Source organism: Perognathus longimembris, chromosome 11 (assembly GCF_023159225.1).
Source record: "Perognathus longimembris pacificus isolate PPM17 chromosome 11, ASM2315922v1, whole genome shotgun sequence".
NCBI lineage: Eukaryota > Metazoa > Chordata > Mammalia > Rodentia > Heteromyidae > Perognathus > Perognathus longimembris.
The window spans coordinates 4,342,366-4,630,723 of NC_063171.1; the positions used below are offsets into that span (position 1 = coordinate 4,342,366).

The 288,358-nt window shown below is 38.7% G+C and overlaps 2 protein-coding genes across 2 annotated transcripts; one reads left to right on the forward strand and one right to left on the reverse strand.

The window, feature by feature from the left end:
- The first annotated feature begins 7,291 nt into the window (after positions 1–7,291).
- Fbn2 (fibrillin 2) lies at positions 7,292–235,728 on the forward strand. The gene is made up of 65 exons (XM_048357068.1): positions 7,292–7,617; positions 8,392–8,474; positions 13,756–13,854; positions 17,425–17,520; positions 23,563–23,658; positions 69,247–69,444; positions 84,412–84,537; positions 98,288–98,413; positions 108,871–109,023; positions 111,602–111,835; positions 112,716–112,853; positions 120,644–120,763; positions 121,755–121,880; positions 122,991–123,113; positions 124,728–124,850; positions 133,044–133,196; positions 136,381–136,434; positions 137,082–137,207; positions 141,065–141,190; positions 146,636–146,755; positions 153,292–153,429; positions 153,961–154,011; positions 154,474–154,599; positions 163,729–163,956; positions 165,041–165,166; positions 168,397–168,525; positions 170,016–170,141; positions 172,167–172,292; positions 172,729–172,851; positions 173,009–173,134; positions 174,212–174,337; positions 176,050–176,172; positions 178,496–178,618; positions 180,181–180,306; positions 185,132–185,254; positions 186,033–186,155; positions 189,441–189,602; positions 190,546–190,614; positions 191,351–191,476; positions 192,857–192,982; positions 194,157–194,309; positions 194,778–194,846; positions 195,671–195,796; positions 196,159–196,284; positions 196,683–196,808; positions 199,515–199,631; positions 200,952–201,080; positions 201,419–201,538; positions 202,669–202,794; positions 203,314–203,466; positions 204,304–204,369; positions 204,632–204,757; positions 205,297–205,416; positions 206,359–206,481; positions 206,918–207,049; positions 215,250–215,375; positions 217,313–217,519; positions 218,983–219,108; positions 220,374–220,496; positions 222,226–222,342; positions 223,181–223,309; positions 224,954–225,073; positions 230,283–230,514; positions 231,847–232,018; positions 233,839–235,728. The coding sequence occupies exons 1-65, from the start codon at positions 7,364–7,366 to the stop codon at positions 234,211–234,213; spliced, it is 8,739 nt and encodes a 2,912-aa protein (XP_048213025.1). The 5' UTR covers positions 7,292–7,363; the 3' UTR covers positions 234,214–235,728.
- LOC125359367 (26S proteasome regulatory subunit 10B-like) lies at positions 151,413–152,967 on the reverse strand. The gene has a single exon (XM_048357069.1). The coding sequence runs from the start codon at positions 152,953–152,955 to the stop codon at positions 151,786–151,788; it is 1,170 nt and encodes a 389-aa protein (XP_048213026.1). The 5' UTR covers positions 152,956–152,967; the 3' UTR covers positions 151,413–151,785.
- Positions 235,729–288,358: the final 52,630 nt, after the last annotated feature.

Below are 288,358 nucleotides of genomic sequence, written 5' to 3' on the forward strand. Positions count from 1 at the left end.
ATTTAAATATACTTGCACTGGATGAATCTAAGAAGAAAAGCATTAACCAACAGTGGCTTAGATCTGTAGTATTTGTCTAGGCTCCAATGGTAGAGAGCCACTTAGCAAACAAGAGGCATTGAGTTCAAAAGAAAAAAGAAACATCATTTCCAAATATAGCCACAAATACATGAAGAAGAGGCTATAATCTCTGAATATATTTCAAGACAGGTAGAAATTAGTAACTATAGATAGAAAATGAATATCTGGCCATATAAAATCCATACATGTTTTTTAAATTCAAAAAGAAAACAAAGCATGTAAAAATCATGAAGTATCACATACCAAAAAGTTATAAATCACCTAAAATTGAGCTTAGAAAGAAATTCAGAGATTGCTTGTTAAACAATTAAAAAACTAATGTAGAAGAGATAGGAAGGTAAACCACATGTTTTCAAGGAAACTTCAGAAGCAGTAAGATAGTTAAAATACTATTGCTTGATTTTGGGAGCATATGCAGTAAAATTAACTATTGCATTCAGGTATGTGATTATTAGCAGAAAAAAAACCAAGGAGGAATGCACAGTTGAAGAAAGTCTCAAAAATCTTTTTCACTATTAAAACTTTAAAAAAATCATAAAAACATTTCATTATAAAAACCTTCAAATATATGCAAAATTAAAGATAGGAAAAAACTAAGTATGAGGCATCCAGTGACATGTTGTCTGGATGACTCTAGCATTTGCAGTATAAGTCATCTTTGGGTCTGACTCTCCTGCTGCACTGTGCTATCTATTCTGTGTTGTCTCCCCACAGAAACTTCCGAATCATTCTGTCAATAGTCATAAAATACCCTGCTGCTGTTTCAGTTGTCACTGGTATGAATCTGAAAATCAGTGGGGAAGAATTTGCCTCTTCTCAGTACTGTAAGTCTTCTTATCATTGGACACAAAAGAGTTAGTTGTCCATTTACTTACATTTTTTATTTAATCTCTTCGGGGTTTGTAGGTTTTCTCACAAAGACATCGCATATATTGTGGTGGAGTTGTATCTATGTGTCTTTTGTGTCAATATTCCTTGATTTCCTATAGAAAGGCAAGTGAATTTTCTATATTGATGTTGTAGCCACCAAACAATCAGCTGTTAGTCCCAGGATTTTCATTGATTCTTTAGGTTTTTCTACATAGGCAATCATGCCCTCTTTAAATATACAATTTTATCTCTTCGTTTTTTTCTTCTCTTGACTTATTTCAGTATGTTAGCCAGAAATGGTGAGAAAAGACAGATTACATTATGTTTTAAGTGTCTGGTCAGTCTTTCATTCCTAGAATGTCTATTGTTTTAGTATATAATTCTTCATAGTCATTGCTTTGTTCCCATTTTGTGGAGGATTTGGGGGTCTAAGATGAATTTGCCTAAACTTTTCTAATGTATCTAGTTTTGACCTTAGAGGATGTGGTTGTCTTGGATGAGTTGAAAAATGATTTTAGCATAGCTTCTATTTTCTAGAATGTTCATCTAATTTGTCTTTTAAATGTTTGGTAATAGTTCAGTGAAACTGCAGACAATATAACTGAAACTAACTGGGTCCAAGGACTTAATCTTTTGGAAAATTACCATTGATTTTGTTTCTGTGAGAGGCACAGAGCTATTCAATTGACCTGTTTATACTTCTTGTGAATACTGGTAGCTACATCTTTCATATCCATTTCATCTAAGTCACCAAGGACTTTCCTGCCTGGGCTGGCTTTGAACTGAGATCCTCATATCTCAGCCTCCTGAGTAGCTAGGATTACTAAAGGCATGAGTCACAGGCACCTGGCAACATTTGGTATTTATAAACGTAGTGTTTCACCTCTAAACACTTTTATTTTCCATTTATCTTTATGTTAATGGTTTCTAGTTTATTTCTGTTTTGGTCTGATAATATACTTTGGTTTCTGTTATCTCCAGTTTCAGTAGTTTTATGGCCAATGATGTCTGTTTTGGTTGCTAGTCTACATGATTTTGAGAAGAATGTGTTTTCTGTTACTATTAGATGGAGTCTATACTTTTTGTTAATCTTTTCTATTTCCATTTTTATTGTTATTATAAAGGTGATATACAGAGGAGTTATGGTTACATAAATCAGGTAATGAGTGCATTTCTTTTTGAACGATGTTACCCCTAGAAGGAATCTATACAAGCAAACTAACTGTAGTTGATCTGTGGTAGCATTCAGTTCAACTGTGTCCTTACTGGCTTTCTACTTATTGGATTAGTTTATCACTGATCAAATTTCCTGAACAGTTTTAACAATTATCTTGTTATTAACTTATGTTAAATTATTCATTTATTTATTATTTTTGGAAGTTCTGGGTTTTTATCTTAGGGATTTGTGGTTGTCTTTTTTGAATGAAAGAAAGTCCTGAAATAGTATCACATGTTAATTAATAAAAAAACAGCCACCAATTGTGAACTTTTGACCTCAGGGGTTTAGCAGTCCTTGGTAACTGTATGCAACTTTATTTCAGAAGTGTTCCCAAAGTGAATCCCTAATTCTGTTGCTCATGCACTTACAACAGATTCTTTTTTCAGAAGAAATACTTTCTCTACATCTGTCCATTAAGGCAAAATAATGTTTAATTATTTTTTCTATTTATTGTCAAAGTGATGTACAGAGAGGTTACAGTTTCATATGTTAGGCCTTGGATACATTTATTGTACTGTTTGTTACCTTCTCCCTTTTATTTACAGTGAGCTACAATTCAGCTCCAAAAGTGTTTGGAATGTCAGCTATTTTAAAATTTGACATAATTTTTTCTTAAGCTCAAATTTCTTCCTCTTTTCTATTTCAAGTTAGCTTTGATTTCTTTTTGACTAGGCCTAATAATCTGATAACCAAACTTCCTTCCTTCCTTCCTTTCCTTCCTTCCTCTTTCTTTCCTTTCTTAATTTCTTTTTTCTTCATTCTTTTACTTGTGTCAATATTGGTGCTTTAACTGAGGTCTTCATATTCTTAGTTTTTTTCACTCAAAGCTGGGACTCTATCTCTGAAGCCACACCTCTACTTTGAGCTTTTTGCTGGTTAATTGGATATAACAGTTTTATGGACTTTTCTTCTAGGGCTGGCTTTGAATTGATTCTCAGATCTCAGCTTCCTCAAAGCTGGGACTCTACCCCTTAAGCCACACCTCTACTTTTGGCTTTTTGCTGGTTAATTGGAGATAGCAGTTTTATGGACTTTTCTGCCAGAGCTGGCTTTGAATTGTGATTCTCAGATCTCAGCTTGAATAGGTACGATTATAGGTCCAAACACCTGTTGGTCTGCCAAGTAATTGTCTTGCTTTCAGGTATAACAAAATATCCCAAACACCTTAAGCATTTCCTGCTGAATCAAAGGTTAACCTATAGAGTCCTAGCACCTGTTACCAGGAAATGGCATTTCGGAGTCCTGTTCTCTTCAAAAAGCATGTTTATTGTTAGTGAGAAAGTTGGTACTTCTAGGTCTAAATAATAGGTAGACAGAATCAGGATATGGATAATTTTTCAAAAGATAAAAAAGAACATTAAGATTAACATGGATTTTCACTTTTGTTTTTATCATGTTTATATTGCAGTCCTTCTAATTATGCTGTTACCTGTCTTCTGATTTACATTTTCTAAGACACATAATTACCATTGAATGTGATTTGTGTGTGTGTTTCTTTTACTCTTAAGTTATAACTTACTAAAGATGTACCATCCAAATACTGTGCTTAAATTTCTTTTTTTTTTTTCCAAATTTTTATTATCAAACTGATGTACAGAGAGGTTACAGTTTCATACGTTAGGCAATGGATACATTTCTTGTACTGTTTGTTACCTTGTCCCTCATACCCCCTCCCACCTCCCCCTTTCCCTTCCCCACCCCCCGGAGATGTTCAGTTCACTTACACCATACAGTTTTGCAAGTATTGCTTTTGTAGTTGTTTGTCTTTTTTTACCCCGTGTCTCTCAAATTTGGTATTCCCTTTCAATTTCCTACTTCCAATACCAGTATACACGGTTTCCAATATACTCAGATAACATTACAGAGATAGTGTAGGTACAACCACAGGAAGGTGATACAAGAATGTGCTTAAATTTCATTTTGAACAATTGTTTACTCTGTAAATAATTTATCCTATCAATGTAATGTGTTCTGTCTTCAGCACTGTTCTTTAAATTATTATTTTGGTTTTTAAGTATACAAAATACACAAATTGTCTCAAAGGTAGAACTATAAAAGTAGATATTTTTTCCTTCTTGCCAGTCCTGGTGTTTGAACTTGGGGCCTGAGCACTGTCCCTGGCTTCTTTTGGCTTAAGGGTAACACTCTACCACTTGAGCCACAGTGCCCCCTCTGGCCTTTTCTATTTATATGTGTCGCTGAGCAATCAAACCCAGGGCTCCATGTATACAAGGCAAGCACTCTACCACTCGGCCATATTCCCAGCCCAAAAGTAGACATACTTACAAAGGTCTAGGGTTCCTCATCCACCTTTTCCCATATTTTCACTTTTTCATCTGTGGATTATTCATTTTCATGAGGTTTGGATTACAATGCTATTTTTTTGAAACTGCATAATACACACAAGGTAGCATGCAATATGCAAAATTCTATGCACTGAATTATTGAGCATTAGGAACATTCACAATGCTGTGCACACCTCTTCATTTGCACAACTTCTTTATTATTCTCAATTGCCCTTGATGGTTTGTATCGTACATTTTGTCTTAATGAACTACCTGCTCCTTCCCCAGCTTTTTTTTTTTAAAGCTGTCTATGCTAGAGATCATTTCTTAGGAATGTAGATACCACCTCATTTATTTTTATGATTGCATAGTATTCCACAGACTGGGCTAATCTATATTCAACAAGTCATCATTAATTGGACATTTGTGCCTCTATTTTTCACTACTACTAATAGTACTACCATGAGCAATGTAATAGCTCCATCATACCATTCCCCCCCCCCCATACACATATTTTAGTACAGATTCCCAAAGATACTATCACTGCATCAAAGAGTAAAGGTATATGAAATTTTAGGCCATTTGAGTTTAAATGCTCACAGGAATGAATCATAAAGTGATGTAAGTATTGAGTAAAATATCTCACATAGGATGTGTGATTAAAATGCTTGGACCTAGGAGATGGTTGGGATATTTTAGTTAAAAATTATTTCATTTCTTTGAGGTAAAGTCCATGAAAAATACTTCTATTGCTCTAAATGTGACAAATTGGTGTCCCATGTGAAATGACCAAACTCCTAAGTTTCCTTCTGTTTTATGAAAATATTGTAAGGGCTACCATCTGAAGAGTTTTGCTCTGCCAGCTATGCCTACTCTGGGGAAATAAAGGAGATCTATGCCAATTCTCTGAGAACTTTGGTCAAATAGCACACCTGGGCAATCTAGGATAGAAATATATCTATATGTACTTACATACATGTATGTTATGTACACATATATGGTTCTTTAGGCTTAAATAATCTATACACTGCTGTATACCATCTCAAACCGGGATGTTGGTTTTGTTTTGTTTTTTACCTGGTCTTCGGAGGTGTTTTTATCTTTCTCGATTATGACATGCCTTTGACAAGTGCTTTGCAGAGGCAAACTGCAGAGACCTTGAGGCAAGGCAGGCGCAGAGATCGCCTAAGTTTGGAGAAGCCTGCACCTTTGCCAGAAAGCTTTTCAAGCTAGGAGACTTGACCCAAGTCCCATTAACTCGCCCTGACACTGAGCCAAAGCAACAAAAAATGCAGGATTTCGAGCCCTCTCGCTGCAGACTTGGCCCGGGTCCTGCCGAGGGTCCCTCCGCGGCGCCCACGTTTCCAGGACCGAGGCACCGGCGCAAGGCCCAAGCTACCAGGGTCCGGCAGCTTGGGCTCCGGGCCCAAACGCATTTCAATCCAGACGCCCTCAGCCCTCCGCGGGTACCTCGGACGGACAATGTTCCCCGCGGGGTGGTGAGGTGGGGGGCGCTGGGAAGGCCCGGCCTCTCCAGCTGGGCGCAAGCTGGCTGCGGACTCCCCCACATTGGGTCGCCGTCTGGGTCCCCGAGGAACGACCGGCTCTCATCTGCCAACTAGCGGGAGAGCAGTGGAGTCAGAAGCGCTTGGAGACCCAGCCCTGGGAGCGCGGAGCCCGCGAAGGCGGAGAAGGGGAAGGGGCTACCGTCCCCCCCCCTCCAGGCGGCACCCAGCCGCCCCCTCCCTTGCTGTCTGCTCTCTCCGTGTAAGCAGTCAAAACAGAAACAGCGGCCAGCGGAGGGGGACGGGAAGCCGAGCCGCCCAGCGCCGCGCCCCTCCAGCCGGCCCCAGCCCCCTCCCCGCGGTCCCCGGACTTCCCTCCCCTTTCCCGTTCCACCTCTCGCGTTCATCTCCCCCCCAGCCCCCATTCATTTCCTCTCGCACCCGGGCTTCTCAGCCCCTTTCCAAGTCCTTCTTCCAGCCCCTGCTTCTCCCTCCCTCCGCCCTGCCCTCCTTCCCGCCGACTCCCCTCCCCCCAGCTGCTTCCCCGCGTCGCCCTCGGACTCCGGCCCCGCCCACCCTGCGCCGTCGGCCCCGCGGTCCCGGCTGCGCTCCACGTGTGGACAGCGGTGCCCCGGCCCCCTCTGACAGCCGCAGCCCTCCGTCCCGCCCCGCGCCCTGCGCCCTACGGGGCTCTAAAACCCCCGCGCGCGCCTCCTCCGCCGCCTTTCGCCTAGCGCGCTGCCCCCACCGTCGCCGGCCTTTCGCCCCATCCCGCGCGCCCCAACCCCGCTCGCGCGCCCCCGCCGGTCTCCGCAGCCGCCTCCCGCGCGACGCGGCCTCCTTGGGACTCCCACAGAGCCCCGAAGAGAGCCTCCTCTTCTTTGGCGGGGCCACTTTGCCTTGCTTGCCTGCTTCTTCTTGGGGATTTCTGGAGCGCTGCTAGGTCTACAGTGCTGGAGCGCACGGGAACCCGCGGAGTCCAGCGTGCAGGCCTGTTTTTTTTCTCCCCTCGTGAGGTCTGCTTTCTTTGTAACTTTACGCCGCGGCTACTCGGGTTACTTTTGTAATTTTCCGCCCCCACCCGTTGGCGGTCCTGGAGTCGCTCGGGGCCGTGGCCCGGGGGATGCAACGTGGACCGCGCGGGGCTGCTGGCTGCCTCGCCGTCGCGTCTCGGAGCCTGCTGCGCTGAGCTCAAGCCTTGCGCCCGCGCCCTGCGCCGCCCGCAGCCGGGGGCCGGCTCGCTCCGTCGCGGGCTCCCCTTCTAGCCTGGGTCGGAGATTAAGAGAGTCCCCGGAGCAGACAGAAGGCGCTACAGTTCTTGACTTTTTTTCTCCTGGCCGTGCACAGTTGTCTTCGGTCGCTCCCGGTCCGCGGGCCTGCGTCCGCGCGCTCTCCCGCCGGCAATGGGGCGACGGCGGCGGCTGTGTCTCCAGCCCTACTTTTTGTGGCTGGGCTGCGTGGCGCTCTGGGCACCGGGCGCAGCCGGTCAGCCTCAGCCTTCGCCACCCAAGCCGCTCCGGCTCCAGCCACCCCTGCAACAGGTCCGCTCGGCAGCTGCGAGCCCCGAAGGCGGGTTCGTGGCCCCCGAGTTCCGCGAGGAGGGCGCCGCGGCCGCCAGCCGCGTCCGCAGAAGAGGACAGCAGGACATACTCCGCGGGTAGGTGGGGCAGGCGGCCCTGCCTGCGCCCCGGTGACCGGTGTGTAGGGAAACCGCAGCCTGGCTGCTTCCCATCCCACCCTTTCCGCGATCCTTCTGGCGGGCAGCGCCGCGGCAGCTCCCCCTGGTCTTTCCCAAACCGCACAAATGGGCCGGCAGTAAGTCCTTCCTCCGGGACACTGTCCTGGAGCGGGGCTGGGGTCCAGGTTGCGGATCCCATAGCGTGTGCGAGGCCCGGGTGCTGGACAAGAGTGTCAGGCGGAACGCGGGCCCGGGTCCGCTCTGCCCGGCCCCCCACCCTCGGGGCGCTGCATAGCCTTTTGTTTGAGGCCGTGTGCTGGGGTCTGCAGCGCGTTCTTCAAGCCTTACCCCGAGCGCTCCACCTTTCACCCTGCCTTCCTTGACACGTCGGGCCGCAGGAACAGTGGGTGCAGAATGGCTTCGAGAAACAGGGCAAGGAGTTTGGGAGCACGACGCTCCTTTTCTTTGTTCTCTGCGTCTGGAGGATAGAATACAGTAAATTATGTTTCCCTGTCTCCTTTCTCTCTTTAAAAAGGCAATCGCTAGGAGGATGGATGGAAGGGACTATTTTTCCTAGCCCTCTCCCATTCCAGGGGCTAGACCCATTTACTTCCACATCTGCTTCCCAAACTCTGAGAGTTGAAGTCTTCATGTGTTGAGCTGCAATCTGTTTGGGAAAGGCTTTGCCTACAGAAGACATTTCTGTGATGTTGAACCGGTCCCTATGCGTGTTACTGTGTTTGTCCCCCACAGGCCCAACGTGTGCGGCTCCAGGTTCCACTCTTACTGCTGCCCAGGATGGAAGACACTCCCCGGAGGGAACCAGTGCATTGTCCGTGAGTGTCGGGCTCCATTCACTACTTGGAGCAGCTTCCCCAGCCTAGGATCAGAACCCACCTAGCATGGGTTCCTTTGGACACATGGTTGCACTTACAACCCTTTGGCCACCCAGCAGTGGTGATCCTCACACAGCTAGGACTCTATGGTGGGGAAGGAGGACCTTACTTACATCAATTCACCCAGAAACCTCCTGGAGGGTAATCATGATAAAGGGTTTAAAGACATTTGGAAGTTTAATCTTTAATGTCAGTTAATGCAGACTGTTAGAGTAGTTTTCTAGATAGTTCCCAACCACTTTTTTCTTTAAAAAGTTTGGGTAAGACAGTAATCTATCTATCTATCTATCTATCTATCTATCTATCTATCTATCTATCTATCTATCTATCTATCTATCTATCGATCTATCTATCTATCTATCTATTTATCTATCTATCTATCTATCTGGCCTTAGTCTCTGCTGAGGTCACCTTATGAAGGTCAAGCTTTCCTAGGCCTTTGTACAAAACCAGTTTATGACAACTGGTTTCATCTCAACAGCCACCTAACAAAGATGTGAAACAGTCGCATAGATTTTTTTGAATTGATCCAAATTAACAAAAAATTTTAAAAGCCAGAACTCATCCAAGGGGTTTGACATTTCTCTCTCTCTCTCTCTCTCTCTCTCTCTCTCTCTCTCTCTCTCTCTCTCTCTCTCTCTCTCTCTCTCTCTCCTTCCTTTTCCTTCCTTCCTTTCCTTCTTTCTTTTTTTCAGGGCAGGATCAGGGTATTAGGTGAGAACATTTAAATTTAGATGTAGATCACAAAGTTGTATAGATTCCAAATGTGACTCTTAGAACTTAAAATATTAGATGTCTCTGACCTTAAACAGTTCTGTTACTCAGTTTCTCCAAAGTAGATGCAGGTCTCCCAAGTTCTGATTCAGCACCACCCCCACCCCCACCCCATGCAGGGCTCTGCAGTGTCTCACTGCATCTGCCTGTGAGTTCTGATATGGAGTGTAAGGGCCCTTGTTCCAGGCATTCCTGTGGCACACTTGCATTTGTCTGGTCTGGAGAGCAACGTAGCATACACACATTCATTTAAAGCCAGTCTTGACTTCAGGTTGACCTTGATATTCTCCAAGCAGAAGATAATTATACAACTGTGAACAGGAAAGGGGGGGGGGGGGGAAAGGGCAAGCCACACTATAGCCAGGGGGTAATCTGGATGTAGTGGCATTTCCAACTCTGTATTTATTGGTTTTGTGGGTTTGAGACAGATCTTTAATGCTATTTCTGGGCAGTTTTTTTTTTTAAAAGGAAAGAAATCTTCAGCATTTTAAAGACTAGGTTCTTTTTAATTTTTTAATCCCTTCCCCCTAGTATTTAGTTATGAGGCAAAACTGAAAATAACTGTGTTCTTTAAAGTGATGCATGGATATTTTAAATAAATTCTCCATTTATAAGCTTTTGCTTTAATTAAAAAATAAGAAAGTTAATTGCTTTCTTTGCTCTCCAACATAGAAAGTTCTACATAAGACATTTAGGGATGGTGCATTTACTCTTTGAGGCCAGTAGGGCATTACCTTGGCTGCTTCACACTTCAGTGGTTTCCTAGAATCCTGAGACATCTAGCGTCACTCACCGCACACCTGCCATGCTAGCCAGGGGTGACTTAGGCACTGCGGAAAGTCTGACTCACTAAAAGTAATGAATGTAACTGCCATTATTGAGTTGGAGAACAGCCGAGGAGAAGGGATTGGTTTATGGTACGTGTTGAAAATCTGTAAAGTCAGATTTTATTGGATCACTGTGGAATGGGAATTCCAGAGAACAGAACCTTCCAGAATATTAGCAGTAAAAATATATGCATGCATCACTGATTGTCAGCTTTAAGTACTTTGGGTCTTTGAGCAACATTTTGTTTATTCTCTATATATAGTTTGGTTTTGAAAAATCTCAAAGTAGAAGAGATTATTGTAGTTGTCATTTCTACAACTTGAAATATTTGGGTTCTTATGAGATCTATTGGGATTTTCTTGTGTCAGAAATCTATAAAAAGTATGAACCTGGAAATTAGCAATTATCTTTGTGTCCCTGAGAAACACTGACATTTATGTCAAAAGATACTAACATTAACAAAGTAATTGAAAAACCTGAGAATATAAAATTAGTGCACAGTAAGAAAAGAGGGGGAATGTGTAATTCTTTTTGATTTCTATGGCAGGAGTCTCACCTAATTTTTAACTGTTAACTAATAAATTTAATGAGTCAAGGATTTTGATATTTTGGAAGATAACAAGAGGAAAGTAATTTAAAGTCAAGAATAATTTTAATTCTCAGCTTTTCTGTTACTTATTTTTTAATTTATATCTAAGGCAATTTACAAAAAATAAGTAAAATATAAATAGAAAATGAGGATCAAAGATGAATTTTCTTATGCTTTATTCAGCATTCTATGTAGAAAGATATTAGAATGGTCACCTAAAATTTTAATCTTTAACTTTGACCAAATTTCATATATCAAAGAAAATTTTATTTCTTAACCTATTAGAAATTAATTCATTTTGATTTGACTTGGTTTTGCTGTCATTCTTAATTGGGGCTTGAAAAGATTACTGAAACACTTCCAAGTATTTGTTTCAAACAGTAAAATTGACTTTCTCGCTTTACACTTTAAAAAGTCTTACCTGAATAAGCAGCATATATATGTATATATATATACATACATGTGTGTATATATATATACATATATATACTGAAAAATTATGCTACAAACAGCACTGTGATGAATGTAGTAACAGTGAGATTGGATTGTTCTAGCTTCATGACATTTGAGACCTAAAGAGACTTCTCCAGAGAATCCTCCAGTTTAATTTTTTTTGTTATCTGTTTCTGATGAGAGAACAGAGCTCAGAGAAGCTGTGAGTTTTTCCTGTGGTCACAGAGTCGGTGGTGCTGGCCCACCTCTGCGTGCGTACCACATGCTTTACGCCTGGTCATGCAGCATAATGTCTTTCACTGGTGGCACATCACTGAAATCTCAGTGCTTAGATCCTCTTTCCTTCTCCTTCCATTGTATCTGGGTGTCATAGTTAAAATGATTACAAGGGGGCTGGGGATATAGCCTAGTGGCAAGAGTGCCTGCCTTGGATACACGAGGCCCTAGGTTCGATTCCCCAGCACCACATATACAGAAAACGGCCAGAAGCGGCGCTGTGGCTCAAGTGGCAGAGTGCTAGCCTTGAGCGGGAAGAAGCCAGGGACAGTGCTCAGGCCCTGAGTCCAAGGCCTAGGACTGGCCAAAAAAAAAAAAAATGATTACAAGGCAGCAAACATTTAAGTGAGGCATATTATCATCTGAGAGGGGTGTAGGGAGACAGGGCCTAATCACTGTGCGTTAGTGTGGTCATGGCAGACCACTAACTTTCTGAAGCTACCCAATCTCTAGCCTCTCAAACTTTCATTGAGTTTAAGACCAGGATTGGGGGGGGGGGGTACTTTGGATATCAAATAACCTATGGGAACCACCTATTGGGAAAAAGTGGTCTTTGCAATAAAAGTCTTTCAACAAGCACTTGTCACCAGAAAGTTATTGGTCATCAGTATTAGTAACCTCTAAGATAGGAATTGTATTGTTGCTGAAATATTTTTTAATCTCCAGACCATGTAATTTCATGTTGTTTTCTCTTTTTCTGGTGATACTTAAGTTCAAATTTGGAGTCTTGAGGTTATCACTTGAATCATGAGCTTAGACCTGTTATTGCTTTATTTTATTTTATTTTTTCTGTATAAAACCTTGGATTTTCTTAGGGCTGGCCTTAGATGGCAATAAAGTTCCTGTGTGGCTGGGATGACAGGTTTGCCAACATGCCTGGCTTGCCTTAGCACACAAGGGTTTGGACTCAGATCCTCACACTTGCTAGAGAGATTTTCTACAACTTGAGCTATGCCCCTAGAACTTTATTTTAGTTACTTTTGGGATAAAAATCTGTTGTCTCAGGGTCAGCCTCAGCCCATGTCCTAGTACCTGGAATCACAGGTGCTTATCCCCATGCTTGGAATACTGATGGAGATGAAGTCTCACTAACTCTCTGCCTGGGCTAGACTTGAAACTTGATTGTCCCTATCTCCATCTCTTATAATTAGAGGCATTATCCACTGTACTTGGCCAGCGCATGCGAACTTATAAGGAATATTAATGAAAGATGCTGGCCATAGTGTATGGATGTTAACAGACAATCTGAAGAAGGCAAGGCACTGTTAAGTTAGTTTGCTTCTGTAGGATGAGTCCCTTACCTTATTGGGAGGCCCCCATCTCTTTGAAAGTATATATGCAATTGGAGTGACTATTTGCTGTTCCTGGCTATATACTCCCTGCCTCTGCTCTTCATGTTTTCACATATTCTGGTATGGAGCACTGAAGCCCACACACAAGAGAGAAAACTCAATTGGGGACTTAGTGATAAACCTTTCAGCTCCTCAATGAGTTGACTCTAAATTTGATAATAACTGCACATTTGAAGGCACTCCACTGAAGGTTTTGAGTATTTGTGCTTTGTGCAGTATCAGTGAGCCAGTATTCTCAGCTGTCATGGCCCTTGTGTCCCTTTGAGGTCACAGCTGCAGGAGGCTTTGATTCTTCCCCCACTAGAATGTCTCAGTAGCTTTCCTGAGCAGCAGGAATAGGCTAGGTTATAGGGGAAATATGGGAGTCAGAGACTAAAGGAAAGAGAGAGGGAATTATTAACAGTAACAAAGATTAATGATGGAGCAGGTCAGATACCAGCTGGGAAGGAATGTGCATAGAACCCCTGAGGTTTCACCAACTCATTAGGGCCTGGAGACTGACTCAGCCAATCTCACATTCTGTTTCCTATGAAGTCTTTTGTGTAGTGAAGCTGTGTGTTCTACCGGTATGCAGGAGCTCTAGATACTTAATGCTGGCTCCCCAGCATCATGACAGCTACCACTTGGTGAATTCTATAAACCCTCAAAACTCTTAGTCTTACATGAAGAAATCAGCTTTGATTGACAAGCATGTCAGAGAGTTAGTAACATGAAATTTGAAATGTCTTCATCAGTTTGCACATATCATATAGGTACTTAATGCAGGGTACCCTGATGTCTCAAATGGGTAATTTAGCTATGAATTTAAAGTTGCTTCTTTTTTAAAATAGCTTGTTTCATATACTTCATTTTAGTTTTTCAGCTTTATGTTTGTAAAGTGTATCATTTTTATTTTGTAAATTGTAGTCTCTTCTGTTGTTACTCATTCACTTTCTTGTGCTTTTGACAGCGATTTGTAGAAATAGTTGTGGTGATGGATTTTGTTCCCGCCCTAACATGTGTACTTGTTCCAGTGGCCAAATCTCACCCACCTGTGGAGCAAAATCAAGTATGTTTCTTCTATGTACTCTCATTTACTGTGCCTTTCTTATGCTTTTGAGTAAATGCCAGCCAATTGTCCTCTACAAAGAAAATATAAATTGGTGTTTGTTTTCCTCACAAAGTCTAAACACTTGAAGTAAGGACCTTCAGTTGGCTGGTTGTTGCTTCTAATCAGTAATAGTTTTCAGTGAAAAAATGTTTTGATTCTGGTCCTGGAGCTATGTACTTATGTGGAAAAGCGAAGAGTCAGTGAAGACTTCTTTACTGAATAGTAGCTATTCAAAACAGTGCCCAGGCCCAGAGTTCAAGCCCCACAACCGACAAAAACAAAAACAAAAACAAAACATACTGGCCTTTTGCTATGTGTTGTGTAGTTTCGGGTGTTGAACTATATCACTTTATTCAATCCTCACATCAATATTATGAAATATTACTGTAACCCCATTTTCCAGAGTAGGGAAATGAGACACACATAAATTATCACTCAAAGTGGCATATACTAGAATCTACATAGGATGATGCCATGCTGAAGTGTGTAGGTCCAAACACTAGGCTGTATTTCCTGTCTTTGCTTAACTGCAACAGCCCATATTCTATTTTATGGGTAAATTGTAGGGGGAAAAGAAGAGGATTGGGAAGAAAGTAAGTAAGTAGTATTGAGTACTGGAGAGATACTTGACACGGACTAAGTTATTTTGCTTTACATGTATTAACTCCCAGCAACTCTTTTCAGAAGATAATTGTAAAAGTAGACTAAGACTGTTTTTCATGGCCCATGTAGAAATGGCTGGGTCTTTAAGGTCCAAGATTAACCTGAGGTTTGAACTCTTATTAATGTTTGCTAGGCTGGTGCTTTACAACTTGAGACCATAGCATAAATCTTGCCTTTTTGCTGGTTATTTGGAGATGGACACTAGTGAACTATTGCTGCTAGAGCTAACCTTGATCTGTGTGATCCTCTAGAACCTCTGCCTCCAGAGTAAGTTAGAATTACAGGCATGAGCCATTTGCAACCTACCCAAGATTAACCTTCTAGGTAAGTGTTAAGAATAAACAGTCGAACAAGATAGGAACAAATATTGTTTCTTTAGTTGCTTAATAATTAATTGATGTTTTATATTTACCTTAATGAAAATGAAGTTGTTATATTTTAATTGTTCTCTCTACAGATTTAAACAAAGGTAAAGTAAAGGCTGTATGACTTAGAAATAAGATTCAAAATTCATGTGATAAATGTCAATTCTGATGAAATTTCTGATGAAAATTCTGGTCTCTCTTTGATACTATCTGCATTTTCCAAACTTTTTTCTTTCTTTGTGATATTTGGGTTTGAGTTCAGGGTCTTGTGCTTTCTAGGCAGGTGGTCTTCTATCTCAGACACATCTGTGGTCTTTTGCTTTGGTTATTTTTGAGATTAGGTCTCACCATTAAGTGACCTTGGGCCATGATCTTGCTCTTTATGCTTCCTGTTATAGCTAGGGTGATGGGCTTATACCATCAGACTCTACTGGTTGAGATAGGTCTTCACGCAGTTTTTGCCTGGTCTTCAACCACAACTTTCTTGATCTTTGCCTTCCAAACTATTAGTATAGGCAGGAGCCACTGCATCTAGCATTTTGAAATCTATCATTCAAATGCATCTAGACTTTCATTTTTTTTTTTTTTTTTTGGCTAGTCCTGTGGCTTGGACTCAGGGCCTGAGCACTGTCCCTGGCTTCTTTTTGCTCAAGGCTAGCACTCTGCCACTTGAGTCACAGCGCCACTTCTGGCCATTTTCTATATATGTGGTGCTGGGGAATTGAACCCAGGGCCTCATGTATACTGGGCAAGCACTCTTGCCACTAGGCCATATCCCCAGCCCCCATCTAAACTTTCTTGATCACCCTAATCAAGTTCATTTCCTCCACTACTGGATTTCTCTTCCTTGCCCGATTTCCTGCATGATAGCTTGGTTATCTATTTTTCTTTCATATATGTCCTTGGGTGAACACACAATATTGGAGAAATTTTAAAATTCAACTTTCTTAATTTTTCTACCTGGGAAGTTGTCACTTACTGAGCTACTTTTAACTTTATAGTGCATACTTTAGAAAGGGATCTGTACATTTATTTGGCCCTAAGTAATAGTTTGTTTTTTTCCATGAGGAACTTGTACCCTTCTGATCCTCAGCTTGTTTGACCTTGCTAAAGGTTCTTTTAGCACCATTTATCATTATCTCTTGGAATACTTATCTCTTTTTTTCTTTAAAGTACCTTCGACTTCTCTATTGCCTTTGGTTTATGGTGCCCCATTTTGTGATTATTACTTTTTTTATTTCTGCATCAGCTTTCTATGTAAGGTTTGGTATCTCCATGAGGTCTCTTTTCCCTTAAATAGGTGGCTTCAACTACCACCGGTATACTTATAATCCTTTTCTTCAGAGTATATTGCTTCATTGAGTTTCATTCACGTGTTTGATTTTCTGTTGGGCATCTTAACCCAAATGTGTAATGAGTACTTGGAACTTAGTGGCCTGTCTAAAATGAAACTCTTGATTCACTGCTAACCCCTGTCTACTTCTCCCATAGTTCCTCCTACCTCAGAAAGTGTCATCTTCCTAGTGCTTAGGCAATAGCCTCTTCTCTTTCTCCACACAACTTTTCTAACATGATCTGTAGGTACTACCAGGAAAATCTCAACTTTATCTTTTTCTTACCATTTCTGCTGGCACTTTTTCCTCCTGTCTACCTTGTACTACCCTCTACCTGCCCTCTTACATCCATTCCCCAAAGAGCAACTAGAGTAATGTTTTAGAAATAGAAATCATATCACTTCATTCTTAGGGAATTCCTTCTAATTACTCTCATTTGAATTTGGGGTATAGTGAAAACGCTTGTGTGAGTGAGAGGGCCCAACATCATCTGGCTGGTATGTCAGCCTTATGTTCAGTGATCTCTTTTCTATCTACTGCTTCTTATCCATACACATCTTCAGTTCTTCAGAGGAGACCATTTACCATCTTAAGATCTTTTGATTTCATTGGTTCTCTTCCTTGTGAAGTTCCTCTGTCCTACTTCCCATTTCTGGCTGATTTTTTCCCCTTCAGTTTGGAAGGGTGACATGTGGATATATCAGCAGAGTGATCTTGTTTGGCTCCTGCATCTAACTTCCTACTCTACTCTAAGTTATTCTCTTCCATACTAGTTTGCCTCAGACAGTTTCTTGCAATCTGTAATTACATTGCAGTATTTTTAACTTGGGTTTTGTCTGTCTCTCTGCTGGAATGCTGGCTCCATATGGACTGACCCCAAATTCTTCATGCATTCTGAATGGATACAAGAACTCCTCCATGCTAGTAGCTGTGCTACTAATCACCTTCTAGTGCTTTCTTTTAAGACTGAAAGTGTGGTATGTTTTAAGTGTTTACTGAACAATGCATTGTTACAGGTATGCCTGCCTGTGCATTTCGGATCAGAAAATTTATTTCCAAAGAACATATTTGTCAGTGGGTTGCCCAGGCAGTTTGTATTCTGTGATCTTATACATGCTATAATTTTGGTGATTATGTTTATATCTTTTTGGTGCCATTCTCTTTAGTTCAGCAGTGCAGTGTGAGATGCCTGAATGGAGGGACCTGTGCGGAGGACCACTGCCAGTGCCAGAAGGGATACATTGGAACTTACTGTGGACAACGTAAGGGATTTGAGATTGACTTTGTCATGAGTAATTTGATTTAGTGGATATTCTACATTTACTCATAACTTAAAGTCTTCATTTGAAGAAATAATCTTAACATCGTAAGCCATACTTTATACATAAGTAAATTTCTAATGTTAGAAGTTTTCTAACTCTTTTAGGTTTTGTGTATTTTAGAACATTGATGTTGCTGAATACTACTAGTGTTTTTAACAAGTTTGACACATATTGCAAAATCTTCCTGGTTTTATCTGTTGTATATATACTTGCCTGAAAAACTGTAAGGTTTTCTGGAAAATGCTTCATGTCTCTCTCTTTCTATCCCTTGCCATCCCCAACTCTGGGTTTGAATTCAGTGCCTCATGCTCTACATCAGCTTGTTCACTCACAGCTGGTTCTCTATAACAGCCATGTCTCTCACCTGGCTTATTTTTGCTGGCTATTTTGGCAATATAGTATTACAGATTTTCTGCTTAATGTGGTGTGGAACTTCAATCCTCTGACCTCAAGCTCCTGAATAGCTAGGATTACAGGTATAAGATCCATGGATGGGTATAATGGAGTTACAAAATTAACCCCAGAAGAATCACAAGGGGAAGAACCTAGTCTAAACTCATCTTTGTGAATGCCTCTCAGCTCTATTCTGGAGCCAGCTATTTTTGGCCTGAATTCAGCTGTTGTACCAATCAGGGGCACTTGTGTACACAAGTGTGTATATTCCTGAAGGAGTTGTTAAGAATGAGCTCTGATAGGCATGCTTCTTATCTGCTTCTCATACAGAAACAGAAAGCCAGTGGATGGAAAGTGCTTTCCTCCTCAGTGAGTGCTTTGATGACCTCTGGGCCTGTGACAAACCTTACTGATGCTACATATTCTAAGCAAGGACATGTGAAAGGCCCTGGGTCAGGAAATCAGCACTGTTTCATGGGATGGGACCCTCCTTGTCTAACTTTTATATCAGGACAGTGCAAAATATGTAGCTTACAAATTTCAGCAAATAAAATTATTTATTCAGCAAATAAAAAGGTGAAGGGATTGTAACTAGTAGACAGCAACTTAGGGAATGGTTGAAGGAAGACACTTTCTTGTAGGCTGTTTTAGAAATGATGTTAGTGTTAAGTGAACAAAGAGACAGTTTTGGGCTTATGAATCCAGAAAAGCCCTAGAAGTGTGACATTTGCTAAAATAAGGATTATAAAAGCATCAAACCACTTAGCTTATTTCCATGAAATACAGACAACATTCTTTTGAAGTCAGTCTTTAATTTCTTCAGCAATGTTGAATGACTACTCAGGAATCAGTATGATAAATCTAGTTGGGAAGATGGTTGACAAGGATAAGGACAAGATGAACACCTAATGCACATTTAGTCAGTGAGAAAGTCTAGGGTTAGAATATAGTAATGCCAGATTAGGAAGGGAGAGTGTGGGCTAGGATTAGCAGCTCTCTTCTGTTTTATAGTGGAGGCCTCTGAAGAAGCAACATTTGAACACAGATCTGTGTCTTGTTTTAGTTCTATGGGAAAAGTGTTTTGAAACACAGAGAAAAAGGAGATTTCAAAGAGAGTAGTGCTAGGGATAGACTTCTTTTACTTTGGAGGCAAGAAAAGCCCTGTGGCTAGAAAAAGAGTAGGGACAAGGAAAAGTGGTAGGAAGAGAGTTTAAAGAGAAAGGTTCTACACCTAAGCTAAGAAAGAAATATGGATATATTCTCCATGTGATAAGATGTCATTTTGAGTAGTCATGTGATACACAGTTTTTAAAAAGTCATTCTGGTGGCTGTGTTGTGACTGAATGGGAGGAAAAGAGAAACATTTGAGGGCCAGGTAGGAGCTATTTCAGTGGTGCCATGAGTTCTGCAGTGAGCAGTACTGCCACAGTGTTGCTGAAGGTATGGTGAGGTGTCTAGCTTGTCCTTTGGAAGTAGAGTCTACAAAGACAGTATATACTGATGGACCAGTTTTGAGATTAACAAACCAGTATTGGAGCTGAACACCAGTGGCTTACATCTGTAACCTTAGCTACTCAGTAGGCTGAACTCTGAAGGCCTGAGTATCACAGCTTTACATGAGCTTGGGTAGGAAAATCTGTGAGATTCTGTATCTCCACTTAATCAGCAAAAAGTCAGGAGTGGGCTGTGGTCAGCTGATAGAGTACCAGCCTTGAGAGAAAGAGCTAAGTTATAGAACCCTGACCCTGAGTTCAAGCCTTAGCACTGTCACCAGGAAGAAAGAGAGAGAGAGAGAGAGAGAGAGAGAGAGAGAGAGAGAGAGAGAGAGAGAGAGAGAGAGAGAGAGAGAGAGAGAGAGAGAGAAGAAAAAAAGACAGGGAAAGATAAAAATCAAAAGTAACAATGGAGCCTGGTCCCAGTGGCTCAGGCTTTTAATCCTATCTACTCAGGAGTCTTGAGATCTGAGAATCAAGGTTCACAGCCAGTAAGTGGGTTGAGGGGGGCGGTGGACAGAAAAGTCTTTGAGACTCTTATCTCTTCCAGTTAGCTACCAAAAAAAGCAGGATGTGGAACAGAGGTTTAAGTGGCAGAATGCTAGTCAGAATGCTAGCACAAAAGATCAGAGGCAGTACCCAGACACCCTGAGTTTGAGCTCCAGGTCCAGTACCTCAAAAAACAAAAACAAAAACCCCAAAGTGACAATTGTAGGATTTTAGCAGAGTCTGGCTGAGTGGGTACATCATTTCCTGGTAGGGGAATGTTTCAGTGTGGAGTGGAATGGTGGGGATTGGGTGAGGGAGAGGGCTGGCTGATGAAGATAATTTTGTTTCATGTGTGTTGGGTAGAGAAGTGTGTTGGACTTCCAAGTGGCAATATCTGTGATTTCAGAGTTTAGACTAGAGGTCAGAGAATTAAATTTGGAAGCATATAGATTGTGTTTTTGTTAGGGATATTTAATTATAGGCCTAGAGGAGGGATCACTAGGAATTATTGTGGACAGAGGAATGAGTAAGGTGGAAACCAAGAGCTCTAATTCATAGCAAGTTTGTGAAATGGGGACAAGGAAGAGGAAGAAAAGCCAGCAAAGAGGAGTGGGAGATGGTGGATAGCAGGGTAGGACAGGAAGATAGATGGGAGGATGTGATAGACTGGAAAAATTCCAGGCAGCACCAGCGGTAAAGACATAGCATCGTGTGTCAGAGCAATCAGAGTTTCTCCCCTTTCTCTTTAACCTTTTAACCTGGTTCAGAATGCTACTTTTTTTTTTGAAGTTGTTTTTATTTTATTAATTAAATGTTTTTGACAAGGTGTTGTGCAAAAGGGGTACAGTTACATAGTAAGGCAGTGAGTACATTTTTTGTGATATCTTACACCCTCATTTTTTTCTCCCTTCCCTAGATCAGGTAGGCATATATATATATATATATATTACCCAGTGTACCAAAATCATATACAGTAACCACGTAGGGTAAGTGTTTACTGGTATTGGAAGTAGGAAATTCAAAGGGAATACCAAATTTGAGAGACACAGGGTAAAAAAAGAGAAACAACTACAAAAGCAATACTTGCAAAACTGTTTGGTGTAAGTGAACTGAACACCTCCGGGGGGGGGGGGGAAGGGGGGGAGGGAGGGGGGTATGAGGGACAAGCTAACAAACAGTACAAGAAATGTATCCAATGCCTAACGTATGAAACTGTAACGTCTATGTACATCAGTTTTATAATAAAAACTTTAAAAAAAAAAGGTACAGAATAGACCTAGCAGTGGATCACAGTAGCTCAACAGAATGCTACTTTTATCTCAAGTGTTTGTGGAGAAGTCACAGCCATCTTTTCAAGCTCCACTTATATCTAAGTGTTGGCAGTCTGTGAAATAGTTCAGGAGTCTGTCTCGTGGAAATAGGTACCTGTGCTGCTATCCAGCACAAACAAGGAGCAAATGCCTGTGGAGAAAAGTGTTATTTAAACATGGAGTTGCTCCAGTGGGTGACCGGTGTTCTGTCCACCGGCTGGCTGATGTCAGAGCTTTGGCTTCCCTGAGCCCTGTCCCGCTGAGGTGGTAGGTCTGCCCTCCTCTCCCATTCCAGGGAAAAGGGTTCACCTCTTCTTAGTGGCCAGCATTCTGTCATTGGTGAAAATTCAGGCACATCCAAGTTCCTTTTCAATTCAATTGAAATTATTATTTGTGTTACGTTTTATTACAAAAATGTTACTTTTTTTTTTTTGCCTGTCCTGGGCCTTGAACTCACTGTCCCTGAGCTTCTTTTGCTCTCTACCATTTGAGTCAGAGCACCACTTCTGTGTTTTTCTGTGTATGTGGTACCGAGGAATTGAACCTAGAATTCCATGCATGCTAGGAAAGCACCCTACAACTAAGCTACCTTCCCAGCCCCAAAAATGTTACTTTATAAGATACTTTCAGTCATAACACTATCTTCAAGAGAAATAAATTCACTTTTTGTTTTTATTTCTATTTCCTTTTCTGTTCCTTGCTTCACTTTATTTTGTTCTTTAGTATAATAGTGGGAAGTGGGAAAGTAAGTCTCCTTTTCCATATAACTATTCTGTAGTTAAAGAAGAAAGAATTAAATATGTAGAAAACTGCTGGGCGCTGATGGCCCACATTTGTAATCCTAGCTACTCAGAAGGCTAGCAAAAACCAGGCTGGTAGCTTGGCTTAGGTGGTAGAGCACCAGCAGAGCAAGCAAGCTGAGGAAGTGTAAGTCCAGAATCCAAGCATTGGTACCACCCCCCCAATAAAATGAGTATAGAAAATTATAATGTCCAGAAAGTGTGCCTTTTGTCTTACATACAGTTTTAATTCTCTCACTCCTGTGGGCTAAGAATGAGTATCTGTTCTGTAGTGCGGTTTCTGAGACAGGGGAGCGGTGAGCAGACCAAAGCAGAATGTATCATCTACTCATTGTATCTGTCTGGTTTGCAAAGTGGTGGAATAATTGAAAAGGAATGTCAGATTATTTTCTTGTTTTGGATCCTAGCTGAGTTATACTTCCATGCACAATGGTGAGGAGGGAGCAGAGAAGGTTCAATCTTAGATTTTTGGGTTTGCCTAGGTCTTTCAAACTCCAAACCACAGCTGTAAAGGAATGTGAGAATGTCCTCTGTGATTCTGTCATTACACTCAGCCTTCCACAGCCACGGGTTTGGGGGCTGTGAATTCAACTGAGCAATTCAGAATATCTGAAGAAAATCATGCCTATATCAGATATGTACAGACATTTTTCCTGGTCATTTTTTACTGAGCAGTGTACAATATACTAAGTCTTATGAATAATCAGAAAGTGATTTAAAATAAACAAAGGGTGGCATAGATTTTATACAAATAATGCACTGTTGTAGATAAAAGAAATGAGCCCCCCCCTCAAATTTTGCTGTCTATAGGGGTACTGCAAAACCAGTCTCCTATAGAAACAAGGGGACAAGTGTACTTGAAATAATTTGAGCTGTGGATTCAAAAATGTGTGTGCGTGTCTGTGTAATGGGTGAATGCAGGTTACTCTTTCGTACTAGGACTGGCACACAATCTCTACAAATAGATTGTTTCTCAACATTTTGTAGTCAGTTGATGGCATTGTCTCCTACTCTCCATGTTAAATTTGTTTTTCCTGCTTTTTTGTTTGGGGATGCCAATTTTTGGGTTGTTTTTTTTTTTTTGAGTTTTGCTTTTTTTCCTTTCATTGTCCCACATTCTTTATTTTTTCACATCACATTTTTCTCCTTTTTTCTCACCCAGCTACTTAAATGTTGCCTCTTTTTCCCTTTGAGGAGCTAGATCATAGAGTTAGTAGGACAGAAATACAGGGTTTGAACAGTGATTCTGATTTTGATTGGCATTGGAATCAGTCAAGCCTTGTGTATATGATTAATAAATTAAAGAACAACACATATTTACTTAGGAATGTGATTTAGGCTTTGATCTTAATGTACAGTGGATGTATTTACTTAAATGCCAGTATGAATTGTAACTTGTATTTAGCGATGTTATTTAATGTACGATCTTCTACTGGCAACATCATTGCTTGGATATGTTCTGTATCATGAGCTAATTCTTTCTGATTTTGTGTGCAGCTCTCTGTGAAAATGGATGTCAGAATGGTGGGCGTTGCATTGGACCCAACCGCTGTGCCTGTGTTTATGGATTCACTGGTCCCCAGTGTGAAAGAGGTAACAAGATATAAAAGAAAGGAGAACTGTGAAGCAGGATTTATTATAAAAACATAGCATTCTTCTAGTCAGTGAAAATTCTTGTAATGAAATACTGTTGTTCTTGTTTGATTTCATTAACAGTCGAATGCTAAGATTGTTGACATGGCCAATAAATAGCACAAGTGTTTCACTGTTTCATTTGATTTTTCCAAAATCTTTAGAGTGAGAGACTAGCTACTGCTACTATTAGCAGTAGCTTTAGGATGATTTAAATGTCTGATGGAAAATTCTAATAGTGCACTTAGTTCACAGTAGAGTCACTGTTGAGAGTTCTACCTCTGTTAAGCAGAATAAAGAAGGGAGATCAGGATGTTATTGGCTATAAAATACACAAAATGTGGTACAAATTTCCCTAAGCAGTAGGAAAATGTTCTATATTCCAGAACAAATTGTCTGAAGCTACTGCTGTTTACATAGGGTACAATCAAGGTTTTTATCCCATTGCTTCATTTCTCCTGGCTCATGTTTTTTTGTTTCAGTATTGTCCAGCACTAGAGGTTTTCTCTTAATGTTTGTCTAGTTATTGAGTCAACATATAACCTGTTTTCTTGTTTACATATATAGAGATGATGCTCTCCTCTAACCATGGGCCAGGAAAAATTTCCAGAGATACTTTCTTGCAGATTGGCTTAAACTTTTAAAAAGCAAGTATTGCTAATATGTTTGATGTAGATATAACGAACTCATACTTGCAATAGTCATTGATGTATGCTTTCCCAAAGCTGTATGGAGATGGTGGTTGTGTATCTGAGCCCAGCAGAGCTTCTGTGAACACTAAACATGTTGGAGGAGTAGATTGATGCTCTAGGTTAGCATCCTTAGTTCTCTACTTTATCCCTGTAACTGGTCAGTACAGCCAACGTAAAAACAGCTTATTGTGATCTGTACAATCCTGAAAATTCCCAATACTGAAACACTAAGAAACAAATCTTACTGTGGTATTTCAAAGAAGTTAAGTAAAATGTAGTAAGTGTTTAGTATTGAATCATGCAACTAAAAATAAAGGTAATATTACATAATCATTCATTATTACATACATCCTCAGGTTTTTTTCCCTGGATCTTGTCATAGCATCTAAAGTTATTTAGTACTTTGTTGTGAAACTATTTTTATTAGTGTAATATTACAGATTGTGTGTGTGTGTGTGTGTGTGTGTGTTTGTGTGTGTGTGTGTAGAGGCTTGGAGCTGCAAAGTAATACAATGTTTTAAAATTCTAGTCATCATGAAAAGGAAATTTGATCTTGCCATTCAAGTTCACCCTTGACAAGAATCTGAGAAATTAAAATTATATGTAATGTTTGGAGAGCCAGATGTATGCAACCTTTGAACATATCCTTGCTGTGTATACACACATCAAGATATTTATGCTATTTCTAACTTGATAGAGATTTTGGAGACTGCACTACATACCATAAATGACAACTTATGGTTATTCTTAGGATGAATCTCAAAATCTTCACCAGGGTTTTTGTTTAGAGAAGAAAAATTAATATGAAGTGTTAAGATGAAATGATAAATTGCTCAGAATAGAAGAACACAAATTTCCTAGATGATGTAAAGTTTATTTAAACACCATAGAATGGAGGTTAGTTAAAAACTGAAATGTAGTCCAAACTGGTAGGGCAGGGTTCATTTTTCTGGAAGGCACATAAACTTTGCAGCTCTTTCATCTTGAAGCAGACTTCAACTCTAGTCCCTAATTGGCAAAAAGAATAAGGTGGGCAGTTTCAGCTCATGCTTGCAAGAATTACATCATTAATCTTCAACAGTTATTCATTCACTAGATTTGCTATTTCTTATTAAATTTATTGGAATCCAATAAAGATGTATATACATTTTACATGTACAGTTGCATGTTTGCAGAAAAATTAGAAAATTCATTAGTTCATGAATGACTTTAAAGATATATTTTTTAAAATTAGGGGTTTGTTTCTGCCCTTTTTTTAATTACTGCCCTTTAGACGAAAGTCTTAAGACTTCACTTCTCTCTTTGATCGCAATCATGAACTTTAATACTTTTAATGAGAGATTTTCAGTTGAATTTTTTGAAAATGTTTATTAGCTAATTCTAATAAATCCAGAGTTTATAATTCTTAAGAAATGTTCTGTCTACATAAATACTAAAGTTTAAAAGTTTATGCTGTGTTTAGTGTGAGGGCTTGTGTGTACTGTTATAAAGTTTACCTTACTGCTTTTTAAATTATTTCAAAATGTTTGTTCCTCATTACCCAGGGAAAAAAGAACTTTGCAAAATTAGCAATATTTTTCTCTTAATAAAGAATGCATTAATTTTTCCTTTAAATAGGTCTCTTAGGATCATTTCTGTGATAAAGTATGGCTGCCTTTCCAGCCCTCTGGCTTCTGGACTGGAGGCAGGTTCAGAATGGGAACTAATGCCTGGCATGATTATGGTATTTAGCTTGAGTCTGGGAGCTGAGTAAGCTGACACTCTTTGGAGTTCTCATTCTTATTAATATGCACAATAACCTTTTATACTTAGTATCAAAGGCGAATAAAAGGTTTCTTGTTGTCATATACTGATTGTAAATTACAGCCAGTTTACCTGTGTCTGAACCACATAAAAGTATTCAGTTCTTTTTGTTTCTTTCTCCAAACAAATGGCATGAGAAAGAAAAATTAGTATACATCTGAAGAAAAACTAGAAGTAGCATAGGCAGTATGTAGCCAAATTTGAATCCTTCTCCTGGATACTTCAAGTGTTCCTTGTTACTTACTTATCCACAGAAATATGGAAGAGGAAGGCAGGAAGTAAGAATTGCTGGACAAAATGATTATTCACCTATGTGGCCTGTCCAGACAGAACTTCTCTTTTAAATTCTTTGGCTAACGTAAAATCTTATTTTGTAATTGAATTTTCTTTGGAGCTGATATGAATGCAGTCTGTTAGAAATATATTGTCGAGGGGCTGGGGATATAGCCTAGTGGCAAGAGTGCCTGCCTCGGATACACGAGGCCCTAGGTTCGATTCCCCAGCACCACATATACAGAAAACGGCCAGAAGCGGCGCTGTGGCTCAAGTGGCAGAGTGCTAGCCTTGAGCGGGAAGAAGCCAGGGACAGTGCTCAGGCCCTGAGTCCAAGCCCCAGGACTGGCCAAAAAAAAAAAAAAGAAATATATTGTCGATCTTGGTCATGCAAAAATTGCTATTCAGGGGCTGGGGATATGGCCTAATGGCAAGAGTGCCTGCCTCGTATACACGAGGCCCTGGGTTCGATTCCCCAGCACCACATATACAGAAAATGGCCAGAAATGGCGCTGTGGCTCAAGTGGCAGAGTGCTAGCCTTGAGCAAAAGGAAGCCAGGGACAGTGCTCAGGCCCTGAGTCCAAGCCCCAGGACTGGCAAAAAAAAAAAAAAAAAAAAAAAAAAAATTGCTATTCAATTTATTTTTATCATGCAGATATATCTTTCTTACAAAGTATATTTATTCTGCTCAATTTTAAGTATTCTGACACCTAGTGAATTTTCCTTTAAAATGCACATCATTCTAGCATGGCTGAAAACAAACTAAACTCATAGAAAAGTGACTTTTAAGAAGGAAGAGCAGAGTATTACTTGGCTAATCAGCATTTTCACGAAAAATTCCTTTTGTTAGTCTGCATCTACAATGAAAAAAATTGTGAAATGAGGTTACTGGCATTAGCATTCATAAAACATGAATTTTCAAACCTTTAGGTAAATGCTAATGGGTTTATTTCAGTAAGGGACAACTTTCTTGAAATGAGCAGTTTAGAGATTTGAGCATGCTTGGGAAGGAGTCTTTGGCCTACCCATTAGCCACTGGTCACCTGTGTTCATGTACCTCTTCAGGCATTTTTACTGTCCAAATACTGGATGTTGGAGCTCTGCATATGAGGCTGCTTCCCAGTCTGGGCTTTTCACAGATGCTCAACATACCCTTTATCATCTGATAAAGTGGGAATGAGATATTGGAAACTTTCCTAAGTGGAGTCAGCCACTCAGGTGCCCACCATGGCAGTCACAAGGATTATTAAAGTGTCTTGAGTTATTCTGTGCATTTTACTCATCTGTCCACATCTCAGGAAGTACAGTAACAGTCACTAAGGCTAATAAGGTAGCTAAGACACTATCCACATTCCCTTAAGAACAGGAATAGAGATGGACAAATTGGAGTGTTCCTGAATTCTGGAAAGCATGTAAACTAGATTTGGGTTTGTTAAGGATTACCTGATAATGCTTGTTAATCCCTGTTAGTTTCACAAACTTGGAATTTATTATAAAATATTCAAGCTGAGTTTCACAGCCCAGGAGCATTCCAGGAATAGAACAAATTAGAAGTATAAATGGGAATATAGGTAAATATGGTGTAATCCTAGTTACTTAGAAGGCCAAGATCTGAGGAGCATGGTGGTTCCAAGCCAGCCTAGGAAGGAAAGTTCATGAGACTTGTATCTTGAATCTTAACCACCAAGAAAGTGGAAGTGGAGCTGTGGCTCAAGTTTTAAACAAAAAAGCTAAAGGACAGTGCCCATGCTCTGAGTTCCAACTCCAGTACCATCTCAAAAATGTGTCTTTAAATTTTTTTTTGTTTAGCCTTTAGTTTTGTTTGGAGTATAGTTAATGTGAAAGCTTCTGTAGGTAAATCTGTGTCCTGGTTATACGCTTAGAATATATCATAGAAATGTAATTGCTGTATTACTGAATATATGAAAACTTAGAGCTTTGGTACCTTCTGTTCATTTTCCTCTAGAAAGGCTTATTATAATTACCTCTTTAGCATTGTATTTAGAAAGTCCTTACCTATTTCTAAATCTTTTAAATATCTGTGTTTTTTCCTAGTGTTTTTAGTATCTTATTTCTTTTTAACCATAAGTTGAATGTACAAGAGGGTAAGTAAATGGCAGTTATTTATACGGACTTAGTATCTGTTAACACTCTACTTTTAAAGAATCTAATAAGTGTTAAATACTGGTGACTTGAGTTAAAAAGTCAAATAATTTGTACTCCCTGGTAATAAGAAACAAAATGTCTAGTTTAAAAATCAGAACTAGTCATCTACTTTAAACAGGAAGATGCACTATGATGCAGAAAATACCATAATAGGAGTAAGAGCAAGTAGAGAGCACAGAAATGCTTTCCAGCTAAGATTGAACTAGGGTGGTCTCTTTGTCACTGTAATAAATGTAGAGTGAAAGAAAACCATAGCTCATTGTAGCATTGGGGGAAAAGCAGTTTAATGTATCCTATTCAGATATGGTGAGCTATATTGTGATGGAATCTTATGCTAACATTATCTAATTTACATAAATAATTGTATTTATCATAGTCACTAGCTGCTATTTATCTTATAGAAATGAAAGTTCTCCCTCTCCCTTGCATGCTAAAGATTCAGTTGAATGAAAATTGCAAGGAAGGGAGAAACTTGTCGGCTGTAAATTTCAACTTCATATACACCAAGTGCATGAACATGCGGTGCTCCCACATGTGCAGGCGCATGCGCACACGCACACAGACACTCATGCACACATATTTCTGCACTCGTAAGGCCACTAAGGAGAACATTTTATAACCTTGCACTCTCCAAGCTAAACTTAGCCTTAAATGGGCATCAGAGAAATAGTAGAGTATCTGTGGGAACTTTGTGTTTTGGCACTGGCTCAGATGACATCCTTATTATCTTGAATGCCATTGAGAAGACAAGGGAAAGAAAAGGGGAAGAAAAACATGCAGTGTAAAATAGAAGAAAAGAGAAGAAGAACAGTAGAGGATTATAGAAAGAAGAGATTCAACGGTGAATAATGTGTAGGGATGCTTGCTTGAGTAAAGAGAAAATGAACTTATTGTTGGAGTCATCTGTGGGAGTCTAGGCTTCATTGGCTCATTCCTGAGCTTAAACCTTTCTTTTTAGATCTGCAGAATAAGATTAAATATTTTGGCAGCCTGCTAGACTCTAATATTTTCTATTCCTTTGAACTGAAGCAGAGAATATTTTCATTTATTCCTCTCTAAGCAAATGCAAACACACAGACACACACACACAGACACACACACACACATACATGTTTCCTTTTTTGTTTGTTTGTTTTTTCTTTCATTTATCTAGAAGCTGGTGGCTCATAACTGTAATTTTAGCTACTCAGGAGACTGAAATCTGAGGATTGAGATTCAAAGCCAGCTTGGGTAGACAAATCTGAGAGATGATTATCTTTAATTAACCAGCAGGAAGCTGGATGTGGAGGCATGAGTCAAGTGGTAGAGCTCCAGCTATGAACAAAAAAGCCAGGCAAGAGCATGAGGCCTCTCCTGAGTTCAAGCCTGGCAGAAAATTCAAATATTGCACAAATCTTCAAACATTTTTCTGTTTCAGATTGGAAGACAGGTTAACTACCTTAGTAACTAGGTAAAGCAACAACATTCCCCCATACAAGTTAAATATTCAGTTATTATATAGGATTTAATCAAAAGAGGTATGTTTGTGTATGGGTAGAATAATACATGCCATATGTTTCTACAAACAAAACATCACAAATTCCTAAGTAACACCTGTTTCCAGGTGCTTCTGGTAAAGAATAGGGCTCTGTCATTACCTTGTAGAGCCAGGGGGAAGATTCAGGCATCTGGTACCTAATAAGCAGTGTGCTTGCCAAACAGTAGGCCTATACTTATTGTCATTTGTCATGTGTAGAAACACACTGGCTATGTATAAAAATCAAAAGCTAATGCTAAGATCTGACTGACCTATTTCACACTGTCATGTAAACCTTGAATACTTTTTGTGTGAGAATTAAATGATTATAGAAAAGTGCCTGGTAGCCAACAAATGATGACCACAGATGTTAATTACTTTTTCTTGTAATTCTTCAGTTATTAAAAAGATAGATGTGGTAACTGCATATTCCAAATGGAATATTAAAAAATAGGATCCCAAATGGTATGCAAAAAAGGATTGTATGAGCTAAAGCATACTAGTAAAGTTTAGTGATATTTTTATTAAGGGTGAAAATATTTGGAACTAATAGGCATTTTAAGAGAACTCTGACTTGTAATATGAGAATGAAATCAGAAGTGAAGTATCTAGCTGGTGTCTGACACAGAGAAAGTGCTCTGTAAATAAGTTACCATCTTGAAAACTGAAGCTAAGATATGAGATGTGCTCTTGGGTGAAATGTCCTGGTAGGTGAATTCAGAATCCTTGGGATCATTTCATATCAGGGCTCATGCATTGTAAACAGTTGCAGTCTCATTGCTTTAAGTTTTGTAGGTTTCTGGATAACAATGCAATAAGATGCAAGAATACCACTAGTTTTTCTTTATGAAATTGAATTGTTGAACCCACTTTGATCCAGTTTTTACATATGTTGCTATCAGTAGCTGCTAGTTAGTTGGCCCCTTTCAATTATCTTAGTGCTACCTTTCATATGAGCAAAGAATGATAAGTATTTCCGAGAGTAACTAATATGTAGAGTTAGTTTCTTCTAAGAATACTTATAGAAGTAGATGAGAGGGGTTGGACAGCCCAGAGATGAATTATGAAGACCTTCCTACTCTTGCCTTGTTTATCTGGTGAAAATTGGTCATACTCCCCCTTCTTTTTTTTTAATGTGCCATTTATTCCATTGCTGGTAAAATAACTTTATCATTTATCTATGACTGCTTATTTGCTAGGCTGTGAGATGCTTAAGTGCAGAGATTTTTATCTTCACTTACCTTTGTGATTCCTGTATGCCACACCATACTACTGCATTACTAAAACTATACATTCCTGGGCTGGGGATATGGCCTAGTGGCAAGAGTGCCTGCCTCATATACATGAGGCCCTGAGTTCGATTCCCCAGCACCACATATACAGAAAATGGCCAGAAGTGGCGCTGTGGCTCAAGTGGCAGAGTGCTAGCCTTGAGCAAAAAGAAGCCAGGGACAGTGCTCAGGCCCTGAGTCCAAGCCTCAGGACTGGCCAAAAAAAAAAAAGCAAAAAAAACCTATACATTCCTGTATACAAATGTGCCTTCCAAATAAGGAAACAAAATGAAGAAAACACAGAAGGAGTCAAGGTCCTTGAGTGTTTATGGAGGTTTACTTATCTACAGTGGATTGAGAAGAGAGGAAAGGATAGGCTAGAAGAATAACCTAGACCTTAATATCCTAAATAGGGAAGGCAAGCATCAAGAGGATCAAACTTCCAAGATCAGATATTCCAAGATGAAAATTCAGGACCAAAAATGACTGTGAAGGGTCTGGGAACTGGCCTAGTGGTGGAGTGCTTGCCTAGCATGCATGAAGCCCTGGGTTGGTTTCTTCAGCACTACATAAACAGAAAAGAAAAAAAAAAAAAAGCCAGAAGTGGCGCTGTGGCTCAAGAGGTAGAGTGCTAGCCTTGAGCAAAAAGAAGCCAGGGACAGTGCTCAGGCGCTGAGTCCAAGCCCCAGGACTGGCAAAGAAAAAAAAAGACTGAAAAACACATATCATCTAATCAGTTAAAAACAACTACACAACCACAATTTTTCCTACATGAAATTTTCTTCTTGTAAGGAATTAGAAAAGTATGAGAACAATGAAAAAATTAAAAGATATCTATAACTGGTGGAGATGTTAAAATTAGCAACTGAAAGGCTGAACAACTGTCTTAAAGGCATTTCATGTCTTATAAAGAGCCATCTGACAAGATACAAAATGTTAGGTATGGATGTAGAAACCAAAAGCAAAGCCCATACATGAACACTACATTGTCTGAAATGACAATTATTTAGATGGGATTAATAGCACATTTAACATTGTAGGTTAGAGAATCAGAAGACTAAGCAATAGAAATTATTTAAAAGTTAACAGATAAAAGGCTTATAATGTAAAGAGCATCACAGAACTTTTGGACAACTTATGCCAAAGGCATATCAAAAAGTAGATGAAAGACAAATTACAGTTGAAGAAATAATCAGAAATTTCCAAGCTGCTTGACAGAATTAACTGAATTAACAAAAGAAACAGAAGATTCTCTCAAGGGACATCACAACCAAATTGCCCAAGGGAAAAATCTTAAGAACAGCCAGGCCAGAAGGACAACCAACCTTCCTTCCTTCCTTCTTTCCTTCCTTCCTTCCTTCCATCCTTCTTTCCTTCCTTCCTTCCTTCCTTCCTTCCTTCCTTCCTTCCTTCCTTCCTTCCTTCCTTCCTTCCTTCCTTCCCTCGCTCCCTCCCTCCCTCCGTCCCTCCCTTTCTTCCTCCCTTCCTGTTTCTCTCCCTTCTTTCCTCCCTTCCTGTTTCTCCCCCTCTTCCTTCTCTTCCCAATACTGGGTTTTGAATTCAGGGCCTGGGTGCTGTCCCTTAACTTTTTCACCCAAGGACAGCACTCTACCACTTGAGACACAGCTTCCACTTCTGGGTTTTTAGTGGTAAATTGGAGATGAGTCTCAGACGTTTCTGCCTGGGCTGGCTTTGAACTGCAGTCCTCAGATCTCAGTCTCCTGAATAGCTAGGAATACAGGCATGAGCCACCAGTACCTGGCTACAGATTTCACGTTGGAAACTTCCAGGGATGACATTGATCAAGATATATTATGTTCTTTAATTGCTATGTTAATGGCAGAAAAATTCCCCAAAGCATATATGGATTGCTTGCTTTTTTTCTTTCTCAATGTTGTGTTGGTAGGGTGAGATTTCCATTCCTACAGAATTTCCCTAACTTTATAAGCTAAAGTCAAACTGAGGTTTCCAGGGATAATTAGTGAGTGTTCTCAGAATTTAAAAAGATTATCATTTATTCCCATTTCCTGTATCCTTTGAAGGGAGAGGCTATGATACTCTTGTTTGTTTCATTCCTTTTTCTGTCTATTTTTCACTGTGAAAGGATTTTGTGTCTGTTTTCTTGTGCTTCTATCAACGTAACTATGGGAAAAAGAAATTATGTATGAATTAAGTTTTTGTATTTTCTTGGAAGAGATAGCACTTTTGAAATATTTGACCAGTAAATAAGTCACAGGAAGTCAGGGTATGATGCAGTTTGTGGTGCTGTAGATGAGCCTATGCATTCACTTATATGGTGGTTAATTAAATGCATATTGTTAAAGCAAGAAACATTAATTCTGTGGGTGCCTCATAGACTGTCTTTCCCATGACCATCCTTAATGTCATGGTTTAATGCTTGCAAACCTCTTCCATATGGGAAAAACTGCATGTTTGTGAATGTCTTCATCTGATTTAGAAATAGCATACAAGGCACATACCAAATCTTGAACTGATCATTTTTATCTTAAAAAAAAACAAAACAAACATTAAGCTTTGAATATCCCATTATAGCATTATTTCGAAGCTAACAGCTTACTGTGTTCCTAAGCAGATCAATATGTATATAATCTCTTGTACAAATCAGTATTTACCTGTTTTTCTTGACTATAGTAATCACTGAACATTTTTGCCCCAAATCCTAACTGGTGTGGGTGGCACATTCCTATAGTCCTAGCTTCTCAGGAGGCTCAGAGTGAGAGGATTATAGTTTGAGGCCAAACCAGGCAGAAAAGTTTGGGAGACCTCATCTCAAATATAATTGACAAAAGCAGGGCTGGAGGGTGTGGCTCAAATGGTAGAGTGCCAGCCTAGAAAGCTTGAGATCCTGAATTCAAACTGCAGTACTGCCAGAAAAAAATGTTTATATATTAATATTTACAAGCAGTGGTTTTCAGTGAGACTTGTGGACCAGGACTGTAGGTACTAGGGAACTTTAAAAGCATTATCACCTTCACATTCCATTCAAGATAAGCATGGACCTGGATTCAACTATCAGCATTTTTTAACACAATCAAAGTAATTCCACTGGTAAATGCTGGTTCAGCATGAGGTCCTTCAGAAATATTTGCATAATTAGACAAATTTTAGAAATAATTTATTGCTGGACATGTAATCCTAGCTACTCAGGAGGCTGAGATCTGAGGATCACAGTTTGAAGCCAGCTTTGGAAGGAAAGTCTGTAAGACTCTTATCTCCAGTAAACTATTTAGAAAAAGCCCGAAGTGGTGCTGTGGCTCAAGTGGTAGATCTGTATCCTTGAGTACAAAGGCTCAGGGACATATTCCAGGCTCTGAGTTCAAGCCTCAGGACCTGCAAAAAAATAATTAATTAAGATAAAAATTTAGAATAATTTACTGTCCATTTAAATTGGGCTCCAAATAAAGCCATTCAGGATGAAATTTACTTTCACATTATTTTGAACAAATCTAGAATATTTTAAAGGTATGTGATTAGAAAAAGGTTTTCCACCTTCCTCTTATATGAAAAAAGTTAGATTTAGAAATAATCTATTTGATCTTCAAATTTTCTCTGTATCTCTTATTTTTCAATCCCAGTGATTACAGACAAAAGTATGCACTCCCTGCCAGGGTTGGCAAAATAGAGCCAACCACAATTATAATGGCTTCAAATATTGGCCCAGCTACTACATAGAGAAAACTAGGAAAAAAACAAAACAAAACAATTGTACTCTAGAAATTGCACATTTAAAATAGAAAATTTACCTGCTTTAAAAAAATTTTTATCTGATATTTAAAAAAGGAAAATCCCATTTATTTGATGTAAGCTTATGGCATTGTATGGGGTTAAAGTTAAGCTGTATCTTATTCATTGACTGCTTTAGAGATTTGTAGGATACAGAAATGTGCTATGTAGACTGGATACACCGAAGAATATAATATTTTGTTTTACATATTTCTTATTAGACCATTGACCTGACTATTCATGTCTCACATGTAGGTTATAACCCTGCAGAGATGACTGTGCATAGTTTGAATTAGGCTATACGAATTTGATCTTCATGCAAATATGTCCATAGTGATCTGTGAAGCTGAGCATGGGGGCACATACCTATAATCCTGATACTTGGGAGGCTGTGGTAGGAGGATAAAAAGTTCAAGGCCAACCTGAGCTACACAAAATGGTTTCTGAAAAGCTGTCTGAGAAAGTGACCATTTGGAGGCATAGCTGGAGCTGGGGAATACCAGCCATCATTTTTCAGGCACATGACAACATGGATAAAAACCTTAAAGCCTGAACCAAACAAGATTGAAGGACAACTGAGCAGAAAATGTTGAAGGAGATGAGAAAGTGAGGAAGAAACTTTGTGAAACCCCAATGGAAAGTCTGGCATTTACTAATAAACTCATGATTGTGTCTTGAGATGCTTGAGAGGTTTCTCCTCTCACCCTTCTCCCACATTCATGTATCTATTGGTTGTGATCATGAAAATATATGGGATTTTGCGATGGTGCTAGCCAGACCCTTTAAATCAGATCCCTGTAGGACCATGCAGAAGCTGCCTTGACAGGGTCAGCTCTAGATTTGGTTTGAATTAGCAAGGTGATCTCTTCCTGGAATCCCCCAAAGAGACAAATGTGCCCTGCATGCCGCATTCCCGCTCACCCATCTGTGCCATGCCTCTTCTGTCCCCTTCTCACCCCATCTTCCTCCTTAGCACAACGCAGGTCTTGCCTTTTTCCTTCCTTTTCCTAGTGTCAGCTGGGTGCCACAGAGGAATCCACTGGTCTAGGAACATACTTCATGAGGATAACTCTGACAATTATAAAGGATTTGGTACCTTGCCAATTAAGTGTCTACGTTTAGTGACTGAGTTTATGAAAGATTCATCTCCTCATCCAACTAAATGGTATTTGGAGATTTTGTGTTAACTATTTTAAAAATCACATTACAAAGGATCCTGAAATAAATGGCCTGGACTAGCCCAAAGGCATCATTGTGACCTGGGACAGGTTCCCCCTCTTTTGAACAGTTTACTGTCAGAAATTTGTCTTGCTGAATACAAATTGAGATGATGATATTGTGATTTGTTCCTGCTCAAAGACCGCAGTACCCTTTTGCTTTTATCAAGTTGTTCTGGCTGGCTGCTAGAATGACTGTAAAGCAAACTCTATGTATAGCAGTTATTTAAATAATATGTAGAAGTTCAGTGTAGCTTGAACCTAATACTTGGTTCCTTTTTGTTCCTCTTTTGAAATTGGATTTGCAGAGAATTATCAGCTGGTAGGGAATAGAGCTGAGAGTTCATAGAGGCCCAAGAAAATTTGATCCATGCACTTCTGTGGATCCAGGATTTCTTGAGTGTACTCCTCTCACGTATGGCACAGCCACATGTCATATGTCAATTTTCCTAAGTTGTTTTTAGGTGTTCACTTGTCCTCAGGGTGTTGTGGAACTCATAAGCATGCAGCTGACAATCAGCATAAGTCAAGCAAACATCCTCCTTCCTTTCATTGAAGACATTTAAGGATGGGTATGACTTGAATTTGTGCTGTTTCTGTTTTTTTCCTCATTTATTTGCATTAAAATGATGTGATACATAGAATTTTAATCATTTATTGATAATGTATATTCAATGTGTCCTGCAACTCTGTAGAACTTGTTATTTTGAATAGTATTTTCATGAATAAAATTGGATCATCTATGTATCTGTGAATGTGTAGTCTACAAAAATAGTTTCACTTTGTTCATTCCAATTTTTTCTTTTCTTACTGGATTTTCATAGGTTAAAGCTTTGGGATCATTATGAACAAAGTGATAAAAGTATATCATTGTCTTATTTCTGGATTTAGAAGACAGCATCCATTCTTTCAACATTATGATAACTTTTTGTGTTTTTTTTGTTTTGTTTTGTTTTATTTTGTTTTTCAGCATGGGGATTGAATTCAGGGCCTGGGTGCTGCCCCTGAGCTTTAGTGCTCAAGGCTAGCTCTACCACTTAGAGCCACAGCTCCACTTCTAGTTTTTTGGTGGCTGATTGGAGTCTCAGACTTTCCTGCCTGGGCTGGCTGTGTATTATGACCCTCAGCCTCCTGAGTAGCTAGGATTACAGCATGAACTACCAGTGGCTGGCAAATACATTTGTTTGTTTTTTTGTTTAGATAAAGAAGTTCTCTCTTAATCTTTTTTTCTCTTTTTTAGTATTTTCATCATGAGATGTGAGATTTTGTCAATGGCTTTTCTATGTTTACTCAGGACCATATTATTTTTGCCCTTTAAACTTGAATATGTTTAATGAACTTAAATGCCTTATATTCCAATTGGGTATGTTATGGAATCCTTCATGTATGTTCCTGCATTTATTTATAGTACTTTGTAGATTTGTGTGTCTGTATCTGTAAGGAGTATAGATCCCACTATTTTTTTTCTTGTTTGCTTTTAATGATGAGAGTATAAATTGTTGCCTCATAGAATGAAATAAGAAGGATTTCTGTAAAAGTTTGTAGAAAATAATTCGTACTGAGGTACAAACAATCCATGAAGCTGTGCTATCTTGTTTTGTTGTTTTTTGTTTTTTTTTGGCCAGTCCTGGGCCTTGGACTCAGGGCCTGAGCACTGTCCCTGGCTTCCTTTTGCTCAAGGCTAGTACTCTGCCACTTGAGCCACAGCGCCACTTCTGGCCGTTTTCTGTATATGTGGTGCTGGGGAATCGAACCCAGGGCCTCATGTATACAAGGCAAGCTCTCTTACCACTAGGCCATATCCCCAGCCCCTGAAGCTGTGCTATATTTCTGTAAGTAGTTACTGTGCATTTTTTTGAGGGGGGGGGCACTTGGGTTTGAACTTCAGGGCCGTGTACTTGGTAGGCTGTGTCTCTACCACCTGAGCCACCCCCAGAGCTCTAGCTCTGTTTTTTGGTATATTAAGTCAGTTCCTTTACTTGTTACACCTATAGTCTGATTTTCTTTAACTTTTTTTAAATACCAGTACTGGGGCTTGAACCCAGAGCCTAACACTTTGACTTGTTTTTTTTCTCACTTAGGCACTCTAACATATAACTCAGTTTTGGCTTTTTACTGCTTAACTGGAAATAAAAGTCTTGTGGCTCTGTCTGCCTGGTCTAGCTTCAAACAATAATCATCAGAGCTTGTCCTGGGTCTACTTGCTGAGTAAGAGGCTGCGTGAGGTCATTCACCTCTGGCCTCCTGGTTTGCCTGACCTGACATGGAACCTCTGCTCTACAGCTGGCACAATACTAAATCAGGACCCCACTATGTTCAGGGAGAGGCATCTGGGATAGAGGGATGGAGCTCCATTCTTCACATGGGACTGGTGAAGAAAGGTCTTCCTACTTCCTAGCTGCACATCTCTTGAGTTTAACTTCTGTTACCCAAAGCTGTGTAGACTAAGTATGCTGACTTAGTATTTGTGAAGTGTAAGTAAGAAGACAGATCTATGCCAACTCAGGGTCTTCTTACTTACACTTCCCAAATAGCAGGGGTGACAAGTATATGCTTCCAAACCCAGATTTTTGTCTAGATGGCATGTTTCTTTCTTTATATGTCTGGATTTGCCTCCTCTCACAATTCTCAACCTTTGCTTCCCAAGTAGCTCTGATTCCAGCTTGTTGTTTTTCCTTTGATTAAATGTACAGTATCTTCTATAGTGCTAACTTACTGGCTTTACAACCACAGGATAAGAGTCACATCTAGCTGGGCATCAGTGGCTGACGCCTATAATCCTAGCTATTCAGAAGACTGAAATCTGAGGATCATGGTTGAAAGCCAAAGCAAGGATGTCTGTGAGACCCTTATCTCCAGTTAACCAACAAAACACAAGGAGTGGAGCTGTAGCTCAAGTAGTGAAAAACTAGCCTTGAGCAAAAAAGCTAAGGGAGGATGGTCAGGCCCCAAGTTCAAGCCCCTCTACTGGCATGTATATGTGTACACACACACACACACACACACACACACACACACACACACACACACATTCTAAAACAGCTGCTTTAAAATATTTTAATAGTGATGATTGCTTTCTGTATATCACCACTATAACAATAAAAATTTAAAAATAGTAGTAGTGATTGTTTCACAAGGCACAAGTTAGCAAATTTCATTTGGTTCTTTCTTGTTTCTTTAAATTCTTTCTCTGTACAGAAGTTTAATGTTTAATCTGCTCATTCATCTTTTTAAACGAAGTGTTACTTTGACCTTTAAATATTCTTATTCCTGCCTTGACTCTTCTCTTAGGTAGCTCTCAATCCCACACAATAGCTAAATTCCAGTTTTTATCCAGTTGTCTTAAATCTCTCAGACCTGAGCCCATATTTGCTGTTTCTCACGATAAAGTTGTCTTGTTTTCTCACCAGCACCTTGGGTATGGTATGTGTTACATTCTGTCATTCTTATATTCTGTCTCTCCCTACAAATCTGGTTTTCTCTTTGTCATCCTAGTCTCTCAGTCATCTAGGTTACAAGCCTTTCTGATAGGCCTGGAAGTTCTCTTTACACCTCTGTATTCATCTGTCACTGAGTCTTGTCCAGTTTACTTTATGATATCATTTTCTCTGAACCAGTTTTTTGCTGGTTTGTTGGAGATAAGAGTCTCAGTGACTTTGTTGTTCTGGCTAGCTTCAATCATGAACTGCTTAGTCTTAGCCTCTTGAGAAGCTAGGTTTATTATGTGTGAGCCACACTGGAAACCAGCTTGTAGCTTTTAAAACTTTTAAATGATTTATTGAACCTGTACCATACAGTTTGCTGGGGCTCAGTCACCTAGTTAACATCTCCAAACTTTTTTTTTTCTTTTCTGTTTGTGGGGTTTGAACTCAGGGCTTGGGAGTTGTCCTTGAGTCTCCTTGTGGACTAGGCTAGTGCTCTACTGCTTGAGTCATAGCGCCACTTCCAGTTTGTTGGAGATAAGACTCTCATGGACTTTTCTGCCTGGGTTGGCTTTGAACTGCCATCTTCAGATCTCAGCCTCCTGAGTAACTACCATTATAGGTGTGGGTCTCCTGTGCCTAGATAACATCTCTAAACTTAAAAAAATATATTTTATGTATTCCAAAATAGGGTCCTGATTTGTTACCAGCTTCTCCTCTCACTCATGATTTTTCTGCCTAAGTCTCTGAATTCTCGGGATTACAGGAATAAACTGCCATGCCTGCCTACTAACCTGACCCATTCCCCTAGTCTGTGGTAGTCCTGGGGTTTGAACTGGTGTGGTTAATTGAAGATAAGAGTCTCGTAGACTTTTTCTGCTTAGGCTGGCTTTGAATGGTGAATCCTCAGATCTCAGCCTCCTGAGTAGGTAGGATTATAGGCAAGAGCCTCTGGGTTAAGCCTATGAGCATCTACAATGTTAAGGCTTATTCCTTGAATTATTTTATCAAATTAATGTCAGGCAGCTAGGAAATTAAAATGCTGGGATTTGAATCCAGATATGTTCTGACTTCAAAATCTGTATTCTTCGTATCTTAATATTGTATTATATTGTTCTGGTAATGCATTATAATGAATAATAATTGTGCACATTTAAAAATGCTTCTGTATTGCTGTGATCAAACCACTTAACTATTGAAGTCATCTCATTTCAACTTGTATTTGTTGAATAATTTTTCAAATTCTATTTGTCATGTATGTGAAATAAGAAATTATGATATACTTTTTTTGGATGGTTCTTAATGTTAAGTCCTTTGGGTTTCTAAATACAACTGTGGTTTGTTTCGTCTGTGTTTTAACTTGTCTGATAACTTCAGAAGATGGAGACGTATAAAGACAAACATTATAGGGTAAAGGTTATAAGGCAACAATATTTTAAATACAAGTTCTTTTTTTAAAATCCTGGACTATAGTAAGGTATGTTTGATGTCTTGTAGTTGAACTCAGAGAAATGTCCAGAATGAGCCTTTTACATAATCACATGATAACTTTGACACAAGTTCTGGAAAATAAGAGTTCTCTCTGATTATCAGTCACTCTGTTGTTAACTAAGAAAGCTGATCTTATATACTGTACTTAAAATAGTGATATTTTTTCCTCTTACCTTCTCTCTTTTAAAAGCAATACTACTTAAAGATAAAACAGAAATCCTTATATTCCATTCATATGTACTTTCCCCCATTTTCTATAGGTAGCCATCAGTATAAACTAGTCATATTAAACATACTTTCTGCTTTTTCTCTTGTGCTTGGTATCAAAGAATAGGGCCTTATGAATGCTAGCAAAATAAGCATTCAGCAGTTGAGCTACATCTCAGCCTCTTCATCTGCTATTGTATTCTTACCAGGCACTGAAGTTTGGTAATGGTGACTCAGGTAATGGTGACATTAGTTTTAATTCAATCCATTAATTTAGTAATGTATTTTGATTTCTGCTAAAAAGTAAATATCTAATTTCTGAGTTAAAGAGAGACAATACTTGGTGTTGTAGATAATATCCACAGAAATGCTTCATACACCTAACTATTCTTGCCAACCTTCTAAATCAGTTCATCAGTAAAATTAACTTGTGTGCCATTCACAGGTTTTAGGAAACTTTTTTAGCTGGTAACAGGAGGAACTCTCATTTTAGAAAACTGGAACATACAGAAGAGTAAAATGAAAATAGTTCATAGTCTCATAAGTTAAGAAAATCATTACAGTACACTGATAAATATTTATTCTTTTATGTATGGGTTATCAAAAACAATGTGTGTGATATGCATTGATTGTAAACCAAAAAGCCCAAAAGAAGATGCTCTAATTATACGTATACAAATAATATGATGTCACAGAAAACTCAGCCATCAGGAAACTGGAAGTAGAGTTGTGGCTCAAGGTGATAGAGCTCTTGCCTTAAACACAAAAGCTCAGGGACAGCACCCAGGCCCTGAGTTCAAGATCCATTACACACACACACACACACAAAAAAAAAAACCAACAAAACTTTTCAGCATAACTTGAACAAAACAAATGGTATATATTTGGAAATGACAGGTTCAATTCTAGTTAATGGTGACATAGTGGAAATAGTTTTTAAATGGTGCTATAAATTTCAAGCAAATTTAGTAGGACATGAATAATAGTAAGAGGCAGAATGGTTAAAAACAAATAGTATCATTCTTTGTGAGTAATACTGACAATATGGATAAGAATAAATCTACTGAAATACTAGTAATGTAGGAGTGTGGAAGAAAAGCTGTAGTTCTATGAGAAGTTTTAGAAATGGATGGACGTCTGTATTATTTTAAACACTGTGTGCATGTATGCGTGTGTGTGTGTGTGTGTGTGTGTGTGTGTGTGTGTACTAGGTTTTAAACTCAGGGCCTTGCACTCTTGCTTAATTTTTATTTCTTTTCTCCCCCCTCAATGTTAGTTCTACCACTTGAGCCATACCTCTATTTCCTGAACTTGTATATTAAACAATTACATTTTCTTTCATCCCTTCCCCTTGGCTATTCCATATATAGTCCCAATTTCTAGAAGTACATCACACAGGCCAATTAATCCTACGCTTCTATATGTGTGGAAACTGTTACATCATATACACAGTCAGACATGACTGCAGGACTGAAATGCTGTTAAGTAGACTCTACTGGCAGCCAGACTGACTACTCCATGAGAGATTACATTTTTGTATAGAATTACTACATACTTAAAAATTTCCCCAGATATTATCACTTAAAATGTTTTAAGAAACAGAGGTTCTTACAAAATATTAAAGTTCCCTGATGTTTTTTTGCCAAGACAACCCATTTTTCAATGCTTGGAATCCTTTTATGGGTTCAGAGTCATTCCATTTTATGTGTCTCTCTCACAGACTCACCTGTCCTGAATATTTCATTTGGTTTTAACAGAGACAGTGTAAATTCAGTATTTGAAAATGGTCAGACTCCAGGCTTTCCAAAGTCTACTGTCCCAAGTGTAACAGATTGCTTTGGGACTGTCGATCTCTTCCAAGATAAGTTAAAAAAAAAATTGGCCAGCGCCAGGTATTTTTCCAAAAGACTGTCACTGCTTTTCAGCCAGTATGCATTTTCCTTGACTTGTTGGATGTTTCATTTCATAAAATGCTTTTTATTCATAATAGCCCTAAATTGGTGCAGCATATCTAATTTCTTGTCTGTGTCTTTTGGAAAGTTTATGGCTAATGTCATCTTGGCAAGTTATTATGAAGAGGGCAAAAGTAGTGTTCACATTACAATGATCTCAGAGAATCTTTACAAAAGATTCCTAAATATTTAGTAAAGAATCATCTGTAGTTTGCCTTTTAGAATCTTTATCAACACATGGATGCCTTTGTAGGGATTAAGCCTGCTTAAACATACTAATATTGCATATGACATAGGAAATATAAAAACTTGTGGCATCTAGTGGAGAATACAGATAATATATCAGTGCTTTAAAATTATCATCTAAACTCAAACATGAAGGTAAAAAAGTATAGCCTGTGAACTCTACCCCCTACCCAAGCAGGGAAATGGAAAAAATTATGTAGAGACCTTATGTTTTAACTTTTATTCTAAACTTTAAAAAATTTCCATTGTGCTCAGGGTACCACCTGCTTCAGTTCAGGGTCTATGATGCCAAAAGTAAAACCCCAGAAGCCAAATTTGGCTCATTGAACTAAAATCATAGCTAAAGGAATGTGGTACAGTAATATTGGGTAGATCATAGGATCTAGTTGGCTTGTAGAAAAGATGAGCTCACAGTAAGGTGCCCCTAGCAAACATGTTGAGGCCCTGGCTTGTTAGCTTCTGGTTGGTCCTTGGCTGCATGCATTGTCCTCTTACTTCTGGGGAAGTTTTCCAAATGTGTGTCATTGCCTGAGCTTCTCCTACCAAGATTCACGTCATGGAAATTTCTCCAAAACAGGAAGAAGGTTTGGCTGGAGGACAGACCATATATATCTACCTTTTCTCTACCTAGATCATGACTATGACTTTCATGAGCTCTATAAATCTCTTTTTTATAGGGAGTCCAGCTTTAAAATAAAACAATATTGGGGGGAAATGTTAGAACCACCTTCTAGATCTCAACTATTCAGTTTTCCAACAATTAAAATAGCCTTTCTGGTAAATAGCATTTGAGCTGGCCTCAAAAATGTTTGCTTACTTAAAGAAGCCACCCTAAGGGATTTACTATTTCCTGTCTCTATATTAAGATAAGCATCTATAGTTACCTAGGAAATGGAACAATTTACTTACTAAGTAGAACCACAATAGGCTGGCACAACATTTATATACCAGAAATAATAATATGGAATGTGTGAGTACAATCTCAAGGGTTTTTCAGCAGACACATTCACGTTTGTTTTTCTTTACTAATTAAAAACAGAATACAGATAGATATAAGATAATCAGCATCACATTTCTCTAATTCTTGAGAATAGATACACATACTCAGGCTAGCAAATGTCTTAATGGAAATGTTCATGTTTGGCTCACGCTCAAGATAGTTTTATGTATCTGGAATGTTACTGAAGTTTGGAAACATGTGGACATCTAACTGGGGTTCCTTTGAGATTCCTCCTGAAGCAGGCAGAGGCTCTCTTCATCTCAGACAAAGGCAGCAGGCATCCTTATTTTCTCTTTAGTAATTCCTTCAGATCTAGGGCCTGGTCTCAGTGCCTGAGGCAAGGAGACAGAGGATGAAGGTGGTTAAACTGAAAACCAGGAATCAATGGCAACACTTTTGTTGCTGGAATAAAGACAAAGAGCCATGAATCAAAAGCGGTGCTCTTTCTTACAGATCACAGAAATGGATCACTGCTGTGTGTTTGACACATTGTACTTTCTGGCAAGGTAAAAGGGGAGTTCTTATTTTTTCCCTGGGTAAAAATTATGTGGGTCTGGTATTCCTCTTTGAAAAATAATTTATTTCTGGCTGCAAAGTATTAATTTTCAGGCTGTGAAACCTGGCTTTGATTCCAAACAGATTTTTGGGAAAAAAGGGAACTTGAATAATAGAGAAAATAACTCTAAGGAAGTATATTGTTTCTTGGAAGGATTGTGCTACCAGTTAAAGTGGTTTCTTCTAGCTTGCACATCCAAGAAAACTTTATCCGTATATAATTATGAGTATCAAAGTCATGTGAAGTTTACGGAGACGTGTATCTTTCTCATCCTTCATCTCACAGTGTCACCATTGTTGCATAGTGAAATAAAACATAGGCAAGTGTTACAAAAGCCAGAGTGCCCTAAAATGTGAGTGCATTAACATCCACAATGATAATAACACCAAGCAGGTGTCAAATACTTATTAAAAGCCAGATATAGAGCTCTGCCCTTGAGGTTTTTGTCTTACGACTTGCACAGGTCCATATCATGGGCTGTATAAGTACAGTTCTCTTATTGTATCATATTCATTTCGCAAGTGTGGCAACTGAGTTAAATGAACTCCTCAGTACAGCAGGTAAGGACAGTGTGGGCTGGGCTTTGGTTGTGTCTAGTGGTCACTCTTTGCTTTCACTGTGCTCATTTAACTGCTTCTTTCCAGTCGTATGTGTCCCCTTGGCTAACAAGGTTTCTAGAACGCCAACAACTGCTTGAAAACCTCAATGCCATGTAGACTAGACAAAAATATCGTCCCCTAGTAGCATTGTTAGATTGAAGATGAAAGTTGAGAATGTAATTTTCTGTTTCCCATGGCTTTCTCATTTGTAATCTAGGGCAAGTTACCTAATTTTACTGGAACTGGATTTCCTCACTTAGAAAACAGGCATAATGCTAGTTGCTGTTTTATGGTGTTGCTTTGATGATTAGAAAAGTTATAATATGTTATGTATTTCACAGTAGTGATACAGTGTGTGCTCTAATACATGTGAATGTGCCTGTACACATATATCTACAGATGGTCTTTACTCTGCCCTGCATTACTGACACTGTTTAATGTCAGCAATATTAGTGATATAATACCTCAAGCTTGCCATCATTGGTAGTTATGGTCATCAGATTTGCAGCCTGAGATGAATAGATTGATTTGTAGTGTACAAAAGAGGCAGTGGAGAACAACCTTGGAATAATACCTACTTACAAATATTTTCAATATTGTTAGCAGTGAAGGGGATCTGATGGAAAAGTTGGAGTGTTACAACCATGTCCCAAGGTTCTCACATTTTTCTTAGTACTTTTGATGCTAGTGATGTCATATGAGGAAAGCCAGTCAGACAAAAAAGGTGATGCTTTCCTGAATCTGCTTTAGGCAGGCAGGCAGGCATGTAGGAGGATCAGACCAGGACTTGGACGATGATAAAATGTGATAAAGTGTGCCAGTGTATACTTTTCCCCACTCCGCCATTCAGAAATACTATTAAATAAAAAACATTTTATGAGCAAATAAATTTTGAAAACTGCCTCCTCTAGCCTCTTTCTGGCAGTTAATAATGCTCATGAATACACAAGGGTTCCTGCAAAGTCATGTGATGCAACACATAAGCAAAAAAAAATCTCTCGTTCAAATCTAATATATTTTCTAACATATGTGTCCACAGCATCCTCTTTTGATACAATAATCCTAGAATTTGGAACTTGTTTTCTTTTGGGAAACATTTGGGTTACATTTTGGGAAATACTGAATTAGGTAGTATTTCTAGATAATAATTAGGTAGCTGTCTTTTGCTATGAAGGCCCAAGAACCATCAGTTGTAAACTTCTAGTTATTTTTGTGTGTGTGTGTTGCTACTGCAGGAAATTAGTCAGGAAGCTTAAGATAGTGGCCCAAATCCTTTGAACTTGAATGAATTTTAGTTCCTCATCTGTTAATTCTGTAAGCTATCTCATCATTTCCAAGATGGGAACACTTCAGAGTGCTTTATCTTTCAAAGTTCTTGACAATAATGCCATGGACACATGGCTCATACTTATCCCAGTTACTTGGGACGCTGAGATCCAGAGGATTGTTGTCCAAGGTCAGCTGGCTTAAAAGTATACACGACTCCCCTATCAATCAACAATCCAGGTGTGATGTCATACATGTCTGTGATCCCATCTACTTTGGAGGAACAGGGAGGAACAAATTATGAGACCATGTTTGAGAAATAAATGGAGGTATAAATGGAGGACTTGAGTTCAACCTCCAGTACCCCTCCCCCTAACAAAATTACAAAAAAAAACATTAAAATTAAATAATCAGTTACTATGATTCTTAAAATGTTTCTGTATGTTTCATCTGAGGTGGGCTAGATATTTTGGAGGAAACAAGCAGCAAGGACTGCTTTTAACTACCTACCACTGCAGATTAAATTGGAATTTTATTGAGCAGTGAAATTCTGGTTTATTTTCTGTGGATGGTTGTCTGGCTTCTTAGACACTTGGCTAGAATTTTGTGTATTCTGCTCTGCAACTGCATCTTCTCTTAGCACCTAAATAGCATTTATTTATGTTCTACTTTCTCTGAGAATAACAAACATGCTGTTAATCATTACTGAAGTGGCTTAAGCTCCAGTGTCCAGGACCGCTTGCTGAGAGAGAATTCCCATAGCCAGGAAGGACTTGCATGCTAACAGCAGGAGGAAATTGAAAGCCCTTCAAAGTAGACAGAGAAGCATTTACTATGCCAGGCTAATGTACTAAAAGGATAAAGAGCTTGCTGGGCATTGGTGACTCATGCCTGTAATCCTAGCTCACCAGGAAGCTGAGACCTGAGGATCACAGTTCAAACCAGCCTTGTCAGGAAGGTCTGTGTGATTCTCATTCCCAGTAAGCTACTCAAAAAGTTGAAAGTGGTGCTGTGGCTCAAGTGGTAGAGCAATAGCCATGAGCAAAAGATTCTTAGGGACAGTGCTCAGGCCCTGAGTTCAAGCCTTTGGACTGTTACAAAACCCCCAAAACAAACAAAAAATAAAAAGCGCACACTTTTCAAACATGAAAAGAAATAAATGCACACAAAAGTGCATTTAATTCAGAACAAGAACGACTGTGAAAGAAACTTTGGAGATTCTTCAAAAAGCTTAACTTAGGGCTGGGGATATGGCCTAGTGGCAAGATTGCTTGCCTCGAATACACGAGGCCCTGGGTTCGATTCCCCAGCACCACATATACAGAAAATGGCCAGAAGTGGCGCTGTGGCTCAAGTGGCAGAGTGCTAGCCTTGAGCAAGAAGAAGCCAGGGACAGTGCTCAGGCCCTGAGTCCAAGCCCAGGACTGGCAAAAAAAAAAAAAAAAAAGCTTAACTTAGGGGGCTGGGGATATGCGCTCGCCTCGTATACATGAGGCCCTGGGTTCAATTCCCCAGCACCACATATACAGAAAATGGCCAGAAGTGGCGCTGTGGCTCAAGTGGCAGAGTGCTAGCCTTGAGCAAAGAGAAGCCAGGGACAGTGCTCAGGCCCTGAGTCCAAGGCCCAGGACTGGCAAAAAAAACAACAAAAAAAAGCTTAACTTAGAACTATTCTGTGATCTAGCAAAAACACACTTGGTCTTTTATCCAAAAGATTAAAATCAAGACACAGTAAAGCCACTTGCACAACATGTTCATTGCTGCACTGTCCACCATAGCCAAGATATGGAGACAGCCCACATGTCCATGCACACATACACATACACACACACACACACACACACACACACACACCAGGAAGAATGTATTTCATTTGTTGAGAAATGGATGGACCCAGAAATATATTAAGTGGAGTAAATCAGGCTCAAACAAACAAAGGAAGCATGTATTTCTCTTGTAAGTAGAAGTTAGATCTAAATTATTAACATGCATGTAAACAGAGGATCCTATGCATGCATATACAAACATGTTAACTGAAGTATAGTCTATACAAGGGAGGATTCCAATGTTGTGACTCCTTTGGACAACTCACAGTTTAAAAACGAATATGAGGAAAATGGAACATATGTATGTTCTATGTTGGGGGTTTGGTAAAATCAAGGGGAGTGGGAACAGATGTATATTCAATGTACATATGTGAAAATTGAGCAAGATATATTAAGGGCATGAGTGGAATTGGGAGAGAGAGGGTAGAATGATGAAAGAAGTGACATTAATCAATATGCATTGTACTCATTAACAGACATGTTTAACTGTAACGTCATTGTATAACTATTTAAGGATAATGGTAATTAAAAAAAGAATGGTTGTTCAATGCCACTAGGAGATAGCTGAATATGATTAACAGCATGGATTTTGGTGGTAGATAGAATTGTCGTTAAAGTCCATCTCGCTTATATACCAGTAAATGTACTTGTGTACCAATTAGACGAGAGCTTACTGTTATAATGTGTAGCAGCCAAATAAGGCAACTGTGTAGCTTAAGAGACAGAACCATTCAAATCTCATGGTTGGATACACATGCAATCCATATCATAAAGACAGCCTGACTCATACTTTTTCTTCATTATGTGTTTTTTGATGCCAAAAAAATTTATAATTCCAGACAACTTCTGAATCTAACTGCAATCTCACTGTCTGTCCATGTAGTATCAAACATAATCTTTAAAGAAGCATTACTTAGTTGCTAAATGCCCTTTTACTCTCCATTTCTCTGTGGTATTGGAAGACATCTCCTTCGGTGTACATTGATAGAACCTTCTGAGATGGTAGAAACAGTGATTATGTTGTCTAATATGGTAACCACTAACCACCATGTGGCTTCTGAGCACTTGACATGTGGCTAGTATGACTGGAGAGCTGGGTATTTATTTTATGTAATTTCAAATTAAGTTTAAATTGAGAAAGCCACATGTGGATAGTGGCTACCATTTTTTGACCATACAACTAGACATGAGAGTAAACCACATTGGTGTGAAATGTTATAAATGCTCAGTTATTTCTCTAAAAGAGTTCCGTTTGTGTCACAGACACTCTTCAGTGAAAAAATTATCTTCAGTTATCCCTTTTTAAAACATGTCCAGATATTCCTTTGTGGTGATAAGTAATCAGCCACATTGCTTAGTAGCCTTCTGTGTAAAAGAACATGAACAGACTTGTGTACCTTGGAAGATGAGATATTCTTTTTTTTTTGCCAGTCCTGGGGCTTGGACTCAGGGGCTGAGCACTGTCCCTGGCTTCTTTTTGCTCAAGGCTAGCACTCTGCCACTTGAGCCACAGCGCCACTTCTGGCCGCTTTCTGTATATGTGGTGCTGGAGAATTGAACCCAGGGCCTCATGTATACAAGGCAAGCACTCTTTTTTTTTTTTTTTTTTTTTGGTCAGTCCTGGGACCTGGACTCAGGGCCTGAGCACTGTCCCTGGCTTCTTTTTGCTCAAGGATAACACTCTGCCACTTGAGCCACAGCGCCCCTTCTGGCCATTTTCTGTATATGTGGTGCTGGGGAATTGAACCCAGGGCCTCATGTATACGAGGCAAGCACTCTTGCCACTAGGCCATATCCTCAGCCCAAGGCAAGCACTCTTGCCACTAGGCCATATCCCCAGCCCCCGGAAGATGAGATATTCTGTAGAAATCTCAGCTCTCTGTTGAACCTTACTGCTTCTTGTTGAAATAATCTTGTGCTAATGATCAAATATTTGATCATCTTAGTAAATGTCCCATGAAAACAAAAAGTATTCTCTATTTATATGGTATTGGACTTTATCATTCATCCATGAAGGCAAAATTTTTATTGTCTTCTTCCTCTTTTTGCTTTCTTTGTCAAATGAAAGCAATTATTGTATTTCTAGAAGAGTTTTCTCTTGGTAGTTCACTGTAACTTTTAGTGTATAAACTTTCTTCTTAAGTGTGGTGATTTGAACTCAGCACCTTGCAACGTGCTAGGCTGGTGCTCTATTGCTTGAACCATTCCTGTGTACTTACTTGGGTTTTGCTAGTTAACTATAAATAATCATGAACTTTCTAGGCTGGCTTTAAATCTTAATTCTCTAGATCTCATTAAGATTAAGATCGGATTAAGAGTATAGGTTTGGCCTACTGATACCTGGCTTAGTATATACATCTTATATCCTGTTGACTTTAATTCATATAATGCCCTGTGTGTGTATTTGTGTATTTATGTTGCAATTCTGTAGATTAAACCCATATTTGTGTATGCTAGGCAAGTGCTCTACCATTGAGCGACATCCCCAGCTCTTTAATTAATCCTGTTAGGTTTGAATACTCTATTTGGTACCTGTTTGGTATGTACTTATTATCATTTTTCTTTGTCCCACTGTTTATTTTTCCTTTTCTTTGACATTTTAGTTTGATGGTTTTAATGTAGACTTAGAGATAAACTTTATTTTTCATCGTACCTATTCATGATTTCACTAAAAACTAAGCTTGTTCATATATGTTTTAAATTTAGCATATTTCATTCTTACTTTATTTTGTATATTAGCAGTCATTATATTTTGTAATTTTTCTCTTTTAATCTTTGTTAACAATTTTTGTTTATTACAGTTGTCTTCTCTATTTCTATTACCCTTCTTCCTAAATTGAAAATGTCTACTCTGGTCCTTATTAAACCAATGTCCACCATTATATCTAAATCTCCATTCTTTTGTTACAATATGTAAACATATACTTAATATTTAAACATAGGACATTTAAATATATGTATGCACATATATATATAGTAATATCACTTCTACATATTTTACTTAATTTGCCTCTCCTGCTCCAAAACTAAGACTAGGTGAATGATTTATTTTGAAGTCCTCATTATGGCCACCCCTGCCCCAACTCCCATTTCCCAGCAATATTGTTTCAGATTGTTATTTATCCTGCTGTATGATCTTCATTTTTTTCTCAGGATTTACAGTTTTATAACCTGTCAGCTCAGTGTTCATGCTACAAATGAAAATAATGTTAATCGTCTTCATCTTTTTGAAGGTATCAATAGAAAGAAATTTTTGTTTCTTTTACTTTTGGACTTCAAAGACTATTTCATGAGGCTTTTTTTTAGTGTGGGTATATATGCATACCTGTAGTATATTGTATACATATATACATATGTTATAGATATACATGTACTAAATATATTTAAATAAATTATATATTAAAATATATGTTGACAAATTATGTTTAATAAATCATACATATATTTATAAACATACATACTTTCTGTTTCTGTTTCACCAGTACACATAACCATCAGTGACCCCATAGGCCTTTTAACCTAAAGATACAAAGATATTTTTTTAAATTTACACTGAGAAAATATTTTAATAATATTATTTTTTGCTACTTTTCCGTGATTTTATTTTTTTAATCTTATTTTGAAATTTGTATTATTCACATTTAGACTCTGGATCCACATCTTGCAACACATCTGTTACTTACACTATTCATTTTGTAAATATTTTGCTCTGTGTTGTGAGTTTGTTTTATCTAGTTATCCAGATAATGAATATGCTTTGAAGTGATGATCATCTCCTTTTCTAATCTTTTTAAAAATATTTTGTTCTTTGAGTATTGAAAGAGTTCACTTTCTTGAACCAAAATATGGAAAAGATTTAAAAAAAATTTTTAATTAAAAATTTTTCTTTGTTTCTTGCCAGTCCTGGGACTTGAATTCAGGGCCTGGGCATTGTCTCTGGCTTCTTTTTGCTCAAAGCTAGCACTCTGCCTCTTGAGCCACAGTGCCACTTCCGGCTTTTTCTATTTATGTGGTGCTGAGGAATCGAACCCAGGGCTTCATGTATATGAGGTGAGCCTTTTACCATTAGGCCATATTCCCAGCCCCTGTATTTTTTCTTTATTGTCAAAGTGGGGTACAGATTATTTGTGTCTTCATGAGGTAAATTCTTTTTCTTACTATCAGTGCTTGTCAGACTGCATGGGTTTCTTTGGTAATTGCTCTTTTCAGGGCTATTGGGATATGATGGTTTTGTTTGCTGAGTGGTATTGCAGCAGTGTAGCCTTTGGGAGGAAGTTGCAGGAAGATGCCTGTGCTCCTGAGAACCTCTTAGTGCTGATGTTTAAGAAGTGGGGTAAGGTTCTCATCTCGAGAGCCAGAAATGAGTTATTTCACCAGCATACACCACCACTTATGCCTGTGGAATCAGTTAGGCATCTGCTTTCACCATGAAGCAAATAAAAGGGATAGGGCAGGCATTCTGATGATCATCCTTACTTTCCTATCATTTGCCTGAAACTTCTAGATAATGAGAACCTCAGTAATATATCACCTGGTGTTTTCTCTCCTCTTGGGGAGTACTATCTGAGCTCTTCTAGTAAGATGTGATTCTGGAAGTCATATAAAGAGGAGCCGAGCTATTGCTTTCCATCATATACTTCATCAGTTTCAAAAAGGGTATGATTTTTTAGATGTAATTAGTCCAGTACTATGTTTCTAGAGCCTTACATCAGTTAGGAATCATTGATAGGGATATAAACGTAATACAGAAGATACATATGATTTAAAATCTCCACCAGCAAATTATGAATTACATTTTATTTGTAACCACTCTAATACAGAGTGGTTCCTTCATATGTTTGGATCAAGGGCTGTATGAAACACATTCATGTGTCTTGGCATCCATTGGCTTTGCCCCTGACTTGGATAATGGATACATGTGTTGTAATCTCATATTTCTTTTCACTGAAATGTAGTGAAGACTGTTTACTGTGCACCATTCTTAGAACCATAGAATTTGGCACTTAATTGTTTTGACTTCTGTGTGTGCCATCTGTTACTCTAGTAAGCCTTTGGATCTGCAGCTCCCTTAAGATTCATGTCAAAATATATTTGCCTCTTTAAACCTCTTTTATAAAATATATTACTTAATTTTTAATCTTCAGCATTTTGTTATTGTCGTTCTTAAAACACATTAATTGATTTTGCTCGTCAGTGTGTACACTACATAGACCATGAATTTTAGGACTATATCTTTGAAGGCCTTCATCCTTATGAAATGTGACATCAAAGATAGCAATTCTGTTCATATCATTGGCCAGCACCTAATTACTATTTCTGCCTCCTCATTCTTAAAGTGACCTTTGATGTCAAGAGTAGCCTTGTGTTTTGAAACACCATAAAGAGAGGTGAAAGTGGTCATGTTATGCCAAGTCCACATTCCATTGAAGTATTAAATAATGGTATTATATTAGAAATAAAATGGATGAAAAATGTCGTAATTAAAGTAATTACTCATCTGTTTGCAGAAGCAGGACTATAGTGTACCTCTCAGTGCACAGAGAGATCAGTCCTCATTGATATTATGAGCTCAATGGAAACTCATTTTGGGGAGAAATCAAAGGAAATCTAAACTGGGCTTGCTATTTGGAAATTAGGAAATTTTACTGGAGGCAGGAAGAAGTGTCTGTGGGGGTAGTGACAGTACTTGCTATAATAGTAAGGGTTGTTGGTCTATGAAGAGAAGGTAACACTACCAAAACCTGAGAATGGAAGCAGGCCCTGGAGCTCACTCCTGTAAAGTTACTCTGGAGGCTGAGATCAGAGGATCACAGTTCAAAGCCAGCCCAGGCAGGAAAGTTTGTAAGACTCTTATTTCCAGTTAACCAGCAAAATGCCAAAAGTTTATACCACAATTTTTTGGCCAGTCCCGGGCCTTGGACTCAGGGCCTGAGCACTGTCCCTGGCTTCTTCCCACTCAAGGCTAGCACTCTGCCACTTGAGCCACAGCGCCACTTCTGGCCGTTTTCTGTATATGTGGTGCTGGGGAATCGAACCTAGGGCCTCGTGTATCCGAGGCAGGCACTCTTGCCACTAGGCTATATCCCCAGCCCATCACACAATTTCTTGATCCATTCATCTTTTGGTAGGCCTCTTGACTGATTCCCTATCTTTATAGTGCTGTGATGAACATGGTTGTGCTGGTGGCTTTGTTGAAACTTTGTTTTGGTTCTGTTAGTTAAATGTCCAGCAGTGGGATTGCTGGATCATTGGGTAATTCTATGTTTAGGTTTTTTGAGGACTTTCCCTACTACTTTCTAGAATGGTTGAACAACGTTACATTCCCATCAACAATGTATTATATTTCTTTTCTGGCTACATTCTTGTCAGCATTTGTTGTTGTTGTTTGTTTTCTTCAAAATGGCCATTCTAACTAGGGTGAGGTGCAATCTCAGTGTTGTTTTGATTTGCATTTCCAGAGGTGTTGATCATTTCTTCATGTGTCTATTGGCCATTTTGACTTCTTCTTCTTAGATATATCTCTTTCAGTCACTAGCCAATTTATTAATTGGGTTGTTTCTTTGAGGGTTTAAATTTTGAGGATTTCATTTTTTGAGCTGTAAATATATTCTGTATAGTAGGCCCTTGTCTGATGTGTAGCTGGCAAAAATCTACCATTCGATGGGCTTTCTGTTTAGTTTGCAGTGGATGAATGGATCAAGATAATGTGGTATTTAGACACAATAGAATTTTACTCATCTATTAGAAAATGATAATTGTACCAGTGTTAAGGAAATGGAAAGGCTTGGAAAATATTATATTAAGTGAAGTAAGCCAGACATAGAGAAACAAAGGTTGCATAGTTTCCTTCATTTGTGGTAGATAGAATATACCTATAGTCTATCAGTAACTTCATTGGGCATATGCAAATGGGTACAAATGAATTAACTGAAGAATAATAGATTCTATAGCAAGCTCAAATAGTATAATCTTTTAGAAAAACTGGTCAAAGCCCAACAAAATAAGTTCCAGGAAATGGGTACATTCAAGAGGTGGGGATGGGGCCAAGAGGAGAGGATAGATGAAGAGGTAAATGGGGGTGGGCTGCAGTCAAGAATTCCTTGTATATACCACAAATTAAGGAAAGTAAGAGTAAGGGTGGGTTGAAGGGAGATGAACATGTTGGAGGGGTGACACTGATCAGGATGCCTTGTGTTCATAAACTGCTTTGTTGTATGGCCCCTCCTTTGTACAACTATTTAAAGATAATAAAAATATTTTTTAAAAAGCCAGAAGTAGGGGCTGGGGATATGGCCTAGTGGCAAAGAGTGCTTACGTCGTATACATGAAGCCCTGGGTTCAATTCCCCAGCACCACATATACAGAAAACGGCCAGAAGTGGCACTGTGGCTCAAGTGGCAGAGTGCTAGCCTTGAGCAAAAAGAAGCCAGGGACAGTGCTCAGGCCCTGAGTCCAAGCCCCGGGATTGGCAAAAAAGAAAAAAAAAGCCAGAAGTAGTGGTGTGGCTCAAATGGTACAGCAACAGCCTTGAGTGGCATAGCTAAAGGAGAGCATCCAGACATTAAGTTCAAGCCCCAGTAGCAACCAGAACAATTAAAAAAAAATCTGAGAATTCAGGCACAGATACACATGTGAGGGGCTGAATGAGTACAGGATGTATGATGTAGGGTGGTCAATGCAAGCCAGCACCTGAGAATGGAAATGGATCTCAAAGCTGAATCTTAGCTTTGCTAGTTCTCTTTGATGTTTCACATTATATTTGATGTCTGACCTTTTAATTTCTGAGTTAATAAAAGTGAGAAAACAATGTTTTTTTTTGTCACTTTAGGATAAAGAGAGGGATAGTTCATGGAAGGGACACTCCAATGTACACTCTGCTGAGTTAATTTTCTTCATTTCCAAGAAATGTGCACAATGAGATATCATTTTTGCCCAGTAAATGAACAAAATAAACATCTTGCCTCTATTTGGTGTTGCCGAGACTCTTCTTGGCACTGCTGATGGGAACATAAATTGGCACCACCCATTCAGAGAGCAATTCGGCAATAGTTTCAAGCTGGATACTTGAGCCATCAATCCCAGAGCCAAGATTTAGTTTACGGAAAAGCTTGCCGACAATGTAGTCATTAAGGAAGTTCAAAAATATTCATGTGGTACTGTGTACACTTGTAATAAGTTGAAGACAGTGCGCATGTCTACCACAGGAGAGTGGTGCATGTTTGAGAGCCTGTGTTGTAACTCTGTATGAAAAAGACCAACTAATGTATTTAGGTGTCGGTTAAAAACTAAATCTGGTCTCTAGATTCTCACACTTACTGTCCTAGCTCTACCTGGAGTCTGAGAATGGAAGGACTGTGTTTCCTGGGCACTGTCCTTGAACCTCTGTGTTCACACCTCTATACTTGAGCCACAGCACCACTTCTGGCTTTTTCTGAGTGGTTTATTGGAGAACATGGATTCTTTGTCTTTCTGAGCCTGACTTCCTTCACTCAATGTAATATTTTCCAGGTTCATCCATTTCCTACCAATGGCATAAAGTTATTCTTTCTTTTGGATGAGTAAAATTATGTTTGTGTCTGTGTGTTCACAGGTATGCATACATATCATATTTTCTTGATTAGTTGTAGGGTATCTGGTCTGTTTCCATAACTTGGTTATAGTGAATAGTGCCACAGTAATTATAGCTATACAAGTGTCTTTATTGTATCCTGACTTGAAATCTTTTACATACATTCTAGGAGTTTTGCTGGGTTGTACGGTAGTTCTACTTTTACTGAGTGAGGATTCTTCACATTGACATTCATAATGGTTGGACTAATTTACGTTCCCTCCAAAAGTGCATTAGTGTTCCTTTTCCTCACATCCTGGCCATCATTTTTCTTGTTCATATTTTTGATGATCGCCATTCTGACTGGAGGGAGATGGAATCTCAATATTGTTTTGATTTGCAATTCCTTTTTGCCCAAGAATGTTGAGTATTTTTTCATGTGTTTATTGATTACCTAAGAAGTGTCTGTTTCATTTTTTTGGCCAATTTTTAATTGGATTATGTATTGGTGATTTAGTTTTTGAGCTCTTTGTGTATTCTAGTGATACATTAATATATGAAATACCTGCTTCATTAGGATGTCTTCGGCTATTGACTACATCCTTTACTTTATGCAATCCCATTTGTCAGTTCTCTCCTCTCTTTGCTAAACTCCTGGAATTCTTTCCAGAAAGTTCCTGCCTATGCCAATAACTTCTAGTGTTCCCCTTATTCTTTCCTGTAGTAGTTTTTAAGATTTTAGGTCTTAAATTTAGCTCTTTGGTTCACTTTATATTGATAGTCATATAGGTTGAGAGACAGGGATCCTGTTTCAGCCTTATGCACATGGATATACAGTTCTCCCAGCAACAAATGCTGAAGAAACTTTCCTTTCCTTTCCTTTCTTTTCCTTTCCTTTCCTTTCCTTTCCTTTCCTTTCCTTTCCTTTCCTTTTTCCTTTCCTTTCCTTTCCTTTTTCCTTTCCTTTCCTTTCCTTTCCTTTCCTTTCCTTTCCTTTCCTCTTTCCTTTCCTCTTTCCTTCCTTTGTTTCTTTTGGCCAGTCCTGTGGCTTGGACTCAGGGCCTGAGCACTCACTGTCCCTGGCTTCTTTTTGCTCAAGGCTAGCACTCTGCCACTTGTGCCATAGCGCCACTTCTGGCCGTTTTCTGTATATGTGGTGCTGGGGAATTGAACCCAGGGCCTCATGTATACGAGGCAGGCACTCGTGCCACTAGGCCATATTCCCAGCCCGAGAGACTTTTTTTTTTTAACATGTACTTTTGACTCCTTTGTCAAAATCAGATGGCTTCAGGGATATGGCTTCATTTCTGGATCCTCTACTTTCTGGATCCTCATTCTGTTCTCTTGTTCTTCAGGTCTATTTTTGTGCCAATACTAATGTTTGTTTGTTTTTTTGTCAAATTTTTATTACCAAACTGATGTACAGAGAGGTTACAGTTTCATACATTAGGCATTGGATACATTTCTTGTACTGTTTGTTACCTTGTCCCTCATTCCCCCTCCCCCCTCCCCTTTTCCCTTTCTCCCCATGAGTTGTTCAGTTCATTTACACCAAACACGTTTGTAAGTATTGCTTTTATAGTTGTTTGTCTTTTTTTACCCTATATACCCACTGTTTACCAGTATACATGGTTTCCAATATACTCAGATAAGATACAGAGATAGTGTAGGTACAACCACAGGAAGGGGATACAAGAGGATCATCAATAATAGAAGCTACAGTTACATATAACACATTGACAGTAGTTAAAACAGTGATATAACAATCGTTTCCATAATTTCACTCAGCATCATCTTATGTGTTCATAAGGGTATAGCTATTGGGCTCTTGTGATCCTCTGCTGTGACTTGCCTTAAACCTGTGCTAATTATTCCCTATGAGGGAGACCATCAAAGACCTTGAAATCAAAACAGATACCCTGAAAACACTGAAGGACGGAGTAGGAGAAACACTTGGGCTCCTTGGCACAAGACAGAACTTCCTTAACAAAGACCCAGAAAGGGGCTGGGGATATGGCCTAGTGGCAAGAGTGCTTGCCTCATATACATGAGGCCCTGGGTTCAATTCCCCAGCACCACATATACAGAAAATGGCCAGAAGTGGCGCTGTGGCTCAAGTGGCAGAGTGCTAGCCTTGAGCAAAAAGAAGCCAGGGAGAGTCCTCAGGCCCTGAGTCCAAGCCCAGGAGTGGCCAAAAAAAAAAAAAAAAAAAAGACCCAGAAAGGCTACAAGTCAAAGAAAAGTTGCACAAATGGGACTGCATCAAACTGCAGAGTTTCTGCAGTACAAAGGACATAGCTCGCAAGATAAACAGAAAGCCCACAGATTGGGAGAAGCTCTTTACCAGCCATAGAACGGACAAAGGCCTCATATCTAAAATATACGCAGAACAAAAAAAATTACCTTCCTCCAAAACAAATCCTTATAGAACCAATAGCCACCTCATCAAGTGGGCTAAAGACTTAAAAAGAGACTTCTCTGATGAGGAAATGAGAATGGCCAAGAGACATATGAAAAAGTGCTCTACATCACTGGCCATAAAAGAATTGCAAATCAAAACAACATTGAGATTCCATCTCACCCCAATAAGAATGTCCTATATCAAGAAAACCAACAATAACAATTTTTGGAGGGGATATGACCAAAAGGGAACCCTACTTCATTGTTGGTGGGAATGTAAACTTGTTCAGCCACTCTGGCAAGTGGTATGGTGATTCCTCAGAAGGCTAAACATAGAACTCCCCTATGACCCAGCAGCCCTTTTGGGTATCCAAAAGACCATAAACAAAATCACAGTAAAGCCACCAGCACAACAATGTTCATTGCAGCACAATTTGTCATAGCTAGAATCTGGAACCAACCCATATGCCCCTCAGTAGATGAATGGATCAGGAAAATGTAGTACATATACACAATGGAATTTTATGCCTCTATCAGAAAGAATGACATTGCCCCATTTGTAAGGAAATGGAAGAACTTGGAAAAAATTATACTAAGTGAAGTGAGCCAGACCCAAATAAACTAATGTATTTTTGTTTTGTTGCTTTGGCTCTGTAGGATAATTTGAAGACTTGAATTATATCTCCATCTTTCCCCTCCCTCCCTCCCTCCCTCCCTCCCTCCCTCCCTCCCGCCGTCCTTTTTTTTTTTTTTTTTGCGATTCAGGGCCTTTTGTGCTTCCATATGAATTAGGATTTAGTTCTCTATATCTATAAAGAACAACATCAGTAATTTGATGGCTATTGTGTTGGATTTCTAAATTGCCTTTGACATTATGGCCACAGTTCATGATACTGATTCTTCCAATCCTCAGACATGAAAGGTTTTCCCTTCCTCTCTTCCTTTTGTTTCTGCAAAAGAGAAACAAAGTTTCATTGTAGAGTTCTTTCACTTCCTTGGTTACATTTATCCCAGGTAGTTTCTATCTTTAGAGACTACTGTGAACAGAATTGTTATCCTGACTTTTCTCTCTCTTTGTTCATCACAGAAAAGGTACTGATTTTTGCATGCTGATTTTATATCCAACTACTTTGCCAAAGGTCCTTATCAGCTCCAGACATTTTGGGGTAGAACCTTTGGGGTGCATTAGATACAGGATTATATAATCTGTAAACAGATAGTTTTATTTATAATTTCCATTTTTACATCACTCTTACTTTACTGCTTTGGCTAGGAATTCCAGTACTACGTTGAATGAAAGTGTCCTGTTACTGATTTAAGAGGAAGTGGCTCTAGTTAATCATCAGTTGGTATTTTTTCTAAATTTTTAATTTAATTTTATTTTTTGCTAGTCTTGGGGTTTGGGACTCATGGTCTGAGCATTGCCCCTGGCTTATTTTTGCTCAAAGCTAACACTCTACTACTTGAGCCACAGCACCACTTCTGGCTTTTTCTGTTTATGTGGTGCCAAGGAATTGAACCCAGGGCTTCCTGCATGCTAGGCAAGCATTCTACTACTGAGCCACATTCCTAGCCACATATGTTGTTGACTATAGGTTTACTATATGTACCCTTTATTATGTTAATATATGATCTTTCTATCGCTAGCTTTATCCCCAGAGTTTTCTTAACACAAGATAAAATATGGAACTACAGACATTCAGGGAAGATCTTACTAATAAGCTCATTTATCTCCACTAGGAATCGCCTTCTTTGGCTGCTCTGTTTATATCTGTGATCAGATATGTCACCTGGCACACTCACTAAACTCTTATAACCATAATGGGATTCATGGAAGCCTATTTATTAACACTGCATCAAAAACTCCATTACTCAAAGGAGCCACTCACAAAGCCAGAATCCTCAGCCTCAAGTTATACACATTACATAATTCTTCATTGTATACATTTATAGCTGCAGCTCCCATAAGAAATGATCACCTGATTACGTACTGTATTTCCTTGGTTCTCTTGAAAGGAAAGACCTGCATGCCTGTGCCTAAAACCTGTACAAACAAGTGGGAAATCTGACAGTTATGTATTTCTTAGGGTTAGCGATTCTTTTATGTAGTAAACTAAGAAGGGATATCTCTTTTTTTTTTAGTTTTTATTATAAAACTGATGTACAGAGAGGTTACATTTTCACACGTTAGGCATTGGATACATTTCTTGTACTGTTTGTTACCTTGTCCCTCATGCCCCCCTCCCCCTCCCCCTGTCCCCCCCTGAGGTGTTCAGTTCACTTACACCAAACAGTTTGCAAGTATTGCTTTTGTTGTTGTTTCTCGTATTTTACCCTTTGTCTCTCAATTTTGGTATTCCCTTTGAATTTCCTAATTCTAATACCAGTACACACTGTTTCCCATACACTCAGATAAGATTACAGAGATAGTGTAGATACAATCACAAGAAGGTGATACATGAACATCATCAATAGTAGAAACTACAGATACACATGGGATGTTGAAAGTAGTTACAACTCTGATATAACAATCATTTTCATAAAATGGAGTTCATTTCACTTAGCATCATCTTATGGGATCATAAGGGTATAGCTATTGGGCTCTTGTGATCCTCTGTTGTGACTTGCCTAAACCTGTGCTAATTATTCCCTATAAGGGAGACCATAGAGTCCATGTTTCTTTGGGTCTGGCTCACTTCACTTAGTATAATTTTTTCCAAGTCCTTCCATTTCCTTACAAATGGGGCAATGTCATTCTTTCTGATAGAGGCATAAAATTCCATTGTGTATATGTACCACATTTTCCTGATCCATTCGTCTACGGAGGGGCATCTGGGTTGGTTCCAGATTCTCGCTATGACAAATTGTGCTGCAATGAACATTGTTGTGCTGGTGGCTTTACTTTGATTTTGTTTGTAGTTTTTTGGATAAATACCCAAAAGTGGGGTTGCTGGGTCATAGGGGAGTTCTACATTTAGCCTTCTGAGGAATCTCCATACTGCTTGCCAGAGTGGCTGAACCAGTTTACATTCCCACCAACAATGAAGTAGGGTTCCCTTTTGGCCACATCCCCTCCACCAACTGTTATTGTTAGTTTTCTTGATATATGACATTCTTACTGGGGTGAGATGGAATCTCAATGTTGTTTTGATCTGCATTTCTTTTATGGCCAGTGATGTAGAGCACTTTTTCATATGTCTCTCGGCCATTCTCATTTCCTCATCAGAGAAGTCTCTTTGTAGGTCTTTAGCCCACTTGATGAGTGGGCTATTAGTTCTTCGCGGTTTTGTTTTGGAGGAAGGTAATTTTTTTAGTTCTGCATATATTTTAGAGATGAGGCCATTGTCCGTTGAATGGTGGTAAAGATCTTCTCCCAGTCTGTGGGCTTTCTGTTTATCTTGCAAGCTATGTCCTTTGCCGTGCAGAAGCTCTGCAGTTTGATGCAGTCCCATTTGTCCAACCTTTCTTTGATTTGTAGCCTTTCTGGGTCTTTGTTCAGGAAGTTCCGTCCTGCGCCAAGGAGCCCAAGTGTTTCTCCTACTTCTTCCTTTAGTGTTTTCAGGGTGTCTGTTTTGATTTCGAGGTCTTTAATCCATTTGGAATTGATTTTAGTGCAGGGTGATATATAAGGATCTAGTTTTAATTTGTTGCATGTGTTGAGCCAGTTTTTCCAGCACAATTTGTTAAAGAGGCTATCTTTCTTCCAAACTATTGTCTTAGCCCCTTTATCAAAGATTAAGTAGGCGTAGTTCTGTGGGTTCATTCCCGGGTCTTCAATTCTGTTCCATTGGTCTTCAGACCAGTTCCGGTGCCAATACCAAGCTGTTTTTATTACTATAGCTTTATAATACAGCTTGAAGTTGGGTATTGTAATTCCTCCAGCACTGTTCTTTCTGCTTAGGATTGTTTTTGCTATTCTAGGTCGTTTTTTGTTCCATATGAATTTCTGGATTGCTTCCTCTATTTCATCAAAAAATGGTGTTGGGATATTAATGGGTATTGCATTGAATTTGTAGATAGCCTTTGGCAATATTGCCATTTTGATTATATAATCCTACCAATCCAGGAGCATGGGAGGTTTTTCCATTTCCTTACTTCTGACTTAATTTCGTTTTTCAAGGTTTTAAAGTTCTCCTCAAAGAGGTGTTTCACTTAAGAAGGGATATCTTATGTAATTGTTTAACGTGCAGTTAAAGCATAAAAGATCTCGAGCATAGCTACCCATTGCACAACTCCTAGGAACAACAGTGACTTCCAGGTGTAATGGTAAGCTTTCTTAAGTTACACCATGGACAGGGTCTGTAACTGTACGCCATGTCTGACTGGGTATAGTCACATGCATCACCTGCAGCTATGTGCAGCCACATTGTGGTCACAGTGACGATTTCTCCTGTACAATGGGCCTAATGAGAAAAGTCAGTCCAGTAGCTTTATTCTAGTTCCTCATCTTTCATTTCTTCCCCTTTTTTTATTCCCAATCTTATTCAGTATAGATCCTATAATCTGTAATTTTAACCCATGATTAACATTATACTTACTTTCTGTAATGATCAGTGTTTTTTTCATATCTGATAGTATTTCGGTACTGGAGCTGCTAATCTCTGAGTGAGTTTTGTTGTTTAGAACTGGAAAAAGTTATAAAACATGCTAATCAGCTCCTCTAAGTTCATATTCTATTTTTACGTATTTATCTTGTTAAATTTAAGTTCATGTTTTAATCTATCATAGTAAAACATACTGAATAGAACCTGAGAATTACACAGGTTCTTAGCCTAGGCCTCTTTTGGGTTGTCTGCCTGCTTTGCCATTTCAGTTAATTTGGAAGATCTGACCCCCCAGTCTGCCACCACTAAAAATCTGCTGACTGACATACTGTTTCAAAGAGAAAGTTGGAATTGTCTTAAAGAATATATTGTACAGTGCTGATAAAACACTTAAAAAATCCCTTTTATCTGTGATTAGTTTGGTATGTGCAGAGAAGATAAACATAGTGGTGACTCTTGTTTACGATACATTGCCTGCATAAATGGACATGCCAAATGGATTCCTTGTACAACTAACTAATGCTAATAAACATTTGATCTTCTCATTACAAAAAGAATATTGCCTGTTTCCATATATTATGTAAGCATGCCTACATCTCTGTGCCCTGGCCTCCTTCTGGGCTCTGCACAAGTACTTTTCTTCTATGTATAGATAAGTCTTCTGTACAGATTTTAGCCTTCATGTTTGGCCTGGCCCATTATGATTCCATTTATATAAATTATTCAGGAAAGGCAAATTTATACTGACAGGAACTAAGTTAGTAGCTAATTGGGATTGAGACTAGGAATGGACATTCCAAATAAATGAATATTTTGAGGTAATAAATCTATTCCAAAATCTAAATAAAAATAAATTCTAAAACTGGATTGTGATGATGGTTGTACATTTTAGTACATTCATCAAAGCTCATTGTATTTTCTATTGATAACATATCAATATATGGTATATGAAGTATACTTGAGTTAAGTTGTTTCTAATAAAAGCAATGCATAGTGTATTTTATGACATTGCTAATTTCACTAACACTGATAATAGAAAATGATGAAACCAAATGTGGTGGCTCACATCTGAAATCCCAGGCAGAAATCAGGAGATCATGGTTCAAGGCCAAATGAGGCAGAAAAAGAGTTAGTAAGACTTCATTTTAATAAATAAATTCTTGAACTTGTGGGACTTGCATCTGTGATCCCAGGTAGGCAGGAAGCTGTAGGTAGGAAGATTGAGGTCTGAGGCCAACCCTAAGCAAAAATATGTAACCTTATCTAAAAAATAGTTAAAGCACAAGAGGATTGGATTTGTGACTCAAGTGGTAGAGAGCTATTGACCAAGTGCTTGTCTATCAACCAACCCCCAGTTCTGCCAAAACAACATGAAGTGACATAAGAGAATGTAATATGCCGTACTTCACTTAGATATCGGAAAATCAAATTAGCAATATTGCATCACAAGGACTGTTTTTAAACAAAATTTTCTAAGTCATAATGTAATGAGTAAAGTATCTGTTTCTAATCCACTGGTTCCAGTATACCAAGTTACAATTTTGATCCTTCTGTACTTTGCCTACAGCTCTCACTCTGAATGGTTAGCATAGCATGTGACAGTTTGTTTGAGATGAAGATGTCCTAGAAAGAATTCATGGCCAATAACAATTAGTTTATGTATTTTTAGGACTCTGACTTTAATTAAAGCATTGTTAGCATAAGGTGGTTTAATCTGAACTGAAAGGCTGCATGGCGGGGGGTATTTGTTCTTATTTTACATGAGGATGATTCTTGAATGCATAGGTCAGATTGAGAGTTTAATTAACTGCCCATGAAAAAGGGAAATACTATTATACAAGAAAGAAAGTGAAGTGTTCATTTTGTAAGGAGGATAATGTAAACAAAGGAGCTTAGTAAGAAATGGTAAACTCTACTTCTAGGAAGGGGTGGGTGGGGAGCTAGGTTTGCTATAATCAGTGCTTTCCCTAAATGACAGATAATTTTAGAAAACCCACAGCTGGCCATGTCCAGATATTCTTCTTCTCCAATGAGAAATGCTAAAAGAGGGTGGTTTTCAAAGGAAAGAATGGATTTTCTGGACAATTGGTTTGCTTAGGTGAATCTTGTTCAGACTTTCTCCTTGGGAACCTGAAAAGTATAAAGCATTTGAGCACAGGTATTCTTATTTGATGCTAAGAGAAAATAATTTTTAAATATTTTTGTACATATTAGACTTCTCTTCACTTATTCAGAACTTAATTAAATTTAAAATTGTCAATCTAGTATTTATTTAAAACTACCAAATGTGAATTGTCTGAGAATATTTGGATATGTTTTGTTGTATGGGCAGCATCTTATTTATAAGGTGGACATACTTTCACGTATATACCAAAGATCATTTTTTTCCAAAACACTAATTGCAGCCAGAACATCTGTTGTTGTTTTTTTGTTTTTTTGGGGTTTTTTTTGTTTTGTTTTTTTCTCAAGGATAGCACTCTGCCACTTGAGCCACAGCGCCACTTCTGGCCGTTTTCTATATATGTGGTGCTGGGGAATCAAACCTAGGGCTTCATGTATACAAGGCAAGCACTCTTGCCACTAGGCCATATTCCCAGCCCCACATCTGTTGTTCTTATGCAGGGGATTAAAAATGAGCTATTTTTGTTGAAGTTCAGCTGCAGAGTAGAAGAATATTAAAATAGTTTGCCAAAAGTTTTACCTACTCTAGGTTTTTCCTTTCATGGAACTTTTAAAATATCCTTTTACTTTATATTAGAAAGCCCCATTTCTATTTGAAAAGCTTGAAGTTTTATATGGTTTTAAGATGGGCTAAGTTGTCAGAATGCAAAAGTTATAAGACTCACAACCTTGGTATTTTGAATACAAAATTATTATCTAAGTTTAAATTTCCAAGGAATAATTATTTACAAAATCCTATTTGTTCTTCTTTTAAATATGAAATTGTTTTGTTCTTACAGCATATCTGACTTACATCTGTATTAGCTTTCTCTTGATAAGGGAGATTGTCACGTGTGTTAGAATTCACTGGGATGGCTTTAATGGCCTGTTATGTTTCCAAGACTTGCTAAATTTTGCCTGCTATCTTTATCAAATGAAAAAGTGTTTTTATATACTATTATACTTTAGGAGCCAACACGAGTCACTGAATTGATTAGTACTCAGGGAACTGACATTTTTCTGATTTCTTGTGTCCTTCAAGATAGCAATAGCAGGGCTGGGGATATGGCCTAGAGGCAAGAGTGCTTGCCTTGTATACATGAGGCCCTGGGTTTGATTCCCCAGCACCACATATACAGAAAACGGCCAGAAGTGGCGCTGTGGCTCAAATGGCAGAGTGCTAACCTTGAGCAAAAAGAAGCCAGGGACAGTGCTCAGGCCCTGAGTTCAAGGCCCAGGACTGGCCAAAAAAAAAAAAAAAGATAGCAATAGCAGCAGAACTCATAATAAGTTCATGATTTGCTTTCATCTAGAAGAGTACAAAAGGTTTAGTAAAGTATAGCAGGAAGAAAGGCAGTACTAGCCATCAAGTTGCCTGTAGTCTAACCAGCCCTTAAATGTAAAGTTGCAATGTGCCTCTCATGAATATCTTGTTAAAATGAAAATCATGGCCCCGAGTCTACCTTCTAACCAGATGCAAAATGACAGGGACATTGCCGGCCCACAGGCTGCATTCTGAGATGGAAGGACTCCATGGATTCCTCAGTGTTCATGTAGGAGTCAGCCTGTACATCCTACATGGCATATGTTTACTGAGGCTTTCCTTATCGTTAACATAACAGCACTGGGCAATGACAACTGTCATGGGCTGGAGAACAAAGATTACACAACAGAGATTCTTACATTATACTCTTACAGATTAATCTGTAAGAATGTGAGCATTATTTTCTTTCTAACTGTGCTAACTTATAGAACCAGACTGACACAACAATGGCAATCTGCTTACTGGAACTAAATATTTATAGACAGGAAGCTGTCTATATATAAGTGGCATTGTGGATGGAATTCATAGTCTTGGGTTTCTTAGGCAAAAGCTCTACCACCTTAGCCATATCTCCAGCTCCTTTCTGCACTGGTTATTTTTAATTAATTTTATTTTTTTTTGCCAGTCCTGGGCCTTGGACTCAGGGCCTGAGCACTGTCCCTGGCTTCTTTTTGCTCAAGGCTAGCACTCTGCCACTTGAGCCACAGCGCCACTTCTGGCCATTTTCTGTATATGTGGTGCTGGGGAATCGAACCCAGGGCCTCATGTATATGAAGCAGGCACTCTTGCCACTAGGCCATATCCCCAGCCCCTGCACTGGTTATTTTTGAGGCAGATTCTCACTTGATAGCTGGGCCACAACCCTCGTACTGTATTTTGCCTTGTTACTGGGAATCACAAGTGGGAGGGCCTGGAGAACACACATTTCAGTCCACTGCTGCCACACAGCATGGTGGGCCTCATGGGTCTAGAACTTCCAGTAGTTCCAGAAGAAAAAATACAGATTTCATCTGAAAATTTCAAGTTTTAAAAATCTTGCTATTAATTTAAATCTCTCAAAAACATTGTTCTAGCCAAGAAAACACATCTGTGTACCAGTATAGCCCATGAGCCATATATTTACAGTGCTCAGTGTAAAATACATTGAAGCCTCTTAATGCACCTCTCATGAATGTCAAATTGTGAATTTTCAATAGAAAACTCTAACCTTTTGTCTTTAGACTATGGTCATAAGTAATAGCCTCTGTTGTCTGCATTTGGAAGCTCTGATATAAGATTGGTGCATGATCGTAAAACCTGTCTTTTCTTCTTCTCTCACACTCCAGATTACAGAACAGGTCCGTGTTTCACTCAGGTCAACAACCAGATGTGCCAAGGGCAGCTGACAGGGATTGTCTGCACGAAGACCCTGTGCTGTGCTACCATTGGCCGGGCGTGGGGCCATCCATGTGAGCTTTGTCCTGCCCAGCCTCAACCTTGCAGGAGGGGGTTCATCCCCAATATTCGTACTGGGGCTTGCCAAGGTGAGTCTGCTGTCTGTCTGTGTGCAGAGCCACTTACATGTCACCTCTCATTTGCCTGGAGTGGAAGACTCTGGCACTGTATATGGTAACCTTGAACACACTATCCATTTTTGAGAGAGGATTTGTAAACAAGCCTGACCAGAGAGGGTTTATATTTTTGTCACCTAATAAATAACTAAGTCTCAAGTATTGACATTAATGGAATGGAAAAGAGAGGCACAAGTGAAAAATAAGGGAAAATCTTAAAATCTGTTTTGTGATATTTATAAGAGGACAAGCCTCTCTATCTTCAACCAAAGGGTGTGTCTCCTCTGTCCTCCCCACCCCGCCCCCCCAGCTGCACACTCACCCAGGAAAGAGATATCTTCTTTCTGATTTCATTCAGACTGTTAGAACCTGAACTGAGGACAGCAGAGGCACCCCAGTTTGTCTCTAGATTGGTTTTCCTTTTCCTTTTTCTTTTGGATAACTATTGAGTCTTTACAGATAAAGTGCCTACAGTAATTCAGCCCTCATGACTCACATTGGTTACAATCTTGTCTTTGAATGATCTCTTGGTGTTCTCAGTTCTGTCCATGTCACGGATGTATGTATCAAAGTTCCATCAGGGACAAGGGGTGCTATAATAGCTCATTTCAGCCCAAGAAGCTCCAAATGGTTATATCCTTACTGTTTCAACATTTTAGCTAATCTTAATTCTTATCACATACTGTTTCATTATTTTAACCAATCTTAAATTCTTATCACTCTTGGTTATTTCTCTTAATGTATTGAATTTTTATTATTTTTTTGGTGCTGATCTTGGGCTGCTTGAATCTAGGACCTGGTGGCTATCCTTGGGTTGTTTTTTTGCTCAAGACTAACATTCTACCACTTGGGCTACACCTATACTTCAGGCTTTTTGGAAGTTATTTGTAGATATGAGTACCATGGGCTTTCTTGCCTGGGGTTGACTTTGAACTATGATCTCAGATCTCAACCTTTTCTGTAGGTAGGATTGTAGGCATGAGCCACTCACTGGTGCCTGCCAAAATACATTTTGTTTTAGAGCTTGGAAATATTCTCTCTAATGAGCTTTGAAATGGTAGTTGTATTCACATTGCATAGTTATAAGGAAATAGAATGATTCTTGAATTTGTTACAGAAATGATACTATTCCTATATGAGATGTAGGGAATTAATTTGCTATAGTTAAACATTGTGCAAAGTTCGATCTGAAATTTATTAAATTGGTGTTAGTGAGTAGTTTTAGAAGTGACGACAATAGGTTTCCTCCCACACCATCATGTAAGTGTCCTATTTTAGAAAGCAAGCCAGGTGCTGGTGGCTCATGCCTGTCATCCTAGTTACTTCACAATTTGAAGCCAACCAGGGCAGAAAAGTCTCAGAGACTCCGTATCAGTTAACTGACAAAATGCTGGACTGGAGGCATGGCTCAAGAGGTAGAGTACAAGCCATGAGCAAGTAAGCCAGTCAAGAGTTCGAGGTCCTGAGTTCAAGCTATGATACTGGTACACACACAAAAATAATCTTTCTAATGTACCACACCCCACACCCCAAATGAGAACTATGGTTTTAGAAGTTCATATGTAAGTGCTTTGCATATTTTATTAAATGTCTCCTCAAAATTTTTGTTCATTTTGTAGTTTTATAAAAAGTAATACAGGTTTAATGTCTCTAATCTGAAACCCAAAGGACTCCCAAATCCAAACCTTTTGAGCACTAACTTGATGCAAAACGTCAGAATTGTAGTAATACCTGCCCTCATGTGACAGGTTGCAATGAAAATACACATTATATAGAATCTCATGTAGTTTTGCCTTCACACTCTGTGCGTAGTATACATGAAACAGAAATTAATTCTGCCCTTAGACTCCATTCGTACCCATACTTCCTTTTGTTTATTCAAATATTTCAAAACACATCCAGAATGTTTTGTAACACTGGAATGCATTCTTAAAACATTAAAAATTTGATCCTTGTGGTCTCAGGAATTTCAACTAAGGGATCTTCAAGCTATATTAAAAATTGTTCTCAGCTGAGTCACTAATGGCTTGTAATCCTAGCTACTCAGGAGGCTGAGATCTGAGGATTACAGTTTGAAGCAAGCTTTGATAGGAAAGTCCAGGAGACTTTTATCTCTAGTTAATCAATTCTCTCTCTCTCTCTCTCTCTCTCTCTCTCTCTCTCACACACACACACACACACACACACACACACACACACACACACCCAGAAGTGGTGCTGTGGCTCAAGTGGTATCACTCAGGCCCAGAGTTCAAGTGCCAGGACCATGTCCCCCCCCGAAAAAAGTCTGTATCTAAACTCCTATCCAGTCATAATTACAGAGATAACCCAAGGGTCACAATGTAATTCAGTGGATTAGAAACATTTTATTTTATCAATGTAAACCTGTTGTCACTTGTGGACTAAGAATGGATTTTTAGTAGCAATCACAGATGAGGTGCCAGGCTATCTTTATCTTAGATCAGGATGAAGATTGTGTGAAATGTCATGTTTAATCTATTGCTTTAGTATAGACAGTAAAATTTCTAGGTTTTTTTTGTATGAAAATCAGTCTAATTATGCATTATCCAGGAGAGTATAACAATTTCTTTTGTAGGAAAAGTGTACTATAATATAATCTATATGGTATTTGTTGTACTCCATAGATTTCCCAGACTGGCATAACATGTGAACTATATAATTTACATAAATACACTATACTAACTAGGTTTTCTAGGATAATACTGACTAGATTTAATACTCATTTTTATTCTGTATCACTTTTTACCTTCTAAAATAGTTAACTTCCTTTTTGCTTCTATTCTTGCCAGTAAGATTAATAAACTCCACAAGGCATAAAGTCAGCTCATTTTTGAGATCTTGCTCAGTTTTCTTGCTCACAGGTGGTGCTCTTCCACTTGAATCACACCTCTAGTGTAGCTTTTTGCTAATTAATTGGAGATAGAGTGTCACAGACACTAACCATGTTACTTACTGATACCTGTAAGGGTGCTGAAGCCGTGCTTAACATGAAGTAGATACTCATTACATGTCTTTTCAACTAATAAATCAGACTAAAATTGAAATGCTTCTCAAACATCAAGGCAGTTTAGTCAGAGAAAGGCCTTAACTTCAACCAAAACATTCAGAATTAATTGACATTCCTCATCTGTGTTTATACTTAGAATTTTTTATTTCAGTATTTTGTCAGAGAGGCATAGTATTTCAAAAAACAATCATTTAAAAATATGTCATTTGATCTCAAATTTTAAAATGTCTTTCAGGGTTTAGTAATGTCTGAAAACTTATTTGATTGTGTTTATGTAGCATAGATAAGTTTTGGACTCCATTTGCCTTGAAATCTGATGGCTTTGTATAGTAATAGGAGCAATTGAAGTTTGCCACATGGTTAAGATATCTGGGAAAGCAAGTTAAAAAGTTCTGCATTATTTCAAAAATCATGGCATACCCAGAAAGTTCTCAATTAAATATTAATTCTCATTTCAGGCTATTTTTAAACTACAGCTTACTGTGATCTCATTTTTTCCCTTTGAATTTCTAGACTTTAGACTCTTAGTCTTTACTAATTCCATATGCCAAATGAATCTGGAAGAAATGAGAAATGAAAAATAGCACTAAATTCACAATACATACATGATCATTTTTGCAGTATTTTTGTAAACATTTTATAGAACTAAAAATAAATGTCAGCTACATGGACAATAAGTGTTTGTAGCCTAATATTGGTCCTCAAACATGGTTCCCTATAGCCAAGACATTAGCTTAAACATTTCTGAAGTTCTTAATACAGTCTCATCCTGTGGTGGATCCAGCTATAGTTGCTTAGTCTTTGGTTTTACAGGGATTGAATGCAGTGTTTGTGGAGTATGTTTATGTAATATGTAGGGTTAACTGGAAAATGAGAGGCAACAGAAAATTAAGATCTTACATTAACATACTGAGCAGTAGAAAAATCAGTACATTTTGTTTCTTTTTGAGGAAGCGATAACCAAAGGTAAGGTGCATGTTTCTAGTGAGCCATCATCATAATCCTTAGGTGCTTTAGTTTGAAAGACACATGTGCTCTTGCCTTTCATCCACATTTAGTACTGTTTGTGGGTAGTACTGTGGCTTGAACTCAGGGCCTTGTAGTTGCCAGGCAAGTGCTCTACCACTTGAGCTACACATCATCTTATTTTTTTTTTACATTCTATATTGTACAAAAAGACCAAAATTAGCACATATATAGGGCTTAAAGTTTAAGCTATTATGAAACAAGTGAATTAAACATTTTGAGGTTGAATTTTATCCTTTTAGAAAAATTAAAAAACCTTAAATATGTCTCAAACTGGTATGTGCATATGGTGTATAATGTGTTTTTGTTGTTGTTTTGTGTGTGTGTGTGTGTGTGTGTGTGTGTGTGTGTGCGTGCGTGCGTGTGTTGGTGCTGAAACACTGGGCCTGGGCACTGTCCCTGAGCTCTTCAGCTCAAGGCTAGTGATCTACCACTTGAGCCACAGTGACACTTCTGGTTTCCTGGTGGTTAATTGGAGATAAGAGTCTCACAGACTTTCCTGCCCAGGTTGGCTTTGAACCATAATCTTCAGATCTCAGCCTCCTGAGTAGCTAGAATTACAGGTGTGAGTCACTGGCATGTGGCTGATGTATAATTTTAATACAAATAGTTTCCCAAACTTACATTTATCTTCGTGAGTCTATTCTGGGTAGACATGACATATTTTAAGATTAATACATGTTATTGTGTCTTTATGCATTCAATAGGGTATAGGTATAATCGTCAGAAATATCTTGATGCAAATGATATAGTTATTCATTTATGTCACTTGATAGATATTAGACTCTTAAACTGGTCCTTAGGATTTAACATGGAGAACAGGGCTGAAACTGTGGCTCAAGTAGCACAGTGCAATCCCAGCAAGTCCAAGATCCTCAATCAAACACTGGTCCTACGAATCAAGCAAAAAGAAAAAGAAATGTGGCACCGATGGCTCAAAAGCTGTGATCCTAGCTACTCTGGAGGCAGAGATCTGAAGTACTGCGGTTTGATGACAGCCAGTCCAGAAAAATCTTTGAGATTCCTTCCACTTTGCCAGCAAAAAGCCAGGTTGGAGAAGTGGTTCAAGTGGTAGTATGCCACCTTAGCCATGGCAAGGTCCAGAGTTCAAGTTCTGGAATCTGCAAAAACAATACCAAAAACATGATGTCAGTACCTTGTCTGTTATGTTCCATCTGTGGCTTATCCCTGCTGATAGCAAAGCATTGGTGCTTAGCCTCTGCTTCATTCCAGGTAACACAAGAGGTACATAATTTCACATATTCAATGTAGGGAGGACATAATTAGTTCACAGGACATGTACTTGAATAAAGAAATAGCACTACAGGCTGTAAACCAGGTCTTGTGAAACAAAAGCCAGTACACATTCTTTTCTATGGCCCTTAAGCTGATAATTCTAGGCCTTCTGCAAAGCACTAAATGCAAAGAAGATTTCATGATTATTTGGTTTATTTGAGGTACCTGAATTAATAAAGATAGTTATGGGCAAACGAATTCTTGGCTCTCTGCATTGACCATACTAACCACATCATTATAACATTTAACTTTAAATGATTATGCTGTCTCAACATACATCATTCGTATATAACCTAAATCTACATAAATTTAGATAGAGCAGGAGATTTCAGTCCTTTGAAACCAACCAGTAGTCCCATGAAAATAATGGATAGATTCCAACTCAGGACACTATAATACCTATAAAACTTATAATACTTATTTAAAATCAGTGTTGGGAAGGCATTAGGACTGGGGAAGTGTTCCAAACATGTACTGTTAGTATGATCATTCTGAAAAGCTGTTCAGTATGTGTTTGTTTGAACCTAATGAAGGTTCCAGATGTTCTGTTGGTATGGAGAGGAATGTTCCTGGAAGGAAGACAGCTGATTCTCACTGTGAGAAAAACAGAGGAGGGAGGCAAGAAAAGAGGAAAGGAGGGAAAGAGAACAAGAAGAGAAAGAGGAGGAAGAGGAAACTTTGTGACAAGCCATTTCCAAGTGTCCACTAGGAGCCTTTTCGTCCACTCCTGGGGGCAAGGGAGATGTTAGGGGAGAAATAACAAGAAATAAGGACCACGAGCCAGCCATCTCTAACTTAAAGAGTACAAGGTGGAAGCCACACCATCACCTTGAAGTTCTCAATGAAAGTTGAGAATTATGCCCAGACCAAGAAAAGAATATAGAGTGTGTTCAGAAGCTGTTTAGGATCATATTTTCTACAAACTTTCAAACCAACCCATTTTTTTCTTGGCTCTCCTAAAACAAATGATTTTCTGCTTGAGGATATTGCTCTCATTGAAAAATGAACAATAAAAACTGAAAAAAGAAGGAAAAAGAACATAAGGAAATGGCAGTTGAATAATATTCCTTAAAAAATCCTAGTGAAATAAGTGCATGTTCAAATACTTCTTTTATCTGAAAGAAGTTAAAAACAAAATAGTCTTCTGAGGAATCTCCATACCACTTGCCAGATTGGCTGAACCAGTTTACATTCCCACCAACAATGAAGTAGGGTTCCCTTTTGGCCACATCCCCTCCAACGGTTGTTATTGTTAGTTTTCTTGATATAGGACATTCTTACTGGGGTGAGGTGGAATCTCAATGTTGATTTGATTTGCATTTCTTTTATGGCCAGTGATGTAGAGCACTTTTTCATATGTCTCTCGGCCATTCTCATTTCCTCATGAGAGAAGTCTGTTTAAGTCTTCAGCCCACTTGTTGAGGGGGCTGTTGGTTCTTGGAGGAATGTAATTTTTTAGTTCTGCATATATTTTAGATATGAGGCCTTTGTCCGTTGTATGGCTAGTAAAGATCTTTTCCCATTCTGTGGGCTTTCTGTTTATCTTGTGAACTATGTCCTTTGCCCTGTAGAAGCTCTGCAGTTTGATGCAGTCCCATTTGTCCAACCTTTCTTTGATTTGTAGCCTTTCTGGGTCTTTGTTAAGGAAGTTCCATCCTGTGCCAAGGAGCCCAAGTGTTTCTCCTACTCCTTCTTTTAGTGCTTTCAGGGTATCTGTTTTAATTTCGAGGTCTTTGATCCATTTTGAATTGATTTTGGTGCAGGGTGATATATAAGGATCTAGTTTTAGTTTGTTGCAGGTGTTGAATCAGTTTTGCCAGCACCATTTGTTAAAGAGGCTTTCTTCCATCCTATTCTTTTAGCTCCTTTATTAAAGATTAATTAGGCATAGTTCTGTGTGTTCAATTCTGGGTTTTCAATTCTGTTCCATGGTCTTCAGGCCTGTTCTGGTGCCAATACCAAGCTGTTTTTATTACTATAGCTTTATAATACAGCTTTGGTATTATAATTCCTCCAGCACTGTTCTTTCTGCTTAGGATTGTTTTTGCTATTCTGCATCTTTTATTGTTCCATATGAATTTCTTGATTGCTTCCTTTATTTCCTTAAAAAATGGTGTTGGGATATTAATGGGTATTGCATTGAATTTGTAGATAGCCTTTGGCAATATTGGCATGTTGACTATATTAATCCTCCCAATCCAGGAGCATGGGAGGTTTTTCCATTTCCTTAGTTCTGCCTTAATTTTGTTTTTCATATTTTTAAAGTTCTCATCATAGAGGTCTTTCACTTCTCTGGTTAATGTTATTCCTAGGTATTTTATGTTTTTTGAGGCTATTGCAAAAGGAGTTGTTTTCCTGATTTCAGCCTCGGTCTTTAGGACATTAGCCTATAGAAAGGCTGTTGATTTTTGAGGGGTTTATTTTATATCCTGCAACTTTGCCAAAGTTTTGGATCAGCTCTAGTAGCTTGCGAGTAGAGTCTATGGGGTTCTTTAGGTATAGGATCATGTCATCTGTGAAGAGAGTAAGTTTAACTTCATCTTTTCCTATTTGGATCCCCTTTATGTTTTCTTCTTGCCTAATTGCTCTGGCTAGGAATTCTAGTACTATGTTGAAGAGGAGGAGAGAGAGTGGACATTCGTGTCTTGCTCCTGATTTTAAAAGGAATAAGCTCCCCTATGACCCAGCAGCCCCACTTTTGGGCATCTACCCAAAAGACTACAAACAAGAACACACTAAAGCCACTAGCACAACAGTGTTTATTGCAGTACAATTTGTCATAGCTAAAATATGGAACCAACCCAGATGTCCCTCAGTAGACGAATGGATCAGGAAAATGTGGTACATATACACAGTGGAATTTTATGCCTCTATCAGAAAGAATGGCATTGCCCCATTCGTAAGGAAATGGAAGGACTTGGAAAAAATTATAGTAAGTGAAGTGAGCCAGACCCAAAGAAACATGGACTCTATGGTCTCCCTCACAGGGAATAATTAGCACAGGGCTAGGCTAGTCACAGCAGAGGATCACAAGACCCTAATAGCTATGCCCCTATGAATGTATAAGATAATGCTTGGTGGAATGAACTCCCATGTTATGGAAATGAGTGATATATCACTGTTGTAATTACTTTCAACATGCCATGTAAAACCGTAGCTTCTATTGTTGATGATCCTCTTGTCTCCCCTTCCTGTGGTTGTACCTGCACTATCACTGTATCTTATGTAAGTACATTGGAAATTGTATATACTGGTATTAGAACTAGGAAAGTGAAAGGAAATACCAAAATTGAGAGACACAGGATAAAAAGACAAACGACTACAAAAACAATACTTGCAAAACCATTTGGTGTAAATCAACTAAACAACAACTCATGGGGGGAGAGGGAAAAGGGGAGGGGAAGGGGGAATGAGGGAGGAGGTAACAAACAGTACAAGAAATGTATCCAATGCCTAATGTATGAAACTGTAATCTCTCTCACTTTGACAAATAAATTAAAAACAACAACAACAACAACAAAAAACCTTAAAACAGTCTCTCTTAACAGGTGCTAGCTATAGGTAAAGGCTGTCAAATAGGATAAAAAGTAAAATATTGAACATTTAAAAACATTGCATTATGAATGGCAAACAATAGAGGAATGCATCCACACAATAGAAAGAAATCAATGACAAGGAATCACACTAATTAAAAAGTGAAAAAAAAAATCCACTAACAATGGAAAAGCTGACATATTCTGAGAACCAGAGTAAGGAATGCTTGTGAAAAGAACTAGAAAAATTCTTTTACGATAACAGAAAAACTTTTCAAATTAGACAAAATCTATTGGGTGGAAGGCATAAAACTACATTAAGAAGTCAGTGAGAACCCTGCCAGTATCTTAAAGCACTATATGCAAGTATAGTGGTTAGTTTTCTTGTTTAGCATGGGAATATTCCATGGCCTCATACTGGTCTATCATAGCTCATACATGAAGATATTAGGCAGTGTCTAAGGATAGCTCTGGTTGCTCTATCAAGGATTATATTTAGGGACCCCGTGGAAAGCCATGAAACCAGTTACAAGTTCTCTGTAGTAGTACAGGAGATGAATGATGGAGGATGAGGGGAGGGTTGAGGCAGAGGGAAGGTGTGTAGTATTTGGGAAATAGAGGCTTCATTGTGGTCGAATGGTATAAAGCAAGTGACAGGCAAGCACCTAATTTGCTTCCAATTGTTTGTGATAGTAATAGCTGGAAAGTGATAATGACCTCTGTTAAGAAATACAGATCTTTTTATTATAAGATCAGATTCAATTTGTTAGTAAGTTACTAATATTTGTTTGCAGTGATCATTGTTTCTTCAGCATTTGAGTTTTGTGTGTCATATATGGGTAAGTATTCTGGCTCATTAAACCATACTGAAGGGTTGCCAGAAAGGCCTATATTTCTCAGATTCAAGTTAGAGATAGGCCCATCCATCAGTGGCTATACATAAAAATCCAACATTTGTTTTTATGGAAATGAAAGCATTGTGTACAAATATTTACTGAATATAGAAATGAGGAATTTCTTTTCTAAATGCTCTAGTTTGGCAACAGAAAAAGTTAAAATTTATATGCTATCAAATAAAATTATTTTCTTGGTCTTGAGTTTCCATACATATAAATTAAAGTAACTATTTTTATATACCTACATGAATGTGCATATTTTTCCATATTTAGGCATGAACTAAAAACATGCCATCCAATACAAATTTATAAAATAAAAATAAATTTGGTCTTTCAGGGTAAGTTTACTTGAGGAAGTTGGAGAATGAATGAGTTCACCAACGACAGTTACTATTACTTTGACAGATTATATATAACCTTAATAGACAGACTGGAGTTATTGCGTTTACTATATATGGTTCACACTGCACAAGGTTTAATTTCATTTTGTAAAGTCCTTGCATGTGACTTGAAATAATCCAACATTTAATGAAATAAATTCTGTTCACTGAATTAAGGCAGTGAACAGAAATCCTCAGCACAAACTAAGTAAAGGAAAATTAATCACCAGTAGTTGCTTATGTGAGGAATCTGAAGATCTACTTGGAAGGCTAGAGGGTTGCCCTTTTAAAAAAAAATAGATATTCTTGGTATATGTCTGAAAGATCTACCTGAAGGAAACAAATTCTGTATAGCTATATAAGAGAGTCCAAAAAAGGTTTTCTTTTTTCCTTCTAGGAAAATGCATTTTGGCCAATTACAAAATGAGCTCTGATGTTGGGTTGCTTTTCCCTTTGAAACCTCACTGAATCTATGAAGTATGCAGTCCCCAAGACTTTATGAATAGTATTAAGGGATTTATATGTTTGGCTTCATTTTCCAAGTTGTATCATTCTATTCTTTCTCTTATTTAATTGCCAGGGAAAGAAGTTTCTAGGGATGTTTTATAGCCCATTGTAACAAGGATGGGAATGTTGTACATTTTAAAATAATGAGGTTTGAAATGTTCTTAATAAACTATTCAGTATATAAATCTACTTTTATGTATTTGATTCCAGTTTTTGTTTGGATTAGAAAGTCTTTAACGAGGCTCTGAATTTTACGTTGATTAATTTAAATTCAGGACAAAAATACTTTGCACTGTTGTAATTTTATAGACAGGCCTAAAAGGAGAACAAAATAGTAATGATGCTAAACTTTCTTATAAACCTGAAGACGTTTCTAATTTATAGACAGACAACTTAAATTTCTAGGCTTACCAAAAATGTTAGGGAAAATCTGAGACAGAACTACAACATGCTTTTTTTTTTTTTTTTTTTTTGGCCTGTCCTGGGGCTTGGACTCAGGGCCTGAGCACTGAGCACTGTCCCTGGCTTCTTCCCGCTCAAGGCTAGCACTCTGCCACTTGAGCCACAGCGCCGCTTCTGGCCGTCGAACCTAGGGCCTCGTGTATCCGAGGCAGGCACTCTTGCCACTAGGCTATATCCCCAGCCCTACAACATGCTTTTTAAATAAATAAAAAAAAGAAAGAAAAAAGCAAGGCGAGATGCAGAACACATATAATATGATTTCATGTTAAATAAACAGACCACTACTCTGAATGGGTCTGTATTGCTGTTGCATTGGTTTGTCTTTTATAGTTCCAATAAATGTATAAAACAGCAACATAAACTTTTTTTGTACCTAGACCATGGCATACTTGTCTGAATGGGTCTGTAAATGAATTTTTGCTGGATTTGTTGGTACATGTGGGTAATCTGTGCTAGATCACAGCAAGACTTAGTTTCAAAAAAAACAGACATGAGAAAAAAATAGAAAAAGAAAAAAGAATGTTCCAACAGTTCAGCATGTTAACTTTTTTTTCTTTCTTCTTCTTTTTTTTCCCGATATTGAGACTTTTACCTCAGGGCTTTCCCAGGTGCTCTATTACTTGAGCCAGTTTTTTTTTTTTTTTATTTGCACTTTTGTATTCTGACAGATTCGGCTTATTTACTTTTGTTCACCCTTTCCTTGTGATTTGCAGGGGCATGCACCTGCCTGCAGCCCAGGGCAAGGTTCCTGGGTGGCTAAGTGTATCACTGTGCTTTGAGGGAGACATATTCTCAAGTATTTGGCCATCTGATATAGTGTTCAGTCATTTGGATTTTTTTAAAAAGTATTTATTTATTGTCAAAGTGACGTACAGAGGGGTTACAGTTTCCTATGTAAGGCAGTGAGTACATTTCTTATCCAACTTGTTACCTCCTCCATTGGTTTGTCTTTTATCCTGTCTCTCCATTTTTATGTTCCCCATTCCCTTCCCTAGTTCCAATAAATGTATATAACAGCAACATAATTTTTTTTTGTACCTAGATCATGGCACACTTGTCTGATTATTTCCTGATAAAAACTTTCCAGTGTAGAGTGGTTTGATCAAAGTGTTTTCACATTTTTAAGAAAATTTGGATTATTTGCAGAAAGCTTCCTGAAAAGTGCCATTGTTGCTCCGAGCAGGCCCAGGGGAGACACCCTGTCATGATATATTTATAATCTTGGGGATTTTGTAGCTTCTCATTAGAATCTGAATGAAGTTCACTGTTTAGGCTTGAGCCAGTTTTTTTTTTTTATTTAATTATTATCTTGGATATAGGGGTCTCAATGACTTTTTCTGCCCAGGCTGGCTTTGAACTTTAGTCCAGCCGACATTAGCCTCCTGAGTAGCTAGGAGATTGAAGAAGCTCAATTATCAGATTGAACAAGTTCTACTCTATTCCTGGTTTCCTGAGATTTTAAATGTATAAAGAATGAGATAAAATCTGCCACTTGCTTTCTTTACATTAGTGGGATGATCTTGAACTTTTTCTCCTGTAATCTCTTAATACTATGAGTTATATTGATTATTCTTTTAAAATTTTTATTGTCAAACTAATGTACAGAGGTTACAGTTTCATACATTAGGCATTGGACACATTTCTTGTACTGCTTGTTACCTCCTCCCTCATTCCCCCCTCCCTCTTCCCCCTTTCCTTTTCCCCCCCATGAGTTGTTCAGTTCATTTACACCAAACAGTTTTGCAAGTATTGCTTTTGTAGTCGTTTGTCTTTTTTACCCTGTGTCTCTCGATTTTGGTATTCCCTTTCAGTTTCCTAGTTCTAATATCAGTATACATGGTTTCCAATGTACTCAGATAAGATACAGAGATAGTGCAGGTACAACCACAGGAAGGGGATACAAGAAGATCATCAATAATAGAAGCTACGGTTACACATAGCTCATTGAAAGTAGTTACAACAGTAATATAACAATCGTTTCCATAACATGGAGTTCATTTCACTTAGCATCATCTTATGTGTTCATAAGGGTATAGCCATTGGGCTCTTGTGATCTCTGCTGTGAATTCCTATTGTTTTCCGGTTTGATCCGGCTGTAAGGTTGAATAGTGTGTGTCCTGAGAGGTCAGATTGCTGTCAGAAATGGGCTGTGGACATGAACATGGACATGGACCTGGACATAGTAAAATTGAACTTCCAGATTTTAGGCAGTGGAAAATAGAAAGGAAACCACTAGAAGCTATGCAGAAGAAGCTGGCTCAACAAGGACTAAGGGATCCATGAGCCCTCAATGAAGTTTGGAGATACATGGGTGGCTTTGCAAACAACTATTCCTTTCTTGGTGTGATATTTAAAGGTTTCAAGTTGGGATTTGCTGCATTTGTGATAGCAGCTGGGGCTGAATATTTGTTTGAATCTCAGAATAACAATGGCCACTAAAGATAATACATGGGGTATCTTATGACTTCATAACTCTCATAAGAATAATATTTCCTCACTGAAGCCCACTTGTCTCTGTGGTTGTTCCATAATAAAGTAGTAAAAACATGCAAAAAATTCCTATGATACACCTCTCTGGATCATATTGTATTAACCATTTTGTATTACTGAAGTTGACATTAAACTTTTATTTAACAATCAGTTGTCTACACCAAAGACATGATTCTGTTATTTTCTCTTAATTTCTTTGTTCGGCTTTGTTGTTAGGGTAATGTTAGATTAGTGAAATAAATAAGACATGTTCTTCCTCCTTATTATGCAAGAATCTAGATGCAATTGACATAATTTTTTCCTTAAATATTCTAAAACTGTTTTTCTTTATTTTTAATTGTTATCTTTAAATACTTGTACAAATGCCTTTAAATTCAAATGCCAACTTATGAATACAGTGCCTCTAATCAGTGTCATGCCATCCATTATCCCCTCACAGTGTCCCAGCACCACCCATCATCTACTGAAGTTATTTGGTCTCATTTTCCCATATGTACATTGATCATTTAAAAAAAATTGTCAAAGTGATGTACAGAGGGGTTACAGTTTCATACGTAAGGCAGTGAGTACATTTCTTATCAAACTTGCTACCTCCTCCCTCACTTTTCTCCCTCCTTCCCGCCTTCCCTATCCCTCCCATGAGTTCTACAGTTCATTTACAGCATATAGTTTTGTAAGTAATGCTGTTGTAGTGGTTCGCCTTTTACCTTTGTCTCTCCATTTTGATGTTCTCCTTTCCTTCTCTAGTTCCAATAAACATATATACAATACACAGGGTACAGAAATCATTAACAGTTACATCAGGGGTAAAACCCTGGGGAAAAAAGACAAAAGAAAGTGGCATAATTTCAGATGGTAAATTTAAAATAACAACAGTGGTAAACCACTTGTTTCCATAACTTGGAGTTTATTTTATTTAGCATCATCTTCTGTGTTCATATGTACATAGCTATTGAGCTATTTTGATCTTCTGCTAGGACTATCTTAAACATGTAATAATTATTCCCTGTGAGGGAAGCCATAGAGTCTATGATTCTTTGAGTCTGGTTCACTCACTTAGTATGATTTTTTTCCAAGTCTTTCCATTTCCTTACGAATGGGGCAGTGTCATTCTTTCTGATAGAGGCATGTTCCATGTACGGCCAAGAAGAACGTGTATTATGGTGTTGCTCGATGGAATATTTTGTATATATGGGTTAAGTCTAGTTGATCTATATTGTTTAGTTCTCTGGAGGACACTTAATTTTTCTGTACAGTAAAGAAGCAGATAAATGTGTCCTGTAATCAGTAGTGTTTATGTTCACAGTGTTTTCTTCTTGTAGATGTGGATGAATGCCAGGCTATCCCTGGGCTGTGCCAAGGAGGAAACTGCATCAACACAGTAGGCTCTTTTGAATGCCGATGCCCCTCAGGCCACAAGCAGAGTGAAACAACTCAGAAATGTGAAGGCGAGTATGTCTGGCTTGGGAGGCTGGCCTAATTGTTGAATTTGAATCCAAGGAAAACATGACTTTATTTGAAATTTTGAAGACCATTGATAACCATCATAACTACTTTAATATGAAAGCATAAGTGTAATTTTTGTTGTTTTCTAATGGGTTATATATCTTACTTAAAGGGTTTGATTTAGAAGGAGTCAATGAGCATTTTGCATCTACTTGCATATATCTTAATTGTTTACAGTGAAGATGGGAGTACTTCAACCATTTATATTGTTTAATAAGGCAGTTTTTTACTTCATTTATGAAATTGTATCAAAAATTTTAAATGAAGTGGAGATTAGAAATTGAAGTGAAATATAGAATAACATGTAAAATGATATGCTGGTAATTGACACCATGTTATACATTATAACCTTTATTTATATAAAATTTCATAAAGTTATACGTTATAACCTTATTTCAATGATTATAATGACCTTCTTCCTTGACTATAATCTGAAATCTTTTAATGACTATAATGACATTCTTGCTTGACTGGTCAGCAAATTTAAAACAAAAATAACTGACCCAGGAAGGCTTTGGAAACAACTTTACTACAATAGCTTCTGAAAGAAATGCTTGCTCAAATAGATAACTAACAATTTTCTGAAATAAGGCTTATAAAAGTGAATACACGTTCCATCAACATTTTTCAAGTATACTCAATTCACTTGTATTTTCTTGAAGGAAAAGTCTTTGTCATCATTATCAAATTGAAGAAGCTTCTAAATGCATATAGCTTCAGCCATCATGGATATTTAGAATAGTTTGGCTGTTCTTTAACAGCATTGAAGTATTCTTTCGTCTTCTCAATTATTAGGTTATTTAGACTAATTTATTTCATCTAAGTTTTATAAAGATAAGAAAGTATGGCTCTTCTACTTTTGTTGTGACTTAAGCCTTGTCATCTATTTAAATTACGTTTTTGCTTTTTAAAATTTCACTTTTCGTGTGTGTGTGTGTGTGTGTGTGTGTGTGTGTGTGTGTGTGTACACAGTGGGGGTTTGGACTCCCTTGAACTCAGGGCCTGGGTACTGTTTGAGCTTCTTACTCAAGGAAGGTACTCTATAACTTGAGCCACAATGTCAGTGCTGGCTTTTTAATTGAGATACTAGTCTCATAAACATTTCTTCTTGGTCTGTCTTAGAACCATGAGCCTCAGATCTGAGCCTTCTTAGTGGTTAGGATTTGTAGGCATGAGGCTTCAGTGCCAGCTCTGTTGTTGTTTCCATTTCTAAAAGGCAATATTGAGAGGTTTTGTTGCTTAGTATCAGAACTATCTCCCTCTTTGTATATTAAAAAAGAGGGACAACATAGAGTTTAATCACAAAGTAAAGAGAAATATGTACCCAATATCCCATAGACCAACTAGATATGTTTCATCTTATATTTTTCTTTCTCCTGTTCATTGATTCTCAGCTCCTGTTGACTTTGTAGTTTTATACGTCTTATATTATTACAAGTTAATCTTATGGTCCCTGTAAAGAGAGGACTATAAAAATGAGTTTCACTGCTTTAAGACCAAATAATTCTTTGGGAAATGGTTTTCAAGGATGCTGAAATATTTTGTTCTATTTCAGTAAAATGCTTATCCTCAAAGTGTGCTTATCATGGAAAAGTTAAGAAAAATATTTGAGCTGTGTGTGAAATTATCTGAATTACTTGAATTAGCACAGGAATTGGACCCCAAATCAGGAATCTATGGATAATGTACTGCTGTTTCTTTGCTACTTTTATATTTTTCCTCTTGGTTGGGGAGGAGGCAACGTTGATTCTGTCACCTACCTTCTGTCATACCCCTTTATGTTCTACTTCTGGATTCATCTCCAGACTATATCTAAGGGTGGTATACTTTGGAACTCAAACAGTATTTGATTATAGGGGAAGGGGGTAATCACTGACTCTGTATAGTGGTTGTGACATTTCCATTGCACATGCAACAATGAATTTTTTCTTACTTGAAAATGCAATAAGTCTTTCTATATCACATTTCATCAAAAACTACATAAGGAGCCAAACTGGAGTTTGGCAGAAGACAGTGCAACTCTTTATTTGCCACTTGTCTCTGTTTTCTAGTAATGGGGGTTATTGATGTATTATGAGCACCACCCAGATTCCTGAACCCAGTTATGTCTTTCCTTGTTTCCTGTACAGGCATCCAGATCCATTCAACCACTGCCCAGAAAGAATTACATGATTTAATACTTGGGATTTGTGGGAAATGGTGGTATTGTAAGAAGTAATGATTAGAATTTTAAATCTAAACCTTTTTATGAAAACCTTGCTTCTATATATTTATTTAGATATGTCTTAAAGTGGCTAGTATCATTTTTTTGGCTATTGTTTTTTCACTTATAGAAAAGATTATAGATAGTTACTACACTCAGTGACCAGTTTTAAATTGTAGTCTTGTTATACATATATAGTTCAGTTAAAAGTGTTACCAATTTAAAGTTGACATTTGTCAACAATTACTTCTGACCAACTGTCAAAAGCAATGTATCTTGATTTCCTATGTGACTTACAATGTGAATGTGTATATTTATTTTAAAATGATGGTCTTTCTGTTTTTACTAGTTTTATATCCCATTTTATACAATAATAAAATTCTACAAAGAAACCTTCTTTAAATCATCCAATTGCTAGGACTGTTGCAAACTAGCAAAGATAATTACAACATTTGAAATCTGAGTGATTGAATAAAAAAACCTTAAAACATTATCAACAAAGCTAGCTTGTTGATTTTTAACAATAATGATATTTATACTTCATGTGTTACCTTGTTTGTTAACTGTTGGTTAACTGTCTTGTACCACAGCATAAGTAAAATCTTTGGTCAGAGACTTAGTCTTATTTTGTGCTGTCCAAAATACTAGAAGAGTTTCTGCTATATTGTAGACACCTCACAAAGTACATGTTGATTAATGAAGTACTAAGTTTATAATAAGTGAATGTGTTTGACATGAGATGAATGTTTAAAACAAAGGGAAAGTGTGGGTCTAGCCTATTTGCAAAGATGTTAATGGGCTTTATCAAGGGGGAATTCTTTCATCTGATTTCCCCCCATCTTATTAATAATTCTTTTTTTTTTTGCTGTAGCTTTCATTGAGAGGCCAGGATAAACTTTAAATGTTTCTTTTGTGTCATTATTCCTTTTGGCTTGCCTACAGTCATTTTTCTGAGGGTGGTGACCTTTGCTTTCTATGTGGACAGAAGATCTGTGTTCTGCTTCCCTAAAGTCCTATTATGACAGACTTGCTCTGCCAGAAACTTCGGTTTGTGACTATCTGGCATATACTAAAATTTTAAGTAATGATGAGGTAGTATTTATCTTCCAATTTAATGTTTGATATGTATTGCTTAATATTTCTTAGGGATGTTTAATGTTTTATATCCCTGGTATGGTATATTCTCCTGAGATTTGTCTTTCTCATAGGTCAGGGGTTCCTCTTTCTCTCCTGTTCAGGTATAGACTACTGTCCAAGCTGTACACCTGAATCCAAAGCAGAAATCAATGTATGTTTCTGGGAATGGTGTCATAAACCTGTAATCCAGAAATCTTAATTCCACCTGGGAAGCCGAGTCAGGAGCCACATAAGAAAAGCCAGTCTCAAAGGCATTAAATTAAGAGAAAAGGAAGCGAGAAAAAAGGAAGAAATACACAGCCGTGTATGTGTGTATGTGTGTGTATGTGTGTGTAAGTGTGTACAAAAGTTAAAGATCCAAACTCCATCCTGCCCCTAATGATGTCCACTGAAGTCATGTCTTATTTCTGATGAACTAGTTTGGTTCTGTTTCTGTCACACAACAAATAATTATTGGGTGGAATAAGCCACTTCTTGCCATAAAAGAAAGAAAAATGTAATTACTTAACTTTATTCAGACCTCCATTAGCCTATGTAATTTACATAGAGGAAGCAAAATTCCTTCACAGGGCATAGAAGAAACTGTACATCTGAAAAAGGATCAGCATTTTCTTTCTTCAAGTAAAATGAATTGCACTGATATCCTGCACACACACCTGAAATGCAAGTGGCTTCCAGGTGTCCTCACATGCCCCCACCTTGCAGGCTATACCTTCTCTAGCATTCCTCCAGCGAGTTATTCTTTCCTGGCTTATGTGGAAGTCAGGAAAAGAACATCACGGCACCAGAGTGCTTCCTTTCAATGGCTCTTTATGTGTCAGATGGTTGCTTTAAATTGATTCTGAAGAGTCTGCATCTTTCTTCTATTAACGCAGCATTTTGAGATTTTTTGACAACGAATGTCTTTTTTTATGCTGAGCAAACTCATAGAACTTATTGCCATGGTCTCTCTTGCTGTTGTTTCAACTCTGCTTTGATAAGCCATGGAAAACAAACTTTCTGCCTTCCAGTGAGAAATATTTGCTTTTACTTATACTACCAAAAGTATACCAATTTTAGAATAAATCCTATGACCCACTGGCTGTTTCTCAAAGGGAAAACTATGTATTATAATCGACTGTGAAGTAAGAAGATTACATCAAACTTTTCAGATCACCAATTCAAAAACTATGAAAATGTATTATCTTTAAAATCCTTTCACACAAAATTTATAATACCATAGTTACACCATAGTTATTTCCACTCTTAAATAAGAAGACTGGGGCCACCACACATGCTTACACATGTGTGTGCACATGGATGCACATATTTCTGTTCACATGTGTGTATATGTGTAAGGAACAGATAGCCACACTTAGGTTGGAATATGCATAGCTTATACTAAAATTATTTTTTATTTTATTACTTCTCAAGCTTTCTGTTCTCAGCACCAATAGTTTCTTTATTATCATTTACTATAGTGAGTTTTAATTATTTTCCTTGCTTGGTCCTGACAACAGATGATATGCACCAATAATTAATGCTAATATTCACTGAATATTTACTACATTATAGGCAATACTAAAAGAATAAGTCTCTTAAATTATCACAAGAAAGGTATGAGGTTGGTTATTAAAATTATTCTTAACATCTCATCCTACAGGTTAAAAAATATGAGAGACAGAGATCCAGCTTAGTTTCTTACAGTAATATAGATAAAAAAAAATAATAGCCAAGCTGTCAAACTGGATTCATGTCAGAGCTTTTGTTCTTAGAGATATTGAACAAAGGCAAATGGGCAGGACACACACCACACACACACACACACACACACACACACAACTGGGAAGGCTGCATTGGGGAACTCAGATTGTAGAAGTAATAGGAGTACGTTCTGCCTTTGTTCATTTTATTTTTTGATAGGAGGCTGAGAAATCATGTGTCATTATCTAGTCTACCCAGAATCCGTAGACTTGATCAGTGTATACAACTATATAAATTAAAATATTTTTTTTTTTGTCGGTCATGGGGCTTGAACTCTGGGGCTGGGTACTGTCCCTGAGCTCTTCAGCTCAAGGCTAGCACTCTACCACTTGAGCCACAGCGTCATTTCCAGTTTTTGGTGGTTAATTAGAAATAAGAGTCTCACAGTCTCTCCTGTCCGGGCTGGCTTTGAACCATGATCCCCAGATCTCAGCCTCAGAGTAGCTATCAAAATGACAAACTTACAATTCTGGGAAGTTAGTCTAGATAATATGCATAGTTAACAAGTGGTTAAACAATACAGTCATTTTTTCCTGGCCTTGTTTGTTTGTTTGTTTGTTTGTTTGTTTGTTATAGCAAATAAAATACAAGATGGCAGCCTGATCTGCACACACTGATTATTTTTTAAAAGGTTGTAGATACCTCATATATTTACATAAAAGCATATTAAAGATATATTGTTACATGACATAGGCAGTTTGTGAAACATTTTTATAAATGATTTTTAAAGTCTTAATATGTTGACTTGGTTAAAACATACAATGTTTATGAAAGGCCATTAGGAAATCTGTCATTTTATATCCTAGGAAGTAGAAATTAGCTAACTTGCAAAAGAGATTGGAGTCTTTTTATTGAGTGTTCCACCTTGGGCTTTTTTACTTTGTATATGTGAATGTATGGTGTATTAAAAAATAAAGACAATTACTCATAGTCAGATGAATTAACCATAAGTTTTTTGAGCATATACTTTTTATGATATGTTTATGTTGGGCATTGGATAGCTTAGAAATGTAGTGATTATGTAATTAAGTAGAAAATAGAACTTTGAAACATTTGTTTTTCTCTAAACCATTTGGAAAGAGCATATGAGCAGTAGTGTTATAAGGTACCTTTTTTTCTATCTCATGGGTGTAAATGTCCTCATCTGAGAAAAGGAGAATGCAGGGAAGAGGGAGAGAATCTAGAGGGACTCCCAACAGCAGCCTCCAGCTGACAAAAAGACAAAACCAGTACTGACTGCTTCCTAGCATATTTTAAGACTTCTACTATTAAGACATGTATGTTACATAATAAGTGTTTAAGAGTGTTATAAGAGAGAGCTAATAAGTGTTAAAGAGAAAACAATTTTTTTTAGAGTCTGATCATTTCATTGAGGACTTTCAGTATAGTTTTCAATATAAAGGTTTTTCAAATGTAAAATGACATAATTGATCTACAGAATATATTTGCCAAGTCTGATTATAATATTAGCAGACTGATAAATTATCATGATGAAGAAGGAAATTGGAACTAGGAATTTAAGATTGCACATTAATTTTTTTTTTTTTTTTTGGCCAGTCCTGGGCCTTGGACTCAGGGCCTGAGCACTGTCCCTGGCTTCTTCCCGCTCAAGGCTAGCACTCTGCCACTTGAGCCACAGCGCCGCTTCTGGCCATTTTCTGTATATGTGGTGCTGGGGAATCGAACCTAGGGCCTCGTGTATCTGAGGCAGGCACTCTTGCCACTAGGCTATATCCCCAGCCCGCACATTAATTTTTGTTGTTGCTGTAAGCATGTTTTTACTCCTTGTCCCCTCCCTGTCTTCCTCTCCTTCAACCCCACTTCGCCTCATCCTCTCCCCCCAGCACACCTCAGTTCCACACAAATTACAAGTGATATTTGAGGCCCTGATGACTTGACTATAGTTAGCATAACATAGTGGTCAGGAAATTGGACTTCACTAGATTCAGGGAATTTTCCCAAATGTTAGGAACTAGCATTGTTTTCCTCAGCTCCATTGTAAGTTTTAGTCCTTTTTAAAAAAAATATGGAAAAAAGACCCCACCACCATGGTAAAGTAATTGACATGTTCCTTCCAGTTCAGTGTCTGCTGAACATCACTGGAGAGCTTGAGAGTCTCCAAAACACCTCAGAGACATCATCTAGGTGTGTTAGCAGTCAGAGAGCCTACTCTGTCTGCCCTGGAAAGAAATGATGAGTACTTTGATCTTTGCTGTTAGGGAAAACAAAACTGAAATCTGTCTGTATTTTTGCTTCATTAAATTTTAGCAATTGTTTAACTGCTACATTTTGTTCCCTAAATAATTGAGCACTAAATTTTAGATTTGTTTATACACTAGCAAAATGAAGTTTGTGTAACAGAAAAGAAAAAAAAATACTTCTGGCCAAAACAAATATAAAAAGCTGATATACATATACATATTTATATGCATACAGTTTCTTTTTACTGAAAAAGGAAAGGGAGATAGGAAGGAAGGAGGGAAAGAGAGAACAAGGGAATACTCATAAATTACTGTGGCTTAATGCCTGCAGGAAATTAGTCAGGTCTAAATAGATATTGAAAATTCCAGTCCCAGTTCTTTAAGTTGGGGGCAAACTTTCAAGGCCCTTGTGAGGTACTCTACGTGTACAGTTCTTGATTACATCAAGAAAGTAAATAGGCATTGTACAGTCTTTGTTGTAAATGTACTACAAGTAGTGCAAGATCAACCATAGATGATACATGAATGAGTAAAGCTGTGTTCTAGTAAAGCTTATTTAAAAAGAAAATAGGCAAGGGCTCTACTGTTGCCACTACATTTTAAGATTTTTTTTTTTTTTACTATTCTTACGCTGTGTTTCAAGTAGTTTCACTTCAACTTAATTCTAGAGCAATTTTCTTACTATTGGTAAAATTTCTGATGACCCATAAACAAACATTACTTTAGTGATTACATAAGGCAAAAAATTAGCTAGTATATGAAACCCTGTATTTATGGATGTTATTCCTGAAAATACTATTGTTAAAAAAAGTTTATGTTAAACTTTAAAAATAAGTGCATATATAGTTATATACTAAGTAAAAAGTATTATAGATTCAAGAATTTAGCAACAAATATGGAGACAGAGTCCTTAAATGATTGAGGCTCAGGAAATGTCATTGTAAGGTTTATTATTACTATTATTAGTATTGAATTTTTACTTCTATTATTACTAATATTATTAATAACTCATCATCATTATTATTAGTGTTACTCAACTACCAAACTGGAACTCAGGTTACCATTAACTTTGCCACGAAATTTCAGATGGAAGGATTGTTCTGCTACGATAATAGCACACTTAATTTTCCTGTTCTTTCTTTCTAGGTCTGTCTTTCTTGGTACCAATTATTACTCTTCCTTACACCACTGCTCTAATTTTCTTTCTGTAAACTGCCATTACTGATTGGGCCATACCTGAAATGAGAAGACAGCTGGGGGAGGGAAAGGAGCAGTTTTCACTGGATGAGAGATTAGAATTTTAGAATTGTTGGTTTGAGTTAGCATTCTGTTCAGAAAGATATGGGGAGATCTTTGGAAAGATTTCAAATTTCCCAGGGCCTAGAAGGAATTGTTCAAGAGAGAATGTTCAAATGGCCATGGATGAAGGCTGTGCTTTTGTTTTTATCCTGTCAGTTTAAAAAAATATATTTTCTTAAGGTGAAACTATTACACATATTTCTGACTTCATGGACATCTTGTGAGTTCACTTTTTTATAAATAATGGAACACATGCTCTGAGTGATTTAAGAACAAGAAGATTCCAAACATGAGGGCCTTTCAGGTCAGCAAAGGTTCTTGATGTGTTTTAGTGCCTGCCTGGGAGAATTGTCCAGATAACTTCTGGTACATAGTCTGTATCCTAAGGCCATGGTCTCATTCTGTACTATTAATGTATCTCCATTAGCCAGTTATAGTCTGGTCCTAATGACCCTCTCACAGAATTGGAAGGCTACACAGTAAGCCACTTTGAATGTTTCACACAGAGAATTCTAGAACATGCCTCCTATTTATATAATTCTACTATCTCCTTTACATACCAAGCCTTAGAAATAATACCTTTACACATAGACATTTGTATAACTATTTGTGTATACACATATACGTAGGTATAGCTCAAAGTGTGTGCAGGCACATTTTAAATTTATACTGTATTTTAAGAAAATACAACCTGCCAAAAGAATTTTTAAAAATCAACAACCTCCCCCAATACAGTTTTACAAATTTGAGCTAGTGGTTTGAATGAGCATTTTCATTGATCTTATTTTTATCACAGTAAGAATGGAGAACACAGAATTAAGTTCATTTATATAGTTATTCTGTGATTGAATATAAGATAGCTTTTATGTTCATTTGGTGCCATTTTTTTAGAGAATAAGTGATTTTAATGCATTGGTCATTTGTATGTTAATAAAGAGCAAAACTTCTTAATTTTTTACTGCATTGTGCAAAAGTGCGAAAGTACATTGAACAACCTGAAGGTTTTATAAGTATACCTTACTGTACTACTGCTTAATGAGAAAAACAACAGTAATTATTAGATTCTTACAACTTCACCTGATCCAAATGGTGATACACATTTAAATTTGGAATTTGCTGATTTTCATGTTGCTGATAATTTCAGTTTTACAGTACATCAGAGGAATCGTGGAAGGCAGGGAAGGAAGAAAATAAAGATTGCATAAAACATACTTTCAACAGCTCAGCTCATCAACTCAGTTGTTTAAGATCTCCACCTATAGAAATTTCCTAAGCATAATCATTCCATCTTCAGTGTTTTAAAACTTGTAAAAATGCATAATCTTATTTGTCAAGAAAGCCCATGTTCTTAGCTTGAAGTTTGTTCTCAAGTGTGCATAAAGCATACACATAGTGGGAAAGGTTATACATGAAGTGAATGTACTAAAATGAATATGTATGAATTGAGAAGCATACAAATATTAATAAATAAGAACTACTGGAGACAATACAAAGCCAGATGTCAGTGGCTTACACCTGTAATCCTGTCCATGCAGGAGGCTGAGATCTGGCAGGCCTGACAGGAAAGCCTGTGAGACTCCTCTATTTCCAGTTAACCAGCAAAGAAACAGAAGTAGAGCTGTAGCTCAAGTGATAGAATGCTAGCACTTTTTCCTGGCTCAGCAATCACTTAGAAATGACACTTGACCTAATCAGGCTACGAAGACTCAAGGATGAAAAGAAGATGTGCTGAAGAAAGCTGAAGATGTGCTTTTCTTCCTCTCAGAGAGAGTCATGGGCAAGACAGTAACTTTTGTATGTCCAGCCCAACTTGCTATAGCCATTTAAACGCTTGTCAGGAAAAGCCGTTTAAGGATGAAGTCAAAACCACAGAGCAGGGCACAGATGATAGTATCTTAGAAATTTAACATTGGCTTAAACCAGTGCTGATGTCGTGTTGCTTCTGGACTTCAGATGTGACAGCTGTTAAATTTCTAACTTGCCATTTGGAGTCAGATTTTGGCCATTTTTAGACCAAACATACAAATTGTTAAAATTTCAAATAAGTTCAAGGGGAGGTAGGCAAAGCATAGTAAGTGTACAGAATGTTTAAAAAATTAATACAGTTGTTAAAATCACTTTTTCTCACAAATAGATTTGTCATACTACTATCTGAGGTAATTCATGCTTTACATTTGTGATTATGGTCCATCTAAACCTGATTATGACATCTGGCCTTGGAGATATAATATCAAAAAGACATAAAATGCATGCAGTCTAAAATTACATGTTAGTACTAAATTTAAATGGATAGATATATTGGTAATGATGACATTGAAATGAAAGATATTTTGGCCCATTTTTTAAGTGCTTATCTTTTTTTTTTTTTTTTGGCCAGTCTTGGGGCCTGAACTCAGGGCCTGAGCACTATCCCTGGCTTCTTTTTGCTCAAGGCTAGCACTCTTCCACTTGAGCCACAGCACCACTTCTGGCAATTTTCTGTATATGTGGTGCTGGGGAATTGAACCCAGGGCCTCATGTATATGAGGCAGGCACTCTTGCCACTAGGCCATATCCCCAGCCCGTGCTTATCTTTTTAATTGAGGTGAAGATAGCGAGCCCACAATTGAAAAACATCCCAAATTTTTATATATAATCTTTTAATACTTTCCTGAAAGACTTTTATATGTAATGACTTTCAAGTTAACTTTTTAAATTCCAAATACATATTTTTGTAAAATAAAATATTTACCAAAAACACTTGAAGTTTAATGTCATTCCCTGTGTTCCTCTATGTCCCAGATACTTCTTCCCTAAAAAAGAAAATATCAGACAACAATCAGTTTTCTATACTTGCAATTTTCTTTCTTTTTTTTTTTTTACTTATTTATTGTCAAAGTGATGTACAGAGAGGTTACAATTTCATATGTTAGGCCTTGGGTGCATTTCTTGTACTGTTTGTTACCTCCTCCCTCATTCCCCTCTCCCCCCTTCCCTCTTTCCCCATGAGTTGTTCAGTTGGTTTACACAAAATGGTTTTGCAAGTATTGCTTTCGGAGTCATTTGTCTTTTTATCCCTTGTCTCTCGATTTTGATATTCCCTTTCATTTTCCTAGTTCTAATACCAGTATATACAGTTTCCAGTGTACTCAGATAAGATACAGTGATAGTGCAGGTACAACCACAGGAAGGGGATACAAGAGGATCATCAACAATAGAAGCCACAGTTTCACATGGCATGTTGAAAGTAATTACAACAGTGATATAACGGTCGTTTCCATAACATGGAGATCATTTCACTTAGAATTATCTTATGCATTCATAAGGGCATAGTTATTAGGTTCTTGTGATCCTCTGCTGTGACTAGCCTAAACCTGTGCTAATTATTCCCTAGGAGAAAGACCATAGAGTCCATGTTTCTTTGGTTGCAACTTTCTATACTTTGAAAGTTAATTTTTACATGAAGGACTTGAACTCTCCCAATTTTTAAGAATTTGGATCAGTCCTAGGCTACAAATTCCTGGATTGTTAGTATAATGTTAGATATTAAGAGAATAAGGAAATATTTTTCAGACTTTCACTTCAGTGCTGTTTGCTCTATTAGTAATAGTCTCTTTGTGGTCCTCTTCACCGATCTGTTTATTTGTTGATTACAGTATGTCTGTTCTAGTTTCATGTCTGTGCTAACTCATGTTGATTGTAATAAGATTCACTGTGCCGAGAAACAGATCCTAATGTACATGAAGTTTTACCTTGTTGGGTTAAGACAGGTGATAATTGTTTACCATATGACATATGTGCTTCCCATGGAATCAATTTGTGTTTTAATTCTGACTGCTCTTGGGAATTGCTGGATTTGGATTTGTTAACTCAGCATTACTAAATTCATCAATTCAGCACAGAGTCTCTGAAGAAAATATTATTTCAGAGAATATCTGAACCTTTCAACATTATTAAAGGAGCATAGAGCATACTAATACTGATCAGGCACACAAGCATAAATCTACATAATGGTATAAGTTGTAGGTAAGGAGTGACTTGGGGGAAAAGAGTAAACCAGCAGTGGAAGGGGAGTTTACGTTTTTTGCATTTATAATGATTATGTTATTATTATTCCTATAGTTTAATTTAATACATTCTAAAAATGTACAACTAAAGAGAAACTTTTTTTAAAAAGAATAAAAAGCTTTTATTTCCTTTGACTTTTAAGTAATTATCTATTTGTAGAGTTTATAATTGTTCCCTCTGTTCCTGGGTCTTTATTGTTGCTGTTTCTTTACAAAGACTGCCAACAATTCCCCATCGCAAGCTGGGTTTTCCTCTCAATGGCTCATTTCCTTTAGTCTTATTAGCAATTAGCTCCCACTGTACATGACTGCAGCTTTGTTTGGCTTTCTACCTCTGTCTGGTAACTGGATTAGAGAAGAAGTATGTGAAAGCTTGTATGAATGGCCAGGTTTTTGCTTTGGGGAAATTTTTAAGAGAAAGCAGACCTTTCATTAATGGGAAAGGAAACAGACAATTCCCAGCATTGGGGAAGCTGGATGACAGATCAGTGCGGGGAGGCACAATAGGAAAACTGGGCCCTTCTTATTAGTCTTCCCAAGCTTTCCCTTTGCCATGTACCTGTGTTTTTGAAAATGATTCCTAGAATGTGTAAACATATCCATATTCATTATAAATACAAAACCAATTCCCAAAATCTAGTGGGGGAGAGGAGAGTGGAAGCTAGTTGCCACTCTCCAGCCATTCATATATGTGTGAAAATTAGCCACAAATTTTCAAGTGAACTTTTTCATATTTTAAAAGGTTATCATGCATGTATTTTCTTGTAGTCTCTAATAGGATGATTCCCTAGCTGATGTAAAATGGAACCTAAAGCATTGGCATCTTATTTCCAATTTAAATTGCATATGAGGGGAGAATAGGTACAGAATTTTGCTTTGGTTGGCCTTGTTTTACAGCCATGAGAGGTGACTTTTCACCCAGTTCCCATGGAGATATGTGAGAAATACTTTAGTGACTGAAACAAGAGTATCTTTGAGGTTACATGATCTGACCTAATCAACCATGAGTACTTTATTTAATGAAGGCCTTTCTCAATTATCTTCTCCTTCTGCCCTTGATTAGACATCGATGAATGCAGCACCATTCCTGCGATATGTGAAACTGGTGAATGTTCCAACACCGTGGGAAGCTATTTTTGTATTTGTCCACGTGGATATGTAACCTCAGCAGATGGCTCTCAGTGCATAGGTATGTCTTGTAGTTTGAAGGGAAAATACACTGCTTCTTTATCATGACAGAACAGCCCAAATGAGTATGAAAATGGCACCAGTTACAAAACCATTGGCGAAATGGCTGCAAGTATTAGCTGGGCAGGCACCTATGGCTCAGGCCTGTAATCCTGGCTATGAGGGAAGCTAAGATGTAAGGACTGTGGTTCAAAGCCAACCCAGACAGGAAAATCCATGTGACTCTCCTCTCTAGTTAACCAGCAAAAACTCAGAAGTGGAGCTGTGACTGAAATGGTGGAGCTGTGACTGAAGTAATAGAGTTTCAGCCTTGGCTGAAACAGCTAAGGGACAAAGTTCAGCTGGTGAGTTCAAGCCCCAGTACTGACATGTACAAAAATAATATCTGGTGGGTACTTGATTGTGATTAGACATGTGCATTTCATTTTTTTGGTAAAATTTGCCTCAAAGGAAAGTAATTACAAGCAATTACTGAACTCTAGTATTTTTTCTGAAATTTTTAGGGATGCTTATACCATCTTTAATTTACTTGGAAATGTATTTTTAAGATGGGTTGATGGATGGATAGAAGGATGAATAAATACATACATAGCAAAAAATAAAATAAAAATAAGCGAATGATACAGCTGTGGAAGAATTGACATACCAGGTATTCTCTGCACACTTGAGTTTCAGATGCCATCTGGGTTTGTTTTGTGTTGTCAGGATCACTTTTGGGACAAAGACTGACTTCCTTAGGACATGTTGGGTAATGTGTAATGTTGGGTTGTTACCAAGACACACGAAAGAGTTATAAAAATCTGCTTTGGGAAAAAATGTTGTAGTTAGAGGGTTTTATTTTTTGTTATAGTTGTTGCTAAGAATCATGAGGGTAATCAAATCTTATTTACTTTGTTTATTCTAGAAAAATAGTTATTACAAAAAAGGAATTGACCCTCTAATTTTGTGTTTTTAGCCTGTTCAAATTAAAGCCAAATAGACGTTCTTGCATGGTCTCCTTTGGAAAGACAACACAGTACCATGCACATATGGTATAGGGGACCTTTGGACTTCTGTTACTAGAACCCATGCTCATGTCACAGTAAATGTTCCTCACATTTCTTTTCTTTTGGGGGAGACTGGTGGTGGTACTAGGATTTGAACTTTCACTTACTAGACAGACTCTCCATCCCTTGAGTTACACTTTCATCCCTTTTTGCTTGATTCACTTCTCAAATGGAGCTTTATGTTTTTGTCAAGGCTGACACAGATTGTATGTAGTGCTACTGGCATGACAGGCATGCACTCCTAGCTTATTGTTAAGATTGGGTTTCTTAATTTTTTTGCTTGGGTTGGCATCAAACGGTGATCCTGTCCATTTCCACCTTCCAAATAGTGGGAATTGCAGGCATGAGACACCCTGCCTGGACACATTTGTCTTTTGAAGCACTAAACCTAATCAATTTAAACTGGACAAAAGACAGAAAGAGAGGGGATAAATGCTCACCATCCTCCTTAGGAGGATTCAAGTAATACAAGAATCAGAAGAATGAGCTTAGTGTCCAGAGAATGGAGGTGCTTAACTAGAAGAGAGCAATGTGGGCAGTGAGCCTTTCTTACCATGACCAGGCAGCAAGTAACTGAGTACTCTCAAGGTCATCACTGATGATGCCAGGTGACTGACTTTACAGTATGGAAATGCAGAATCACAAATGTAAGTGTGAAGTCTCAGGAAACCAATAAAATGTGGACCTACTTCATTTAATAAATATAATCATGTGACTGGCTAGTTGTGGTCATCTGGCAATGAACAATGCAGATCCTACCTTCAGAATACCACATTGTCATCATAAATAGTAATGAGAGAACAGTAAGAGAAATAATGGAAGGAACAGGGAATGGCACTGAAAACAAGAACTATTACTTAGAAAACGTATGCCAAGAATAAAACATGGAAGATCTCTATTTTTTCAGAGCTGTGGGGCTTTAGGCAAGCAACTAGTCTCTATTTCAGTGTCTTCCATTATGTGTTCAGTACAATATTCCAAACTGTTGTTGCTGTAATTAGTAGTAGAAGGAAAAGAAATATATGTCCACCCTAGACCAAGATTTACTCAGGTCTTTCTCTAGTAGAAGATCTTTGATTTGCCATTAAATTGTAATAACCTTCTGTATGTCCTTGGTTTGTATACTATATGAAGTCTTTAGACTTCCCTTGAGACATCCAAGCATGTTAGAACAGGGTCCACTCATCTCACCCCCTAGGACTTCACCCCCACCTCTTGCTGCACTTGGCCACATTCCATGCCTTGCCCATATGTTCCCTCTGCCCATAGCATCTTCCATTCTCCATCTGTGATTACTAAAACCCGACTCATTCTTTCAGTATCAATTAGGTATTATTTTTCTTTGTAATTATGCCTTCCTAATACAAATTTTTGAGGTGATAAAATGAATCATTCTATCCCACAATATTTTCCATTTCCATTTCAGTACACATTGTCCTGCCCTGTGTACTTGTGCTTTCCTTATTGTCCAAAAAGGGAATTTCTGAATTATGACTTTGAGCCTCAAACAATATCTTGCTCAGATCTCATGCTAGCAAATCTTTCCAGATTGAATAGGAAAATCACCTCATGAGAGAATATTCCTTTTGGTTAATACCTGTGCACTACTGTTGGCATCTTGCTGGACATGAGATATGGCCTGGGTACTCGGAAAGAGCTGGGCCTACATCCAAAAGCTGACTCAAAAGCTGACTCCTGAGCTGATCAGGAATCTTATCCACTTCTGTGTCAATATCCCATCCCTAGGAACACACCCCCTACCCCAAAGGAGAAAGAGTCTCAATAATTACAAAATGTGTGTTCTGTATGTGAGAAAAAAAAATCGAACATTTTAATGTGTAAGAGATCTTTTTGATTTTCAAAATGTATTTTCTTAGGGTAAATTTATTTATGATTGAATTCTGTGTCATGGATATTCCTCTGGCTATTTATTTTGTAACTCTACACTGTACACACTGATGATAATGAGTTGGGTGAACTCAAAGTTTGTTTTGAATGTGGAGCTTAATCCTGAAAGTAGTATGTTCTTTGTTCTAGTTAACAGCAATATCCTGAGCTATAACCACATCACAACAATCAATAAACTCAATCGTTTTTCTGTATGTAGAAAAAGAGTTTCATCTGGCAGGATAGCTTATAAAATAGGACAGTCTTTCCATTTCATTGTACATCAAATACAATGACAAGATTCTTGAATTAATTTTAGCTAGTCTGTTAATTAACTTTAAAAAATGTGCTGATACTGGAGCTTGAACTCAGGCACTGTGAGCTTTTTGCTCAAGGCTTAGCACTCTACCACTTGAGCCACAGCTCCACTTCTTAGTGGTTAATTGGAGATAAGATTCTCACAGAATCCACTCCCCACCCCTCCCAGGCTTGCTTCAGACTGTAATCCTCAGATCTTGGCCTCCTTATTAGCTAGGATTATTATTGTGAGCTACTGGCACCTGGCTCTTAGCCAACTATTAAAAGAGCTTTTTAAAGCCTAAACACATACTAGATTTTAAGAGTTAAGGCTGGTCACTATACTTTACACCTATGATCCCAACTAAGCTGGAGATGGAGATTGGAAGGATTGTGATTCAAGGCCAGTCTAAGCAAACTGTTAGCAAAACCACTGTCAGTACAAGTTTGACATGGTGGTATATGCCTTCATTCCTAGTTCATAAGTGTCTAGATAGGAGGACCATAGTCAGATACTAACCCTAGACACACAAAAAAAGACTCTATTTGAAAAGTAACTAGGGGCTGGGGATATGGCCTAGTGGCAAGAGTGCTTGCCTTGTATACATGAGGCCCTGGGTTCGATTCCCCAGCAGCACATATACAGAAAACGGCCAGAAGTGGCGCTGTGGCTTAAGTGGCAGAGTGCTAGCCTTGAGCAAAAAGAAGCCAGGGACAGTGCTCAGGCCCTGAGTTCAAGGCCCAGGACTGGCCAAAAAAAAGAAAGAAAAGTAACTAAAGCACATCAGGAATGGGTGTGAGTGAATCAAGTGATAGAATACCTGTTTAGCATGTGTAATGTTCTGAACTCAAATTCCAGTACTAGACAAAAAAAAAGTTAAATAAGAATCGGAGCATAACTAAACAATCTTTTCCTTGTAATTGAGTGACTTAATGATCCTTATGTTTTTATGGGACTTATTCTTGGCATTATCATTTAAATTTTGAGACAGCTATTCACTCTGTAATGCAGGTTGACCTGAAACTCTGTTTGGTCAGACTACCTTTGAACTTGTGATCCTCCAGTCTCATTCTCCTTAGTATTGGGTTTGTAGGCATGTGTATCACACTGGCTTCCTTGGCATTAGTTTCCCTAAAGAACATAGTCACAGCCAGCTATAATTAACAAATTTATAAGCAACACAGAGCACACTACATCCAGGATAAGATACCTGCTATTATTTTGTATGCAACCACCAAGGACCCTAAATAGAGGATTCCAAAGTGTCAGGCAATGACAGGTTCAGCTCAGAAAATGAAATAAAGCATTTAGAAATTCTTTCAACAAAGAAGATGTTACCCCAGCCTTCTAGTGCATTTCCCTGAGCTTTTCAAAGGTTTCAGTGGGCAGACTCATTTTGTAATATTTTTGAGAGAACAAAACCCGAAAACATAATGTGAAAAAATATAGACAAGAGGAAGTTGAGGAGGTAAGCAATTGCTAAATAATTTTCATGTACTAGATGCCCTTAGTTGTAAAAAAGAAAAGAAAAGAAAAGAAAAACCTACTTATTTGGTTGGATATGAACCTTACAACTTGAGGGGAGGGGAGTACAGAGAGGTAAGCACAAGAAAATGAGGGATGAAGTAACTGTTAAAAAAACAAATGTAATCATTACCTTACTGTAACTGTAACCCTTACAGTTTTATATATATGATAACAAAAGTGGATACTGGTGACGCATGCCTATAATACTAGCTACTCAGAAGGCTGAGCTTGAAGGATATGAAGAGATTTGAATCCAGCTTGAGCATGAAAGTTCATGAAACTCTTATCGCCAATTAATCACAGAAAAATCTGGAAGTGGCACTGTGCCTCAAGTGGTAGAGTGCTACCCTGGAGCAAAAGGAGCCCAGAGTACCAGTCCCAGGACCGGCAATAAATAAATAAAACAAGCAAACAAAAAATGAAAATAATAGCCTTTGCTATTGTAATTAAAATCCTTAAGAGATGAATAATTCACCAAGATCATGAAACATGGGTAGGAGCTAGATGCATAGGAGGAGTAAAGGAGTTAGGGGGGAGGGGTAAAAACAATACTATGAGCAAGACAAGGTGCCAGAAATGAGTTGAGATTTAGATTCTGTGGCTGTGGTTACTTACTAGCTTTGTTGAGGAGTTCTAGGCTTCTCTGGATGGTATTTAGCCTGTCAAGATTTAAAAGCAGGGGGCTGGGGATATAGCCTAGTGGCAAGAGTGCCTGCCTCAGATACACGAGGCCCTAGGTTCGATTCCCCAGCACCACATATACAGAAAACGGCCAGAAGAGGCGCTGTGGCTCAAGTGGCAGAGTGCTAGCCTTGAGCGGGAAGAAGCCAGGGACAGTGCTCAGGCCCTGAGTCCAAGGCCCAGGACTGCCCCCCCCCCAAAAAAAAAAAAAAGATTTAAGAGCAGGACAGAAAAGTGAAAATCAGTAGGTCAAGGCGTGGTGCCAGGTATGTAAAAAATGAGGAAGCTCATTATACGATGATATTATGTGATGCTCATAGGGATTTAATCAAGAGCATGATACAGAGTGGTTAAGATAGTCTGCTAGCCATAATGTAATGCTAGGTGTTGATTACATATGCATATGTGCATTTGCAACCATACATTTGAAGGAGAACCCAAAATATCTAACAAATACTTAGCTAAAAGCAGGAGAAGGAGGCAGCATGAAACTTTGTAATCCATAGTGATTTCATTTTAATTTAATAGTTACACAAGAGATGACTGATGGGTTAGGGATGTATGTTTTGATAGAGAAAGGAAGTATCCTAGAAAGAAGAGTTCAGGAGGGTGAGGAAGAAATACTGAACTATTTTCAAGGAAGCCCAGAGGGGTTATGTTTTCTGTTCTTCTAAGTCAGTTACTCTTGACTAATGTGAACCTGAAGTTTGCACGAATATGTGTTACAAAGATCAGGTATCTGCAGAATTAATCAAGGGGACTCAGGCTAGAGCCAGACCATCAGAGAGGAGAGACAATGCAGGTCTAGCACCAGTGCAGACAGTGCTGCCTTTTATCCAGATCTTATTGTCATTCGTGGCTGACCTGGACTGACCTCTGACCTTCCAGATGGAGTCTTCCATTTTATGATGAGTGAAGCTCATTCAACAGGAGACATACTATTTCAGGATACGATCCCCAATTTTTACCAAAGTTTCTTCATGTTGTGAATCATAGTTAATTCTCTTAAATACACTGTTGAGTGTATCATCATTTTGTTTCAAGACAGACTTTACATGTTAATTGGAGGAAATCAACTGCTTGCTCTTCCTCAGTGGTTCTAAATCAGAACCTTGTAAGTCTTGTTCAGGCAATTTAGCAAGGGTGGTAGAAGATGATGAAAGGAATAGATTGGTTTTCCTTAGTTAGGGTATGTCAGTCTCAAAGTTAAATACATATCAAGTGTTCAAATGGTGATTTTATGGATTTTTTTTCCTTTTAGATCTTTATAATTCCTGTTTCAAGTGATAAAGCTCCTCAAGAAGTTTTATTTCTATACACTGCTCATTTTTTCCCCATTTTTCCACATGATGGCATTTTTTATGCTCAGTGCCCTCTGTCTTTTTAAAGGAGTTTTAAAAATTGTGTAAGGGGTGTCTCCTTGTGACATTGCTATACATACTTGTAATCAAATTATCCCTCATTATTTTCCTTATCCTTCCTTCTCACTTCTTAAAATAATTTCAGCATGTTTCATTGTTCTACTTTAAATATTCATTTAAAATTACTTTGACCATCTTCATACTCATTCGCCCTTTCCTTTTGTTTTCTTTACTCCTTCTGGAACATACATGTTTCATTTTACTATTAATTCTTTCCTTCAGTTTTAGTGTGTATTCATTTTATTTTATTTTATTTTATTTTAGGTTTTTTTGTTTCCTTGTTTGTTTTGCGAGTCCTGGGGCTTGAACTCAGGGCCTGAGCACTGTCCCTGGCTTCTTTTTGTTCAAGGCTAGCACTCTACCACTTGAGCCACAGCGCCACTTCTATATATGTGGTGCTGAGGAATCGAACCCAGGGCTTCATGTATACAGGGCGAGCACTTTACCACTAGGCCATATTCCCAGCCTCATGTGTATTCATTTTAAAAAGGAATTTCACCATGGTAATTATACTATAGTAGAGTCAACGTGGCCTTATTTCTTTTGCTTTTTCAGTCACCCATTTGTTGCTGTTGTCTCGTAGCTTTCAGTGAGTTGTATTGAAATGCATGATGTTTATATATGAAGAGTGATATATTGTGGCAGATAATCAATTGTACACTTTTCATGTGGATTTGATAAAGAACAGATTTTTTTTCAGTTAATGGATACTAGGTTCTAGTTACATACATGCGATCAAACTTCTTAGCTTTAATCTTTATACCTACTGAATTTATTTGGATATTATCTATGATCTGTGAAATTATTCCACTATGCTGATAGATTATTTTCATTCCGTTGTATATTTTTGTAAGTATTGTTTTGTAATTTGAATTTTTAAAAATATGAGACACCTCAAGAATTTGCCTATTAATTTATTCAGGGGCCATGATAATGTTTTCTGTATCATTCTGGTTCTAGTTAATGTGTCACTGAAGCAGGCATTGGCTTTCCTTAATGATCCTCTGCACATCATTGATCTTGGCTGTAAAGTTGCCTTGGTCATCTCTGATCTTGTTGATAGGGTTCTTCTATTTCTTTGGTTAGTGTGGGTTAAGGTAAACCAATCTTACTTATCCCTTCAAAGAGTCAATTCTCTATTTCATTAGTCTCTTTTTTATGATTTATTACATTGATTTCAGCTCTGATTGTTATTTTCAATTATAAGGCATAGACTTGCAGATTGAAGTTTGAAAGACAAGACTTAACCATTGCCTACAATAAACACATCTCAATGGCAATGACAAACATAGGATAAGATGATGAAAAAAGACATTCTAATCAAGTGGAACCTGAAAGCAAGAGCAGTACCTATACTCATGTCTAACAAAGCAGATTTCAACTCAAAATTTCTCATAAGAAACAAAGAAGGTCCTTCATATTGGTAAATAGAAAACCCATTAAGAGGTTATGGCAATTATACAAGTACACAGTAAATTTCAGAACACAATTTCATAAAGCAGACACTGCACATTAAGTCACTGGTAGACTTCTAATTATAGTTGGTTACTTCAATACTGCATTCATACCGGTGGACTTCTAATTATAGTTGGTTACTTCAATACTGCACTCATACCAGTGGATAGGTAATGCATATGAAAAGTTCTACTAGCAATATTACCACTATGGATCCAGTGGACTTGACAGCTACTGAATATCCCATCAAATAGCTATAAAATACACAATTACTTAATAGTCTTTAGATCTTTCTCCAAAATGTTAACCCATACATCAGGTCTTAAACACAGGAAAATTAAACAACTCTTTGTATTTCATCAGACCACAGTCTAAATCAAAAGCAAGAGAAATTACAGAAAACATATAAACACATGCAGATTGAACTTTGGATTGGTCAGTGAGTCATCAGGGAAATGAAAAATTCCTAGAAGAAAATGAGCAGGAAAACAGAACACTGGAATCCTTGGGATACAATGAAGCTTTTCTAAGAGGGAGAACTACTATATCTGTAAATGCCTACATTGAATATTAGAGTGGCCATAAAAGAAATGCAAATCAAAACAACATTGAGATTCCATCTCACCCCAGTGAGAATGTCCTATATCAGGAAAACTAACAATGACAAATGTTGGAGGATATGTGGCCAAAAGGGAACCCTACTTCATTGTTGGTGGGAATGGAAACTGGTTCAGCCACTCTGGAAAGCAGTATGGAGATTCCTCAGAAGGCTAAACATAGAGCTCCCCTATGACCTAGCAGCCCCACTTTTGGGCATCTACCCAAAAGACCACAAACAAGAACACACTAAAGCCACTAGCACAACAATGTTCATCGCAGCACAATTTCTCATAGCTAAAGTATGGAACCAACCCAGATGCCCCTCAGTAGACGAATGGATCAGGAAAATGTGGTAATATACACCATGGAATTTTATGCCTCTATCAGAAAGAATGACATTGCCCCATTTGTAAGGAATTGGAAGGACTTGGAAAAAATTATAGTAAGTGAAGTGAGCCAGACCCAAAGAAACATGGACTCTATGGTCTCCCTCATAGGGAATAATTAGCACAGTTTTAGGCTAGTCACAGCAGAGGAGAGCCCAATAGTTATACCCTTATGAACACAAAAGATGATGCTAAGTGAAATGAACTCCATGTTATGGAAACTACTGTTAGATCACTGTTGTAATTACTTTCAACATGCGATGTGAAACCGTAGCTTCTATTGTTGATGATCCTCTTGTATCCCCTTTCTGTGGTTGTACCTGCACTATATCTGTATCTTATCTGAGTACATTGGAAACTGTGTTTACAGGTATTAGAACTAGGAAAGTGAAAGGGAATACCAAAATCGAGAGACACAGGGTAAAAGAGACAAATGATTATAAAAGCAATTCTTGCAAAACTGTTTAGTGTAAATCTACTGAACAACTCATGGGGGGAAAGGGAACGGGGGAGGGGGAGGAGGGAATGAGAGAGGAGGTAACAAACAGTACAAGAAATGTATCCAATGCCTAACATATGAAACTGTAAACTCTCTGTATGTCAGTCTGACAATAAAAATTTAAAAAACAATTCCCATACGAAAAAAAAAGAATATGAGAGTGGTATCAAATGAGCTAACAATACACCAGTACTCTTCATTTTTAAAATTTTTATTGTCAAGGTGATGTACAGAGGGCTATGGTTACATACGTAAGGTAGTGAATACATTTCTTGTCAATCTTGTTACCGCCTCCCTCATTTTCCTCCCGCCTTTCCCTCCTCAGTCCTCGCTCCCCAGTTGTTCAGTTAGTTTACAATATATTGTAAGTATTGCAATTGCATTGGTTCACCTTTTACCCTTCATCTCACCATTTTAATATTCCCCCTTCCCTTCCCTAATTCAGACAAACATATACAATACCCAGGGTACCAGAATCAATACAGTAACAACAGAGGATAAATCATTGGGAAGTTAAGCAGAGAAAAAAGAAATAATTTCACATAGTACATTAAAAATAACATCAAAGATAAATCTATACTTTTCTAATGTGTGAACTTACCCTGTAAGGACCTGAGGTAATTCTTCCATATCTTTTGTTTTATGTTTACATGTTCAGATCAGAGAACAGGTACATGTTTCTCGGGTTTGGTGAATGGTCGCTGTGCACAAGAGCTCCAGGGCAGAATGACGAAAATGCAGTGCTGCTGTGAACCTGGCCGCTGCTGGGGTGCTGGGACTGCTCCTGAGGCCTGTCCTGTCAGAGGTTCTGGTGAGTAGTAGGCCGCTGCTAGCCTCAGGATAGAGTGTTGAGAAAATCAGTAACAATGGAGTGTTTTTCTCTTCTCCTTGGAGTCAGTTTTTATTCTGTTAGTATCTTCAGTAAATTGAGAAATTTTGTTAAGGATTGGAATGTGGTTAATTTGATCAGTTTTGATAATCCTCAATTTTGTATTATCAGACTAATTGCTTCTGAAAACTAATATGGTATTGTTCAGTATTTTCAAAAAATAATGTAAGCACTGAGATATGAGCTCAGGGCCTCACATTTGATGGACTTGCTTGAATAGATGGCACTCTACTGAATCAAGCCTCCAGCCCTACTTTTTACTCATTGGTTTAGAGATTGAATCTCATGGATTTTTCTGCCTTGGCTTGTCTCAAATTATTGTCTTCTGGATCTAAGCCTCCTATGTAGCCAAGATTACAGGTGTGAACCACTGATATCAGGATCAGACTTCAAATCTCTCTTTTTAAAAAAAATCTCAGAGCTGTAATATATCTTCTTTTTCTTTCCTAGTAGTGCTAGAGTTTGAATTTGGGGCCTCATAATTGCTAGACTGGTGTGATACTACTGACCTAACACCATCAGGCCTGTTTACAACTGGTTCTTTTTAGGATAGAGTTTCACTACCCCTAGATGCACCTTGAGTCACCATCTCTTTACCTTAGCTTCCACATGTCTAAGATTCCAAATATGTGCCACTATTTCTAGCTTGCCCCTATGGAAACAAAGTCTTGGACTTTTCTGCCTGGACTGACATGCAGCCATATTTCTCCTAGTCTCAGCCTCTTACATTGCTAAGAATAACAGATGTACATCACTGTGCCCAGCTCTGGATTGAGAATGGGTCTTGTGAGCTTTTTTACCTAGGCTGGCCTTGAAATGCAAATCTCCCATTCTCAGCCTTCCAATTAGCTAGAATTACAAGCGTGAGCCAATATCACTCAGCGTAGCACTTATTCTATCTATCCTTTTATTTGGTAGTACTGGGGTTTGAACTTGGGACCTACTATTAGAAAGGCAGCTGCCTACCACTTGAACCATGCTTCCAGACCTTTTTTTCCTTGGTAGCATTTCACTTTATGCACAAGACAGCCTGAGTTGTGATCCTTGTACTTGGGTTTCTCCATAGTGCTGGGGATGACAACCATACACCATTGTGCCCTGCCATTGTGCATCTTCCATTGCTGCGATAGTAGTCACCTAACACCACACCCAGTCATTGAGTGAGATGGAATCTCCTACACACTTCTCCCCAGGCTAGCCTTGAACCAAGATCTCCAATCTCTACCATCCAGTTGAGCTTTAATATCTTTGAATGAAGACCCGCAGTTTATGGTGCCCAAATGGTTGAAAATGTTCCTTCTAATGACTTTGAAATTAATCTTTCTAATTTTTGCTACATTAACTTGTTGAATCTTGTTGAGAAATTACCTTGGCATGAATTAGCAGTTATCTTGTTATACATAACATCAACAACAAAGTACAGTGACTATTCATTGTATAAAATATATTGATATTTTCTGTTTTCATTTTGACTTATTATATCATAAAATAATTAAAAGTTTTTAAATATAAAGATATATGCTTTTCCTAGCACCAGTGGCTCACACCTGTAATCCAAGGTACTCAGGATGCTGAGATCCTGAGGATCCTGGTTCAAAGTCAATCAGCAAGGAAAGTCCATGACTCTTATGTCCAATTAAATACCAAACAAACTGAAAGTATAGCTTTAGCTCAAGTGGTAGTGCAATAATAGCCTTGAGCACAAAAGCTCAGGGACAAGCACCCAGGTCCTGAGTTCAAGCCCCAGGACTGGCACATGCACACACACACATATATACACATTGCCTATATATACAATTATTATGGATAAAAAAGACATTTCTCATTCTTTCAAAAGCACTAAGCTGATGAACCAAAATCGATTAGCTGAAAAAAATGAATTTTGTAATCTTCCGGTTCCAGTTGTAATATACAGTGACTTCTAGTTTTCTCAGTGAAACGCCCTAATTCTGTAAACAGTTATGGAAATGAAAAAATTTCTATATTCTTGTTTCTCTTCACCTAACTTTCATATGTATACAAATAAAAGATCAATTTTTAAGCTTACTTTGGATATTGTCTACTATTAAAATATGCATTAGAAAAAATTCTAAAACTACATTAAAATGTAATCCTTCAAACAGAGAAAAAGAGACAGAAAAAATGTATAGATGTAATGATGATGAGAATTCAAGTGAAAGCAAGTATATAGAATGAATTACCTAAAGTGTTCGCACCTGTGAATTTCCTGCTTTAGTTATGTCTAAAATTTTGATTTATACTTAGGGTAATAAAATTAAAGTGCACATCTAAATGATTATGTTACTCAGTTAAAATAAAAAGGCATATAAGTTCTAAATGTTTTTAAAATACCTATCCCTTTACCTGCTGTTGCCGTTATTGAAAACATTTACCGAGGTGATAACTATCTGTGCTGTGTAGATCAGGTGACATGCATTGACGGCTTTTACTAGGTGGAAAGAAATGAATTTGGGTTTAAGCAAGCCTTCTTTCCTTCCAGAGGAGCATCGCAGACTGTGCCTGGAGGGACTTCCGATGGGAGGGCTGCCAGGCAGTGCTGTTTCCAGGCCTGGGGGCTCCGGGGGGAGCAGCTTCATCCCAAACGGCAATGGCAATGGCTACGGCCCAGGAGGGACTGGATTCCTCCCCATTCCCGGAGGCAATGGCTTCTCTCCTGGTGTTGGGGGAGCTGGTGTGGGCACTGGAGGACAGGGGCCCATCATCACAGGGCTGAGTGAGTGTGCACATTGCTTCTTTATTCCTTGCTTTCTGTCTCAAGTGATACTGTGGTATATAACAAATTTTTATGAAGATATGTGTGTGTGCGCGCTCGTGCCTGCATACTCCTTCAGTGTCTGAAATGAACTGAAGTTAGGAACTCGTGGAACAAAAATACTTTTTCTCTTTTTTGTCAACTTTTTGCTAGCTTGGAAAATAGAGTATGTGGCTGAGGCTTTCTGAGAAAAACAGAGAAGAGCCTGGTAATTCTCCTATCTAATTGACACCAGTGAAATGTATAGTTGGAGTTGCAGTTGGATTTTATTTGATCTGTTTCAGCTGTCCCATTCATCTCTCTCTCAAATTATTTTTAACTGAGATAAAGTAAATCTTTCTCTGTGCCTAACCAAACATTGGAACCCACACATTTCTCCTCTCTCACCCACTTTTTGTTAAATTGCTTAAGAAATCAAGGCATTTACGTGCTTGACATTCAACTTCACTCTGAAAAGCACCGCTCTTGTTAATAATATTTAATGATGTCCTGCAGTGCTGTGTTTATTCTTTTTGGCATGTTGCCTATTGACTATAGCAAAATATTCAGCTAGTTACAAAGAAGAAATGGAGAGCACTCAGTGTTGTGTAGGGCATTCCTGAAATTTTAAAAAGACATTATGGAATAGGTTTCCAGATGTGTAACTGAAAAGCAACTTGCAGCCATGTGTTCCAAGAATGGTTTTAAATCCTCAGCATTTAAAATTAGTAAAATGTGAAGTAATGCAGGCTTCTGATAGAAACTTGGTTACTTTACCATTAAGTAACCTTTTGAAAGTCAACTCTGAGAGAAGTAATACATTTGAAATGGTAAATACTACTTGTGTTTTAATTTCCCTTAGCAATTCTCAACCAGACAATAGATATCTGTAAGCATCATTCGAATCTTTGTTTGAATGGACGATGCATACCTACTGTTTCTAGCTACCGATGTGAATGCAACATGGGTTATAAGCAGGATACAAATGGAGATTGTATAGGTAAGTGATTCCTTAATCCTTTTAAGTTTTTGTTATTTATTTCATTTGGTAGTACTGGGGTTTGACCTTAGGGCTTCTGGTTCAGCTTGCTTGCCCAGCTGGCATTCTACCGCTTAAGCCATGCCTCCAGTTTTGCCCATTCTGGTTATTTTAGAGACAGAGTTACTGACATTTTTTGTTCAGGCTGGCTTCGAACCACGATTTTGTAGACCTAAGCCTCTTGAGTCATTAGGATTTTAGGCATAAGCCACAGGAACTCAGTGAGGACACATTTTTTCCAGTGAGGAATTGGCATATTTTGTTCACATATAGTAAGGCAGGCCTGTGTGTTAATGGAACTTGAGAAGTATTAGAAATTGTGGATTAAGATAGGTCTAAGCCTATGGAAAATATTTGTAATCTTAGCTCCTCAGGAGGTTAAGATATGAGGATCACAGTCTGAAGCCAGCCTAGACAGGGAAGTCTGTGAGATTCTTTTTTTTTTTTAATTTAATTTTATTATCAAGGTGACGTGCAGAGGGGTTACGGTTACATAAATAAGATAATGAGAACATTGTTACCCCTCCCTCATTTTTCTCCCACTTTCCCTCCCCAGGTAGAATGTGTTTATAATGTTTTCTATCTTTCTTGCTAATCATAGGATCCCTCTCAGTTCTGAGCTGATTTGCACTTGTTTGACTTAGCTCCTTAATACAGTTTTTCTTTTTCCTTTTTTTTTTTTTAATGTCTATTGATTGGAACCTATTGTGAGTTTTACTTTTCTGAATACTTGGTATCTTTGTATTCCTGTCATCATTATGGGATATGTTCACTTACTTGTAGTTTTTTACTGGTTTCTTTATAAGATGTACTAGGTGGGACTGAGCAGTGTATGGTCCTGTGTTCATGCTTTCCCACTAGTGAGGTATGCTCTTCTAGAGCACTCTCTCTCTAGTTCCCGAAGTGGTTCTGAGCTGGCTGCCTACAAGAGGCCCTGTTTCTGTCCCCATGTGGTAGCCAGGAATCTTACATCTGACATTTTTGAATCATTCCTCCTTCTTTCTTCAGTTAACTTCCTCCCATGCATGTCTTTATATGTTCTGCTGGGCACTTGAAGACAAGTCTTATGTGCTTCCAGGTTCTCATTCAGTGCAACTCTTCCTCTTTGCTATCATGTTGAAAATATGAGGTGACTTGAATCTGGACTCATTTCTGTTTCCTCTGCTCTAAAGCTTACTTCATTCCACCTGAGTTCTCTCTTCTTGCATCTTGCCTATAAACTCTCTTTGAGCTTTAGCAGAAGTAGCCAAGGAGTCTACTACATTGATCCTAACTCTCAGGGATCTGTGTTCTTTGACAACATGACCAAGTTTCTTCATATATGCTGTCATGTGTTTGTAAATTTCAGGAAGGACAGTAAAATCTTAGCTAGAGCAAATTTCTATTTTTTTCAATGTAAAGACTTTGGCAATGAACAAGGTAGAAATACACAGGCCAGAGATCAACTTTTATAATTAGCTCAAGTAAAAAGGATAAAAAGACAAATGACTCCCAAAACAATACTTACAAAAACCATTTGGTGTAAACCAACTGAAACCTCATGGGGGAGAGAGAAAGGCGGAGGGGGGAGGGGGGAACTGAGGGAGGAGGTAACAAATTGTACAAGAAATGTACCCACTGCCTTATGTGTGAAACTGTAACCCCTCTGTACATCACTTTGACAATAAATAAGTAATTATTGAGAAAAAGAAGAAATTATGACAACAGTGATATTCACAAATGACAGAATGCACAATGACCAAATGATTCTACAGATATTTTGTAGGCTGATAAGTAGAACCTAACAAAAATTAATTTTGAAAAATTAGAGGATAAAAGACTCCATTGTGCAAACTTCTGACTTAGCAACACTGATAGATGGTACTGTCATTAGAATGTGGAAGAAGGTGCAAGTTGGGATGAAATAGCTTTAGACACACTGTCTTTTGAGTATCTGAGACATTTGATTATACAGATTGAACCCTTAAGAGCAATCTTAATAAGTTATAGACTTGGAATCAATGACATACAGGTGAGTGGCAGAACTCTAGGAATGATTATTGTCATGATGGATAAACAACTGAAAGAGTGAAATAATGTCAGAAGTACTTCCATTGGAACCCTGTGGCACAGGACAAAACCACTTAAGACCTCTGAAGAAAGCTTTGTATAGTTATTGGAGAAATAGGAATGGTTTATCCCACCAAAGCTACATATGGGGACACTTTCAACAGGAAAGGCATGAGGTATAAGAAATGCAGCAGAGAAATCAAATAAAGCAAGGACCAAGATGTATTCTAGACTTAGTTAGTTGGAGTTTGATGACCTCTTAAGAATGGTTTTAAAATAATGATAATTAAGTCATTTTGAGATTATTCTTCTGTTTATTTGTAGCATTACCAAATAATCATATTTTTGCTTTATAGTTAGTACAATAATAATACTAAATACTCAAATTTGGAGTTCAGGTCTTCTGTCAAGATATTCAATAAGAAACCACGTACAGAGTTAGTATCATAATTTTGCCAATTTAAACTGAAAAGTTCTAAGTGCAGTATGATTACAAAAGAAAAGGGGCAATTAAACATGATTGTTGGAAAAAACATTCTAAAAGCTTACCAAATCTGAATGATTAAGACTAAGTTCAAGAATGCTTTATGTGGTTGTACAAGTTTTTATCACAGACTCATACAGGGTACCTTCACAGGTCACACCCTAGGGTTGTGTAATCTCTAACCAAATACTGTATTTTTTTATTTAACTGATCACTGATTCTTGTCTAACTTACAGACCAACAAAATGATGGTGAAGCACCATAAAATCATATATTTATTATTATTGTATGCCTTCAAAATAATTATCCTACCAGAAAATATGATGATGAGCATTTAATTCCAAAATATCCCCTATTGCAACTGAGTATAATATTAAGATTTATCAAACTGAAATTTGATTGTTTTATGTTAATTCTTGTCATTCATATCTCACTAACCAATACACAAATGTGAGCCTGGACTATAGTATTTTCTTTTCTTTTAAAAAAGTTTTAATTGTTCTTGTAAAGGTGATGTACCGAGAGTTAGAGTTACACAAGTCAGGGAATGAGTACACTTCTTTTTGAACTGTGTCACCTCTTCTCTCATTTGGACTGTAATATTTCCTGTTAGCAAACCACCATTTATTTCATTTGTATCCAGGTGCACATTGTTGTCACTTGGGAAACCTTTATACCAGTGGAATAAAAACAAACTGGCTTTAAAGATCAGAGAGGACTTTTTGTAATCCTGCTGCTACCCAACTTGTTTTAGCCAAGATTCTACTAGGGAGTTAAGCTCAACAGAAAACAATTGGAATGTCTCTCTCAGTTCTCCTAAATGTGATGCACAGACAGTACTACTCTAGCATACAAGAGATTAGTTAATTATACCACAGGGAGCCCTTGCCAGGGTTAGGAGCCTCCAGCCTGCAGGCCAGAGAAGGCTTGCAGGATTGTTTGGTTTAAGACAGGACAAACATATGTGCATCTCCTGTGCTACTTGTCAGAGCCCAAGGGCATCTGCCTATAATGATAATTTGGTGTGGTTGATGAGTGATGTTATAAATAGTCAAATGTTCTTTGGCAAAATCTTTACTCCTGCTAATTATAAGTTCTATCTTTTATCAAAACCCACATGACAAGTACTATTGCTACTTTTCGTAACAACTCTGCCCTATATGATGTTGGGATTGTGTGTCTAAAATTGACATGTGAGGGCTGGGAATATGGCCTAGTGGCAAGAGCGCTTGCCTCATATACATGAAGCCCTGGGTTCAATTCCCCAGCACCACATATACAGAAAACGGCCAGAAGGTGCACTGTGGCTCAAGTGGCAGAGTGCTAGCCTTGAGCAAAAAGAAGCCAGGGACAGTGCTCAGGCCTTGAGTCCAAGCCCCAGGACTAGCAAAATAAATAAATTAAAATAAAATAAAAGTAAAGTTGATGTGTGAATATAAATTTCAGGCTTCTTCATTTATCCTAGCACTGTTACAAATGGTTACTTTCTAGGTGGCTCTCAGAACTATAGGGTTTAAGTTCTACCATGCTCTGTTTATAACTGTAGTAATTCATACCAAAAGATCTTAGTGTTGGAGCACATTGTCAGAAAAGATGTTTTTGATATTTGTAATCCTATTCTGTTTCTAGTGATAGCTTTAAGTCACTTTGAGTTTATGAAGAAAAAACTAGCACATCAGACAGAATAAGCTGAAGGTATTTTATATTACAGTTACAAGTGGTATCTATTAAAATTGTGCCAGTGTCTGGAGAACTAATGAGCTACAATTGCTATTTATAAACTTTTGGTAGATGTGTGTTAAACTAGCTTAACTTGAAAGCAGTAGCTCTGTTAATGTATCAAAGACAAAATCCTTACTCTTCTAAGACCTGAAAGTAATTATACTTACTTCTCATTTCTTTCTTCCCTTTTCCTGAAAATTCTTCTCCATAATTAAATCTTATGACTCTCCTACTGTCTATATAAAACAAAACATTAAGAATGGGTTTTAATTCAATTCACATTATTGTATTTGTAATAGTTAGAAATAGTTTCTTTTCCCCTGGGCCACAGGTAATCCTAGAGCCAGTGTAAATCAACAGTTGATATTTACTATTTTGATAAAGTATCTTTCAAGAGAAAGTGTTCTTTCTACTCCAGTAGTTTTGGAAAATTCAGTAATTCTTAAAACAATTTTAATAGTTAACATTTTTTACAATTCCTTTATTTTTAAGAGTTTGAAATGGTATCAATTTTCTTTAAAAAGCTCAGTGAAAATAATAGAAGCAAGAATTCACTGAGTGGAGTGATTGAATGTTTCCACTCCTGTAAACAAAGCAAAATAATTATGATCACTTTGGAGGTGTTTTGAATAGGAGTCCCAGAGTTAAGAGAAGACATAAAATGTATGTTTGAGAAGTGGCAGAGGTCATTTGTGATTCTAAAATTAATATCTAGGTTTGTGGCTGAGGATTTCATTCAGTGATAAAGCCCTTGCCTAGCATGCAGAAGGACCTGGCTTTTCTCTTCAACACTGTGAGGAAGTAAATGAAATAGAAAAAACTAAAACTTAAAATCTTACCTTAACCCTAGAAAACACAATAAGGAACAGATGGGGTTTAAAGTCAGATGTAAAGTCACTAGTAGGTTTTGGTAATGTGTTTCTTTCAAATGAGGAAACAAGAGAATGATTCCTAAGGAACTAAGAACACAGACTAGGATGACAGGTGAATTGGCAAAAGTAGAAAGAGCCATCATAGGAACAAGACTCTTTGAGAGTGAGCTTTCAAGGGGAAAAACAAACAAAAAAGATCCCAGGATGAGACATTATATCTTTCCAGACAGTTTTCCTAAAGAGAATGGGGTTGATTGCCTGGTTACATGTTTTTTACTTAAACAGAGTTTTGTGTTGAGACTTGTCAAGATGCATTGACACATTTTTCATTGTTGGATTTCAATGATGTGCACACAGAATTTCATTGATAATCAAAACTGCACATTTTCATAGAAAGAAAGGCCATCAACTATACTACATATACTTTGCTAACACTCTAAACTCTTTCTTTTTTTTTTCTTCTCATTTTGCTTCATTCCTTTGGTCCAGTGGAATTGATGTTATCAATGAAAAGTTTAAATGTAAGTGAGTTATAATGGGATGAAAAGGAGATTAGATAAATTACAAAAAAATTTAATCCAGTTATTCATTATTGTCTTTATTAGCCTTGAGAGTTTGAGGTTTTCTTTTTCCCTTTACTGGAGAAGGCTTAATTGCACTCATCCTAAGTATTTATATAATGAAGTTAGCACCTTTGATAAAGTGCAGTCTTTCTGTTCACACTGTGAAATGAGCACTCTATTTATTAAAATAGTAAACTTGTGAGTTGATTGTATTGTTGTGTTCTCCAGTTTAGTTAAAATTGTATTGTGGATATCTGCTGTGTGTTCATGGGATGATAAATAACTCTGCCTTCACAAAACAGCCAGAATTTTAACTTACCTGCATTAAAAATAATGCTTTGCAACCATTGCTAAGAAAAGGTAAATTGAACTTAAATTGGTATAGATGACTTAGTTGGGATCTTCCTGCTCTAATTTTTCAGTCTGTGCTATGATTTAGGTATTCTCTGAGTTCTGAAGTGAATTTGCATTAAATCAAGACTGAGAAAACCTTGGAGTGCAAAATGGGGACATTCTCACATTTCAGATCAGAACTAATATTTGCATAAACTTCACTATATGTGGAAAATGAAAAAAGAAAACCTGGGCCAATTTAAGACTCTACTTTTGGGCATCTACTCAAAAGATTACAAGCAAGACCACACTAAAGCCATCAGCACAACTATGTTCATCACAGCACAATTTGTCATTGCTAAAAAATGGAACCAACCCAGATGCCCCTCAGTAGATGAATGGACCAAGAAAATGTGGTACATATACACAATGGAATTCTGTGCCTCTATCAGAAAGAATGACATTGCCCCATTTGTAAGGAAATGGAAGGACTTGGAAGAAATTATACTAAGTAAGCCAGACCCAAAGAAACATGAACTCCATGGTTTCCCTCATAGGGAATAATTAGTAGATCTCCAGGATATACATAGCAGAAGAGCATACAGTAGCTCAATAGTTATGCCTGTATGAACACATAAGATAATGCTAAGTGAAACGAACTCCATGTAATGGAAAGAAGTGGTATATCATTGTTGTAGTTAATTTCAACATAACATGTGAAACTGTACCATTTTTTCTCTATCTCGTATTCCCTTCCTGTGGTTTTACTTCAGCTATTACTGTAACTGATCTTAGTACCCCGGATATTGTATAGACATGTATTGAAACCAGGGAAGGGAAAGGGAACGCCAAAATTGAGAGACAAAGGATAAAAAGACAAAAACCAGTGCAACAGCAGTACTTACAAAACCAATTGGTATAAACCAATCGTACAATTTGTGGGGGTTGGGACCTGGGGAGGGGGGAGACAGGGAAAAATGAGGGAGGAGGAGACAAGTTGGATAAGAAATGTACTTGCCTTACATATGAAACTGTAACCCCTCTGTACTTCACTTTGACAATAAAGAAAAAAAAGACTAAAGAAATCTGAAGTGATTGCAAGAAATTGACTTTATTTTAATCACTTTTCGTTTCCTGGCCCCTTGTGTTGGTTCCTACAAAATAAAGCATCTTAGATATAGAATTGTACTTAAGAGTGAATTTACAAGGAAGTAGCAACAAGGAAATTCTTTAATCCACCATTCCCTTCATTAAAACAAATAGCAGTGACAACAAGTAACATAAAAACATACTGCTAAAAATCTTTTCTTGATCTTCTGATACTGTGCAAAGCCTTAGGTAGGCTAGTTTTTTGCCCAGAATCCGGTGTGAGGCTAGTTTTTTGCCCAGAATCCGGTGTTAATCAACATTGTCAGTCCATAGGCATGAATGTTGTTCTTTTGGGGCCTGTGCTTTCATAATCATTGGCAATTATCCCAATTGAAAAATTATTATTTCTTGATGGCAAGCAAACTTGCTTGTACTTTCTAAGAGGCAGTATCTTTTGTAAATCTTCAGCCTGGCCTCTGTATATATTTGAAGTAAGGAATTTTTATTGATTTATAAATACTCTGCTATGTAGACGATTACCACTGGCCTTCTCTCAAATTTGGGAGGGCTAAATGTAGTTTAAACAAACATTTCCACAGATGGAGTGAAATATGTAATGGTTTCTTTTCTTGCTCACAGATGTTGATGAATGCACATCAAATCCCTGCACTAATGGGGATTGTGTTAACACACCTGGATCATATTACTGCAAATGTCATGCTGGATTCCAGAGGACTCCTACCAAGCAGGCATGCGTTGGTAAGGCACAGGAAAATCTTCCGTGGTGAGGCATTGGAAATGGTAATGGTCTAGGCATGGTAAGGCAGCTTTCCTTTACATAGGAAAAATTTTCCATGAAACATCACGACTTAGACTGTTGAGGTCAAAAATTAAATTTGTTAAACTAAAACACAGAATGGCAGGAGTGCTGTTGCAGTGTTACAGATTCATTGGGTAACACCCACAGACATGTTCACTTTGAACATTAACACTGTTTGCATGTATGTATACCGCAGGAAATGTGAGATCTGACTGCAGAAAACTTCAATGTATGGTCCTCCCCACATTATCACTCCCGTTTCTCCAAGTGACATCACCATTCCCTTCCTCTTCTTCACTAAGTATAATATTTATAGTTATTTTCAACTACTGTTTTCTTTGAACCTCACATATAGTCTGACACCAAATCATGCCTTGTCTTTTTACAGTTTTATTGCTACACACACCACCATCACCATCCAAACTACCTCACTGCTGACTCATCTCACAAGTCTTTTACCAGATGACTCTGTCTACTTTTTAATTTCTTATTCATCCAAGGGTAGGTGCTTGAATCAGTTTTTTCCAGCAACATTCATTCATCGTATTACACTTAATCCAGAAATTCTGCATTTACCTTTCACTTACCCAGCATCTTGTATTGACTTTTTTAAGGTCTTCATGCACTATGTCAGAAACAGCTGTGCCAGTAATTTTTGATTCCCTACCCTCCTTCTCTTAAGCCCTTCGCATACCCTGTTTTCTTTTCTTTCCCTCTCCCCAATATATGGGCTGTAAAATTGCTTATATCTACCTTTCCAAGAAGAAAAGATGCCAGGGATGGAATCTTTGCTGAATAAATAGTGTGATGTGTGATCTTCAATATTACATGTAAAAATAACCTGGGTATTGCAAATGGCATTTATTATCTTAATACCCCTATCAACAGATATACAAATGAGCAATATTTGGCCATCCTTTATCTTCCCAGATATTGATGAATGCATCCAGAATGGTGTTCTTTGTAAAAATGGTCGATGCGTGAATACTGATGGAAGCTTCCAGTGTATTTGCAATGCAGGCTTTGAATTAACTACAGATGGAAAAAACTGTGTTGGTATGGAAATCTTTTGCTCCTGACAAAAGTTCTGTTCATTCATTCATCTGTTTGTTTATTGTGCTGATCCTGGGCTTTGAATTCAGTGTCTGGGTGCTGTCCGTAAGCTTCTTTTGCTCAAGGCTAGTGCTCTATCACTTGACTCACAGCTCCATTTCTGGAGTTTTGGTGGCCCACAAATGTTCTTCCCCGGGCTGACTTTGAACTGTGAGAAATTCTGAGTTCTCACCTTCCTTAATAGCTATCAGTACAGGTGTAAGCCAGTATTTCCCAGTTACAAAAAGGTTTTTAAAAATATAATAGCTTTAAAAATTTTTATTGTTCTTATAAAAGTGATGTACAGCTCTCTATATATATGCACATATAACTTTTGTTTAGAAATATACACATACATATACACACAAACACCATTTCCATGAGAGCCTCACACCTCCTATGTCAAAGTACTTCAGGTAACTTAGGTAAATATAAATGCACTTGACAGAAAACTGCTAAAGTGTTAGAACAATTTTTTTGAAATGTTATGACTGAATAATGAACAGTTTTGGAAATTTCCTGTGTGCCACATATGTAATTGTAAGTAACAATTACTCTTCATCAGTTTAGTTGTTAGCACCTACGAGATTTTAAAGTGAAAAAACTGAGAAGGTTTTCCATTTCCAATCTGTGAGAATATTATTACTACAAGATTTATGCATATATAATTTTGTATATGCAGAAATTGGACCTAAATTTGTGGTCATAGATTTTTAGCATGGAAATACACAGCAGTAGCCGAGTGTATTATTAATTCATCAGTGAAAGACCAGATGATTTCACCTTTGCTTTATTACTTTTATTTTCTTTTCTCTTAGGAAAGAATTACCCATTGAAATCCTGTTGCCTTTCTTGGTAAAATAAAACACTGATCATAGTTCATGTGATTCTTTTCCTTTGATTTCTTTATATTAAAGATCTTTCCAACTTTTCATACTATTTGTTTTCATGCAGTTGGCATTGCTACTAAAAAATAAAATCTAAGTTGATGTAGCTTAAATAATAGTGGAGATTTGACTGGAGGTTGTGGAAGGAGAGGAGATTGGTATCCTCAAGTCACTGTTTCTTCTGCAGACCATGATGAATGCACGACTACCAACATGTGTCTGAATGGGATGTGCATTAACGAAGATGGCAGCTTCAAGTGCATCTGCAAGCCAGGATTTGTCCTGGCTCCAAATGGGCGATATTGTACTGGTATGTATGGCTTTGAAATGAGAAAGTCACTGTGAATGCATCCAACCTGTGTGGGTGAGCTCAAATTACCTCATATGGGTTTCCTATTATTCATATCTCCTACTAATTCAGTAAGGCAGATGTCCATAACGTTTCCCAGGAAAACATGCTGTTGTCCAGGGTATACTAACATCTTCACAGAAGTAATAGTGGTACAAGAAAAAAAAATCAACTGACAGATTCATTTTATCAAGTCTGAAGGAGACAGTAATATCTGTCTCACTGCATAGCTGAATAAAAAAAGATAAGATTGTACAAGGTTGTCATTTTTATGTTTCTAGAAGTAGATTTTTAAAAATCATTTACTCCTTACTGCTATGGAATTGCATGTTTTTCATGGAATTAACCTTCAGATCATTTGGAATCTTACTATGTTTAAAATTTTTGATTTAATGATGACTTTGAAGAGCAAAGTCTAGAAATAACTAGTAAACAAATGATGGGCCTCTTAGAAATAAATAAAACTGTATTATATTTATACTCACAATTCTAATTTAATAAGATGGAGTACATTTTGTAATTCTAAATTGAGGTGTCTTTATTTCAGATTCCTTCTTTTTTTTTTTTTTTTTTTTTTTGCCAGTCCTGGGCCTTGGACTCAGGGCCTGAGCACTGTCCCTGGCTTCTTCCCGCTCAAGGCTAGCACTCTGCCACTTGAGCCACAGCGCCGCTTCTGGCCGTTTTCTGTATATGTGGTGCTGGGGAATCGAACCTAGGGCCTTGTGTATCCGAGGCAGGCACTCTTGCCACTAGGCTATATCCCCAGCCCAGATTCCTTCTTTTAGACAAAATAAATCCAATGAATAGATTGTCTCTACAGTCCAAATATGACTCATTACCAATCCAGGGATAGTAGTGAGAGAGAATCAGGAGTGATTTTCAGTATTTTTCAATAATAGGTAGATGTTTGACTACCCATGAGAAAGGCGTACAAAACTAAATTTTATGGCCCTGGCACGTCATGTCAGATTAGCTGATTGAGATTTTATACAGTACCCAGATGAGCACCGTGATGGAATGTGTAGCACTGTGTGGCAGTGGATTTTTGCTTCAGCATTTCTTAAGTTTAGATGTACTTCTAGGATAACGTAGATCTCAACACTTTTTGCTTTCGGGAATTATTTTTTAGCAACTTCCCAACTACAAATGCTGTAATCCATTAATCCTGAAATGTCTATGATTTGGTGGCTCTCTGTTTGAAGTTCATTTCATCTTTTGAAGAAGCCATTTAATGTTGGGCTCCATTCAATAGACTCAAGAGGATTGAAAATTAAAATGATTCCTCAAATTATTTTATTGTAAAATGGCCAAATTAGTAGTAAAACAGCATCTACCTATAGTTAAAGTAATTTTTGTGGAAAAAATACAAAACCACCATAGCTTTTGAAGAATCCATTTCATTAATTAGAACTATATATTAAAACAAGTTGTTTCTTTCTGAAAATGTATAAAATCTATTTTCATATTTATATGTTCTTCTGCAAACTATAAACTGAGAAGGTTGATATTATGGTTTAGTGGCCACAAGTTGCCCCTGCTCTTCAGTAATAACTGACTTCTGACAATCTCTGGCAGACATTGACGAATGCCAGACCCCAGGCATCTGCATGAATGGGCACTGCATCAACAATGAAGGATCCTTCCGCTGTGATTGTCCCCCGGGACTGGCTGTGGGTGTGGATGGACGTGTGTGTGTTGGTAAGAGAAACATTCTAGGAGGCAACACTTGAGCAGAGATATGTCTATACAATGGAATGGTGTTCCTGAATGATATCCTGAATGATACCATACATAGGAAATGTCCAGAATAAGAAAACATAGTCAATGCATATTAGTAATTGCTAAGGGTGGAGATAATGAGGATGATGGGGGAGAGAGAGAGGAAGGCTAAAGGATATTCTTGAGGGATGAAAATGTTCTAAAACTAACTGTATCTGTGAGTATGCAGGAAAAAAAAAAGAACTACTCACTGCAGTCTTTAAATGGATAGATTCTATGGTATATAGATTACCTTAATAAAGCAGTTTTGTGTAAAGGAAATATGGGCAGAGACCCTAGTGTGTTCTAATTATACCAGCATCTTTAATAATATTATAGAATTGAACTCTGAAGACAATAGATATTGATTTTTTTCTCACAATAAAAAGACATGAACACAGAGATTATAGTATGTCACTGGCATTTCAAAGCTCAAACTGTGTTCCATTAATAAGATAGCAATGTAAGATTACAAAGATACATTAGTGATGTTTTCTCTCCACAGGATTTCTGTGAGACTTCAAGAATGAATTAGCTATGGGGCACCATCTATGTTTCAGCTTATATAGTACAACAAATACTGGCTTGAAAGTATATTTAAGAGAAATGAAATTCTTTGACACAGTTGGTACTCTGTGAATCAAAACATTTGGATCCCAAAAGGGTGGTGGAGAAGGGGACAAGGAAGGATCAGCAAGAATCTGCAGATGGAGACAATCCGTTCACTCAAATCCATACACTCTGTGCAGGCTAGAACTGATTGCAGTCTACAGGTTGTCAACACTTTGTTCAGGGTTACTTCAGATACTGCTGCTAAAAGAATGTAGTCGTTCCTGCTTAGATAACTAAAATATTTTTGTTTCTTTTAATATGCTTCCTTACCTTTTGTTATTTCCAATGAGAACAAAGCTAGCTTGGAAGGGAGGAATTTGTTTTTTCTTTTAAGCAATCCCCACATGAGACTGTTAGGAGTTCAGTGTTCAGACATGAAGGTTCATTTTTTGTTGTCCTCACACAGAAAGCATATCAAAAATTGTTGGTATGCCCTCCATAGTTTTATTCTTTTTAGTGAACCTGTCAAAATAAAAGCACCATTAATATATACAAATAAAAATGTTTAAAGAAGAAAGAAAAGAAAAGATAATGAGAGTGATTGCAAGATAATTACCTCTTTATGCCCTTTTTTCTGATTAAATATATTACTATAAAATACTTATCAGTGCAAAGCATTGAATAGTACAAAAAGTTAAGTAAGTAAACTATTACTTTTAGTATTATTTTATGGAATGAGTAGAGACATATTTAGTGAATAGTTCTTTAAGTGTTGTTGCTTTAAGTAGTAAACAAGTCAATACTAATGAAAGAAAAATAAAATAAAGTAGCTATTTTCATATGTATTTTCCAGTGGTTTTAGAATTTACTAATCACTTGGAGAAATCCTCAGAAATTTCCATTCTTCACAAAGAGAAGCCAATTTAGTGGTATATGTGAGAGATACAGATTAGCCCTTCGGTTTGGTTCCCCTCAAAAAAATTTGTGATTGCATTCTAAATATACTGCCAAATGTTAGTCTCCTTTTGCTGTCCAACTGAATATTGGTGAATTACATTAATTGACTTGCGTATATTAAACCAACTTTGCATCCCTGGAATGAATCCAGTTTGACCATGGTGTATTATTTTTTTGATGACCTGTTGAAGTGGATTGGCCAGAATTTTATTGAGAATTATTGCGTCTATGTTCATCAGGGAAATCGGTGTATAGTCCTCTTTCCATGATGAATCCCTGCCTGGTTTGGGGATGAGGGTTATACTGGCTTCATAGAATATGTCTGGTAGTGAATGTACTCTTTCAATTTCATTGAAGAGTTATAAATATTGATGTGAGTTCTGTTTTGAAGGCCTTGTAGAATTCTGCAGTGAATCCATCTGGACCTGGGCTTTTCTTGGAATGGAGATCATTTATTGCCGTTTCTATTTCAATGCTGGATATGGGTCTGTTTAGAAGGTTTAAATCTTCATGGTTGAGTTTGGGGATATGAATTTTTTCTAGGAAATCATCCATTTCTTCCAAGTTCTCGAATTTGTTGGCATAAAGGTTTGCAAAATTGTCCCTTATTGTGTTCTGAATTTTGGTTGTTTCTGTGGTGATGTGACCTGTTTTATCTCTGATCTTGTTTATTTGAGTGTGCTGCCTTCGTTTTTTGGTCAGGTTTGCCAGGGGTCTGTCTATCTTGTTGATTTTTTTCAAAGAACCAACTCTTTGTTTTGTTGATTCTTTTGATGGTTTTTTCGTCTCTAATTGATTTAATTCTGATTTGATTTTTTATTATTTGCTTCCGTCTATTGACTTGGGGTTTGGCTTGTTGTTCCCTTTCAAGGAAATTAAGGTGCTTCCTTAAATTATTGAATTACTGTTTCTCCAGTTTGTTGGTGTATGCACTCAGAGATATAAATTTTCCTCTGAGTGCTGCCTTTGCTGTGTCCCAAAGGAGCAGGTACTTTGTATCCTCATCTTGGTTGAATACCACAAACATTTGAATTTCCATTTTAATTTCTTCAATGACCCACTGATGGTTCAGCAGTGTGTTCTTTAGTCTCCATGAATTGTAGGATTTTCTGTGGTGGCTGTTGGAGTTGAGCTCTAATTTTATTCCTTTGTGGTCTGAGAGAATGCAGGGAATGGTTTTGATACTTCTGCATTTGTACAGTTTTTCTTTGTGCCCTAAGATATTATCTATTTTGGAGAACGTTCCATGTGCTGCGGAGAAGAATGTGTATTCCATTGTGGCTGGGTGGAATATTCTGTAGATGTCGCTGAAGTCTAGTTGGTCTATGTAATTATTTAGTTCTGTGGTTTCTTTGTTCAGTTTTTGGCATGTTGATCTGTGCAGAGGTGATAGTGGAGTGTTAAAGTCCCCAATTATCAATGTGTTTGGGTCTATGAGTGTTTTTAGAGTCAGTAGTGTTTGTTTGATGAAGTTGGGTGCTCCTGCATTTGGTTTGTAGCTATTTAGAATAGTTATATCTTCCTGTAGGAGAGATCCCTTTGCTAGTATGTAGTAACCTTCTTTATCTCTTCTTACCTTTTTAAATTTGAACTCAATTTTGTCTGATACTAGGATTGCAACTCCTGCCTGCTTATGAGGGCCATTTGCTTGATAGATTTTATTCCAGCCTTTCACTTTTAGAAGATGTTTACTTTTTCTGGATAGATGTGTCTCTTGGAGGCAGCAGAAAGATGGATCTTGATTTTTGATCCAACTTATGAGCCTATGTCGTTTGTTTGGAGAATTAAGTCCATTAATGTTGAGAGTTAGGATTGAGAGATGTTCGTTTGTTCCTTTCATTATCACTATCTTGTTAAAAGCTGTGTCTTCCCATTTCTTGATCTGATGTTTACTATTTAGGGTTCATTTCTCTGTCTGTATTGGGATCTTGATTATTTTCCCTGTATAGTACATCTTTGAGGATTTTCTGTAAAGGTGGTTTGGTGGAGATACATTGATTCAGTTTTTCCTTACTGTGGAAGACTTGTATATGACCCTCGGCTATGAATGAGAGTTTGGCTGGGTAGAGTATTCTTGGTTGGTAGTTATTTTTATTTAGTGTTTGGTATACGTCATTCCAGGCTCTCCTTGCTTTCATGGTCTCTGGTAAGAAGTCTGGGCTAATTCTGGTTGCTTTTCCTTTATTTGTGATTGTTTTCTTCTCCCTAACAGCTTTAAGCATTCTTTCCTTGTACTCTACTGATCCTGTTTTGATCACAATGTGTCGGTGGAATGTCCTATTCTGGTCTGGTTGGTTTGGGGTTCTAAATGCTTCTTGTATCTGTATAGTCCTATCCTTCTGGATATTGGGAAGTTCTCAGCTAATATTCTGTTAATTTCTTTCTCCAAGTTTTCCTCAATACTTATTATCCTAAAATTGGGCTTCCTGATCGTGTCTTGTATCTCCTGTAGTGATCTGTTTTGTTGTTTGGACTGGATTTGTATTGATTTTTTATCTTTCTCCATAGATTCTAGGGAATCTTCAGCTCCTGGGATTCGATCCTCTGCTTCAGTTCATTGGGACTGTAGGCTAGCTACTTGATTTTGAATCTCTTTTCCTTCTGACTGGTCTTTCCTGATGGTTTCCATGTCATCTCTTAGGTCTTGCATGGACTTCTTTATTTCATTAATTTGGTTTTGAGTGCTGTCTCTCAAATCTTTTACCTGGGTAGCTATCTTTTCATTTGACTCTTGAATTTCATTTATCTTTCTATTTGTTGAGGTTATGAAATCATCTATTACTTTATGGAAGGATTGCTGTATTGTTTCAAACTTTTCATTTAACATGTTTATCAGTAGACTTTGTAGAGCATTTTGAGGGTTCTCTACTATGTCTTTCATCCACTGTTCTGATTCCTGCTTGTTTTGAGTGGGAGATAAGACTCCATTGTTTGCCATCTTTCTTGTGTTTCTTCTGCCCATTTGGATTGGGAATGCCAATCTACAAGCACCTGTGAGCACCATTTAAGACCCAAAGCAGCCCTAACCAAGCACTGTTGTGTAAATCTTATAAGTTCACAATTATATACAGATACCTTGTATACCTGTCTATAAAATTAGATTTGGTGTTTGTAAAGAATACAATTTCAATATAACAACCGATCCTCGGCCCCATATTCAGTATTTACTGTTACAACCCTATGAGCAATTCTTGTTCTTATATTAAGTTCTTTTAGGACTGGCTTTCTCTATGAACCCCTTTGATTCACTCGGATTAAGCAGGGATACCTTCTATCCAATAACCAGGAGTCAATGGAACCTGGAGGTCCTGGCAGTAAGTCAGGAGGGAAAGTTAGAGGTAGTAAAGAGAATAGAGTAAAATGTATTGGGGAGGGGGGTGATGATTTTGGTTTAGTTTCAGTGACATGGAAATGTGGAGAAGAGTAGAATCAGTAGACAGAACAAGCTTATAATGATAGACAATGGAGAGTTAGCAGAAAAGAGTGGAGGTGTTATTCACAGGAAAGTAATTTTTAAAGAAAGAGAACGCAAAGAGAGAAATAAAGAAATAATACTGGAAGACAGATGCACAAAACAGAGAAAAATTATTTAAAAAAAAAAAATAAAAAATAAAAAGGAAGAAAAACAGAAAAACGAACAACCAAAAAAAAAAAAACTTGATAAAACAAACAAGTAAAATGGAAAACAAAAAAACTAACGACATTTCAGAAATGAAAAAATTAAAAAAAAGTTTAAAAAAGTTTAAAAAATGTTTGAAAAGAAAAAAAAAATGGAGTCCTCTTTGTTTGGGTGGTCTTCCCCAGTCTCTTGTTTCCTTGCGATGGTCTGCAGTCTGTTTTCCTGATTGGCTGGTTTAACTTGCTTTCACTTTGCAGGGGGTGGATCTGATCTGACCCTTCTCCCCTGTTGGTGCAATCCTAGGTCTCTGTGTTTCGCACAGCTTGCAGGTAGGCCTTGGGCATCCTCTGTAGATGGGGCCGTGAGCAGTCTCGGTGGCTCCTCTGTCTGCTGTGGGGCCACTGCCTTTAACACCTGGCTTTGAATAGGCTGTGTACTCAGCAGGGTCAGGTGCCTCTGGCCTGGTTTACCTAGCTGAGAGTTGCTTGCCTGAGGGCGGTTCCGCCCCCCTGGGCTGGTTGGCTGCCTGGCGGAGCTGGCTATGGAATTCAGCTCCGTTTCGGGCTGGGAATTGAGCTTCCTCTGTGACGGGATCATTTATCTGTCTCAGGAACTGTTTGTTCCCCCGTCTAGTGTTTCCGTATAGCTGGTAGCTGTTCGCTGCTTTCACTTTAAATTTAGAAATTCCGGCTGGCAGGGTGGGGCACCTCTGGCTAATCCCTGGCCCAGGAAGAGCCTCCCGCCTGGGCAGGGGGCATTCTGGGCGGAGCTGGCTCTCACTGGTCGGTCCCTCTTGCCCTTTTCAAAGATGGCTCCTTTGTCCTCGCTTTCCCCAGGCCCGCTTTAGTTCCAGTCTGGTCTGACCCTATGCCAGTGTCAAAGATGGCACTTTGCTCTGTCAGTAGGGGAAGAGCTACCTTCCAGAAGCTGCTCTGTGGGCGCAAGTGAGAATATCTTTCATGGGATACTCACACTTTCTCTGCGACTTCAGCCTGTCCGTGCTCAGCCGCCGTCTGGAGGATTTCTCCCTAGTCTACACTGTGTGCTTTAGCAGAGCGGAGTGTGGGTCGCTGTGCCGGGCGCTGTGCCTGCGCCGGCACTGGCATGGCGGCAGAATGCCGCCTGGAGCTCAAATCTGTGTTTTCAGATGAGCAAACTCGATTTTTCCTTCCTGGCCAGAATCCCTGTACTGTTAGAACTTACTCTGGCTGTCTTTCTAGGAGTAAAAGTTTCTATGGGGTGAGAAAACTGTGATGTCAGAGGGAGCTCAGCTAGGGCTTTGCTGCTTCTCAGCCGTCTTCCCGGAAGTCACCCCATCTAGTTCATTTAATGGATAAGGAAGGTGTCAAGAAAAGTCTCCCATGGAGCTCTAAACTTACGGCAATTTATGCCTCTTTACCTAGTCCTAGAAACTTAATTAATACTTGTAATATTTGCCAGTGAATAACATCTTTTTCCTCCATTGGGTTCTAAAAATTGTACATGTGTATTTTCTTAACATTAAAAAAGAAATGTTCACCATTTTTTATTTCTTCCAAGATACTTTGTGATATCCAAGAAAATCATAAAAGTCATTGGAAATCATGAACTATGAAATATTTGTATAAATACTCCTTTGTATTGGCTGTCTATTTTGTGCAACTCAGAGTGAACTCAGTCAGAGCAAAAGCAGAAAGAGCCTAAGGATTGATTATTGGGTTTGAATGTGCCAAATTTCATGGTTCTTTTCTATTTGAACATAAAATACCTTACTGCTTAATCCATCTTAAATCTCAGTCCTTTAATAAGCTACACCTCAGAAAACAAAAAATCAATAGAAGGGTACTTTGTATAATAAACACATGTCATCATTTCTAACAAGTTATGAATAGTTATGGACATTTATGAAGCTTATCATATCAGAAAATGATAGCTTTCCTAGACTTGATGATGATTTCATTTTTATAGTCTACCATTTACTGCCTCATAAAATTATAGCATATTTCATAGTTGAGAGTAAGACTGGCACAGGGTGTGCTTCTTTGGAATATAATTTGACACAGTGGAAAGAGGAAGCCCTTTGGAAGTTACAAACTTGTTCTGAGTCCTACCTCAGACACTGGAGATTCCAGGGCTTCAAAATATTTCTAAAAAAACCTTCTGAGTTTCATCCCTCTGGGTAATGTGGGGAATGGTGACTATCCTATAGAGTTGAAGCCGAGACTACTCATGAGGTCATGTCTGCAGTGGAACTAAGCACCTTGCCAAGGACTCTGACTGCAAGTTTGTTCTATTTACAACTGGATTTATGGACTGTATGAAATCAAAACAATCAAAGGCAGTGTTCTAAGGGCAGAGAAAGCAGATGTTCTAATTCAGAAGGCTGAAGCAAGAAATCACATGGGTCAAGATAAGATAGTTTGACTTACTTCTCAAGGAGAAATAGTAGTAAGTGCTATCATGAGTCTAGAACAGCCAGTGATTAGAGATCAAAGTGGTGTTTATAACTAGACATTCAAGTTCAGTGAAAAGCCTATGAGAAGTAGGATCGTGGATATTTATATGATACATACAGTTCATCCCTCCCTTCCTTCCTCCCTCCCTCCCTTCCTTTCTTCCTTTCTTGTACTAGTACTCAGGCTTGAATTAAGAGCCCTCTACCACTTGAATCAGAGCTCCACTCCTAGGGTGTGTTTTTCTTTTGGTGATTAATTGGAGATAAGAATCTTAAGAATCTTTTTATGCTGCCTGGGTTTACATTGAGTTTTGGTTCTCAGATCTCAGCCACCTAAGTAGCTAAGGTTACAAACATGAACCAAATATAACTTTTGAGAACCAAAAGAAAAGAAAGGGGGATGTGGATTTGCACTTAGTCTTTCCTTCACTCTACAAATAGTTGTTCATTTACTACCACTATTGGATGCTCAAAATGAAAAATAAAAAGCTTCTAATCTGGTGGCTTGTACGGTAATGAAGATTTTGGTTTGGAAATCTTGGTCCCTCTCACTGTCTTTTCATTTCACTAGATACACACATGCGCAGTACCTGCTATGGTGGGATCAAGAAAGGAGCCTGTGTGCGTCCTTTCCCTGGTGCTGTGACCAAATCTGAATGCTGCTGTGCCAATCCGGACTATGGCTTTGGAGAGCCCTGCCAGCCCTGTCCTGCTAAAACCTCAGGTAGTCACCTATGCCAAATCCATACCTGATAAGAACCTAGCTATGAAAGACTAGATATTTAGCCAAGGACTACAGCAGTTTTGACATGTGTTATTGTTTTGAATGGAAGAAGAGAAACTCAACTCTGTACTGATATGTGAAGCGAGTGTGTGTGTGTGTGTGTGTGTGTGTGTGTGTGTGTTTATATATGTTTAGGCAGAGAGAGTACATGGTGAATAAAAGGATATATTTGCTCATGCCCTTATAATCATTACTGATGGTTGCACAGATTTGCTATGTGCATACATCAGCCCTAATTTCTTTGACCTATTATGTCATTCTGAAGATGACTAGCATAACCTCTATTTACCTTGCTATTGTCAATGTTGTAAATACATGGTGATCCAGTTTCATTTTCTAAATTTTAGCACTGTGTATGTCAGTGCAGCTGGAAGTAGGTTCAGACTCTTAGGTAGATAAGAGTGACCCTTGTTCATGCATACGTCGATTAGATGTCTATTGAATAGATTCAAATACATTAGAGGTTCAAAACCAAACATAGTCGATGTTTCCTTAAAGTTAGAATAGTTGAGAATGCAAGCAAGCAAACATATAAATTACAACTCAGTGTTATTAGTGTCTTAAAAGAGACACAAACCAACAGGAAGAACAGATAGGAATTAGTTGTTAAGGGCAACCAACTTGAACAATTCCTTGCTAGGGGCAGCTGGGAAAGACTTCACAGAGGGGAGATATGTTTACTTAGTTGCTGACAAATAAATAAGAACTTTCCAGTTGATGGGAAAAGAGAATTCCTCCAAGGCCATGATTTGTAATTCCCATAAAAGTCCTAAGTGGGTCATTTCAAGTCTTGAAAAAATTATTGGATACATCTTGGACAATTGACTGGGATCCTGCTCTAAACTATCCTAAGCTTCATATAATGGTACAAATATTAAAAAAATATTACAAGGCTAGATTGAATTAGTATAATTAATCTACAGACAGAAATAGAGATGGGAATATAAAAAGATGGCATTCTTAAATTGCCGAGAAACATATGAATTAAATCATGAGTATCAGTCATAACATTTGGAAAGTTAGTTTAACCCTGTGTTAAACCTTGAAAATAAGGTGGAAGTATCTGGTAATGGTGGAAGACTTTCAAAGCAGACAGTAAAGATACTAAAATACACCAGAGAGCTGAAAAATATTTGAGATATTCCTTAATATTCATGGAATTATGTTAGTCAATAAGAAAGTTCAAATACTGTATAGAAAATGTACGATGTACAAGATTTCACATAGTAGAAATGCACATGGTAGATTTCCTTATTATTTTTTTTTGCCAGTACTGGGTCTTGAACTCAGGGCCTGAGCACTGCCCCTGGCTTCTTTTTGCTCAAGGCTAACACTCTGCCACTTGAGCCATAGCACCACTTCTGACCTTTTCTATATATGTGGTGCTGAGGAATCGAACCCAGGGCTTCATATATACAAGGCAATCACTCTTGCCACTAGGCCATATTCCCAGCCCAGCAAATGGTAGATTTCCATGTAAAAAGATGCTCACTCTTCTCTACAAACAATTTGGTGAGATTTTTTTCTTTTTACTGGAAAATGTATAGACAAATCAATAGTAGTGAGAGTATAGAAATGGCTCCTTTTTTACAGTGTTGATAAAAGGTATTCTAGGAGAGAAAGGAAGGAAGGTCATAAGCAATCAAAGTGGCAAAGATTTTGAAAAGTTTGGCTTCCAAGAGATTATATCATTCTAACAACATACTCAAGCTTTCAAGTTACTGTTTTTACTCCAAGTTGATGAACCTTGGTTACACCCATAAGAGATTGATTGAATAAATATCATACCTCCACATATCTGAGAATAAAGTGCTACATACAATATCAGATGGAACACCAGGAATCAGACATGTTTACTACTCAGAAGCTCAGTGACCTTGGGCAAGTTACTGTATTTCCTCAACTGTCCCAATTTTCTCCCTTGTAAGAGAATTTAGAATTGGGACAATTCAACAAATTATTGAGCATTTGTATACATATATATATGTATACATATATACATATATATGTATATACATATGTATATGTATACATATATACACATGCTCAATAATTTATATATATACGTATATATACGTATATATATGTATGTAGGTAGTGGCACTCGGCAAATAGTATTATGTAAGTTTTATCTGTTACTGTTTTCTCTAGTAACTTTAATTTTTACAGTGTAATTTAGATATTTTAAAGTTTTCATATGTAAACACAACTAAAAGCCAAGCACTGCACTGGTGGCTCATGCCTGTAATCCTAGCTACTGAGGAGGCTGAGATCTGAAGATTGTGATTTGAAGCTAGCTCGGGCAGGAAAGTCTGCTTTTTTTTTTTTTTTTTTGCCAGTCCTGGGGCTTGGGTTCAGGGCCTGAGCATTGTCCCTGGCTTCTTTTTTTTTTTTTGGCCAGTCCTGGGGCTTGGACTCTGGGCCTGAGCACTGTCCCTGGCTTCTTTTTGCTCAAGGCTAGCACTCTGCCACTTGAGCCACAGCGCCACTTCTGGCCATTTTCTGTATATGTGGTGCTGGGAAATCGAACCCAGGGCCTCATGTATATGAGGCAGGCACTCTTGCCACTAGGCCATATCCCCAGCCCCCCTGGCTTCTTTTTTTGCTCAAGGCTAGCACTCTGCCACTTGAGCCACAGCATCACTTCTGGCCATTTTCTGTATATGTGGTGCTGGGGAATCGAACCCAGGGCCTCATGGAAAGTCTGCTTTTTGTATCCAATTAAATCACAGAAAAAGTGGGAAGTAGAGCTGTGGCTCAAGTGGTAGAGTCCTAGCCCTGAGCAAAAGATGCTCAGGGACAGTGCCCAAGCTTAGCGTTGAAGCTTCAGGACCATTATTACTCAGAATAACATTTACTTTTTAAATTTACTTTATTCTTATTTATTTATTTTTGTTTTATTTACTTTTCAAACTCATGTAATTTTGTTATTCTTAGAATATTAGTACTTAAAGTTCACATGCTAGAAAATGAGAATTACTTTTTCTACATGTTATAGAAACTAATTCACATAATTTTTCCAAATGGTAATATTGGAGTTCTGTAAGTGAATTGTGTGTAGAATTGGCATGATTTAAAGGTTGTGTTTTTTTATTTGTTGTTGTTTTTTTTTTTTTTCATGTAGCTGAGTTCCATGGCCTTTGTAGTAGTGGAGTAGGCATCACTGTGGATGGAAGAGGTAACTAGTTCTCTGTCTTACACGAGTATATAGCCTAACTTAGAGCTTTACGGCTAGGATATGAATATACATGTGATTATATTTACTGTGAAAATACATTTGTATGAAAAACCAAGGTAAGTAATCTACAGTGCATTTTTGTCTTCCCTCCCCATTAGTTTCACATTGTCTTTTAACATTTTTATTGATATCAACTAGTTATACAAAGGAGTTTCATTCTGATACATCTGTAGGTACAAATTTTGATGAGACTCACTTCTTCCTTCACTCTCATTCCTTTCCCCTTTCTGAACCAGTATAAACACGTTCCATTGTTCCATTTTTACACATGTACATGAAGGATTTTTTTTTTATCATACCCACTGTCCTTCACCATTTCTGTTCATCCTGTCTTATCTACTATATCCACACAGACTTAAGACTTGTTTCGCCTTCTTGTCCTTCATTTTTTAGCATATCCTAATTTAGTGTCCTATATCCTCCAATTATATTTCTTCTCCTTATTTTATTTCCTTTTTCATTCGGAAGGGCAGTTAAATTGTGAGTTTTCAGAGTTAAACCCTACCTTTGTTGAATGTTCTATATGAGACCTTCCTTTACCTACAATGAAGTGTCTATGAATATTAAACTTCCTTTGTTTCATGCAGATATCAACGAATGTGCCTTGGACCCCGATATCTGCGCCAATGGTATTTGTGAGAATTTGCGAGGTAGTTATCGTTGCAATTGCAACAGTGGCTATGAACCAGATGCATCTGGAAGGAACTGCATTGGTATGTTACTTGCTGTGTACATACAACAAACAGCCTTTCTTATAATATGATCTAATGGGTCAGAAAAGGAGGAATAAATACAAATGAATGACCATAACTAGAACTCTTAGAGTTTTTCAGATTTCAGTTAGGGTACATTAAAGTAAAATACTTTAATAAAAATACTTGAGTAAAAAACGAATCACACAAATTACATTGCACAGTATCAGGTTTCTTAGTGGTTCTTACTAGATAAATATCATTTTCTCAATAAACGGATAGATAGTGAATTATTGGTTTATTGTGTTCTATATATTTCTTTATTATATATGTTTTCACTAAGAGATGGATGGATTTCGAAAACTAATAGGAATGTGTAATACCAAGTCAGGAAAATAAAATGTCGTAAGCTGTACTTTGTAAAGAAACTACTTCCTGCAACATAGGTATAGAAGATCGTTGAGATGAAAGTGTTCATTTTTTAATATATAAGAGAAAGTTTGGACAAACTATACAATTTATTTTTCACAAATATGAAAGTGGAGGAAAATGAGGAGATTCACTACATTTTATTAATCTACTTGTTCAGAAATTTGGGAAATATCTGGATTTTTCCATATACTACCTGAGTCTGGTTTACAGAATGAAAGTTACTTAATCAATCATTATTTACAACAATTTTTACTCATCTTTGCAACAAACTGTCAATGATTCTGGTCAGAGAGAAACATGAATTTTTATGTTTCTGGCATTCGTTATTATAATTAGAGATAACCACTAAATACTGAATTGGAGGGAAGCATACAAAGATAGATTAATATATTTTGATACCTACAGGGGAGGGTACTAGCAAATGCTTATTGAACGTTTCTAAAAATATGCAAAACAGGATTTTATTTGCTAGAAGCAAAGTCACTCCTGGATGAGCTTCCTAGTTTAGTTTACTTGAAAATATGGATAATCGAATAAAACTAAAGAAATTCCCTGTACATTCACACACAAAAAAATAAGAAGATGTCTAAACTTCTCTTTTAAGTAGAAATGGGTATATAATTTAGTGAATGATTTAAGTTAAGATTTAAAAGAAAAATGAAACCAAAAATTGATAACAATTTTCAAATATAATACAATTTTAAAAATACAACTCAAAATTCAGAATTGGAGGAAAAACACAATCCCCAAAGAGAAAAGGATCACATGAATTATAAATGGTGCTGGAATTACTGGCAATGTGTTTCCTGATCTGTTTTCCATGTCTTCTTAGATGCTATATTGTTTGATAACAGGACAGTTATTATTCATAAGGCTAATTATAGAACTTGAAGTGAAAGGAACTCTAACCCAAAATACAGTTTTTATTTCTGTCACCAGCTAAACTTGGAAAAACAAAGGAGCAGCTATGAAGATAAAAGTCAGTGTGAATTTCTGAACTTGAGGTTTAGATAATTTTCTCTAGGGAGTTCTAGTCCGCAAAAAAAAAAAAATATACAAAATATGTTATTCATATTCTATTTGTAGCTAATTATTTCTGAGATAAAAATATGAAAAAGTAACAAATACTTTTTTGTTTAACTGCTGATAATACACTTTGTCTTTCAATTTTAATTTACAAAAATGAAAAAATCATGATTCTTACACATAAGTAAGCATGTAGGTAAATGAGTTTTGCTTTTTTTTTTTTTTTTTTTTTTTTTTTTTGCCAGTCCTGGGCCTTGGACTCAGGGCCTGAGCTCTGTCCCTGGCTTCTTTTTGCTCAAGGCTAGCACTCTGCCACTTGAGCCACAGCGCCACTTCTGGCCATTTTCTATATATGTGGTGGTGGGGAATTGAACCCATGGCTTCATGTATGTGAGGCGAGCACTCTTGCCACTGGGCCATATTCCCAGCCCCGAGTTTTGCTTTTTTGTTGACTTCAACTGTACTTTAAAATTTATCTAATTGAATCCTATTGTTGGATAAAAAAGCATATGAAAGTCGTGAGCCTTGCTCACTGCTTCAGGGACTTCAGAAGAACTTTAAAATATCCACCAGCATAAGCATGTCCCACCTAAATAAAAGGCTGTCTATAGGGCTGGGGATATAGCCTAGTGGCAAGAGTGCCTGCCTCAGATACACGAGGCCCTAGGTTCGATTCCCCAGCACCACATATACAGAAAACGGCCGGGGGCGGCGCTGTGGCTCAAGTGGCAGAGTGCTGGCCTTGAGCGGGAGGAAGCCAGGGGCGGTGCTCAGGCCCTGAGTCCAAGGCCCAGGACTGGCCAAAAAAAAAAAAAAAAAAAGGCTGTCTATAATCCTAACTCCTCAGGAGCCTGAGATCTGAGGACCAAGAGTTCAGAGCCAGCCTGGAAATAAATGTCTTTCAACCTTTACATCCAATGAATAAGCAAAATGTCCATAGTGGAGGTGTGACTCCAGTGATAGAGCACCCACCTTGAGTGAAAAAGCCAAGCAAGAGTGGGAAGTATTGAGTTCAAATCCCAATACCAGACATACAAAAAATCAGTCCCACCAGCCATTCAACGGACAAAGGCCTCATATCTAAAATATATGCAGAACTAAAAAAATTACCTTCCTCCAAAACAAAACCGCAAAGAACTAATAGCCCGCTCATCAAGTGGGCTAAAGACCTACAAAGAGACTTCTCTGATGAGGAAATGAAAATGGCCAAAAGACATATGAAAAAATGCTCTACATCACTGGCCATAAAAGAAATGCAAATCAAAACAACATTGAGATTCCATCTCACCCCATTAAGAATGCCATATATCAAGAAAACTAACAATAACAGTTGTTGGAGGGGATGTGGCCAAAAGGGAACCCTACTTCATTGTTGGTGGGAATGTAAACTGGTTCAGCCACTCTGGCAAGCAGTATGGAGATTCCTCAGAAGGCTAAATGTAGAACTCCCCTATGACCCAGCAACCCCACTTTTGGGTATTTATCCAAAAAACCACAAACAAAATCACAGTAAAGCCACCAGCACAACAATGTTCATTGCAGCGCAATTTGTCATAGCGAGAATCTGGAACCAACCCAGATGCCCCTCTGTAGACGAATGGATCAGGAAAATGCGGTACATATACACAATGGAATTTTATGCCTCTATCAGAAAGAATGACATTGCCCCATTTGTAAGGAAATGGAAGGGCTTGGAAAAAATTATACTAAGTGAAGTGAGCCAGACCCAAAGAAACATGGACTCTATGGTCTCCCTTATTGGGAATAATTAGCACAGGATTAGGCAAGCCACAGGCGAGGATCACAAGAGCCCAATAGCAATACCCTTATGATCACATAAGATGATGCTAAGTGAAATGAACTCCATTTTATGGAAATGATTGTTATATCAGAGTTGTAACTACTTTCAACATCCCATGTGTATCTGTAGTTTATACTGTTGATGATGTTCTTGTATCACCTTCTTGGATTGTATCTACACTATCTCTGTAATCTTATCTGAGTATATTGGAAACCGTGTATACTGGTATTAGAATTAGGAAATTGAGAGGGAATACCAAAATTGAGAGACAAAGGGTAAATTAAGAGAAACAACAACAAAAGCAATACTTGCAAAACTGTATGGTGTAAGCGAACTGAACACCTCGGGGGGATGGGGGAGGGGGGAGGGGGTATGAGGGACAAGGTACAAACAGTACAAGAAATGTATCCAATGCTTAACGTATGAAACTGTAACCTCTCTGTACATCAGTTTTATAATAAAAACTTAAAAAAAAATCAGTCCCTTTTGCATAGGATGAAGGAGTATGATGTAAAAACAAAGTCAGAGACACTGATGAGAATAAACAAATAAAATATGGTTGGTCACTGTGAAACATGTTTAATATTAGCATCTTCTATCTTCCAACTGTTGATTTCAGACATTGATGAGTGCTTGGTAAACAGACTCCTTTGTGATAATGGACTCTGCCGAAACACACCAGGAAGTTATAGCTGTACGTGTCCCCTTGGCTACATGTTTCGGATGGAAACAGAAACCTGTGAAGGTGAGGTTGTCTTTCCCGTCATACTTAGGAACAAGAAACAGTGCCTAGAGATGCTAAACTTTAATGACAGCAATGAAGCAATGTGTGGCTAGCTTTGTTTTATCATCTCTTTCAGCTAATTTGGCAGCTCCAGAAATAGCATGCATCCAACTCAGTTTATAAAAACTATCAGTTTTGTTCCACTGAGATAAAATATAAACACTTGGAAAATGAAGAGAGAGAATGAGAAGGAAAATAAGAAGAGTAGAAGGATCCCTATTACCTTACTTGCTGAAATTAAATGTCAGATTTGTGTTTACTTTTTACTCATTTTCAATACCACTGTGAGCCTTGGAGCCAGAACTCCAATTACAAAATCAGCTTTTGAGCATTTCATTTATGAAGTAAGGGCTCTCTCCAAAAGTTGGGCCAAGAAAATATTTGGAGTAAAATTAAAATCACTTGAATGCAATTTATAGTCATAGGAAACTTGTATTTTCTACTTGATATCATTTCCAAAAGAGATCATCTGAGCTTACAGATCATAAATCAGTATTTTAAAAACTTCTGCCTGGCTTGATGGTACATGTCTGCAGTATCAGTATTCAAGAGGTATAAAAAGGAAAATCATGAGTATAAGGACAGCCTGAACTGCAAGGTAAGGCTCTGTGTCAAAAATGAAAACAGACAAAAAACAGAACAAGCCAGGTGCCAGTGGCTCAAGCTTGTAATTCTCAGGAGACAGAGTCTGAGGACGATGGTTTGAAGCCAGCCATGGCAGGAAGGTCTATGAGACTCTTAACTCCAATTAACCACACACACACAAAACTCCAGAAGTAGAGATATGGCTTAAGGGATATAATGCCAGCTTAAGTGTAAAAGCTAGGGACAGTGCCCAGGCCAGGAGTTCAAGCTCCAAAATTGGGACATATGTGCATGTGCGTGCACCATACCCACAGACAAGAAAAGAAAACCCACACTGATTTTTCTGCACAGGAAATTACAGAAGTTTAATGCTTAAATGCTCAGTGAAAGAGTGGCTGAATGGAGTGCATCCTATTAAGCTTTTCTGTCTTGATCAAAGTGTTATATATTTCAGAGTAACTGGTGGCATGACTACTAGTCCTTGGCCCTATTTACATCTCACTATGGACCTGGAGAAGACTCCTACTACATCCTCAAACCCAATGACTATTACCGAATAACAACTTGATTTTAAAGATTTCATCCTCAATTACTGTGAATAGCTCTTTCCTTAGCTGTGAAAGTATATGTCTGACTGATTCCACAGCCAAAAAGATTGCAATAACAATATTATGCAAACAAGATGTTAGCCTTCTCTCCTCATCTTCCTGCTTAACTTCAAAGCATTTTTATGAAGAGAAACAAGATAGGATTCTTGAACAAGATGCCAGAACACAAGTAACTGCTGAAGTTGATGAACCACTGTTACAAAGCACAGTTCTAAGTTTGGATTGAATTGAAGGGAACCACTGAAGAAATGGTAATTAGCCCAGAAGGAATAAGGAAACAACAATAACAAAAGGAAAATAGAAAAAAGGGAAATCTTAGCATAAAATCTTGTTTTACCAAACTTAGCTGTAGTTACTGTTTTCTCCATAGCTTTACAGAAACTCCCTGAAGGATAATGTACATCTAGTCCTGGTGGCTGAAGCCTTTGAGGATTTCTTTTGTCCACAGATGATCAGGGGTCTTTAAGAGTTAGGAATATCTTTCAGCTAGAAGGGCTTTCTGTAAAGTTCTATCTTGCAAATATACTTAGCTTCAGAGTCTTTATTCTCTAGCTTGCACTTGGTCTTCCAGCATCCACTGTCCCTGAAGGTTGCTCTGAGAAAGGTACTTTGGAAAATGTTAGTCTAACAATATTTCTTCCATGAGTTTTTGTTTGTTTTGTTTTTATGAGATGGGAGATGAAATGCCTAAATAATGTTTTTATGTTCCCTCATTTTAACACTTTCCTCCTCTGTCTTCATTCATCTTCTCTCTTGTCTATGAGAAGGCAAGCTTCTGTTATGTCTCAGGATAAAGTTTGAGAGCTAGAGCCACAGAGAGTATTGTCTTGACTTAACCAAGAAACCGTTTCCTGTTTACTCTGAGATCACTAGTGTTATTCTAAGAGCTGGATTCTTGCTGATGTGGGCAGTCTGATTCTTTGTGTCTGATTATTACTGATTATTTATAGAACATCCCTCCCATTTGAACAAATAAGATGAAGTCAGAAGTTACTAAGAAACAAACTGCCAAAGAAGTGAAAGTCTGAGATTCTAACACTTACTGTAACAATAAAGAGTGGGATCCAGTGGGATTTTAAAATACAGCGTGAGAGCCAGGCACTGGTGACTCATGCCTGTAATCCTGTTACTCAGAAGGCTGAGATCTGAGGATCATGATTCAAAGCCAACCCAGCCAGGAAAGCCCATGGTATTCCCTTCCTTCCTTCCTTCCTTCCTTCCTTCCTTCCTTCCTTCCTTCCTTCCTTCCTTCCTTCCTTCCTTCCTTCCTTCCTTCCTTCCCTCCCTCCTTCCTTCCTTCCTTCCTCCTTTTCTCCCTCCCTCCTTCCCTCCCTCCTTCCCTTCCTTCCTTTTTTCCTTCCTCCCGTCCTCCCTTTTTTTCTTTCTTTTTATTTTTATTGGAAAGGTGATGTATATAGGGGTTACAATTACATGGGTCAGGTACTGAGTACATTTCTTTCTGAACAGTGTCACTTCTTCCTTGATTTTATCCTAATTTTTCCCTTCCCAAACCCACTTTCCACCAAGTTGTATCTCTAATCACAGAAAATGCTGGAATAGGCACTGTGGCTCAAGTGGTAGAGCACTAGCCTTGAGCAAAAAGGAGCTCATGGACAGTTCCCGGGCCCAGAGTTCGAGCCCCAGGTCTGGAAAAGCAACAACAACAGAGAGAGAGAGAGGGGGGGGGGAGAGGGGAGAGAGGGGGAGAGAGGGGAGAGAGGGGAGAGAGGGGAGAGAGAGAGGAGAGAGAGAGGAGAGAGAGGAGAGAGACAGGAGAGAGAGAGAGAGAGAGAGAGAGAGAGAGAGAGAGAGAGAGAGAGAGAGAGAGAGAAACAATGTGCGGTAATTACCTAAATGTTGAAGCACTCAGTAACAGATCTGGCAACAGTGATAAACACTTTGTATGTTCAAAGGGCACTTGCTCTTAATAAATGGGAACTCTTTCTAAAATCTGTCATTCATAGGAAAGAATTTTATGTTAAATAATTAAAGAAACAATAGAGAAAGTTTCTAGCTCCAACCTTATGACACTGGTAAAAGTAAAAATGTTGACCATAGAAATGGTTTTCCATGATCAATTTATTTGTATGCTTTTGTTCACTATTAAATTATTTTCAGATTATTAAGTCTTTTGCAAGAAGAAACCCAAAGGCCACTAATCTTTCTTTTCCAAGGTCTCCTTATTTTCACCATTGCATGCAAACAGTAAATACATCTGCTAGAAGCACTCCTCCTCATTCTTCCTGTCTTAACTGATGTCCAAGGACTTCAGCATAGAACAGTTGCCAGATTCATTGCAGATTCTAGCTTTCTGTGTTTGTATTTTCTCTATTCATTAATTTTGTTTGCATTCATATATCCACCCAGACTATGCTAAATGTCTAGAATATGTAATTTATTCCAATAATAATAGAGAAAAGTTCCTCTATTTCAGACTAAAGCTACAAACCTTTGATTTTACTCTTTTTTTTTTTGAGCTCTGAGAGTTTGTGAAAGTTAAAAATTTAACAGCAAGCACTGTGGTTTAGATTGTGTTTCCAGTGACATAAGTAGTTAAATGTAAACCAGATGTGCTTTGAAGTCTGTTTCCAGTAATGTACAGTGGGCTGTTTCAATTCCATGACATTTATAACATAAAAACATTGTATTTAAAGGAAAACTAAATAGCTGATATTTGTAGTTGTCATTGCATGTGTTTGTAGTTTTCAGATTCTTCATTGCTTAATTTAAAATAGAATTTTAAAACAAATGACAGTGACATTTCTCTTTTAAAGGATTTCTTTTCACAAATGAAATTAGTAGGACAATTAATATATACTGTAACCTCAGATTAGTTATCTGTTTCCTTTATTGTTATCTAATTCTTTTTATATTGAATTTTTCTAGAAGAATTTTAGTACTGTGGAATGTTTCCATTAAAAATCATGATGCATTTTTATAAAACTTGCCCTGTGAAAACAAAATGCATTCATATTTCCTCAATTTCTATTTTTAGAGTACCTAGATACTTATTAATTTTTAAGTAGCAGTACCTTCCTTCCTTTTCTGTTTTTTAAATTTGCATTTCAAGTGCTCTGTCTTTAAACTCCAATCTGAGCCTTCCCTTTCCCTTTTGGATTCAGGTTCATATATATTTGACTTCATAAAGAAGCATTAGAGTCTTTTTAGTGAGTTGTTTACATATTTTCTTTAATATAAGAAGGTGTTATAATTCAAGTAAATGCATAAGGGAAAGTGTTATGTCAAACTCAGAAACCTCACTGTTCAGTACAACATGTCTTTTAATCTGTTGATTCATTTCAAATAATTAACTGCATCGAGAGAGATCTGTGGGTCCTTCATTAATACTGAGTGTTTGAAATTATATTAAAAGTGTCTTTCATTCTGTGTTTTTTACTTCCACTGAAGATTATATTGGTTGTATTACATTAATATGTTAAACTATTTAACTTGAAATTTTCTTTAGTCACATGGGAGCATACTGATCATCAATTGAACTGTTCAGATTATAGGTACCTGGTATGATTTATTTTAGTCACAGTAATAATTACAGAGGCCTACTCAGTACAATTGCTTTCACGTCATTAAGTTCTTGTAACTTTTGAACCCAGAGCCTTATGCATGCTAATGATAGTGCTCTACTGAGTCCTTATTTTTCTAATTTTATTATGATTTTTTAAAGTAAACTCATAAGGCTAAATATGAGAGGCTAACTGATGAGGATGGTGAATTTAAACTGGAAGAGAATTTTATACCCAGGTCAAAGTTTTGGTCCTTATTTTATGACTTGTATCCAAGAGTTTGAAATGAAAGCCAACACTATGCCTTTCTTTGTCTTTAAAGCATCATGGAACCATAAGTGAGAGGAATAATCAACCTTTGTTCAATGCACATTGCACCTGGAATTACATTCTACTAGAAGGGGAAACTAATCTAATTTATGTAGCTGGAGTTGAACATTGAAGGAGCACATAGTGAATCCTTTCCAAATAGGCTGTTCCCTGTAGTCCTACTGAGTCACAGGCATGGGTGATGTGTATCCAAGCTGTAATATGCATGTCTCCATTCTCCATTCACTTTATGCCTTGTAGATCCATATTAAAATGACAAGTGCCAAGTTTGCTAGACATTCTGGCATAGCATGGCTTGTTGGAGTAATATTTTCCAGGAACACATGGCAGTTCTAACAGACTCTTTTCCTTCTGCATTGCAGATATAAATGAATGTGAAAGCAACCCATGTGTCAATGGGGCCTGCAGGAACAACCTTGGGTCTTTCAACTGTGAATGTTCTCCTGGCAGCAAGCTCAGCTCCACAGGGTTGATCTGCATTGGTAGGATGCATGCCCAAGTCCCAGCCATATCTCTCTCTCTCTCCCTCCCTCCCTCCCTCCCTTCCTCTCTCTCTCTCTCTCTCTCTCTCTCTCTCTCTCTCTCTCTCTCTCTCTCTCTCTCTCTCTCTCTGAACTGAGCGTTCAGCTTCACTGTAAAGATATGATAGTAGCAGAGAATGAAAGCATAGAATAGACAGGCATAGCTAGCATAAACTAGAAATAATTTCCGGGAGTTACTCCATTAATATGAGTAAGTACATTATTATGTAAGTTATAAGTGTTTCTATAACACACGTATATGTAGACACATAGATGTTATTCTGATAATACCTTAGAATCAGTACAATCAAACCTCTATTACAGAGTGTGTGTGTGTGTATGTGTGTGTGTGCGCGTGTGTGTGCCAATACTGGGGTTTGCACTCAGGGCCTTGGTACTATCCCTTAGACTTTTTGCTCAAGCTGATGTGCTACCATTTGAGCCACAGCTCCACTTTTAGGTTTTTGATAGTTAATTGGAAAGAAATGTCTCACCACAGACTTTTTACTCCAGAGACTAGCTTTAAACTTCACTTCTCAGATTTCAGTCTCCTGTGAGCCACTAGTACTTGGCTGGCAGACATTTTATAAATTATCTATCATAAATAGAAATGTAATAGAGTTTGGATTCAGGAAGCCAAACAAGAATTTGGAAATTTTATTTTTTTTTCTTTTTAATTGATCACAAGTTTATGGGGTATAAAGAACAGAAAGTGTTTTCTTTTGTAAATATCTAAGAAAAACATTCTAAATTACTATGTCTCAAAACATTTAAAGTTCTTTATTCATTAGTGAATATTAACAGTACAAAGTGGCCCATTGTGGTACGTCCATAAATCCATTTGATGTGTTTTGATCAAATTTATTCAAATTGCCTTTCTTTATTCCCTTTTCCCTCGTTTTCTCATCATTTTAATGATTTTATTATTAAATTTTCATTCTTGCATATGAAGTGCTTTGATCATATTCATCCCCCTTATTCCTCTCTCCTATTTGTCCTCTCCCAGACAGTTCCTCTCTCCCACACATCTGCCCTTTTACATTCATGTCCATTTTAAGTCTAGATTTAATTCTCAAATGACATAGAATGAATCAAAGCAAGACTGTAATCTATGCCTGGGAGGAAAAGTTCAGTACATGTATAAGGGAAAATCTGCCCCTGTTAACTGTTTCCCTCTTCAGATGTCAGCAGCCTCTTCAGTAGGCATGCCACAGTTCCTACCATAACTAGAGTCCTTGTATAAAGTGAACTGCATCTCTTCAGACAGGTAGAAAGGTATTTCAGCTGTATATAGTGCCAAAAAAATTGGCCATTTTTTTGTGTGTTCTTTAGCCAAAAATGAATTTTCAATTTAATGTTTTCCAAATCTAGAGTATTTTCAGAATTATGTCTGATGTTACCCATATGTAGTTGGATCCTGGAATAACTATTTGTTATGTGAGTAGAAATGACCAAGTCCAGAATTATCAATGAAAATGTCTTTGGAAGTTCAGCTCTTCATTTCCAAGTGAGGTTCAGTTGTAGCTGCTGGCATTTCAGCTTTGCTTAGCAGTCTTTATTAGGAATAGGCTGCTGTCTGCCTGCAGCCATATTTTTTTTAAGAGAATTCCAGGTGTTGGGGGGTGGGGAATGGGTTGGATCTGTAAGGCAGAAATATTTTTGCTAAGGCAGAATTTCCAACTGAGATGGAATCATTTTATTATGCAAAGGAAATGAACTCAGCATTAGTCTAATAATGCCTCAGAAAACTAAATCTGTGTGCCACTTGAGCATCAAAGATAGCTTAGCTTATGCTTCATCTTACACACTTTTATTATTTTGGCCCTTTGTCCTTAGACTTATTAATGAAACAAAGACTTTTTATTCTCAAGTCATTACATCATTATTATGATTACTAGCCATTAAACATCACCATATTCTCCCAAGCCAGTGTGTTCTGTTTTTATATATTATGATCAAATTTGAGTATCTCAGCCTAGAACTACTCTGAAATTTGCCTAATATTTTTAAAGTTTAGACCTTATTTTATTTCCTGGTTTCCTTTAAGAGATAATTCTAATAGAAAAGTAATGAAATATCCATAGGAAAATATGTGTATTTTCTTATAGAACTGTCAGTGAATCTAATCAGTGGTTAGTCTACAGATTTCTAGTATTCAGGGTATAAGTTTATAATTTTGACAGTCCCATGCTATGATTGCTAATATAAAGTTATACTGCATATGATTTACTTGGATACTAGAAATATTTAAAACCTTAGGATGTATATTCTTCAAACTACTAAGTAACTGCTGTAATAAACAATTGTATTCTGCTTGATCCAATTGAAGGCCATGGTTGGTGAGTCCTTCCTGTGTTACACTGCTTGGGTTGGATGGCTCTGCAATCCACAGCCTTGTGCCCCTTGACTTGAGCCTGTACTCTGTGCAACTTGAGTGGACATGACACGACAGAGACTTTCCTGTCATCAAATCCCACAGTATTTTCTCAGTCTTCATCTTAAAAGTATTATCACTCTCGAAGTTTTCATTTGGAGCCTCCCAACCACAGGTGTCTTCTTATCTTCTATTCTGGCTCATTTTTTCCCATTCCTCTTGCTATGCGTTTCTTACTCCCGTGATCTCTGCTATAAAATATCCTGTCAATCCATGGAACTCTTTGCTTCTCTGTGTACTCATCCTTAGATCCTTTCTCTGCTGACTCAAAATTGTCTTGTCATCCTCAACTTTTCTACTAACTCCAGACTGATAGGACCAATCCTCTGCCATTGTCTCTACTTGTATGTTTTATAGCCATCTAAGAGTATCATTCTAAAACCAAATTACTGTCTTCCAGCTTGAACTGGGGTTTTCTAGAAATTTCCACTTTAGCAAATAGAACTCCATGATTCCAATTGCTATTCCTCAAATCCTTCACTTTGTACTGTATACCTTCTTCCCTAACTATTCACTGAAATCATCTATAAACCTATTGATTGTTCTTGAAGTTTATCCATATTTTAACCATATTTCAACACTAACAACCCCAATCCAAATATCAATTATTTCTCTTCTTTATTTATACTGTACCCTCTGTCTTGATTCCTGCCCCCCCATACTTGCCACTCTGCTGCAGTGAAATCTTTTAAAACATATATGAGCAGATATCATTCCTTGTCTAGAAAGTCTGCCTTATAATCACTTTGAATTCCCTCATAGCTCTTAGAGCAAAAGCCAGACTCCTGCGAAAGTCTGTGTAGGCTCATGATGTTCCTCCAGCTCTGTCTTCCTCTGTGTTGCTTCTAGCCCCTCCACCTTAGCCTCACTGGCCTACTTCCGGCTCATGCAGGTCCAGCAAAGGTACATCTGAAGTCCACTGTGGCTGGAGAAGGTCTTCTTTTTCTGTTTGGATGTCATATTATAAGTCAGGACTTCTAGCTCATTCCCTCAGGCGGTATACTTCACTTTTTTTTCAGACTACAATGCAAATATCTGTGTTGTGTGTATGTGTGTACACTTATGTGCACTTACAGAAATCAGAATGAGATGGGGGAAAATGTCTCAATGGATTTGCAAACTGTAAGTGTTGGTGCAGTACTAATCTATAAAGAAGCACGCGCTGGTCAGGAACTGGTGGTTTATGTCTTGATCCTAGCTTCTCAGGAGGCCAAGACATGGAGGAGCAAGACTCAAAGCCAGACTAGGCAGAAAAGTTTGCAAGATTCCTATCTACAATAAACCAGCAAGATGCCATGCTGGAAGTAGTAGAATGTCAGCTTTGAGCAATAATTTCAGCAAGTGCACCAGGACTTGAATTCTTGCCCTATTACAAGCACCAAAAAAGATGCATAATCTAGCATGGTGGAGGTCTGTAATCGGGCTTTGCAGATTGAAATCTTGACACAAACACTATATTACCTTATTTCCCTTACTAACCAACTGACTATTGGGCACCAATGGCTCACACCTATAATCTGAGCTACTCAGGAGGCTGAGTCCTGAAAATAGCACTTCAAAACCAACTTGGGCAGAAAAGTTTGTGAGAGTCTTATCTCCACTCAACCACCAAAAATTTGGAAGTGAACCTGTGGCTCAAATGGTAGGGTGCTGGCCTTGAGCAAAAGAGCTCAGGGACAGTACATGGGCCCTAAATTCAAACCCTGGGACCAGAAAGAGAAAAAGATAAAACCCAAATAGTTGACTTCTCTGTGCTTCCGTTTTCTCATCTGCAAATTGTACACACCTCACAGGCTCATTTTCATCAGTGCATAAATGAGTGGGAAGCCTTTTAGAACTTAGGACAATTTCTGACACTAGTTTACTCAGTATTAGCAGTTCCTGATACAATTTATCTTACTTTTAATGATCAAAGCCAAAATGACAAAGCACTTGTTACTTTAGGTTATTTAAAAGGCATTTAAGTTCACAAGTGTTACAGGCATGTCTCCTCTGTGCAATGTTGTTTAAGGTGTAAGTAAACATGCAAAGAGCTGCTGAAGGTGGTCTGAAACAAAAGTTCATGACTTGCATACACTAACAATCTCCAAAAAGAACAAAGTCCAGAAAAGGACAAAGTAAAATGACCACATCCTTGAAAGCTAGAGGAGAGTTTCTGCTTTGTTGTTTTTTTTATAGGAGAACTAAATTAAACAGATTTTATTCAACTTTTAGGATGAAGAAAACAAATGATATAAAATAAGACTTAAGAAATGTTCTCTTGTATGACTATTTCAAACACTCTGAATGTTCTATAAAATGCTCACACAGCAAATATGAAAAGCTTCAATACACATCCTTTTGTAACTTCTGTTGCAACAAATGCAACATTAACAGCATAAATTTCTCCTGTCCCAATTTTAAAAGTTGAAATACTGAATTACATTCTAACTTTTGTTATACATATTTTTATTCACAGACTTTAATAAGATCATTGCCAATACATACATTATTTTCCTTAACTTTATTTTTACAATAAGCCAGTCTGTCATGCAGCCATCAAAAACCTTACAGAAAATTATACAGGCTTGTAGTCCAATTTAGACTCCAGCTTCTTAGAATCAGCCACTTTTCTGGCTGCTTTCATGAAGTCTTCCTGAACTACAAAATCATGATCAGCACGAATCGCAAACATCCCTGCTTCAGTACAAACATTTCTCAGGTCTGCTCCATTAAAGCCATCTGAAAGCTTCACAATTGCTTCATAATCTATTTCACCATGCTTTGTAATAGGACCTGCATGGATTTTCAATATATCTAATCTTGCTTGTTCGTTTGGTAAATCAATATGTATTTTCCTATCTAATTGTCCTGGACGCAGCAAAGCAGGATCCAGTGTATCTGGTCTGTTTGTAGCCATGATCATTTTAACTCTATGCAGAGTATCAAATCCATCCATTTGATTCAGTAACTCCATTAAAGTTCTCTGAATCTCTCTGCCAGCTGAAGTACCCTCAGAAAACCGACGACCATCAATAGCATCAATTTCATCCATAAAAATGATGCATGGCTGATGGTCTCTGGCATAATTGAACATTTCTCTAATCAAACGAGCACTTTCACCAATGTACTTGTCTACAATAGAACTAGATACAACCTTTAGGAAATTGCAGTCCAACTGGCTGGCAACAGCTCGTGCCAAGAGTGTTTTTCCCGTGCCTGGTGGTCCATATAACAAACAGCCTTTTGGAGGTATTATGCCTACACACTGGAATAATTCTGGGTTTGTAAGAGGTAATTCTATTACCTCTCTTAATTCCCGAATCTGTTCTGAGAGCCCTCCAATCTCAGAATAAGAAACATTTCCAGGATCTTCATGAGACATGTTGTAAACCAATGGATCCACCTCTCTTGGCAAATATCTCATGATAGTTAATGTAGTCATATCCAAAGCAACTCTTGTTCCTGGCTTCAGCTTACTTTTGTCAAGCTGTCGACGACAACCTACAACATATCTTGGTCCATTTGTAGCTTTAACAATGAATTTTTCTTCAGTTAACTGCTTAAGCACTTCACCTACAATCTGCCCGACACTTTGTAGGGCCTTCAGATCATTTTCAGACTTTTCATACTGCTTGGTAAGTTCTTTTAACTGTTCCCTTAACTCCTTGATACGGCCATCGATTTCCTTGTGTTCCAGCAGCTTCTTGCGGTAGTCCTGAAGCGCCTTATCTCTAGGGTCCGCCATGATGAGAAGCCGTCGCTCATCTGCTTTGTTTTAATATCTGCACATTTACTGAAACTTTTTAATTTGTGCAGAAATAGAAGCTATTTTAGTTTGGTTTTAGAAGTATGTTAAAATTAAGAATTATACATATTATGTATAATATATGTGTATATATAAAGTAAGTAAATAATATGAGTGCATGTACCTGCAGGTGTGTTCAAAGGATATGCTGTAAAAAGTTTAAACAATTATTCTCTTAAGGTTTGTTTTTTTTTGATACTATAACAAGTGCCTTTGAGGAATTAATTCCATTTTCCTCAAAGTAAGAGTATCCGAACCTTCCCTTTTCCTTTTCAGACAGCCTGAAAGGGACATGTTGGCTCAACATCCAGGACAACCGCTGTGAGGTGAACATTAACGGGGCCACCCTGAAGTCTGAGTGCTGTGCCACCCTTGGAGCTGCCTGGGGGAGTCCTTGTGAGCGCTGTGAACTGGGTGCGTGCCATACCAGCCTTCTAGGCTGCACATTGGAGAGCTGCCTTCTCCTTCAAGACTTCCTTTTTCATGTGCATGCGTTCCCTTAGTGAGCAGGCCATAGACTATCTATGTTTGACTCAACTTACCCACCTCTTCAAATGTCTGTTTGGATTTTCCTTTTTCTCTAAGAAGATCCTTGAAATAAGGAAAAGAATTCATGGGAGTCGAGCTCCTAAACAACCATCTGTACACTTCCAGGTCCTTCTTTGCCTGTGTCCCAGAAGGATATGTTTGTCTTGTCCCTGCAGTCATATTACTTACCCTTCAGATATCAACATGAGAGCAAAAAGAAATTATAGAGGAAAAAAATTCCTGTGTTGGTAAATAGCAAGTCAGGACTTAACTGAATCGAGGAGGGGGTCAGCTGGAACATTCAGCCTTCAAAGCTCCCCACCCTCAATTTGTAATTCTATTATGCTGATTCTTAGCTTAAGATAGGTTATTTTTTTCCAGCCAAGTAAAAAACAATCTGTCCTGTTGTCCTTATAGATGCAGCTTGCTCAAGAGGGTTTGCCAGGATTAAAGGTGTTACTTGTGAAGGTGAGTGTATACGTGGATAATGATGTATGTCTTTAAAGCAGAATTTTGAAGTAATATTTATTCATAAGCATTAGAGATGCTCATCATTTTCAAAAAAGTTGAAATTTTAATGAAAATACTCAGTGTAATGAAGAAATGCTTTAGCCTAGTACACTCAGAAAATGGCTTAAAAGTTTCCCTTTTTTCCTCTATGCATGTGAGTAAACTTTATAAGGGTGTCAACAGCCATCAAGGCACAGAACAGCTGTCTGAGGAGCATGTCTGAGCTATTTTATGGACAGGCAGAGCCATTTTACAGCTGGTGCCTAGTGGAGCTAGATGCCTGGTTTGGGGATATTTTTGCTTTACTCAAGCAATAATCCACATTGTAGTGCAGATTGAAAATGTTATACAGGAAAGAAGTATACCTGTTTTTTCTATTTGTAATATCTTTATCCTGGGGTTCCTCCCATTTCCCTGCAGATGTTAATGAGTGTGAGGTGTTTCCTGGTGTTTGTCCAAATGGACGCTGTGTCAATAGCAAAGGATCTTTTCACTGTGAGTGCCCTGAAGGCCTTACATTGGATGGAACGGGCCGTGTGTGCTTAGGTAAGTTTCATACATTCTTTTCTCTCATGCATGAAATGAGTCTTGAATTTTCTGTCCTTCAGGCAGTGGCTAGCCCAAAACCACTGAGTCTGTATTTGAAAAATGATTACTTTAAATTTAGTGCAGAGTACCTATAATTACGGCAGTATTACCTGAGGATATTTTTTAATGTTAATGTGTTTAAGTTCTGCTTAATGCAGAAAGTTAGTTACCACTCAAAAACTATTTTCTACACTTGAGTTTCTTCAGTCAAATCCTTTCAGCAAATTCAGTCTTTTATACACAATGAAATAAGAAAACTATGCCAATTTTGAATACAGAAGAAATATTGGAGACTAGTATTTAGAAAGTTAGCTTTCAGGGACCAGCACAGCAGTGTCCTTTAAACATAGGTGAAGTTATGGGCTAAGTTAATTCATTTTGGCTTGAAATAATTGACTGACTATGGTTCTTCCTTTCCTACCTTTAGAACTTAAATATGTATCCTAAAAAGTTAAGAAAAGTGAAAGGAGTATGTTAGAAGGGTTGGGTGAGTGTTGAAAAGGGTGACATTGATCAAGATGCACCTGTGTTTATAAACTCCTTTGTACAATTCTTAAAGATAATAAAAATATTTTCAAAAAATAAATATTACTCAAACTTGAATGTAGGATGAATGACTTGTAAGCTTGTTGAAATCAGAACACATAAGTATATTTTAAATGTTGTGTTTTCTAAATATCTAAAACCAGGAATGATTATTTACCTTATTCTTTATCAGTGTCCTATTTGACTGAACTTGAATTTCATTATGGCAAAAGGAATATCTATGAACTTCATATTAATGGAATGTACACAACAAGTAATTTATTTAAATAAACTTTCAGTAACTAGGAAACAGAAGCATTTTTATTTGAAAAATGTCTACATATGCTTGTAGTTGAAATTTAAAAGGTGGACAGAGCATGAACATTCATAGTATTCAACAATTTTGAGATTATTTAAACATATCAGTGACCTTTTCACTGTTAAGGCTAGTATAATAATTACCACACAATTTACTTACTATAATAAACATGTACTTTGATTATACACAAGAACTTTATATTTTTACTACCTTTAAGTAATTGAATAAAAGAGTTGCCATTAAACAAAGAAGTTTATGTATAAAATGTATCTTGATCAATGTCACCTCTGTTGTCATTCTCCCCATCTCTCCCAACCCCACCCCATCCCTCGGTTTTCTTGATTTTTCAGGATCTGCATTGTATTTTATGACTGCATTCTCCTCCCCTTCTCTTTATTCATTTACTCCACTCCCCTTGAGCCCACTCCATCTTTTGAGAACCCATTTACTACTGTGTATTTTTGTTGGACTGTGAGTTAACCTTTCTAAGAAATTGTTGGGGCTGTTTCTCTGCTCCGGCTCAGATGCTTATTCCTTTCTCTCTTATTACCCTCGTATCATCCTCTCCCCTAACCCTCGGCCTGCAGGTATGTCAAGGTGGGATGTAGGGGTCACTCCGGCCTGGCGTGCGCGCGACCTGCGTGGTAATGTGGCCGCTATCCTTCCCTGGGAGCTAGCGTACATAGACCACGGAGTAGGCTTCTGAGAGCGAACTAACTTTATTGAGAGAAGGTCAAGGGGAGATGATTCCTAAGGAAGGGGGTTGGCCAGGATTCCGATAGGCCATGAGCTGTCACGTGACTCCCAAGGGGCTACGTCACTCTGAGCGCGCCGAACCAGGGCGGGGCTGGTAGGCGCCAGGCTGGCTGCCAGCTAAGTCGGGGGTCTATTTGCCCAACCGGTTTCTCCGGATTCCAATGTAGAGAGGATGGAAGGGCCCCATTCCCCAGCTGGGGGAGGTGCCTCAAGCCCCTTCCATCAAGGCGAGAAAGATGGACCCCAACAAGAAATTATACCATTTGAGTTCTCACCAGAATCTACATAATCTAATGCACTTATGTATACCTGTATAAGATGCCAAATTGTTTACTTAAAATTCTAAGTTTTATGCATGAGAGAAAACCTGTATCCTTTATTTCTCTGGACCTGAGTTACTTCACCTAATGTGATTTTTTTTCAAATCCTTCCTTTTCTTTACAAATGATGCAATATCATTCTTCCTAATCCATGAGTAAAACATCACATTTTCTTGATCAGTTTGTCTATTGAGGATCAGCTGGACTGATTACATACCTTGGCTATGGTGAATAATTCTGCAGTGAACATGGCTGTGCTTGTAGCTTTACTGTAAACTAGTTTGTAATCTTTTGGATAAATGCCAAAGAATGGAATTGCTGGATCATAAGGTTAGTTCTATGTTTAGGTTTTTGAGGAACCTTTGTACTGCTTTCCAGAATGATTAAGTTTACTAGGATTCCTATTCACCTACATGTGTACCATCATCTGTTATTGTTGTGTTTTGATGATGGCATTCTAACTGGGGTGAGATGGCATCTCAGTGTTGTTTTGATTTGCATTTTCTTTATAGCCAGAGATGTCTGTTGGACATTTTTACTTCTGTGAAGACCCTATTTAGCTCATTTGCCCATTTATTAATTGGCTTGTTGATTCCTTGAGGATTAGCTTCTTAACCTGTCTACATATTCTAAATGTTAGGTCTTTGTCTGATGTATAGCTGGCAAAGGTCTTCGCCTGTTCTCTACGCTTTTTAGCTCGTTAATTTTGTCCTTTCCTATGCAGAAACTTTCTTTCATTTGCTGTGCTTCTGGATCTTTACTCAAAAAGTTTTTGTCTGTGCTGAGGAATACAAATATCTCTCCTGCCCCTTCCTGTAGTAGCTTCGTGGATTGAGGTCTTTGATCCATTTTGAATTGATACTGGTGCCAGGTAGTAGATAGGGATCCAGTTTCAGTTTTCCCATCACCATTTGTTGCAGAGACTGTTTTAATTCCAGCCTATGTTTTTTGCTCCCTTATCAACTATTGGATGGCTGTATGTGTGTGGGTTTATTTCTGTGTCTTCTGTTCCATTGGTCCTTAGGCCTGTTTATTTGTCAGTACCAAATTGTTTTCATTATTCTAATATAGTTTGGTGTTTGAAATTGTTATACCTCTAGGACTACTTTTTCTGCCTGGATTTCCTTTGCAGTTAGGCCTTCTATGGTTCCATATGAATTTTTGGGTTGTTTCCTTTATTACAGTGAGAAATGATGTTGGGATTTTGATAGGTATTGCATTGACTCAGGATTTCTTTTGGAAGTATTATCATTTTTTAATTATTAATTCTGTGACTCCAGGAACATGTGAGGTCTATTTTCTTATGCCCTCTTTAATTTCTTTCTACAAAACATTATACTTTTGTTTCTTAGAGGTCCTTCATATTCTTGGTTAGATTAGTTTCTAGGTATTTAATTTGGGGGTGGGGGAGCAAATGGAGCTCTTTTCTAATTTCTGTCCCAATTGTCTCATTGTTGATATTTGTGTACCCATTTTATACCCCACTAGTTTGCTAGCTTTTAATTAGCTTATGAGCTTCAAGTAGCATTTCTAGGGTACTTTAAATATAGGACCATGTTATCTGCAAATAGGGATAGTTTTACATCTTCCCTAATAGGATTCCCTGTATGGCTTCCTCTTGCCTTATTGCTCTTGCTAGGAATTAAGTACTATAGTGAAGAGAAGTATAGAAATTGGACATCCTTGTCTTATTACTGTTTTAGAGGAAATAGTTTTAGTTTTTCAAGATGAAGTGTAATATTGGTATAGGTTTGTCATAAACAGCCTTTATTATGTTGAGGAATGTTTCATGCATTCCTAGCTTCTCTAGTGCTTTTAACATAAAAATATGTTTGATCTTGCCAAAGGCTTTTTTTCTGCATCTATTAAGATAATCATGTGATACTTGTCTTCTGTTGTATTGTATTATATTTATTTATATACATTGAATGAATCTTATATCTCTGGGATGAGTTTGATTGTAGTACATGATTTTTAAAAATTAGTTACTGGATTTGGTCACTATTTTATTGAGAAGTTTTATATCTATGTTCATCAAAGAGATAGGCCTATAGATCTCTCTTTTTTGTTGAGTCTCTGGTTTTATGATTAGTGCAATGCTGACCTCATAGAATGTGTTGGTAGTGATCCCTCCTTTTCTATTTAATTGAAGAGCTGGAGGACTATTGGTGTTTATTCTGCTGTAAAGTCTTACAGAATTCCACTGTGAAACCACCAGGACCTAGACTTTTCTTAGATGGAAGGTCTTATATTGCCATCTCAATTTCATTTCTTGTTATGGATCTGTTTAAGTGGTTTATTCTCTCTTATCTTAGTGTAGGTATATTGATGTTCTCTTCTTGTTATGGATCTGTTTAAGTGTTTTATTCTCTCTTAGTGTAGGTATATTTATGTTCTCTAACAGTACATTCATTTTTGTCACACTTACTCATTGATTGGCATAAAGATTTGCAAAGTTTTCCCTTATAGTATTCTGAATTTTGCTCTATTTGTGGTAATGTCCCTGTTTCATCTCTAATTTTATTTATTTGGATGATTCCTTCTTTTTGTCAAGTTTTGTCAGTAATCAATTTTTTTGAACAACCAACACTTTTTTTTGTTGATTCTTTCTGTGGTTCTTTATAGGAGTCTTTGTATAGTCTTTTTTTCATTTATTTCTTGTCCAATTTTACTATTTCTTTCTATTTACTGGTTTGGGTTGGGTGTCTTCTTGGGTTTTAGGAATTTGGGGTGTATCATGAGAGTATTGAGCTTTCTTCAGTTTGTTGATTTAGGCACTTTGGATATAATATAAACTTTCTTTTTAGTACTATGTTAGTTGTGTCCCAAAGGCATGTTGTATGTTCATTCACATTGGATTCTAGAAACTTCTGGATTTCCCTTCTTATCTCTTTGATGATCATTCCATAATATGTTGCTCAGTTTCCATGAGTTTCAGCATTTTAATAGCACATTTAAATTTGGATGGAAAATATGTCTTTATGTGATACTGAGGAATCAAACCCAGGGCCTCCAGCCATGCTGTGTATGTGCAGCCTGTGGTTACCTTCCTTCACATTTTAGAGATAGTAATTTAGCAATATATAGGTGAATATTTAAAAATATATGTTAAATATATGTATTTAGCATGAAAATATAAATGTTTAATATAAAAACATATCCAATTATTTATTACAATTTTATAAGCTTAGAATATTGGGTATGTGCTAACATGAAAAAAGAAAATATGCCTATAAATTATGTGGAATAATTTAGAAACATTAAGTCCCAAGTATATAAATAAAACCATGCTCAAATTTTTAATCCTTTTAAAATTATCCTAAAATTAGTTATAATGTTTAAAATATGAAGTATCTTTTTTCAGTTATTGGGGTTTGAACTCAGGGATTTGAGATTGCTAAGCTGGTTCTCTACTACCTGAGCCATGCCTCCAGCCCCTTTTGTCTTGGTTATTTATTTACCAGGAAATAGTGGCTTACTCCTGTAATCCTATCTACTTAGGAGACTAAGATCTGAAGATTGTGGAGTAAAGCCAGCACACAATCTTTTTTTTTTTTTTTAATTGCAAAGGTGATGAGCAAGGGGGCGGGGCAGGGCAGGTTATAGTTACATGTAAGGTAATAAGTACTTTTGTTTTTAATCATTGTTACCCCATCACTCAATATCTCAAACCTAGCCCTCCTTATCCCCCTCCCCATGTCAAGTGAGTATCAATTTTGTATTGGCTCATCTTTGTCTTGTTGTTTCTGTGATTCACTTTCCCTTCCCCATATCGAATAATCTTATATATAACACAGGCACAGAAGACTAAAAGAAACAGGGAAAAAATAACTACATACAGAACATAATAAGAACCTCATTTCCATATCTGGGAGTTCATGTTGCTATGCTTCATTATATACAGTCCTATGCACTAAGAAATTGGGTTATTAAGATCCCCTGTTAAGGATATCATAGACATATTCTAGTTCTTAAAAATGAGGGAAATCATGCAACCTATTTTTCTTTGGGTCTAGCTTGCTTCACTTAATATAATTTTTTCCGATCCATTTCCTTACAAATGGGGCACTGTCATTCTTTCTAAAGGAAGCATATACCTCCATTGTGTATATATACCACATCTTCTTGATCCATTCATCTACTGAGGGGCATCTGGATTGTTTCCATATCTTACCTATGGTAAATAATGCTGCAGTGAATATGGTTGTGCTAGTAGCTTTAGTTTGGCCTTATTTGTGGTCATTAGGTAAACACTCAGGAGAGGGATTGCTGGATCATAGGGGGCTCTATGTCTAGTTTTCTTGAGTGGTTGGACAAGTTTGCACTCCCACCAACAGTATAGTAGTGCTCCCCTTTGGCCACATCCCCACCAGCACCTGTTGTTATTTGTTTTCTTGACAATGGACATTTTAACTGATGTAAGGTGGAATCTCAGTGTTGTTTTGATTTGCATTTCTTTTATGGCCAGTGATGCTGAGCATGTCTTCATGTGTCTCTTGGCCATTCATATTTCCTCTACAGAGGAGTTTCTCTTAAAGTAGCCCACTTTTAATGGGGTGGTTGTTTCTTTGTGTTCTGTTGTGGAGGAATTTAATTTCTTGAGCTATAGCTGTATTTTAGATATGAGGCCCTTGTCTGTTGTATGGATAATGAAGCTCTTCTTCCAATCTGTGAGGTTTCTATATTTTTCAGCATATACTCTTATCTCTAATAAACCACCATGCCAGAAGTGGAGCTGTGGCTCAAATGGTGGAGCATGAGCTTATGCGGCAGAAGCTCCAAGGTAATGCCTAGGTCCTGAGTTCAATACCCAGGACCAGCATACACCCAAACACATGCATACCCACACACATACATATACATATACACACACATACAGGTAAAATATTCTGAAATCAAGAGTTGTAGTATAAGGCTAGATGCTGGTGGCTCACACCTGTAATCCTAGCAGTTCAGGAGGTTGAGATCTAAGGATCAAGGTTCAAAGCTAACCCACGCCAGAAAGTCCACAAGACTCTTCTATCCAATTAAGTACAAAAAAAAAAAGCAAAACAACAAAACAAAACCTGGAGATGTAATTGTGGAGTAAGTGGTATAGCACTAGCCTTGAGTAAAAAAGTTCAGGAGCAGCACCCAAGCCCTGAGTTCAAGCCCCAGGACTGGCTCATGCATGCACACACACAAACACGCAAACACACATACACACAAAAGTAGTGATATATAGCTCTAATAGAACATCGTGTAAGTCAAGGATCTCAAGATCAAATGCTCATAGGAGCCATCCATGCAATGTAAAAAGGTGAAGTAATCAAAGATAGCATTACAATGGGGACTGCAACAATCTTCAGAGCACATGTGCCATCCAGATATTTCCAGATTCACATTTTAATTTCTGTGCAAGGATCTTACATGGTCCACTTGCTATGTTCATTCCTGATGTAAATACTAATGTGAACATTCATAGCAAAGACACAGGATTTCTCTTCCAGGATATTTGTACATAGTTCAAATACTTTTTACCCCCTATGTATCACAGAATGGCTTTTTGAGCAAATTACTTCAATAACTTCAGAAACCTTGTGACTCCAGACAGAGTTTTCAAACTACCCATACATATATAAAACGTTCAGATCTCTTGATGGCCCTCCCTTCCCTAATGTTGTTGGTGTGTGGAGACACCTGTAGGGAGACAGCCCCGAGAGCCTGTGGCTGGAAGCCTCACTGCACTTTTGTTCACCCTAGTCTAGGGTGTTACTTTTACTTAGCACCAATGTAGACATATAAAGCATAGCTGCCTTACTGAATATCTATGTTCAGTCTACTGAATCACAATAAAAATTGATGACTTAGTTTTCTGTAATGAAAATAAAACTTAACTGAGACACTTAGAGAGGTTTATAATTGTTGTTAAAGGTTGCTGCTGAAATTGATGTTGCCTTTGCCTGAAAGCCTACAAACAATATTATACAGTTAATACACGTATAACATTTATGTGATTTTATTTAATTGTGTAAATAATATACAACAGTATGTAATTAATAATTGTATTCATTTTTATGTTTACATTTGCATCAGGGATATCTTCCCTTCATGCACTAATTTGTACATTTAGAAAAGATTTAATGTTTCAAATGCTCTTACTAAAGAAATCATTTTATTTGTTCAGAAAAATCTTTCTGAACTCATTAGCTACATGTGTAAGTACACATGCAAGTATTTGACTAGATGATAACCAGTTCTGTTAACTAGTAAATGAATATGGTATGCACATACCATATCGATTTACCCTATTTTTGGCTTTTTTTAGTGATGCTCTAAGTTCTGAGCAATACAGGGTAAGTATTGAAATGTTGGTGCGTTTTGAAGCAGAATGGAAAATGTGATGTATAAACAAAAGTGTTTTTCCCTACTAGTAGGAAACATTACATACTTATATGATCCAGGACAAATTATGATTCAAAAGGTAAATTTGGTAGGGGAAATAAATCACTTTTAATGCAAAATAACATTTTTCTGTTGTAAAGCAGTTTTAACGTTGTTCCCAACTGAAAATGGATTGCAGTGCATCATCACTTTGCTGACTAGAAGACATTTTAAGCAATTAGAGAAGGGAATTGGGTCATTGAAACTATTTTAGTCTTTCGGATGTAAACAATGCAAAACACTCATTTCACATGAAGGCAAACTCATTATAGTTCTGTGTGTGTGTGTGTGTGTGTGTGTGTGTGTGTGTGTGTGTTTGTATACATGTGTGTCTGTACCTATCACTGTACCTGAGCTTGAAGTCAGGGCTTCAAGCTGTCACTCAGTTGGCATGGTTATGGCTGACACGCTCACCACTTGAATAATAACTCCAGTCCAACATTTTGATGGTTAATTTGAAGATGGAGTCATCAGGTTTTTTTGTTTGTTTGCTTTTTCTACTCTGGATGGCTTCTAACCATGACCTTGCAGGTCTCAGCTATCTGAATAGCTAGGCTACAGGTAAGATTTGGCCTTCCTTACACAACACTTGTTGTGAAGTCTTTCAGTCAGTCGTGGATTGTGTGCTTTGCCTCTCCCTGCCTGTAGTACTTCCAAGGCCCATCATCAGGCACAGCACTGCACAGACTCTCATACATGAATGTTCCATCTTATTCCCAAATTGCCATTCTCCTTTCAATGTAGATGTTCGTATGGAGCAGTGCTACCTGAAGTGGGATGAAGATGAATGCATCCATCCTGTCCCTGGAAAGTTCCGCATGGATGCCTGCTGCTGTGCCGTTGGGGCTGCCTGGGGCACCGAATGTGAAGAATGCCCCAAACCTGGCACCAAGGAGTATGAGACCCTGTGCCCTCGGGGGCCTGGCTTTGCCAACAGAGGAGATGTTCTCACTGGGCGGCCATTTTATAAAGGTATCAGTCAGCAGTACCCTGGTCCCTCTGCACTGTCTGGGCAGCACTCTACAACATACTCTGGGAACTGGATGTGCCTTAAATACACAATTAATGGCTCACCTACAATCCACAAGTAAAAATTACCTCTACAAGGTAGTACTGAAGTGATGCCATTCTAGGGGTATAGATTTGTTTTTTCCATCCTTTGAAGACTCAAGAGGCAGGGAAGTACTTAAAGCAGACAATAAGTCTATTTGAAAGTGAAAAGGAGACTGAGAAAGTAGAGAGACTCAGAAGAGAGTGTCCCTGGAAAGGAATGCAGGGAGCCCTCTTGGAGGGTGGTTATTATGGCATTGGACTCCTTCTGTACCTCCTCCCTTGTGCTTTGTGCTAATTGCATTATGGCTGGTCATGTGATACAATGGCTCTTTCCAGTGGTGGAGTGGACACCCAGGGCCTTATGGGAGAAGAGTTTGAGCAGGAGCCTGAGACACTATGGGAACAAGAAGTGCCATAATGGGCCACATGTTACCTTCAACGTGTTGTAGATATCTTTTTTTTTTTGGCCAGTCCTGGAGCTTGGACTTAGGGCCTGAGCACTGTCCCTGGCTTCTTTTTGCTCAAGGCTAGCACTCTGCCACTTGAGCCACAGCGCCACTTCTGGCAGTTTTCTGTATATGTGGCTTCATGTATACAAGGCAAGCCCTCTTGCCACTAGGCCATATACCCAGCCACGTAGGTACCATTTTTTTTATCCCTATATGCTTAATAGTTCCTCTTTCTTTCCCTCATAAGTAAAGTTAGAAACCAGGCTAATAAATAAGCTTGTTCTCATTTCCTTTGTCTGTCTCCTCTACCTCCCCTGTGCTTTCTCCTGCACACATCTGAGAAGAGGAAGCCCTGACAGACACAAAAGCAGCAAACCTCTTACTAATGTGTGGCAAGAAATAAGGGGATTAGAACTTTTGTTTAGAGTAAAGAATCTTTTGCACAGCAGAAATGTTTCACATAAAAGCAGTGTGAAAATGTCAGAATTTGATAACGCTTGGTTTTCTTTGTTTATACCAACCAGCTCCATATTCTAATTTTATTCTGCTTTTAGATATCAACGAATGCAAAGCTTTTCCTGGCATGTGCACCTATGGCAAGTGCCGGAATACAATTGGAAGTTTCAAGTGTCGTTGCAATAGTGGCTTTGCTCTGGACATGGAGGAAAGAAATTGTACAGGTGAGGTTGATCATTTGGGTTATTAGGTAGAGCAAGCTCTCTTTCCTTTGTTTAAAGATCCTTTCTTCAAAAACTCATTCTCTAGCCAGGCGCCAGTGTCTTGTGCCTATCTTAGCTGCTTAGGAGGCAGATATTTGAGGATGGTGGTTCAAAGCCAGCCCAGGCAGGAAAATTCATGCGGCTCTTTTCACCAATAACCACCGAAAAGCTAGAGTACATCGTAGATCAAATAATAGAGCACCAGATCTGAGCTAAGAGACAGCACCTAGGCCCTAAGTTCAAACCCAGATACCAACACACACCTACACCCACAGCCACCATCTTCCCACTATGAGTATGTAATTTCTTCCTACTATTCTTTTCTTTATACTTAAACCAGTTATGCAAATAAACATGTGAGAGAAAACTTCAAAACAGCACAGGAGTGCTTTTTATGTATGTGCAGGAGTGCCATAAAAATGTGATTTTCAAAATCACATATATATGTGTTCAGACTGTAGTGTAGCTGTTAACTATAACAATATATAAACTTGGATAGTATAATACTAAAAACTTTTAAGTTTGCTTTAAAGGTACTGTGATCTATTTTCCTCATCTGAAAATGGTACTCATAATTCTTTCATTTGAAAAGATGCAGAGTTACAGTATAGTGTAATAAAATCATTCCTATCTGCTAGAGCTGCTCAGAGACCAGGGTGATGACTACCAAGGAGGTCCTGACATCCCAGGGCTTTGTACAGCCTCACATCAGGGTGGCAGGGAGGAGTACCTTCCCTCTAGGATAGGGGCTAGGCAGCTATTCACACTGTGTGCTGCACTTCAGAATCTCCTATGGGCTCCATCCTGTTAAGTTTAGGCAAACAAATCCTTTCAGCCACTAGGCTTTTCATTGTCAAGCAGATCTCGTGCAGTGTTCCCCCAAGAACCTTGCATTGTCTCAGGCAAGCCTGATCCTGGATAACCTAATTGATGCCTCCTGTGGTTCTGATCGCAGCTCTTATTTTTGGTGTGAAACTAGCCAAACGTGTTCAAGATTCAATGTCTTGAACACTCTCTCTCCTCAAATAGAATATATTTTTGTTGACAGCAGCACCACATTGTTTGGGGATATAATACAAAATCTCAAGGAAAATAGCATACAATGTCAGACACTTCACTGAAACTAGGTGTTCTCTGGATCCTGCCCATGCTGCCTGTACTCACACTCACTGTGTCTCTGCAGTCCGTGGCTCTGGGACAAACTGTACCCAAGATGCATTACTGTGCTCCACTTACATACTTTAGTCTGTTGACTCTCCAGTTAGTCCATATCTTTAAAGTTAGAATTTCTGTTTAGCTTTCTAGGACCAATTTAAAACTACTTCTTCTAAAAATGTCAGCTCTCCACAGAAAGAAGCTAATACATATTCAGCATTTTCTATGAGACAAGAAGTGTTTTAGTCCTAAATACAAAGTGGATTGTACTGCAAATAAATTCAGATACAGGAAAGTTAAATTATTTTCTGTAGGCTTTAAACGCAAATGTTAGACTGGGGCTGTGCCCTGGCATTGACTCCAGAATATTCTTTTTGCCATTTGCTGGTCCCCACCCCCAACACACACATAATTTTTCACTACTTTTTTTTTTTTTTTTTTTTTTGGCCAGTCCTGGGCCTTGGACTCAGGGCCTGAGCACTGTCCCTGGCTTCTTTTTGCTCAAGGCTAGCACTCTGCCACTTGAGCCACAGCGCCGCTTCTGGCCGTTTTCTGTATATGTGGTGCTGGGGAATCGAACCTAGGGCCTCGTGTATCCGAGGCAGGCACTCTTGCCACTAGGCTATATCCCCAGCCCAACTACTTTTTGACAATTAGATCAGCAAATGTTTCCCACTGTTATAACCTGAGATCAAGAATAGTCCATGGAGACACAACTAAAGGTTGGAAGGGATTTTATTTACAAAGTAGCTTTATTTACAACCTAAAACCCTGAACCAGAACAGCTCTCCACCTCCAAATGCTGGCCTGTGACTACCTTGTCCTGGGCTAATTATCCAGATCCCAGACCAGTCCTGACCTTCAAGCCTCCACTCCTTAACCTCCAACAGCCTCAACCTCCAAACCTCTAGAGGAATGAGTTTCTTTCTATTCCTCCTTCCTACAGGCCTCACCTCTACTCAGGCCCCAGACTTCCCCACAGGTCTTGGGCCTCAGGCTTCTCTGCTGGCCTCAGGCTTCAGACACCTCAGGCTTTAGGCTCATCTGCAGGCCTCAGGCTTTGGACTTCCCCACAGGCCTCAGGCTTAGGCTCTTTCGTAGGCTGGCTCAGCTCAGCTCAGCTCCTCTGGCAGGAACCGCCCGCCCACTTTCCTCTTCCTCTCCTCCTCCTCCCTGAACCTCCAAACAAGCAACACACACACACACACACACACACACACACACACACACACACACACACACCCTGGCCCTCTGATGTCCCACCCCCTTCCAGTAGCACACACACACACACACACACATACGCACACACACACCCTGGCCCTCTGATGTCCCACCCCCTTCCAGTAGCCAGGCCCACTTAGAAGCGCCACAGTGGCAGTGAAGTCAGTGTGGGCGGGACTTCCTAGGCTGCCCCTACCACACTCCTGACTCTCCCAACAGCCTGATGCCACGGCCCCCTCCTGCAGTCCACTGGTTATTATGCCATCCAAAGGTGACCCTCATAGCACACGCTGGGCATACTCCAAGGCTGGTGCTTGATGCACACTCTGTGGCTGGAGTCAGCTTGCTGTGTCTGCCTCATTACTTCCCTGTCCTGCCAGCCACACTGCGAAGAGGCCCATCCATGCCTGCTCCCACCACGGGCTGGCACTGCAGGCTTCCTCCCTCATATCTACTGCTTCTGAGTTTTCTTTGTGACTCATTCAACCCATAGCATAGTTCCTTGGTTCATCCTTCTAGTTTTATGTCCAAACCACTCACAAAGCAGTACTTGTCATTTCAGAATTCTTGAAGGCAATAGTTGCCACCTGCCTGTTGGCCATGTCAGTTTTGGCAGTTGGGGAAAGGAATGTGCTTAAGGCCTGGTCTCCTTGACCTTATCTCCAGAAACATACACCCCTGCTCTTAACATAGTCTTCCCCAACATTCCCAGGGCAAGGCCCCTTCACATGAAAGGAAGGCTGAATCCCTCCCTTGGACTGTAATGCCTTCGCATCTCATTCTGCTCTTTTATTTCTTTCAAACGTGTGGACTAGACATCGACGAGTGCAGGATCTCCCCTGACCTCTGTGGCAGTGGCGTCTGTGTCAACACACCAGGCAGCTTCGAGTGCGAGTGCTTTGAAGGTTATGAGAGTGGCTTCATGATGATGAAGAACTGCATGGGTGAGCACAGCCAGCCCTTCATGGCTGGTTCTGAATCCCCTCTGGCCGTATGTGTTCATTGGCTCTACTGCTGCTCCTCTCAGCCTATGAGTGGTATACTGGGTGGGGCACTGTATATGAGAGAGAACAGGTTTAATGTCAAATCGGAAATCACCTCCTAGATAGTAGGCTCTTGAGAGTCCCAACTTTGGGTGCCTGAGTGGTAATGAGACACTGAGACTGAATTATGTTTATTTATAGAATCCACAAACAAACTAATTATTCAGTGAGGGATTCATTTGAAGTGGATGGCATGGTGTGATGACCCCCGATTTGTGTTCTGTCATGCCAACCCCATGCTGAGACCCTTATTTGTGCCCTATTACTAACACTGGTATTTTCAACCTCAACGGTTTCATTTTTAGTGACTTCTGGGATTCATGTCACACGATGATTATGAGTCTAAGATACCTTCCACATGTAATTGGAGCTAACAAGAATACTAACACTACTAACACATATGTTGAGTTGATAATCTGAAGCATATGTAATTTTATTTTTATCTGTTGTAAACTATTCGTTTCATATGAAATAAAGGTATTTAATTTTAATAATATATTTCATTTAGCTAAATATCCAGAATATTATCATTTTATATCATCAGTAAAACAAAATATTAGAGAAGTAGACATTGTCTATTTCTGTGTCTTTAAAATCTAGACTAGCTACCCATGCTGAGTAGCCATGCCTACTTAGAGCTCACCATGTGAAAGGCCCATACAATGGATTCTCTGCATTTTCTCATAGACAACAGGGTAATTAGTTGGTAGTTAGACCCTTGGTCTGGTAGGCCAGCATCTTTCTTTATACGCCTCTAGGTAGGCCCCTGAAATAAGAGGCTAGCATCTTTCTTTGTACAATGCATGATCAATACCCTTTAGGAAAAGCAAGGTGATTTCAGGTATAATTATTTTATTATTGAGTACTTAGCTAGCCTTTTCATTGTCTCACAAAAAAGAAAAACAAAACAAAATAATTTCCCCAATTTTTATTGATCTCCTGGCTGTGATTTGGTGAGCAGGAACCAGCTGTGCTGTATATATGACCTGAACATAGGTTTCTGGTTTTTAATGTTTCTGCCAAATGTATACTGCAGTATCCACAAGAGTGGGTGAATGTGTGGTCTAGGAGCAAGCAGTCTGTCTTCCTGTAACTGCCTTCACAGCATGGACTAATTCTTGAGCATCATCTTGATGCATTTACCTCTCCAGATGAGTCTCCCCTGAAAAGCTCATTAATTTAACTAAGTAGGGTGATGTTATAGAAACAATTTTTTTAGGTGCTTGCTATCTTTAAGACTAGAGTCTTCATGATTTTACTAAGAATGAGAAAGCTGCATAGTGCTTACCCCATCTTCTAAATTGCAGTCACTCATTTACCTCAGATAACACTTGTCTTCCCATGCTGTCTGTGTGAACGTTCTTAATGGCTCTCACGTTTTTACCTTGCAGACATTGACGAATGTGAACGTAACCCTCTCCTTTGTAGGGGTGGCACCTGTGTGAACACTGAGGGCAGCTTCCACTGTGACTGCCCACTGGGACATGAGCTGTCACTGTCACGCGAGGACTGTGTGGGTGAGTTTGTCCCCTAGCTGCACAGAAGGCAAAGGTCTGGCATTACTTGTAGCAAATGTGTTTTTCTGATATACGTGAAATCTAGCTACTGCAAGTTGGACATAGGGAATCCCTCCATCTAGACTCGGGCTGTTTCCTCTGCCATGCACTAATGAGCTGGCTCTATTCTGGTAAGCCTGCAAGCACAGTGCTGGTCCCTATGTAAAGGCTGCAAGGGAGGCTGAATAGTCTCATCCTCCAGGTAGCATAGAGTGGACTTGTTGCCTAGGCCTGCCCCTCGGTTGTTCACCTGCATACTCTGTCCAGTCCCTTGTCCATTCCTCAGGCAAAGTCCACTCTGCACATGTATCTATCCACTTTTCACAGAAGCACTGTTTTCTGTCCCAGTCCTGAGCTCCATAGGAATGACAGAGGGACGGGAGAGCCCTGAAAGCTGTTCACTGAGCACTCCACCTGTGCTGTCATAAATAAAGACAGTCTTGGAGTTCACTCAGTTCCCATGTGCTGATGCTCAAGCTTTCATTGAGCCAGGAGGCCTCTTCTTTATAGTAACACTTCTTGAAACAATAAGGAAATAAGTCATTAAAATGGATTTTTAAATATATTTACAAAATAACTTTAGCACACCTCCCAAATAGATGTGCAATATTTTATAAGCCTGTATTGCTGTGCTAATATATCAGATAAATTTTGGACTAAACAAATTTTTAAAAGATGCATTGTAAAGTTATAAGATTTTATGTTATTACTATAAAGCCTTTTACATGGCCAGATAACATCTGTAATATAAGCTACACAGGAGGCTAAGATTTGTAGGACTGGGGCTCTAGGCAAACTAAGGCAGAAATGTCCACTAGAGTTCTTCAGGATAATCACCTGGACTGGAGGCATAGCTCAAGTGGTCAAGAGCCAGCTAAGCAAGCAAAGTGAGTAGAGGCCCTGAGTTCAAATGCCAGTACAGGAAAAAAATATTTTTTCAGAATGTTAACAAATATTACATTAAGTATATATTACATAAAATAAATAATACAGCTTGTCTAAGGTGAACACACTCTGATATGTTGAGAAACAGAGTCAGGAATCTTTGTAAAGTTCTATTTATTTTATTACTTAGTTTGATAGATCTTAGAGCTGAAAAAAGCACCTTAAGAGGTATAACAATGCTATAAAATGTATGTCTCTATAATATAAAATAAACAATGACCATAAACATAATTTGCATCACATAGTCTTATTAGTGATTTTAAGACGTTGGGATGACCATCTCACTATATGAAAATACTTTGGTTTGCCATTGTGTTTAACCAGTATTGTGTCTGACAGGTAGCTTGTACCAAGAAGTAGGTCCCTCTACCAAGAATGATTGCAACGTTAGTCTCACTGATTTTACAGATCGATTCTACAGATCGTTGTAGGAGTCACTTTCCCATCTTGTAAATGTGTATTTCATGTAAAATAAGCAGTATGGCTTGTAGATCCACCTCTCCATGCATGTAAGCACCAAGTGGCAAAAGCAGATAAACAAGTCAGTTTTTCTCTCAGGCTTCTGTTTCCTGGAGCCATATCTTCCTCAAAGATAGCACAAGTTTTGTAAGCAACACATGCCACCCAACAAAGATGAGGTGAGCATGCTGGTGTAAACTCATAATGTAGATAGTAGTAGATTTCATTACTAGCATGTACTACATCTGTGGGATCTGTGTGGTAATTAGTAGCCATATATGAATATGATATTTTAATTAAAATAAATGGCATTAAAATTTTATGCTAACCACATTTTGAGGACTCAGTAGATCATGCAGCTACATATTAAACAGCATAGCTAGTACATTGCATCACTGTAGAAAGTTCTACTTCTATGGAAGTTAACAATAAGTAGAAGCAGAGATTGCAGCATTATCTTAAATCACTCTTTCTTGTGGCATACGTATGCCTCTGGAGACCTCTGCTTCAGGGAAGCCTATTCTTAGTTGGTTTTGTGATTTTTCTTGTGCATGGAGCATTTATTCTGTTTATCTTTTCTAGATATTAATGAGTGTTCCTTGAGTGACAATCTCTGCAGGAATGGCAAATGTGTAAACATGATTGGAACCTATCAGTGCTCTTGCAATTCTGGATACCAAGCCACACCAGACCGCCAAGGCTGCACAGGTGAGAGGGGGCAAAACATGTCTGTGGTTCTGTCTCTCAACTCACCTGCGATTATTTTTGGCATCAAATAGTTATGAAAGTCGTGAGAATCCTTCATTTTAAAGTTGATTCTAATAATGGGGAATGAGCTCCAGGGTTCTGTGATTTACTAGTTTCTCAAGAGAATCACTGGTCTTATAGAAAATGCTGAATTCCAGAGTTATCATATTTCAGAATTTTTTAATGCTTGGATACTGGAGTTAAATTAAGAGTAGGGAGGTAAAAAAGAACTAAAAGATGAATGATACACCTTTAACTCAGCATAAATAGTAAGGCGAAAATCCCAAAGCCACTGGAGCATTCATTGCCTATTTAAATAGAAAAAAGCTTATTTTTTTTTTAAACACAAGGGAGTAGTAGATCTGTGACGCCGTATGTTCGCATGTTGTTTTCACAGACATTGACGAGTGTCTGATCATGAACGGAGGCTGTGACACTCTGTGCACCAACTCGGAAGGAAGCTACGCGTGCAGCTGCATTGAAGGCTATGCCCTGATGCCTGACGGGAGATCGTGCGCGGGTACAGAGAAAAACCCACTGGCTTTGTGCCTGCAGTTAACCTTATCTAACAAACATGGCTCTGAATGTTGTCAAGCAGAACCTATTCAGGAAAAGATATTAGAGATGGAGAGAGGTGTTCTCTGTTTTCACTTGATGATAACTTTGTTTCTCATCAGATATTGATGAATGTGAGAATAACCCCGACACCTGTGACGGGGGGCAGTGCACCAACATCCCTGGGGAGTACCGCTGCCTCTGCTATGATGGGTTCATGGCTTCTATGGACATGAAAACATGCATTGGTGGGTATTTGAAGCAGAGGGCAGATACTTACATACATGCGTAGCCATTTAAATGCACACATGAGAACATGAGCAGAGGAAGGTTTTTTTCTATTATAACTTCAGGTACTGTGGTTAAATGAAACACTGTTGAAAATGAAAACTAGGAAAAATTAATGGGGTGCTGCTAAATCAACACAAATAGTAGGGGAAAAATCCAAAGCTATTTAAGCATTGTCTGATTTTAAAAAAGGAAAATATAATGAGATTTTGCTGGCTCTCTACCATTTGACCCATGCCTCCAGTCCTGATTTCTGCTGGTTATTTTAGAGATGAGACTCAAAGATTTTTCTGCTGGTCTAGCTTCAAAGTGAGATCGTTCATGTTGGGCGCCTGTGACTTATACCTGTAGATAGATCCTCAGGAGGCCAATCTAAAGATTGTAGTTTGAAGCCAGCCTGGGCAGAAAAGTCTTTATGAGACTCTTATCTACAGTTAACCACTAAAAAACCATAAGTGGTTGGTTCTGTGGCTCAAGTGGTAGAGCTCTAGCCTTGGGCACAGAGAGGCTCAGTAACAGCACCCAAGCCCCACAGCTGACAAGTAAAAAACAAAAAACAGTGAAATCCTCTAGATCTCAGTCTTCTGAAAAGCTAAAATTATAGGTGTGAATTACTGGCACCTAGCTTTGTCATATATTTATTTTTTTAAGAAGTAGACCTAGGGCTGGGATGTGGCACAGTGGCAAAGCGCTTGCCTAGCAAGTGCAACGTCCTGGGTTTGATCCCCAGTAGCAAAAGAGAAAAGACAAAAAAATACAGTCAAAAAAAATACAGTTAAAAAAAAAGAAGTAGACCTGCCGTGTAATCTTTTTGCAAAATTAGTTTTTTTAATTTTACAAGAATTATAAAATATGAGAAGGAACAATGGTTTGGAAAAGTCTTAAAGACAAATAATTTATTTGCAATACCAGTACTGAAAGTGGATTGTGATTTAAATAAGGTGTGCTTCAGTAGGATGGTACTTCATTTAAAAGACAGCTTTTAAATTTCAGTGATGACCAAATGCTAACCAAGATCTTGAAAATATATTTTCTAGATGTGAATGAGTGTGACCTCAATTCAAACATCTGTATGTTCGGGGAGTGCGAGAACACCAAGGGCTCTTTTATTTGCCACTGCCAGCTGGGCTATTCGGTGAAGAAGGGAACCACTGGATGCACAGGTGGGTTTCAAGCTGTGTCCTTCAGCTTCCCAGGTTCCTTTATGGCTCTTCAAACAGGCTCCCACAATGGGGCTGTGGCTGTGTGTGTGTGTGATGAGCAAGTGAGGATCCTGACACAGGGGGTTGTGCTCCTGTGCCTCTCAGCAGCATTTGCTTTCTTAACCTGACTGCTGCCCAGATGGAGGTGCTGCATGAAGGAACAGCAGAAAACGTATGGGGATCCTAGTTTCTATGTGCTTTTACAATTTTCTTAAATTCTGCTTAGACACTTCCTTACCACCATATCTTCTTCCCTTTACTCTTTCTGTTTGCTTTTGTCCTCCCTTCTCTTTGCCTGAATTGTTTTCTTTCCTTTATTTATTTGTTCAGCCCACGTACTTTATCCAATAATTAATTTTAACCTTTCACTTACAGATGAAGCTAGAAAGTGCCATGATCAGGGTTTGGACTAGATGCACTTCAATGCCCCAATTGAAGCATCTGTATGGTATTTTGCTCAAAGTAGGCAGTGAGAGGCTTAGGCTCCAAGGGAGCCCTGAAGCTGACCCCTCTAAGAAAGAGCTGGTAATGAGAACAGGTCTGCTTGCCATCAGCACAGCAGGTGTCTGCATGTGTCATATAATCAGTGAACTGGATAAAGCAGAGTGTATTTTAGAAAGCTTTGCAAAACCAAATATACAAAATACAAATATTGTCCTTAGATAATTTCATTCTCATGTAAACATCAGGGTATAATTACACAAACTAAGACAGCAATATAATCTTAAAACACCACTATCAAATATCTCGTCTTCCTTGGGCAAAATGTGGCTATGTGATACCAAATTCTGTATCTTTGTGTGCATATATACAGGTGTATATATGTAATAGATAATCACAGACGCACCTACTGGTCATTCGTCAAGGTTTCAGGAAATGTATTCTCAAATAAATATAAAAGGTAATTACAGACAGTGGTGGCCCACACCTATAACCTTAGCTACTTAGAAAGCAGAGATTTGAGGATCACTGCTCAGAGCCATCCATAGGAAAAAAAGTACATGAGACTCTTAGCTACTATTAACCAACAAAAAGGCTAGAAGTAGAGGTGTGTCTAAAGTCCTAGTGCACCAGCCTAGAGCAAAAAAGCCAAGTGAAAGTACGAGTACCTGAGTTCAAGTCCCAGTACTGGCAAAAACAAAGATATGAATACACATCTAAGTGACAGTTTACAAAAACTTTGAAATAAATGTTGTATTGATTCTAAAGTGATAGAGTTTTGAAAGAAAAATGGGAAACTACTCATTTTAAGTCATATTTTCAATATTCTGTATTTTAATGGAAAAAAGTCAGACGTTTTTATCTTTGTGAAAACCTTTAATAAATGTTCATTAGAGGGAGTGTGGAGTTTGTGCTTTGGAAATAACATTTTTCTTGATATGTAGATTTGGTGTCCTCTCCTTAGAGTTCTTTCTGAGCCTTTGTGGGGTAAAGGGCTGAAGGTTAACCTGGGGCAAACAGCTGATGTACCTCATGCCTATAAAGATGCACCTATCAATTTCTTCTAAAGAAGGATTGATTTCGTCTGGATCATAAACCAAAATATTGAAAACAAGTGATATTAATGCTCTGTGTTTCTGTATGGTTTTGTATTTTAAATTTATCCTTTTAAAAGACATTCAGAATTACTGAGTTTGTGTTTCCCCTTTTTCTTATTAACTCTAATTTCTCAGATGTGGACGAGTGTGAAATTGGCGCCCACAACTGTGACATGCATGCCTTGTGTCTGAACATCCCGGGAAGCTTCAAGTGCAGCTGCCGAGAAGGCTGGGTGGGAAATGGCATCAAATGTATCGGTAAGTTTGATGAGGGAGGACAGTCTTGTAAAGGAACTTCTTATCCAAATGTTAGTAGCTCATGTCTACAATCCTAGATACTTAGGAGGATAGAGGTTCAAAGCCAGCCCAGGTAGAAAAATCCATGACCGTCCTATCTTTAGTTAACTAGCAAAAAACTAGAAGTGGCATCATGGCTTAAACAGTAGAGTACCAGCCTTGAGCACAAAAACAAGAGACCCTAAGTTCAAGATGTATTACTGGCACAATAAACAAACAAAAAAACAAATGTTCATCTTTGTGGTTATTTAACCCACACATTTGAGTAGCAATATATTTGTTACTTTCCATTTATACTCTTACAAATCAAAGAATGTCTTTAGATGCAGGAATAATTCCTACTCAATAGTTTTAGCCTTCATAGAAATGGTCAAACTACACTAACATGCCTTGGCATCTGCTTTTTCCTATGTAATGCTTAGGAAACAGTTATTTTCTATGCATCCAGTAAGCCATACCGCTGTCTCATTAACAATAACTGACTTGGTTTTCCAGGCTCTTCACAATCAGTGTGACTTAAAACTCAGTGAAGGCCACATATGGTAGTATACATTTATGAGCCACTCACAGGGCAGAAATCAGGAGGACCAAAGTTCAAGGCTATCCCTTGAGACCTCATCTTAAACAATAAGCTAGGCATGAAGTCCAGCACTGGGCAAAAATGTGAAACTATATCTGAAAAATAAACCTAATTTTGAAAGGAAAAGGGGAAAGTGAGGATTTACAGGTATGACTCAAGTGATTGAAGCCTGCCTTGCAAGCATAAGGCCTAAAGTTCACCCTTGTACCACCAAAAACAAATAAGTTAATAAATAAAGAGATACACAGCGAAAATAAATGGAGGAAATAGAAAGACTGGTTCACACAAGCACTCAGATCTGTAGTGAATGGTTACTACCAGACTCTTGCTAGAAGGTAGGATTCTTCCTCCAGATAGATCTGAGTGTATTATAGGACTCCAAAGGAGAAGAGGAAAGCTGCTTCCCTGGGTTGAATAGCTCTTGAGCTGGAGTCTTGTAATAAGTACTTTATAGCTATAGGTAGAGGACTGGATTTTACCATTGGTATCATTCACAATTCACTTTAATATACTCAGTGTTTTACATGGCTTAACAATAAACCATTTTTCCATCTGGTAAGAATTATCCAGGTTAGTTTAAGATAGAAAAGAAAGAAAGCTGAACTGACCTCCCTGTGGTGATTACTCATTAAAAGCTTATAGGATTACTAATAAGGCTTTAGGAATGGCCTTAACATCTCTTCTTAGTAATGCAAGTTAATAGCTTCCTGGGATGTCAAATGATCATAGTTCCCCAATAATTTAGCTACATAACCTTGTATGATAGCTTTATTAAGTATACCAGCCAATCTCTAGTCTAGCCACTTTTGTAACATTAATCTAACAACTTTTCAGCTACATGCTCACTCCTATTGTTCTAGTTCCACAGGTCCACCTTTTTTGGCTTTTCGTTTCCATCATAAGTGTTTCTTATCAATCTGGGTAGCTATTACAGGATGACCTGTTTCCAGTGTCAGAGATTTTGCAGTGTCCAGGCACACGTCTCATATATCATCCAAGGCCACCTTTTCCTTCTCATCTTTATTGTACAGTCTAGTCTCAACATTTGCCTGCCTTGTGTTTATTTGCTCCATGCTAAAAGGAACCCTTTGTGTGCTTCTTTATTTCCTCCCTGGACTTCTTGACACTGGTTCATTGCTTCTTCTATTCAGTCAGCTAACTCTTCCCACATCCTTTGGGTCTGAATTTGATGAAAAACTACCTATGAAAACCTGAGTTTTTCCCTTTTCATTCTCTGATTGTACCTTTGTGATTTCCTTTGTAATGCATAATTAAACCTCTTTCTGTACTCAGCATCTATCTCCTATATTAGGCTAAGGACTATGTGAGACCAAAAATCATACTTTCCTCATCTATAAAATCAACTTGAAAAGTATGATAATTATCCTGTTCTGGAATTCAGTAGTATTTTCAGAATTGTCCTTTTTCCAATCATAGGATAACTAGCAATAAATATACTCTCAGTAGAAGTCAAATGGAAATATAATACTGGTTTTTCTATTAACTGCTATAAATCATGAAATACTTTAATTCATATTTGGGCCCCAAATTTGTGTCATCTACATTGTAGACCCTGAAGATAAACTAAGACACATTCCATTTGACCAATTCATATGTAAGTTAAGATGCATTAAAATTCTTTCTGGGTGTTTAAATGTCCCACCTCCATTTCTCATCATCATTGCTACATTTTCTTGGCCACAGATCTGGATGAATGTTCTAATGGAACCCACCAGTGTAGCATAAATGCTCAGTGTGTGAATACTCCTGGCTCATACCGATGTACCTGCTCTCAGGGCTTCACTGGCGATGGCTTTACCTGTTCAGGTGAGTGTTAGTCCCCAGGTGAGTTCTGATGTGGTTGTCATGAAGATATATATATATATATATATATATATATATATATATATACATACATACATATACACATACATATATTATATATATACTTATTCAAAGAAAACTAGAGTTAAATAAGACTAAAATAATGACTACCTCTTTTTTTTTTTTTTACCTTTTCTATAAGTGAATATGTATCCTACCTCACATTAAGCACAAAATTCTGAATGATCTCCCTGAATACTGGTAGAAGTTTTTAAATAATGACATCTATTATTATATATTGTTAATGACACCATTCTCTCTTACTAATTTACAGCATATGGTGAAAAAGCATAGATATGACGGGACCACAACACCTAGATGCAAATCTTATCTTTTTATGTATTTGAACAAAATGCATGATATGGAAAACTGTTTTATTTTAAACTAGACATATGATCTATATGATCCCTGTGACTTAATGTGCTTCTCAAAATTTTGGTAGTTTATCCTGAACTTTGAAATGATTAAGTAGAGTGATTCAAATAAAAGATTTAGACAAATACTTCATAAGAGCTTAGTAAACATTAGCTGCTATTTAGCATCTAGTCCTTCCACATTTCCTAAAGACAAAACATCATCTCATTTTACAAATATAGAAGGATAGATAATCCTGCTTGCTAAAATAGGGATATGTGTCACTTTATAAGGGGATTATTGCTCAGTGGATGTTCAGTATATACTATAAACTCATAATGAAAAGATAGGCTCAATGTTTTTCTAGTTCTAGAGAAGAAAAATGTAGAGTTAGTATTTCCAAATGCCTCTTTGAGAAAACATTTCTATTCAATTGTAAATCTTCCTTTCTTTCAAGCCTTAGCTGTCGCAGCTTTCCTGTCCTTTCTAGTGCTGTGTCAAGGAATGAGTGTGGCCCTGGTATGAAACACATCTGTAATGAGAGCTAGGCTCGGCCAACATCCCAGCTCAGTGCAGCAGCTGCCCAGGCTTGTCTCAGCCAAGGGTTTCCTCTCTGAACCCCACAGGACTAACAAACTCAATGAAAAGTGCATGCTAGGCACCTGGCACACCATGGCCCTCAGTTAACACTGACTCTATTCTTTACTGCAACATAGAATTAAATAAATCATTAAGTTCTGTGAGTAATAGTTAAGGTCAGAATGTATTTCTAAGACTGGCAACCCGGAAAGTTTCCCCATTCCCATAAAGGCCTTCATTTCCTTCAGCATGCTTGAACTATCTGTTTTCACATGAGTAGACATTTAAAAAATGATCCAGTGTTCTAGATCATATCTAATGATGGTGTTATTATTCTGACACATCAAAGACAAAAGTGAGGACATATGCATTAATTGCCTTACAGTCAGTAGGATGTAGATTAGGTAATTCTGTTATTGGTTTCTATACTCTTTTTAGTGAATGAGATGAATTTTGTTTCATGTTAATGAGCACAAAGTCAAGCCAATGAAATGGATTTAGTTTTGAGGCAGGGAAAAAATGGTCTCATGAAATATGACATTTAATGAATATGTAATTTCCTTCTCTCGCAGATATTGATGAGTGTGCAGAAAACATAAATCTCTGTGAAAATGGGCAGTGCCTCAACGTCCCTGGGGCCTACCGCTGCGAGTGCGAGATGGGCTTCACCCCAGCCTCCGACAGCAGGTCCTGCCAAGGTGGGTCACCAGAACTCCTGCTTCGTTCCCAACTAGATGAGCTAGAAACCACAAAGAAAGGGGTGGAACAGTCTCCCCCTGGAAGCAGTGTACATAGGCTGCACATATCCAAGTCATTCATTTGTGCTTGCATACTTTCACAGAATGAATAATGAGGGAGGAAGCTTTCATCTATTAGGAAGATTCCCTGGCCAGGAGCCAAAGAGTTGGAAGTTTGGCTCATTCTGGTTTTGTTTTTAAACTATTTCATAGGTTTTCAAGCAGCATATTTGTCCAGCCTATAAAATGTGATCTGTTACCTCAATTGCCACTATTTATTGGATTTATCAAAATCATCTAGTAGCTTATTTTTAGTATTTACGTTCTTGTTTGACTCTGCAATCAATAAATATGTTTAAAAGCCTCTTTGCAGGATTTTTTAAGGACTGTGTCTCTGCTTAAGAGACATGAGTCCTCCTATATTACGAGGTCATCGCCTTCCCTAGAAACAGGACTTTGTGTCAAGTATATCTGTCCTAGAGAAGGAACTTGAATCCATTTCAAATTAGAGACTCAATTCACATTCCATATGGTTTGGGCCTTGGACTGGTACAGGAAGGGCAATGTGAGGAAAGGAAATAGACTAAAAATAATTCATATGACATAGGACTTATAAACTTATGAGTCACAAAAAGTTAAAGAAAGTAAAACAGGAACTACGACTTACTGGGAAGTCACAGGCAATTATATGCCCAGTTTGAGGCAAGTATCAGTACAGATGCATGCACACACCCTGGTCTGTTACTGTCAACCAAACACAACTAAAATCAGATCACAATTTGACTCAAAATAGGACACCCAAAGTGACACTAAAGGAAGAAACTGCACCTAAAAGATCATATGGCTTTCATAAATTCTCAGCAGTGAGGATGGAATAAAAGAAAGAGGGTGAATATTAAGACCTGGAAAAATTGATGTTTAGTACTGAAGACATTCCTACTGCTATGACAAATAGAATCTAATCCATTTTATCCACAGTAACTGTAGGGTGAGATTTTAATTTTTCCCCTGGCTCTGGTTTCTTCTGAGCACTGAAACCAATTAGTAGAAAATATGAGTCAATGTGACTAGGGAATTTAGGTAATTTATCTTCCACCTCTGCTTGACAAGAACCTGGAAAAGGAGCAAGTACACTGTAGCCAAACACTACTGCCAACACTAAGTCTTCTTACCTGGACAGAATTTCTTCTCCATGAAGGTTTTCCAGTGCTTGTCCAACCTTTTCCCATGGTGGTGCTAAGCAGTTACTGTTAACATTATTCCCTTTACAATTGCTTGTTTTCTCATGTCCACTACCAGCAGAAGAAATCCCTACATTGAGAGGTAAGGTGAAGTTGGCATATGTAACTTATTCTCACTTATGCTTCCATTTGACTGAACACCAGCTTCTGAGGTCTCAGAAATGGTGACTTGAAAAAAATGGTGACTTGGTCTAGCTATGTCTTCTCTCTTCCACAAAGTTCAGTTTATCTGCACAGCTTCCCTTGAAATATAGTTATTTAATTCCTTGATGGCTTGCTATTTTTTTATATACTTTCCTGAGTTGACTTGCCCATCAGCATTTTTCTACTGAGCCCCTCCTTCCAGCCACAGAATCTCAGAATTTCTGTGGTCTACCATAGTACTGAAGTTTGCCATTTCCCAGTGTACTTCACCATTCCATGATGGTAGAATACAAAACTCAGAAGAGCCGGCACAAAGACAAACTAGGACATGACTATGTGAATAACTTTTGATACAGGCCATTTACCATAGTATCTTAAGAAAGAGCAATGTCATTATTCAAAATGTGCATAGTTGAGTGGAGCTCCTTCCATCTCCTTCCCCTCTGTCAACACATTGAGAAAATTGGTGCTTCTACAAGCACCTTTAATGAAATTTAGACCTCAAGGTGTCTTCCAAATAGAGCTTTGAAACAGAATAATGATGCATGTCAAAAGTCGTCGCCTGATCTTCAGCAAGGGGACTGGAAATTTTTGAGTGGATCAAGTAGTGTCTGTGAAGCTGAGAGTAAATAATAGAAATGTTCAGGCACCCTGTGGAGACAGGAGGAAAGGAGATCATATGAGGAAAAGACATATGACCAAACCAGAGCAGAAAAAAAGTTTTGAAAGAGCTAAAGCAAATTTCCTATAAGGACCCTGTGATCTTAACAAAACCATAAATATGATTGAACACTTCAAAGAAAATTTTATAAAAACAATAATGGTTAACAAGTCAAGAGTGAGATGAAATGGTAAATGGGAAACATTAGAGAAAAGATAAAAGCCATTAGTATTAGTGAGTGTCTCTGTAGAGCCCAAAAAGTTAAATAGAAAAAACTACTAAACAACCAAACATTTTCCAGAAGTCTAAGAAATTAGAATGTAAGGAAAATGCCAAATCATAAAATCAAGATAGACTTTGACATTTGTCAGCTTTAGACAAAGGGAAGAATTCATAGAAAAATCTATTAGCTTGGTGTGGCAGTGTACTTACTGCTCTAATCCCAGCATTGGGAAAACAGACGGGAAGACTGAATTCAAGGATATTCTAAGCTGCAAAGAGAGACTTTTCCTCAAAAGGAAGGAGGGAGAGAGGGAAGGAAAGGGAGAAAGGGAAGAAAGAGGAGAAAGGGAACAATGGAAAAGAGAGAAGAAAGGAAGGAAAGGGGTAGGTTAAGATTTGAGCTCAGGTGAAATATTCAATACCAGAAAAATATTAGAATGATTCTCAAAGAATCCTGAGTTAATGTGTGGAGAATGGAATAATAACTCCATGGTTAAGTAATTACAAAGGAGCAATAAGCTTGTTTACTCAAGGAAAAATTCAGGAAGGGAACATATTTGCTTTATAGAATCTCCCCCTCCTTTTCTTTTTTCTTTGGATTAAAAATAGTAATCAGCAATGAAAAACAGCCCACTAGGAAGCACACAGTGGAGTTGAACTGAAATGGTTTGCATTAAACATTGTGGAGATAACAGTAATCAGTCAATCATTCATAGTATAATAATACAAATAATGAAAATAAAGTATTGGAATGTTGCATAAGTACTAATTTTCTTATGCGTTATACCAAATCTATTAATGATGTGTTAAACTTCTATGTGAACTTTGTTAACAGGAAAAATGATGATTTTTTTACATCCTTTGTTAACATTTGGAAAATATTTTAGAAATTTGAGAAAGTGAAAACATGATCTACTTCATAAAAATGGTTTCGGCTTGACTATGTACATAGAACTATCTGAAGGGATGGTCAATGATGACTGTTGTCTGGGCAAAAACATTTTTGAGTGAAATTTGGTTTAGCCATCTTATTAATTTCTCTCTTGGTTTTTTTTTTTCAGTTTTATTGTCAATGCTGTTGTCTTTGAAGTTTTGAGTGTTGGTTTTATAAAGCAAGATGTTATTCTTTTTAAGTGCCATAGTTGGCATAGCAGTCACATTGAGTGGAAGGCTTCCTAATAAAAGCTCATTTCAATATAGAGTCCACACTGAGGGATGAATCTGCAGTACATTCATCCTGGAGAGTAACATAGTACCATTATAATCTGGCTGATTTCGTCTTGGCTTACTTTCTTTAGAACAATATATTATATTATAACCCCAAACAGTCAAATGTTACATAATAGGGTCTTTGCATGCCATTTGAATATTTTATTCATACCTTTGAATCAGTGAGAGTTGAAACCCTAGTTATTTTAACCATCATGACCCTTCTAGACATAACATGTAGATATCTCAAGGAAAAATTTATGACTAGCCAATCCTAAAATCATATGCATGTTCTTCATTCTCAGCATAGTTAGCAATTTATATATAAAAATGTCCATCTTAATTTTCTGATTAGAGACACATAAATAAATATGTATAGGCATGCTCATTTGGGCCTTTATTTTAAAAACTCAGAGTGATAACTTTACATTCATTGACCTATATCCTTACATGACAGTTTCATAATGAATTCAATATTTTAAGATACATTTTAATGAAACTTGAAAGAACGTATGTATGTGGACCACCTTATACCATGACATAAGGAACAGGTTTCTTTCCTGCTTATGGCTGATATGTAACATATCCTATTCCAAAATTTAAAAGAGAAGCAATTAAGTTAAACTTTATCCAAGCACTGGTCACCTGTGCCTATAACCTAGCTATTCAGAGGCTGAGATCTGAGGATCACTGTTTAAAGACAGGAAGTCCATGAGAAGACTCTTTTCTATAGTTAACCCTCCCGAAAGCCAGAAGTAGATGTATGCCTCAAGTGATAGAGCACTAGCCTTGATCAAAAGAGAAAGCTCAAGGGCAGTGCCCAGAGCTTGAGATCAAGCCCTAGGACTGCCACCCAAAAAAGGAAGTTCATTTTAATGAGATATCTTTGATACCTTAAAATCTTAAGTATTGTTACTAATTTATTAGAACTTTTTACTTTTACTATTTCTTTCCTTTGACATGGTCATGCTTATTGTTTGAATTTGTTAAGCTTTAAGCCACCACTGCCCTTCTTAAATACATTACAACCAAAAAAAAGTAAACCATTACATACATACTGTTATAGCTCAGTGGTAAAATACATACCTAATATACTTGAGGCCCTGGGTTTGATCCCTAGCACCACAAACTTTTAGATAAATATCTAATTACCAAAACAAATGGTATTTACATTTACATTTTACATTTTAAAATACTATTGCTTTCATTTTTCTTATAAACATCTTAAGTTAGAAAAGCTCATTCATGTTATATAATTAAATGAAATTTTAAAGTGTCTTTGTAAACATGCAATTTTTTAAATCTTCAGATATTGATGAATGTTCCTTCCAAAATATTTGTGTCTTTGGAACATGTAATAATTTACCTGGAATGTTTCACTGTATCTGTGATGATGGTTATGAACTGGACAGAACTGGAGGGAACTGTACAGGTATGCCACTTAAGGGCTCAGTGCTATTTGGTTTGGTTGAAGTGATTATTTTGCGCTAAATTAAAATGCCTCAAATTTCTGCTTACTACATTTTTCTGAAAAAGAAAATTGCATTCTGATGCATTTTTAAAGATGGATTTGATAAATTTTACTAAAAATATTTAGTTGAAACTATTACAAATTATAAATTATAAATATGAGTGTATATGTGCATATATTTGATGTATATGCACAGATATGTAATTTTAGTTTACCAAATAGTGACATAACTTTTTCTTCCTCAAAACTGAGATACTTGTTGAATGTCAGTGGCTCATGCCTGGAAACCTAGATACTCAGGAATCTGAGATCTGAGGATCACAGTTTGAACACAGCCCAGCAAGAAAGCCATGAAACTCTTCTTTTAAATTAACCACCAAAAAGCTGGAAGTAGGGCTGTGGCTCAAAGTAGTAGAGCATTAGCTTTGAGCACAAAAGCTCAAGGGCAGTGTCCAGATCCTGAGTTTAAGTTCCAGGATTCACACACACACACACACACACACACACACACACACACACACACAAAATGAAGAGATGCTTAATTACTCTTTGAAACGTAAAGTGTTACATGACATTGTTATATCATGGAACCTGTTTTTAGGTACATAGGAAGTTAAGATATTTCTCTTCATTTTACCAAGTCATCCCTAATCTTTACGGAGTTGATAAAACTCCCACAAATAGTTTCAAGCAGAAATATGAATCAAAATGTTAACATGGGTGTTTTCAATGCTCCTAGATGTCGATGAGTGTGCGGATCCCATCAACTGTGTCAACGGCCTCTGTGTCAACACACCTGGTCGTTATGAGTGCAACTGCCCACCAGATTTCCAGCTGAACCCCACAGGTGTGGGTTGTGTTGGTGAGTAAAGAACATGACGTGAACGAATAGTATTACACAGAGTTGAATGTTTATATTCTCCTGGTAGTGAACTGTAGTACATGTTTGCTGCAATTGACTTAAAAAGAAAATCCTTCCTTTAAGAAACTCTAGATTGTTTTCAGGTTTGCAAATGACAGCTGACCAGCAGTAGCCATGTTCAGAGGACTATTGGGGTACAGTATCTGCAAAGAAAGGAAATACAGAATGGAAAGCTGAGCTAGCTATGATTATGTTCTCACTGAAACTATTAAAATCTTGTTTTCCCTGTACTACTTTTCCTTCGTAAGTTCTTATCAAATTGTTTAGAAATATAAAAGCAGACCCATTGGATGGCATGGTAAATGATATATATCTTTATTGAATGGTATGTATGTGAAAAATTGATCTACCAGCAATTCCTCTCTGTGTTTTATGTACTAAAGATATTAACAATGACATGTGTAAGGTTATGATTGCAGGATTACTTATGGTACCATGGATTTAGAAATAGTTTTCATAAACTGAGTGATTTATTTAGAAGAGTCAGTTGGACACTATAGAGATCATAGAGAAGTTGTTCATAAAGCATGATGAGAAAAAGTTATAGAAATTAGATTCCTGAGAAAAAATACCATTATGTGATCTACAGTGAATACCTTAGAACAGAAAATATTTAGTTGGAAAGAAGATATGTAAAAATCGAATCCAAGCTGGCTGCTAGTGGCTCTTAATTATAAATCCTAGCTCAATAGGAGGAGGAGAATAGAAGGATCAAGATTCAAGCCCAGGGCTGGGGATATAGCCTAGTGGCAAGAGTGCCTGCCTCGGATACACGAGGCCCTAGGTTCGATTCCCCAGCACCACATATACAGAAAACGGCCAGAAGCGGCGCTGTGGCTCAAGTGGCAGAGTGCTAGCCTTGAGCGGGAAGAAGCCAGGGACAGTGCTCAGGCCCTGAGTCCAAGGCCCAGGACTGGCCAAAAAAAAAAAAAAAAAAAAAAAAAAGATTCAAGCCCAGCTTAGGTAGAAGAACCCAGCCAGAGAGACTGTCTCGGTAGAGGGATGTTAGAAGTCACATGCCTGTGTTCCCAGCAACTAGAGGAAACCTACAGTAGGCCAACTACAGCTCAGATGTGTGCCTTGGAAGAATGTGAGACCCTGTATCAAAATTAACAGTGAAAAACAGGGCTGCAGACACAGCTCAAGAGTGTGACTAACGAAGGCACGATGCCTCTGTGCCTCTGACCATATAAAACCATATTTATCTAAATGAACTCCAGGAAATGGAGTTTGTTATTTTTGTTGTTTTCTTTTCTTTTTATGTGGTTTGTTTGCTTATTGGTCTGTGGGAGGGTAAGGAGGACACAGAAATGGAGGAAGAAAGGGTAAGTAATTGCAGCAGTGGTCCCCACTAGACACTATGTTAAAAATGAACTGTACAACTTGTTGGTGGGGACAAGAGGAAAACACTGGGAAAGAGTGAAGGAAGGGGTGACATTGTCCAAAAAGAAATGTACTCTTTACCTGACTTACGTAACTGTAAGTTACATGTCACCTTTACATGTTACCTTTGTAACAATAATATTTTAGTTTAAAAAAAAAATCACTAAGCCAGCCTAGCAAGCATGAGGAACTCAGTTCAAATTCCAGTTCCACCCCCTCAAAAGTAAATTAATAACAGTATATTTGGATAGTCAGGAAGATGAATAGAGAATAAAATGGAGAAAAGAGAGGAAGGAAGGATCTAATACAGAAAGGGCCCCTGAGTTAACTCACCTGTCTGCATCCAAGATTAAGCAACAAAAATAAAATGAAAAAAGAAATGAGATTAAATAATAAGGAACCACACATGATTTTATTTGCAGCTAGAAATGAAAATTAATTTGTAAACTTGTAAGGACTTCGGCTTTTATTGTGCCTGACATGAGAAGATGGGAAGATAAAGTGGATATTTTTCTGGCTATGGAAGTCAAAACAGAGTAGTTAGGTTAAGAGCAGAAGTGGGTCCAGCACCCATGGATCACACTATAATCCAAGCTTTGGAGGCTAAATCCGAGAATTGAAGTTCAAACCCAACCAGAACAAAGAAATTCAAGGACCTCTTTGCCTCCACCTAACCAACAGAAAGGCAAAAATGGAGGTGTGGCTTTAGTAGAGTCCTAGCTGTGATTAGAAAGCCGAGCGAGAGCACAAGGCCCTAAGTTCACACTGTAGAGTTAGGAAGCCACTGCCATCATCCTGGTGAAGGGGTGATGGTGTTTTGATTTCAGGTCCTAGTAGTAGCGACATGTGGGCAGTCATACTCCAGCTGTTTTCTAAAGGTAGAATTTTAAAACCTTGTTACTGGCCTTACTACATGGTGACAGTGAAGTGTTTAGTATGGCACTGAGGTTTAAGAACTTAACAAGTTAAAAAATAAGGAAAAAAAGGAACATCTATTATCTATTTATTGAAAATGCATAAAACATGGAAGAAAGAGAGCTGGTTTATCAGAGAGGATATTAGAGAGAGCTGAATATCAAGAGCTGGACTTTTAGAAATGTTAGAGATACAAGAGGAGAAATAAAATGGGCAGTTGTCAGAAAGACAGTTTAGGAAAGAGATTTATAATTTTATGAATTCTCTGTATTTGAAGCATTGGAATTAAGATTGATTGTGTAACTAAATGGTAACTATAACTAGAGATAAGCAAAAGTGTAAGATTCACTTGATTTTGTTTTTACTTAGCTCTAAAATCATAAAAGACTGTTGTTCTCAAAAGCCTACAGATCTCACCATGGAAAGTGACCTTGAGAGAATGTGGTTGATGGAGAGAGGAGGGAGGCACTGGGTGATCAGTATTTCTTTGCTATGATACATGCTTTAAACAACTTACCCTAGATTTATTTCCATTATTCATAAATGTAAGACACAAATGGATTCTACTAAAACTTTCATGCATTTATATTGATATCCAGAGCATCCCAAATGACAAAAGTCTTACCTTATTTATTCCATGAGAATATATATACCTATATATATAGAATTCTATATATATAGGTATATATATATATCTATATTCTATAAAGATTTTCCCCTCAGAAAGTCTGTCATCAGTTATCCTGTGTGGCTCAGTCTTGAAAAGGTTCAAAGGAAGAAGTTTGTTTTGTATGAAAGATTAAAATAGACTTGTATTAGTTTCCAGAAATATGAATTTCATATTTTGAGTGTTTTTATCCTTACCCTCCCTCCCAAGGAGTTCTCACCATAACAAAGATCACTTGAATCTTTTTTGTTGTTCTGCAGACAACCGTGTAGGCAACTGCTATCTGAAATTTGGTCCTCGAGGAGACGGAAGTCTGTCTTGCAACACAGAAATTGGGGTGGGGGTCAGTCGCTCCTCCTGCTGCTGCTCCCTGGGGAAGGCCTGGGGCAACCCCTGTGAGACTTGCCCCCCTGTCAACAGCAGTAAGTGTGGAGATGAAGATGGGAAGAGAAGAAGTTCTCATTTTCTGCTTGGGCTTGGGTGGAGGAGTGGACAGAGGAGGTAGGAAAGACAAAACAGACACTAGAAAGGAGTAGCATTTGAACTATGTTCAATGATTGTGCTAACCTAGCCAAGAGTGTTTTATATAAAAGGAATCTGACTTTTTCTACTTTTGTTGTTTTCTGGGATTTTTAAAAAACTGTATCCATAATATAATAGGAAGGGTTATCATATCCATTCTCTACCGGATCATCATGAAGGCCATTCGAGAACCACTTCTCAGAGGTTTGCTCAGATTCACAGCGTCTGAATACCTTTACTCATAGAAAGAAATTATAGAGTACCTTTAAATTGAGACACAAATTTCTGATGTGCACTCAGACCTTTGAACTATAGTCCTCATTTTTGTTTACTAGCCAAAAATGTTACAATATAAATTATTTTTAAGCAAATAGCTAACAAGGAGCTGCTTGTTCACACCTGTAATCCTAACTACTCAGCAAGCCGAGATCTGAGGCAGATCTCAAGCAGAGAAGTCTCAGGGACTCTTATTTCCAATTAACCAGCAAAGATCTGGATGTGGAGGTGTGGCTTGAGTGACAGAGCACCAGCCTTGAGTGGAAAAGCCAAGCAAGAGTGAAAAGCCCAGTTCAAGTCCCAGTACTGGCACAAATTTAAAAAAAAAAAATAGTTTTTGTTTTAACACCAAGTATATCATTTACAAAGTGATGATGTTTTGGTTTGTTTTTTTTCTGAGTGAAGTGTGATGTACATTACAACAGATGTATTTGAGAGAACACTGAGAAAATAGGGTGCATACGAAGATGGGTGTTGTGAGCCTAGCAGTCGCTGTGAGTTGCTCATTGTCTCAGCCACTTCAATGGGATATGGATCTCAAATCTCTTCTCTTCCATTGTCTGGTAGCTGAATATTACACCCTGTGTCCTGGAGGTGAAGGCTTTAGACCCAACCCCATCACAATCATCTTAGAAGGTAAGCTCAGTGCCATCTGTCACTTAGACTTAAATGACATAAAGGACATATTTTAGAGAAAAAGCAAGTATCAAAGTTGGTGTGGTACAGTCTCACCAGGACTACTTAGCACAATTGCAGCTAGGAAATGAGCCACTACTGTTTTCTGTACCAATTTAATAGAGGTAATGACCCCTTGCAGGGGTCTCATGTCCACTTACTTACCCTGCAGGGATATCTACTGACCTTTGTCCTCCAACTTCAATCATCCCCCAGTCTGCCGGTTTCACACTTCCTAAAAACTTAGATTAAACTCTGTCCTTGTGGACATTCATTTGGATGCATAGAAATCCATAGCTGTTAATATATACTACAAAAAAATGAATGCTAGAGAAGTAAAGTAGACTGTGTTTGGGTGGCAGGTACAAAAGAGTAGAGGGAGAATGGATGGAGAATGTGAGTGAGGATGAATATGGTTTCAGTGCTTTATCTGAAAATACAAAAACAAAACAATGAAACCTGTTGAAATTGTGTGAAGAAGAGGAAAACAGTCGAAGGAGAGTGATGGAGAGGAAAGAGTTTGATTGGGATATATCATATTATATATGGGAATGTCATAATGAACCCCTCTTTGTCCAGCTAATATATGCCAGTAAAACATCTTTTTTTAAAACAGTCCATAGACATTGGAAGATCACCCATTTAAAGCTTTGCTACTAGCTGTTGTCTTTCCCAATGACTGCCTCTCTGTATGTAGACATTGACGAGTGCCAGGAGTTACCAGGTCTCTGCCAGGGTGGAAACTGCATCAACACTTTTGGGAGCTTCCAGTGTGAGTGTCCACAGGGCTACTACCTGAGTGAGGAAACCCGCATCTGTGAAGGTGAGGCGAATGCACATGGTTACAGAATGACAGTGACCACTGAGGGTTGGAGTGATGGCCTATTGAAATTGTTCATAGCCTTCTTACTTTCATATCCATGTTGCCAATTTGTGTGATGATTAGTTTAATTTGCAATTTCTTTGTGACAATTTGCTGTTTTTCTGAGTAAGATGGTTGATGAAATAGACTACTCAATAATTATTAGCGTGCCTATTAATGGAAATTATATTTCATTGAGAGGAAAAATAGGTAAGCTTAAATGTGACTCTTAGCTAATGTTGGGCAGAAGTTTTTAAACAGCAGATAGGATAGGAAGATGTTAAAGAACACCTCGGTCTTTCTGGTTTCTACCTCCTTGTTCATGACATACCATTATAATAACACTATTAGGGACCTGTCTCACCCCTACATCAGGGACTTCTGGAGACAGCTGATATTCATCTTTATACTATAAGCCCTAGCCTGCACTAGAGTCTCAATAGTCACTTATGGAATGCATAAATGTTTCCAGAATAAGAACATATAGCCTGTCATAACCTTTCTACTGGAACATAATTAAGCCAACACATCTGAAAGAACTGTTATGCAATCAGAAACAAAGGCCATAGCCACCTTACCTCTGGAATCTCTGAATGAAATACTAACTGGAAAGCAGCTACAAAGATAAAGGCTCTCCTAACCTCAATGTAGTATATTAGTATTAAAGACTTGGCTTAGATGACATAAGAGGAATATAAAATTGAAAGAAATTCCCTTGGAAAGTGTGTCTGAAAAAATTATGTATCCTTTGTCTTGTATGTAAGTTTATCTGATTTGGAGAGTGGAAAGGGAAGCACAGAAACAGCAAGACGAAAGGGTGAACTAATTCATCCATGCAACCACTAGACACTATTTTGAAAATGAACTGTACAACTTACGAGGGAAGGAAATCAGGAGGGGAAAAACTAGGAGAGAATGAGGGAAGGGGTGACACTGTTCCATAGGAAATGTACTCATTACTTGACTCAAGTAACTGTAACCCCTAAGTACATCACCTTTACCATAAAATTAAAAAAGAAAGCTGAACAAATATTGTTAAGATGGCAATAGATCCCATGTTGATCAAAGGAAAACAAAAGCCGTACAATGACAGTAGATTATTATTCACCATTTTGGATTAATTCCTTTTCAGGATTTACATTTTTGTCAGACTAGAATTTTTTTCTTTGAAAGAAAAATATATGTATCATATAAATGCATATGTGAGGAATATTGTCTTTGTCTCTAAACTTCATATGCACATGAAATTGTGGGCTCATGTATGCTTTGCTCAATAAGATAAATTATTTAAGCTCACCAAAAACATGTTTCATAGTTCATAGCTCTTTTTGCCTGCTGCAGATATCGATGAGTGTTTTGCACACCCCGGCGTATGTGGGCCTGGCACCTGCTATAACACCCTGGGAAACTACACCTGTATTTGCCCACCGGAGTACATGCAGGTCAATGGAGGCCGCCACTGCATGGGTATGTGAGTGAAAGCACCCAAATGGCCGTCAGACTGAGCCGCTTAAGTAGTGTTCAGTTTAGTTGGAAATTCAATCTTCATGAATGGTTACATATTTCAGAGTCTCTTGACTTTTAGCTTTACAGTTACATGTTTTGAGTCTAAGGTAAGAGATTTCATCAGCTGTTGCTGTTACATGTCTTAGATCATTTCAGTTCTCTGGTATAAATTATACATTAATATAAAAATAAACTACATTTTCAATTTAATACTATATGGAAGTGAAAACTCTGATCAAGATGCACTGGATACTTAGATGGACATGTTAAATTGTAACCCCTTTGTATAACCTTGTAAAAGTCAGGGGAAAAATAAGATAAAAAATAAATGTAAATGTAATACTAAATCAGGTATGGTGCTTTACATCTGTAATCACAACTATTCCCCATGTATCCCTGAGATGGGGAATGTTGTGATTGAAGGCAAGGCTAGGCAAAAGTTAGGAGACCCCAACTCAATCAGTAAGCTGGGCCTGTGGTTCTATCTTCACGGGAAGCCAAAAATGTGAGACTGTGTTTGGAAAATAACTAAAGCCAAAAGGTCTGGGGGTGCTGTATAGCACCTCCCTAGCTAGTGAGAGGTCCTGAGTTCAAAATCCTAGTACCACAACAAATGTCTTGAGACTTTATACTTTTTAAGTTGTATAAATGTTTTTAATTAGAGAAATAGTGCCTTTCACAAAAATTATAAATGAAATCCTGCACCTAAAACCCAGAGTTTGAAAAACTATTTAAAACAGAAGAGATAGGAATCTTAAACTGATTTGCCAAATTCAGAGCGTTATTTTAAGGTGGCTGCAAATCCTGAAGATGCTTTCAGCTTTCTCTTTTTTTTTTTTTTTTTTTTTTGGCCAGTCCTGGGCCTTGGACTCAGGGCCTGAGCACTGTCCCTGGCTTCTTCCCGCTCAAGGCTAGCACTCCGCCACTTGAGCCACAGCGCCGCTTCTGGCCGTTTTCTGTATATGTGGTGCTGGGGAATCGAACCTAGGGCCTCGTGTATCCGAGGCAGGCACTCTTGCCACTAGGCTACATCCCCAGCCCTCAGCTTTCTCTTTTGACTCGAAGATGTGTGTGAGCTTCACCATGCATGGTCTGCGGGTTTCGCTGGTGAGCTAATGGATTTCTGTCCATGCAGACATGAGGAAAAGCTTTTGCTACCGAAGCTATAACGGAACCACCTGTGAGAACGAGTTACCTTTCAACGTGACAAAGAGGATGTGCTGTTGTACATACAATGTTGGCAAAGCCTGGAACAAACCTTGTGAACCGTGCCCAATGCCAGGAACAAGTAAGCACAAGTTCCATGCTTCTGCTAAAGGCCTAGTTCAGAAAGTGCACATGTGCAGAACAGCATAGTGCACAAGTGTGCCCTGATGCCAGAGCTGCTCTGCCATGGGCATCACAGCCATGTCACAGGGCTCAACTTCCCAACTGGACTTTTGGACTCATCACCAATTATTTCTCTAGGTTTTCTTTTTCCTTTGAGATATTGGGGACTCAGGTTTGCTGGCCTTGTTTACTCTAATGAGACTTACCACTTGAACCACTCCTCCATCCCTGCTTTTTGTTAATTAATTGGACTTTTCTGCCCATTCAGGCTTTGCGTTACAATCCTAGGCATGAGCCACTGGTGATTGGTTCATTCACTAATTTCTAGGATGCATGTTTCTTTTATTTAGGGAGTAACACTAGAAAAGTGTTATTTTGAATGAGTTTGAAAATGTTAAAATTGTGTTGTTTTATTTATATTTTAAAGCTGATTTTAAAGCCATATGTGGAAATATTCCTGGATTCACCTTTGACATTCACACAGGAAAAGCTGTTGGTGAGTCTTCCAAATTATGTTTGCTTATGCATGTATGTATTTCATTATATATCATATTTTAAAAATCATGTTGTTTTTAAAAATTCAGCAGTTCCACAAAATATTGTCATCTGGCTGTCCATCTAATATAGTTAGTGAATCCAGAAAAGAATCATGCTTAGAGCAAGTATTATGTACAACTGATGGCATTTGCCCATCAGTATAGTCTAGAGATGGAGTTACTATATTTATGTGACAATCTCAACATACCATCAGTATACACATACCATGTCAATATTTGAAGCATATGACTAAATAATCTACCATACTGTAAACAATTTGTACTATTTTTAACAACATGTGTTTAAGTCTTTAGTATATTTTATAGTGTCCCTTTCTGTTCTAGTTACAAATTTTCAGAATTATTACTCATAGAAATTACTTCCTTCTGAATATAATTTGTTGCTTACTCTACATGTCTTCCTCAGAGTTTCAGTCAGAAATGTAATTTCAAGTCTCTGTTCCATATACACATGTAACACAATATATGAAATAAAGGAAACATAACTTTTAGCATATGAATAGCAGTAACTTGGGTGACCTGACTTAACTCAAAGCAATGGTTGATTCCCTAAGAAGTTAATTTACCTTATTGACACTTAAAATTCATATTTAATGGCCTGTTGTATTTTCATAAACCACAGAGCCATTTATGCCAGTACATATTTGATTTTGTCACCGAATGTATATTCTCATTCCAGGATTTACATAGTGTTTTTTTGAGATTATTTGTTAAATATATTAGGCAGAACCACATACATTTTACTAAATCTGTTCCACTGCAGACATCGATGAATGTAAGGAGATTCCAGGCATTTGTGCAAACGGTGTGTGCATTAACCAGATTGGCAGCTTCCGCTGTGAATGCCCTACAGGCTTCAGTTATAATGACTTGCTCTTGGTCTGTGAAGGTAATGTGGATAATGTATGCTCTTTGTCCATCAAGAGCAGATGGGCGTCTCTCTCTCTCTCTTCCATCTAATTTCTTGTGTAGTTCTTGTTTGTTTGTTTTGTGCTTTTGGGTTGAACATAGGTCCTGGCACTTGCAAGGCAAGCATTTTACCACTCCTACTCCGTGCTCAAGTCCTTCTTCTTTTCAGTCTCTTCTGTGAGGGTCTGGTTCTTTTGCCCAGGCTGTATTCAGACCATGATCCTTCTCCTTTTGTAGCAGAGATTACAGGCGTGTGCTGCCCCCTGTGGCCTTCTTCTGTAGTGATGTAAGAGTTGATAGTCAACGTGATGACTCCTTTCAATGGAATCCTTACTCTTTCAGACATCGATGAGTGCAGCAATGGGGACAATGTGTGCCAGCGCAACGCAGACTGCATCAACAGCCCCGGCAGCTACCGCTGCGAATGCGCCACAGGCTTCAAGCTCTCGCCCAATGGCGCCTGTGTAGGTGAGCTGACTGGCCCAGAGTCCAATGGTATAGATTTCCCACACCGGAATGGCTCCATACTTTCCTATCCAGACAGCACCTTCCAGACTATTCCTAAAAAGACTGTCTCATGTGGTCCTTTAACCATAATGTTTAGATTATTTTGCTAAGAATAAAGGTCCTGTCAGTGGTTTCCCTAGGTTAAGATAGTATCCTTGAGATACCAATCAACCTGAAAAATTGCATGATTCAAAAAATAGACTTGGATTCATGAAAGCCTTGCTTATTTTGATTCAACCATAGTTATGGTTCATTTTCATCCTGTCAGTAATAATTAATAGCAGGTTAGAGAAACACATCTGTGAAAAATGAAAGGATCCTAATAAAAATCAGACTTGTTTGATGCGTTTTATTTTTAGATCGGAACGAATGTTTAGAAATTCCTAATGTTTGCAGTCATGGCCTGTGTGTTGATTTGCAAGGAAGTTACCAGTGCATCTGCCACAATGGTTTTAAGGCTTCTCAAGACCAGACCATGTGCATGGGTAAGAAGGACACTGCATTCTGGGGAAGGAAGTGGGGCTGAGGCTCGAGAATCAATTACAGATCCCATCGCAGGCCTTCAGTAACTGTCACGCATGTCTCGGCTGTGTGGAACTGTATAAGGCTTTGTGTAGTACAAATTTTGCAAGCAGGGACATGTCACAATATGCCCTTCAGGTAAGTGATTCTCAAGCTTTTTTGCTAGAAGATATTCACATAGTTTGACATGCACTCTAAGACACTCAAATTCTTGAGGAATTTACCACAATACCAGCTCCCCTTTACCCCTCAGTACACCCCCCCCCCAAGAAAACATCTTGAAATGTAAGGGAATTGTAAGTGTAACAGTATTAAAACCAAAATATGTGAACTTGAACTGAGCCCTCACTCTCAATTAGCTCATTTATTCCTGGTTAGCACTTTAGCACTTGAACCATGCCTCTAACACAGAGTTTGGCTAGTTAACTGGAGATGGAGTCTCTTAAACATTTCTTCTCAGGCTGGCTTTGAACCTTGACCCTAAATTCTGAGCCATCTGAGTTATTAGGATTATAGGCATGAGCCAGTAGTACCTATCTTAAAATGAATATAATGTATACATACATTATATACATACACACATTTTACATATTTTATTGAATGATAGAGGATTTATCACAGCGTTTTGTGGTTTTGCTCTTAAAATAATTACAGAAGTAAATATAGACAAACTCTATAAATATTCCCAGTAGCTACCATAAAGACTTCTTACATTATAGTAACATTCAGTGAGTGCTTGCTGAATTGAGAAGGAAGAAGTTTTCAAAGCCAGGTGAGCTAAATGCCTTGAGGAGTGACCACTCTCTACATCAGCTGTGCCTCTGCCAGTCCTCTCACTATGCTTTGCACCTAAAGGAGGAAAATCAAGTATAAAACTTGAATGTTGATGATAAGCATGTTCTTGGTATGAAAAAGGCTAAGGTATATTCAAGATACTGTCTTCATGAAGATTCAAATCACATTTTGGTAACAGAATTAATTTTCTTATGGCATATGTATGTAACCAAGAACATGTGGAAAATGTCTGCTCATACCTTGTCTCTTAAGGTACACCTCCACCACCACAATCACAATCATATTTCTACTACTATTTTCTCCCATAACAGCAGAAGAAATTAGCTGACTCTATGTAAAGGAAAACTGAAACTCTGATCCTCTTTGCATGAATTTTGTGAGATTCCATCTTTGCACATACTGAGAGAGTTTAATTCACCAAAACATATGTAGGTGATGATGTGGAAAGTTATATGGGGAAATGTGTTTCCACCTGACTAGTTCTTCCACTGCTGGTCAGGCTCCTCTGTAGACCTCCCTTATGCAGAGCTTTCTTGCAGCTTCCTTCCTGAAGAACAGGACCTGCACTGTAGTCTTAGAAGCCTGGGATTCAGTATAGGGAGTCTGCTCATCCATCTGGGAAAGGAATTGGCTATGTTCTTACTTCCATTGGTAGAAGAGGCTAATAAATTATGAACTCTTCATAAACTCCAGTTGGGATTCCACTACTTCATAAAATAAAAGATGATCAAGTTTATGTTTGTCTTTTTTTTTTCTTTCGCACCATTCCTGGGGCTTGAACTCTGGGCCTGGACACTGTCCCTGAACTTTTATGCTCAAAGCTATTTTTCTACTGCTTGAGCCACAGCTCTACTTCTGGCTTTGTTGGGTAATCAATTGGAGCTAAGAATCTCATGGACTTTTCTGCCCAGGCCAGCTTCAAACTGTAATCCTCAAATTTCAGCCTCCGGAGTAGCTAGAATTACAAGTATGAGTCTCTGACACCTGGCTTTGTTTTCTTGATCAAATGAAGTAGATACATTTCTAGGCAAGTGTTTATAATGATCAGTAGAATAAGTTGTTCTACTATCTCACAAGATTTATACTTAGAATTGATCTCAGATTTACTCATTAAACATTTCTCCTGGGCTGGGAATATGGCCTAGTGGTAGTGCTTGCCTCATATACATGAAGCCCTGGGTTTAATTCCTCAGCACCACATATATAGAAAAAAGCCGGAAGTGGGGCTGTGGCTCAAGAGGTAGAGGGCTAGCCTTGAGCAAAAAGAAGCCAGGGACAGTTTTTAGGCCCTGAGTCCACGCCCCAGGACTGGCAACAAAAACAAAACAAACATTTCTCCTGAAAGGAAGCTTATTTAGCCCAGTTTTGAGTGTTATATATGCCAGTAAGTCATTATATTCTATTTTCCTCCAAATTTTGTAATTTTGATTTTTTCTCTTATCTCAAATACATTTTGTCTTTACTACACACATACACAGACACATATCCACATATATATACATATATGTCTATATTTCTCTATATATGGGTCCTTAGTAACATGCCAGGAAAAAAGTAATTTGTAGGTAGAAAAAAAATGCAAAAGGTCAAATACTTTTTTTCCTAATAAGAGTTAAATCATGACAGGCACTGGTGGCTCATGCCTATAATCCCAGCAACTCTGGAAGCTGAGATCCCAGTTCAAAGCCAGCCCAGGCAGGAACATCCATTAGATTATTATCTCCAACTAATCACCAGAAAACCGGAAGTGGAGCTGTGGTTCATGTGGTAGAGTGCAGGCCTTTTGAAAAGAGTCCTAAACCCTGAATTCAAGCCCCACCACTGACAAAACAATAATAATAATTGAGTGATTTTGAGCAATTGTTTTTTTTTAGATGTTGATGAGTGTGAGAGACACCCATGTGGAAATGGAACTTGTAAGAACACAGTGGGATCCTACAACTGCCTGTGCTACCCGGGATTTGAGCTCACTCACAATAATGATTGCCTGGGTAAGTCCTCTCTCACATCTCTCTCATATCCACACAAGGTACTGGAATTAAAAAGTAAAACCAGACAACAAAGTTATATTTCAGTTGAAGATACAGGCCAAAAGAAACAAACTATCACTGACTAATTTCTCATCAACAGAAAATACTCAGTAGACTTTTTTTAAATCACTGAACCAGTCAATTTGGGGGAAAGGACATAACGAAAAGCATTGGAACTATTTATGGGTTATTTTTACCCTGTAGATAAGATTGAAGACTGTCTTTGTTTCAGTATATTTACAAGTATTTGTATCTGTCAATTCTTATTAATTCTCATTCAAATACCAATTCATGGTGACTACATTTCTGGATAGGTTTTCAATATATAGGCTTTTTAGCCTGTACTCATGTACAGATGTGACTTGAGGATTCATGGTGAGTGAGAGGGTCCTCAATTGTGTGGAGAAGAAAGTAGTAAAAATAACAGGCATATATGTTTGCCATGTGAACAAGGACACCATGTCAGCTCTTTGCAACATAACACCTTTTAACAACATGTCCCTATATGTGGAAGAAGTTGTTTTCTACCATGATGGGACATCTCCACTCAACTCCACCTCCTCATTTAACCTGACATGTCTTGCTATCAGTTTTCCTTAGATTTCCAAAGTCTGAAGTTGTGAAAAAGCTTAACATTTGGATGAGATTGGGCATTTTCTTCCAACTCAGACCTTCTCAGCTGTAGTTTCTTGCCATGGGCAAGGAGGAGTAAGGCACATAGCCAGCCACAACTCTGACCAAGAACAACCTTCACATTGTTGAGGCAATCACTCACATGTAATCAATCAACCCAAGCCTTAACTGATTAAAAGGAAAAAAAAACCTCTGCTGTGTGATTCCGGAGTTTTTCATTGAAGCTTATTTTTCCATATTTAGTATATTTCTTTGTCTTTTGAATATGGTCATCATTTGCAGGTGAACGATCTGAAAATTAATCATGTTAAATTCTATGTATCCTCTTGCTTTGGGCAATAAAAATTTTTTGTCTGGAAATAATTCAATGGAAATTGAAATTTTAAATAAAAGCTTCACCTTAAACATTCAACATTCTGCTTATAAATTTATGAGTTTCATTAATATCCACAGTGTATCCTTGTGACTGACATACAGTGTGGATCTGTATGAACTCAGTTACACAATCCTAGGCAGTGTTTCCTTGTAGATAAGGAATTTCTAATGTAGGATTTTGTAAATGTATGGTAGTATGTTGTTTCTTTAAGTGTTAGTAAAGCACTGTGTGTAACAGCTCTCTCTGAAAAGCTAATTCCCATTTGCTTTTAGACATAGATGAGTGCAGCTCCTTTTTTGGTCAGGTGTGCAGAAATGGACGGTGTTTTAATGAAATTGGCTCCTTTAAGTGTTTGTGTAATGAAGGTTATGAACTCACTCCGGATGGCAAAAATTGTATAGGTAAGAATCTAAACAGTAAGTAGTCTTTGTGATGTTTTGCTTTGTGAAATAATAGAAATACCTCCCCTGCCCTACACACAGACACTTACAAAACATACTTGGCAACTCATTCAAATATCATTTGATCATCATCTGAATAAGACAAATCAAGAGAATTAGTGACTTGCCAAATAAGACCTATCCAAAATGTCAGAAAATTTTGAAGAAATACTTGTGCCTAATGTCAATGAGAAAACCTTAGCTGAATTCATGTTATCATCATGTAACCGGACAGATGAATCTGTGCAACAGGTATCATTCATATCTAATTTACTTTTCTCTCTTCTTTCTCTCTTGAGATACTAACGAGTGTGTTGCCCTTCCGGGCTCTTGTTCTCCTGGGACCTGTCAGAATTTGGAGGGTTCCTTCAGGTGCATTTGTCCCCCAGGGTATGAAGTCAAAAGCGAGAACTGCATTGGTAAGACTAACCCTCAGCCTGATTGGGGTCCAGCAGCAGGGCACTGTGTGCTAAGGCCTCGCACAGACTCTGCAAATATGTAGAGTCTCAACCACTATAAGGTTGCTGACCTACGGAATTGAGCATAGAGCTGCTTACATCTGATTTATTGAACCATCACAAATGATTTGATGGTACAGTGGAAGCAATAAGAAAACAATCCTTTAGAAATGTAAGAGTTTACATGAACAGAAATTTTACGCTAGTCAAGGAATTTTTCATTGAGCTCTAATCTTTTTTCCAAATGTCAACAGAGACTTTCTACTAAATTTAAAGAGTGCCTACAAAAACTGTAATCTTTGGCACACAATTTAAATATTAAAAGTGTCTAGCATCCTAGAAATGTGAAGTAGGAAAGAAACCTTAATACTTGTACTGAGGCTCCTCCCCCATGCCTTGCCTTTGGGAAGGCCTGATGTCAACACAGAAAATATTAATCCATTTTTTGTCTTAACAGATGTTTTTCTGTTGAAACTCTTTCAGCACACAAGAGCACTGAAAGCACATCAAAAATAGGTTCCAAAATTGCCTGGTGGACATGACCAAGGCAGACTTTTCTACAGCTCACTTTATTTCTCTTTTATACAAATTATTTTTTACAGCCTTGTTGAAATTCAGAAGCACCAGCATCCTGGCACATTTTTTCTAATAGGAAAGAAATCACTCTGTTCTTTTTTCTGCCTGAATTTTGTAATTTACTCTGAGGTTATCTTGTAGTTGTAGTATTTAAAATAATAAGAATAGTAGCATTGTTTTAGGAGTTTAAGAGCCTTTGTTCCCACCATTTTCTTTTTTGTTATTTTACTCTTTTTTTCACTGTGGCCATGATTTCCCTCCTTGAGGAACATAACAGCAGTATCTTAGTCACTAAGGACAGAAATAAAAAATGTATGCGCTTCTTTGGATTAAATTACCTTGACTACTTTCTTGTCTTAGGGAAAGTATATTTCTAATTTGTTAATGTTTTATTCAATTTCAGGAGTGTTTTCCACTCTAACCATTGCACATGCTACATATATAAATGTACACTAGCAAATACTGAGCACTGTAGAGATTTAATTACATTAACAAATTCACTCACTGTTCTGCAGATATAAATGAATGTGAAGAGGATCCCAACATTTGCCTTTTTGGTTCCTGTACCAATACTCCAGGGGGCTTCCAGTGTATCTGCCCCCCTGGCTTTGTGCTGTCTGATAATGGACGGAGGTGCTTTGGTAAGCTGTGCCCTGGCCTCTCTTCCCTAGGTCACTCTTACAAACCACAAAGCTAGATGGTAAACCATCACACTGGTGTTCATCATGGGAAAGTTTATGTCACTAGTAAATCCATCATTAGAGCTCTCAAAAGTGAAAGCAATGAATTGATGCTGTCTCTACATTTTTTTAAGACTATGCTAAAAGAAAAAGATTATCCTGGTTTACCATCTACATTTTTTAGATATTTTGTTTTTGGTGTTTTAATATTGGTAGATAACTTTCTTCTGGTCTGATCACTTTGATAAGTGAATGTAATTTCTCAAATTTCATAAGCACATTATAAATAATGTAAATGCTTTGAAACAATTAAGTGAAATTGTATAAACAAGTCAATTTAAATTGGCACAAGAAAAACAAGACCTGTGAATCTAATCCATATCACATGTTCTGTCAGAAACAGAGTTACATACAAATTATTCCATCTGTTAAATGACCAATAAAGAGTCCTGTTATGTTGGTTTTCTTAATACTTCCTAGATACTCGCCAGAGTTTCTGCTTCACAAATTTTGAAAATGGAAAGTGTTCTGTACCCAAAGCTTTCAACACCACAAAAGCAAAATGCTGCTGCAGTAAAATGCCTGGAGAAGGATGGGGGGACCCCTGTGAGCTGTGCCCTAAAGATGATGAAGGTAAGGGCAACAATGGAAAGACATCTGCAAGGATTTAAAATGTTCAGAGTCAATTTGACATATGACTTATGAATATGTTGAGGGTTAAAATGTTCCCTCAGCTATCAGTTTTGATAGTTGAGTGAGCCCTCAGTCTGAAAGACCTCATTCAACGACTGTGTACAACACATTTAAGCCGAGTTACTCTTTTACTTATTTTTCCTCCAAGTTTGGGATTACTTGCTTTCAAAAGAATAAGTTGGAAGGGTATAGGGCAGATGATGCAAGAGGGGAATGGGAGTTATATTCCAGGTTGCTGCAAAAGCCCCACATGGGTATCTCGAAGATGTAACTGGGTTTGTTCCCCAGCACCACACACATACACACACACACACACACACACACACACACACACACACACACACACACAATGTCCTCTGTGTGTGTGCTTCTAAAAATATAACTTTAAGTTCTGAAAAGTTGAATCCACATAGTAACTGTTTGGGGTGGGGGAGAGGGTGTGGATCCAGATGCCTCTGGATGTAGTTGGTACCCATGAATTGTTGAATAATTCCTGACAAAATCAAATTGCTGGGTCTGTAGGCAGGAATGGTTTTCGTATATAAAGTGCTCTTTGGGGCTGCTCAGAGTTAAATGAAGAGATAGGAGAAACCAGAAAGAACCTTGTAAGGAGAAGCTCTGGTAGCCTTCTCTCAATATGCCTTTGAAATAAATCAGGAAAATAGAATATTCTTCTTAAAGACAGCTTCATAGAAGAAAATAAATGCAATTTCATGTCTGCTGGTAACTGGTCCTTACCTGACTTTTCACTAATGGAGTGTGTATATTTCTCTGTAGTTGCATTCCAGGATTTGTGTCCATATGGCCATGGAACTGTCCCTAGTCTTCATGATACACGTGAAGGTATGTTCTGATACATTTTATTCTTATAGACACATCTATTTAAATTTATTGCCTTTCATTTTATAATCTGTATTTTTTTTACTGTATAGCATATCATACACTGTAGTTCGTATATGCACATAATATTTATGAGTCATATGTATTCCATACATAAGACCATATGATGAGATGGATGATTCATTGATTTTTAAACCAATTTTGAATAAATACTCCTAGTATGTCTGTTTATGCAAGGAAGTTGATGCGCAGTTTTATATTCTAGATGTCAATGAGTGTCTAGAGAGCCCAGGCATTTGTTCAAATGGTCAGTGTATCAACACGGATGGATCTTTTCGCTGTGAATGTCCAATGGGATACAACCTTGATTACACTGGAGTGCGATGTGTGGGTGAGTGTTGGCCCCATCTACAGGGTTTATCATATCCAGAATATTCTGGAAAAGATATGTCTGATAGTAGGAATGGTGTTTGGATCAGCATACCAAGATTAGTAATAGAAAAGTTTCTTTCTTCACCTGTCCTTCATTTTCTAAACTGACCTAGAGAGAGCTGCCCAACCTCTGCCTTCAACCAAATGTACAAACTAGGATGTCTCTAGAGACTCAGAGTTGCCCATACCTCTAACTGGGAAAGATGTCTATTTCACTTTTTGTCTTTCCTTGCCTTCTCTTGAAGGAGAAGAACACATTCATCCACTGGCTTTGCAATCACTAAGGAGAGTATTGCCCTGGACAGGAGGTGTGTTTGCATGTGTCATAGAGTTACAAACATAGGAAGCCAGCCAGACAGGACCAAGAGGGAACAAGGGTGAATGTGTCCTTCTCAGATCCTGTGAATACCTGAATGGCAGTGTAGGTATTCATGAGAATGTTGCTTTCAAACTAAAATTTCTCCAAGCTTTATGACACTTTCTTGTTCTTCTTTTTAGATACTGATGAGTGTTCAGTTGGCAATCCATGCGGAAATGGTACCTGCGCCAATGTGATTGGAAGTTTTGAGTGCAATTGCAATGAAGGCTTCGAGCCAGGACCCATGATGAATTGTGAAGGTAAGACATCCCTGTCTTTGGCTTTATTTCTTCTTGATATAAAATGTCACCTTTTTAATGTTTTGACATTTTATATGAGCCAGACATTCTGATGTTTATATTCATGAATATATTTGCTTTTGTGTTTGTGAGTAGTAATAAGAGCTATTGTAAACCCTTGTGTGATAATTCCAGCATGGAAGATGGGAGGGAGGCAACTCAAGAAGGTGGAATCTATTGTTTTATTTTCTCTGATGATTAGTTCTTCTGAATATTGCTTTAGAATATATGCTCTGGATATTGTGATTGCTACAATCTGGAGTAAGTTATATTACTTGGAAAATTGTTTCTGGTTTTGCCTTAGAAAGCAGTTAGCTTAGGTAGATATGAGAAAACTGGCAGGACTGTGGCTCAGATTTCAGCTGTGGTCTTTAAGCTTTAGTGACTAGCTTCCTCAATCTTGCCCCACACATGTGTGGAAGAGGCAGCAACATGGGCTGAGTATCCAATTAATAAATAAATAAAATGAATGAATGTATATAGTGTCTTTCTTCCCTGGCACTCTCCCTCTAATTTCCCTCACTTTTCAGCAGCTTTGCTTGACCCATGGTTATCTTTGATGGACAGAATCACAGAATGTTTCTGCTGGAAATTTAGCTACCTGGTGCCACCACTGCAGGATAATTTTCAGTAGAATAAGGGAAAAATATGGAAATTATTCTTTGCTTGTTGTTTGCCCTGAGTTTCAACTCAGCATTAAAACTTCAGGAAGTTCTGTCTTTTTTCCGGAGTTTTCAGCAGTTACTGGAGGATGATTTTTCTGGGAACCAAATTCTGCATAATAGAAGCAGTAGTTTTATTATCTTCTTTCTGTATATGGCTGTCAAGAAATTTCCATAGTGTTTCTTTAAACAGCTAGTTAAAGCTTAAGCTAAGCATATGCCTGCCCATCTCTTTAATCAGACATCAATGAATGTACCCAAAACCCACTGCTCTGTGCCTTCCGCTGCATGAACACCTTTGGGTCCTATGAATGCACATGCCCCATCGGCTACGCGCTCAGGGAGGACCAGAAGATGTGCAAAGGTAGGACCGTGGACAGAAGGGTAATAAGGAGTTTATTTACCAAGTAGGGATATTTGTTAATGTTGTCATACTTCTCAGCTGTCTTCTTAAAGAGCATTGTAGAAATAATGTGGCAGTATTTTGCAGGTAGATTACTAAACCTAGATAACAGGACAGCTGATGATTTAGATAGTCGAATCAGAGAAGTGAAGATGAATTGCTTCTCATTGAAGCAAAGATGGCCCTTTGCTGAATGTATAATTAAGGTCTATGCTGAAATGTAGACATCAGCAATACACCCAACCTGTAGAAAGAGAAGGGCTCCTCATTTTTTTGTCATCATGTAACATCTTAACAGAAAGAAGACCAAAAATGGACTTAAAATTGCTAACATATAGCTTGCTTGCTCCACAAAATATCCTTTCTTTGTTTGTTTTCTATTAACAATGTGTGACAGATCTGGATGAGTGTGCAGAAGGTCTGCACGACTGCGAATCCAGAGGCATGATGTGTAAGAACCTGATTGGCACCTTCATGTGCATCTGTCCCCCGGGGATGGCCCGCAGGCCTGATGGAGAAGGCTGTATAGGTAAGCGCTGAAGGACCACGTATGCTTCAGTGATGCGCTGAGGCTGAGCCATGTATACATGACACTATTCCCAAGACATTTTAACGGGAAGCTGTGTCAAGGCTACCACTAGCTTTTGTCTGTCTCAGGTCCATGCAAGAACACTAGGTTCTGGATAGTGTAATTGAGAATATATGCCTTTCTGTTTTCTGATTCTGTGTCCTGAAAATCTAAAATGCAAAATATAGAAGTAGAGGAAAGCTCCTTGAAAGCTTATATTACATATAAGTGGGAGATAATGGTCTCATTTTATGTTCTTATGAATGAGCAAAATATATAAAGAAGGAGCTAATCATTTTAGTACAATTGAGGTATCTTTGTGACTTGGAAGTAGAGTTGTGATTTTACAAAAGGTATCAGAGTCTTGTGCTAGGTAAGCTGATATAGCATCATATTCATCATCTCAGCATTTCTTCCTGACCTTCTTCCTACTCAACAATGTTAACTGAAAACTCCTGTCCCTTCCTAATGGAAAAAGAGGGGTAAGGATTTCCATGAAGTTAAAAACCCAGGATTCTGGTTGAAGCTAGAAGACTTCAAAATGATTTAATCCTCAGTTCCTCACCATATATAGTGAAAAAAATTTTATCTGTATTACTGGAAGAAATATAGAGCCTAGCCCTGAAACCGTATGACCCTATAAAGTTAGCTCTTCAAATAAAACATCAGGGAGGCATTTTATCTTAGAAAGTTTCATTGTCAAAAGACACTATGAAAAGATGTCTTTTGTAAGGCCAGATTTGCTTATATCTATAAGAGGAAGGTTAAGACAGGGATCTCAACTTCCAGGCCAGTCTAGGCTACATGGTGAAACAGAGAGGCATGGAGAGAAGAGATAATGAGAAGTGGCAGGAGGAAAAGGAAAAAGAAAGAAAAGGAGGAGCAGGAAGAGGAGAAAAGGAAGAGGGAAAGGAAACATGAGGAGAAGCAGAAGGAAAGGCTAAGAAGAAAGAAGGGAGGAGGAAAAACAGAAGGAACCAGAATACAAGTTCTGGAACCTGACCCTCAAGCTTCTCACTATACCTTACTGGTAGTTGAAACTTCTGTAAAACATTTTTGACCACTAGAAAAGTCCTTTCAGAAAACTTCCATTAAAAAAGAGCTAGGGTATTATTATAACTAAAATATGTTTACAAAAGTAAGGATAAAAAAATCCACAATAAAATAATGAAAATTCTAAGTGCCTGAAATTGGAATGCAACCAAAGTACTCAAAAAAGTCAATTACTATAAAAAAAGTAAACTATTACAAGCCAAGGAAATTATGCCAGAATCTAAAACCTTACAAGCTTAAGGAAATTATGCCAAAATCCAAAAACTCTATAAAGAAAACTGTAAACTTAATCAGAGATGGTAACGTGTCTATGTAATTTCTTTTTTTTTTTTTTTTTGACCAGTACTGGGGCTTGGACTCAGGGCGTGAGCACTGTCCCTGGATTCTTTTTGCTCAAGGCTAGCACTCTGCCACTTGAGCCACAACACCACTTCTGGCCGTTTTCTGTATATGTGGTGCTGGGGAATTGAACCTAGGGCCTCATGTATGGGAGGCAAGCACTCTTGCCACTAGGCCATCTCCCCAGCCCCTATGTAATTTCTTATAACCCAGGAATTATTTCATAAACAAATAAATGAATAAAATGTAATAAAAGTAGTAAAAATACCAAGGTCATTATTTTTAATGAAAATTACTACAGTATAAATGTTTTTGGATTCATTAACTCTTTTAAAATATAATTTAGAGAAAGGGAGGTTTATTTTAAAGATCAATAAAGTGGAATTTTTGTTGGTTTTTATTTTATTTTTGCAAGCACTTGGTCTCAAACTCAAAGACCTAAAGCTTTTACTTGTCTTTTTCTCAAGACTGGAGCTCTACCACTTGAGCTATGCCTTTACTTCTGGCTTTTTGCTGCCTAATTAAAGGTAAGAGTTTGATGGACTTTTCTGCTTAGGCTGGCTTCATAAACCTGGATTCATAGATTTGAACCTCTTGAATAGCTAGATTTATAGGTATAAGTCACCAGCCCCAAAGGACCAATGGATTTTTTTCGTTTTCTTCCCAAAAAATTTTAGAAATACAGTATAAGAGGAGAGTGCTGAACTGTCGTTATGTAAAAAATGAGGTAGTTGCAAGTGACTTTGAAGAGCAAAGTGAAATTGCAAATAAAAACATTTAAGAGTCTTGAGCTTTTGACAGATTGCCCAGTTTTGTAAAACTCATACAGCAATCTTAGACTAGAGGATAGATAGCAATACCGGTGAATGAGAAAAGTCAGGGTGTTTTATAGTGTTTTATGGTTTTCAGTCTTACAAGGTGAAAATGGGAGAAAAGCTAGTGGCATTTTGGTTAATTCCCACCAGCTAGTTTAGACATGGTAGCTTCTTCAGGCAAGGCAGTAAGGAGGAGGGGAAAGAAGCAGCCACAGGAGACTCTGAAGACTCCAAGAACTTTGCTTAAAGGCACACTGACCTCCTCCATTGTCATGAAAGCCTGAACACAATTCCTCAAGAAAAGTTAGCATAACAGAAATGCTAAAGGAAATGTTCAAGAAATATCCTCAAGAAAAGTCAGCATAACAAATGCTAAAGGAAATGTTCAAGAAATAAGATTGGAAACCGTAAAGTGTGCCTAGTTTGGTATTAGTGAACTACTTAACATCAGGTAGCAGAATTAGAGAAAAGTATTCAAAGATGCATAATTTGTACCAGTCTACAGATAATGTCTATATAATAGAGACAAAGGTATTAAAAACATAAATATGCAAACTCAACCAAGAGTAAAAGGATTTAGAGCAAAATACTCAAGGCATATCATTAAATAGAAATTCAAATAGATACAAGAGATTGAAAAAGAATAAAAAAAACAGTATCAAGAAATGGTGCCAGGGGGCTGGGGATATGGCCTAGTGGCAAGAGTGCTTGCCTTGTATACATGAGGCCCTGGGTTCCGATTCCCCAGCACCATATATACAGAAAATGGCCAGAAGTGGCGCTGTGGCTCAAGTGGCAGAGTGTTAGCCTTGAGCAAAAAGAAGCCAGGGACAGTGCTCAGGCCCTGAGTCCGAGGCCCAGGACTGGCCAAAAAAAAAAAAGAAAGAAATGGTGCCAGATGCCAGTGGCTCACACTTGTAATCCATACTGAGGATCACGGTGCAAAGAATCCCTAGGCAGCAGAGTCCATGAGACTCCTACTTCAGTTAAGCCCCAAAAAAGTTGAAAGTTGATCTGTGATTCAAGTGGTAGAATGCTAGGCTTGATCAAGAAAGCTCAGGAACAGTGCCCAGGTTCTGAGTTCAAGCCCCAGGTCTGACACCAAGAAGAAAGGGAGGGAGGGAAGAAGGGAGGGGTCAGGGAGGAAGGAAGGAAGGAAGGAAGGAAGGAAGGAAGGAAGGAAGGAAGGAAGGATTAGCAAAGCTCAGGGAAGACAGAAACCTACCACAGCAATTAGTGTTACATTATAAATAACAGAGTAGAAGTGACTGAAAGCAGCATCAGAAATGTTGATCTGAAAGCAATCAATAAGATGGTGATTGAGAGGGAAGACAATGAAATATAAAATATGTGTATTAACAAAGTACCTTCTCCCCAAAAGAGAAAACTAAACAAATAAAACAATAAAAAATTGCTCAAATATATTTGAGCATTTGTGGAAGAAATTCTTGTAAAAACAAAGCATTTACATCACAAAAAAGCTCATTGCCTCAAAAACTATTACAGAACAGCCATTATATTATTTATAATTATATTTATTAAATACAATGTTTATGATGCTGGGGATATGATAATAACTACATGACAAATTCCTCCCTTTCAAGTAGTTTATATTCTGGTCTTGCAGAAGCAGGCATTGAACAAATAAACCAGCATGATAATTTCATGGAGTATTAATAAGCCTTTCCAGGAAAGTAAGATTTCATGATTAGGTAGAAGCTACTTTAGAATATACTTCAAGGACATCATCTCTGAAGAGATGACACTGGATCTGTGACCTAGAAATGAAAAATACAGAAAAAGCAAGAACAAAGTGGCAGAAATGAAAGCCAGCATAGCTGATTATATAATCTGCTAGCTCTGACCCCAGGCAAATGGGTTTAACTGTGTGCTTCAGATTCCTTAGGTAAAGCAACTTGCAAATGAGAGCCCTAACTCATAGAACTGTTGGCATGCTTCAACTCAAAGACTGTGTAAAGTCTGTAAGACAGTACTCAACAGATAGGAAATTTTAATTCAATATATGTTATTGTTACAGTTAATTTATATTTTTAGGGATCTCTGCCTGCCTTTAATGATACAGAGATCGAAGCAGTAGCTTCGTTCAGGTGATTTTTCTAAAAAGCATCCAGATCAGAGGCTCAAAAACAGGCCAGAGTAGTGTGGGAAGGAAATTATGTAGACAGATTCAGAATCTTTGTTGAAGATTTTATCAGCGCATGGGATCTGCTAATGGACCAACTGGATATGGTGAATGAAACAAAAGTTTATGAAAATCCAGCAGGATTCTTACTTGAATAAGTGATTAAATAAGGTCACTATTTTACTATTAAGTGATATGAAAGAACCTGGAAAAGCCAGGTTTGTTTGGGAGTACAAAAGAACCAATGTTCTAGAGCCAGACACTGGTGGTTTGTGCCTGTAATACTAGCTACTCACAAAACTGATATTGAGGATCATGGTTCAGACAGAAAAGTCCATGAGACTTATATCTCCAATAAAATACTCAAAAGTCAGAAGTAGTCTTGTGGCTCAAGTGGCAGAGTGCTAGCCATGATCAGAAGAAGCTTAGGGACAGTGCTCAGGCCCTGAGTTCAAGCCCCACAACCAGAAAAAAAAATCAAGCTCACTTTAATCCTAGCTTTCAGGACAGTGATGGAAAATAACATAAAATTATAAGTTCTGTTTTAATCATGTAAAGTGACCAAAACTCTACAGAATGTTTGAAAGCCTAAATGTACTTTCCCAAGGAAAGAAAGTGTGACAGAATTGTTAGGAAAATATTCATACAAGAAGTAAGATTGGAAAGTGGTATTACCAAATATGTATGAGCCAGATATGTAATTTGTTGGCCAATGTATGGTGTTTTAAAAAGTCATTCAATGCATCAGTATCAGGAGAGAGATAATAGAGAGCAGAAATTGTGATCTAGGGATCTAGGGCCTTGAAATCTCAGCACTTGAAAGTCAGAGGCAGAAGAATTGTGAGTTCAAAGTCTATGTAATGAGACTATATAATGAGACCCTGTCTCAAAAACACAAATAGGCTGGACACTGGTAGCTTACACCTGTAATCCTAGCTACACAAGAGGCTGAGATCTGAAGATCAAGGTTCAGAGCCAGGCCAGGCAGGAAAGTCTAACAGACTCTTATCTCCAATTAAAACCAGAAAACGAGAAGTGGAGCAGTGGCTCAAAGTAGTGGAGCCCTAGCCTTGAGCCAAAGAGCTCAGGGACAGCCACAGGCCCGAGAGTTCAAGCCTCATGACCACAACCACCACAAACAACAAACAACAAAAAGAAGAAGAGGAGCTAAAAGTTATAGACAGGCAGCATGTTGTCTTGAGATACAGGAAACAGATTTTTCAAATAGTTAAGGAACATTGGATGGATAGAATAGATGAGTTACAGACAGAGTGTCAGAAATGAGAAAGTAGAAATCCTAATCATGGACCCTTTCAAGAAATTCCACCCTGAAGAGAATAAAGCTGCATTAAACACCTAGATACAATAAAGAGATTGTGTTTAAGTTGGAAGTTACTAGAAAATATATGTCAAGAAGGTGATTCCTACAATGGGAGACTTGTGAAGTCATTGCAGGCAATACAAAGTTCAAGTTCCAAGGTGGCCTTTGAGAAAACCCAGAGATACTTCAGCTGTTGGCAAAGAATGATGTGTGAGAGCTCTCCCTGCGGGTTCCCAGTAGGATGACATCTTGCATGGCTCGAGGTTGTGGTAGGCATTTTAGAGATGGGAACATTGTGAGGGAGGACCAGATGTCCACTGATGATTCGTGAGTGACAGCAAAACCCAGCGGCCTAGCGTGCAGGCATAGAGTGTTAGGCACAGTGTAGCTAGTGTGAGCAGTCATGGAAAAGAGCAACCGCAAGTGAAAATGGCAGTCATTAGCAATCCTTTCTCAAACTTTCTCGCTTATTCTCAGTGTCAGTAGCCACAAAAGTAACCAAAGAATTTTAAGCACATCAAATTATCTTTCAAATCTAAAAGATTTATTTTCCATCAGCACTCAGACTGTATATCCAGCAGGATCTGTTTGAGTAAAAAGAAAAAATCAGACATCATAAAGCAGACTAAAATGGAAATCAAAATAAAAATAGAATGACGTTAGCAAAAGAGATTAGATCATGATAGCAGAATTTACAGCCTTGAGTCCTAAAAATAATATTTTAATTTATTACTTAGCTCATTCATTTTATATATACATTTAAATGTTTTTCTAAAAGAATTTTTTTAAAAATATCCATACCAAGGCTGGGGATATGGCCTAGTGGCAAAATTGCTTGCCTCGTATACATGAGGCCCTGGGTTCAATTCCCCAGCACCACATACAGAAAATGGCCAGAAGTGGCGCTGTGGCTCAAGTGGCAGAGTGCTAGCCTTGAGCAAAAAGAAGCCAGGGACAGTGCTCAGGCCCTGAGTCCAAGCCCCAGGACTGGCCAAAAAAAAAAAAACACAAAAATATCCATACCAAGACATAAAGGACAATGAAAATGTATAAAGCTTCCAGAGAGAAAAATACTTCCTGCCAATGAGCAGAAACACTGAGTAAAAGAAAACAACTGTTCTCAGGAAAAATAATTGTGAATTAGAATCCTATCTTAAAAGATATGAGAAAAATTGAAAAATGATATTGCCAGAAATATATTTCGGGATTTATTTGCCACTCATACTGCACCTTATCTAAAACTTACTAAACGTATACTTTAATGCTTTTAAAGTATTAACTAAAAGGTAATAATATATGTAAAGCAGTGATCTCATAAACCAGTCAACTTGATTATTTAGTTCAAATGTACATTGATGGCACAGTACAAACTTTAATCATTCACATTTTGTGGATCACATGACCATGTCAGATGGTACTGGCTAAGAGAAGTAAATCCTTCCAGAGATCCTTGTGATGGTCAGAAGCTGTTGAGGTAGATACTACATGATACTGGTTAACAAATGGACATCAACAGTGCATGTGAAAATTGTAACAATAGTTCCCACTTGAAGAACAGAAAAGTGATTGTAATTTCCAAACATAAATTAGGGGACAAGACTGACCTAACAAAGTCGAAAGAAGAGGACAGTAAATATAAAACAACATAAAGTGATGGGTAAGAATCAAATTGTGATAGATATAAATAGTTTAAATTTCTAGTTAAATAATGAATGTCTTTCTTCCAATTCCGAAAATTGGATGGGTGGAGAGAAAATACTATGATAAGAAAAGGCCTATCTGGAAAGAGAGCAATGGAAGGGGTGAAATGAACCAAGCTGCATTGTGCTCATAACCTGGCATGTTGAAAGGAAACCCCTCTGTATACTACTTAACTTTTTTTTTTTTGGCCAGTCCTGGGCCTTGGACTCAGGGCCTGAGCACCATCCCTGGCTTCTTCCCACTCAAGGCTAGCACTCTGCCACCTGAGCCACAGCGCCCCTTCTGGCCGTTTTTCCATATATGTGGTGCTGGGGAATTGAACCGAGAGCTTCATGTGTAGGAGGCACTCTTGCCACTAGGCCATATTCCCAGCCCCACTACTTAACATTTTTAAAAAGCATAAAAAGCACTTTATGAAACCAAGAGAAAATTAAAGATAAATTCATATCCAGACATGACCATTTTAAGCTTTATTCTATTTGTTTTTTGTTTTTGTCGGTTAGTAGGGCTTGAACTCTGGGCCTGGGTGCTGTCCCCATGCTCTTCATTCAGCTCAAGCCACAGCACCACTTCCAGTTTTCTGGAGGCTAATTGGAGATAAGTCTCAAGAACTTTCGTGCCAGAGTTGGCTTTGAACAGCGATTCTCAGATTTCAACCTCCTGAGTAGCTAGGATTACACCAGCCTCCTATTTGTTTTTTCATGAAGAAATTTTTTAAAAAGAGAGAACTCACTTATACGTCAGTGATTTACAAAGCTGCTCATTATTCATATTATTTGTCTGTTGAAGATGAAAATGAATGCAGGACCAAGCCAGGAATCTGTGAAAATGGGCGCTGTATTAATATCATTGGGAGCTATCGGTGTGAATGTAATGAAGGTTTCCAGTCAAGTTCCTCAGGCACTGAATGCCTTGGTAAGCTGATATGTGAATTATATTTTACTTGATAAATACGTATTCTGTGAGCTCAACTGTCCTATTTCCTGTTGTTTCCAGTTCAGATTGTCACAATAATCAGTCTTTTTGTAAAAAATCTTATCTACCAAGCAAACCCTCCAATCTGAGTAATCCACATATCTCTACCTAGAGTCATAGGACCTATTAAAATGACTTATTTGTATATGTGTATCTTGTATGTACATCAATGAGTAATGTAAATAACAGTCTTAAGTAGTCTTTCCAAAGTTAAGATTAATTAATCTCTGTGGAAAATATGACTTGAGTATGACTTACATCAGGGGATGATTGAATTCCAAAAGAAAATATTTGCAGTGTGAGGTAAGCTTCACAAATATTAATGCAAAGTAAATGTCACATTTTAAAAATGTAGGTAAGGTTAGCTTTTTACATTATATACAGAAAAACATGCTATAAAACATTTTCTTGGGGACACTGTAAATTTCTGACATTACACTGATGTTAAAATGCATACATTGTAACTATTGCTATTAATCATGTCAGCTAAAGAAGTATGCATAATAAAATGTAAGCAGACAGAGCAAGAGAAGGAAGACCAGGCTGTCACTCAATGTAGCCCAAAGAACTCATGGGTCACCTCTCAGTTTGTCCATGAAGTCAACTGCTTCAATTCCATATAATATAGACTCTTTGTCTACAGTGTAGCTCTTTATACTAAACAAGCAATCTTAGGAAATAGAAAGGATAACCTACAAGGAGAGTCTAATTTTCTGCTCGGTATTACAAAGCATTTCACTGGGGCACTTTGTAAAACCATACTCAAGACTTTCCTTCTTTCTATCAGACTGAGGCCAGATATTTTAACCATTGTTTTTAAATCTGGAAAATAACAAGAGATTCACTGAGTAAGTATCAAGCTCGTAACATACCCTAGGATTTGATTTTCACAAATCTTTGGAAGTACAAGTGTGGCTCAAATGATAGAAAGCCAGCCTTGACTTAAAAAAAAAAAAATAGCCAGCAAGAGGACGAGGTCCTTCGTTCAAACTCCAGTATCAGTCCAACAGCAACAACAAAACAGAGCCTGATACTCATTTCCTCATTAATTTTTTTCATTTCCTCATTTAATTTAAGTAGAAATAATTTAGTATTATTTTTCTCTTTCATTTGGATTTTATAGGAATGGTGATACATCATCATTTACATCATCACTTTGTCTAAAGGGAAAGATACTTACTGATACTTAAGTAAAGTATGGTATCTTTTTTTTGGTCAAATTTTGTAACGTATCTATAATGAAAGTCCCATGGGAACTTAGCTGCCAACACAACACATTAATTGTAGATTTCTCAGACAAAAGAATACTTATCTTTATAGGACTGGGAATATGGCCTAGCGGTAGAGTGCTTGCCTCACATACATGAAGCCCTGGGTTCAATTCCTCAGCACCACATGTATAGAAAAAGCCAGAAGTGGGCTGGGGATATAGCCTAGTGGCAAGAGTGCCTGCCTCCGATACACGAGGCCCTAGGTTCGATTCCCCAGCACCACATATACAGAAAACGGCCAGAAGCGGCGCTGTGGCTCAAGTGGCAGAGTGCTAGCCTTGAGCGGGAAGAAGCCAGGGACAGTGCTCAGGTCCTGAGTCCAAGGCCCAGGACTGGCCAAAAAAAAAAAAAGAAAAGAAAAGAAAAAGCCAGAAGTGGCACAGTGGTGGCTCAAGTGGTAGAGTGCTAGCCTTGAGCAAAAAGAAGCCAGGAACAGTGCTCAGGCCCTGAGTCCAAGCCCCAGGATTGGCAAAAAAAAAAAAAGGAATAATTATCTTTTAAAAAAATATTATTGCTAAGAAAGGAAGCCCTGGTGGGCCTGCTTGACCTGAAAGTATGAGGAAATGTCACCCAGCCTTGACTCTAGCTGCATCGCCATTTTTTCAGACAACCGGCAGGGACTCTGCTTCGCCGAGGTCTTGCAGACCATGTGCCAGATGGCTTCCAGCAGCCGCAATCTGGTCACCAAGTCCGAATGCTGTTGCGATGGTGGAAGGGGCTGGGGGCACCACTGTGAGCTGTGCCCACTTCCCGGAACTGCCCAGTACAAAAAGATATGTCCTCACGGCCCAGGGTATACCACAGATGGGAGAGGTAAGGAGGGGAGGAACTTCATGGATTTCACCCAGACATTGGATTTCATGGATCCAGGTTCATTTGAAGGAAATTAGGAACAGTGGTAGAATAATTACTACAACTACATATTTATTTGCTGTGTCTTTGTATATACATGTCAAAGGAATGCTTCTGGCTTACGCTTTCAGAATTATTGCAGATATATTCTTCATAGCAAACCTACAAGATTGAGTTTATTACATTTGAATATCCCCTATATTACACTCCACTTAACTGATGAGGGAAAGCAACTGAAGCACAAAGGTAACTATGCCTAATGTTCCCAAGAACACACTTTTTTTTTAAGGAGATAGTGGGCTCAAGAACATAATAAATCTGTGTGATCCCAAACTATACCTACCTTACGACAACCTACTACAAACTATACCTACCTTATTGAAATACATATTTCTGAGCCACAGGTGTAGCTCAGGGAATGGATTCCTGCATAGCAAGGACTCACTCCCAAGATCAAATCCCAGTACTACCAAAATACGTATATTAAAAATCTGTCTTATTTGCACATGTGTTAAGATTTCATTCTGTTTGCAGCAGAGTTCCAGAGCTAGCAAGTTTCATAATGCATTAATGGTTTCTATTTTTTATACAACCAACCCATGTTCTGAAAAATTTTCTTCTACTGTGAAGCAGATTGTCAGTTCTTTGCAAGACTCCTAACCAAAGCCATGTTTGGGGCTGTAATCCTAGCTAATCCAGAAGCTGAGATCTGAAGATTGAGGTTCCAAGCTCCAGGCAGTAAAGTCCAACCACTGAAAAAGCCCAAAGTGGAGCTGTATGTAGCTCAAGTGGTAGAGCTCTAGCTTTGAGCAAAATGCTCAGGAACAGCACCTAGGCTGAGTTCAGGCCCCAGGACAGACACCAAAAAATAAAAGAAAGGGGCTGGGGAGATAGCCTAGTGGCAAGAGTGCCTGCCTCGGATACACGAGGCCCTAGGTTCGATTCCCCAGCACCACATATACAGAAAAACGGCCAGAAGCGGCGCTGTGGCTCAAGTGGCGGAGTGCTAGCCTTGAGCGGGAAGAAGCCAGGGACAGTGCTCAGGCCCTGAGTCCAAGGCCCAGGACTGGCCAAAAAAAAATAATAATAATAAAAATAAAATAAAATAAAATAAAGCTATTCTTCATATAGTCTTACTAACACCAGTGTCAATTTGAGACCAAAAACTATGGGAAATTACCACAGACTCCAAATTAGTTACACTTCAAAGAGATAGAATTCTAGATTGCAAAAGGTAATCATAGACAATGAGGACTTTTTTATTTAAAAAAAATAAATTTACTTTACCCTTTCTTATTTCCATCACTGTAGATTTTCTTTCTCTTTTGTGTTGCCATTTCTTGAATAAGGAAATTGTTTGCTTATCATTTTTACTCTGCATCCTTACTACTTTTTCATTTATTGTTTGTTTTCCTGGTCCATAGATATTGATGAGTGTAAGGTAATGCCAAATTTGTGCACCAATGGCCAGTGCATCAACACTATGGGCTCATTCCGATGCTTCTGTGAGGTCGGCTACACCACAGACATCAGTGGAACCTCCTGCATAGGTAAGGCCAGGTGTCTGTATGGGGAGCTTGTCTACTATGTTGCCTGCAACACACTTGGGGTCAGTTTTGTCTCTGTTACAGGTCTTTGGAATACACATTTTTATTATCAACATGATGCCACTCCTCTTGATAATTTGGTAGCACAGTTCTTATCATGTGAGAGACAGAATTGTTCAATTCATCAACAAATGTCTAATCAGGAAAACATGAATCTTACAAAGTACATTTCCAGTAGTTTATATTTTCATTTAAACTTTACAAATGTGCATCTCATTTTTCTAGTGATGGAAAGGGCTTTGACTGTGAATATAAATATGCATTTTTCACTATCTTATATACAAAGCATACCAATTAAACATCTAAAATTTCTGTCTTATAGAACAGATTCAGTACAGAGTCCTTTGAATATTTTTCTGCTGCTTGTTCAATTTTTTATTGTCTCACTCCATTCTAACATGATTGAGAAGAAGGGAACTGGTATTTTTGGAGGTTTTTTTTTTTTTACAAAGTATTCAACTTAGTTTGAAAAAATATCCCCCCAATATTTTATCCTCTTATCTGGTATTTGATTAAATCACCTATTTCAATAGCAGGTGTACCTGGTATTAAAAGGCTAAGAAAACCAAAATGACCCTTTGTAAGTATTTACTCTGTAGATAGAATAAGTATGGGAGTGACAAACTGTTAATCATGAGTTTCCAACCCAAAATATTCTGTGAAGGAGATTGTGTTATTCAGTCAGAAAGGGAATGGCATATTCCAGTGAGGACTGTGCAAAGATGGCCTAACAAAGGGATTGTCTCTAAAGCTGTGAACATTGTGCAGGATGGGATAGGGTACTGGGTTTGTCCCACTGCTGGGACAAAAGAAAAGAGTGGCTGGAAACTGGAGGGAGCACGTGCTCAGAAGCTGCCCTGAGATGAGCTGTGACTTTTCATCCAGTGACTTAAACAGCCAGAGCACATTCTGGGGAGCAGGCGAAATTGAGATTAACCAGCCAAAAGATAGGGTAAGAGAGCTCACTGACAGGTTCTGAAGATAGCAGCATAGGCATTATAATATTTATTTTATTTGTAAAATGACCTACAAAGTATGTCATAGTACATTACTATAGTGAAAATTGTTCTGTGCATTATTGCTCTCTGGCTGGATCCCCTTTAAGTTAGGAAGGAAAGACAAAAAGAAAGAAGAGAGAAGTTAGACAGATGAGAGAGGTTGATTGTTTTCTTAACTAGAACTTCAATCTTCACATCACTTTTACATAGACCTTGATGAATGTTCCCAGTCCCCCAAACCATGCAACTTCATCTGCAAGAACTCAGAGGGGAGCTACCAATGCTCCTGTCCTCGGGGATATGTCCTTCAAGAGGATGCGAAGACATGTAAAGGTGAGTGGAAAGTCTGGAGCATCTATCTCTCCCCTATGAGATTCAGCTGTTAAATCATCAGGGATTGCTTCACACGCATCATCACTGCTTATATCTAGCTTCCCTGTGACTATTTCATCATTTGGAGAAAATGATGCAAGGTTGCCCATTGGAGAGACATAGTTAGAAACCAAGTCATGATAGTTTGCACACGCACGCATATATGTGGTTACTAGCTGAAACATCTACCACTTGAGCCTTGCCACCAGCCCTGAGTTTTGTTATTTTGATGTTCTTCTTGCTGTTTATCCTTAAGTCGTTGTAGAGGATTCTGTTCACGTGTCAGTTTATGATTATAATGCATCCTGGTTAGCACAGCTCCTTCCATTATTTGATAGTTATTTTGGAGATGGAATTAGAAACGTTTTCTACCTGGGACCCACCAGATCGCAGCCCTTGAGTAGTTAGGATTACAGATATGAGCCACCAGCACCCACACAAACAACCTTAAGTGAAACAACAAAATAATTTGTAAGGGAAGAGTTAAAACAAGTTACTACAATAAGATTTTTATCTCACATTTACGTAAGATTTTATTGCTCTAAGCACTTTATTACACATTCCCAGCAAAAATGTGAAAATAGATATATAAATAAATTCTTTTTTCACTTAGATAGTATTAAAAAGTGTTTAGTGCTTAATTAAAATTTAAGTTGCTTAATCCATAGAATAATAAACTCAATTTTGTGCTTTGAAGATTTCTTTTAATACTATTTTCACATACTTGATTGTAAAAGAAATCTTCAAAATGTAAAATTAATATACTGAGGAAATGGTTCAAATATAGATAATTCTAAGTTAAATGGGTTTACTTCTATGCCATTTCAAAAACGCAGTAATGAATAACAAGTACTGGCATTAGCGTGAACCTATTTAGACTTTTGGTATGGGCAGATTTAATTTTGCAGTGTTTATGAGGGAAACTTAAGTTTTTTAATCCATAAAATAATAAATTAGTCTTTTCTTTATCTTAAAGTATATGGTAAACCTTTAGTATATTTTCCCAAAACAAATTTCAGTCACCAAAATCATAATTTTGAGCTTTCTGTTAGCAGAGCCCAAATAGTAATACCATTAAAGATGAAATCTACAGAAGCTATGTTTTTGCTTCCTCTGATAAAAATGATGGGAATGGAAAACTCTTTTATTACTTATACAAGTGACTAGTCATGTTCTAAACTACATTAAGTGTAAAATTTAAAACTTTTGGGTTGGGTTGAGGATAGTTCATGGAACCTGCAATGTTTCAGTCACTCACTTTCTTATTTCAAGAAAACTTCATTAGACATCTGCTTTGCTGTCCTAGGCTAGTAGCCCATATGTGCTGCTTCAGAATACTAAAGAGAAACTCTACTAGGCACTGGTGGCTCACACCTATAATCCTAGCTGCTCAGGAAGCTGAGATCTGAGGCTTGAGGTTCAAAGCCAGCCTGGGCAGGAAAGTCCAGGAGACTCTAGTCTCCAATTAACTAGCAGAAGGTCATAATTAAAGCTGTGGCTCAAATGGTATCTCCAGCTTTGGGCAAAAAAGCTAAGGGACACACTCAGGCCCTGAGTTCAAGCCCCAGAACTAGCAGGGACAGGGGGTGGGTGGAGGCATAGGGGGGAACCTGACTGCTTTATTGCTTCCTGAGATTGGATGTGTAGCAGAGAACTGCTGTGGCTTCCATGAGCCTGTCTTTCATTTCAGATCTTGATGAATGCCAGACGAAACAACACAATTGTCAGTTCCTCTGTGTCAACACCCTGGGAGGATTCACTTGTAAATGCCCCCCAGGTTTCACCCAGCATCACACTGCTTGCATTGGTAAGGCGAAATTGCAGTCAGGAAATTTACCAGCATTGATTGGTGCCTAAAAGTTGTATTTATAATCATACTCTTGTTTAGAGCCAATACTCAGTTCTTACTAGTGGTCTAAAAAAGTTGTTAATGATACTGGTATTGGAACTAGGAAATTGAAAGGGAATACCAAAATTGAGAGACACAGGGTAAAAAAAGGCAAACAACTTCAAAAGCAATACTTGAAAAACTGTTTGGTGTAAGTGAACTGAACACCTCAGCGGGGGAAAGGGTAAGGGGGAAGGGGGAGGGGGTATGAGGGACAAGGTAACAAACAGTACAAGAAATGTATCCAATGCCTAACGTATGAAACTGTAACCTCTCTGTACATCAGTTTGATAATAAAAATTTTTTTAAATTTTTTTTAAAAAGTTGTTAATGATATGGACAATCTTCACACAAGAACTATATCCACATTTTAAAAAAGGTCTATGAAGCCCCATGTATTTGTGTGGTTGGCATACTCTGTGCAGTGCCTCTGTAGTTGCCTTCTAAGTATGATTCCGGTGTTTAGATAAAATGTGATTAAAGCCTCTCAGCATAGAACATGCTGAGGTTATAAAATCTGATTTTAGAAAGCACATGTTAAGACTTTCAGTCTGTATTACCCAAAAGTATGCTTGTTGTCACCCTAAAATACATTGTAGCTTCAAAATTCAGTGCATTCTGGCTTAAATTGCTGTAAAGTGCTGTTTGCCCATCATGAGCACTGAGGCCTGTCTACATCAGTTCATCTCAGGCGGTGAAATGCTGTCACATAGTGAGTGCTGGGAAAGCTAACTCCCTCCCCTTGGTGCTTTGCTAGACAACAATGAGTGTGGCTCTCAGCCTTCTCTTTGTGGAGCCAAGGGGATCTGCCAGAACACCCCCGGGAGCTTCAGCTGCGAATGCCAACGGGGATTCTCGCTTGATGCCACTGGACTCAACTGTGAAGGTGAGGTTATTTGCTTAGCATCTCTCATTTAAGAGGGAGCTCTGCATAGGTTTCTTTTTAACTTCAAAACCTCAAAATAAATGAGACATGGTGATGACCTAAAAACAATTAAAAGTAAAGAAAGACAAACAATATGTGTCAAAACAGGATCTTGCAATTGAGTTGTGTTCATAAGTTTTCATATATCATTTGGGGTACACAGGCAAACTCAAAGATGATGAAACAAAAATTCTGTCATTTTTGAGGGAACTTATTAAAATAACCAAGCTGTTTGTTTATCAATAATGGAGATGGTAAAGAATTTTTTGCTTAATGCAGTTTGCAGTCATGTAGGAGTATACAAGAAAATAAGGATAATTGGACTTTTCTTCTCTGATTTCTGAATGTTGGAAAGTTAGGTATAAGAGAAGACCTGTTAGGGTAGAGAATTAGAAAAGTGTGCGGGACCCACGGTGGAGAAGGACTAAGCCTTGTGTGTGTTTCATGAGCAGAAACCCCACCCCACTCTTTTCCATATCTTACCAACAGCATGGATTTCCTCTTGCTAAATCCAAAGGAGCATTTAATGGGAGCAAACTTAGAATCTGCCTGTACTTCATAAAATATCACTTAAGTGTTTAATGTTTACATTGCAAATGATCTGGGTTGGTATTTTTACCAGAATACCCCTACCCAAAACTTTAATACTATAATACATCCCTTCACATTTTCACATAGTGCTACTTTGATTGATTTAACTATCCTTTTTAATAATTTTTTCTTAGAAAAATTAGATTTGAATTCTAGAAACCTATCCAATGATTTACTATGCTTTTTATAAAAATTACTGGAGTTTAGTACATATCTTTCAGACATTTGATATTAGTTAAAAATTTAGATTTTAAAATTTTGTCGTTAAAATCATTAAGACATTGAAAGTTTTCTGAACCTACAGCTGCTTGCCATGTGTGAGCTCAGCTTGTAACCATTCACATAAGATACCACTGATTAATTATCTATGTAAATTTGTTATACATACATCAGACATGCCAATTTGTACTTTTAGTCTTCGAGTAGATTTCAAAATCAGTTGTTTTTCTAGAAGGGTTATGCATATAAGAACAAAGAAATTATTCCATGTGCATAAAAACACCACATCTTCTCTTAAAATAATGGACCCAAATACTTAAAAGGCATTTGCTTCTAATTAATGTTGAATGGTAATAAACACGTTTTGTCTACAAAACCACTATACTTTTAGGTCTCTTTAGGGTTTTTACCTTCCCAAAATGAGGATTACATGCGAGTCACTTTTGAGTCTACTGAAATCTATAATGCAAATACACATGCACACACACACAAAATTTACTTAATAAATCATGCCATGTGCAGTGAATCAATCCAAAATGCATAACATTTGGGGTTGCCATGGTTGATTTGCTGGAATTAAGCTGTTCAGAGCACTGATGTGCCACGGTCTGGTGGAAAGCTAAGAATGAGGTGCTTTCTTATCTCCTAACTAATAACCATGTCCTTGGAAGAAAATCCCAGTCTCTGTGTGTCATGTTTTGTTTATTTGTTTGCCCTAAAGATTGTGTTTGGAATGGATTTAGGCAAAATTAGAGGAAAGGGGATATAACGATTTTTCTGGAATTGTGTTTGCAGATGTTGATGAGTGTGATGGAAACCACAGGTGCCAACATGGGTGCCAGAATATCCTGGGGGGCTACAGGTGCGGCTGCCCTCAAGGGTATGTGCAGCACTACCAGTGGAACCAGTGCGTGGGTGAGTACCTGCTTCCACAGCCCCGGCCTTCCTTGTCCTAAACCGCCCCTGCTGAAATGCACACAGATGATGGTGTGTCAACCTAGCCTTTGTTGCAACCTAAACAGCAGCACTTCAGATGGAGGGATGTGAGGCCGTTTTCCTAGTCTCTGCACTTGTGCGTGTTTGCAAGTATCCATGGTTTAAAAAAAAATTGTCTAATTTCCTAAAGGTACCTGAACTAGTGGTTTTATCCTTTTAAATTGCTGCCTAGATTTTAAATTTTTGAAGAGAGTGTTAAGTGTCAAGAATGGTCTCATTTGGGATTGTTTGGGTTTTTTTTTTAATTTTTTTGCCAAGGTTAGTTTGTATCACTAATTTGAGCATTGAAGATTTTGGGATTTTTATAAATCTAAAGGAATTTAGACCAGCCTAATAAGCACAATCCATCTGGCCTCCTCTGTCATACAGATTTACTGAAAGATGTGAAGTCTTTAGGGCAGAAAACATAACTAGACACAATGAATGCTGTTCTCAACTCCAGACAGAATTGTTTATGAAATAAAATACAGTGTATTTCTTTAATGATCATGAAAGTTCTCTTTTTAAGGAACAGTTGATCAAAGAGAACATTATTCTACTTGAATAGCTGGCTGACTAACTTAGACTATGCCTGATTTCTTGGCTGTGTTTATAGACACACCATACAGCACAGCTTGCTGTCAGAAGCTTGCCTCCACTGAACAAAAGGGGAACAAAGATCCTACAGAGAATGTCACCTCCTATTTCCTTGTTATGATTTAAATTATTCCACATATTCTGAGATACACTACTGTAGTAATCCACTAAGTGAATCTAATTTTTATCCTTTGTAATCTTTGCAGAATAATTTCCTAACCATAGTTTAGTGAACTGAGAAGAAACTTGTGATGGATCTCATAGGAAGGAAACTTGTTCTGTGAAATTCTTAACTATGATGTAGCTTTTATTTACTTTTGTTTTTGACAAGACCTGGATTTGAACACAAGGAAGGTGCCCTTCCTCAATGGGCTTGCTTGCTGGGCTAACACACTACTACTGGAGCCATGCTTCTAGCTAGCTTTCTGCTGGTTTCTGCTGGTTACTTTGGAGATGGAGTGTCATGGATTTTACTTCCTGGCTGGCTTTGAACCATGATTCTATGTCCATGATCTTCTTGAGGATCTAGGATGATAGATTGGAGCCACCATTATCCACTCTAAGATTGCAGCCACTGTGGTCTTATGTTAGGTGGAGGCAGATGTTATGCCATAGCAAAGATGCAGACTTGTAGAAGGAAATGCAGAAACGAATGAGTGATCAAAAAGTGGAATGCAAGCAAACCACGTGTGGTAAGCCACACCTAGAATTGCTGCACTTAGGCAACTGAGAGTGGAGTGTGGTGAATTTTAGGGCAGCCTAGGCTAATAAAGTGAGATGTTCTTTTAAAAAGGAAAATCAAACATGAGCCCAAAACTGATAGCACGGAAGCAGATACCTCCCAATTGCAATTGTTAATTTGTGAGCTTTAGCGCCTATGGTTATCTTAAAGCAGCAGACACCTAGGTAGACATAATAGGGATTTATTTCAGAATTATTCTAGACTATTTTCTGCATGATAAAACAAACCAGCAGGGTCTCTAGTAAAATTGCTGCCTTTTTTTAGCTTAAATATATATATATATATATATATATATATATCTGTTGGAATTTGATTCAAATGCAAAACAGAAATAGAAGGAAATACCCTATCAGAAAACCCATATAAGCAACAACTTTACAAAAGAATATGCCCATGAAAAGAACACAAACACATTTTATTTTTTTTATCTGGATGTCTTTAGTCACGCCAATGACGAATGGGAGAACATAGAAAGGACACATTTCTGACAGATTTATCCCAGCTCTCTAGTAAATGGTCAGAACTGTCAGTCAATGCACTAGACTTTTCAGATACACAAAATTACAAATCCAGAATGTTATTAATACTGCAAGAAATTGAAGAAAAATAGAATTTCTTTGAAAGCACCAATATTGAATTTGAAAAAAACACACTTTAAGTACAAACTAACATTTTGATAAGTTCCCACCAGTTGCCATGGAGTTTTTAACATTCTGGCATGCAGAGTTTACAGATGTAGGTAGCTTTTTCAATTATTTGAAAATATTATGATGATTCAAAATGGACTTTGTGTGGATATGAACATTTGCCTACAATGCAAGATACTTAGTTCGGAAACCTTTTGTTATTTAGTGTAACTTTTAGTTCCTTCTAATAGCCTTTCCAGAGTAACCAAAGCATTGATTAGTAAGGTTGGAGTCAATTCAAAGTATGTCTCAAACAAGTCTATATTTATCTAAGTACATAAAACCTTACCATGCTGTGCATTTATAGCATATAACTAGGAGGTATCGCATGGGGTTTCCAAAACACTGACATGCATAAAATTATTCCTGTAAGTGGTATGTTTAAATGCAATTTATTCAATTAATTACTTCTGTCGGGTAATTTTTTTACCTTATATAGTGTCTGAATATATTCATGGTGTGATCATGTCCTCAAATTATAATCTAATTTAGATTCTCTGTTAGGAAAGAAATATTGTGTATGAATGTCAGATCTAATTATAAAAGCAGATGAGCCCTGATGACAGAATTCCAAGTCTGTTGTACACAGAAATAAAATAACACTTATATTTATATGCTATGTAGCTAAGATTTTTGACAGTTAATAAAATTACTCCCCAGGTCATAAAACATTTTCACATATTAGGTAATAGAGCACATTTTATAATCAGTGACTAAGAGTTCTACATTTAGTGATCTCACTTAATTCTGAAGCTATATTTGGTATATAAAAATGTTCTTAATAATGTCTCCCCTTTCATTAACCTCTGTCCACTACTTAGTGAAGTTTAATTTCCCTTCTGAGAAACTCCTTCATTGAGACCCCATCTGTATCTTCCATGTTCTCCTAAACCATACAGATCTGCCTTTCCCTCTCTTGTAGCTGGTGTATGCCTGTGCACATCTACTTGCAAAAGGGTTTGTTTCCTCACATGGCTTAAAATATGTGCCTTTCATATACTAGGTAAACAGACTGTGCTCCATATGCAATCACAGGAATTGAAAGAATTCTATGCAACAAATGTGTTCTGTGCCCTGAGTAAAATTTAGATTATAACAAAGCCTTAAGGATCAAAGCCACATAATACACACACACACACACACACACACACACACACACACCCCTACCAAACAATTAAGAGCAAAATTATAATCTCCACAGTTAAAAGCAGAGCCAGCCTTTGAATTTGTGATACCAGCAACTGCAAGTATAACCTATAATTTTCTGCTGTAAGACCTATGAGTCAGCAGACAGCTAGGTGAAGACCCTTCTCAGAAGGCACAATCTATGTCAAATGGGTACTCAGGAAGTTAAACTTGTACTGTTTTTAGTGAAGTAGAGCTATTGTATTCCTTTATGGTTTTTAAATTGTTATATACTTTCTGCCCATATACAACCAAAGAGAGAGGAATTACTAGATTTGATACAAATACAGATAGAAGCCAGACACCAGTGTCTTACTCCTATAAATCTCAGCTGCTCAGGAAGCTGAGATCTATGGATAGAGGTTCAAAGCCAGCCCTGGTAGGAAATTCCATAGACTTCTATTTCCAACTAAACACCAAAATGCCAGAAGTAGCACAAGTGGTAGACTAACAGCCTTGAACAATAAAGCTAAGGGACAGTGCTCTAACCCTGAATTCAAACCCCAGTACCAGCACAAAAGAAAAAAAAACAAAAACACAGAAATGAGATTTTTTTTTGGTCTTGTGTAAGATTATAGGCATATTCGCTCATGTCTATAACAGTAGCTACTCAGGAGGTTCACATGAGAGGGATCAAAGTTTGAGGCAGAGTAGGCAGAAAGTTCCCCATCTCACAAACTGAATGTGAAAGTATGCATGAGTCATCTCAACTTGCATAAAAAGTGTAAATAGAGGCATCATGGCCCAGGCCAGTCAGAACATAAATGTGTGCAACCCTATTCAAAAAAAAATTAAAAAGGGCTAGGTTAGGGCTTATGTAGTGTAGTAGGACACCTGTCTAAGATGCACAAGGCTGTAAGATCAGTGCTCCGATACAAAAAAAAAAATTAAAAAAAATCCACAAAGTGGGCCATGTACTGCTGCCTCACACCTATATGCCAGCTTCCCAGGAAGCCTAGGTCTAATGATTACAATCAAGCCAGTCAGGGGAGGCAAATCTGAGAAGACTTATTTTCAGCGAACTGGCAAAAAGCTAGCAGTGCAGATATGACTCTAATTGTGTAGAGCACCATCTGAGTGAAAAAGCAAAGCCAGAGGGAGACCCTGAGTTCAAGTCTCAGTGTAATTCACATACCATTTTATAAAATGCAAAAGTAGCTTTTCATACATTCTCACAGGCGTGTCCAGCAATAAATATTACTCATTGCAGAGCATTCTCCTTACCCTGCAAGAGGAAAGCTATAGATCTAGTCACTATATCATTCTCCCTTTCCCCCTCCCTTGGCAGCTACTCATCTACTCTTTCTGCCTAAGGTATAGGCTCATGAAATTACCTTTACTTAGGAGAATAAAACAATATTCATTTGGAAAACAGCAAATATCTGCCCCCAAGGGTTTCACCTGTATTCAGACTCAGCACAACAGAATAAGAAAGGACAAATGGGTTTTGTTTTGTTTTGTTTTTTTAAAGCCGCCAGGCCCCAGTGGCTCATGCCTGTAATCCCTAACTACACAGGAGGCTGAGATCTGAGGATCATGGTTCAAAGCCACCTCAGGCAGTCAGGAAATCTGTGAGACTCTTAATCTCTGATTAAACAACACACACACACACACACACACACACACACACACACACACACACCACAATCCAGAAGTAGATCAGTGCTCCAAGTGGTAAAGCACTAGCCTTGAACATAAAATCTCAGAGACAGCACCCAGGCCCTGAATTCAAGTACAATGACAAGAAGGGGGGAAAAAAAGACTTGAAGCCATAATTTGGGAGAAAATTTCAGATTTCAGCATGCCTTATAAATCAGCTATAAGAATGAAATTTAATTTGGTTCTAAGCTATCTTCCCCATAGTAAGTACTTTGAGACCTCTGCCTTTTTAGCACTGTATCCCTACTTCGTGTGAGCATTTCCTTCTCCATTTCCACAGATGAGAATGAGTGTTCCAACCCCAGCGCCTGTGGCTCTGCTTCCTGCTACAACACCCTGGGGAGTTACAAGTGCGCCTGCCCCTCGGGGTTCTCCTTTGACCAGTTCTCCAGTGCCTGCCATGATGTGAATGAGTGCTCCTCCTCCAAGAACCCCTGCAATTATGGCTGCTCCAATACCGAAGGGGGCTACCTCTGCGGCTGCCCACCGGGGTACTACAGAGTGGGACAGGGGTAAGGCAGCCCATCCATCTCCCACAGGAAGTATGGCTCCGTGCCTGGCCCTCCTTCCTTAGTCTGTTCCCTGGATGCTGCCACTGCAGACAAGGCATTAAAAACCCAAGAGGCAAAGCCAGTCACCAGATGGCTCATACCAGTAATCCTAGCTACTCTGGAGGCTGAGATCTGAGGATTGTGGTTCAAAGCCAGCCTGAGAAGGAAAGCCTGTGAGACTCTGATCTCCAGTAAATTATTAGAAAAGCCAGAAGTGGAGTTATGGTTCAAGTAGTAGAGCACTAGCCTTCAGTGACAAAAGCTCAGGGACAGTGCCCAGGGCCTGAATGAAAGTTCCAGAACCAACAAAAATGAAACATAAACAAAAACAAAAAAGCAACCAAGAGGCACAAGTGCTTCTTGGATCTCTTAGAGGGCACATGGGCTGTGTCACACTGCAGCATGGGCTTTCCTCTTGGGTGCTCCAGAAGACTTAGGCTGTAATACACAGTGATATATTTGGACACAAGGCCATATCCAAGTAGACACTTAAAAATGCAGCTCACCTCTTGCCACAGACCCTGGGCTTAAAGGTAGAGTGGAGATGGCCCCTCCCCAGATTGCTCTCCAAGTTCAGCAGGTGTTAGCTCAGCAGTCCATGAGGAAGGAGTGTTTCTTCCTGTGTCTGTCTGGCTCTCAGCTACTGGACCACATGCCACTGCCTAGCACGGTCCATCTCTATACAACTAAAGGTGCTTCAGTAAAGTGCTCTTAAGTCTTGTCAGTTGTGACCTGGGTCTGGTCTCATGTGCCCGCCCATGGAGACAACAATGCTCCATAGCACAAAGAAATTAGAAGTGGGGGTCATCTTCATGTGTGAGGCAGGTGTTGGGGGATATGACCCATCATTGGTATTCGATAGCCCTCAGCACAAAAGGTTGGATCTAGATAATACTCACTTCGAGCCAATTCACTGACTCTTTCACTAAGATAAGACTTCAGAAATCTCAATTTTTAAAATAGGAGGTTTGTTTGAGCAGCAAACAGGCTTTGGCCTCAAGAAGCAAGTGAACTTCTGTTATTGTTTTTGGAAACACTTACCTGCTTTTACATTCTGGAGCATGCTACCCAAAAGTGCTTCAGTCTGCTAGGATTGAAGACTGGGGAACCTCAGGGTGAGCCCTCAGAAGAGTTATGCTATTTGAAAACAAGGAGAAAGCTATCTACTGAGGATTGGAGGGAAAGAAAAGACCCTGAAGGATATTAGGTTTTTATGGTTATAAGCTTAGAATTTGCTTTGTTGGTTCCATATTTCTGAAGTTGTTGCTGTACCACTCTGCTTCTTGTGAACAGCCACTGTGTGTCTGGAATGGGATTCAGCAAAAGCCAGTACCTATCACTGGACACCGAGGTGGACGAGGAAAATGCTCTGTCCCCAGAAGCATGCTATGAATGCAAAATCAATGGCTACTCCAAGAAAGATGGCAGGCAGAAGAGGAGCATGCAGGACCCCGAGCCCACAGCTGTGAGTAGACCACACCAGTCTTGCCACAGAGCTCATCCACATGAGATGGTCCGTATAATGAAGCTGATGTAGTTTCAACCTCAGGGTAGTTAGACCTACCTGGAAATCTATTTATAGATCTACTCTGAAGGTAAACAAAATATAATGAGTTGAATTGATGATTCAAAACACTAAGAAAAAGACTTGTAAGAGTCACAGTTTCTAATCATTTTCTCTTGGAATGGCTTCTTAATGGTATGGGCATGTGCTACCTGGTTTTGAATATATGCCTTGGTTCTCCCCAGTTTGATTACTTGTGTTACATAGGATATGTTCACTTTATCTTACTCTACCTCAGTTTCCTCACCTGTAAAATGATCATAGTTTTATTCAACATTTGAAGGTGATATGGTGGTTGTTTACACATGTAAACTGGTGCCTGACCCAATCATCTCACATATTCAGTCCCTACTCTCAGTTTATGTCCATTAGAAGAGATGCTGGTGATTTCTCTAATGATCCAACACAGCATGGTCAGACATGGGCCCTCCCCTTACCACTCTTTCCAGTTGATATCACTGGGAATATCCCGCCCAAAATCCTAGTTACTAGTTATGTCAATGGACAATTTGCTTCAGTTTTCTGGGCCTCAGAAACCATCCTTAAAAGTCTCTGAATTTTATAAAAATAACTCAGTGTAACCAGGCACGGGTGGCTTATAGCTATAATCTTAGCTGAAGTCTAAGGATCGTAGTTCAAAGCCAACCTGGGCAGGAAAGTCCTTGAGACTCTTATCTCTACTGAGCTACTAAAAGGCTGAAGTGGAGCTGTGGCTCAAATATTAGAGTACTAGTCGAGCAAAAGAAGTTCAGGGACAGCACCCAGGCCCTGAGTTCAAGCCCCAGGACTGGCACAAAAGAAAAAGCAAAGAAAAGTTAATGTTGTATTTACTTTAAATAGGCTGATGTACTTCTATTTAGCTGTGACAGTTGAGTTATCCATCAAGTCCTCAAAACTACGCATCCAGACATTCTGCTCAGAAAATCTTCCCATTGTGGTCCTTGGAATGTAATGCTGCCTGAACTCTAATAGGTACTTAAGGGCCACCATAGCCACACCCTTAATAGGCACACAGTCAAAGTGTTGTGGGTGTTTTGCTTTTTTTTAGCTTTTCTTGCTTAGAGTACCTCCAATCACTCTTAATTCAGTGGATTTTCTGGGCCCTTCCTCTGGCTTTTTTTAAAATACTTTTTACTTATGTCTATTTTTTTTTTTTTTGTACAGAGGAGTTTCATTGTGAGCTTCCCAAAGCCAGTTCAAGCCAGATCTCTGAGGACTGTGCAGATTACTCCCTCTGTGTATTACCAGGTCCTTAGTAAACTCATCATTTAAGGTCTTACAAACTAGAGCCAGGCCTTCAGCATGAAGGTCCTCAACAGCATATAGGCCCTGCTTTTTTTTTTTTTTTACAGTGATGGCCCCCAGGAAAAAAAATTGCACTTATTTCCTAAAGTGTCTTTAAAAAGACGTCTGTATACAGATAAGGACACTATAATAAACATGCAGAAAGGTTGAACTGTGAGTGCTCTTTCTAGTATTGGTGCTGTAACTTTAAGGATCTCCTTAAGGCCAAGTGAGAAATCCAGGTAAAGGTTTACAGGGCACTCCATGCCCTAAGCCTTTCCTCCCAGCTGTAAGGAGTTCACAGTAGCCTCTTCCACCATCACAACTAGTGCAGAAAGGAAGAGCAATGGAAAGCCACAGCCTGTCACTGTCGCTGTGTCCCCAGGTCACCCATCCCTTTCCAGTGGGTCTCAATTGCCTTCCTGCTCTTTCCCCAGGTGGATCAGGTCAGCCTCGAGAGCATGGACATAGACACCCCAGTCAGCATGAAGTTCAACCTCTCAGACCTCGGCTCTAAGGAGCACATCCTGGAACTCATGCCCGCCATCGAGCCCCTCAACAACCACATCCGCTATGTCATCTCCCAAGGCAACGACGATGGCTTCTTCCGACTTCACCAAAGGAACGGACTCAGCTACCTGCACACGGCCAGGAAGAAGCCCACACCTGGCATGTACACACTGGAGATCAGCAGCGTCCCCCTCTACAAGAAGAAGGAGCTGAAGAAGCTAGAGGAGAGAAACGAGGATGACTATCTCCTGGGGGAGCTGGGGGAGGCCCTCAGGATGAGGCTGCAGATCCAGCTGTACTAACCCTTCACAGAGGCGCTTCCAGGCCCAGAGCGCAGCAGAACCGGGCTTCAGAGACACAGGAAAAGTCAAAGACTGAATTCTGTAGAGGAAAACAAATTACTTTGGTTTCTTTCCTCCTATGTCAGACTTTGGAATGTTGACCTGCACGGGGAGGGGTAACAGACTCTAGTGTGGCCAAAGATTTGAGTACAAAGGCAATCGTAGTTACTGTATTTTTATATAACTTCATTTTAAAATATATTTTTAAACATAAATGTTCAAGAGATCAGCATATGGCACTAAATGCACAAAATAATGTGAGCTTCCCTCCCTCCCTCCCCCCCATTAGCAGTCTGTAACACTTTGGGTATTTTGCTATAGTTGCTAGTTTAAAAATATAGATGTTTATTTATTTTTAATGCAGTAATATATGGAGAAATGAACAAAACTATGTAAACAAAAAGGGAAACTTACTTGTTTTTCCTTAGATTTATAAATTTGAGCTATTTCTTTTAGAGGTGCTTTAAAAAAATTCAGTAGATTCAAGAAAAGTTTCCTTTGTTTTTTTCTGCCAGTCATCTACCTGGTAAACACCTGCCTACTTTAAAGAAAGCCTCAGAAAACTGAATGGGCAATGTGATCAATAATCTAAAAGACACAAATGTCATTAGAGCAAAGGAGGGCAAAGTCAGAAGAGCTCCTTGTGACACAATTCATATCACCAGAGTTGCCAGGCAATGATAAATGAAGTACAACCACTGTAGCAAAATACCTTGACTGCTTGTGAGCATTGGAGACCAGACTGTACTGTATCTCCTTTCCAACCTCAAGGAACCACGTGTGCTACCCAGAACACCTCATTCCCACCCAGGGTGCACTGCGCACTGTGGGCCCCGGCAGCTGAAGAACTGCCAGTTCCTCTGAGTGGGGACACCCGGCGTTCTATAGTGTTTGGTGCTGTCTTAGATTAATGGTGCATTTATTTTTGTTCAAGCTATTTCAGGATTGCCATATGTGCAAACAAATCATGCAGTGCAGCAAGGAGTATATGTTGTTGTTGTGTTGTTGTTATAAATCCATTTTTTTAGAATTTTCATTAATACTGTAGTTATACACCATATGCCTTCTTTTTTATCATAGCTTATTGTGTATGAAAGATGTTTGTACCATGAATTAATGTTAGTTTGCTTTAGTCATGTGAAAGAGCTGTTGTACCGGGAGATGCTAATAAGAGCCGGTCTTCGTGTTCTTTATCCTCAGCAACCTGTCCCTTGACCACTGACCAGACCTCACACGTGAATGGCCAAAGCACACCCCAACTCCTGTCTGTTCCTCACACCTGTGTTCACCAAAGAGTAGTCACCAGTTAGAGCTATTATTTTGGACTGGTTTTATTTTTGTTTGTAATAACTAAAAAAAGAAGTTGTAAATTTGTAATCAAGTGTTTGTGAGGAAAAAGTGGTTTTTGATTTTGGTTTTATATGTCTCTGTATCAAATATGACACTTTCCGTTCAATAAAGCTTATTTTGGGGTAATTTTCTGGCTTACGAGTTTGATGAAATGACAACCCCTGTTATTTTTGTTATCATATAAAGAGAAGTGTTAGCAAACATAGGAAACCAAGTAAGCATGAGCAGGAATTGTTGACTGATGTATAAAGCTACAATTGAACAGCACAATGAGATATTAGCATCTGCATAGATTCTGAGCTTCCGGGGCCTCATCTTTCTGGTGATGGCAGAAAATTTTCATCACTTCTTCCATATGTCCACTTTTGGAAGCAATTGTTTATAAAGCATCCTGGAGCACTTGCAAGGAAGTGAAACATTGAAACATAACTTTAGAGAATCCTCTTTTTCTTTGGGTTTTGGGGCCTTCTACTTGCTAGGCAGCACGCTACCCCTTGAATCATGCTTTGTGCTTCTGTTATTTGTCAAATCGTGCCTTGCAGTTTTTTTCCTAGGCCACCCAGGACTTTGGCTCCTCCTCTCTCTGTTTCTCACTTACCTAGGATAACGGATGCATGCCTGTTTTATTGGATGATATGGAATCTTGTGAACATTTTTCCCCAGCTGCCCTTGAGCCACTATCCTCCCAATCTCCACCTTCCAAGTACGTAGAATAACAAGACTGAACCACCACCATCCCTAAAACTTTTTTTTAAATATTTTATTATAAAACTGAATTACAGAAAGGTTAAGTTCCATACATTAGGCATTGGATACATTTCTTGTACTGTTTGTTACCTCGTCCCTCATTCACACTTCCCCATCCCCATTTCCTTTTCCCCCTCCATGAGTTGTTCAGTTCATTTACACCAAACAGTTTTGAAAGTATTGCTTTTGTAGTTGTTTGTCTTTTTTTACCCTGTGTCTCTCGATTTTGGTATTCCCTTTCAATTTCCTAGTTCTAATACCAGTATACACGGTTTCCTATATACTCAGATAAAATACAGAGATAGTGTAGGTACAACGAAAGGAAGGTGATACAAGAAGATCATCAATAATAGAAGCTACAGTTACAATGGCATGTTGAAAGTAGTTACAACTGTGATATACCAATCGTTTATATAACATGGAGTTCATTTCACTTAGCATGATCTTTTTTTTTTTCAAATTTTTATTATCAAACTGATGTACAGAGAAGTTACAGTTTCATACGTTAGGCATTGGATACATTACTTGTACTGTTTGTTACCTCGTCCCTCACACCTCATCTTATGTGTTCATAAGGGTATAGCTATTGGGCTCTTGTGATCTTCTGCTGTGACTTGCCTAAACCTGTGGTGATTATTCCTTATAACGGAGAACATAGAATCCATGTTTCTTTGGGACTAGCTCACTTCACTTGGTATAACTTTTTCCAAGTCCTTCCATTTCCTTACAAATGGGGCAATGTCATTCTTTCTGATAGAGGCATAAAATTCTATTGTGTATATGTACCGCATTTTCCTGATCCATTCGTCTACTGAGGGCCATCTGGGTTGGTTCCAGATTCTAGCTATGACAAATTGTGCTGCGGTGAACATTGTTGTGCTGGTGGCTTTAGTGTGATTTTGTTTGTGGTCTTTTGGATAGATACCCAAAAGTGGGGCTGCTGGGTCATGGGGGAGTTCTATGTTTAGCCTTCTGAGGAATCTCCATACCGCTTTACAGAGTGGCTAAACCAGTTTACATTCCCACCAACAATGAAGTAGGGTTCCCTTTTGGCCACATTCCCTCCAACAATTGTTATTGTTAGTTTTCTTGATATATGACATTCTTACTGGGGTGAGATGGAATCTCAATGTTGTTTTGATTTGCATTTCTTTTATTGCCAGTGATGTAGAGCACTTTTTCATATGTCTCTTGGCCATTCTCATTTCTTCATCAAAGAAGTCTCTTTGTAAGTCTTTAGCCCACTTGATGAGGGGGCTATGGGTTCTTTGCGGTTTTGTTTTGGAGGAAGGTAATTTTTTTAGTTCTGCATATATTTTAGATATGAGGCCTTTGTCCATTGAATGGCCGGTAATGATCTTCTCCCAATCTGTGGGCTTTCTGATTATCTTGTGAACTATGTCCTTTACCATACAGAAGCTCTGCAGTTTGATGCAGTCCCATTTGTCCAACCTTTCTTTGATTTGTAGCCTTTCTGGGTCTTTGTTAAGGAAGTGACGTCCTGTGCCAAGGAGCCCAAGTGTTTCTCCTACTCCTTCTTTAATGTTATCAGGGTGTCTGTTTTGATTTTGAGGTCTTTCATCCATTTGGAATTGATTTTGGTGCAAGGTGATATATAAGGATCTAGTTGTAGTTTGTTGCAGGTGTTGAACCAGTTTTGCCAGCACCATTTGTTAAAGAGGCTATCTTTCTTCCAGACTATTGTTTTAGCTCCTTTATCAAAGATTAAGTAGGCGTAGTTATGTGGGTTCATTTCTGGGTCTTCAATTCTGTTCCACTGGTCTTCAGGCCTGTTGCGGTGCCAATACCAAGCTGTTTTTATTACTATAGCTTTATAATACAGCTTGAAGATGGGTATTGATTGTAATTCCTCCAGCACTGTTCTTTCTGCTTAGGATTGTTTTTGCTATTCTAGGTATTTTATTGTTCCATATGAATTTCTGAATTGCTTCCTCTACTTCATTAAAAAATGGTATTGAGATATTAATGGGTATTGCATTGAATTTGTAGATAGCCTTTGGCAATATTGCCATTTTGATTATATTAATCCTCCCAACCCAGAAGCATAGGAGGTTTTTCCATTTCCTTAGTTCTGCTTTAATTTCATTTTTCATGTTTTTAAAGTTCTCATCATAGAGGTCGTTCACTTCTTTGTTTAAGGTTATTCCTAGGTATTTTATGATTTTGAAGCTATTGCAAAAGGAGTTACTTTCCTGATTTCAGCCTCGGTCTTCAGGTCGTTAGCGTAGAGAAAGGCCATTGATTTTTGAGGGTTTATTTTATATCCTGCAACTTTGCCAAAGTTGTGGATCAGCTCTAGTAGCTTGGGGGTAGAGTCTATGGGGTTCTTTAGGTATAGGAACATGTCATCTGTGAAGAGAGAAAGGTTAACTTCATCTTTCCCTGTTTGGATCCCCTTTATATTTTGTTCTTGCATAATTGCTCTGGCTAGGAATTCTAGTACTACGTTGAAGAGAAGGGGAGAGCATGGACATCCCTGTCTTGTTCCTGTGTTTAAAGGGAATGGCTTTAGTTTTTCACCATTTAGAGTTATGCTTGCTGTTGGTTTGTCATAAACTGCCTTGATTATATTCAGGAATGTTCCCTGGAATCCCAGTATTTCCAGGGCTTTTAACATAAATGCGTTCTGGATTTTATCGAATGCTTTTTCCACATCCAGTGATATAACCATGTGGTTCTTTACCTTCCTCCGATTGATGTGGTGGATTACATTAATTGACTTGTGTATATTGAACCAACTTTGCATCCCTGGAATGAATCCAATTTGATCATGGTGTATGACTTTTTTGATGACCTGTTGAAGTTGATTGGCCAAAATTTTGTTGAGAATTTTTGCGTCTATGTTCATCAGGGAAATCAATCTATAGTTCACTTTCCGTGATGAATCTCTGCCTGGTTTTGGGATGAGGGTTATACTGGCTTAATAGAATGTGTCTGGTAGTGAACATTCTCTTTCCATTTTATTGAAGAGTTTGAGAAATGTTGGTGTGAGTTTTGTTTTGAAGGCCTTGTAGAATTCTGCTGTGAATGCGTCTGGACCTGGGCTTTTCTTGGCTGGGAGATCACTTATTGTCATTTCTATTTCAATACTGGATATGGGTCTATTTGGAAGGTTTAAATCTTCATGGCTGAGTTTGGGGATATGAATTTTTTCTAGGAAATCATCCATCTCTTCCAGGTTCTCGAATTTTTTGGCATAAAGGTTTGCAAAATAGTCCCTTATTGTGTTCTGAGTTTTGGTTGTTTCTGTGGTGATGATACCTGTTTCATCTCTGATCTTGTTTATGTGAGTGTGCTGCCTTTGTTTTTTGGTCAGGTTTGCCAGGGGTCTGTCTATCTTGTTGATTTTTTCAAAGAACCAACTCTTTGTTTTGTTGATTCTTTCAATTTTTTTTTGTCTCTAATTGATTTAATTCTGATTTGATTTTAATTATTTGCTTCCGTATATTGACTTGGGGTTTGGCTTGTTGTTCCCTTTCAAGGAAATTAAGGTGCTTCCTTAAATTATTGAGTTGCTGTTTCTCCAGTTTGTTGGTTTATGCACTCAGAGATATAAATTTTCCTCTGAGTGCTGCCTTTGCTGTGTCCCAAAGGAGCTGGTACTTTGTGTCCTCATCTTGGTTGAATACCACAAACATTTGAATTTCAATTTTAATTTTTTCAATCACCCACTGATGGTTCAGCAGTGTGTTGGTTAGTCCCCATGAACTGTAGGATTTTCTTTGGTGGCTGTTTGAGTTCAGCTCTAATTTTATTCCATTGTGGTCTGAGAGAATGCAGGGAATGGTTTTGATACTTCTGAATTTGTACAGATTTTCTTTGTGCCCTATGATGTGATCTATTTTGGAGAATGTTCCATGGGCTGCTGAGAAGAATGTGTATTCTGTTGTTGCTGAGTGGAATATTCTGTAGATGTCGCTTAAGTCTAGTTGGTCTATGCAGTTGTTTAGTTCTGTGGTTTCTTTGTTCAGTTTTTGGCGTGTTCATCTGTCCAGAGGTGATAGTGGAGTGTTAAAGTAGCCAACTATCAATGTGTTTGGGTCTATGAGTGTTTTTAGAGTCAGTAGTGTTTGTTTAATGAAGTTGGGTGCTCCTGCATTTGGTATGTAGATATTTAGAATAGTTATATCTTCCTGTAGGAGAGATCCCTTTGCTAGTATGTAGTAACCTTCTTTGTCTCTTCTTACCTTTTTAAATTTGAAGTCAATTTTGTCTGATACTAGGATTGCAACTCTGGCCTGCTTATGGGGGCCATTTTCTTGGTAGATTTTATTCCAGCCTTTCACTTTTAGAAGATGTTTACTTTTGCTGGATAGATGTGTCTCTTGGAGGCAGCAAAAAGATGGATCTTGATTTTTGATCCAACTTATGAGCCTATGTCGTTTGATTGGAGAATTAAGTCCATTAATGTTGAGAGTTAGTATTGAGAGTTGATCATTTTTTCCTTTCATTATCACTATCTTGTTAAAAGCTGTGTCTTCCCATTTCTTGATCTGATATTCTGGTTTACTATTTATGGTTCATTTCTCTGTCTGTATTGGGATCCTGATTATTTTCCCTGTATAGTACATCTTTGAGGATTTTCTGTAAAGCTGGTTTGGTGGAGATATATTGATTCAGTTTTTCCTTACTGTGGAAGACTTGTATATGACCTTTGGCTATGAATGAGAGTTTGGCTGGGTACAGGATTCTTGGTTGGTAGTTATTTTTATTTAGGGTTTGGCATACCTTATTCCAGGCTCTCCTTGCTTTCATGGTCTCTGGTAAGAAGTCTGGGCTAATTCTGATTGCTTTTCCTTTATTTGTGATTGTTTTCGTCTCCCTAACAGCTTTAAGGATTCTTTGCTTGTAGTCTATTGATTCTGTTTTGATCACAATGTGTTGGTTAGATGTTTTGTTCTGGTCTGGTCAGTTTGGGGTTCTAAGTGCTTCTTGTATCTGTATAGGCCTATCTTTCTGGATATTTGGGAAGTTCTCAGCTAATATTCTGTTAAATAGGTTGCCTATCCCATTAACGTCTTTCTCCAGGTTTTCTTCAATACCTATTATCCTTAAATTGGGCTTCCTGATTGTGTCTTGGAGCTCCTGGAGTGATCGGTTTTGTCGATTGGATTGGTTTTGTATTGATTTTTGATCTTTCTCCGTAGATTTTAGGGAATCTTCAGCTCCTGAGATTCAATCCTCTGCTTCAGCTAGTCGGGACTGTAGGCTAGCTACTTGATTTTGAATCTCTTTTCCTTCTGACTGATCTTTCCTGATGATTTCCATGTCATCTCTTAGGTCTTACATGGACTTCTTTATTTCATTAATTTGGTTTTGAGTGCTGTCTCTCAAATCTTTAAGTTGGGTAGCTATCTTTTCATTTGACTCTTGAATTTCATTTATCTTTCTATTTGTTGAGGTTATGAAATCATCTATTACTTTATGGAAGGATTGCTGTATTGATTCAAACTTTTCATTTAACATGTTTATCCGTAGACTTTGTAGAGAATTTGGAGGGTTCTCTTCTATGTCTTTCATCAACTGTTCTGATTCCTGCTTGTTTTGAGTGGGAGATAAGACTCCATTGTTTGCCATCTTTCTTGTGTTTCTTCTGCCCATTTGGATTGGGAATGCCAATCTACAAGCACCTGTGAGCACCGTTTAAGACCCAAAGCAGACCTTACCAAGCACTGTTGTGTAAATCTTAGAAGTTCACAATTATATACAGATACCTTGTATACCTGTCTATAAAATTAGATGTGGTGCTCCTAAAGAATTCAATTTCAATATAACAACCAATCCTGAGCCCTGTATTCAATAGTTACTTATTTACTGTTACAACCCTATGAGCAATTCTTGTTCTTATATTAAGTTCTTTTTGGACTGGCTTTCTCTATGAACCCCTTTGATTCACTTGGATTAAGCAGGGATACCCTCTATCCAATACCCAGGACTCAGTGCAATCTGGAGATCCTGGAAGTAAGTCAGGAGGGTAAGTTAGAGGTAGTAAAGAGAATAGAGTAAAATGTATGAGAGTGTGATGATTTTGGTTTAGTTTCAGTGACATGGAAATGTGGAGGAGAGTATAATCAGTAGAAAGAACAAGGTTAAAATGATAGACAATGGAGAGTTAGCAGTAAAGAGTGAAGATGTTATTCATAGGAAAGTAATTTTTAAAGAAAGAGAATGCAAAGAGAGAAATAAAGAAAAAATACTGGAAGACAGATGCACAAAACAGAGAAAAATTATTTTAAAAAAATAAAAAGGAAAAAGCCAGAAAAACCAACAACAACAACAACAAAACTTGATAAAACAGGTAAAAATGGAAAACAAAAAAAACAACAACGATGTTTCAGAAATGAAAATATAAAAGTAAAATAAAAAAAGCTTAAAAAATGTTTGAGACTAAAAATGGAGTCTTCCATGTTTGGGTGGTCTTTCTACAGTCTCTGGTTTCCTTGCGATGGTCTGCAGTCTATTTTGCCACTTGGCTGGTTTGACTTGCTTTCAGTTCGTATTGGGTGGATCTGCTCTGACCCTCTGCCCCTTTTAGTGAAATCCTGGGTCTCTGTGGTTCCCACAGCTTGCAGGTAAGACTTGGACGTCCACTGTAGATGGGGGACATGAACAGTCTCAGGAACTGTGGCTCCTCCTGTCTGCTGTGGAGCCGCTGCCTTTAAAGCCTGGCTTTGAATAGCCTGGGGACTCAGCAGGGCAGGGCGTCTCTGGCCTGGTTTACCTGCTGTGAGTTGCCTGCCTGGGGGAGGTTCCTCCCTTCTGGGCGGGGTGGCCTCCTGGGCAGAGATGGGTATGGAATTCAGCTCTGTTTTCGGGCTGGGAATTGGGCTTCCTCTGTGATGGGACCATTTATCTGTCTTGGGAACTGTTGGTTCTCCCGTTTGGCTGTTTCGTGCTGCCGGTAGCTGCTCACCACTTTCACTTTTAATTTAGGAATTCCGGCAGGCAGGGCAGGGCACCTGTAGCTGAGCCAAGGCCCAGGACTCAGCCTGCCATCCGTGTCTCTATGTCGCCGTCTGGAGGATTTTTCCCCGGTCTCCATTGAGTGCTTTAGCTGCGGGGCGTGTGGAGCGCTGTGCTGGGGCCAGCACTGAAGTGGTGGCGGGACGCCACCCGGAGCTCAAATCTGTGTTTTCAGATGAGCAAAGTCAATTTTTCCTTCCTGGCCAGAATCCCTGTACTGTTATAACTTACTTGGGCTGTCTTTCTAGGAGTAAAAGTTTCTCTGGGATGGGAAAACTGTGATGTTGGAGGAAGCTCAGCTAGGGCTCTGCTGCTCCTTTGCCACCTTCCTGAAAGTCCCCCCTAACATGTTTTTAAAGTAGAAATATTTCTAAACCCAGTTTTTAAAGCGTAAGTCCCAATTCAAATGACATCTTCACAAAAAAAAAAAATTACAAGGCTTTTTTTTAATCTCTGCATTGCTATACATTGTACTCAACAGAAAAGTGGATATGTTTATTAACATGTTACTTCTTTTTTTTAATTTTATTTTTTGGCTAGTCCTGGGCCTTGGACACAGGGCCTGAGCACCATCCCTGGCTTCTTCCCGCTCAAGGCCAGCACTCTGCCACCTGAGCCACAGCGCCCCTTCTGGCCATTTTCCATATATGTGGTGCTGGGGAATCGAACCGAGAGCTTCATGTGTAGGAGGCAAGCACTCTTGCCACTAGACCATATTCCCAGCCCAACATGTTACTTCTTAGCTGGGCACCAGTGGCTCATACCTGTAATCCTAGCTACTCAGGAGGCTGAGGATCAAGGTTAAAAGCCAGCCTGGCCAGAAAAGTCTCCATGAGATTTGTCTCTAATTAAGCAGTGACATTGTATATACATATATTGGAACTAGGGAAGGGAAAGAGAATACCAAAATCAAGAGACAAAGGATAAAAAAGACAAACCAATGCAACAGCAGTACTTACAAAGCTATATGGTATAAGCAAACTGTACAACTCATGAGGAGGAGAGGGAAATGGGGAGGGGGAGGGGGGAAATATTAGGGAGGAGGTAACAAGTTAGATAAGAAATGTACTCACTGCCTTATGTGTGAAACTGTAACCCCTCTGTACTTCACTTTGACACTTTCTGCAGAAGTAGAGAAGTGGCCCAAAGTGGTAGAGTGCCAGCCTTGAGCTAAAGAGCTCAAGGACAGCATCCCTTCCCAGTTCAAGCCCCATGACGAAAAAACAAAAACCTGTTATGCCCAAGTCGCAGGACCCCCAACAAGAAGACCACTGAGAGCCAGACATTCTGAAATGCAAAAGCAAGGCTTTTATTCAGGCAAGCTGCAGCTTGGGTCTCATCCCATTCACCGATGCAGTGGAGATAGGGAGGAGGACCCCAAGCTGAAATCTTACAGGGTTTATAAAGGCAAAAACCACAAAGTTACAATAACCAGGTGTTTACAGATCTGATTGGCTCTGGGGTAAAAACATTCCAGGGTGGACAGAGAGTTTCCCGGCTGTCTGGGTTATGACGAGCTGTCCTGCTAGATGGAGTAATTGGAGGTCTGGGTTTGCCCATAGTGCCCGTTTATCTTGGGCTTGCATGGTCATTTCCCGGAGTTTGTGTAGGCCCAAGGTCAGTTAGCACAAGTGGAGCCTGACTTCAAGAGAGCTTTGTTCAAGAAATTTATCATTTAGCAGTCTCGGCAGAAACAAGTCAGTTCCTGGAATCTGGGCTCTGGGTTACTCATAGTTTGAACGATCAACAAAATGGGGCTGCCTGAAAATGGAGTCACTTTGGCTTTTCACTCCCCACTTCTGATAGGTAACTCAAGAACCAATCATGGGTCATCATGAACCTTCCTCCAGTATAACTAGAATATGCTAAAAAAAAAAAAACTTCAAAAAGATAGAAAAGCTGGGCGCCGGTGGCTCTTGTCTAGCTTCTTAGGAGACTGAGATTTGAGGATCAAGGTTCGCCACAAACCAGGGCAGGAAAATCTAAGAGACACTTTTCTCCCATTCGACAGCAAAAACTCAGAGGTGGAGAGAGGAAAGATGGTGCCGATAGAATAGGGAGGCACCCCGACTCGTTCCAACGGCATAGTGAGCTGGGAACTCCAACACCCAATACCCCATCAAGAACCCAGCAAAACCAGCAGCCAGAAGCAGTGGAGAAACGCAGGAAAACAAAAAGGAGCAAAAAAGAAGAACCGAAAACCTACACGGAGCCGGAGATTCACCGGGGCACCCTCCCCCCACCAGCCGACCCTGGCCCAAACAGGGTCAGGCTGGGAAAGGGGAACCCAGCGATCGGCAGACAGGCTGCCAGGAGCGCAGAATCCATATAGCGGGAGACCCCACGGACACAAGGCAGGGTGTGGACCAAGACACACACCGGCAGCGACGAGAAGCCCGGGTCCACACCGGGTTCAGACAAGGGAACCCAGCGCGGCAGAAATTGGGAACCAGGGAAGCCACCACGACACTTCGCCAACCCCTGGAGGGCCAACGGCTGCGCGGGACACACACACAAAGCAGCAAAAGTGAGTGCCCTCCCTCCCCCTCCCCCACCCCTGACGGAACAAAGAACCCACAAATCAGGCGGGGAAGCTCCCATCAGGCACTGGGAAGTCAGTTTAGCAGGGGAAGGGCTCAGCAGCACCAACACCCCACAGGTTCCTGAACTGGCAGAACCGGCCCCGCCCCCTTCCCAACAGGGGCTGGGAGACGGCCAGTTGTGCAAAGCCCACCCGAGGCGCCTGGACCTCGCAGACTCTTACAACTAAAATCACAGGCGCTGGTGGGCAATACCAGCCCAGCAGGGTCACCTGAGCCTGATCACGTCCCCCCTCCTCACAGCGGAGGTGAGGTCTGAAGGTGCCAAGCCACACCCGGACAGTCGATCCCACTGGACCCCACACATACCGCCCCCCGCAACGGACTCGTGGGAGGGCACAAGCACAACACAACAACCCAGGACTTGCTCTGGGAGGCATATCCCGCCGAAGTGCCTGCTGCAGTGGACGCACAGCGCACAGGAGGGTGGGGCCCCCGGCGACAGCGCCCGCTCTGGTAGTCGTGCCCTGCACTGGTGGGCGGGGCCACAGCGGCAGCACCTGCTGCCGTAGACACGTCTACACAGGAGGGAGGGAGGAGCTACAAACCAAACCTGAGAAGTCATCCAGATCTCCAGATGCGCAAATCACAAAGAAACATAACTCAGTTCATCAAAGGGCAAGCCAACTCACCAGCTCCAAAAAGCAGCATGACTGAAGAGGAGATGGAGACTAAAAAAGCAAATGAGGCCATGTTAACAGGAATGATCGAAAGCGTCAGAAATGAAATCAGAAAACAATTCCAGGAATTTAGAGCGGAAATCTGGAAGGACACCCAGGAAGCCAAGAAAGAAATGGAAGCAAAACTGGATACAATGCAAGCCTGCTTTAAAGAAATGGAAGCAAAAATGGATACAATGCAAGCCGCCTTTAAAGAAAATCTCCACATCCTGAGAATTGAAATGCATGAAAAAATAGATTTAAAATACAACTCTTTAAAGGAAGAAATTTCCACGATCAGAACTGATATGACAACCATGAATAGCTCTCTGACATCCATAAACTCCGCAATTGAAACCATAACACAAAAAGTAGACCATATAGAATCCAGAATCTCTCGCCTGGACGATGAAGCAGCTGACAACAACCAGAAAATGACCACACTCCAAGAAAAGGTGAAGCTTCAGGGAAGACTAATCCAGGAACTAATGGACAAAGACAAGAGATATAATCTGCGCATAATTGGAATAGAAGAAGGAGCCGAATACCAGAGCAGAGGGCTTAATCATGTTCTCAATAAAGTTATTGCAGAAAACTTCCCCAATCTCACAGGGGACCCCATCCAGGTAACCGAAGCCTATAGGACACCTGGCAGGCCAGACCCCAGGAAAGCCACCCCAAGGCACATAATATTCAAGACTACAGACCTCAAGATTAAAGAGCAAATTCTGAATTCAGCCAAAGCGAAGAAGGAAACTTTTTTCAATGGGAAGATGATTCGAATAACATCCGACTTATCCACACAAACTTACCAAGCTCGAAGTGAGTGGAAGAACACTATCCAAGTACTCCAGAATAACAATTTACAACCTCGGATCAAATATCCAGTGAAATTGGAGTTCACATTCGAAGGGAGAACGAGATCTTTCCACACCAAAGAGGAGCTAAAGGAGTATGTGAATAAAAAACCAGCCCTACAGCGAATATTAAGAGGGGAATCCCAGCCAACAGAGATCGTAAAAGACACACAGACAGAATCAGAAAGAAACTTCAATAGCCAAAGTCCAGCAGAAATACAAGCTCACTAAAGACAAGAAAAAAAAAAGAAGAAAAAACAGCCCACCAAGAAAATGGAAGGAGAAAAAACACCCTTACCCTTGATCTCTTTAAATATAAATGGTTTAAACTCCCCGATAAAGAGGAGCAGACTGGCAGAATGGATTCGCAAACAAAAAGTTGACATCTGCTGTCTACAAGAGACCCACCTTACAGCAAGGGACAAAAACAGGCTTCGAGTGAAAGGATGGAGCAAGATCTACCAAGCAAATGCATCCACCAAAACGGCAGGTGTAGCCATCCTGATCTCAGACAAGCTGGACTTCTCTTTAAAGTCCACTCAAAAAGACAAAGAAGGACACTACATATTAATACAAGGAAAAATCCAGAATCAAGAAATCACGGTGACAAATGTATACTCACCAAACAAAAGAGGCTCGGCATATGTCAAGCAAATTCTCAAAGAATTACAGAACAAGATAGACGCAAACACAATCATAGTGGGTGACTTTAATACTCCTCTCTCTCCAAGAGACAGATCCAACACCCAGAAGATTAGTAAGGGAGCTGAGGACCTAAATAACACCATTTCCCAAATGGATCTAACAGACCTATATAGAACCTTTCACCCTACAGAGACCCAATACACCTTCTTTTCAGCAGCCCATGGATCATATTCCAAAATAGACCATGTCATAGCCCACACAAAGAACCTCAGCAAATACAAAAGTATTGACGTGATCCCATGTATTATATCTGATCACAGTGGATTAAAGGTAACCCTCAACAACAAAGGATACCACAGAGCCTATACACACTCTTGGAGGCTAAACCCCACGCTGCTATCCAACACTTGGGCCACAGATCAAATTAAAGATGAAATCAACGAATTCATAAGCCACAATGACAAAGAAAACACATCACAAAGAAACCTATGGGACACAGCTAAGGCAGTGCTGAGGGGCAAGATCATTGCACTCAGCACCCACATTAAAAGAATGGAAGCAGAGCAGGTGAATACCCTCACGATGAAACTAAAACAACTGGAGAAACAAGAAATGACAGAATCTAAAACGACTAGGAGGGGAGAGATCACAAAGATTAAAGAAGCGATAAATCTGATTGAAAATAGAAAGACCATTCAACAAATAAATAAGACTAAAAGCTGGTTCTTTGAGAAAATAAACAAAATTGACAGACCCCTTGCAAGACTTACAGAAAAAAGAAGAGAAGAGACTCATATTCGTAAAATCAGGGACTCCACAGGAAAAATTACAACAAGTACACACGATATTCAAATAATCATAAGGAGCTATTTCCAAAACCTCTACTCAGCAAAAAACAATAATTTTACAGAAATGGATCAATTCTTAGAGAAGTACAAACTGCCCAAACTGAACCAAGAAGAAATAAATCAACTAAATAAACCAATAACTTACGGTGAGATACAGGAGGTAATCAAGAACCTCCCTACTAAGAAAAGCCCAGGCCCAGATGGATTCACCAACGAATTCTACAAAACCTTTAGTGAGGAGCTAATACCAATACTCCTCAAACTCTTCTGCGAAATAGAAATGGAGGGAGAAATCCCAAACTCATTCTACGAAGCTAATATAATACTCATTCCCAAACCAGGCAAAGACCCAACAAAAAAGACAACTACAGACCAATATCACTAATGAAAACAGACGCAAAGCTCCTCAATAAAATATTAGCTAATAGGATCCAGAAACTGATCAAGAATATCATACATCATGACCAAGTAGGCTTCATCCCTCATTCACAAGGATGGTTCAACATCCGTAAATCAATCAACGTAATTCACCACATAAACAGAACTAATATCAAGAATCACATTGTTATCTCAGTCGATGCCCAAAAAGCCTTTGACAAAATACAACATCCATACCTATTAAAAGCTTTGGAGAGAACAGGAATAGATGGAACATTCCTCAAAACAATAAAAGCCATATACAACAGACCAACTGCTAATATCATATTAAATGGAGAGAAACTTAAATCATTCCCTCTAAACTCAGGAACAAGACAAGGATGCCCACTCTCCCCACTTCTGTTCAACATAGTGCTGGAATCCCTAGCCATAGCAATAAGGCAACAGGAGGACATCAAAGGGATCCACATCGGCAAGGAAGAAATCAAGTTATCCCTATTCGCAGATGACATGATCTTATATCTGACGGACCCAAAAAACTCAGTACCCAAACTCCTACACCTAATAAACTAATTTGGCAAAGTAGCAGGATACAAAATCAACCCACAAAAGTCAGCAGCTTTTCTGTACACCAGCAATAGACAAACAGAAAAGGAAATTATGGAAACAATTCCATTTACAGTAGCCAAAAAAAGAATAAAGTACCTAGGGATCAACTTAACCAAGGATGTGACGGACCTATTCAATGAAAACTACAAAAATTTAATAAGGGAAATCAAAGAAGACACAAGGAGATGGAAAGACCTCCCATGCTCATGGGTAGGCAGAATCAATATAGTGAAAATGGGCATATTGCCCAAATTGTTACACAAATTCAATGCAATGCCTATCAAAATCCCAGCCACATTCTTCACTGAAATAGAGAAACCAATCCATAAATTCATATGGAACGGCAAAAAATCTAGAATAGCCAAAGCAATTCTAGGCAAAAAAAGCAGTGCAGGAGGTATCACAATACCTGACTTCAAGCTCTACAAGGCCATCATAACAAAAACAGCCTGGTATTGGTATAAAAACTGATCGGAAGACCAATGGATTAGAACTGAAGACCCAGAAATAAAACCGCACTCTTACAGCCAACTGATATTCGACAAAGGAGCTAAAGACATACAATGGAATAAACATAGCCTCTTCAACTCCTGGTGCTGGGAGAACTGGGCAGCCATATGCAGAAAACTCAAAGTAGACCCAAGCCTATCACCATGCACCAAGATCAACTCAAAATGGATCAAGGACCTCAACATCAGACCTGAATCCTTGAAACTACTGAAGGACAGAGTAGGAAAGACACTAGAACTTATAGGCACAGGAAGGAACTTCCTGAATAGAGTCCCAGGGGCACAACAAATAGGAGAAAGACTCGACAAATGGGACTACTACAAATTAAAAAGTTTCTGCACAGCTAAGGACATAGCCACCAAAATAGAAAGACAGCCAACGATATGGGAAAGGATATTTACCAGCACAGCAACAGACAAAGGCCTGATATCGGTCATCTACAGAGAACTCAAAAAACTAAGCCCCTCCAAGCCCAATAAACCTATTAGGAAATGGGCAAAAGAGCTAAAGAGAGACTTCACAAGAGAAGATATAAAAATGGCAAAGAAACATATGAGGAAATGCTCAACATCCCTGCTAGTAAAGGAAATGCAAATAAAAACAACCCTGAGATACCACCTCACCCCAGTTAGAATGGCCTATACTCTGAACTCAGGAAACAACAAATGCTGGAGGGGCTGTGGGGAAAGAGGAACCCTTCTCCATTGTTGGTGGGAGTGCAAATTAGTACAACCACTTTGGATGACAGTATGGAGGTTTCTCAAAAAGCTCAATATAGACCTACCCTATGACCCAGCCATACCACTCCTAGGCATCTATCCTAAACAGCAAAATCCAAGATATCAAAAAGGCATTTGTACTTCCATGTTTATCGCGGCACAATTCACAATAGCTAAAATATGGAAACAACCCAGATGCCCCTCCACAGACAAATGGATCCAAAAAATATGGTACTTATACACAATGGAATACTACATAGCGATTAGGAATGGTGAAATACTGTTATTTGCAGGGAAATGGTCAGAACTCGAACAAATAATGTTGAGTGAGACAAGCCTAGAACACAGAAAACAAAGGGGCATGATCTCCCTGATATATGACTGTTAACAAAGGGAGACGGAGAGACAGTAGAGACCAAGTCTGTGAATACTGTATATGTTCTTGATACATTGTATATTGCATATATGTCAACCTGACCTAGACAAGGGATAGAAAAACAGGTCGTAAGATATCATAAGAAATGTACACACTGCCCTACTATGTAACTGCACCCTCTTTGCACAACACCTTGTAAAAAAATTTATGTCCAATTAATAAAAAATTAAAAAAAAGAACCAATCATGGTTCTCCTTGCTCATAAGTTCGATTCTGACTGAGAATTGGTAGGGACAGGTACGTATTGTGTCCGCAATACCGTAAGTTGTACAGTGTTTATTTTATCCTTAATAAAAGCTGTAAACATTAATAATACAGGGTCCCACAATCAGGACAAGCATAATCACAAACAAGGGTCTGGTCACAACTGAAAGTAAAGTGCTGTTGCCAGGGGGAATAACTTTTTTCTGGTTCAGTTAGATGACATCACACAAGTACCTTACTCATGCAGATGTAGGTACAGATAAACATAGTTTCACACCGAAGCCCTAATTCTGACTCTATTTATATTATAACCTATTTGATTACATACCAACTTTACTCAGAAGTTCTAATTTTAAGACATACTGATATCATTTGCTACATACTTAAACTCTCTGGGGATTGTCTTCCTCACTTTTAACATGCCAAAACCTTTTAATCTAAAGGAAATCATTTTTGTTTCCCAATTCTCTTTCTGAAATCTTTTCTTATAGTGTTTTATAAGTTGTGTCTTATAAAACTTAACACATTCCCACTCACACCAACATCTACATCCTCATACCATCAGTGACTTACTGGAGCATTCTGTGACAATTGAAGACAATCCTTACTTTTACACTGGCTCTTGCAGGTTGACCCCCCACTAGTTTCTTCAGGCTGACTCAGGGGCATTAACCTTACCTAGCCAGGAACCTATAACCTTAGTCTAATTTACCAAGGGGCTGCAGGATCAGATGTCCATTATGAGCTTTACTCCAAATTAGAAATTACATTTAACAATTTAACTTTTAACAACTATACAGACTTCTTTTGGGCTACCGCAGTATAACCTTTTAACATTTTAGTTTGTAAAAGCTTTTTCCTGACTGGCTGGGGAACTGATCTCTGATGACCTAAAAAATGTCTACATTACCTTTGCAGGCCTTTAACAGATCTCAATAAGGACACAATCTCAGATTTATAAGCTTTCTGTCCTGAACAGATGTACCAGCTCAAAATTCACCTCCAGTTAGGGCTTTGAGCAGATGCAGGGGTTGGGATTTTTAAACTATAGCCCATTTAATAAACTTAGCTTCACAGATGACTGGCAAGTTCCTGTCCAGTTACAAAGTAGATAGACATGGGCAATAAAACGCATGCTTATGAACTATTCTTTCAGGACCTCCCAGCTCTGATTAACTTTTGAAAGGCCAAACAGGAGTGACTCTAGGATCTGACACCATCTCTGCCATCCAAACAGTGGCCTCTCTGCCTCTGGATGCTACATCACTTTTGTCCCAGGAGTGACTTTTCCATGCTGGTATAAATGCACCTTTGGCATTTTTCTTGGTCCGTCACTGGACTTGGACTCAGGGCCTGAGTGCTGTCCCTCAGCTCTCCAGCTCAAGACTAGCACCCTACCACTTTGAGCCTCAAAGCGACTCATGACTCTGTTCCCAGCACTTCTGCTGGCTGACTAGAGATGAAGACTCTCACAGGGACTTTTCTCTGCCCGGTCTGGCTTTGAAACACAGATTTCAGATCAATGAGTCTTACAAGAGGCCACTGTACTCCAATTAAAAGCAACAAGGTGGTCCACACAGAAGTAGTTTTTAAGCATGCTCTTACCTGGAACTTATTAAGGGCCAATGTTACATCTTGACAAACTTGTAGGAAACATCTGTCCTTCTCTGTGGGCCTGCTGGAAATTGTTACCAAAAAAACCTACAAACAAACTGGAACGGCAATTAAACACTCATTTTGGTAGCCATAATTTTCCTTATCCAACTTAAAACAAACATTTAGGACAATTTTTACTTCCAAATTTCTTATCTAGAAATGCATTCTTGATCTCCAAAGCCTGTTATTAACCTCTGCTTTAACACTATCACTTTATCTGCTTTGGAAAAACTCTGAAGCTTACAGGCATTCTGAAACCAGGAACTGCCCTTTGCCTCCGGGCTGCCTGTTTTAAAAGAGCCATTTTTTTTCCTTCAGTCCCAGCTACGGCATGAAGACCTTTAAACCCAAAAGACAATTTTCCTTAATGCAAGAGTTACAATTACTATTACATCACAGTATACATATAAAATTCAGTACCTGTATCATTAAACTGATACCCAAAACAATTGTAACAAAAAGTACATTTAACAGAGTGTTCACCAGAATTACAAACACAACAAATCCAGTCTCAGCACCTTTGCTTTTTCAATGCATCCAAATTGCAAAAATAGCACAGGAATTGAATCACATCAGATAAATAAACTTTTTAACTATTTAAAAAACTTTTCCAATTCTTAGTTAGAAATTACTTTCTTTCTAATTTACCACCAGACCTAGTCTCCTCAGTACTCAATCTCATCCTAGGCCCTTTTGCTTTCAATTTTACTTTCTCTTTTACATCAAAGTCCAATTAACCACATTATTTAGACAACTATTATTGTGGGCAGTTTTCTTAACTTCTTTCCAGGGAGCCAAAGTCAAGTTCAGGGGAGTGGAAGGAACGTTCCCCATCGTTTGTCTGTCAATCAGGCGCAGTGCAATAAAGAAACACAAAACAATAAATGCAGTCACAAAGACCAGACGACACAGACAGACTTAGTGGGCCATGGCTTACAGAGTTGACTGTGTCTCTCCTGCCTCTCTGAGGAGGCAGACCACACAGTCTTGAGGCTGTCTCTCTCCCGCTCCTGTGTAGGAGCGGACCAGACAACCCCAAATACTGAGTGGACTGGACAGGAACCCGTTAGAAGGGTCTCCTGGTCAAGTCCTTCAGATTGGTAGTGGGAAGCATAAGCCCACTGTGGAGGGTGTGAGGCGTCCCCCAAGTCTTCCAGGAATGCACGTTCAAGCATGTCTACTCCGGCTAGTCCTTCACTACCTACAGATTCAGATTCAGACTCAGACGGCCGGCCAAAACAGAAAACAAAACTACAAATCACACAGACACACAGACACAGACACACAGAATGAACAGCGCTGTTTCTTACCTTCGGGGTCTGGAGTCTCGGGGGTCCTTGGGGATCCCGGACGAGCCCCCAACTGTTATGCCCAAGTCACAGGACCCCCACCAAGAAGACCACTGAGAGCCAGACATTCCGAAATGCAAAAGCAAGGCTTTTATTCAGGCAAGCTGCAGCTTGGGTCTCATCCCATTCACTGATGCAGTGGAGATAGGGAGGAGGACCCCAAGCTGAAATCTTACAGGGTTTATAAAGGCAAAAACCACAAAGTTACAATAACCAGGTGTTTACAGATCTGATTGGCTCTGGGGTAAAAACATTCCAGGGTGGACAGAGAGTTTCCCGGCTGTCTGGGTTATGACGAGCTGTCCTGCTAGATGGAGTAATTGGAGGTCTGGGTTTGCCCATAGTGCCCGTTTATCTTGGGCTTGCATGGTCATTTCCCGGAGTTTGTGTAGGCCCAAGGTCAGTTAGCACAAAGTGGAGCCTGACTTCAAAATAGCTTTGTTCAAGAAATTTATCATTTAGCAGTCTCGGCAGAAACAAGTCAGTTCCTGGAATCTGGGTGGGCTCTGGGTTACTCATAGTTTGAACAATCAACAAAATGGGGCTGCCTGAAAATGGAGTCATTTTGGCTTTTCAAACCAAACAACAACCACAAAAAAAAAACCCAAATTACTTCTTTTAGGATCAAGTTTCTTGACTCATTACTGAAATGAACACAAAAGCATGTCCAAGTCTTAAATGTTAATGCAATACAAGGTTTAAGTATTTGTATGATCAGCCACTCCTATAATTCTACTCAGGAGGCTGAGTGCTAAAGATCATGGTTTAAAGCCAGCCCTGGCAGAAAAGTCTTGTGAGATTTTTATTTCCAGTTTACCAATAAAAAGCTGGAAACGGAATGTGGCTCAAGTGGTAGGGTGCCAGCCTTGAGCAAAATATTCAAGAGTATAAGACCTTGAGTTCAAGCCCCAGTATCTGCAACACACACACACACACACACACACACACACACACACACACACACACACACAAAGACTTTGCATGCTTAAACTTTTTGTTCAAGAAATAAGAAACTAGGAAAGATTATGACTGATCTAAAATTGTTCTTTGCCAGCCAGAAATTAGCTGCATAGCATAAGAAAAGCATTTGCCTAGGGCACCCTTATAAACTTAGCATGCAAACGCAGGTTCATCTGGCAGCTGTTAATAACATAGCATGAGCATTATAACATGAAATTACCTGCAACTGAACTTTTGATATTAAATTTGGGCAACGAAAACTTTACTTTATGTTTAGCCTGCTTATGAGGTACTTTATACTTGAAGGTTTAATTAAAATTTACAATGCTCTATCTAGGAGGAACCTTTTATAATGGTCTTCAAATGACATTCTCTCTAAAATATGGATTGAGCCTTCACCATGTTAGTCCTGTTTAGTACCTCTTATGTCATTCCTCATGGAAGGTAAGGAATGCTTGTGTTTGTACAGGAACACAGTGTGAAGTCAAATTCAAGTCAATTCAAACATTGCCTTTTTTCAAGATCTAGTAATATCAATTGGTAATTCACACACTTTTCCCCTTCCAAATACTCTTTTTCCCTCCCAAATACTCTCAAGGCTTAATTTTGCCTTTTTTGTCTCAAGTAATGATTAAAGATAAAAGTGGGAATACAGCTGGAAATCATAGCCCACCAGTCTTCTTTTCTTTTCTTTTCTTTTTTTTTCTGCCAGTCCTGGCGCTTCAGACTCAGGTCCTGAGCACTGTCCCTGGCTTATTTTTGCTCAAGGATAGCACTCTAGCTTTTAAGCCGCAGTGCCACTTCTGGCTTTTTCTATATATGTGGTGCTGGGGAATCGAACCCAGGGGTTCATGTATACAAGACATGCACTCTACCACTAGGCCATATTCTCAGCCCCATAGCCCACCAATCTATGTGAATCCTTCAGAACTGTAGAGAAGTTAATTCGTGCATTAAAATATGTGACACTCGATATTTGACCACATTGAAAGTGCAAAAATGGCAACTTTGTCTACTTATCAGTAATAGTATTACTGCTCTTACCCATCAGCAATATTGTAATCAGCAATTAGTGATGAGTAATAGTTCAGGATCATGCATGTTTCTCAAGAAGAGACTGGATGGGGCTGGGGACATGGCCTAGTGGTAAAGTGCTCATCTCACAGACACAAAGCCCTGGGTTCAATTCCTTAGCACCACATATACAGAAAAAGCCAAAAGTGCCACTGTGGCTCAAGTGATAGAGTGCTAGCCTTGAGCAAGCAGCCAGGGACAGTGCTCAGGCCCTGAGTTCAAGCCCCAGGACTGGCCAAAAAAATAGACTGAAGAGGAAGGGTGGGCAAATGCAAATGCCAACATAATAATCAATGTACATTGTGAAAACAGAACTTGGTAAACTGAGAAGTTGGAAGAGATGAGGGAAATAATGAACGAGATGACCTTGATCAAGATGTATTATACTCAAACTATCGTGTTGATTTAAAACACCTTTGTTCAACTACTTACAGACCATTTTAAAAAATATTTTAAAACATAACTGGACACCAACGGCTCACACTTGTTATCCTAGCACTGCAGGAGGCTGAGATCTGAGGATCGGGATATGAAGCCAGCTTGGGCAGCAAAGTCCATGAAACTCTTACCTTCAATGAGCCACCAAAAATGCCAGAAAGGGACTTGTGACTCAAATGGTATAGTGATAGCCTTAATTGTAAAAGATTAGCACTCAGGACCTGAGTCCAAACCCCAGCACCAGCACCAAAGAAAACAATTGGAAAAAAAAAATCCATTTGCTCCTTCCTGTTTTGCTTAGACTCATTGTACTCCTGAATTAGGATTACATAATTTATTCAAACAACCAATTTCTTTTATGCACCAGAGTCACTGGAGAAAACAACATACCCTGAAACTCTGATGGAATTACTAGAAATTGTTTAGGGACAAATCCACGGGCGAAAATTAGAGTGTAACAAGTTTTCTTTATTGTTATTCTACAGGTGATATACAGAGTGGTGACAGTTACATGTCAGATAAACTACATTTTTTAACAGTGTCACCCTTTCCCTCACTCTCCCAGTTTTTCCCACATGCCGCCACACAAGTTGTATAGTTCATTTTCAGCATAGTGTCTAGTGAATACCACTGCTGCATATGTTCACCCTGTGTCCCACCATTTCTGTGCCCATCTTACTCTCCTCAAAACAGATAAACTAATAAACAATACAAAAAGTAAAGAAAACAAAAACAGCAACAAAGAAAAAACCATTTCTTGGAATTCATTTCAATAAAAATCATTTTATATAATCATATGCACATAGCTATTGAGCCTTTGTGTCCTTCTCTTGAATATCCTCCTTTGGACTCACTATGTGAATGTCCAGGGACTGTGTGATTTGTCATGTCCAAAGGTGATTTTTTTTTGTCTTTTACTATCCAGTGTCTTTACTTGTAGATTTATAGGCACTTTCTAGTTACAACAAATGAGGGAAACCATACAACCTATGTTTCTTTGGGTCTAGCTTTCTTAACTTTATGTAATTATCTCCAACTCTTTCCATGTCATTACCAATGATACGGTATCATTCTCTCTGATGGAAGAGTAGCATTCCATTACACATGTTTTTCATATGTATATCTTATCTATCTATCTCTCTTTTTCTCTTTCTCTCTCTCTCTCTATATATATATACATATATGTATATATTCACATTTTCTTCATTCATCCACTGAGGGGCATCAGGGTTGATTCCATATCTTGGCTATGGTAAACAATGCTGCAATGAACATGATTGTGCTAGTAGCTTTAGTGTGGCCTTATTTGCGGTCCATTGGATAAATGCTCAGGAGTGGGATGAGGAACCTCCGTACTGCTTTCCAGCGTGGTTGAACAAGTTCACATTCCAACAACAGTGTAGTAGAGTTCTCTTTTGGCCACATCCCCTCTAGCATCTATAATTGTTAATTTTCTTGATAATGGCCATTCTAACTGGGGTGAGGTGAAATCACAATGTTGCTTTCATTTGCATTTCTTTCATTGCTAGAGACGTTGAACATCTCTTCATGTGTCTATTGACCATTCTGACATCTTATTCTGAAAAGTCTGTCTTTAAGTCTTTAGTCAATGTATTAAATGGGTAGTTGTTTCTTTGAGGGTTTATATTGATGCCCCTCAGTAGACGAATGGATCAGGAAAATGTGGTACATATACACAATGGAATTTTATGCCTCTATCAGAAAGAATGACATTGCCTCATTCGTAAGGAAATGGAAGGACTTGGAAAAATTTATACTAAGTGAAGTGAGCCAGACCCAAAGAAACATGGACTCTAGTGTCTCCTTCAGAGAGAATAATTAGCACAGGTTTAGGCTAGTCACAGCAGAGGATCACAAGAGCCTAATGGCTATGCCCCTATGAATGCATAAGATAATGCTAAGTGAAATGAACTCCGTGTTATAGAAACGAGTGATATATCACTGTTGTAATTACTTGCAACATGCGATGTGAAACCATAGCTTCTATTGTTGATGGTCCTCTTGTATCCCCTTCCTGGGGTTGTACCTGCACTATCACTGTATTTTATCTGAGTACATTGGAAATTGTATATACTGGTATTAGAACTAGGAAAGTGAAAGGGAATACCAAAATCGAGAGACATGGGATAAAAAGACAAATGACTACAAAAGCAATGCTTGAAAAACTGTTTGGTGTAAACCAACTGAACAACTCATTGGGGGAGAGGAAAAGGGGAAGAGGGAGGAGGTAACAAACAGTACAAGAAATGTTTCCAATGCTTAACGTATGAAACTGTAACCTCTCTGTACATCACTTTGACAACAAATAAAAATAAATAAATAAATAAATGTATTTTAGAGGTATATTTAAGAAGTGTACTTTAGACAATGAAGCCATTGTCTGATACATTAGAAAAGCTTCTCTCATTCTGTGGCCTTTCCATTTATCTTGCTAGCTTTGTGCTTTGCCATACAGAAACTCTTCAGTTTGATGTAATCCCACTTGTCTAGTCTTTCTTTGGTTTGTTGTGTTTCTGGGTCTTTACTTAAGTAAGTTTCAACCTGTGCCAAGGAGCCCTAGTGTTTCCCATAACCCTTCCTGTGATATTTTCATGGTATCTGGACTTACATTGAGGTCTTTGTTCCATTTGGAATTCTGGTCCAGGGTGATATATAAGGATCCAACTTCAGTTTTCTGTGTATATATAGCCAATTTTGCCAGCACCATTTGTTGAAGAAGATGTCTTTCTTCCAACGTGTTTTTGGCTCCCTTATCAAATATTAGGTGGCTGTAGGTCTTGTTGGTTCATTTCTAGGTATTCTATTCTATTATGTTCTAGTTCTCCTCAGGCCTGTTCTTGTGCCAGTATCATCCATTTTTTTTATTACTACAGCTTTTTAATAGAGTTTGAAGTTTGGTATTGATATTTTACTAGCACTTCTTCCTGCTTTTTTTTTGCCACTTGGAGTCTTTTATTATTCCATATGAATTTGGGGGCTGCTTTCTCTATTTCTTTGAAGAAAGTTTTTGCGCTTTTGATGGGTATTGCATTGCATTTGTAAATTGTTCTGGGTAGTGTTGCCATTTTCATGATGCTAATGCTCCCAATCTAGAAGCATGGAACGCCTTTCCATCTCCTTAAAGCTGCTTCAAAGTTAAATTGAAACATCAGGAACCTTTACCTCTAAGGATATAGGGGCAAAGATGGAGACTTAATGCCAATTCCAGGAAGGGAGAGGCTATACATCTATGCAATCTTAGCAGAGCTTACTTTTAATACCTAACCCCCCATCCTTTTTAAACAAAAAATTAAGCATGCTTGCTTTTCCATATAAGAACTCTGTGTTTTTGACCCTCATTGTCCTTGAAAAGTAAGCCTTGGTTTTGTTCCGAGCACCATCTATTGCAGAGCAGTTGGAAGAAGTGATGAGGCAGGACAGGCAACACCGTTCACAGAGGACCTTATTCAGCAAGAACTCAACGGCCAGCTGCTCTTCCTCTTCCTCCTCCCACCAGCCCACAATTATGTCTAGAAGACTGAGTGTCTGTATCCATGCTTCCTAAGCGTGGATCACTCTGCATGGAGGGATTGTGCCCCTCCAGGGATCTTTAGAAGTTTTAATGCCCCAGTGTTCACAGTCTTCACATTGTGCTACACTGGAATCTACACACAGAGCCAGCGCCCTTGCAGCTACAGGAACTGGAAGGAGAGAGACACACACATCCAGTAATCTCTAGAACAATATAAGAGAAAGGCTGAGCTAAAGATCTGGCACTTGGAATCCCAGAACTCTGGAGGATGAGGCAGAAGTATTCGAAGTTCAAATGCAGCCTGAACTGCAGAGACAGAGAGAGACAGAAGGACAGAAACAAAAGAGAAAAGGGACTGAAAGGAAAAGAAAAGAAAGGTTTTTACAAACAAGTTCATATTTACAGGTGAGTAAACTGAGGCCCAAACTTATAAAACACTTCACTAGTAATGTCAGCTTTTATGGAAGAGACCAGAGCCTGGTTGTCTGCTGTAGTATGGTGCTGTTCATCCTTCCTCTACTTGGCAAGCCTATGCCACTCTCTTTGAAACATTAAGGATGTAGGCCAGTTCCCATAGTACTGGCTCCTGCTAAATCCAATCCTGTTTTCCAAGCACAATTTAAGTAGTGCTCTTTGTTTTATCTACCCCACCCTCCATGTAATGGCTCCCAACCTCCCCAAAACCAAAGATCGGTGTGTACATTGAAATGTCAGAATATTGGCTGCTACAGAGTAGCCCCCACCCAAACCCTCACTACTTTAAATGTACACTAGAGTGTGCACTGGCTTCCAAAGAGTTAAACATTTTATTTAAACCAGACCTTCAACTTTTTAAAAACACATAAGCATTTGTTTTACTAAGGATACTTGAGGAAAGCACACTAGTTGCTTGTGTTGCTTAATTGTCCTTTTTTTCCCCTATGAGCCTAAAAAAGATTAAGTTGGCTTTAGAAACAGCCAAAAACCTACAGCTCACATTAGTCACCCCCATTAGGGCTGTGGATTAAATGTCAGGATGTAATGTAGACATTTTCCAAAGGAAAACAGACTAAAAAATGCTTTACATGATTTTTAGAGCAAACTATAAGGAAAGTTAACATGAAGAAGCCTTGCTCAGATAACTACTACTACACATGCTATGAAATGGCAGTAGAAGCTGTGAGCAATCAATTCCTGAAGTTGTGTCAACAAAGGAGACTTTTGGCCTGTAAACTACCTTGCTTTTCCACCCTAGTCCTTCCTCCTACCTCCTGTGCTACCCCAGCTTCCCCCACTGAGGGGACTGCTCCTGAGGGGTAGATTGCAAGGCTTTGCATGCTAGCAAGCATCGAAGGAGGGCCCTGTGGCATGGACTGGCAGCTGCTACTCAACCTGTGCTGAGATTCACAGAGCCCAGGCTGGGAAGGGGTCAGTCGCTGTGGGAAGGGAGGGAGAGGACCCTATGGGCAGATTAAGTCTCACTAGCTATGTTGGGCAGTTGGGTCCTGTCCGAGGAGCAGATAGTTTCATAGTGAAGGAAGATTTTAATGGAATCCCTTTGCACAGATTTGTGGGGTCAGAGAGGTGTCTTCCCTTCTTTTAAAAAAAGAATTTTGATTTTCCAACCTTTGTGGGAGTGATGTTGTATATATACATAATGGAGTATTATTCAGCCATAAAGAAGAATGAAACTAGATTCTAAGCAGGAAAATGAATAGAACTGGAGATTTTCATGTTAAGTAAAATAAGCAAAACTCAGAAGGACTAATATCAAACATTTTTCTCTCCTGGAAACTAGATCCAAAAAAGAAAAAAAGGATATGAATGTAAAAGGGTGACAGCAGAAGAAAGTGCTAATTGACAGTGATGGCAGAATAAATGATTCAACTGCATTATCTGCACATAGGAAAATTTCATAATGAAACCCATTTTAAAAATTATTTTAAAAATAGCTGGTACTGGTGGCTCACAGATGACTTACTAGCCACCGAGCCAGCTGATATTTAAAGGAGAGTAGTTTAAGGCCAGCCTGGGCAGAAAAGTTCACTAGGTTCCATCTCCAGAATAACTAGCAAAAGGCAGGGCTCAGGCTGGGGCTCAAATTTTAAGTAGTAATGTACTAGTGAGTGAGCAAGTGTGCAAGGCCCTGCATACAAATTCCAGTACTATATATACTATATACATGATTAAACATGTATTATACAATATATATACTTATGAAGAAGTAAGAAATAGAAGTAGAGGAATAGATAAAGTAAATGTGATCAAAGTACATCGTAAGTATGTATGAACAATCACAATGAAATTCTTTTAAACAATTATATCCTAATACGAAAAATTCAAAGGACAAGGAGAAAGGTCCCTGAAGCAAGCCCCGGAAGAAATTAGAAATGGGAATAGGAATAGAAATAAAAGTAATTATAGGAAAATGGGGCAGGGACTGTCAGAACATCTGGGAGAAAAGAGAGTGGAGAGGTACTACAGCCTGGAGATGAAGGAGAGGTATTACCTGATTATCTGGACACCTGATGAGGTGTCCAGAATAGATGGTATTCCAGCAAAGTCTTATGAGAATATTTTACTAATAAAATCAAATATACTACTTTCCCATTCATGTGTATACCCCAAAACCTCCAATCATACATATTTCATCAGTCTATGCACTTTGTAAAAGTAGTACTAGTATAAAGCATATATAATTTGCCCTGGGAGGTAGTATGGAGGAGTGGGGAAAAAAGTAGCCTTTGAGAAAAGCAAACCAAAAAAACTACACATCTGATTCCTATGCAATGTGATATTTGCATAAACAAAGTTTTGTTATGAGCTGTAAATACGTGACTTTGATCAAATTCACCAGTCTATATTACCTTTTTCTTCTTCACCTTGTCCTCTCTCCTTCACAATACTTTCTAATGGATTTCATCATGCTTTTTTCATGTAGTAGATAGATGAAAGATTGATGATGATAGATAGAACATATATATGTATATATGTTTGTGTGTATGTGTACTTTGATGTATTCCTCCTCTTCTTGCTAACTTCCTATTTTCATCTTTTAAAGTTGTATAAAAGTATGGAACACTTGATGAACTGGGTGGCATCCTTACACAGGGGCGGTATCACTTCTATCACTCTTCTCTGTGTCCGTTCTAGTTCAGTACATCACCTGCCACAGCAGTATATGGCTGTTAGGGATGTGTGGCCCTGGAAACTGAACTTTGATCAGAATAATGCAAGAACAAATAATTACTCTTTCATTCCTCTAAACAACATCCCCCTCCTGCATAAAGATGTGAGTTAGGTCTTAAATCTAGATCTAGATTGCAGGAACTGACCCATTTTGTATTCTTATCAAGCCTAGTCCCTCACTTAGTGTTTCTAGGATTCTCTGTGATACTCCATTCCCTTATAACCAAGTACTTTTATTATCAGAGTAAGTTATCGATTACATTCAAATTCCTCTGACACATAATCTTTCTCTGTGTGTCTCTGTCTCTCTCTGTCTCTCTCTCTCTCACACTTCAAGGATGGAGAGAGGATTAGAGTAGTCCAAGTATGAGGCCTAGAATCCTCAGATATGCAATAAATGGACAGTTGCCTGAGCGACCCCTGAGTGTTCCCAGCCTCATCTCCTGTGTTCCCTATTGCTATGGATAACTAAGCCAAGATATGCCCGCAGTTCACAAGAGCTTGGCCACTCTTATAAATCATTCTCTGCATCCTCCCCAACTCTGCTTTGTCAGGATGGAGCTGGGCAGGCCTTTGCTGGGCTCAGTCCCAGAGGCGGACGTCTTTGTTCTGGAGCTCAAGCTGGAGAAAAGTGGAGTTATCTCTGTCCAGGAGCCAGTTCTTTTCATTTCACACACACAAAAAAAAAAACCCTGCAAAAGAGGAACCATTCACAAGCCCTGGGAGCTATACCTAAGAGCCTAGAAGAGTGGAGAGAGGTAAATCAAATGCTGTAGCCTATGGAAGCCTTTTCATTAATTAGGTTCCTTTCCATGCCGTCATCCTTAGCCTTTCTTGCACTGTCCTTCTAAACTGTTCCATGGTCTGATTGAGTGCATGCATGGGAAGTTTTGTGTAGAATAAATAAATTACACAAAGATAGTTTTGAAAGAATAAATGCAGTTGGCCTAACATATGCTCATAAAGAGCCAGCTGCCCCCAGTGCCAGGTTTGTCAGTTAACTATTTCTCCAGCAACTTGGCAGTTCACATCCACTTCCTCCTGCTTCTCTCCTTGGCCTCATTACACATAAATGGTTTTGAAAGCAGAAAACAAAAATGCTTTCTGATGTCTGTTTTAAATTTGTTTATATCTGCCTTATGAGTCTAACTTTTTCCTCATAGTTGTTTTACAGCTAAAACAAAACAGAGGGAAGAAAGGACCCTTGTCCCCAAAAAGTTTAGGCAAGTTCCTCTTGCTCTTCATAATAAAAGTATTTCTGTCTAATAACATTGATCTTCACTAACTACAAACATCCATTTCCTTCACTTCATTACAGTCCCTCTTGAAATCCCATGCATAGTTTGTTGGTGGATATGTTTCCCTTTGAGGCCCTCTATTGTTGTTTTTGTCTATGGGGCCAAAGAAGCTGCCAGAAGTCTCATTGCTCATGCACCTCGAAAAAAAAACAGACTCATTCTGGGATGGGAGAGAGTTGCTAACTCTTACTTCTCCAGGATATGTGGCCTTCCAGTCCTCTAACAAATCAAGCCTCTGGACATGACATGTATGGCTGAATGCAAGACAACCACAGGGCTAAGGGAAGTTTCCATTTTCCTGACTGAAGACAATTAGAGAGACAAAAGACGACCATAAAAGTTGAGTCATAGCTGAGCACCACTGGCTCACACCTAGAACTCAGGAGGCTGAGTTCTCAGTATTGCAGTATGGAGCCAGCCTAGGCAGAAAAGCCTGTGAAACCCTTATTTTTAATTAATCACGCAACAAAATCTAGAAGTAGAGCTGTGGCTCACATTATAGAGCACTAACCTTGAGCAAGAAGGCTCACTCTGTGCCTTTTGGAAATTATATATATAAATGATTTTACTTGTTATCTCTCACCTTTTCTGCATCTCTCTGATGAACCTATTTTAAAATTGACATTTTAACATCTCTAATTTAAGATACAGATTTAAAATTGTTTTCTATCACACATATTTCATCCACTTCATTTAAATTCCTAGCATGTGTCTTTGACTGACACATGTTTTGCACTTTGGAAATCATTTAAAACAGATTGCCAAATGTCCTATCTCCACTGTTGTCTAAATTGTTTGATACACAGTAATTTTCAAGTGAGGCTCTGCTACAGATTTTTTTCTAAAGATGCAAGTGATCATTTACATACCTTTAGGGCAACAAATTATTTTCACTCCTTCCATAGATATATATGTATTCAGGATTGTTACAAACAAACCACTAATGGTGATATTCCCATTTTTTAAAATGATTATCAAGCTACTTCTCAAAAAACATTTGAGCTGTGCAATTTTGTACCAACATTAGGACTAAATTTGTGGAAAAGTAACTTGCTTCAAAATAAAAAAAATAACTTTCAAGGTGACCTTTAAAGAAGTCAAAAGTTAGTATTAATTGAAGTCATTTAAGATAATGTGTTTTGGGCAACACTATAGTTAGGTATGATGTAGTTAATGACTAATCAGCTTATAAAGAATGGAGCTTTGTAAAATTAACACATAAAAATCCTGATTGTATGTATGGTCAAATAGATTAACTATCATAAAATTCGAATTTGTAGGCAATAACAAGTAAGCCCAAGGACAAGAATTAAACTTGGTATTTATATGGACTAACAAGTCAATCAAGAAACAGCAGTTTCAGGATTAAATTTTGTAAGAATTAAATCTTCTGGAAGACAGATTTTTTTAAACTTATTCTTAAGCTGATCTGAGAATCCTTTATTTATTTTTAAATAGTTTATTGTGAATTTCTGGTTATAAAGTTGATACAAATATTTAATGTAGCAACTACAGAAATGTAAGTTATGCTAAGCAAACTAATAGTCATTTCTTCCAAGATGTCTGAACCATAATGTTGAACACCTGTAAATATATTATACTATAAGGGAAAAAAAGACAGCCGACAGGAGAGGATTGTCCTGAGCTGCCCAGGAGGGCACCATGGAACTACACTTAGCAATATTATGATCTGTGAAAGAATATTACTTGAAAGAGTACTTACCATAGGATTCCATTTGTAGGAAGTCTTACATTTAAAAACTCCAAATACACTTTTAAAGATTTTGGAGGAAATGTACTTAAGACTACAATTTACTTGGTGATACATTTAAAAAATGTCCAGGGTTTTTCTAAGCAAATATTGGCCATCATAAACTAGCAATTCTACTTTATTCTATTTATAGCTGTCACAAATGTCAAGCTGGACTTAAAAGGAGGGGCCACAGACTGCACTTTTCAACAGGAGTGTCACTGACAATTGTAAATACACATGAAACCACCACATTTGTTATCAGCTTGATCAAAGGGAGCACCTCCAAAGACAATATAAAATATGAAGAGAAAATAAATGAAGGAAGGTAGGAAAGAAGGAAGCAATGAAGGGAAAAAGGGAGAGAAAGAAAGGAAGGAAGGAAGGAAGGAAGACTATGAGTCTGAGCTGTGTCAGTGTGGGGCAGAGAACAGAACATGAATTTAGGAGTTATGGAGCTCATCTACTTCTCAGGTGTGTAGATTTAGAGCAGCCATAGAGTCTCTCTGAAGACTTAAGATTCTTCATCCATCTATCTTCCCATTCCTTTGTCCAGTCTTCCTTCAATTTTTATATAATTTTATTGCTATTGTTATGAGTACAGAGGGATTACAATTTCATAGTTCAGATAATAAGCACACTTCTCTTTTGGACATTGTCACCCCTTCAAGTTCTCACAGTTTCCTCCTCCCATTACTGCCCACAAGTCCTTCCACGTTTTTGATAGATATGTTTTCATTGTCTTGAAGGATAGTTTCCTCTTTTTTTTTTTATACAGGAAAGACCTGAGGAATGCAGTTTATCAAGATATCCCTTTATGTTTCCCATAGTTTTTCCTTCACTACACTGCAAAGGCACTGGACAGGAAACAAATATAAGCAATGACTATGCTAAAGATCATTGTGGAATTCATTCTGAAAAAAAATATCTTTAAATGTATTAAGACCACAAATCAAATCAACTATGATACTCTATTATATATGTGTATGCCCCTATCAGAAAAGAACAGTGATGAGTAAATATAAACAATGTATGTTTGTTTTTATTTTTTAATTCTTTGTGCTGGTTCTACATATTGAACTCAGGGCCTGAACACAGTCCCTCAGCTTTTTGTGCTTAAAGCTAGCAGTCCACTATTTAAGCCACAGTGCCACTTGCAGCTGTTTTGGTAGTTAATTAGATGGAGATAAAGTTCTCACAATCTTTACTAGCTTTGAACCACTGTCTTCAGAGCTCAGCCTCCTGAATAGCTAGGATTACAGGCATGAGCCACCAGTACCTGGCTTGTGTTTTAATTTTTGAAATGGCCCTTGGGATTCAATCTAGTACTCAAAATCCCCTGCCTCTGCCTCTTGAGTAGCTAGGATATGAGTATGCACCATTATACCTAGCTATGGTTTTATGCTAGGTAAGTGATAAGAAGTGTTCTACTTCTTTTTTAATTTATTCATTAATTAAAATTTTTTGACAAGGTCTTTTGCAAAAGGGGTACAGTTACATAATAGGGCAGTGTGTACATTTCCTGTGATATCTTTTTCTTAATTGATTGTTCTGCCATTGTATGTATCTCAGTAGGAGCCAAAAAATTACTACCCTTTACTGATAGACAATAAACTCAGCCAATCAGCTGTGCCCAGTTGAGCCATTCATGAGATGATGGAAAACCCATTAGGAGCAAGACTAGGAATGAGTATAACTAACAACGGGCACCCAGAGCAGCAGCTGCATTGTCCAGATCATGGAAGATCATGGAGGGAGAAAGTGGTTCTATGATTTGTCCTGAAATTCCTATTTTCTGACTTCCTGACAACTTTCTAAGCTTGATCTTCATCATTTCTAGTAACTATAAACTACCCTATATCTTTTCAATAAAGTATTTTTTATGTAGGATGGTTTGATGGGTAAATACAGGGTCAGATGGATTGATAGATATTTGAATAAGCAAATATGTCAAATGGTAAAGGTAAAATTTAGGTAATTCTACATAGTGTTTACCATAAATATGTATCAAACTTTCTGTACATGTGAAAATTTCCACAATAGAATGCTGAGAGAAAAAACCCATAATACTAATCAGGCAGATAAATCTATAATTATGGTTTTTACTTAGTTCACATTTTTCTATGACATAAAGCAAATAGACCAACGTATTAGTTATTATGTGCCTTGAAGAGTTCTTAGAAAGAAATAATATACACCCTCATATCATTGTTCCTACCTGTAAAAACTGAGTCCCCCTGGCCATCTTCCTGGTCTCCTTCAATTCTGTAGGCATCCCTTTATTATACATGACCAGGTAACCACATATTACCCTTCACTAGCAGCACCTTCAGACAAAGCTGTGGTTGTTTTTCATCCAAATTAGATCCTTTCCTTTCCAAACCTATTAAGTCTTATCTAGATAGCCTTACTCGTCTCTCTAGGAACTCTCTCCCTCTCTGTCATGCCAAGCAAATGTCTGTCCTGATGATTAGGGAAAGGCAGGAAGCAGTTTGTTCCCAATCTCCTAACTCTCTTTTTATGGCCATTATTGTTTGACCTACTGTGCTCTGATCCAAACCTTGACATTTTGGGGTTTTTTTCTTACAGTTTGAACTCAGTGCTTTATATTTTCTAGGAATGCATTCTACTGCTTGAGAGCCTTGCCCTCAACGCTGTTGGCTTTAATATTTCACAGGTAAAATCTTGTGGGGTTTTTTTCTTTTTTGTTCTGGCTTCTCTGAATAGTGATGCTCCTGTGTATGGTCTCTTAGTTGTTGGGGTTAAATCCCATGCCACTACATCTGACTTAGCATGGTGAGATCTTGCTATTTGCCTAGGGCAACTTTGAATTGATTGTCTCCCAATCTCCATCTCACGAGCAGATTGTGGAACCACTATGCCTAGTTATAATCCACTATTTTATTCCCAATTCTGGGGTGTAAACTCAGGGTCTTGGACTTGTTCTACTTTCCTACTTTTCCACTTTCCTACTTGACTGGTGCTCTAACTCCTAAGTCACATTTCCAGCTCAGCATTTTGGTTATTTTGGAAATGGAGTCTTATGGACTTTTCTGCCCAGCTAGCTTCAAACTTCAGTCCTCTAGATCTCAGCTAGGAATATAGGTGTGAACTATCAGAACCTGGCTTACCACTTCTAATATGGTATATTTTTAAAATATAATGTTACTGTTATTTCTAAGGTATCCTACAGAAGGGTTACCATTTCATATGTCAGGTAATGAGTACATTTCTTTTTTTGGGCCATGTCACTCTATTTTTTTCCCCAGTTTCCCACTCCTGTTCCTTTCTACAAATTATATAGTTCATTGATACATGTTTATATATATATATATATATATGTATTTGTGAATGTGTACATATGCATATCCTCTTGATATTTAGAGGCAAAGTTCTTTTCTGTTCTGTCCCCTGTCAAGAAAGCCTGCTCAGTAATGAGACACAGCCTTCAGCACTGCAGTAGCTGGTGCTTGGTCACAGGAGAGGCAGTGAGAAGCCCTCCCATGCTGGTTGTGGTAGCTTCTCCCCATGGTGAGGACATGGCCACTCCACAGTTGCCTCTATTCCATCTCCAGGTACCTGGAAGGAGAAGAAAACCACAAATCAAGTGTTCCTGGGCTGAGACTACAGCTCAGTGACCTGTTTTGAACAACGGGCTGGAGTAAATATGATGCTGTGAATTCTGAGGGTAGAGCTTGGGCTATCTTGCAGTTCCCACTTGCTCTTGCTTGAATTCCACCCTCCTTGTTAGGAAACTGGGGTAATGAAACTTGGAGACATAGATCAGCTGATAATAGTAACAGGCAACACACCAGCTCACCATAGCCACACAAGAAAACCAGGCCAAACACTTCTCATAGGAGCCTAGTACAACTTGCCGACACAATAACCATTCATTATTAGAATGTTTGCTGCTTAAGATACTAGGTTTGGGAAGGATTTTTTAATTAACAAACATGACACCGCTCAAAACCAATTGTTGGAGACAACCCAAGCAAGCATGGCTTCTGCTCTTAAGCTAAATTCTGTGGTCCAGATGAGTAAACTTGCTTACGACTCCTATTTTGTTTATGTCTGAGTCTCAAATACAGAACAACAATCAGATGCTTATTTCAGCCATATATCAGATGTAAGGGCAGTCTTTGGGTCACATGGGCCCTCTGAAACCATCCAGTCCAGAAGGCAAGTGCTGCAGGTTTGGTACAAGTGGCAGAGCACCTACATAAAAATCATGAGGCCCTCAATTTAAACCCCAGTAACACTGAAGTTTAATGAGTCACCCTGACTCTTTTTCTTGTTTATATCAAATCCTATGGACACTGCTTTCTTTAGGTCTGGGAATACAACCAGGTCTCACCCCTTCTTTTGTCAATGCCATGCTAAAGCCAGTCTCTCAAGCCATTGCAATGGCTTTCCCTGCTGGCGTTCCTGCTTCCCCCTGGTCATCACTACGGTCTGCTCATCTCGCAGTAGCCCAAATGATTCTCGAGAACCAGAGTCTGTTTGCTTTCTCTACTCTGCTCTGGAGCTTCTAGCAGCTCCCTTGTTAAAACAGACTGAAACCCCAGGACTTGCAAATTCTACTAGGACACTCTGTGAACCATTCCTACTGTCAATGGCATGTTCCCTTCCACTGCTTTTCTCATCAGTGGAGTCACTGGTCATCTTTTTAACATCAGAAGGTTTTAATGCAGTGCTTCACCTAAAAGCAAGGGGTGGTAGTGGTGGTGTGGGTGTGCATGTGTGCCCTGCCCAGGCATGTGCTGATATTGGGGCTTGAATTCAGGCCTTGGGAACTATCTTTAGCTTTTTAAATCAAGGCTAGCACTCCACCACTTGAGCCACAGGGTCACATCTGGCTTTTTGATTAGAGTTAAGAGTGTCAAGGACATTTCTGCCTGAGCTGGCTTACAGTCACAGTGATCAGATTTTAGCCTCCTGTGGTAGCTAGGATTACCGGTGTGAGCCACCTGGCTTGGATACATCATTTCATTTATTGTCCACTAACAAAATACTTTCTGCAGCTGAGGAGAACCTCTCTGGCTTTGGCCAGAAATGACAGGAAATGAAGAAAGGTGCAGGTTTGTACCATGTTTTCTACAGGGGAAGCATCCTGCTGTACCCTGAACTTGAAATCTGGTTCATGGCGCTAGAAAAGCTAAGTCTCCAAGGAAGCTAAATGTCATAAAGTCATGCGACAGCATCTGTGACTGCCCCTAGGTCACAGCCAAAGCCCAATCAAAGAACACTTCTGTGTTGCCAGTTCCAATACCCACTGTGAGGATGACTGGCATCATTACAAAATGTTATCTTTAGTTATTATAAAAACCCATGTGTCTCTCCATCTAATGGACTCCTCAGATCGAGTGTCACACATTCTTCCAATCCTGTGGCTACCTGGCCAGGAGAGGCAGCGCACACCTGGAGATCAGTTAACATCAGTGCCATTCTCATCTTCCCAGTGGGCCACAGTTGTTTTGACAGGACTCCCTAGTTACTCAGATTCCCAGAAACTTGCATCCTTATCACAGTATGAATTCCCATGGCAGTGAATAAGTCAAATTGTTGTGTGACTTATGCAGATAGAATGAGTGCAAATTCAGGTAAGGAGATGTTGGTTTTAAAAATATGTATCTTTAAGTAGTTGTACAATGGGGTTACCCTTGAGCATGTCAGTTTATAAGTACAATGTACATTGATTTATATCACTCCTTTTCTTTCTTCCCCATCCCTCTAAATCTCACCTCTTCCCCTCAATTTTCCTAGTTTTCTTGGAAATGCATGAAATGTTCTGACTGCATTCTTTCCCCCTTCCTCTATTCATTGTCTACCCTTCCTTCACCTTGGCCTCCAACTGCCTCCCCTCCTATCTCAAGTGCTAGCTTTCTGTTATTCATTCTGTTCGACTGTAAGTTACATTTCTAAGTAGTTACACCATTGGAATTCTCCCTTGTATGCACCAAATGCCAGTTAATATGTTTATGCACACTTACATGTGACCCCAGATATAATGGATTTTTTTTTATTTTTTAAGTTTTTGGTTATTTTGGTTTTGTTTGTGTGTGTATGTTTGTGTGTGTGTGTGTGTGTGTGTGTTGTTGTTGTTGTTGTTGTTTTGCCAGTCCTAGGGCTTGAACTCAGGGTCTGGGAAATGTCCCTGAGCTTCTTTTTGCTTAAGACTAATGCTCTACCATTTGAGCCACAGTGCCACTTCTGGCTTTTTCTTTTTATGTGGATTCTTTTTTATAAGGAATCAAACCTAGGGCTTCATGCATTCTAGGTAAGCACTCTACCACTAAGCCACATTCCCAGCCCCCCAATCCCAGGTATGTTTACATATGTATTTGTAAGTTAGATCTAGCTTCCACATATGGGAAGAAACATGCATCTTTATGTGTCCTTTGTCTCTCTGTGCCTGACTTACTTCACTTAACATCTTTTTTCCCAGGCTCATCTATTTGTTTGAAAATGATGTAATAGCATTCTTCATAATGGATGAGTAAAATTCCACTTGACATTTTCTTGACCCATTTTTTCATTGAAGGGCATCTAAGCAATTCCCATACCTTGTCAAAGAAGACAATGCTACAAATGGTTGGAACCAAAAGGAAGCAGCAGCAAAATCATAAAGAAAGTCTGGGCCAGGTTCTGGAGGCTCATACCTGTAGTTCTAGCTACTTAGTAGGCTGAGATCTGAGGATCAAGATTCAAAGCCAGTCCCAGCAGGGAAGTCCATGAGACGCTTATCTCCATTTAACTTCCAAAAAGCTGAAAGTGGAGCTGTAGTTGAAGTGGTAAAGTGCTACCTGTGAGCATAAACGCTCAGGGACAGTGCCAAGGCCTTAGAGAGCAGCACAAAATAAATAAATAAATGAGTTGGGTGTTCAGTGGTGAGAGGAAAAGAGAGATGTGGCTTCCTTCTCTTCTGTAGCCCATGAGAGATGCTATAGCCTTCATGATCACAGGCCCTCAGGGAAAAGCTGAGGGAGCAGAGACACCATATTGCCCTACTGTGGCCTGTTAGTATTGGTGGCTGGGGAGAAATAGGTGGGTTCGTGGGATGGGATGGATCAGGCAAGTGGGCAAGCTTCTCAAGCATAGTTAGCTGCCTTACCCACTGAACAAGTTTGGAAGATTGATTATCTGGAAAGGAAACCGTGCTGAAAGGGACAGACAGGCATTTGTGTATGTCAGTCAATTAAGGGTGAAATGATCTATTGCTATGGAAAGGAAAGAGACAAGCATTCTAGGGAGTTTGATGGGGATAGCGCCCTTGCCTGTGCTTCCTCCATGATTTCTCCCTCTGACTATAGGGTCCCTTGAGAAAGACTTATAGCACCATGGAGAATATAGACCACATCTCTTTCTTCTTTTGACTTTTCCCTTTTTAATTTTTTGGTACTAGGGTTTAAGCTCAGGTCTTTGGAAATTGTGAGGCAAGCCCTCTATTCCCCGAGCCATGCCTCTCTAACTCTTTTGTTGCTCTGATTATTTTTGCCTGAGCTGGCCTGTACCATGTTCTCCCATTGTAGTTGGGAGACAGGTACACAACACCAGTGTGAGCTGAGAAGGGATCGCATGAACTTTTTACCTGGGCTATGCTGGAACTAAGATCCTCTGAGTTTCAATGCACTAAGGGTCTAGGATTACAAGGGTAAGCTACAGTAGCTGAACTGCCATGCTTATTTCTTTATCCTGTCTCACATGTTCACTTTGAATATCATAATATGAAATCCAGATACAGAAGAGAAGATCTAAGAAATCTGCTTTGTGTTAAGGAAAACACTATGTTGGATAAGAAGTAGACACGTAAACTCAGCACAACCTAGAAGGAGCCATATGAATGATCTGGATGCAGATTTTGATTTTATAAATAAGAAAGTCAAAGTAAAACATCAACTGTTGTGTGCTTTCATCACACAATAAAAGTAGAATTTATGCTGAGTGATTCCGTTCAATTCTTCTTCACCAAGCTATTTCAGCACTATAGCTATACAATTCTGTGTGTAGGTATGTGATGTGTGCATATAATGTTTGTGCTGGAGGTGGAAACGGCTGTTCACAGGCCCCTAGCACACCCACATACATTTTTCTAGGCTGATCTATACAAATCTTTCATAATGACACATTTGGTATACATAAGATACAAATAGCACCAGCTTGGCTATGGTGATTCATAAACAACCTTCACCTACATTTCTAGAAGCTTTGGCAAGGCTGACCAACAGGCTCAGAAATTGCTGGCAAGCTTATTGTTCATCATACTAGAAGAAGTCACTGACTCTTAACACATTCTTGACACTGGGATTTAACAGATGGGATCTCCTAGCGTCATCTCAGCTTCACACCTTTGTGATATATAGTCTTGAGATTTGGCAGACATACAGAGCCCCACTCAGAGTAAGGTTCTATATTTCTTTTTCCTTCTTTTCTTCTATTTCTTTTCCTTCTCTTATCTTCTGTTTTACTTGGATATATGAGCCTCACAGCCTTTTCTAGTCAGGATGGCTTCAAGTCACAATCCTTACATTTCAGCCTCCTGACTAGGTGGGATTACAGGTATGCATTGCCAGCACTGGGCTCTAGAGTTGTGTATTTCTGAAGTATTTTTGTCCCTCTGCCCTGCATGGATCCTGTGAAAGCCCATGTAGGGATGGAACTGGCTGACACCATCCCCAGGACCTTAGTGTCCTCTAGAAGACAGTGCAGGGAAAGCTTTCCGATTCATTATTAGTTAAAAGCAGTTACTTATACTCTTTAAATATATAATTCAATTAAACAATTCTCCAGAAACTTATTAGAGATATTAATACCAGCTCTGGGACAATGAACATGTGCAGGACCTCACTACGGTGCCTTAATTAAGCTTCATCTCCACCAAGGATTGTTCTTTCCAAAGTGTGCTATTGGCTGACCTTTCTGGGATTAGGCCATTAAACACCAGCAATTCTTACCCAGTCTCTGCAGACATTTGGTATTACAGCCATCATTGTCTTCCTGGCCCTCTTTGCTCAGGCATCTGTGGTAGGTGGCATTCATCCAATCCCTCTTAATCATCAGATTAAGCTTTCCCAGGAACACATAATAGTCTTCTATGTTTCTGGAAGTGTCTTAGTTTCCTCTGGGCCCACTTATAAATACAGCCTGGTAAAGGCTGAGGGATGATTACATCTACCAAAAGTGGGTTTTCTCAATCTTGCATCATGGTCTCTCCAGTCTGCACTGAGGGCAGAACCCATCACACACAACATTTGTGCTACACATACTGGGACACACATATTACATGCAGGGTCCACTTGTGGAGATTAGTAGATAGAACAAGAAATGATTAGAAATGCTGTTACCCCACCATTTGTTACAGGGCCCCACACAAAGTATTTTCTATCGTCTCCAAAGAATACATTATTTAGTTCTCAGTATTTGTGAACCAGCCGTAATGTCTTTATAAGATGTGATTTTAAGTTAGATTCATTTAGCCAAAGTTTTCACACACACACACACACACACACACACACACACACACACACAATAATCCTGGGGTTTGAACTCAGGCTCTCATGATTGCTAGGCAAGTATGCTACCAGTTAAGCCACACCCCTAGCCCAAATCCCAGAACTCCTTCATGGTTTTGTTTTAACCTGTGAGTTCATCTGACTTCAGCTAGTGTGTAAATGGGAAGGTGCTCTTGGCCATTGCGTGTATCTACTTATGTTCTACTTGAATCCAAGTCAGCTTTCGACTTCCAGTCTGCTTACAGGCACATTTTTTTCTATACCAAGAATTTCAAGACTGAAAAAAACAACTCACATATCTGAAAGTTACCGAGAAGGAAATCCAAACCCACTCTTGATTGGGGAAAAATCATCTTACAGACACTAACTCTGCTTTCTTTGTTTTTGTTGCTTTTAATCCAAGGTATCATTTTGCTGTGTCCATCAGCACATTGCTTTCTCTGGAAGGCTGTGGAGGCTGGAGCTGGGATGACTGGATAGGGGAGTGACAGTTCTGGGTGGGTGGGATTAAGAGCTGTGTGCAGTTACCTGATGATAGGGGAGTGGAATATCATTAGCTCCATCACTGAATAAACTCATTTGACACATCATGCTGAGGTAGTTGGAGGTCACACCAACAATATATTCCACACCCTCCAACCTAGACTCTCTCCATACGGAGAGGGCTGAGGGAGACAATCAGTCATTTGAGTGTTAGAGTGTGGGAGAGAATGGAGAGTGGTACGGGAAAACGGCTGTAAGCAAGTAGAGCCCAGAGATGCCACAGGCCCAGTGGCTCTCCATGCCTGACACTGGGACTGGAATTCCACACACCTTACTTCATTGAACTCCAGAGCAGCTTGTGGGCAGTAAATAACATGCTCCCTACAATGGCACTTAAGTGGAAATTCGCCAGCCTCATGAAGTTAGTACCTGTAAGAGCTAGAATGAAATACACTAGAATGAATAATTTGTGTGTGCATGCGTGTGTGTGTGTGTGTGTGTGTGTGTGTGTGTGTGTGTGTGTGTGTACTGGGGCTTAAACTTGGGCTGAGCACTGTCCCTTAGTATTTTCCCTCAGGGCTGACACTCTACCACTTGAGCCACATTTACACTTCTGGCTTTTTGGTGGTTAAGCCGAGATTAGAGTTTCATGGACTTTCCTGCCCAGAGCTGGTTTTGAATCAAGATCTTCATACCTCAGCCTCCTGTGTAGCTTGGATTCCAGGCGTGAGCCACTAGCACCCAGCTTATCTTTATGTTTTCTTACACTGCCATGGAAACCAGGAAAGGTCTTCTTATATGCAGTGGGCAGTGATGTCTTTATTCAGTGACAAAGAACATTTCCAGTTCCCTTTCAGTTTATTTAGTTTACTTTTTGTAGCGTGCTCAGAATTTTCCCATATAAAGCTTGCACATTCAAATCCATTTTCCCTGAAAATTAAAGTAAATCATTTCAAAACTTTTTATCCTCAGAAATGATGAGAAAGTACTTCACCTGCATTAGAAGGACATGCTGGACTTCGCCTTCCCCTGCCATTTAGAATATTCTTTTAGATATGTGTGGTAGGTAGAACAGGGTCTGTATTTTCTCTTGGTCTTCACATTGTGCATCAGATTTTATATTTAACTTGGGGGAAATATGCTATAAAAATTGGAGGGATCTGTAGTGGGGGTTCATTGCTTTATTTAAGGGCCATCTAAGGAATCTGATCTCTAGCAAAATGTTGGCTTTTCCCTCTGCTGCCTGCCCAATGTTCTTACCATGTTTTAGACTCTTTCATTGGTAAACCCTGAATGACATGAGATTACCTGAATATTCCACAACATCTAATAAAAGCATTTCTCACAGAACTTAATGAACAGTTTCTACCTTCTTTTGCAGAGGTAGGATGCACACAGTAGTGTCTAGAAAGTTCTATATAAAAATCTTTTCAGAATACAAAACCTCAAAAGTAAAAGGGTAATACCACAACAGAAAATACCTTTGTCATCTGTATCTCATTATTTTCTTACCTGTTTTTCATCCTTCATTTTGATAGGTGCAGTTTTATTTTTAGAGTCTGGTCTTTGTGATTGGAAGGCTCTTGCTATGGTTCTCCATGCATTTGTACCCAGATTCTCCTCAGTGCCTTTATCTAGGGATTATTTTGGCTATCAGTGTGACAGAGAGGTGGAGTCCAAGTGTTTCCTGGCATTTATTGGGGTGTGGGTGGAGGGGTGTGGAGCACATGCATGGTTTTCATTTCTCCTGAAAAGGACTTGGAATGTCTTGGTTAATTGGAGACTCTTGTTAGCGGGGCACTGGTGACTCATGCCTATAATCCTAGCTACTCAAGAGGCTGAGATCCCAGGATCACTGTTCAAAGCCAGCCCAAGCAGGAAAGACTGTGAGACTCATATCTCCAATAAACTACCCAGATAAGGCGGGAAGTGGCGCTGTGACTCAAGTGGTAGAGCACTAGCCTTGAGCAAAAAGAAGCTCCGAGACAGTGCCCAGGCTGAGTTTTAGCCCCAGGACTACCAGCAGAGAGGGAGAGAGAAACAGAGAGAAAGAGAGAGAGAGAGAGAGAGAGAGAGAGAGAGAGAGAGAGAGAATCTTGCTTGAAAATGAAACTTCAAAGCCACATTATGTTATGAGAGGGAACTCTATTCAAAAAGGGAATTCCATTATTAACATAACTATAATTCACCTGAGTGCTAAGATTATCAAATCAACACCTCTGGCAATGCACTGTCCTTTAATATAGATCTAAAGCCCAATCTACATGAAGAAATGGAGCAATGCATGCAGCACCTTCCCCACTGGATGTTATCACCCCAAAGAGCAGGGCCTATTCTGGAATACCTTTTCCATCACAATATTGAAAGAATACATACACAGAGACCAGTCATCTGAGGGTCTTATAAACTGTAGTTTGTGACAAGTGTTGATCTCTTTCTGGCTCTTTGTATTCTGCATCAAAACACTTTATGGATATTTGGGAGGAAATAACAATATTCTTTCTGTCTTCCTGACACTCTACTCATTGCTACTCACAAAGACTATTTCATGAAAGGATTATTTCAGGTTAAGGAATATGGAACTTAACATTTTTCTGGAAAAAAAAACAACTCTGAAAGTGCTTTTACCAGAAGAGGAGCAGGAATGGTGAGAGCAGAGATGGTAGAGTTAGGCTGTGGTGGGTGTTTCTGAATCTGATCATGAAAGAAGCAGTAAGAGTTTGGAAGCTGCCTGTAAAGGGGTTACCATCTATAGAAAATGAGGGGAGGGAAGATGTTGGCAGTTCCTTTTTAAGGCAAGGAGGAAAATGGGCCTGTGTCTCATCACTTGGCTATGCAGAGGATGGATCATAAAAACTAAAACTTAAGAGAACATGAATGCAAGGTGTTGAAATGTCTCAGGCAGAGACTGAAAAGGCTGAACTCAAAGGACAGATATTGGAAATTTTTCCATCTCTATCCCTAGAACATGAGGCCTGCCCAAGAGCTTTAACACTGCAGATACCACCTGCTGCGTTGTCTATTCCTTCCACTCACTACTGTTGGAAACAAAGGTTTGTAATAACTGTCCTGCATGGGGCCAATGATGGTGAAATCCTCCACTAAGTTCCTACAGACATATGTCTCTGGCTGAAGCTGAAGCAAAGACCTCTAGCTCTCAGGGCTTAGGGCTGCATGCTCTGAGTCTGCCAGTCTAACCCCTCCCTAGGTCTTGAGCAGTCAAAAGCCTAAGATCATATAAATAGACATGTTAAATTAAAACTTCATTGTACAAACACTTGAATATAATAAAAATATGGTTGTAAGAAATATAATTAAGAATATGGAGACTGATGTAAAAAGAGTTTGAAAAAAAATAATAGAAAATAAAAGAGAAGAATTGTAAGAAAAACTTTTTTTCTATCAAAGTGTATTGCTTTAAAGTTCCTGCTTTGGTATGGTGGCTCTTGTAAAGGAAAAGAGGAACTGCTTTGGGATAAGAAAAGATTTGTAAAATGTAAGGTTCTGTCTTAATTTAGTTTCTTTTCAACGGAATTAGGACATGCTCCTCAGACAGTATGTATATATTTTGAGGGTACTTGTGAACTGTTAATCTTATTTCAAAGTCACCTTATGCAAATACCTCTTACCCTCCTCAAACTAGCCAATCAGGAGCAGACTGTGAACCTGAGTTCAACCAATCTGAGCAGAGGGGCGGGGTCTGCTGCTTTAGGAAGAAATTTCTGAGCAGACTGCCAGATCTTTGTGCTTGCTTGGCAGAGTTTTGGCTGGTGTGGATTCCTCAGCACCACATAAACAGAAAAATCTGAAAGTGGCTCTGTGGCTCAAGTGGTAGAATGCCAGCTTCAAGCATAAAGAAGCCAGGGACAGTGTTCAAGCCCCGAGTTCAAGCACCAGGACTGGCAACAACAACAACAACAACAACAAAAAGTTTGGACTAGTAGCACATCCTTCTGCACAGAAGTAAAATTTGCCTTGCTGAGACAAAAAAAAAAAAAAAAAGTCCCCAATCAGCTAACTGGTAACATGGCCACCAACCAAGTTTAGAAACACAGGAGAAAGATAAGATGGGTGGAAGAAAAGAAGTAAAGTCAGCATGATAAGCTGTCTTTGGGGTGCCTATGGATAAAATGTGAAGAGAAACATTTGTTTCAGGAGTTTCATTTGTAACTGGGTGGGTATGTTTTCTTTCGATTTCTGTGTGTGTGTGTGTGTGTGTGTGTGTGTGTGTGTGTGTGCGTGCTAAAAGATTGCTTCATGTTTGATTATTTTTTTTCAAATATTATGTAGTATAGAAGTTTCCATAGTGCCATGGAGGAGCAATGTCTTGCAGTGTGACATCTATGTCTGCTATCTGTGTGGGCTGTGGAGAGGCACCATACTTATTTAAACCTCAGTTCTTTAATTGGCTAATGATGATAATATCTCCTTGCTGTTGGTACTTTATTTCTTTTGGGATTTTAACCAAGGGCGAAGGTTAACACATATTCATACACACAGTCTAGCAAGAGACACCAGCCAGACCCGAACAATTTATTTGTGCATGCATACATGTCAACTCAGTTATTAGGAATGAGAGAAATTTTGATGATGTTAAATTATAATTTTTGAAAATGTATAAAACATACAATGAACAGGTGTCAAAGGTCTTAAGGATGAAACTGGCAAGATGTTACCAGTGGTTCAAAGAACATGCAGGAAGAGTCCTGTAGCCAACTTAATAAAGGAAACTTGGGGCAAGATGTCTTAGGACCAGTATACAGCCCTTAGACCAAGACCTTTTGCATTCTTTTTTTGGCCAGTCCTGGGCCTTGGACTCAGGGCCTGAGCACTGTCCCTGGCTTCTTTTGCTCAAGGCAAGCACTCTGCCACTTGAGCTGCAGCGCCACTTCTGGCCATTTTCTGTATATGTGGTGCTGGGGAATCGAATCGAGGGCTTCTTGTATACGAGGCAAGCGCTCTTGCCACTAGGCCATAGCCCCAGCCCACCTTTTGCATTCTTTTCCACCAGACAAACCCTGTTTGTGTCTCTACTGCATAGGGGTCTATGTGTTAATCATCAACAGAAAATCATACTAGCAACCTGAGGACTACAAAGAAAGGACATCCTGTAAAATCTCCCTTTCAGAGTTTCAGATGATTCTTCTGCAGAGAGAGGGGTAGAAAAAAATTTTTTTAAAAAAACAACAAAAACTTGTCCAACCAATTTGAAAGCAACAAGCCAGGGGGCACTTTCTAGGATTACAAGCACGGCTAAGACTGCATTTAGGTGCAAAATGTTTTTTATTGTTAATTTCTACCTTGTAGCACCGTGTGAGACTTTTATTTTTAAATTCAAAACCAAGGTGTGGTAATGTAGTTCCAAACCCCAGTACTGGAGAAATGGATGCAGAAGAATCAAGAATTCATAGACAGGTTGGGCTACACAGTGAGATTCTGTCTATAGATAGGTAGATAAATAGAAATATACTGACTTTCATCTAGTGACATTTATGATCTATTTATGATGTCTTCTTTAAAGTTCCAAGTTCAAAACTGTTCAACTTCAGTATCACACACATACAAGGGTACTGCCTCACAGGTACACACACATACACACACACACACACACACACACACACGCTCACATGCACATAAATTCACCACCAACACCCTAGATCTGAGAGAGAGCATGCACTCTCAGGTGTTTGTCCGTGCTGAGGCCCATATAGAACAAAGGGACCAACCTGACTTTGTTCAGCAATGCTGACTGACTACTTCTTATCACCTGCACCAACACCAGCACCCACAGCCTCCTCTCTTCCCTTTAGCTGCATTCTTCATTCCACCACATGACCACTTGTATCTCCACAGTCAGTAACCTGCCCATGCAGGGCACTTGCTTGCTCCCTATCTGCTAGCCTTGGTTCACAAGAATGACCATCTCTTTTGTTTTTCTTTTCTTTTCTTTTCTTGTCTACTTTCTATGCCTTATTTCAAAGGACCATCACAAACTTTGAGGCTCTTTCACAGCATGTGGAGTGTGTGGATGGACCTGCTAGAACCTCTTAGAATCTTGCTAGGCCTATTGCCTCCCAGAATGCACACTGGAAATACAATTTCTCCCCAAGGATGCATTCTGCAAATGAGTCATAAGGGCATTTGGCTTCAGGGCCACAGAACGTCTGTGGACATTGTTATTCCCTCCCCAGGGCTGGATCCCTCCAAACATCATTACATATGCTCAGTTCTCCATCTTCTAAGTCCTTTCTCTCCTTCCTTTATTTCCCTCAACCTGATCCTCCACATAGAGCACTTTTATCTGATGGGAGGGGAGATGAGATGAGTACTACTTATTGTTGATAGTCGCAGTCTCTTAAAATACCTAACTAAAGTTCAAAGATCATAAGGCTTTTGGATTTAAAGTCCAACTAAGCTGCCTTTGTTTCCACTTTCTTTCTGCCACCCTACTCTGCAGGAAAAATACTGGGGGGAATGGTGGGCTAACCTTGCTCAGGCAGGCCCACATCAGGGAGGGAGATGGGAAACCCCAGCTGGTTCTTCACATACCCTGCTGTGACATCCACTCCAGGTGTGGCCTGAACACTGCAGCTTCTAATAAACGTGCCCAGCCCTCAGTCTGGCTACATCTGGCCCGGATTCGTCTTCTGGCCACGACTGTGGGCATAGGCGCATCTGAACTCATTAAAGCTGGCTTGGGAGCACTGGCCCCAAACCCTTGGCTGGAGGCAAGTGGCCTGGCTCCCGCTGGGAGTCTCTGAAACCCAGGCCTCCTGCTCAGCAGGGGAGCAGGAATGGGGGGCAAGAGCAAGAGCCAGAGGTTAGTCTCCCTCTCCCTTGTCCCCATGGGGTGTGGGGAACCCTGCCAGGATCAACAGCAGGGCTCCTGGCAAAAGCTCTGCCAGGATCCCTCAGTGGTGTGGTCACCAATGGCTTGTGTCTTCTGAGATGTGGGTTTTGCAAATGACCTCCTGAGGTCTGGCTCACAATGGCTGTTAGAGGAGAAAGGGCTCAGGATGCAGCTGATGCCTCTCTGCAGGGGGTTGTCGGGATGGACTGGGACTGTTACTCCTGGAAATCACAGTGTGAGTCATGCTGAGGGGCCACCTCGGTGAGATGACTCCACAGTCCCAGCCATGAGCCCGCGTCACAGAAACAGCCCTGGAGGGACCTGACAAGGGTCAGATCCAAGCCTCCACTCCAGGATAGCAAAGCAAAGGCCCTGGAGGTCTCCCCTCTGCCAGTCATTTCCCTGGGCCTCATGCCTTTTGCTGGAGCTGAAAAAGACCCTGCGGGTAAGAAAACCAGTAAGCTGCCAACCTGTGTGATTTGCTAGAATCGAGTTCTGAACTAGCCAGAACTTCCTTGTGCAGACACCCGGCCTTCCTTTCCTGTTCTTTCATCCATCTCCTGTTGTGACCTCCTTTTCTACACAGAAACTGAGCTTTTATAGATACTTTTAAATTTTTATAGATATTTTGATCCTTCAAAAGGATCTTTGCCAAACCCTTTGTTCTGTGTGCTCCTTGCTCTTAAAGGATCTTTGCCAAACCCTTTGTTCTGTGTGCTCCTTGCTCCTCCGCTATCCTCCACTCTCCCCTCTCCACAGTGTGGAGAGATGATGGGGTCAAAGATCATGACCACCCAGAGTCCTCATTCCACCTCCAGCTCAACCACCGCTGCCTGTCCTTCGGTGGCCCCACCATCATCTTTAGGACCCACAGCAGCTACTCCTCTGCAGGAGGCAGATCACAGTGAGGGAACCGACCCCCCCAGGGATGAGTACTCGGAGGGGATGATGAAAATGCACACATGGATGGGCAGTCACCACCGGTGCCCATTTGGCCTCTTGGTGGTCAGCATTCAGCTTTTTCTGCATGTCCTTGCTGTTCTGGGTGGGGGGAAGCCAGAGGTTACTGGGAACCCAATTCCTTCCTGGTCATTAGGAAGACATATTCGTCATTGTAGGAAACCCAGCTTCCTTCCTCTACACTAGGAAACCATGCCCATCATCATAGGAGGACAGAATGTGTTTCTTCCCATAGTTTTCTGTTTGATTTTAAACAAAAATGAAGAACTCCATTTGCAAATCTTGTCTCAGAGCTATTGATATGAGAGCAGTAGGTCTAGGATTGCATATCAAGTTTGGAGTGTTATTTGTCTACAGTAGTCGGCTGCTCATAAAAAACTTAGAACTCTCCTGAGATAAAGGATATCTGAGGCTGTTTGCTTGGCCTGGATTTGGATTCAGAGGCATAAGCAAACCTCTCGTGGAAACTACACTGGCAGGTTTTTTTCTGCCTCCTCAATTTTACAAAACTGATTTCTCAAAATCAAGATGTCTGTAGATTTTTTTTGTATCTCTATTTAAGCAAAATTGAGCTCTGAAAAAGCCAAGATAGTTCAAAAGCAATTTTAAAGCACTTCTTTATACTTTGATCATTGTGTTTATCTGAAATATAACTGACTTCACAAGTACAGACAGACTTGGGTAATTCCCAGCCTGCTGACCTCACAGAAGGATGTGATGTGGTCTTCTGGATTTCCCTTGATGTTCCAAAGGAGATACATGGACTTTATACTTCACAAACCCTAAGTGAGTTTTTATATTAGCCCGCCTCTCTCCAAAGAAACCTGCAAGAAATTATTATGTATTCACAGTGAATGTCAACTTGCCAATAAGAAAAAGTTATTACATAAGATCAGGGTAGGAAAAATATTTCTGTACATGGATTTATATCCAATGATAGAATGCTAATGCATATTTGTACTTTTATATGCTTGGGAGGCTGAGGTAAGAAGATCAATTGAGCTCATGAATTCAAGACCACCCTGGGCAACAGAGTGAGGCATTATTAAAAAATAAACAAATAAATAAAATAAGGAAATGGTTAAGAAAACTTGGTTTATGAGAAGGAAGTGTGTAAAGACTAGTTTTCATGATACAGAGCTCTTTTGAATTTGCAACAATAGCATCAAAAAATAGGTGTAAAATTTCTCATTCCAGACACCAAGAGTTTTATTTATTTGGTCTGATTATTTTGAGTAGTGAGTGACTAAGAAGAAAAAAAAAGGTATTTCCTCTGGTTTCAAAGTATTCTTCTCCATTTCTGAAATTTATGTGTCTCACACTTAGATTCTGAGGTTGGTTCTGAGGACAGCAAGCTTGCCTTTATTCGGATAGCCTTTGGAAATTTGAGATCAATTATTTTTATAGTTTGAGGCACCAATAAAATGCCAGCAGGCAAACCTTTTGAATTCTGGCTAAAACTTCATCTGTAAAATGGAGTTGATGATATGTGTGGAATAGGACTTTATTTCTAAGAATTAAAGAGCACCAGGATGCAAATACCTGCCCTCTAAAGTACAGCATGTATCTGTAATATTGTATTGTTTTTCCAGTATTAGCTCCCCAAATTTTCTGGTTTGGGAATGTACCTACTATGCAAATCTTTGAAAAAAATATCTGTAGTCTTTCCCCCCCCGCCCCCAAACTGGGAACCTGACAACTTTTATTTAAAAAGCTGGCTCCTCTAGCTTGTTAGCATAAATTCTTTTCCGCACCTACTACCATGTTTAAACAGCTTCAATACTGAAGAAAGTTATGACGAACAAAAGCCTCAGGGAAAGTGGAGGGCAATATTTCCATTTCTGGTGGAATGCATGATGTACATTTTGAGCTCAATTGAATCATCATTTCAACTGCAAACATTTAATCATGTGCCTCAGTTCACAGCCTCTAGCTGCTTTCCCCAAAGGTAAGACCAATACCGCCACCTGCTGCTGACATTTCACAATCACCAATCAATCTTTTTGGAAGTAGAGGAGCTGGGAAAACTTTGAGTCCTTATAGTAATTATATTCATAAGACCCTTATACTTTTCCATGTATGTTTAGAGTTTATATCAAACTTCCACATATGAGAAAAAACATTTGGCATTTGTCTCTCTGACCCTCACTTACTTAGCATATTTCTAGGTCCATCCATTTCTGTGCAAATGATGTATACTATTCTTTCTCACAGATGAGTAAATTTCCTACACACACACACACACACACACACACACACACACACACATTGTAGGGCATCAAGCCTACTTCTACAACTTAGGTATCATGAGTACCACCTGGTGTTACTGCATCCTGACTTGCATTGTTCTGGGTACATGCACAAGAGCGTTCTGACTGGATGTTTTGTTTTTTGAGGAATCTTCAAATGCCTTCCAGAGTGGCTGCACTGTTCTACATTCCCAACAGAGTAGTACAATTTCCTTTTTCCCACATCTCAGCCAGCATCTATTGCTCTTGATAATGGCCAGTGTTACTGACATGAAATCTCAGAGTTGTTTGATTTGCATTCTACTTGCTGAATTGAAACCCCTTTGTACAGCTATTCAAAGATAACAATAACAACAGAAGGAGTAATTAGGTTTCTGTTTCAGCTTCCAGGACAAGTCTTTTTTTGTGGAGGTTAGCTGTTTGAGAACCTTCATTGGTGTCCTCAGGAAACAATGAAAAGTCAGCTTGTGTGCATATGGCTGAGTGAGCTGTCAAACACATGCAGAAGTGGACTTCTCAGTGTGGACAAGCCCATGAGCTCCCAGTGCTGGACCGGAACTGGGCCCCATCATATAGAGTGGACCGCAAGCAGAATCATCTCCCAACTTGCACTGATTTGTTCTGCCTCTTATGGTGATTTCTTAATGCATGGTCAACACTGGTGAATGTTATGCTCTTTATGAACTGTAAAGTGGTTTTGGAAGCACCTTGTACTTCGCAAAAGCAAATCCTGAGTACTGAACCACACTGGGGAAGAGATTCCATTTCAACATTCATTTTATGTATTTCCTTGTGTGGTATTTTAACTTTCCATCTCACTCTGCAACAGGACAGCTTTCATCTGGGTATGGCTCCCTTCCATGCCACAGGCTTAGATTTTTCTCTGGTGAACTCTTCTGGCCCTTGGATAGGTTCATCAGACACTAAGTAAAAGTCTAAGACTTCCATGTAATCATCTGGGAAGTGACAGTTTATTTTGTAGATAATAAAATAATATAAAGTACATTTTCCTGTCACTAGAATAAGTTACACACTACCCTCATGCAGAACAGGGCCCTTTTTCATATCCTAGATGAGGAAGCACAGGAACTTAGGAGTGAGAATTTCCTCATCTTTGGAAGTATGTCTGTCTCTGTCACAAGACTGTATTCAAGGCCTTCCATTGCAACTGCTCCGAGGGTTATCTACCCCTAGGAATCAGGATCTGAGTACACAGCATCATGACTAGGCTGTATTACTCCCTCAGAAAAGAAAGCTTGGTTTACTGTAAACCAGCAGGCA

What these genes read in the sequence shown, in the direction of transcription:
- LOC125359367 (XM_048357069.1), bottom strand. Translation starts at nt 152,955, where the DNA reads ATGGCGGACCCTAGAGATAAGGCGCTTCAGGACTACCGCAAGAAGCTG.
- Fbn2 (XM_048357068.1), top strand. Translation starts at nt 7,364, where the DNA reads ATGGGGCGACGGCGGCGGCTGTGTCTCCAGCCCTACTTTTTGTGGCTG. An exon ending in TTGTGAGCGCTGTGAACTGG is followed by an intron (nt 153,430 to 153,960) that starts GTGCGTGCCATA and finishes TTGTCCTTATAG; the next exon opens with ATGCAGCTTGCTCAAGAGGG. An exon ending in GGACATGAAAACATGCATTG is followed by an intron (nt 173,135 to 174,211) that starts GTGGGTATTTGA and finishes TATATTTTCTAG; the next exon opens with ATGTGAATGAGTGTGACCTC.